Raw genomic sequence first — 287,467 nt, 5'->3', positions numbered from 1 at the left:
TGGAACATAGCCATCATTATGGGGAGGGTGACAAAGCATTCAGTACAGTAGTTAGGAGCTACATGTGGCTATGTACATTACTATTTAAAACATTTTCAGCCACCCTAGCCCCAATTCAAGTGCTCAGTTAGCTACATGCGGTTAATGGTTACCACATTGGACGATGCAGATTTAGGACATTTAATCATCATAGAAATTTTCATTGAAAAGTCTTGCACTGGTAAGTTAAATGCTCAAGCTCAGAAATGACAGAACCTTTCAAATGACAGTTTAGAAATCTGTATTTAAAATAAGAAAAACCTTTAAAAATGTTTATGTTCTTATTGCCAGAGTCATTCCCACCTGGGCCATGCCTGTAGGCTCTTCTCTTGTCATGAATTCCATGAAGTGCCTCTTAGATATAAAGTATAGTATGAGGGAAAGCCTTTAAGGAGCTTAGTCATGGATATTATGACTTTTAAACTTTAGAGGCCCAAACAGAACTAAGTACAAAGGCTCCAAAGAGACATCACTCATCTTTCCTTTTTGTCTGCGGGTACTGGGTACCCTCCTAGTTTGGTATTTTTGTTCTCACTTAACAGAGCCTGTTCATTTATCAGGCATACCTCCCAGAATGTTAATGGAACAAATTAGTGTTTAACTGGAATCTTCAATTTCTTGGCTTCTAGATTCTCACTTTTCCTTTTTAAGTCTAAATGGAATCTTCTCTTGGGTCATCACTTTTCCTTTTTTTAGTCCTCCTTTTTGTTTTATAAATGTTAGTTTCTTCTTCCTTGCCTTGTAAATTTATTGAGTTTCTCAAGACAGAACTTACCTTCAGTTCTGGAGAAGTCTGTTTCAGAAAACTGCCCCACTGTGTCTTCTGTTGTTTCAAAATGATTTATCTTATTTGTGAGAAAATGGAGATTATAGTAATCAAATACTGAAAAAATTCATTTTTTAGTATAATACACTCTAACACTGCCTAATGAATATTCTGAGTTTCTCCTAGTTACAGCAGAAATAAAGGTCTGTACAACACTATGGGAGAAATCATAGAGTATATAGGTTGGCCACAATGGAATTAGCTTAGAAACCACAAAACAGGATATCCAAGGAAACCCCAAGTGTTTGGAAATTCAGTAACACAAATTTAAATAACCTATGGGTCAAAGAAAATGACAAGGGAATAATAAGGAAAATACAACATATCAAAATGTGCGAGCGATAGCAGGGCTTAGAGGGAAATCTATAAATTATATTTGAAAAATTCTAGATGAAATAAAAATAAATTTAAATAAATAGTATTTACTATAAAATATTAAAGCCAAAAGCTGGTTATCTGAAAAGATAATGAAGTGTATAAAACTGTATCTAGACTGATCAAGAAAAAACAGAAGTCACCAATATCAGGAATGAAAAAAGGGTCATCATTGTAAATTCTGACATTTAAAGAATTAGGCTATTACTGACACCTTTATGGCTATAAATTTGACAACTTAGATGAAAAGGACAATTTACCAAAATTAATGCAAGAGTAGGAAATCCAAATAGCTGTATGTCTATTACGAAACATCCCCACAAAGAAAACTCAAACCCAGATGTTTTACTGTTGATTTTCACCAAATATCCAAGGAAGAAATGGCACCGATTTTACACAGATTTGCTCAGATAATAGAGGAATAGGGACCACTGCCCAGTTTGTTCTGAGGTAAGCATAACTCTAATATGAAAACCCAACGTATTACGGTACATCCCATCAATCCTGATATGATTATTATGCACTGCATGCCTTTATCAAAATTTCTGATCAACACATAAACATGTATACCTGCTATGTAACCAGAATAAAAAAAAAATGATAGTTCAATATCGTTCACAACCACAGATATCAAAATCCTTAACAAAATATTAGCAAATTCAGTCCAGCAGTACATAAGGACACTAAGTCCAGGAAAGAAAAGTTTAACATTCCAGATTCAGTGTCCTCACTGTGCTGTACTTTAGGTCACCAGAACTTACTCATCTTGCATAATGGAAACTTTGTGCCCTTTGTTAACAATACTGTACACTTGAGATTTGCTGAGAGCAGATCTTGAGTATTCTCACACAATAAGAAAATGGTAACTATATGAAGTGATATATAAATTAGCTTGACTGTGGCCGTCAGGTCACAGTGTTTATGTATATCAAACATCAAGTTGTATACCTTAAACTCATATAATTGTCAGTTATACCTGAAAGCTGGGGACAGTCTATCACCATATTAACAAATTTGAAAACTATGTATCATCTCAATCTCACGTGCAGAAAACACGTTTGACAAAATCCAACATCCATTTTTGATTTAAAAAAAAAAAAGGTAATCTCTCAGCTAACTAGAAATAGAAGGGATCTTAGCTTGAGAAAGGCTGTCTACAGAAGAACCTGCAGGTAGCATACCGTAGTAGGGAACAAGCCAGGATGCCTTCTCTTACCACTATTTAACAGTACTACAGCCCTAGCCACTGAAATAAGGCAAGGAAGTATTTGCAGTTGATATGTTGTTTAGATAGAAAATCCCAGGGAATCTATTAGATTAAGCGAAGCCAGTGATATTTCTATGTATTAGCCGTAAATAGTTGAAAATGGAATTATTTAAAATCCATTTACAAGTACCCAAACTCAAAATATTTCAGAACGTAATGATCAAAAAAGTCTAAGTCCTCTGTAATGAATACTATAAAGCATCACTGAGAAAATGTAACTAAGTGGAATGTAACTAAGTGGAAAAATATATGACCGTGGTTTGGAAGACTCAATACTAATAATGTTAATTCTTACCAAATTGACCTAGAGATTCAGTCCAATCCTAATCAGAATTCTAGCTGACTTTTTCATTGAAATTGATAAGTTGACTAAAATTTCAATGGAAATGTGAGTGCACTCATTTCTTTCTTGGGCTTTTAAAAAGAGCCAATGTGTGACTAGTCCCTTTCGCTTTTCTCTAACGTAGCAATCATGGAAGTACATAAATGGTACTTCTCTCAGCTTAAAATTGTTCACAAAATGAAGAAATTCCAGTCTAGAAGTGATCTGCTCAAAGTCACACAGTTTGCACATGTCCTTGAACCCAAGCAAGGCAGTCTGGCTCCAGAGTCTGTAATTCTCAACATCCATATTCTCTATTGCTACTAAGAGAATTGCTGTTTTTCTACATACTTGCCAACTAACCAACTTCTTGAATATTTACCAACCGAAAGGTAGAAAGTCATCCTTACTAAGTGTGTTTTCACATTTACTGGTTATACTGATTAACCTGTGAACTACTTGTTCAAATCATGGTTGCTTGCCTTTTTTGTAATTTCTAGCGCCTGCCTTCATAACCACTTTGCTTGTTTCAGTGACTGACCCTGAGGCTTGCTACATTGGCACAGAGCCATGGAAACCCAAAGAAGCTTTGGAGGAGAATGGTGTTATTACTGACAAGGCAGACATATTTGCCTTTGGCCTTACTCTGTGGGAGATGATGACTTTATCCATTCCACACGTTAATCTTTCAAATCATGATGATGATGATGATGATGATGATGATGATGATGAAGGTATGAATACAATTTCTAACGTAAATCCAAATCTCTTCATTTCATACTAAAGATTAGTTTATATATTTTATCTTTTAAAATTTGAAAGAGCAAGTTGTATGATTTAGTGGCATAATTTCTAAGATATATATTAATTAGTACTGATGACTGATTTGGTACCACCAAGGTTTAATCTCACACAAATGAGATGTAGATTGAGAATAGGGAGAAAAATTGAGGCTGTCCAGAGAAGCAAAAAATTACCTTAAAACTATCCTTACCTGAGAAAAAGATTGGAAAGCTGTCATAGGAAGGGTGGGAATAGGGGTCTATAACCTATAAATCCAAACTAAAGCCAATCTACTTGAAGGCAAGACAATTAAACTGTCTGTGGCTGACTGGAAACCATACTGGACCATAAATTCTTATTTCAGGAGGAGGTTGAGCTCTTAGGCTTTTCCACGATGTAAAGTGATTTTCCTTATTGTTTTAATCTCCTTCAAGATAAAACTTTTGATGAAAGTGATTTTGATGATGAAGCATACTATGCAGCTTTGGGAACTAGGCCACCTATTAATATGGAAGAATTAGATGAATCATACCAGAAAGTAATTGAACTCTTCTCTGTATGTACTAATGAAGACCCTAAAGATCGTCCTGCTGCTGCACACATTGTTGAAGCTCTGGAAACTGATGTCTAGTTATCACTTCAGCTGAAGTATGGCTTTTATATGTAACTTTTTCCCAAAACATTTATATAGTTACTATTAGTAGTTATTAGGCTCTCTAAAATTGGCATATTTGAGAACCACAGTTTCTTGTTAATATGTAGATAACTATTTCTAATATAAGCGTATTTCATACTTGTTATAAGCACTTGAATTGTACTGGGTTTTCTGTAAAGTTTTAGAAACTAGCTATTTAAGTACTTTGATGTTGCTCATGCAGAATTAAAACACTAGCAATAAAATACTGTAAACTGTATAACATTAATTTTAGTGATCATTGCTTTTATTAATGATCTTTTTAAAATATTGTTTTAATGGATCTACAGAAATGAGCATTTTGTACAATACAAAATAAAATCTGTATTTGTTCATATTTTAAAACTTTGAACCTTTTGCTGATGTGTTTATCAAATAACTGGAAACTGAGGAGAATAGGACTCAGAAAGAATACCTCCTGGGATACTTGAGACTCGGGTTATAGCTTGTCTTGATCTCTTGGATCTTCTCAGATCTTAGTTTTTTGCTTTAGTTTATTAAACGTATTTTCTATACTAAGATTTTTTTTAAATTTATTAATTTGTACCTTAAGTATTTCCCAATTCTGTAAAAACAATAAAACTCAAATACGATGATAGAGAATAAAGGACACTGAGTACCAGAAACTGTCTAAGCATTATTTTATCCTTAATTGATTTGAGTACTTGTTGACTGCAGGTCAGTAGGTTTCCTTCCCTCTCTTGGCCTTATTTTGCTAATCGTAATAGGTTTTGGATCAGTAGTTTCTGTGAGCCATAGTCCCCTGGGAATTTTCCAAATTACTGAATGTATGTGGTATACCTAGATTTGGGTGTACACTGAATTTTAAAAATTACAGACATAGGGTTCTTAGAAACATTTGGAACAACTGCACTCTGAACTTTAAAAATGCCTAGAAATGCTGGAGGCATCACTACCGGACTTCAAACTAGTAAAGGCTACAGTAATCAAAACGGCATGTACCAAACTGAGATATAGACCAATGGAACAGAATAGAGGCCTCGGAGGCAACACCACACATATACAACCATCCGATCTTTGACAAACCTGACAAAAGCAATGGGAAAGGATTCCCTGTTTAATAAATGATATTGGTGAAACTGTCTAGCCACGTGCAGAAAGCAGAAACTGGACCCCTTCCTGACACCTTACACTAAAATTAACTCCAGATGGATTAAAGACTTAAACATTAGACCTAACACCATAAAAACGCTAGAAAATCTATGCAAAACCATTCAGGACACAGGCATAGGCAAGGACTTCATGACCAAAATACCAAGCCAAAATAGACAAATGGGACCTAATCAAACTCCACAGCTTCCACACAGCAAAAGAAACAGTCATTAGACTGAATCGGCAACCAACAGAATGGGAAAAAAATGTTTGCAATCTACCCAGCTGACAAAGGGCTAATATCCAGAATCCACAAATAACTAAAACAGATTTATAAGAAAAAAACGAACAAGCGCATTCAAAAGTGGGTGAAGAATATGAACAAACCCTTTACAAAAGACATATATGAGGCCAACAAACATGAAACAATGCTCATCATCACTGGTCATTAGAGAAATGCAAATCAAAAGTACATTGACATACCATCTCACACCAGTTAGAATGGTGATTAAAAAATCTGGAGACAACAGATGCTGGAGAGGATGTGGAGAAATAACACTTTTACACTGCTGGTGGAATGTAAATTAGTTCAACCATTGTGGAAGACAGTGGCGATTCCTCAAGGACCTAAAAATAGAAATTCCATTAGACCCAGCAATCCCATTACTGGGTATATATACAAATGATTATCAAACGTTCTACTATAAAGACACATGCACACGAATGTTCACTGCAGCACTTCGTTTATAATAGCGAAGACTTGGAACCAACCCAAATGCCCACTGATGATAGACTGGACAGGGAAACTGTAGCACAAATACACCATGGAATACTATGCAGCCATAAAAAATGGTGAGCTTGTGTCCTTTGTAGGGACATAGATGAACCTGGAAACCATCATTCTCAGCAAACTGACACAAGAACAGAAAATCAAATACCGCATGATCTCACTCTTAGGCGGGTGTTGAACAATGAGAACACATGGACACAGGGAAGGGAGCATCACACACTGGGGTCTGTGGGGCGGAAATAGGGGAGGGACAGAGGTGGGTGGGGAGTTGGAGAGAGAGAGCTTGGGGAGGAATGCCAGATATAGGTGATGGGGAGGAAGGCAGCAAACCACACTGCCATGTGTGTACCTATGCAACAATCTTGCATGTTCTTCACATGTACCCCAAAACCTAAAATGCAGTAATAAAAAAAAAGACAAAACTGAATTTAAGAGACACATACCAAAATTCAGGGTGATGGTTAGCTGGGGGAGGAGCTGTGTGGAATGGAGGGACTGGGCTTAAATGGTTATCTTCATGGTTTATTTTATAACAACATTTGATCAAGAAAAATAGGATACAATGCTAATTTGTTATAGCTGAATGGTAGGCACAGGGGTCTCATGTTACTCTCTGTATTATAGTATATTTTAGAAATAAAATTAAAAATAAGAAAAAAAACGCCTAGAAATCACTGAACGCCTGTTTAAGATTGTACTAAGAAACAGTACACATTAATTCGCGTATTTTCCCATCAAAATATTAAGGCGACAAATTGGAAGTTGTCTTAATCTGGAGAAAAACTTATGTGTAATTTTGCATCCTGATAGGGTCTCTTATCCTTACTCCGACATGTATATTGAGTCATTCTTTTTTGCCAAGCCAACAGAGTAGTATCTCCAGGCCATTCTTTTCTTAGCAGGAATAGCAGTTGCTGCTTTTAAGACATAAAAAGCAGGAATTGGATCTTTCTTGAATTGGATCTTTTAACACATAAGCCATTGCTTTTCACTGAGAAATCTGTTTCCAGTTCCGATAGTTGGGGTATCTAATAGGAATAAACTAATCAAGGCCAGCAATTCATAGCCCTTGTCTACGGCAGACATTATAAAATAAACCCAGCATGCACTGCCCCTTGAGTCTGGTTAAGGTCCCAGAAATCCCTAACACAAGATTGCAGACAATCTGCTACAACTGGAAGTTTTTTTGTTTAATTCTTGTTCTAGAACTTGCTCTTTAAGTCTCAGATGTTATCATTTAGGACATATCCCTCATTCTCAAAAAACAAAACAAAACAAAACAGTGACTTGGCTGAGGCCTGTTTATTTATTTATTTATTTATTTTTTTATAACATAGGGTGTTGCTTTGTCACCCGGGCTGGAATACAGTGGGGCAATCATGGCTCACTGCAGCCTCGACCTTCCAGGCTCATGTGATCTTCACACCTCTGCCCCCACCTCAAGTAGCTGGGACTAGACGTGTGTGCCACCACAACTAATCTTATTTTGTATTCTTTATAGAGAAGGTTTCACCAAGTTGCTCAGGCTGGTTTGTAACTCCTGAGCAACCCTCTGTCTAGGTCTCCTAAACTGCTGGGATTACAGGCCTCACATGAGCCGCCATGCCCAGGACTACCTTTTCACTGAATTAATTAGTAAATCAAAATAGCCTTCTCTCAAGTGGCTTTCTCACCTCCCAGAAAATCTTTCCCTTTAGAATCTGTAGAAGGCTTCCAGGAGCTTGTTATGCCACCATAAAAGGAGATAATCAGCGGCTGCTTGAGAAATGTTGAAGATCATTCTTTCATGTCTCCTGGAACCTATTTAATCTTCTACAATCTGTTGATTAGAATACAAATTAGAAAGGATTTTAAACTACACAAATGCTATATAAAAAAATCTATATATAACAAATACTATATATATCAGGTAAGAATTTAGGAAAAACAAAGCCAGACTCCCGTCTTAGTCTACTATAACAAAAATACCATAAACTAGGTGCCACGTAAACCACAGAAACTTATTTTTCATAGTTCTGGAGACTGGAAAGTCCAAGATCAAGGTAGTATCTAGTGAGGGCATCCTCACAGGACGCACCTTCTGGCTGTGTCCTCACATGGTGGAAAGAGCAAGGGAGCTCCCCCACCCTCTTATAAGGGTGCTAATTCTTTTTCCCTTTACATCTCTTTGAATTAAAGGGCACTAATCCTTAAGGGTTCCTTCCACCATCATGACCCATTCACCTTCCTAAGGCACAACTTATTAAAGCATTACATCATCTTGGGGGTTAGGGTTTCAGCCTATGAATTTTGGTGGCATACATTCAGACCGCAATACCTCCCTTCAGGGAGGGGAGGAGAGAAAGAAATTAAAAAAACAAAACTTACAGAAAATACAAACCTGTGATAGAATTAACAATGCCAATCTTTAAAAATACTAACAAAATTGATAAATCCCTTTGCAAAACTTATCTATGGAGAAAAAAGACATGTCATGAATGAAAATAAAAACAAAAGCAAAACTAAACATCCTATAGATACCCAATATTATTCATGAACACATGAAAAATCCTAAAAAAATTTTTTTTAGTTAACTGAAGTCAGTAACATAAAAAAGAAAAACATCAAGACCAACTTAGGTTTGGTTTATTTAGTTCAGGAAGGCTAGACTGCTTTAACATTCAAAGAACAATGTAATTGCCATATTAACAATGAAGAAAAAAATCACCTCCAAATAACAAAGAAAGACTTTGTATAAAATCTGAGTATCTGTTCAAGTTATTTGAGAGCCTTCTAGAAACCTAGGAATAGAGGAACTTCCTTAATATTAGAAAGTTATCTACAAAAAAGCTATAATAAATTTCGTATTTAATAGTAAAACGTTGAAAACTTTATCTACATTAGCAATGAAACAAAAATATCCCTACCATTGCTTTTATTCAACACTGTACTAGACTGGCAAACTTAGAGATGCAATACTGTAAGAACAAAAAAGCTGTAAGATTCTAAAAGAAATAAAACTCATTCACAGATATTACATATGTAAAAATAGATAAATAGAATTAAGTTTAGAAAGGTTGCTGAATGCAAAGTCAAAACCTAAAAGTTGTATTTATGTATCAGCAAACAAGATGTAACTTTTCCCAAAGGCTTAAAAAAAAGTATGGGCCCGGCATGGTAGCTCACACTTATAATCTCAGCACTTTGGGAGGCTGAGACGGGTGGATTACTGGAGGTCAGGAGTTCAAGACCAGCCTGGCCAACATGGCGAAACCGGTCTCTAGCAAAATTCCAAATTAGCTGGGCGTGGTGGCATGCACCTGTAATCCCAGCTACTCGGGAGGCTGAGGCAGAAGAATCGCTTGAACCTGGGAGGCAGAGGTTGCAGTGAGCCGAGAATGAGCCATTGCACTCCAGCCTAGGCAGAAAGAGCCAAACTCCGTCTCAAAAAAAAAAAAGTATCAAATACCTGATCGACTCTAAAAATCAGTTCTCCCAAATTGATCTATAGATCTGATGGAATTCCAATAAAATCCCAACAGCCTTTTTTGTTGTTGGTGGCTTTTTGTGGAATAAATTGATTCTAAAATGTATATGGAAATGCAAAGTCCAAGAATAGACAAAATATTCCTGAAGAAAAAAAAGGGTGGGACTATGTACTAATACTATAGGAAACAATATTACAATAACAGAGTCTGGTATTGGCATAAATAAAACCTTTAAGACTAGTAAGAATAAACAGCAGAAATAGACATACATATATATGGGCACAAATTATGACAAAGACCCCGAGGAGGATGCCTGAAACCAGACAGTACTGAACTTGATTGCCCTCAATCGGAATGTTTCTGTGCATGTCTTCTGCCCACAAATTTAATGCCTTTTCCATCTTAACTGAGCACTTATCACCCACTGTTACTACTCTGAATGATGAGAATTTAGAACTTATGAATTCCTTACTTCCAGAAATTTCCATGTAATATTTTTGGTAACAAACTGTGGGAAACAAAATTGCAGATGGCGGGGGGGCTGCTGTACAAGATGATTTAGGCTCATCTTGTACGTTCATTGCTCTATCCCTATAATGAGCCAGTTCTCCAAAGAGCCCCAGGTCCTTTTGTGGAGGAAAGAATTAGTAAACAAAATCTGGCTGGGTGTGGTGGCTCATACCTATAATCCCAGCACCACGGGAGGACTGCTTGAGCTTAGGAGCTTAAGGACCAGTTGGTGAAACTGTGTCTCTACCAAAAATACACAAATTAACTGGGCGTGGTGGCACACACCTGTAGTCCTAGCTACTCAGGGGACTGAGGTGGAAGGATCACTTGAACCTGGGAGGTTAAGTCTGCAGTAAGCCATGTTTGTACCACTGCACTTCAGCCTAGGGTGGGAAAAAAAAGAAAGCAACCAACCAAGATCTGGGTGGTAGGTGTGCTCACTGCCACTGGGGTATTGTTGCTTTGAGACCTTCTCAGTGCACTTGCTTCTTGTATGTGTTAAACGAAAACAAAAAATCCACCCAATCAAGCCAACAGTATCAACAGCAAATCATGCTATTACATTTAAAATAGAAAAAGTTCCTGAAATACAACATATCTAAGACATACTGAAGGGAAGCAAGATGCAAAATAACTGCATATGTATTTAGTTAATCTGAAGTAATACACACTGCATCCAAAGCAGGATAATGGGAAGCCTCTTCTCTTGGCAATCTCTTTTTCTGTATATGAATTTTTTTTAACATATATTATTATGATAAAAATACAAAAAATCAGATTTAGTTGTATAACATAAACTATTAAGTAATTTTAATTGACCACAAAACCATTAAGCAAGCAAAATGCTAATTAACATTTTTAAATAAAATAAAAAAAAATAAACAAGTGCACAAAACAGCATTAAAATGTTTGCGTAATTACACACATTTTAACACTTCCACATTCTTCTGGGAACCCAAGCTTTTAAATTTTGGAACCATGTTAACTTAAAGGCAAATAAAATGAAAGCAGATGAATAGTTCTATATATAATTACAATCTATAAAACAACTTGCCTAGAGTCTTATTGCTAGCAGTTGAGTGATTTCTTAGAATCAGAACAATTTGAACAATGTTTTGCTTTTTAAAGTATCCACGGATTATACAAGTAAAATGTGCAAACATTTCACTGTATTTACACAGTGTCATGGTCTCTAATCCACCAGCATATGCATATTTACTAACCTTGGTTCTATAACCACATATTTTGTAAAGACTTGCCATATTACTTAACAAGTAAGGTGCATTTTTAAATAAGCAAAAAATTAGAAAATGAAGCCAAACGTATCATCTACTCCAACTAGGCATTTTGTTAATGACATCAATTGCCAGTAATAAGTTCCTAAAGCAGTACTACCAATATTTCCAAACAAAAAAATTAATGAAATAGTGCAATTATTAAGTATAATTTTAAATCTGACAGATGAAGATTTATTTACAAAAAGATTAAACATTAAGCTATAGAATTCTGCTCTACAGAAATGCAAAGAGGATTAATCCTTACCATTTTTTCTTGTCACAAAAAAGACATACTAAACATTTTCTAAAGATACTCAAACTGAGTTGGTACAGATGAGTGCCTACCAAATAAAGATTTCATACAGAAAAGTCAGGAATGATGCTGGGCACGGTGGCCCATGACTGTAATCCCAGCACTTTTCGGAGGATCGCTTGAGCCCAAAAGTTCCAGCTTGGAAAACATAATGAGACCCCTGCCTCTATTTAAAAAAAAAATTCAGAAATTCCCTTTACAAATTGAGCATAGAAATTACTTTCCCAAGTGTAAATTTGCCTCTTTGCTTCTGATGGGGCATTAGATAATCCTGGTCTAAGAGTGCGTTTTTTAGAAGACCAGGTCACATTTCTAGACAAAAATCACTTTCCTTTGTCAATGCTCTTACGTAACAGTCAAGTAATTTTCCAGTTATAGCTACAAAATTTCAGAGTGTAATTGTAATTAACAATTCACACTGCTAATCAGTCAATCACCCCAAGATTTTTCCTTCCTTTGAATCTCTGATAATCTTCAACAAATTTAATTCCTGACTTTTCAACTCAGAAGGAACAAAACTGATATGTGTGTATGTGTGTGTGTGCGCGCATAAGTGAGAATCCTGGTATTTTTTTTATTAAAAGTTTGTATTTTATAATAATGATTTCTCTGAACTTATCCAGATAGTAACTGCTTTATAACTGAAATCAGCTTTAACTATTAAAATTATATACAAGAAAATTAGGAGTGTTGCAGTACTTGGTTGCAAATAACTTGCCATCTGGTGTCGGATCAGAAAATGCTATTTCATCAGTGCTGAGAAAACAGCCAAACATGAAGCAATTCCTAAAAGAGGAAAAGATAATTTAATAATGGAAGCAACTTAACATTCTAATTTACATAAGCACAGTTTAAGTAAATACTCTTGACTTAAAGCAACCTTATTTTTAGTAAGTGAAAAAATGTCTTATATTTTAGAGAAAGAAGTCTAATGATACCATTTCAAAGATGAGAAAACTAAGGTCCAGAAAAAATTCTGCTGAGAGGCAAAGGGAACCATCCACCTAACTCTAGGATATCCACAGTAAAGAGCAACTAATGTAAGATCATATTGCTAATTAAAAGTACAGATAATTAGAACAAAAAAATCACCAATTTTAACCAGTAACTATATTTTTTTCAAAGAAAACATGCACTCAGAGCTTTAAGAAGGCAAAAATCATCTGCATTTTGACTAAACTCTCCTTGATCTTGCCCACCTCAGGATTAAAAGTAACAAGGAAATGGTTAATTTAACATCTCCCACAACTTGTTTGTGAAAGAAAAAAAAAAAAGAGAGAGAATCAAAATTGAGGGACAGTGTATAAAAGAACTGGCCTGCACTCTTCAAATACTTCAATGTCAAAAGGCTAAGAAACTTTTCCAGATTAGGGAAAACAAAGACTAAAGAGATGTGACAACTAAATGCAGTCTGAGTCACTGGGCAGAAAAAAAAAGGCCATGAAGGACATTTGAGACAACAGACAAAAGTGAAATATGGACTGTCAGATAAAAGCATTATATCAGTATTACATTTCCCAAATGTGGTAACTGTATCAAATATAATATATTCTTGTTCTCAAGAAAAACACACTGATGCATGAAGGGGTAAAGGGGTGTAATATATGTAACCTATTTTGAAATAATTCGGGAAGCTTATCAAAACACAGAAAGCAAATGAGGTAAATGTTGAACTTAATGGATCTTGACAAAGTCTTCTTACTATTCTTGCTACTCTTTTGTAAGTTTGAAATTATTTCAGAATAAAAAATTAAAGAATTTGATTCAATTAGAAGACATAAGCTTCTAATATATTAACTATAATTAAATACATAATATGGTACAACTAGGTTATATACTGGTACTCCTCATACCAAATTTATGTATCTATTTAATATAAAACATAGAAAAGAAGTATTTTAGCCAGGCACAGTGGCTCATGCCTGTCATCCCTATACTTTGGGAGGCTAAGGTGGGCAGATCACCTGAGGTAAGGAGTTTAAGACCAGCCTGACTCATATGGAGAAACCTCATCTCCACTAAAAATACAAAATTAGCTGGGCATGGTGGCGTATGTCTGTAATCCCAGCTACTCAGAAGGCTGAGGCAGGAGAACTGCATGAACCCCGGAGGCAGAGGTTGCGGTGAGCCAAGATCATACCATTGCACTCCGGTCTAGGCAACAACAGTGAAACTCCGTCTCAGGAAAAAAAAAAAAAAAAAAAAAAAAAAAAGTGTTTCATAACTAATTGTCAAATAAAAATCTTTTAAAGATACCATTTTTTCCTACTGATCCCCTCTTGGTAAGTAATGTCTGGTTGACTATGGCCCAGATTGGGTTCCCAGAGTGATCCTGGTATTCATTCTTTAAAAGTGGCACAGAATCCAAGAGGCTTGAATAACACTATTCCAAGTGTGGTTTTTTGTTTGGTCAAAGTGTGGTTATCGGTTTGTACACTATCTGTCCACAATGAAATATATGTTAAAGTTGAGAGAATAAGTCTTATAAAACTCATCCATATAACCTGTATTATGTAAATTAGCAAACAAGCTCATTTGTGACATTGGAAACTTTAAACAGCAATGGTGTTAGTTCAGTTGTGCACATGGGAGTTAAAAATGAAGACTACTGTTTTTGGCTGAGATACACTCATACACAATAAGCCTCACCCTTTAAAAGCGTATAACTGAGTAGTCTTGTGTATGTTAACAAATATTGTCCAATCACCACCACTATCTAATTCTAGAACATTTTTATTATCCCAAACCCTGTACTCACTATTAGTTGCTCTCCATTCATCTTTCTTCAGTCCCTGAAAACTACACATCTACTTTCTGCCTCTGGATCTGCCTGCCTCTTCTGGACATTTTATATAAATGTAATCACACAATGTGTGATCTTTTGCAACTGACTTATTTCAATTAACATAATGTTTTTAAGGTTCCTCCACGTTGTAGTGTGAGCCAGAATTTCCTTTATGGCTTGATAATATCCCATTGTTATTACTCTATCGATATACCACATTTATTCATTAATCACATATTGGATTATTTATCCTTTAGCTTTTATAAATAATGCTTCTATGAACCTTCATGTACAAGGTTTTGTGGGGATGTGTTTTCTTGAGTATGTACCCAGGAGTGGAACTGCTAGGTCACATTAACAGTTTAACTCTGAAAAACTGTCAGATTGTATTCCACACCAACTGTACCAGTTTACATTCCTACCAGCAATGTACAAGGGTTTCAGTTTCCTCTACATCTTCACCAACACTTGTCCGTTTTTTGATTACAGTCATCCTACTGCGTATAAAGTGGCATCACACTGTGGTTTTGTTATTTCCCTGATACCTAAAGATGCTTGAGCATCTTTTTATGTTGAATTAACCATTTGCAATTCATCTTTAGAGAAATGTCTACTGAAATTCTTTGTCCATTTTTAAATTAAGTTCTTTTTATTATTGTGTTCTAAGAATTATTTTATGGGTATCAGACCCTCCTCTGACAAATGATTTGTAACTATTTTCTCTTGTTCTATGGGTTGTCTCACAAATCCACTTTTTATTTAATTGTGCTTTTCAGTTATAGCAAGTCTTAATTACCTAGTCACTGTCAATGAACATGTACAGCTTCTGTAATTATGCAAACCTTTACTTTGTACAGGTTATATTTATTGAAGCATAATTTCAATCTGCTAAATCTAATAAAAATTCAAGCTTGTAATTTTTTTGTTTTTCCTTTTTTTTCACTTCAAACTATGCTATGTTTTTCCTTTTTATTTTCTAGCAATCCATTTTTATTTTATTAGTGTTGATCTGTGACAAATTAAACTAGTCCTTTAGCACAGGTAGTTTGAAAAGCAGTGGGCCAGTATGTTTCAGACTTGGAATGTTGTGCCCAAGGCTGAGTACATCTAGCATTATTTTTCTAGTGCTAATATCTTCCTTAGCCTGACTTTGATAGTATTCATACAGAAGTATCTTACCAATATCTTTCCTTTTACAGCTAGGAGCCGAGGGATTCTGCAAAAGCTATGAACCTAAGGTTATGGATCTAGATCCATTTTATTTCTTACCTGAGAGTATCAACCAGTCGTCTTGCAATGCGCTTTCTTCTCTTCAGTCTGAAAACCCAGATTCTACTTATCCCACAGACTGCAGGTTCTGGTACATCTGAACATTGCCAAGCCCTAGGACATTCTTTAGAGTTTGGGGATTGCATACCAGTTGGTTCAGAGAGGACACGAAAGGCCTGCAATGATATACAGAAGCATCTACAGCGAACAACACAGAATGAGCTAACAACGCTTTAAAAAAAAAAAATTCCTTAAACAAGTATCAAAAAATTTAACTTTTATCTCCACCAAAAATGTTAATATATTTCTTAAATTCTTATCCATTTAGTCACACAATGCTTTGTAAAAAAAATAGTTGAGACATTCATTCTAGTGCATCCCATACCATTATGAAACTTTCCTCTTTAATTTAAACAATTGTAAGCATTAGACTCTTCCTTTTAATAAAGTATATAAACCTTTCTCTCCATCCTAAAATGTATATATGACAACCTAAAAAAACCAGTAACACTAAAGAAAATTTATATCTATTAACTATGAAATTTGGTTGGCATTTCAAGTTTCTTCAATACTTTCATTTTGAAATCGATTCCTAAGAAGTTAAAAAAACACTACAGACGACCATATATCCTTCCCTGAATTATCTCCAATTATTACATCTTCCATAACCGGTATAATACCAAAACCATGAAATTAACATTGGTATGTGTATCATTCCATGACATTTAATCATACCTATATATTCATTCAACTATTATCACGATTAAAATACAGAACTACTGAGTCACCACAAATATCTTCTTGTTCATTATAGTCACATCCACACGATCCCCTCCTCTCCCATCCCCAATCCCTGACAACTGCCAATTTATTTTCCAATGAAATCATACACCATATGATCTCTTGAGATTGGCTTTTTTTCCACTCAGCACAATGCCTTTGAGACTCATATCAATTCTTTGTTCGTTTTTGCCACTAAGTAATATTCCATCATATGGATATATCATAGCTTGTTTATCATTCACCTAAAGCATTTAAGGACACTATGGTTGCTACCAGGTTTTGGTTATTACTAATAAAGTTGCTATTAACATTCTTGCATTCTTTTTTTTTGAAACGGAGTTTCGCTCTTGTTACCCAGGCTGGAGTACAATGGCGCGATCTCGGCTCACCGCAACCTCCGCCTCCTGGGTTCAGGCAATTCTCCTGCCTCAGCCTCCCGTGTAGCTGGGATTACAGGCATGTGCCACCATGTCCAGCTAATTTTTTGTATTTTTAGTAGAGACGGGGTTTCACCATGGTGACCAGGATGGTCTCGATCTCTTGACCTCGTGATCCACCCGCCTCGGCCTCCCAAAGTGCTGGGATTACAGGCGTGAGCCACCGCGCCCGGCCTCTTGCATTCTTATATAGGTTTTTGTGTGTACATCAGTTTTCATCTGCTTTTGTTAAATGCCCAGGAGAAAAACGGCTGGATCATATGGTAAATATACTTTTTTTTTTTTTTTTTTTTTGAGACGGAGTTTCTCTCTTGTTGCCCAGGCTGGAGTGCAACGGCGCGATCTCGGCTCACAGCAACCTCCACCTCCTGGGTTCAGGCAACTCTCCTGCCTCAGCCTCCTGAGTAGCTGGAATTACAGGCACGCGCCACCATGCCCAGCTACTTTTTTTTAGTATTTTTAGTAGAGACAGGGTTTCACCATGTTGACCAGGATGGTCTCAATCTCTTGATCTCGTGATCCACCCGCCTCTGCCTCCCAAAGTACTGGGATTACAGGTTTGAGCCACCGTGTCCGGCCATATACTTTTTTTTTTAAGAGACAAAGTCTCACTCTGTTGTCCAGGCTGAAGTGCAGTGGTAGGATCTCAGCTCATTACAACCACCACCTCGTGGGTTCAAGCAATTCTCCTGCCTCAGCCACCCGAGTAGCTGAGATTAAGGCATGCACCACCATATCCAGCTAATTTCTTTGTTTTTAGTAGAGACTGGGTTTCACCATGTTGGTCAGGTTGGTCTTGAACCCGACCTCAAGTGATCTGCCTGCCTCAGCCTCCCAAAGGGCTAGGATTATAGGCGTGAACCATTGTGCCCAGTCTATGTTTTAGTTTTTTAAGCAACTTCAAAACTTTTTCTAGAGTGGCTGTAACATTTTACATTTCTAATGACAATTTGTGTGAGAGCTCTAGTTTCCCCATATCCCTACCACCATTTGGTATTTTCTCAATTTTTTATGTACTATACCTGTTCTGACAGGTGTGTATTTAGTTTTTAATTAACAAGAAAACATTGTTTGTGATCTGAGATTAGAAGAGAAGAGTTAGTTGGCTATATCTTGCCTATTAACAGGCACAACAGTATACTTCTTTGAGATCAAAGAAGGAAAAAGCCTTTTAAATAAATACACAAAGATGTAAACTGTAAAATTTGTAATATTGAAGGGAGAAAAAAGTACAGAGCTTTTCTAGGTGATAGAAATTGTTATCAGCTTTAAATAAACTGGTATATTCTAAGGTATTTTGTGTAAGCCTCATGAGAACCATAAAGCAAAAACCTACAGTAGATATATAAAGATAAATCAAAGCATACCGCTACAGAAAAGCATCAAATCACAAAGGAAGACCACAAGAGAGTAACAAAGGAATATATATAAAACAACCAGAAAACAAACAAAATGGCAATAGTAAATCTCTATTTATCAATACTTTCTTTAAATGAAAATGGATTACATTTGCCAATCAAAAGACAGTGGCTAAATGGATTAAAAAAACACAAGACTGAACTATATACTGCCTACAGAAGATTGACTTCACCTTTAAAGACACACACCGACTGGAAGCGAAGGGTCAGAAAAATATACTCCATGCAAATGGAAACCAAAAGAACAGGAAGTAGGTACACTTACATCATACAAAATAGATTTTAAGTCTATCACAAGAGACCAAGAAAGTAATTAAATAATAAAAGGGTCATTTCATTAAGAAGATAAAACAGTTATAAATATATATCCACCTAACACGGGAGTACCTAAATATATAAAGAAAATATTTGGGAATCTGAAAGAATAGGTAATATAAAATAGTAAGGGACTTCAAGATCCCACTTTCAACAATGGATACATCATCCAGATAGAAAATCAGTAAGAAAATGCTGAACTTTCTTACTTTCTTAAGAGACAGGGTCTCATCTGCCCTGACCAGAATGCAGTGGTGCGATCATAGCATGCTGCAGCCTCGAAGTCCTGTGCTCAAGTGATCTTCCTGCCTCAGCCTCCCAAGTACCTGTGACTATAGGCATGTCCTGTGTGGCTAATTTTTGTAAAGACAGGGTTTCACTATGTTGCACAGGCTGTTTGTGAACTCATAGCCTCAAGCGATCCTCCTGTCTCAACCTCCCAAGTGTTGGGATTATAGATGTGAGCCATGAAGTCCAGCCAGGAAACAATGAGCAACCACACTTAAGACCTAATGGACCTAACAGACATGCATACAGTATTTCATCCAATAGCAGCAGAATGCACATTCTTTTCAAATGCACACAGAACATTCACAACAGTATAAAATTAGAGATCAATGACAGGAGAAAAAGTGGAAAACTGACAAATATGTGAAAATTCAACCACATGCTCCTGAACAACCAATAGAGCAAAGAAAAGGGAAACTGACAAATTTCTTGAGACAAATGAAAATGCAAACACAACAAACCAAAACCAACGGGATGCAGCAAAAGCAGTTCTACATAAAAAAAGATCTCAAATAACCTAACATTACAACTCAAAGAATTAGAAAAAGAATAAAGCCCAAAGTCAGGAGAAGGAAAAAAATCAAGATCAGTTGGAGATAAACTGGGACTTGAAAAATAGAAAAGATCAACAAAATTTATCTTTTGAAAGGTAATAAATTTGACAAACCTTTAGCTGGACTAAGAAAAAAGATTCAAAAGAATCACAAATGAAAGAGGAGACATTACAACTGATATCACAGAAGTACAAAGGATCGTAAGAGACCATGAATACTTATAAACCAACAAATTAGGTAATGTACAAGAAATACATAAGTTCTAAGAAATAGATGAATAAAAACCTACCTATCAAATCATGAAAAAAGAGAAAATCTCAACAAACCAATAAAAAAGAGATCAATCAAAAAAAATAACTTGCATCATACGAAAGCCCCATCTGTGATGATGTCACTGCTAAATTCTACCAGGTATTTAAAGAATACTAATCCTGAATGCTGGGAAGATGGCCGCCTAGGAACAGCTCAGGACTTTAGCTCCCAGTGAAAGTGCAGAGGGTGAGTGGATGCCGCATTTCCAGACGAATTTTTATTGCCCACAAACAAGGAGATACCCAGGCAGAGGGGTCGCCAGCGCAGCAGTCCCGGCCGGTGCAGCTGTTTTGGCCCCCGCGGGGCTGATTCCGCCGGTGCAGCTGCTGTGACCACGCCCTGTTGCAGCGGTTCTTCGTAAAAAAGCCACTGATCTGGGAGCCCTCTTAGCTGGCGATCGGAGCCCTGAGACGGCAGAGTTGCCCATTCATCTGAAATAGCGAGCCAGGCCAGGAGATTCCTAGGCAAAAAATAACTGCCAGGAGCCGGCTCCACTGTTTGAGCCAACTCAGTGAGTCGCAGAACGGGAGATCCCGGCGCCTTTTCAACAAGCAACTGGAAAGCCGGGTCGTTCAACTTAAAAGACTTTGAGTCAGGGAGCCAGGTGATCAGGCTCGGTTGGTCCCACCCCTCTACCCCCAACAACGACGAAAACAAAAACAGTAATTGGAAACCCTCTGGGTTGAGCCCTTCAAACTAAGCACAGCTGAACCCGGGACAGTCCGGCTCCGTGGGGGAGGGGCTTCAGACATTACTGAGACTCTCCACCGCTAGGGAGGCAGGCCGCCTTCGCCAAGGCAACCCGCCACAACAGAGAGACTCCCCCATAACAGAGGCGGGGCCACCGTTGCCCAGACAGTTCTAACTACGCCCATATAAACAGGACTGCAGGGAAGAGCACAGGGCAGCTGGGCGGAGCCCACAGCAGCTCAGCAAAGCCTCTGCGGGCAGGCAGTGGCTAGGCGTGCTGCCAGCTGGGCGGGTGAGACCTGAAAGAAAAATCAAAAAAGGCGGTAGTGCAGCGGAAACTCATAAAGCTCCAACTCCCTGGGACAGAGCACCTGGGAACACAAAGTGCTTTGAGTTCAGCTGCAGCAGACCTAAACGTACCTGCCCGGCAGCTCTGAACGAACAACAGAGCTCACAACTCAGGACTTAAGCCCCAATAAAAGATAGACTGTCTCCTCAAGTAGCTCCCTGACTCCCATAGATCCAAAGACTCACCTCATAAAGGAGAGAACGGACTGACAGTTGGCGAGCATCCTTCTGGGACAAAGATAGCGGAAGAGGAAACTGGTAGCAACCCTTACTGTTCTGCAGCTGCTGCAGGTGATCCCCAGGCAAGCAGGGCCTGGAGAGGACCTCAGCAGTCCTACAGCAGAGGGGCCAGACTGTTAGAAGGAAAGCTTAAAAAAAAAAAAAAAAAAGAAGAAGTAACTTCAGCATCCATGAAGTAGAAGCTCACTCAGAGACCCAATCTGAAAGACAGTAACTACAAAGACAACAGGTGGATAAACCCACAAAAATGGGAAGAAACCAGCGCAAAGAGGATGAAAACTCCTGAAACCAGAATACCTCTCCTCCTAAAAGGGATCACAACTCCTCACCAGCAAGGAAACCAGACCGGATGGAGAAGGAGGGTGATGAAATGACAGAATCAGACTTCAGAAGGTGGGTAGTTAAGAAACTACAGTGAGGTAAAAGAACATGTTCTAACCCAACGCAAAGAAACTAGGAATCTTGAAAAAAGATTGGATGAAATGCTAATGAGAATGGACAGCATAGAGAGGAATATAAGTGAATTGATGGAGCTGAAAAACACAATACGAGAACTTTGTGAAGCATGCACAAGCTTCAACAGCCGAATTGACCAAGCAGAAGAAAGGATATCAGAGGTCGAAGATCAACTCAATGAAATAAAAAGAGAAGGCAAGAACAGAGAAAAAAAGTGCAAAAAGAAATGAAAAAATCTTCAAGAAATGTGGGACTATGTGAAAAGACCTAATCTACGTCTGATAGGTGTACCTGAATGTGATGAAGAGAATGAATCCAAGCTGGAAAATACTCTTCAGGATATTATCCAGGAAAACGTCCCCAATCTAGCAAGGCAGACCAATATTCAAATACAGGAAATACAGAGACCACCACAAAGATATTCCTCAAGAAGAGCAACCCCAAGGCACATAATCGTCAGATTCACCAGGGTTGAAATGAAAGAGAAAATGCTAATGGCAGCCAGAGAGAAAGGTCGGGTTACCCACAAAGGGAAGCCCATTAGACTCACAGCAGATCTCTCAGCAGAAACCCTACAAGCCAGAAGAGATTGGGGGCCAATATTCAACATCCTTAAAGAAAAGAACTTCCAACCCAGAATCTCCTATTCAGCCAAACTAAGCTTCATAAGTGAAGGAAAAATAAAATCCTTTGTGAACAAGCAAGCACTCAGAGATTTCATCACCACCAAACCTGCTCTACAAGAACTCCTGAAAGAGGCTCTACACATATAATGGAACAACCAGTACCAGCCACTCCAAAAACACACCAAATGGTAAAAGAGCATCAACACAATCAAGAATCTGCATCAACTAACCAACAAAACAGCCAGGTAGCATCAAAATGACAGTATCAAATTCACACATAACAATACTATCCCTAAATGTCAATGGACTAAATGCCCCAATCAAAAGACACAGACTGGCAAATTGGATAAAAAGCCAAAACCCATCAGTGTGCTGTATCCAGGAAACCCATCTTACATGCAAGGATACACAAAGGCTCAAAATAAAGGGATGGAGGAAGATCTACCAAGTAAATGGAGAGCAAAAAAAAGCAGGAGTTGCAATTCTCATCTCTGATAAAATAGACTTTAAAGCAACAAAGATCAAAAGAGACAAAGAAGGACATTACATAATGGTAAAAGGATCACTGCAACAAGAAGAGCTAACGATCCTAAATATATATGCACTCAATACAGGAGCACCCAGATACATAAGGCAAGTTCTTAATGACTTACAAAGAGACTTAGACTCCCACACAATAATAGTGGGAGACTTTAACACCCCATTGTAAATATTAGACAGATCAACCAGACAAAAAATCAACGAGGATATCCAGGACCTGAACTCAGACCTGGAACAAGCAAACCTAATAGACATTTACAGAACTCTCCACCCCAAATCCACAGAATATACATTCTTCTCAGCACCACATCACATCTACTCTAAAATCGACCACATAATTGGCAATAAATCACTCCTCAGCAAATGCAAAAGAACGGAAATCATAACAAACAGTCTCTCAGACCACAGTGCAATCAAGTTAGAACTCAGAACCGCACAGCTTCATGGAAACTGAACAACTTGCTCTTGAATGTTGACCGGATAAACAATGAAATGAAGGCAGAAATAAAGATGTTCTTCAAAACCAATGAGAATGAAGACACAACATACCAGAATCTCTGGGACACATTTAAAGCAGTCTCTAGAGGAAAATATACAGCAATGAGTGCCCACATGAGAAGAAAGCAGAGATCTAAAATTGACACCCTATCATCAAAATTGAAAGAGCTAGAGGAGCAAGATAAAAAGCACTCAAAACCTAGCAGAAGACAGGAAATAACTAAGATCAGAGCAGAACTGAAGGAAATAGAGACACAAAAAACTCTTCAAAAAATCAATAAATCCAGGAGCTGGTTTTTCAAAAAGATCAACAAAATAGACCACTAGCCAGATTAATAAAAAAGAAAAGAGAGAATAACCAAATAGATGCAATAAAAAACGATAAAGGGGATATCACCACAGATTCCACAGAAATCCAAACCATCATCAGAGATTATTACAAACAACTCTATGCACATAAACTAGTAAACCTGGAAGAAATGGATAAATTCGTGGACACCTGCATCCTCCCAAGCCTAAACCCGGAAGAAGCCAAAACCCTGAATAGACCAATAACAAGGTCTGAAGTCGAGGCAGCAATAAAGAGCCTACCACCCAAAAAAAGCCCAGGTCCAGATGGGTTCACAGCCGAATTCTACCAGACATACAAAGAGGAGCTGATACCATTCCTTCTGAAACTATTCCAGACAATCCAAAAAGAGGAAATCCTTCCCAAATCATTTTATGAGACAAATATCATCCTGATACCAAAACCCGGCAGAGACTCAACAAGAAAAGAAAATTTCAGGCCAATATCCATGATGAACATAGATGCAAAAATCTTCAATAAAATACTGGCAAACCGATTGCAGCAGCATATCAAAAAGCTCATCCACCATGATCAAGTAGGATTCATCCCGGGGATGCAAGGCTGGTTCAACATATGCAAGTCCATAAACGTAATTCACCACATAAACAGAACCAAAGACAAAAACCACATGATTAACTCAATTGATGCAGAGAAGGCTTTTGACAAAATGCAACAGCCCTTTATGCTAAAAACCCTCAATAAACCAGGTATTGACTGAACGTTATCTCAAAACAGTAAAAGCTATTTACAACAAACCAACAGCCAATATCATATGGAATGGGCAAAAACTGGAAGCATTCCCTTTGAAATCTGGTACTAGACAAGGACGCCCTCTCTCACCACTCCTATTCAATATAGTACTGGAAGTTCTAGCCAGAGCAATCAGGCAAGAAAAAGAAATAAAGGGTATCCAAATTGGAAAGGAGGAAATCAAATTGTCTCTATTTGCAGATGACATGATTGTATATCTAGAAGACCCCATCATCTCAGCCCAAAATCTCCTGAAACTGATAAACAACTTCAGCAAAGTCTCAGGATACAAAATCAGTGTGCAAAAATCACAAGCATTCCTATACACCAGTAACAGACTTAAAGAGAGCCAAATCAAGAACGAACTGCCATTCATAATTGCTACAAAGAGAATAAAATACCTAGGAATACAACTAACAAGGAACGTAAAGGACCTCTTCAAGGAGAACTACAAGCCATTGCTCAACGAAATAAGAGAGGACACAAACAGATGAAGAAACATTCCATGTTCATGGTTAGGAAGAATCAACGTCGTGAAAATGGCCATACTGCCCAAAGTAATTTACAGATTCAACGCTATTCCCCTCAAGCTACCAATGACCTTCTTCACAGAAATGGAAAAAAACACCTTAAATTTCATATGGAACCAGAAGAGAGCCCGCATAGCCAAGTCAATTCTAAGCAAAAAGAACAAAGCAGGAGGCATCACACTACCGGACTTCAAACTATACTACAAGGCTACAGTAATCAAAACAGCATGGTACTGGTACCAAAACAGAGATACAGACCAATGGAACAGAACAGAGGCCTCAGAGGAAATACAACATACCCACAACCATCTGATCTTCGACAAACCTGAAAAAAACAAGCAATGGGGAAAGGACTCCCTGTTTAATAAATGGTGTTGGGAAAACTGGCTAGCCATGCGCAGAAAGCAGAAACAGGACCCCTTCCTGACACCTTACACCAAAATTAACTCCAGATGGATTAAAGACTTAAACATCAGACCTAACACCATAAAAACCCTAGAAGAAAATCTAGGCAAAAACATTCAGGACATAGGCGTAGGCAAGGACTTCATGACCAAAATACCAAAAGCATTGGCAACAAAAGCCAAAATAGACAAATGGGACCTAATCAAACTCCACAGCTTCTGCACGGCAAAAGAAACAGTCAGTAGAGTGAATCGGCAACCAACAGAATGGGAAAAAATTTTTGCAGTCTACCCATCTGACAAGGGGCTGATATCCAGAATTTACAAAGAACTAAAACAGATCTACAAGAAAAAAAACAAGCCCATTCAAAAATGGGCGAAGGATATGAAGAGATACTTTACAAAAGAAGACATACAGGAGGCCAACAAACATATGAAAAAATGCTCATCATCACTGGTCATTAGAGAAATGCAAATCAAAACCACATTGTGATACCATCTCACACCAGTTAGAATGGCAATCATTAAAAAATCTGGAGACAACAGATGCTGGAGAGGATGTGGGGAAATAGGAACACTTTTACACTGTTGGTGGGAATGTAAATTAATTCAACCATTGTGGAAGACAGTGTGGAGATTCCTCAAGGACCTAAAAATAGAAATCCCATTTGACCCAGCAATCCCATTACTGGGTATATATCCAAAGGATTATAAATCATTCTACTATAAGGACACGTGCACACGCATGTTCACTGCAGCACTGTTTACAATAGCAAAGACCTGGAACCAACCCAAATGCCCAACGATGATAGACTGGATAGGGAAAATGTGGTACATATACACCATGGAATATTATGCAGCCATCAAAAACGATGAGTTCAGGTCCTTTTTAGGGACATGGATGAACCTGGAAACCATCATTCTCAGCAAACTGACACAAGAGCAGAAAATCAAACACCGTATATTCTCACTCATAGGCGGGTGTTGAACAATGAGAACACATGGACACAGGGAGGGGAGCACTACACACTGGGGTCCGTTGGGGGTAAACTGGGGAGGGACGGGGGGTGGGGAGGTGGGAAGAGATAACATGGGGAGAAATGACAGATACAGGTGAGGAGACGGAAGGCAGCAAACCACACTGCCATGTGTGTACCTATGCAACAATCTTGGATGTTCTTCACATGTACCCCAAAACCTAAAATGCAATTAAAAAAAAAAAAAAAAAAAAAAAGAATACTAATCCTTCTCAAACTCTTCCAAAAAACTGAAGAATACCCTCGAAGTCATTTTACAAGGCCAGAATTAATCTAACAGCCAGAAAAGGACATTACAAGAAAAGTTACCTCCCAATATCCCTGATAAACAGATGCAAACTAGCACATTAAAAGAACAGTACACCATGATCCAGTGGACTTTATCCCTGGATGCAAGGATGGCTCAACACATTCATATCAGTGTACTACATCGTATTAACAGAATGAAGGACAAAACATCTCAATACAGAAAAGGCATTCGACATCCTTTCAGGATAAAAACTCTCAATAAATTAGCTATAGATGGAATGTACCTCAATATACTAAAGGTCATATATCACAAGCTCACAGCTAACATCACATAAGCAATGAAAAGTTGAAAGCTTTTCCTCTTAGATCAGGAACAAGACAAGGGTGCTAACTCTCATCATTTCTACTCTACATAGTTCTGGAATTCCTCACCAGAGCAATTAGGAAGAAAAAAAGAAATAAAGGCATTCAAATTGAAAGGAAAAAGTTAGACTGTCTGCAAATGACATGAACTAAACCCTAAAAACTCCACCAAAATAACTATCAGAAAAAACAAAATTAGAAAAGGTGCAGAATACAAAATCAACATAAAAAGTCAGTAGAATTTCTATACAGGAACAACAAACTACAAACTAAAAACAGAAATCAAGACGAGAAGCCATTTACAATAGCATTAAAAAAAAAAAAAAAAAAAAAAAAAAAACTTATGAATAAATTTAACCAAGGAGGTGAAAGATCCATACACTGAAAACTAGAAAACACTGATGAAAGCAGCTGAACAATGTCCACATAAATGGAAGGATACCCAGTGTTCGTGGCTTGGAAGATTTTATATTGTTAAAAAGTCCATACTACCCAAAGCAATCTACAAATGCAACGTAATCCCTTTCAAAATTCCAAAGGCATTTTTCACAAAAGTATACAAAAAGAGTCCTAATATCCTATGGAACCATAAAAGATTACAAATAGCCAAAGCAATCTAGACAAAAAGAGTAAAGCTGAAGGTCATAACACTCCTACTGGCATTAAAACAGACATAGCAACCAATGGAACAAAACATATAAAATAAAACCAGGCATTTAGAGTCAACTGGTCTCTGACAAACATGCCAAGAACAAACAATGGGGCAAGGGCAGTGTCTTCGATAAATGATGTTGGGAAAAATGAATATCCACAAACAGAAGAATAAAATTGGAGCCTTATCTCACACCACATGGAAAAATCAACTCAAAATGAATTAAAAACTTAAAATAAGGGACCTCAAACTGTAAAACTGTAACGAAAAAAATGAGAAAAAAGCTTGACATTGGTCTGGGCCAATAATGTTGTGGCTATGATCCCAATAGCAATGGCAATAAAATAATTTTAAAAAGTGACGTCAAACTGAAAAGTTTCTGCATAGCACAAAGTAGGGAAAGAAAACCAAGCAACCTACTGATTGAAAAAAAATATCTGCATATACAACAAGGAATACATATCCAAAATACATAAATAACTCAATAGCAAGAAAACAAATACTCGAATAGATATTTCTGAAAAGACGTAAAAATGAAGAACAGACATATGAAAAAATGCTCACTCATCATGACTATCCATCAGGGAAATGCACCTCACATCTGTCAGAATGATTACTATAAAAATACAACTACCATTTGCAGCCATCTCACTTCTGAGTGTATATCCAAAGGAACTGAAATCCGTATGTCAAAGAGAAATCTGTACTCCCATATTCATGGCAGCATTATTCATAGCCAAGATACAGAATCAACCTAAGTATCCATCAGTGGATGAATAAAGAAAATGTGGTATATATACACATGGAATACCATTCAGCCTTTTAAAAAAGGAAATCCTGACATTTGCAACATGAATGAACCTGGAGGACATTATGCTAAGAGAAATTAGCTAGGCAAGAAAGAAAAATAGTGCAAGATCTCACTTACATATATAATCTACAAAAGCTGACTTCAGAGCAGAGAGTAGAATGGTGGTTGCCAGAGGCTGAGAGATGGGAGAAATGGGAAATGTTGGTAAAGGGTCAAAGTTTCAAGATGAGTAAGTTCTGCAGACCTATTGGACGGCATGACGACTATAGCTAATGTATACTTAAAAACTGCTAGGAGAGATCTAAATGCTCTCATCACAGTAAGCTGATAAGTATGTGAGGTGACAGATATGCTAGCTTGATTTAGTCATTTTGCAATGTCTACCTATATCAAAATATCACATTGTACACTGTAAATAACTGCAATTGTTATTTGTCAGTTATACCTTAATAAAGCTAACAGGAAAGGAAAAGGCCAAATTGATCACTTATACTGGCAAAAATACAAACAAGTTGCTTCTCTCTCCCAACTTCTAGTAACACAAGGAGAAACCATATGTCTTCTAGAAAATTGCTAATTAGTACCTAAATTAGAATCCAATTAAGGGATAAGTAATGCCTACTTTGCCAAAAATATTAACCTTCACTAAGCCACATTTTTAAAAACTTAAGTCTATAGATCTGCTTACTTAAAATCACTATACTTTATAGTTCAGCTGTGGAAATGACTACACGAATGTAAGACTGGCTTACCTATTCTGTTTATATAAAGCAAAATTCCAAATATTAAAAATAACTTCAATTATCCACATGGTCAAGTATATTTCAGTAGGCAGAATGTCATTAATGATAGCAATCTTAAATGCTGACAGACTTCTAACTTTTCTCTTTATTTTGCCTTCAAATCATGCCAATAATTTAAATGAAATATACCGTACCTGTTTGATGGGTTCTGCAATTAAACACCCAACTACTCTCTTTTCATCAGATATAAAAAGAAAAGTTTTTATTTTGTTTGGACATTTAGGAACAACTTGCTGGAAGCCCAATTCATTATCAACAAGTTCTTGGACATCTTCTACCTAATGATTTTAAAAACCAAGATAGGTCAATGTTTTAAAAAGTACAATAGAAACTATACATATTTATATACACAAAATATATTACTGTTACTTTATCCTTAAATTTTTATTTCTTAAATTTATACACCTCCAAAATTATTTCACTAATGATGCATGTAGCTGCTACTGTGGAAACAAGGTTTTAAGAACCTATTTTTTTTTTTTAATTATTATTTTTTTGAGACGGGGTTTCGCTCTCGTTACCCAGGCTGGAGTGCAATGGCGCAATCTCGGCTCACCGCAACCTCTGCCTCCTGGGTTCAGGCAATTCTCCTGCCTCAGCCTCCTGAGTAACTGGGATTACAGGCACACGCCACCATGCCCAGCTACTTTTTTGTATTTTTAGTAGAGACGGGGTTTCACCATGTTGACCAGGATGGTCTCGATCTCTTGACCTCGTGATCCACCCGCCTCGGCCTCCCAAAGTGCTGGGATTACAGGCTTGAGCCACCGTGCCCGGCCAAGAACCTATTTTAAAGATCACTTTTAGCATAAATTCAAACACCTAGGAGGATAAAGAATAGGAAGCGTTAAAACAGATTTGTTTTAGCTTTACTCACTGTTCATAGTGGCTCAACATCCAACCTCAGAAACATAGGCCACAATACTATAAGAAATAGACCCTGGGGGCCATTAATTTCTCAACACTGAAAAGCTTAGTTTACCTTTCACAAGGGAAAGATGAACATATGAACATAAAAGATATGCTGTGGAGCCCTATCTGCCTTCTTTAATCCTTTTCCTACAATTCTAAGTTTAGTTTTGTATAAATTTCTATGCAAGTAATCATTAAGCAGGAGCCCAAGCAAATTATCTGTCAGCAAAGGCAGTTCGCACTTCAACACAGGTTAATTTCTTGGGGGTGGGGAAATACAAGAATTAAAAAGACAATGTTCCATACCTTTTTGATAGCAAAGCTTGGATCACGTGGCAGAACCAACACGATTTTCCCATCCCAAAACTCTGCTACTACACGTTCTTTCTTCCAACCCTGCCAAAAGAAAACAAAAAGGTCATAGTTTAATTTGTGAAGAGAAAAAAAAACCAACCTTAAATAATTTGGTGTGGAGAAGACTAAAGCCTAAACAGTAACAGATATAAAAGAAGGTAAGATGAAATCCACTAAAAGTAATGTGGAAAGAGAAATAAAAGATGCCTAAGGCAAGGTACTCGCCCTCAATAAGCTGATACTCTATCTGGAGACATGTACATGCTCTATTATAAAATGAGGTAAAGGGGCTGGGTTCACGCCAGTAATCCCAGCACTTTGGGAGGCCAAAGTGGGCAGATCCACTTGAGGTTGGGAGATCGAGACCAGCAGGCAGGTAGGGAAGGTTTAGAATAAGAAGCCAAATTCCAAGAAAAAGCTAAATAAAAGTCCTTATATGCCTGTCCCTTATGCTTGACAAGACCACAGATGGGTTCAGTGTTACAACTACTTTAATTCCAATCCCAAGCAAGGTGCCTGGGCATGTGGCCCTAGTGTTTGAATGATACTGAAATATTATGGGACTTGAAAAGGGTTTAAAAACCTTGGTAAAATGTCAATGAGTATAATAGGAAGGTGATTACCTGCCTTCAGGCTAAGGCAACTAACTGAATAAGCACAAGTGCAGACAGTGGCAAAAAATCTGACTTAAAGATTAGAGGAAATGAGATTGGAGTATTAGAAATAAATTTAACAAGATCCATGACAAAACTATAAAATATTACTGAAGGATATAAAAGATATGACTCAGATGGAATATTAGAAATAAATTTAACAAGATCCATGACAGTTTGACTACAGTTTCAATAAAAATTCTAATAAGTTTTTTATTTGGGGGGAACTTGATAAGCTCATTTTTTTTTTTTTATTTGAAAGAGTAAATGTGCATAAGAAGTCAAGACATTTTTTACAGGAAAGGATGAAAGAGAACTTACCTAACTAGACATCGAAATACAGTATGAAGCTACATTTGTAAAAGTGTGGCACTGGCACAGGAACAGATGGATGATTGGAAGTGTTCAATAACAAACCCATTTATATGAGAGAACTTGGTATACACTAAAGGTTGCATTGCTAATCAGTGTGGAACATGAACTAGTCAAACAGTACTGTTGGCACACTTTGCAGTCCCTTAGGAAAAATAGAAAGATCCATCTCTAACACTATGTCTTGAAAACTTTCCAATGGATTAAAGATCTAAATATAAAATTTATAGCTATAAAACTGTTTTTTTAAATATAGGAAAAACTTTTTACTAATTTTGGAAATGAGATGATGTTCCTGACTTAAACCCAGAGGTCACAAGTTACCTAAATATTTGGTTTTCTTTGTAGCAATATACACCATAAAAAGGTTAAAAAAAAATCCAAGTAATACTATTTGCTTGTATAGGCAGAAAATATCTCTGAAAGATATATAGATGAACTCATTAATGACAGATACCTGCAGAGAGGGGCTAATGGGGTTTCTGGAAGGGATATGGAGAAACACTTTACTGGATACACTTTTATATCCTGTGAATTTTGAAACACGTGAAAGTATTACTATATCAAAAACATAAATTTAAAACTTACAAAAGGGACAGGGAGAATATATTTGTAACACAGGAATAACATACAAAATATATAAACGATAACATGTTCAGTATGTTTTCACAAAAAAAGAAAGAAATCCGGCTAGGCGCAATGGCTCACACCTGTGATCTCAACACTTTGGGAGGCTGAGGTCGGCGGATCATTAGGTCAGGAGTTAGAGAACAGCTTGGCCAACATGGTGAAACCTGTCTCTACTAAAGATACAAAAATTAGCCGAATGTGGTGGCTCATGACTGTAATCCCAGCTACTAGGGAGGCTGAGGCATGAGAATTGCTTGAACCTGGGAGGCAGAGGTTGCAGGGAGGCAGAGGCTGCAGTGAGCCGAGATAGCGCCACTGCACTCCAGCTTGGGCGATAAAGCAAGACTGAGTCTCAAAAAAAAAAAAAAAAAAAAAAAAAAAATCCAATATAGTATAAACAATACTCTGGCTTCATCAGAGAATGTGGCTTACTCCAGCAGCAGGAACTTAGCACTGGAGAAGGAATGTGTCATATGACAAGGTGAGTAGGAGCCAGATATGAAGAGATCTGCTGGCCACAGTAAAGAGTCGGGTTTTATTCCTAGTACAAAAAAAAGCTGTCCAAATTGAAGCACACAATGTCAGAACTTATGTTTTAGAAAGAATTTTCTGGCTGATAATAGCAATCAGATCAGAGAGGGCAAGAATTTAAATATACACATATACAATTTCTCTAGTATATATTTTATGTGCACATAAATAGGACAGGTTGAGGCCAGATTAAACAGTATCAAATCGCTGGCAGGAACTTTTTCTTTTCAAAAGTAGAATCATACTAGATTTATGTTTTAAAACATTATTTCTGGTAGCATTATGAGAACCCAAAAAGCGAGCTGTATCAATAAACAGGCTAAACATATTATGAAGGTATTAGCTATCGCAATAAAAATAGGGAAAAAGAATTTATCTGAGTAGCAGGTACAATCATAAAGATAGGGCCAATGATAGGATGTGTTTGGACTTGAAAGGTGTTTAATACATGAGTGGGAACTCTCCTCTCAGAAAAAACCTGGAGAAGTCATGGAAAGGTTATTTTTTCTGAAGCTATCTATAAAGAAGACACTATACCAGAAAATGAGATCTCTTTAGGTCTTTAAAGTTTGCATCTCTTGACTGCTCAGCTCTTCTCAGAATGCAGTGCTTACAAAATATGTATCTTACATCGAGATAGTAAGCTTGAGACATCATCCTTAAAAGTTAACTCTTCTGGTCGGGTGGAAAAGAAATGTCTCCTTTAAAGTAGTTTTACTTCTAGAACAAACTGAAAGACTATTTTTCGGCTCACCACATATTTGATTCCTTCCAGAAATCTGTGGTGATGCTGTACATGTTGCATTTCATCTTCAGGGTTGGAGGCAGTATATATCATGCCACAAGACTTACACACAGTAGCCCCAAAATGTTTCTGACCAGCATCCTATAAATGGGGGGTAAAAAAAAAAAAAAAAGCCCATTTAAATATAGAACAGGTAGCTCTAAATTAAGTTCCTATAACCATTCATTCAAATTTCACCTTATTTATTTTTTTCTGCTGACAAGTAAAAAACTAAATGAAAGTCTGGTCACTATATCCTCCTTCCCTCCCCCAGGACAAAATAAAATGAGAAGAGTTCAGGCCAGGAGTGGTGGCTCATGCCTGTAATCCCAGCACTCTGGGAGGCTGAGATGAGTGAATCACTTGAGCCAAGGAGTTCAAGACCAGCCTGGGCAACAAGGTGGGACTCTGTTTGGGGAAGGAAAAAAAGAGAAGATACCTAAAAATGCAACAAATTGATGAGGGAGGCAATTGTTTATTGGAATGGACAGTGTAAAAAACCAGATTCTTTTATTTTTACAAGATTCTTTACTAGACCCATGGTTCTATGAAGGAATAAGATTAAATCATGGAAATTATAGCTAAAATTAAAACTGGAGGTTTTTAATGAAACAAAGACCTCAAAAAGCCTTATTTCAAACATGAAGGGCAAAAACTTTAGGACTTTTATATTAATTATACAATATTTTTCCTTAAGCATCTAGGAATATTAAATTCTTTAATTCTTTTTTTTTTTTTTTTTTGAGATGGAATTTCGCTCTTGTTACCCAGGCTGGAGTGCAATGGCGCGATCTCGGCTCACCGCAACCTCTGCCTCCTGGGTTCAGGCAATTCTCCTGCCTCAGCCTCCTGAGTAGCTGGGATTATAGGCACGCGCCACCATGCCCAGCTAATTTTTTGTATTTTTAGTAGAGACGGGGTTTCACCATGTTGACCAGGTTGGTCTCGATCTCTCGACCTCGTGATCCACCCGCCTCAGCCTCCCAAAGTGCTGGGATTACAGGCTTGAGCCACTGCGCCCGGCCTAAATTCTTTAATTCTTAAAGAATGTTAAAGTTATTTGACCCAAGAGTTAACAAAAAATAAAGTTGGGAAAATCACAGTTTAATTCAAGAATATTCAGTATCACCACCTACAATTCCCATTCTGTCACATAAAACATTCCTTAATGCCACTGAAAATACTAAGTTCTGGGCTGGGTGTGGTGGCTCACACTTGTAATCCCAGCACTTCCGGAGGCCAAGGAGGGTGGATCACAAGGTCAGGAGTTCAAGACCAGCCTGGCCAATATGGCGACACGCCATCTCTACCAAAATTAGCTCAGTGTAGTGGCACATGCCTGTAGTTCCAGCTACTCAGGACGCTGAGGCAGAAGAAACACCTGAACCTGGGAGGCAGAGGTTACAGTGAGCCAAGATTAGGTCACTGAACTCTGGCCTGGGCAACAGAGTGAGACTTCATCTCAAAAACGAAAAGCAAAAAACAAAAAAGAAAACACCGAGTTCTGAATTGTCTAATACAGTAGTTGGCAAGCTTTTTCTGTAAAGGGGTAGGTAGGAGAAGCTTTGTTTTGATTTTACTCACAATGACGAGTTGGTCTTTTGCTTTTTTACTTGTATCTCTGATAATAGCATTTTTCTGAATATTGGTCTGTTTCAAGAAGTTGACAGATCCCACAGAAGAGTGTTCTTCACCAAAAGATCTTGACACAGAAAATTGATAAATATCATATAAATTTACAATGTTTGCGGAATTACAATGGAAATAAAGACGACATTTAAGAGACCATCTTGCAATTTTTAGTGCTAACTGACATTAACTTGATGAGATAATAGGGACAAGAACAAGAAGAAACCTGAGACCCACTCAGAGAGGGTCAGTAATTTACTTAAGGTAAAGTTAACCAGTAAATGGCAGTGTTAACACTCAAATCCTGGTCTTCTGACTCCAAGTCCTAGGGACTTTCTTCTATAGTGTCAGATGCACATTTCGGAAATTGACTTTACATTTAAAAAAAAGTTTTTTTTTTTGTTTTGTTTTTTTATCAAATCTTAGTACCGTATTTACCTATACAGCTATAAAGAAATTCCTGAGCTACTAGAGGAAATAATATTGAACTTCACAGATCCACAGGCAATCAGAGTCATCATATTATAACCTAGCCAACATTTTACTAGAGCAAAGCAGCTACTAAATTTCCCTTTCCTCACACCAAAAGCAGCAACTCACGACTTTGAAATTCTTAAAGGGAAAAAAGAAACATGTTTAGGCTGAGTAGATGTAGTTGAGATAACCTTTAACTATTAGGAAAGAATGTTGAGATCCACTTACAGAGGTTGCAAACTGGAGCCCCTCAGGCCAAATCTAGCTAGCAGGTATGTTTTGGTTGGCCCATATGGTTATTTAACAGTTTGGGTTAGCTACCAATACTTTATAATCTAGAGATTTCACTTAAAAATGTGTATTTCCAATATTAAGAGAGACACTGAGGGGTGGGCACAATGGCTCACACCTGTCATCCCAGCACTTTGGGAGGCCAAGGTGGGCGCATTACCAGGTCAAGAGATCAAGACCATCTTGGCCAACATGGTAAAACCCAAACTCTACTAAAAATACAAAAATTAGTCAGGCATGGTGGCACGCACCTGTAGTCCCAGCTACTTGGGAAGCTGAGGCAGGAAAATCTCTTGAACCTGGGAGGCGGAGGTCGCAGTGAGCCCTGATAGTGCCACTGCACTCCTGCCTGATGACAGCAAGACTCGGTCTCAAAAAAAATAATAAAAATAAAATAAACAGATACTGTTAAGATCACTAAACCTCTATTCCATCAATGAATCTACTAGTCAGAACTTGGAATAGCACATGCCCTTTTAAGTGGGCAATTCTTCAGCTGGCCCTAGTTTTCACCCAGCCTGCTGGTTCTGTAGGTACTAAGTTTGTAACCCTTGCCTTGTAATGAAAAGACCTCGGTTTTCCAGGGACCGAAGGCATAGAAATCCCTAGAAAGTAGAAGCAAATAGGCAAGGGGAAAAAACGAAAAAACGAAAAAACCTAGGTCCCAAAGTAAGAAGTTCAAACAGGAAAAAAAACCTGACAAAATAAAGTTGGGGGGCGGGGGAGAGTGGAAAAAATAAATAAAGCAAACGCTTTATTGCATTAAGCTAAGTCAAGCTGCCTTATTACCATTTGTCTGAAAAGCAGTTTCCAAATTGACTTGACAAATCTTGCTAAGAAATACATTTTACATCATAACTAGTACAGACATAAAACCAAAGTTTCACTAAATATACTTGCTATGTGAGAGATAACACTATTCCATTAAAAATAAATGCTAGATATGACATCCTAAACTGATCTAACAAACTACTAAAGGGCTGCTACCTGCAGTATGAAAAACACCTGTCCAAGTCACTGACCCTTTTCACCTTATGCAGCCTTTGCTAAGTAACTCAGCTCCCCCTGACCCTGCATGTGTGACAGCCATCTCTTTGCTTCCATTTTAGCAATTGTAATACTAAACTATACTTGTTTAAATGTCTACCCTCCTCTAACCATAACCTCCTTGATAGCAAGACCCCATTGATTATCTTCACATCTCTAGGGCTCAGTATAGTTTAAAAGCACATGATAAATATTCTCTAAATGTTCATTGAATGAACCTTAAAAACCAAAAAACAAACGTGAACTAAGCACTTTGAGAATCTGTTATCTACCTGAATAAATTTCAAGAAATTGCTGTTATGTGATGTTAAGGAGTCTACAAAAAGAGCAATTTCATATTATTTAACAAATAACATCCGACTGTCTTTTTTTTTTTTTTTTTTTTGAGATGGAGTCTTGCTCAGTCACCCAGACTGGAGTACAGTGGCACGATCCTGGCTCACTGCAACCTCCGTCTCATGAGTTCAAGCTATTCTCCCATCTCAGCCTCCCGAGTACCTGGGATTACAGGTGAGTCCCATCATGCCCAGCTAATTTTTGTATTTTTAGTAAAGATGAGGTTTCACCAAGTTGGCCAGGCTAGTCTCGAACTTCTGACCTCAGGTGATCCACCAGCCTCGGCCTCCCAAAGTGCTGGGATTATAGGTGTGAGCCACCCTGCCCGGCCTGTCTCTTTATGCTAGACTAAATTAGCATACACTTTTATCAGTTAATTGTGGAAGGTTTCTGCTGTGGTTTGAACAAGTCCCCCAAAGTTCATGTGTGAAAACTTAATCTCCAGTGCAACAAGTTTTGGGAGGTGTTTAGCTCATGATGGCTCCACCTTCATAAAAGGACTAATGTTGATTATTGAAGGATGTGAGACTGCAAACCAAGCTCTCTTGTTCTGTCATGAACACTCTCTTGTTATTCTGCTTTCCGCCATGGGATCATGCAGCAAGAAGGCACCCACCAGATGTGGCTGCTTCATGTTGGACTTCTCAGCCCCTAGAACTGAGAGTCAAATTTCTGTTCATTATAAATTACCTAGTCCATGGTATTCTATGCAGCTCCCATCTTCAATAAAAGGTCATGAAAGATGACAACACAGGCAAGAAATGGGAAGGTGAGAAAACTAGAAACCAACCTTCGAAGAGAAAAGCTGCCCACCCAACCTAATCACTAAGGCAATTTAAGGTGATGTTCTCTGAGAGTAACATAATGTAGCCAGGAAGTTCCATGCTTAATATATGAAGTTATTTATAACCAAATGGGGAGAGAAAGATCAAAGCTAATTAGGAAGAGGATGTTTAGACTCTAAGAAACTACTTTTTCAAAGCTCTGATGGCTCTCATGCTCTCGACCCATCCATGCCTCCCCCATCACAGTCTTTAGCTTTGAATAGGATACTGGTAGCTTCAGCTACACCTTATGGTAATGTTAAGCTGCTGCAAGTTACTTACTCCTGTAGCCAGATCCCTCATCTACAAAATGGGGTAATGGTGCCTACATCATCAAGTTGTAAATGCTTCTTAACTTTTAGCTATGATGAGTATACTTTCACCCAAGGAAGGCAATGTAACATAATGGACATTTGGTTCAGATACAGATTCTAGTCCTGGTCCTAGCACCTAACAGCTGTGTAACTGTGGCTCAATTACAAACAGTTTCTTAGGCTCAAAACAGAATAACAGTATCTACCCTCTAAGTTGTTGTGATAATTGAGATAATAGATATAAAAATACTTATTTTGGGTCAGGTATTATACAATGTTAGCAATGATCATTACTTAAGCCTATGAGGAAGTTTTCCATCTCAAGTTTTTATGATGTCTCTATGAGGGACTGATTTCATTGCTCTGTTCTCAAAATTAGTCTCCTATTCCCTATGGAAGAAAAAAAAACTCCCCAAATTAAGTAGCATGAGACTAAAAGAGAGACCCAAAGGACCTATAATTTATAAGGCTTAGACTTTAAAACAATAACAATTCTCACCTTTTTGAATTGACTGAAGATGCATTGAAGATTGGATAGACAGTGGACTTAGGAGAAACTGGTAAGGAAAAAATTGTGATGTGTATTACTAAATAAAATCAAAGCTTTAATTCATAAGATTTCAAAAGTTAGTAAGACAAAATACTACTCAAAATCAAGACTTAAGAGGCAAAGGTAACTCCATGGAGAAAAAACAGTCAACAAATGGTGCTAGACCATTTAAATGGACCAATTAAACGTCCATATGCAAAAAAGAAAAAAAAAATTACACCTATTCAAATCTTAGGTAAAAGTAACTCAAAATGGATCACAGATGTAAATGTAAAACTATGACCAGGCCTGGTGGCTCATGCCTGTAATCCCAACACTTTAGGTCTAGGAATTCAAGACCACCCTGGGCAACTTACTAAGACCGTGTCTCTACAAAAAAATTAATTGTAATAAAGTAAAAACATAAAACTATAAAACGTCTAAAAAATTAGGAAAAAAACTTCATGAACTTTAAATGTGGTGATAAGTTTTTACATACAACACCAAAACGACAATACATTTTTTTAAAAATTAGGACTTTATCAAAGTAAGATATTTTTCTCTACAAAAAAAAAAAAAAAGAATTAAGAGAATGAAAAGACAAGCCACAGATTGTGGAGAGAAAATATCTGCAATCATATATCTGACCAAGAACTTATACCGAGAATATATAAAGAAATTTTATGGTATATTGATAGTTCAGTGATAAATGAGAATTACTACTGATACACCCAACGACGTAGATGAACCTTAAATGTATTACTAAGCAAAATAAGCCAGACCCCAAAGGATAAATATATGTAAAGTTTTTCTGGAAAAGGTAAAACTATAGAAATAGAAAGCAGATTAATGGTTGCCAGCAGGCTTGGGGAAAGAGTAATTAACAACAAAGTGTAGGCTTAGGGAAATTTTAGGGTGAAGGAACCGTTCTGTATGGTACTGTAATGGCTAATACGTAACTCTATACATTTCATAAATCCCACAGAACTGTAAAAATCACAAAGAATGAACTTCATTTCTTGATTTTTTGCTGGAAAAAAATGAACTTCAATGTCTACCAAATGAGAAAAAAATATGTATAAATATCAACCAGGCTATTGAGGCATCCTAAGATGGAATGCAGACAGTAAGAAATAAATCTAACAATGTTAAAACTGTATAGCATAATAACACTGAAAAAGGTAGTGGGATAAAGAGAAGCTGTCCTAAATAACTTTAGCAAACGATGTTTTGACCAGAAGTAAGGATAAAGACAAAGACTGCACTTAAAATTGCACTCTAGGCCAGGCATGATCGCTCAAGCCTGTAATCCAAGAACTTTGGGAGGCAGAGGCAGGTGGCTCACCTGAGGTCAGGAGTTCGAGACCAGCCTGGCCAACACGGCGAAACCCCTTCTCTACTAAAAATACAAAAAAAATTAGCCAGACATGGTGGCAGGTACCTGTAATCCCAGCTCCAGCTACTTGGAAGGCTGAGGTGGGAGAATCGCTAGAACCCCGGGGGCAGAGGCAGCAGTGAGCCAAGGTCCCGCCACTGCATTCCAGCTTGGGTGGCAAAGCAAGACTCTATCTCCCAGAGGGGGAAAAAAAAAAAAAAAAAAAAAGCACTCTAATTGGTTTATTTCTTACATGGGTATGAATGAACAATTATGAAACTGCTTTACATGTTTACTGGGACAGAACAAACCAGTAAGTAGGTGGATAGTGAACGGTTGGAACTAAGTTTCTCATTGTCTGAGAGGGAAGTTACAGATGAAAAAAAGGATAGGACAGGCTGGGTGCGGTGGCTCACACCTGTAATCCTAGCACTTTGGGAGGCCAAGGCGGGTGGATCATGGGGCCAGGAGATCAAGACCATCCTGGCCAAAAGGGTAAAACCCCATCTCTACCAAAAAACACAAAAATTAGCTGGATGTGGTGGTACGCGCTTGTAGTACCAGCTACTTGGGAGGCTGAGGCAGGGGAATTGCTTGAATCCGGGCGGTGGAGGTTGCAGTGAATCAAGATCGCGCCACTGCGCTCAAAAAAAAAAAAAAAAAAAAAAAAAGAGAGAGAGAGAGAAGAAAAAAAAGGCTAGAATAAACCCTGGAGTGCAGGATTAGAGTTTGAGATATGCAAACAAAGAAACAAGGAAAAGACAGAAAATGTCACAGACCAGAGAAAGCTAAAGACACATAACAATTACATATAATATAGTACCATGGATTGGATACTGGAACAGAAAGAAAACGTTAACAGAGTTAACAGCAATATACCACTATCAATATTTGGTGAACTCCAAATAAAGTCTAGTGTTATGGCCGGGGACAGTGGCTCACACCTAGCACTCTGGGAGGCTGAGACAGGTCGGTCACTTTAGGTCAGGAGTTTGAGACCAGCCTGGCCAACATAGTGAAATTCTACTTCGGCAAAAATACAAAAATTAGCTGGGTATGGTGGCAGACACCTGTAATCCCAGCTACTTGGGAGGCTGAGGCAGGAGACATGCTTGAACCAGGGAGGCAGAGGCTGCAGTGTGTTGTGATCATGCCATTGCACTCCAGCCTGGGCAACACAACCAAAGTCCATCTATACCAATACCAGTTTCTCATTTTGACAAAAGTATTACGGTAACATAAGATGTTAAGAATGGAGAAAACAGGGAAAGAGATACACTGCTATTCTCTGTACTTTAACTTTTCTGTAAATCTAGAATTATGGCAAAATAAACAGCCTATTAAAAGAAAAGACCAAATTTAAAACAGCAATTAATTTGAGGAAAATAGTAAGTTGAGAGTCGGCTAAAAAAACAAACTTCGCACTGGAAAATAATTAGAACTCATCTCCTAGAAACAAGACTAAGGCAGGTGAGGGTCTGATGTGCTGTGGGTAAGTTGTTCAATGCAAGTCCATTTCCTCATCTATAAATAGGCATATCAGAACCTACAGTAGTTGGGATAATTAAATGATGAAGTGTAGTTATTAATAAAATTTTGTTTGTTTTTATGTTACTTTCATTTCTGCCATATCCTTATATCATTTATTTTTACTCACAAATTTTCTTTAAATTAACTTCGACAATGTATTAAAATTTATTTTAAAAGAAAAATTGGTAACTAGTATTAAGTAGATGCCATAGTTTTTCTGACATAGGTTCTATTTTATCAGTTGAGTACAACCTATGAAAACCTAACGCATACTACTTAGCAGCGCCTGATATATACATTCAGCACTCAGTAAATACTAGTTATTAACATCACATCTCAGAATCATAAAAAAAAGAACTAGTCTTATCAGAACAGGAATCTCCGAGGACAAAAAAAAGGGAATCATGGTGAATATGTATCATTAGATCCTCTAAGTATTACTGTTTCAGATCATCTTTTAACTTTTTCTTTTCTTTTTTTTTTTTTTGAGACAGAGTTTCGCTCTTGTTGCCCAGGCTGGAGTGCAATGGCGCGATCTCGGCTCAACGCAACCTCCGCCTCCTGGGTTCAAGCAATTCTCCTGCCTCAGCCTCCTGAGTAGCTGGGGTTACAGGCAAGCGCCACCATGCCTAGCTACTTTTTTGTATTTTTAGTAGAGACGGGGTTTCACCATGTTGACCGGGATGGTCTCGATCTCTCGACCTCGTGATCCACCCACCTCGGCCTCCCAAAGTGCTGGGATTACAGGCTTGAGCCACCGCACCCGGCCCTTAACTTTTTATTTTCTATTAGCTACAGCTTCTCACTTGAGTCAGCAGGTCTAATCCAAGAATTTTAATTTATTTCCACATATGTAGACATAACCAATGAGGTGCCATTATTAAGAATCTGGTTGGTAAAGTGCTAGTGAACCACTTTATGTATCATATTTAGTAAGCTGTTTAATTGAACACTGACAGCATAAATTAGGAATGGGATTTCAGAACTGACAGGAATTTAAAAATTACCTTTTAACTCCTTAGAGATCTCTTCCTTGATCATACAGCTAATTAGCAGTAAGCCTAGACAAAAATCTCCTGGTTTCTGATGCTTAATTTCTATGTCATTTATATGACTTAGGAAGTTCTGCTAACAATTGGGCTTTGATCAAAAATGTACATAATAGTTTTAACTCCTTATTATTTTGGGTGATAGTGTAGGTATGATTTTATAATGAGAATACTCAACTCTAGAGAGCTTCAGTAACTTGGCCACAACCATAGACCAATTAAGCCTAATATTTTGTCTAAAATTTTAATCTAGGATCTCCTTGTTTCCTGCTTTTCAAAACGCAATGCACTGCTTTACTACAGAAAACAGTGTCATAGAGAAACACAAAGATACTAACCACAGGCACAGTACTGAAGAAAGAAAAAGACCTAGAAAATATTTTAAAGGAATTCTATTATTGTATAACATATGTAATAAAGCATTATTTTAAGTAGCTACATTCAAGCAAGTTTTCCCTTACTTGTCTTCTCACCAAGAGAATCCTCTGAAGGAAAAGGCTTATTTTTATCAACTTCATATTCCTTTGAAGAAACTCTGTCACCTGATGAGTTCTGAAAATAAACAGGAAAAAAAAAGTAAACAAATCTGTAATTTTAACTGTTTTCTAGTGAATGAATCCCAGTAGATCTGTTTCTAAAACAAAATATTTGGTTTATTATGAATTACATTTCACGTGATTTTAAATCAATTTTCAAATGATTTTTACAAAAATTTCCCCTGTATTCACTAAGTGTACATCATCTTTTAAAAGCCAGAGTACAAATACTGTAATCTGTCATCCTCTCAAAAATGTATACTTCCTGATAAAGATGGTAGAATGATTATAGACCATCACTTTCATAATGAAATGAACAATAAACATTAGTAAAAATGGCAAAAACTTCCCCAGCAGCCACCAAACTGCTGGGGAAAGGGACCACTTTTTGACACAAACTCTAAAACGAGCAAGGAAAGAATAACTTTCTGGAAGTCACTGGAGAGCAGCAGGAATGTGGGAAAAGCAAAGTAAAAAAATCATGACGGATTTCCCTCATATCAATTTGGGAATTACTAGGGAATATACAGTTTGGGGAAAAAGCAAAAAACTCTTAGTTAAAGCAGAACTTCTACTCAAGACCATACTATCCCAGCAGAGGTAGGATAACCCATCCGTTTTCACACTTCTCAGGGCTCCATGAGCTGAGGAAAGGGTATCCTCATAAAAATCAGATTCACCTTTAGCCAGCAAAGATGAATCCTAGACATGGTTACTTCGCAAAATCCTGAAAGCATAGCCCAGTTCTACAAACTTAAGATGCACAAAAGCCCAGCTTCCCATATTACTGAAAAGTATCTCAATACCAATCCCATAAAGTGAAAATAAGAGAATGAAAAGAAGACAGAAAAGGATGTTACAGAGAATTCATCAAGTCAGCATACCAAGGCTATACTAAACAGTAAGAATAATCATCAGGAGATGCATGGGGCAACTACAGACCCCTCCTTTGTTTTGCCGGATTGAGACAATGTTAGCTTGAGTTATGCCCCAAACTTTCAAAAAAACTTAATTTTCATACAGTCAAATGTACAGGTATAAAGCAGTTTAATAAATTTTGATAAACCTTACCTTTGTAATCAAAATCCCCATCAAGACACAGAAGTGTTTCGTTGATATGAACAAAAAATTAGTAAAATTAGACTGTCATGGCTTAGGCAGCAAGAACATATCTCATTTAATATACTTGGCTGTACTTGATAAACAAGAAAAAAATTAACAAAAAACACAGTGAGAACTAAAAACTGAAATGCCTTACAAGGGCAGCAGGTAAGCAAAATTATCAAAACTAAAGTGATCTAAATACATATATATACACTGACTTAGTGAGAGAAATGAAGAGCCGTATTTGTCAAACAGCATGATACTCAGCCTGATATTCAGCTGACTGTTGCCAGGTAGAAATGAAGACTCAGCTTTCAATATTTCAGGAGATACCAAAAATGTTTTTGTTGTATTTTTTAAAATTTTTGGCCCTAATTTTTAAAATATGTAGGCCTAAAAAAACATTTATGGGTGAGATTTGGTTTCCTAGTCACCAATTTATCTTTGCCACTGAGGTTTGAAATTTAGGTGATTACCAGAGGTATGAACTGGGGTTGAATATCAGAGAAGCTGGTGAGGAGGATAATGATGAAAGTGGGTTAGGAAAGAAATGACTATAAGCCTGTCACTTCTCCAGCTACAAGGGTCATGATGAATGTAAACAAGCCACTATAGACATGCAAGCCTTGACTTGGGAGACCTTTCTTTTTTTTTTTTTTTTTTTTTTTTTTTTTTGAGACAGAGTTTCGCTCTTGTTACCCAGGCTGGAGTGCAATGGCGCCATCTCGGCTCACCGCAACCTCCGCCTCCTGGGTTCAGGCAATTCTCCTGCCTCAGCCTCCTGAGTAGCTGGGATTACAGGCACGCGCCACCACGCCCAGCTAATTTTTTGTATTTTTAGTAGAGACGGGGTTTCACCATGTTGACCAGGATGGTCTCGATCTCTTGACCTCGTGATCCACCCGCCTCGGCCTCCCAAAGTGCTGGGATTACAGGCTTGAGCCACCGCGCCCGGCGGGAGACCTTTCTTAAGGTAGCTTCAGTGGCTTTCTGCCCCTAGCTGCCCCACAAAACCCAACTTTTTTTTTTTTTTTTTTTTTTGATGAAGATTATAGACAGGAGGTCAGCAACAGAAGTTCTAGACCAGCATGGTCTAATACAGTAGCCACCAGCTGCATGTATCTACTGAGAACTTAAAATGCAGCTGGGATAGGTGCTGTGGCTCATACCATAATCCCAGCAATTTGGGAGAGTGAGGCAGGTGAATTACTACATCCCAGTAGTTTGAGATCAGCCTGGCCAGTATGGCGAAACCCCAGTCTCTACAAAAAATATAAGAATTAGCCGGGTGAGGTAGTGTGTACCTATAGTACCAGCTACTTGGGAGGCGGAGGCAGAAGGATCCCTTGAGCTCAGAAGGTTAAAGCTGTAGTGAGCTGGGTCACGAAGACCGACCCTGTCTCAATAAAAAAGAAAATAAATAAATGAATAAACTACCTATAATAAGTAAACACTATGCTATCTGGCTTTATAAAAGCAGTTCAGAAAATAAAATTGTACTCAATTATTACATTTATACTGGTTTTGTTATATAACCATTTTTAAAACAACATATTTAGCTTTCTTTACCTTTATTAATTTCTCTTGATTTTTACTGCTTACATTCAGTAGCTCAATGTTCAATTTCTCTTCTAGGAACAAGCACTTTGGCACTTGCCTTGTCTCAAGCGCTTTTTTTTCACTGACAGTCTCTACATCAGAATCTTCAATCAATTCTGATTTATTCTTTCCGGTGAGTCCCATTGATGGCTCATTTTCCGAGGACCACTTTCTAAGAGAGGATTTTTTTCTACTAACAAAAAATGCTGCTCCACCCTGAAGTGTAACTTGTGGTTTTATTTTTTGGCTTAGAACCCGAGGAGCATTGGGATTATTTTCAGCCGAGTAACAATTATTCTCTTTCTCCCCAACTGGCTTACAGACTACTCTATTTTGCTTGGAATTTTTAGGATTCCTTGATACAGGCTTGATGTGCCTATACCTTGGTTGATACTTAGCAGTTAAACTCTTCTGTGGCTTTTTGTTGTTCTTCTTGGGGCAGACTGGTTTTCCCTGCATTTTTTCTGTCACGATGGGAAAAGATTTATCTTCAACATGATTTTTTAGGTAAGTAGATCTACTCTCTTTTATCAGCTTCCTCTCCAGCGGGTTGAGGTACCACTTATTTTGGTTGTAAAAAGATACAGTGGACACAGCAGATTTAAATGGTGAGCCTTGATTTGCTGATGGCCGTCTATTTATTTCAGATGTTTTGAATGCACTTAAAACAAAAGGCCCTTGTTGAGAAGAAAGCAGGTTCTCTTCATTTGTATCACTGTTTTAATAAAAAACAATGCTTTTTATTAGGTGATGGAAACAGATTTTCAGTGAAGAGCAAAAGGCTATTAAAAGTCCATTGATAAGATTATTTTGCATCAGAATTTACGTAAGTTTACTACCAAGTAATAATCTCTACTTATAGGTCATATTAAAGACAACACATGCCCGCCCAACATACATACAATTTTCTATTAGTTTAACAGAATTCTCAAATTCTATCAAGTAAAACATTCAAATATCTTCCCAAAAAGCCCAATGTTCATGAAAACAAATACCACATTCAAGGAAGCTCTGACAGACATATATATGCAAATGTGTTTTAATTTTTTTAAGATGGAAGTCTCACTCCATCATTCAGGCTGGAGTACAACAGTGTGGTCTCGGCTCACTGCAACCTCTGCCTCCCCAGGTTCAAGCTATTCTCTCGCCCTCAGCCTCCCGAGGAGCTGGGACCACAGGCACATGACACCACACCCGGCTAATTTTTGTATTTTTAGTACAGACAGGATTTCACTATGTAGGCCAGGCTGGTCTCAAATTCCCAACCTCGTGATCCAACCACCTTCACCTCCCAAAGTGCTGGGATTACAGGCGTGAGGCACCCCGTCCAGCTGCGTGTTTCAAAATCTATTTCTCTGTGTCATATATAAATTATGGCTCATTTATTTTGCTCTATTGGCCACACAGCTGTAATAATTGTCTGTAATAAACTGACCCCTTGAAGCTTTTCCTGGGTAGAATAATATCCGAGTGCACAGACTTTCTAGAATTGTTTACAGACAAGCATCTACTGTGTCCAAAACACTGTACACTATTATAGGGGAATAAAAAGGAACAAGGCAATAACCGATCTAGTATACTTCCTAGCCACAGAAAATAGCTTTCTTCAATGTGCTGCTTTTGTCAAAAGAAAAAACTTTGATTCCCTTGAAAAGGACTAATTCATTATGAAAACTTAATGTATTTCCAAACTAGAATTCGAATATAGGTTATCACTGTAGCCACAAGAAGTAGGCTAGTGGAAGAAAAAAAATTTTATAAAATAAAAGAGAAACAAAGACAGTGGATTTTTCTTTAAGAATTTCTATTCATAGGCCGAGATTCATTCACCTGTCACAGTTCAAAAAATCCTGCTTCCTCTTCCTTGAAGTCAGAGCTGCCATCTTCTTTATTGAATTCCTAAAAGAAGTGACAATTTTTACAACCAAATTCACCAAAGCACATCGCTTTATCAAAATTACACTTTCAAAGTCTGAAAAGTTTCCAGATGGGCGATGGTCTATACAGATCCAGGAAAAGGCTTTTTTTAAAAAAGCAACTTTCTCTAATAAAAATTTAAACCGTGTTTTAAGAAGGGAGAGAGGAAACACTGGGCAAATAAGAACAGAAAATAAAAGTAGGGATCCCATCTATGTTTCAGGCTGGAAAATCACCCCAGCATGGGGGAAATAGTTTGTGGCCTCTTTCAGGGCAGGCTTTCCCCTTGAACGAGTCTAATTCACCCCAGGTGAACCGACACCGCCCTCCTCCCACCCCTCCCGGGTTGCACGCGCTCGTCCTCGGCCGGCATGGCACCCGTGTTTCCCTACTAGTCCACTGAAGTCATTTTCTTCTTGTTTCTCCATCTCCACAGCCTGAGCGTTCGCTGAAGGCAGAGACCGTTTGTAACTTTTCCTCAGAGCCCACCAAGAAAAGCTCCGCCATTGTCCCAGCTGAGGAGCCCGGAGCACGCCGTCTGCTTCCCTTTTTTATGAAAAACCTCTTAAAAGCCGGGCGCGGTGGCTCATGCCTGTAATCCCAGCGCTTTGGGAGGCCGAGGCGGGTGGATCACGAGGTCAAGAGATCGAGACCATCCTGGTCAACATGGTGAAACCCCATCTCTACTAAAAATACAAAAAAAAATAGCTGGGCATGGTGGCGCGTGCCTGTAAACCCAGCCACTCAGGAGGCTGAGGCAGGAGAATTGCCTGAACCCAGGAGGCGGAGGTGGCGGTGAGCCGAGATCGCGCCATTGCACACCAGCCTGGGTAACGAGAGCGAAACTCCGTCTCAAAAAAAAAAAAAAAAAAGACTAAACAAAAAACCAAACCTCTTAAAAGTCACGGGGCTGCTGAAAACAAACGCAAGGCTACCCGAGCAGGCGGCTGTGGGGCTCGTCAGAGCTCATTTCCTTCCCCTTCCCTGGGACCAGGGAAACCCCCCCGACAGCGGCACACACGCCTTATTTCAAAGCTATGACGAAAAGAACACACGGAAATTCAGGTCGAGCTGCAACTTAAGCAAGGACCCTTCTGGGGCGAAGCGAGGAAAGGCAGGAGAGGAAAGCGTCCCGACCCTAAACCCTGTCAGCGAAAAAACCACACACCGGAAACAAGGAAACGCCGCGCCTCTGAGCGCGGAGAACGCGTCAGTGGCTTCTTCGCTCTTGGGCCCGCGGACCTGCAGAGCGCGGAGCAAAAGCTCTTTTCCCTTGAGATTCGCCCCCACGTTCCACAGGGTCTCCCGCCCGCCTCAGCCTTCCACAGCCTCGCCTCGGCCTACTGAGGTTATATTACCTGCGCCGCAGATATGTGCAAGCGCTCCTCAGCCGAGCCAGCCGCTCTATGAGCGTCTTCAAATTACCGCGCGCCAGGGTAGGCGGAAGTCGCTGCGTTCCGATTGGCCACGGCTCAGCGCTTCCAGGGGCTGGTTCGATGATTGGTGGAGCACCAGCTCTTACCCCGCCCACCTGGGCTGTTTCCAAGATTCTCGCGCCTTGGGGCGGTGAAAAGTTCTGAGGGAAACCACGCCTCCCACAATCCCCGGCAACAGCGCCGGGATCCGTTCCCGGGGCCTTGTTTAGGTGCATTCTGGGAATCGTAGTTCTCGGCACCGTTGAAGTCGCGATACATTCTGGGGTCACTTGGGGTAAGAAGTTTTTGTAAAAATGGCCTCTCCAAGATTCTTGATGCACTTACTTTTCACATTTGAAGCTTGATTGTTAGTTTCACTTTTTTTTATTAGTAACTTCAGGTTTCTATTCACTATTTTATTTTTCAAATTAAAATATAAATCAACACCTGCTGTGTGCCAGGCATTCTTGGATGTTTTACCTGTTTTGTTTCATTTACTCCTGACCACAATCTGTAAGGTAAGGTATTAATATCTATTCACATTACCATTTTTACAAATAATACAACTGAGAGCCTCAAAACAATTACTGTTTATAGAATAGAGCTAAATTCTTACTTTGGAAAACCAGAAAGTTCCCAAAACAGTTATTGTTAGCTGTTGTTATTTGTGTCACCAGTTCCTGGTACAGTGTCTCTGGCACATGTTTAGTTTCAAATAAATTTAGGGTTTTTTTTTTTTTTTTTTCAAATTTAATTTTCACAAATTTGCATGTCATTCTTGAGCAGAGACCATGTCAATGTTCTCTGTATCATTCCAATTTTAGTATATGTGTTGTCAAAGCGAGTACCTAAATAAATTTCGTTAAGTGACACAATTTCATAGAATTCAATTTCATAGAATGAAGTCAGTGACAGTGATGTGTCAGTTTAAAAGGAAAAGGCTGAGGCAAAAATGTAGAGTTTGCTTGAGTTAAAGTGGGGACAACTGCCCAGAAGATTTCCACCCCTCCCCACCTCAGATAAGAGCTCTGTCCAGGCTGGGCGCGGTGGCTTACGCCTGTAATCCCAGCACTTCGGGAGGCGGAGGTGGGCGGATCACCTGAGGTTTGGAGTTCGAGACCAGCCTGGCCAACATGGAGAAACCACATCTCAAAAAAAAAAAAAAAAAAAAGAGCTATGTCCGGCCTTTGCTACAAGCAGGTCTTTAAAGACGAAAAGGGGACAGGAAGTGAAGCTGATACAAAACTGTCAAGTATTCTCATTGATTATAGGAGCTACATAGATCAATGATTGGCAAGACATTGTTACGCTATAGGGTGCGGATCATAGTGTCTTGTGTGGCACTGTCTAGTAGATAGCTACTTATGGCAAAAGCAAGTAGTTTCAGGAGATGAATACATAGCTCAAAGGGTAAGTGGAACGTGATGGGGTCTCATTTTAATGCCTCTCAAGACCCGGTAATTTAAAGGGACTCACATTCCTCCGATGAAAGTGCTTTCTCAAGAGAAATAATCAGGGCAAAGCCAAGTGCTGTAGGAGCTTTACATGAGTACGATTATTCCCACTTCACAGCAGGAGAACCTCTGAGGTTCAGATGTTTGGGATGGCAGGCCTTCGATTTAAGCCAGAACAAAGTCCAGTCTCCAAGAGGCATACTGTCCTGGTGAGTATCAGGAACGAGCTTGAGTGCTATGTTCTAAACTCTTGGTCCCCATTAACTTACTGAACCCTAAACAATATCCTGTGAGTTAGCTGCTCTAGTATCATCTTCACTTCACGGCTGAGGACAGTGAAGCGCGGATAGGTTAACCCATGTGCCCAAGATGCCCAGCCTCTTGCCTCAATCCACAAATCACGGAACCAGACTCCTTGCCGGTACCCTTCGCCCCGCCGGGATGAACGGTGGCGCCCACGACCGGGGTTGTGACGCCACCCGACGTCCTCCGGAAGTGCACGGAGGAGTTCCGGGGACCAGGCGACCGCCGCGCCACTGGTGTCCTGAGCTTCCTGAGTTGCGCGCTGCTGCTCCGCGGTGGGGTCGCCGCACGGCCGCCGAGATCATGGTGTTCTACTTCACCAGCAGCAGCGGTGAGTGGGCGCCGCGTCCTCCCCGGACCCTGCTGGACGGCGGGCTCCGATGCCGGGATCCCCAGTCCGCCGCTGCGCCCGAACCTCGCCCTAAAACGCCTCCTCGATGCCAGTGCCTCTTCCCGCGGCCGCTCGGCCCCTCAGCGCGTCTGGCCCTCTCACGTCCCCTCGTCACGGCGTGGGGGGCGCGGAGGGGCGATGCCACTGCCATGTTTGTATCCGGGAGTTCTCGTCCCCCAGCCGGAAGGACGTCCTGTCACTCCCTGGAATTGGGCAGAGCCTGTGGGCTTCTCCACACACCTTATCCCCGGTCTTCTTCCCACCTTCCATCTGCGGCCTGACAATTATCCCCCGTGAGAAAGGAGACACCCGCTAGCAACTGTTTCTTAAGGGAAGTGCGCCTCACCCTTTCGGGAAAGGGTTGTGGGGTCTGGGACTCAAAAGAAAGCACTAAAAAAGACCCTGGAATGTCACACAGCCACTTCCTGGGCAGTTGATGTCCCAGATCTCGAAAGTGACCTGTGATAATGCTTCTGACTTAATCTTCCGCAAATAAGGAAAGGGTGCCTTTCGTTCCCAGGAACTGCGGTGTCCCGACTTGGCTTTATTCTGTTCCTGTTACTCCCCTTTCCTAAAATGAACCCCCAGCTGATTCCCTTAAGACAGTTTTGGCCCATCTTTTCCAAGATGCCTTTCCTGATCCTAGGTCCCAACCTAAGAGTGCTTAGCTTATTCCTTTTCTGGGACCCACTTAACGTTCCAAGTATACCTTTGGCATTGCACTTATCACGTGGTATTAAATGGTGTCTGCTTGAGCTAGAGTGTAAGCCCCTTGAGGGCGTGGACAGGATCTCTTTACAGTACTCCCTACTTGTCCTGGGTTTCACTTTCTGTGGTCATATCATAACAAGAAGAAAAAGGATGCGTACAGTACAATAAGATATTTTGAGAGAGCAACCAAGAGAGAGCAGATTCACGTAGCTTTTATAACATTACGTTGTTGTAATTCTTCTATTTTATTATTAGTTGTTGCCAATAATCTCTTACTCCACCGAACTGATACATTATCATAGGTATATAGGAAAAACTAGTAGTCATGCATCCCTCAATGACAAGAGTACGTTCTGAGAAATGCTTCATTAGGCGGTTTCATCGTTGTAGCAACATCGTATACTTAAACCTGTGGTCCAGCCTACTGCAAATGTAGGCTGTGCGCTATACCGTGTTGCTCCTAGGCTACACATCTGTCCAGCACGTTGCTGTATTGAATGCTGTAGGCAATTGTAATGCAATAGTATTTGCGTATTTAAATGGGTCTCAACACAGAACAAGTAATGAGTTGCACCACAGTGTTATGATGGCTACCAGGCCATCAGGAGAAAGTGATCGAAAATTTTCAGCTCCGTTATAATGTAATGGGACCACCTGAGTATGCGTGGTTTGTTGTTGGCCAAAACATCATTATGTGGCAAGTACCTTTACATGTGGAAATCAGTACTGTCCTTGGTATCAAGCATCTACTGGAGATCTTGGAAGGCCTCCCCCAAGATAAGGCGGCGGCGGCGGCTACTGTATTTGCTTCCCTAACTTAATGACTGGCTAATAGTTCTCAATAAATGCTTGTTGAATAAATGAATGGCATTTTTAAAATTACTCATAGTGCTTTCTATTCTATTGCTACTCTGTATGCTTGCTTGCTAAAGGTGAGGTTTGCTGGAGTGCAATGGTGCAATCTCGGCTCACCGCAACCTCCACCTCCCAGGTTCAAGCGATTCTCCTGCCTTAGCCTCCCAAGTAGCTGGAATTACAGGTATGCGCTACCATGCCCAGCTAATTTTGTATTTTTTTTTTTTTTTTAATAGAAACAGGGTTTCTCCATGTTGGTCAGGCTGGTCTCAAACTCCTGACCTCAGGTGATCTGCCTGCCTTGGCATTCCATAGTGCTGGGATCACAGGTGTAACCCATTGTGCCCAGCCTAAAGGTGAGATTTAGTTTAGTTTATTTATTTATTTTTGAGACAAAGTCTTCCTTTGTTGCCCAGGCTAGAGTGCAGTGGTACGATCTTGGCTCACTGCAACCTCCGCCTCCTGGGGTCAAGTGATTGTTGTGCTTCAGCTGGGATTACAGGTGCCAGCCAACATGCCTGGCTGATTTTTTATTTTTAGTAAAGACAAAGTTTTATTATGTTGCCCAGGCTGGTCTTGAATTCCTAAGCTTAAGTGATCTGCCCACCTTGACCTCCCAAAGTGCTGGAATTACAACAGGTGAGGTGTGTGTGTGTGTGTGTGTGTGTGTGTGTTTTGAGATGAAGTCTCTCTGTCATCCCAGGCTAGAGTACAGTGATGTGATCTCAGCTCACTGCATTTTCTACCTCCTGGGTTCAAGCAATTCTCCTGCCTCAGTCTCCCAAGTAGCTGGGATTACAGGCACATGCCACCATGCCCAGCTAATTTTTATATTTTGTTAGTAGAGACTGAGTTTCACCATGTTGGGCAGACTGTTCTCGAACCCCTGACCTCAAGTGATCTGCCTGCCTTGGCCTCCCAAAGTGCTGGGATTAAAGACGTGAATCACCACGCCCAGCCAAAAGGAGAGATTTAAGTGAAACTAGTTCCACATTGTCTGTGTGGGTTTGAATAAGATGATATTTTCTCTTTAGAAAGAAAAAGATTGAGGCCCAGGGATTATAACTCACAGACCACAGTCTTACTCCTTCGTCACACTGATAATCACCTTATTTTTCTCAGTAGCGCAGGCTTCCACAGTGTGTGCCATAGCTGTTTCTCTGCCTCTGTACCTGTGGTTTGTTTTACTCATATTATTAAAATAATTAGAAAGAAAATTCAGGCCGGGCGCGGTGGCTCAAGCCTGTAATCCCAGCACTTTGGGAGGCCGAGGCGGGCAGATCACGAGGTCGACAGATCGAGACCATCCTGGTCAATATGGTGAAACCCCGTCTCTACTAAAAATACAAAAAAGTAGCTGGGCATGGTGGCACATGCCTGTAATCTGAGCTACTCAGGAGGCTGAGGCAGGAGAATTGCCTGAACCCAGGAGGCGGAGGTTGCGGTGAGCCGAGATCACGCCATTGCACTCCAGCCTGGGTAACAAGAGCGAAACTCCGTCTCAAAAAAAAAAAGAAAGAAAATTCAAAACCCAACTTTGAAATCAGTGACTCTAACCCCTGAATGTGGTAGAGAGCCCATTAGAATTTGCAACACACCTGGAATATGTATAATATTGGCTGAATAAAATTATGAAAAATAAAACTTTGGTAAACAAGGGAACTTTGTTGTGGGGTTCTGTTTTGTTTTGTTTTCTTTTTTTTTTTTTTTTTAACTCTTAAAGAAGGCAAAAGTATAGAACTGGACTGAGGATCCCATTAAGCTGTAACCCTGAGAAAGCAGGAAAATAGTCAAGTAGTCATTGGTAGCGAAGGTAGACTTTTCCTTTTGGGACCAGATAGTAAATATTTTTTGTGAGTCACCTACAACTTGTGTAGCATATTATTTGTTTTGCTTTTTTTTTCAACCCTTTGAGAACATAAAAACCATTCTTAGCTCAAGGGCTGTCCGAAAACATGTGGTAGGCTGGATTTGGATCATGGGCCATGGGGTGCCAACACCTAATCTAAGCATTATCTCTTGTTTTTCACATGAAACAATTTTGTAGGTGATGAAGTTACTAATTGTTTTTTATTTTCATTTTATCTTAGTGAATTCATCTGTCTACACTATTTACATGGGAAAGGACAAATATGAAAGTAAGTTGTCAAAAGCATTTGATTTTGAAATTTTCAGCAGGTAAGTATTGTCTCTCACGCACCACCTTCCGTGTCTCTATCCAGTTTGTTGGTTCTGAGTTTTTACCTACTTTGATAATCTAGCTTTTGAGAAACAAAACAAGCTCACCCAGTATAAGGAACTCCAAAGGATTAACTTTCCTAGAATGTCATTATATCAAATAGTATTTGAACTAATTGGTTCATATGTTGCTGATTAGGAACTTTATAACAAGTATTTTTTTGTTATTTGATTTACGGTAATATAAATCAGAGATTAACCTTTGCTAATTTACTTCAAATAAAAAAAATCCTCTATGGCTGGAACTTTGAAGAGATCATTTTCTGTCCATCTATTTTTTTTTTTTTTTCTTTTTTGAGAGGGAGTCTCGCTCTGTTGCCCAGGCTGGAGTGCGGTGGTGCCATCTCTGCTCACTGCAGCCTCCACCTTCTGGGTTCAAGTTATTCTCTCACCTCAGCCTCCCGAGTAGCTGGGACTACAGGCACATGCCACCACACCTGACTAATTTTTGTATTTTTACTATAGATGGAGTTTTGCCATGTTGGCCAGGCTGGTCTTAGTCTCCTGACCTCAGGTGATCCACACACCTCAGCCTCCCAAAGTGCTGGGATTACAGGCGTGAGCCACCGCGCCCCTGCATCTATGTTTTACAACCATTTTTAAATGGTTAAATTAGTGAAATTAGTGAAAACATATCTACTGGGGTTTTTGAGGCTGAAGATGCTCTTTGTGAGTTAAGAAATACTAGTTTTTTTCAAGCTTTGTTGACCACTCTTCTTAGTATGAAGTACATTATATTTTGATGTACACGTTCATATTGCTAAAACAAAAACCTACAGAAATTACTCATACTTCTTGCTAGTCCCTCTTTTTACTGCTTCTGTTTTATTTCAGTTTTGAAAGCTAGTCTCAATCTGCTAAATACATTTTTTTGGCCCACTAATAAATTTGAAGTAAAGTTTAAAAAAAGAAGAGCACTTTTTCATGATAATAAAATGATGACATTAACTTAAGGTGTTACTTAATGGTGAAGCAGCCTGCAGCATAGTAATACTTGAGTTTTACATTTTTCCAAACCCATAAATCATGCTAAGTAAGATCGATTGTTAAAGCATTTTTCTTATGTAGCTGAGGAGGTGCAGCTCTCTCCCTATGTTATGTTGAGCAGTAAGGTGGAGTAGCAGGAGTCATGGTTATCTATGGTCAATACAAATACAAACCTTTTTCTTTGTACCATATCAAGAGTGGGACCCCGAGACTTCGATCTCTGAGAAGCACTAGCAGAGCTGCCACATACGCCTGTGCAGGCTTGGACTGTGCAGCTCGGGGAGGGCGTGTGAAGAGCTGCCTCGATTCTGGTTCACATGGATGGGTTAGCAGTGGTGCCAACCTCAGGCAGCTGTGCCAGTGGCATTCCCACTGCGTCTCTTGTCCTTCTCTGTTCATTTACTGTTTGCTGGGGGCTTCTCTGTGTGGGACCATGTTCCAGCCTGTGTGAGGTATCCCAGGAGGAAGATTGAGTTTGAGCTTTCACAGCCTTCACGTGGACTCACACCCAAAAATAAGTATGGCTCAATTTTGTTGTGAACCTACTCTAAAAAGTAAAGTCTATTTTTAAAAATTACAGACAAAATGAAGTAAAATGAATATGAAGTAATGAGTAATGTGAATAGTAAATGCTGTCGAAGTAGACAGATCAGAGATAGTACGTGTGATTGAAAGCTGAGAAGGCTTTGTGGAGGAGTGGCTTAGGATGCACTAGATTGTGGAATCCTTTAAATGTCTGTCGTAGGAATACATAGATACAAATCTAGATATAGAATCTATGTCACAGATGTAAATTTAGATGATATTTTTAGAGCCCTCTAGAGTGGCATTTTGCTGTCACTAAAACTTATGTAGAAAGAAATGTAAGAGGCCAGGCATGGTGGCCTGTAATCCCAGCACTTGACAGGCTGAGGTGGGAAGATCACTTGAGCCCAGGAGTTCAAGACTGGCCTGAGCAACACAGGGAGACCCTGTCTCTGCAAGAAACAATAATAAAAGAAAATATTAGCTGGGCATAGTGGCACATACCTGTTGTCCTAGCTACTCAAGAGGGTGAGGCAGGAAGATCGCTTGAGCCTGGGAGGTAGGCTGCAGTGAGCCGTGATCATGCCACTGCATTCCAGCTTGAGTGACAGAGAGAGAGCCTGCTGTCTGAAATAAATGGATGAATGTCTGTTACATATGTATGGAACACTTTTTCCCTAGGAACCCTCAGAGTCATTTGGACATATCAACTTTTCCTAGGCTGTCTTGTAAGAATGGATGTTTCTTTTCTAAATAACCCCATTGTCTGGCATTCCTAGCACATTGCACTTATTTCTAATAGTCTTGATGACTTCTGACCAAGAACTCGATGGAACCATCAATTTCAATGGAATGATTACTTTCACTAAAAAGCTTTCAGGTCTGTTCTTTTTGTCAGCCAACAGGTGTCATCAGGGAGCCAAACTTTGCCTGACTGAGGGAAAGAGATTTTTAAATCTCCCTTTCCTTTCTCTGGTTACCTTTTGGCTATTTGCTCAGTCCTGCTTAAACCATTAGAAAGCCTTTCAGAAAACTGATCGTGGCTATAGTTGCTAAGAATGCCCTCACCCAAGATGTGTCTTCCTGTTGCTTTTCCTTGGGTACATTTTAAATCATCACATATGAATTGTTTACCTTTTTTTTTTTTTTTTTTTTTTGAGAGAGAGTCTCACTCTGTCACCACCCAGACTGGAATGCAATGGTGCAATTTCAGCTCACTGCAACCTCCACCTCCTGGCTTCAAGGAATTCTCCCACCTCAGCCTCCTGAGTAGCTAGGGCTACTGGTGCATGCTCCCATGCCTGGCTAATTTTGTAATTTTAGTGGAGATGGATGGGGTTTCGCCATGTTGGCCAGGCTGGTCTCAAACTCCTGACCTCAGGTGATCCACTCACCTCAGCCTCCCAAAGTGCTGGGATTACAGGTGTGAGCCACTGGGCCCAGCCTCATTTACAATTTTAAAATTGGTGTTTTATAAATACTTATGTATTACATAGAATTATTACTAATTATTAATATGGCTATAAGAAATACTTATTGATAAAACCTTTCTGTAGTAATATATATTAGCCTTAAAAAATGTGCATTCACTTTGAGCTAACACTAGCTTTTAGAAATATACCTTAAGGAAATAATCAGAAATATGGACAACTTACTTAATAAAATTTATTGAAGCATTTATAATTAGAAACACCCAAGGGCCAACAATAGAAAAGTTATTCATATGATACAATTAGGTAGTCATTGTTTCCAAAGAACTTTCTTAATTTTTATTTTCATCTAACAAATACATAGTTTACAAAGTCAAGTAGTAATAGAATGCTTAAAATTAAAATCCAGATTCTTCTTAATATCCATGTTCCACCCCACCTCTACCTCCCCAGACAATTACTTTCCACCCCGTTAGCTGTTTCTTCTGGTATTTTATTTCTATATGTGATGGAATTTTAGATGATTTAAATTTCTTTTTATACTTCCGATGTTCATTTTGCTTGAAATTTTCTATAATTTTATAACCAAGTTATTTTTTCTTAAAGAAGTAAAATATATATTGTTTTAAAGTTTCAGCAAGATCATTTTAATATTTAAGTATTAAACGAATTGATCGTCTAAAACAGGCGTCCCCAAACTTTTTACACAGGGGGCCAGTTCACTGTCCCTCAGACCGTTGGAGGGCCGCCACATACTGTGCTCCTCTCACTGACCACCAATGAAAGAGGTGCCCCTTCCTGAAGTGCGGCGGGGGGCCGGATAAATAGCCTCAGGGGGCCGCATGCGGCCCGCGGGCCCGTAGTTTGGGGACGCCTGTCTAAAACATCTAATGTCTTGGCTGCTTTGTTTTGTCAGTGTTAGTTTTATTATCTTCACATAGAAATAACATCTTTGAGCTTTAGATTAGAAGCATTATATAAATATAAAAATTATAAAGTTTATATGGTTCTATTGTGAAAATTATTTTTATTTTTCTGTATTTTCAAGCATCAAGGCCTCTGAATTACTCTTCTTCATTGAGGGGAGAGAAATTTGTGGGAGGAGCTGACATTTCTCCCATTCTTAATTTATAAACCCTGGGGTATCTTCATTTGATAATTTTTCTTTCTTTGTTTTCTCGTATCTCATTGCAGATGAAGATCTGATCAAGCATGGCTGGCCTGAAGATATCTGGTAAGTAACAGTTTTGGTTCTGCCCTCTGTGGATCATCATTTCCTTTCTTAGACTTGGCCGAGCACCCAACTCCTGTGATTAAACTGGAATCGTGCTTTGTACTGTGGTTTATGGGTCTTCAGGAGTAAACAGCTGACTGCCAGTTCCCTTCATTTCTAGTTACTCTGCAAGTTGGAAATGATGTTTTTTGGTTTGATCTCAGGCTTGAGAGCAAAGGCCTCTAGGACACAAGCCTTATTTTTCCTCCTTTCGTCTCAACGCCGTAGTAAGTTACTGAGATGACACCTCACTTAAATATTCAGGCCACTGCTGTTGTGGAAAAATGAAGACTTCACAAGAAGCAACGAAGAACTTAGATACAAGCATCCATGCAGATGGAATAGATGGAGGTTCCGACCGGTCCAGCTTTAAAGAAAACACACTTGTTCCTCTTTGTCTTCTCAACTCCCAGATGAGTTTAGCTCTGACTTGATCAGACCCCAGTGCCTTCTTTCTAAAACAATTTCTGGGAACTGTTTTAAATAATAACACATACTTTCTTAGTCTCCCTTTGAGATAATTTCTTTTGCTCACAAAACCAAGTCCAAAACAACAACAGGAACAACAACAACAAAACAAACAAAAATACTTCATTTAGGCTGAATTCTTTTCTTTGTCTTAGAACATCATATAGACTTCGCCATTCAGACCTGGGGCCTTTTAGGAATACGTGGACTTCGGTCTTATAACACTCCCACACCCAGTGCACTTTCTTTTCGTTATCTTTGGTTTCCACCACTGACTCTGACCCTAGTAATGTCTCTCCTGGAGCACAGTCCTGCCTATGGAGTAGGATATCATGTTCCTGACTCCTCATACCTCCTACCAAATGCTGTCCCTGAAGAGAAAGGCACCTGGATTCTGTTTGCATTATTATGATAGTGATAGTGAACACCTATCAAGCGCTTAACTATATACCAAATACTACTAAGTATTTACGTCCATTAATACATTCAGTTTCACAACAACCCTGCGAAATAAGTGTTGATATTATGCCCATCTTTTCAGCAAATTAAGGTGAAGAGAAACTGAACGGGTCTGCTCTGTCTGCTACCAGCTCCAGCTCTGGTTCTAAGTCACTGCTTCTCTCTTCCTCCAGGCTGCTACTCTTTTGGCTCCAACTTCTTTCTTCTCCCAGGCTGTTGCTGCTGCTCTCTCTGGACTTTTCTCCAAATGTGGACATAGACCCTTCACTTAATTCCATCCAGCAACAGAGTTGAGGCTACTGCTTTTTATAAGAGTTAATTGAGTTTTCAATAAAATATACAACATTGAGCATTCAGCGGAGGAAATACTGCAGAGAGCAACTCAAGCTACCCTTAAATGTGGCTATACTCAGAATCCCCAGGCATATCTGCAGGAGCTCTCTAAAGGGCCGCCTGTGTTGCTGCATTATGAAGGGGCTAGTTCATAATCCCAGTGGAAATAATCTTCTGCCTATCTAACCTCTTTGAAGTCCACACCCAGGAATCAAGAAGAGCTAGGAACAAAGGAATTTCTTTTCTTTTTTTTTTTTTTTTAATTGAGATGGAGTTTTGCTCTTGTTGCCCAGGCTGGAGTGCAATGGCATAATCTCAGCTCATTGCAACCTCCACCTGCAGGGTTCAAGTGATTCTCCTGCCTCAGCCTCCTGAGTAGCTGGGAATACATACAGGTGCCTGCCACCACACCTGGCTAATTTTTTGTATTTTTTTTTTTTTTTTTTTTTTTTTTTTGAGACAGAATCTCACTCTGTTGCCCAGGGTGGAGTGCAGTGTCGCAATCTTGGCTCACTGCCACCTCCACCTCCTGGGTTCAAGCTATTCTCCTGCTGCAGCCTCCCAAGTAGCTGGGATTACAGGCATGCAACACCATGCCCTGCTATTTTTTTTTTTTTTTGAGACAGAATCTCACCCTGTAGCCCAAGCTAGAGTACAGTGGCATGATCTCAGCTCACTGCAACCTCTGCTTCCCTGGTTCAAGTGATTCTCCTGCCGCAGCCTCCTGAGTAGCCAGGACTACAGGCGCATGACACCATGCCCCGCTAATTTTTTTGTATTTTTAGTAGAGATGGGGTTTCATCATGTTGGCCACGCTGGTCTCAAACTCCTGGACCTCAAGTGATCCGCCCACCTCGGTCTCCTAAAGTGCTGGGATTACAGGTGTGAGCCACTGTGCCCAGCCTGAAATTTATCTTTAAATGAAGGAAAATAGAAATAGTGTGCATTTGCTGTGTCCAGACCTCCTAATGATTAGATTTCCACAGACTCCACTTTAAGTAGGTGGACAGCCCAGCTCCAGGGCCCTGAATCTGTATCCTCAGACAGTTGATGCTCATTTAGTGAAGTTTCTGGTCTCTGTGTTCAGAAAAGGGTAACAGGGATTTAGCAGGGTGAGGAAGGTAACAAGGACAAGAGGAAACTATGGCTATAATTTAAACTTCTAGCAAATATTTAGAAAGGTTTGGGAAGTTGTTTCTTTCTTAAGGAAACTTGCTCAAGATAGTTTGTTTCTACAGCCGGATTTTTATTTTTTCTCTTATGCTTTCATCCATTCCCCCCTGCCTTTTGTAGAGGTGTATCTGTCATGTACAAACCTGAAATTGGTGTATATTGGTAAAGTTGGTGTATTTTGGCAGTGATATTCCTGTGCGTGTTTTGGTTCTTTCTCTACTTTTGTATGAATATCATTGAATATATATTGAATTATTTGGGTATTTCTTTTGACAAAATTCTCCATCAGAGACCTTCAAGAAAAATCAGAATACAATCTACTGTAGGTACATAGGGAAGGAGATGTTGTAAACAGAGAACTGGCTTAAAGCAAATAAAAGTTGGAGTGTGAGAAGTAACTTCTCAGTTAACTTGGGTACTAGTGCGATATTTTCCTACGATTCTGAAAGAGGATAATGAGATATGTAATTTTTAGATCTGCAAAAAGCACAGGTTTTTCTGGCTAGAAAACACCCAGCTGAAGGTGATAGTAGGAATCTCTCACATGGGAAGGCAAATGAGTAAGGGAACCATTTGGAGAAATATAAATCAAATAAGATGTTACGTTCATTTCTGGCTACCAGTAATGATTAAGAGTAAAACCTAAAGTCATCATAGACCGTGTGCCAAAAAAGCCTCAACTTTTTTGTATGCACAGTGAATAGCAAGATGACTAACCCCTTTAAAGAGGGCATTTTATTTAGAATCATACAGTCTACACTTGTACTAGGTGTGACTGTGACCATTTTTACCTCTATAACGTTCATTAGCGCTTAAGAAAATGGCTAGAGAAACATATAAGGGGATGTAATAGTGCCTCTTGAGGATTTTCTGAACACTCTTCTGTCTGGAAAGGTAAGGACCAAGGGACCAAGGAAGCAGTATGACTATTGTGTTAGTCTGTTCTTGCATGGTTGTAAAGAAATACCTGAGACTGGTTAATTTGTAAAGAGGTTTAACTGGCTCATGGTTTGGAAGGCTGTACAGGAAGCATGGTGGTGTCTGTTTCTGGGAGGCCTCAGGGAACTTTCAATCATGGTGGAAGGCAAAGTGGGAGCGAGGCGTCGCACATGGCAGCAGCAGGGTGTGGGGCTACACACTTTTGAACAACCAGCTCTCGTGAGCACTCTATCACAGGAACGGCACCAAGGGGATGGTGCTAAACCATTCATGAAGGATCCACCCCCATGATTCAGTCACCTCCCACCAGGCCCCACTTCTAACACTGGGAATTACAATTCAGCCTGAGATTTGGTGGGGATGCAAATCCAAACCATATCAACTAAAGTTAACAGAATCATGAAGTGACAATCGTGTTACCTTGTTTGTTGTGTGATGCTGGGATTCTGAGGGGTCATCTCCAGGTATTTGAAAGAGAAAGTCAAGTCCATTGGCGAAATGAAAACATGAAAATCTCATATCCTGAATGTTGCATAGATTTTAAAAGGTCTAATTAAATTGATAGATGATAGAGCCATAATAAAAGGTAAATTTAAGGGATGGGGACATTCTGAATGTTTTTAGGACAATGTCAATAAAGGGCAATGCTCACCCAGGAGACATGTATTAGTGTCAGTGTCGGAACACAGGGCTGATGAACTGTTGGGCTGGTGACTTATCGGGTTACATTACTGAATTGTAACCCATTTAATAATGTGTTCTGCTTAGCATCTTTAGGCCTCACCTAACTCTTTCAGCTCTCTCTCTGACATTCTCTTCGGATTGTTTTGCTGTCACTGGAAATTTGGGATGTCGCAAATAAAACTGTCATCTTTTTCCGCCAAACTGCGGTTCTGCTAATGTCCCAGGCTTGCAGCATTGGAGACTTACTGACTTCTTCCACTGCCACTCTTTCCACCTGAAATTCCTTTCCTTGGTTTTGCTCTAAGTCCTCTGCTTCAGGGAACTTTTAATCATGGCAGGGGCCAGCCACATCTCACTGCTTCCTTTTTTATCATGAAGCCTTTCGTCACTGATAGTTCTTTTTATATCTTGAAAAAATCACCCTTCTCAGCACAGCAAATATTTAGTATCTCTACTTATCTTGGCATTTACTCACTTATAGCTGCGTTACTCAGTAGTTCTCGTACCTCTTCATGGTGATGGGGAACCCTTTGGAGGTGATGACTCTGTTTTATACCCCTCATGATGCTTCATACATGGCAGGCACGGAGTGAGGACCTTTTAGAATAGAATGCTTTAAATGGCTTGTGCCCTGAGGAGATGATTGTCTTGTGCTTCTTGCTAAAAGTGGTTTTCATTCTTTGTAGGTTTCATGTGGACAAACTCTCTTCGGCTCATGTATACCTTCGATTACATAAGGTAACTGAATTTAAACATGGATTCTTGACTTTCCTCCTGATGATGCATCATATCTTGTTCTTTATCTTTTGCAATTAAATTGTTTAAAGTAATAAGTCTGTATGCAAATCTAAAAGTTAACAAATGAAGACATGCCTTCCCTCTGACCCAGAAAATCACTATGGAACATTCTAGGTGATTCTTGAGATTAGTGTACATATTTCCCACCTAGACGCACTGCTTCGTCCTACACTTCAGGTGTGTCGTCTGTCACCTCTGCTTTCCTTCCCTTTCGATTCGGTTGATACTCCCAGACTTTCTGTCTCCTCCAGTGGATGTTATGTGTGGCTCATGTGATTCTCCTGCCTCAGTGAAGGCCACGTGTTTCCAGTTATGGACTTCTTTAGGAAGTTTAAAAGAACATACTAGTAATAAAAGAAACAAGGTGTAATGGCCCCTAGTAATACAGTACCACTATTTTTTCAATCTGTCTCCATTTGTTTGTGTTATATAGTTGAATCATAGGCTATATATGCTTGTGAGTGTACTGCTTTCTTTTTGATAAACTTTTAACTTTGGAAAAATGTTAGATTTACAGAAAAGCGGCAGAAGTCATACACAGTTCTCAACCACGCTTCACCTTGTTTCTCCCATCATTCACACGTTACATTACTGTGGTAGATTTGTCAAGATGAAGAAACTAACCTTGGCACCTTGCTGTCGCCTGAACTCTGGACTTCATTTGGATCCACCAGTTTTCTATTAATGCCCTCTTTTTCTTCTAGTAGTCAGTCTAGAGTACCATATTACATTGAGCTCTGTCTGCCTAGTCTCCTCTAGTCTGTGACAATTTCTCATGCTTTCTCTGTTTTTTATGACCTTGACAGTTGGAGAAGTACTGATCAGGTGTTTTGTAGAATATTGCTCAGTTTGCATTTATCTGACTTTTTTCTCATGACTAGACAGGTTATGGGTTTAAGGGGAAGAACATCATGGAGGCGAAGTGCCTCTCTCATCACAGCATAGCGGGCACATGCATTACCATGACTTATCATTGATGATGTCAGCCTCAATTGCCTGGCCCGGGTAGTGTTTGGGGGTTTCTCCACTGTAAGGTTGCTTTTCTCCCCCTTTCCATCATCTTGTTTGGAAGCAAGTCACCAAATCCAGCCCATACTCAAGTGGGTGGAGGATGGAATTAAGCACTGCTTCCTGGAGAGGGGAGTGTCTATATACATTATTTGGAATTCTGGAAGGAATATTTGTCTCTTTCCCCCTATTTATTTATTCAGTCATTTATTTGCATCAGCCTAGACTCCTGTGTTTGTTTTATCCTTTGAGGATGTTCTGGAACCGGGTTATTTTACTGATATTGTTGTGGCTTCAGCTGGCTGCCCTGTCTTCTGACATGCTCCCATCCTTTCGTTCTTGGAGCAGCACATCCTTACTTTCTGGCACTACAGAGAGCTCCAGGCTCGTCTTGTATTTTTCCTGTCCCAGCTCTAGAATCGGCATTTCACCAAGGAACCCTGGTTCCTGTCACTGGTAATGGTGTTTCAAAATCAAGATCTAGACAGATCCTTTTATAGTTTATGAGTGTGATGATTGGCTGTTCATGTGCATGTGTGAGATGTGCCACCCTTGAACCTTGTCACGTGTGACGTGAAAAAATGTAAAAAAGATCTGCGCTCTCGGTATGCCTGTTACCACTGGAGTGTCATTGCTTTTCTGCCCTCTCAGCTTACAGAGAAGGAGAGAGATGTATGTATACTAACACATGTATATGCACACAGCTGTAATTGTTTCTGTGTCTCTCCATCTGTATTTATATTAAGCTAAATATGAGCTCATGGGGATGGCTCTGTCATCCATTGATACAGGTTTGTCTTTTTGCCTTAAACCATTTCTGCTCAAAACATTGTTTTCCATGCTAACACTTTGGAAGGCTCAGGCAGGAGGAATGCTTGAGCCTAGGAGTTCAAGACCAGCCTGGGCAACATAGGGAGACCCTGTCTCTATAAAAAAAAAAAAAAAGTGGCTGGTTGTGGGATGCCCACCTGTGGTCCCAGCTACTCGGGAGGCTGAGGTAGGAGGCTTGCTTGAGCCCAGGAGACTGAGGCTTTAGTGAGCCATGATTACACCACTGCACTACAGCCTGGGCAACAGAGCAAGACCCTGTCTCAAGAACAACAAAACAACAACAGAAACACATCATTTTTCAAAGTTAGCTGTAAGCTACTTTTCCCCCCACTCCTTTCAGTGATGAGGCGTCCTGTGTTTGTAATACAGTTCAATTCTTTTGTCCACATTCCATCTTGACATCCCCTGGTTGATTGGATTACTTTTTTTTTTTTTTTGAGACAGAGTCTTGCTCTGTCTCCAGGCACCAGGCTAGGGTGCAGTGGCTCAATCTCGGCTCACTGCAACCTCCGCCTCCCAGGTTCAAGCAGTTATCCTGCCTCAGCCTCCCAAGTAGCTGGGAATACAGGCAAGTGCCACCACGCCCAGCTAATTTTTGAGTTTTTTAGTAGAGAGGGAGTTTCACCATGTTGGCCAGGATATTTCGTTGATTGGATCACTTTTTAATGTGACGTTTTATGAACTTTTTTATATTGCTATATAATTTTCATATTTGTTATTTTGACTGGCTACATTGAGTTAATATGTTGCAATTAATATGAAACTCCCTTGTCAGAAAATAGGTTGTTTACAATTTTTCAGCATTATCAATCACCAAGAAATATCTTTTTGTGAGCCACCTTCTGGTTTTGTATTTCGTTTTTAATTATTCTCTTAGAATAATTCTTAAGAATGGAATTCCTGGGTCAAAAGATGTACATATTTTGGTAACTGCTTTTTTGCCAGATTGCCCTCTTAAAATACTGTGCTTATTTAAAATGCTATCTACTATTTATAGGTTTTCCAAAGCCTTTTTCGGTTTTATAACTTTAAAAATAAAAATAAAAATCCTTTGACCATTTTGATAAATTAAAGATGCTACTTCATTATAGCAATAACATTCACTTTTTAGTTTAGTAGCAAGGTTAGACATTGTGCCCCATCTCATACTATTGGTTTTTGAGGACTGTATGTTGAAGGAAAAGAGGATTATGAACTCTATGCAGGAGCAAACTTCTGCATTCTTTTAGGCAATTTCTTGCCATTTTGGAACTATTAGATTTAGAGAAAATCAGGTATGGTGTTACCAAGTTCCATTTTGGGTCAGATTAATGTTTTCTTTGGGGGGGTCCGCTGTGTCAGAAGATAGAAAATACCGGTGGTAGTCCCAAGTTCACATTACCACCAGTTATTAATTGTTTGAATAGAAGTTCAATTTCCCTTTCTTTGGAAGCACAAAATGAGCTCAATTTGATAACTTTTGGTAGATATGGGGTCACACTGTGTTGCCCAGGCTGGTCTCGAACACCTGGGCTCAAGCTGCCCTCCCACCGTGGTTTCCCAAAGTGATTATAGGCCTGAGCCCCTAAACCCAGCCTGATGTGCCCAATTTGAAAGTGTATGCTCCTTGAGGAACTTTTAACTGGTTCATTTCCTGCAGTAAATGGCACAGCCGTTGTGCTCAGTGGGTACCAAGGAAGTGTTGGAGATGCAGTAAGACTAAGGGGTTCATTCAGACGCTGGGGCCAGACTGCTGGCTTTGGATTCTGGTTCTGCTGCTTACTTGCCACGTGACTCTGAGCAAGTTACTTAACTGGCCTGTTTCCCCGCCTGTAAAAGGAGTATCACCTCACTTACTCATCTTTGATTTTGATAGAAATCTCTATAGAGACAAAGGATCAGTGTCATTTCTGTAACTTCTTCCTTACAGTGAATGGTTGAGATCTAATACAACAAAAACTTTTTTCATGATTAAAGCTGAAGATAGGTGACCTACCAGATGTATGAGACCTAAAACTACACATTTTGTTTTGAGAGGAAGATCATAGGGACCTCGGCTAGGAAGACATGCAGTTGTCAAAAATAGGCACCATTTTCTCACACAACTTCTAGAAGTTAGAATGAGAAGAAAGAGAATAAAAATTACTCAGACAAAATTATAATTAATTCTGGTCTTTTAAAAATTTCCTGGTGGTTTTTTTTTTACTTATTGTCAGTATTTTTTCATATTACAGCCTTCTCTTATTTTAAACAAACATTCCCATAATGCACACGGTAAATTTACTTCTTTTTTTCAGTGCTCTGTAACATAGCTGAAGAGCCTCTGTTTTTAATTAAATCATGCCTAGTAGATAAGGCGGCAGATACCCTTTGGATGCTCCAGTGTCAATGAATAATGAGGTAGTGGACCAATGGGTTTATTTTTGTGTTTCAGGGAGAAAATATAGAAGACATCCCAAAGGAAGTGCTGATGGACTGTGCTCACCTTGTGAAGGCCAATAGCATTCAAGGTCAGTTTTCCTAGCGGTGGTTTTATAACACTGTCTTTTTAGTGGTGGTTTTAGAATTAGCACTGACTTTCTCTGTGTCTGAAATGGATTACATTTTAGTGAACATGCTGTTGACTTTGGCCTACATCAAAGGAATAACATGTTCTCTGCCTTTGCCATGTTTTGTTCTTTAAGGTGGATGGCAATTTTGCTACCTGTCAAAGAACTAAAAACTGATCTCCCAACCCCTGTTGTTGTTATGGTCCTATCTGAGCCTCAGCTCTTTTTACTGTTTCCTTACTTTGAATATAAGGTTGTCTAGATTTGCCTATACTTAGTATTATTATAAAAAGACTGGGAAAAAAAAAAAAAGACTGGGAAATTTGGTGGTCTTGATAGCTAAGCAAGAATAATGTGTTTTGTGGCTTTATTTTTTAATGCTGTTTGTATCTTTATTTCCATTATTTGTCACTAACTTCTGGAATTAAAGTCCCCAAATCATGCTTTTCTACTTTTTCTTTCTCCCCTCCTCTTACATACTTTTTCCCTCTTAAATTGTGAAATTGTTAAGTCAATTAATCATGTTACTTCCCCTCCCTACCGAAGAGAATCTTATTTAGTTGGTCTGGGGTGATCCTCGAATATCACAGCTTTTAAAAGCTCCCTGGATTATTCTCCTGTGCAACTCGGGTTGAGAACAATTGGCCTAAGTGGTTTAGGTGGGGCCTGGCATACTGTCCTTGGTGTTTACCTGGTATTTATTTCTACTATGCAAGATTTAATCTAATCATCATGAAGGGTCAAGAAGGATGATTATTAGGGTAGGGGTGAGGTCTAAGAAGGGAAACCAGGAGGTGGTGGTCTGCTAAGAATGGGCCAGTAGATCAGATTTTAGGGTATAGAACACAGGGCTAGATGGGGTAGTGGTTACTGTGGCTTGAGATGAAGTGGAGGGATGCTCCAGAGGGTTGGAAAGCAATCATGGTTTGGGTAGAAGATCCGCATGGGGCAGACCCACAGCTGATAACAGGGACCAGGGGTTGGCGATTACAGGACAAGAGCAGCGCAGCATTCCCCTCTCCCCGTCACTCAGACCGCTTCTCACACCCTCGCTTAGGCGCCTGAATGACGAGTCAGCATCTAGCCAAAGAAGGTTGAACTCTTACTTTACAGAGCCACTGATTTTCAACTCTGTAAGTCCACAAATTGTAATACATTTTGGGACATTCTATTTTGTGTATAGAACAGAATTTTCTGAGATTTTCAGCTAAGATCATCAGTTACTAAAATAAGAATTGGAATTCTTTTCTTCTATGTTCCAAATTCCTTCACATGTCCTTATCCCTTCCCATGCCCCTGGCTAGCAGACATGCCTTTGTTAAAAGAGCACTGGAGGTCTTATACTTGGCCAGCCCCTTTCTTCCTAATCTCTTCATAATGTACTAGTTCTGGAGAAAACAAAGAGAAGTAAAGAGTCATGACACTGATTACTCTTTCTCTCCTCTTCAACCTTCTGCAATGATAGCTCAGCTAGCAAATAAGGAGCTAAGCCCAAGGGTCTTGCTCTTGTGAGTAAGCAGAAGATGATGTACCAAGGAGTGGTGAAAACGGGCTTTGCTATGAGAGTTCCAGAGGACACTCCACTTGTGGCAATTTGTAGGGACAAAGTTTTTCCCCCAGTTGACCACCTGCAGTGCTCAGAACCAAGGGTATTGGGTGTAAACTTGTTTGTCGCAATACAATCACCCTGTTCTGGGTCATAGGCCTAGAATCTTAGGTCAGCCTGTTCTGAGTTCACCCAGTGAATCTTTCCAGATTAAACTTTTAAAAGTTTAGAAACTTTCTTGACTCCCCTCAGCCTAAACTGTTCAGTCTCGACTTCTGAGGCTGGCATTTAAGCATCTCTGGTTTGACTGCAGACTTCTCTCCCTTTATGTGTTTCACGCTATATAGCCAAAGCCATTATTTGCTGTTTTCCAACCTTGCACCTGGCTTATATTGCTCCCTCTGCCCTCAGGCTTGTCCTTGCCATCATCAGATTCCAGATACAAGCTAAGGTTCAAAGTCCACATAGTAGGTGTAGTAGTGGTAGTAATTGCTAACATTGATGGAGTGTTAATTACATGCCTGGCCCTGTGCTAAGTACTTCACAAATTATCCACCCTGTTGAGTTATACATTATTTTCTTATTATAGAGGAGGAATCTTAAAAAGAATTAAGGAACTTGTTCAAAGTCTTAGAAGTCTCAAGTGCAGTAGAAACTGGATTTGAAGTCACCCCATTTGGCTCACATCTTCCGCCATAACTCCTGAGCTCTGTTAGCCTCTTCGATGAACGCTTTTCCTTCTTCAGCTTTGAGGGGCCCCACTTTCTCTGTGCTGTCTTAGCACTCTCCGGTACCTTTCCATTAGTGTTTGATGAGTTCTCCTTTTAATCGAAGTTATTTATGTGCTTACCTTACTCCATTAGAGTGGTGGAGAGCAGGATTCATTGCCTGTTCATGTTTGTATCCCCCACAGTGCCTTGCACATGGAGATTTTCTAAAGAAACTTTATTTTGAAAAAACTTTCAGACATATAGAAAACTTGCAAGGAGAATGCAGCTACCATATACCATTCACTTAGATCCATCAGTTTTTAAATTTTTCCATATTTGCTTTCCCTGTAGGATACTCATTAACTTTTTTAGCTGAACCATCTGAAGGGAAATTGTAGATATCGTGACCCTTCAACATGTTCCTCCGAAGAACAAGGACATGGTCTTAAATAACTACATTACAGTGATAGGATTCAGGAAGTTTAACACGGATAGAATACTGTGTTCTGATATATAGTCCATACTGAAGTTTTGCCACTCGTCCCACTGCTGTTTCTTTGTAGCATTTTTTTTTTTTTTTTTTTTTTTTTTTTGCTCCAGGGCCATGTGCTGTATCTACTTGCCACGTCTCTTTAGTCTCCTTTAATCCAGAGATTCTACTTTGTCTTTCAAAGAGTGCAGATCAGTTGTAGTAATGGAATTACTAACCCACAGTTGGGTTTGTCTGATGCTTCCTCTGGATTAGAATCCCATTACACACTTTGGGGCAGGATATTACATAAACTGAAGTTTTGCACATGACAGTCAGGCAGCACATGGTGTCATTTTACGCCATTTTTTGGTGGCATTAACCTTGACCACTTGGATAAAGTGGTCTTCTAGCTTTTTCCAGTGTACATGGGGATATAATAAGCTTCGAAATTGGTCACCGTCTAATTTGGAAGGACCAGAGAGAGCATGAGACCAGTGATTAAACTGCAATTTCCAGAGCGGCCAGGGAGGGTATTGCAGGTATAGGGCATGCATGGTGGAGGAGGCAGTGCAAAGGGCAGGAGGAGTGAAGGGGGTACCTGGCACCCCTTCCACCCAGAGTGCCTCTGCTTTGGTGGCGTCTGTTTTATTTGGTAAAAGGGTTCCACTGCTGAAAGGAACAATAAGCAAAACTCTATTAACTAGTCCAACTTACTGGTATTTCTTATCAGATTTCGAGAGCCATGTGGACTTTCTTACGGAGGCTCAGCTAGCTCATGGTAGTGCCCAAATAGAGTCCGGGGTCATGAGTCCCAGGCCATGGCTTTCCATTACTGCTTAACCTTTAGAGTCAAGGACTCCTTTCAGAATCTGAGGAAATAACCACAATGATAATTTTGCATCCAATTTAAGAGAGTCCTGAGAAGTCCCCGAAGCTAATCTATGGACCGCTGCTTGCCATAGTAATACTTCTGTTTGAATTTTGTCAGCTTTACCATTTGCCTTTTGTGGGTGGTTTTTGAAAAGGTGTTGGTGGTTTAAAACAACGGGTGGCCTGTTCATGTTAAGCCGTTTCCCTTGTCGGCTGATGGCGGTTTGCCAGTGGGTAAGGGAACACATTGCTCAGTCTCATCCTGCCTGCATGTTGAAGACAGTCTCTCTTGGCAGGCTGCAAGATGAACAACGTTAATGTGGTATATACGCCGTGGTCTAACCTGAAGAAAACAGCTGACATGGATGTGGGGCAGATAGGCTTTCACAGGCAGAAGGATGTAAGTGTTTTGTACCACTGAAGGAGGTGGAGCCCTGATACTGAATGGAGTAACCTGTCTTTTCCGTCTGACACCATTGTTGTTGAGGGCTGAGCATGACGTATGTTTTCTAAAGGGAATTAAACTGGGTTGCTAAACTCCTGGAAAGCCTTACCCCTCTGGGAGAAAAAACCAAAAAGATGCAATATTTTTTTCTCCTATCTCCTTTAAAGGTAAAAATTGTAACAGTGGAAAAGAAAGTCAATGAGATCCTGAACCGATTAGAAAAGACCAAAGTGGAGCGGTTCCCAGACCTAGCAGCAGAGAAAGAATGCAGAGATCGTGAAGAGAGGAACGAGAAAAAAGCCCAGATTCAGGAAATGAAAAGGAGAGAAAAAGAAGAAATGAAGAAAAAGAGGGAAATGGATGAACTTAGGTATGTCGGAGCTGTGGTATTGAGCTTGACTTCAAAGATGATTCCCTGATGATTTTAATCATGTATCAGCCATTAAGAATGATGTAGTGGTGGAAGGAGGGACATATAACTAGCTCAGAATCTTAAACTGGTTTAAAAAAAAAGGCATTTATATTAATGTGTTGGTTAAAAGAATTGCTCGTTTATGGGGGCAGGATATGAAAGTGGATGAAATAAAATAACTAATTTTATTTGTAAACCTTCGTTAAGTTATCTTTAGCTTGGTTTGCTTTGTAATTTTCTCCTCGAAAGGAAAAGATGCCATGGGAGGTGTTTACAATTGACTAGCTGTACTATTTAAATAAAGTTGTGTTGGCTCTAAAAACTAATGCTAGTAACTCTCAAAGCTGTTTTTGTTTGTTTGTTTTGTTTTTGTTATTGTTTTTTTGAGACAGAGTCTCGCTCTGCCACCCAGGCTGTAGTGTAATGGCATGATCTTGGCTCACTGCAACCTCCGCCTCCCAGTTCAAACAATTCTCCTGCCTCAGCCTCCCAAGTAGCTGAGATTACAAGTGTTTGCCACCATGCCAGGCTAATTTTTTATATTCTTAGTAGAGACAGGGTTTCATTATGTTGGCCAGCCTGGTCTCAAACTCCTGATCTCAGGTGATCCACCTGCCCTGGCCTCCTAAAGTGCTGGGATTACAGATGTGAGCCACTGCGCCTGGCCTCAAAGCTATTTTTAACACTTTCTACATTTTGAAAGTCTAAAGTAATATAGCGAGGCCTGCTTTAAAGCACTACATTTTTAAACAGCTAAATAGTTCAAATACAATTCGGCTCCTGAAATTCTAGTGAAGAAGGACATGAGAATAATGATTATGTTGGTTTTCTATTTCCATTGAAACAAATTGCCACAAATTTAGTAGCATAAAACAACACAGATTTGTTGTCTTCTGCTTCTGAAGATTGTCCAGCAAGGTTCTCACTAGGCTAAAATCAAAGTGTCTGGATGTACGAGGGGAGAATCTTTCCTTTCAGCTTTGAGAAGCACCCACATTTCTTGGCTCCTCCTCCAAAGCTCTCCATAGTCACAGCTCCCTCTCTGATCACTGCCTTCTCTGCTTCTAAGGAACAGTGTGATTAGATTTGGCTCATCCAGGTAATTCATGATAATTTTTCCATCTTAAGGTCCTCAACTAATGACATCTGCAAAGTCTACTTTGCCATGTAACATATTTATAGGTTCTAGAGACTGAATGCAGACGTTCTCCCATATCGCGTTGTACCCGAAGAGCCCCTAGTTGTTCTAATTAAAGCAAATCAATCCTGCAAATTTTCATCACAGAACTCCTACATTTTTCCATGATTTTTCATTTGCAGTACATATACCGAAAAGAAAAAAGGGTTACTGATAACATAGATTGCCTTTGGAAATGGTGTAGAATCAGAAACAAGTTGCTTAGACATGTCCTACCCAGTTTTCTGGGAATGCCCTGGATTCTTAGAAAGACTACTGGGTCAAAATGCAGGTGTAATGATCATGTACTGTTATTCATTATTCACATGTATGTGTTTCTGGTTGGGGTTCTGCTAAAACAGGCTTAGTAGCCTCATTTAAAATACAGTGTTCAAATGGAGAACTTCAGAAATGTTACGCCGAGTTGTAATCTGCTAACATGAGGCCAACTAACATATATGTTTAAATATCTGATACGGCCTACAAGTGTGAGTCTGATTTGTGTTTCAAGTGAAAGAAACAGTATTAACTCCATCAGTGTGGTAAAGTTTATGGCATTCTGGGTGATGCAAGATTTAGAGCAGTTAATTCTTTTTGAGTTTGGAGTGGGGGGAAATTGAAAACATGCCTTTTAGTAGCCTTTACAGATCCAACATAATTTTGTTTAAGAACATGATGGAACATCATAATAGGAATGTAAGATCACCGAATTTACTTATAACATTTAATAAGGAAGAATCGCCTACCCTTCTGAACATTTTCCAGCTGCCAAACACTGCACTGCAAAGTGCTTTACTTCCTTCTCTCATTTAATTCCAGCAATAGCCAAGGCAGGTTTTTATCTGCGTCCTATAGAAGAGGAAACTGAGCCTGAGAAGCAGTCAGAAATTTGCCACAAGCCCACGTAACTACTTAGTCTCAGTCTGATTCTCAAACCTACACACATTACTTACTCTATTCTTCTGCCCTTTATTCACTTTATTCAATTTTAAAGTAAATTTTATTCAATATAAATCAGTCAAGTAATTTATAGATGTCATAATTCCAATTAAACTGCACGCTACTAAAATTTAGGACATTACTATGATTTTATGAATTTCAAACATTGCAAGCCTTTAAACAAAATGTGTCAACCAAAACACACTTTTTGTATCTTCTGGGCATTTTTCTATAGTGTCACCAACATATAAAATACTCCTATTAACTGAAGGGAAAACTCAATCTTATTGAATAAGATTTTTGCTTCAAAAGTTTATCTCATCAGTCCTACTTTCTAAGTTGTCACTAGTCATATGTATTTTTTAATAATCTCCACGGATCTCAGAAAACCAAAAACAATTGCTGTGCTTATTTCCATTAACCATGTGCCACACAGACAACTTTCTGTCACATGCTGTGGAGGATAGAAGATCGTGGCACAGGGCTGCAGTGCTGGGAACCGGACTTGGTGACGTTGCAAAGATTTGCGTGGCACATCCAGAGCTACTGTTTGCCTGCTGTGTTCTGCAGCTTTTGTGAAACTTCAGCAATAGGCTCTAAGCTTCTGACTTGTTTTGTAATCAGTTTTTATACATTTTGCAGTGCTAGCATCACTTCCATTTCTGTCTTTGAATCTTCCACCCAAGATGTAGAAATCTATGCCTATTACCTGACTTATTTTAATTTTGCATTTTTTATTTGGCTCTTTGTATTACCATACCAAATATTTATTACATCAAAATTAAGTCAACCCATGTAGATGTCGAAACCAGAAGAAATAAGCAGTAGTCAGGGAAACATCATTAATAGTGAATGGGTGAGTAACAGATGAGAGGTTGAGGCAGTCAAAACAAAGAGTAAGGACTATGGCTGCCTGAGAGGGCTGTTTAAAAGTTGAGATGGGGCTGGGCAAAGTGGTTCATGCCTATAATTCCAGCACTTTGGGAGGCTGAGGCAGGAGGATTATGTGAGCCCAGGAGTTTGAGATCAGCCTGGGCAACAAAATTAGACTCTGTTTCTATAAAAAATAAGTAATTAGCCAGGCATGGTGGTGCAAGCCTATAGCCCCAGCTACTCTAGAGGCTGAGGTGGGAGGATTGCTTGAGCCTGGTTGGCCCGGGCTGCAGTGAGCTCACTGCATGCCAACCTGAGTGACAGAGCTAGATCCTGTCTCATAAAATAAAAAGTTATGACAGAGACTGGGAGATCAGAATTAGAACTCAAAGCTCAGGTAACTGAAATGAGAGACGTACAAGACACAGGTGAAATGGTAAGTCACGGCTAAATGCATCTTCAGTTTGAATATTGACATGAACTTGATTTTCAGGCAAAGATTACTTCAGTGTGGAGGATAATGTGGATAGATTTTAGCTCATAACTGACAAAGCAGGAATCCAAACTGAAGTCTAATTCTGAAGCCGAGAGTCTACAACGTGCTTCCTTTGAAGCAAGGAATGAACAGACTGGCAAGGCCGGGGTTGAGGGCACACATATGCAAGTGAAAGAATGAAAAATTAGGAATACTGTAGAGTGACTTAAAAGGTTTCCTTCTGTCCAGGATTCATGTCGTAAGTGATAAAGAGCCTTTATATATTTTGTGGAAAATTGGGAAAAAGTAGACTTACAGGTTGAATGAAGTCACTTTGCTGATCTGATTGTTAAAGGAACCAGAGTGGGTGTGTCTGGGTCAGTTAGGAGGAAATAGTGAGACCATTAACTAATCAAATGGATGACAGTCTCATGAAGAACTGACTTCTTTGTACCTTTTTTTGTTTATCTTATACACACTGCCACTGCCTTCTACTATAATTAACGCTGTGTGTGCTGTGCCTCCTTGTCTTACCTCTGAGCTCCTGTCTGGGAAGCACTCATGGATCTTTGCCTCCCCTTAGAGGGGACAGAGTCCTTTGTCTATGCGGTGAATGACTAGTCATACATCATGAAGCTAGTGAGATTAGCTTCCCTGGTATTAGCTTTCCTTTTTTGTTTCAATTTTAAAGTAATTTATATTCAATATAAATCAAGTAACTTATAGATGTCATAATTCATATGAAACTGTATGCTACTAAAATGTAGGGCATTAGTGTGACTTTATGGGTTTCAGAAATTGCAAGTATCCAAACAAAACTTAAAAACCAAATCATAGTTTTTATATCTTCTGGGCTTTCTTCCATAGTGTCCTCAACATACAAAATATTCATATTAACTGAGGGGAAATAATTCTCAATCTCACTGAATAAAATTTTTGCTTCAAAAGTTTAATTAGTCCCCCTTTCTAAGCTGTCACTAATCACTTGCATTTTTTAAATAATCTCCATGGATTCAGAAAACCAAAAACAACTGCTATGTCTGTTTCTGTTAAACACATGCCAAACATATCCCAGGCTGGAGTGCTGGGGTGCCATCATAGCTCACTGCAGCCTCCGACTCCTGGGCTCAAGCGATCCTCCCACCTCAGCCTCCCGAGTAGCTGGGACTACAGGCTCACACTACCATGCCCAGCTAATATCTTTATTTTTTTGTAGAGATGGGGTCTTGCTATGTTGCTCAGGCTGGTCTCAAACTCCTGAGCTCAAGTGATCCTCCTGCCTCAGCCTCCCCAAGTGCTGGGATAAAGTCATGAGCTACAACACTTGGCCCCTGATATGGTAGTCTTGAAGCCAAGATCAAAACTCTGATAGCTAAAGAGTTGGAAGCAGTGCTCTAAGCAGAGGGAACTATGTATGCAGAGACCTTGTATGGGTCCAGCAAGGCAAAATGCAGGACTAAGGTTGCAAGTGTCTGGAGCAGCAGGGGTGAGAGGGCACTTGGATCAAGGGGCCAGTCTATGTGGACCCTTGCTGGCCATGTTTGCCCTCATCCTAAGAGTACAGTGAAGCCATCAGAAGGTCTTAATCAAGGGTTAATACAATGAAGCTTGTGTTTTGGGAAGGTCACTTTGCTGACCTCATAAGGGAACCAGACTGCATGTGGCTAGGTCAGTTAAGAGCATTCCACATCACAGATGATGGTAGCTTAGACTATGGTGGTGACTTGGGATGGAGAGAAGAGGATCCATGAGAGAATTTTATGTAAAATGTTAGGATCGGGTGATAGTTTGGATTGAGGTGAAGGGCAGGGGAAAGGGGGCTAAGAATGACTTCAAGGTTTCCAGTGGAAATGGAATGGACAGTGATGCCATTCTTTGAGCTGGGGAATACTGGAAAAGAACCAAACTGGTTTAGTAGGGAAGACCATGAGCTGGAGATGACCCTAAGAGCCTGAAAATACCCTTGAGATCTCAAAAACATGTCAGGGAGTTAGTCGGACTAATGGAAATGTAGCGCACAGGAAACTAAAGAAAGGTAAATTTGTGGTTTTTTTGTTTCTTTGGTTTTTTTTTTTTTTTTTTTGCTTTGTGACTGTCTCGCTTTGTCACCCAGGCTGGAGTGCAGTGGCATGATTTCAGTGCACTGCAACCTCCACCTCCCGGGTTCAAGCGATTCTCTTGCCTTAGCCTCCCAGGTAGCTGAAAGTACAGGCATGCACCACCAAGCCTGGCTAATTTTTGCATGTTTAGTAGAGACAGGGTTTCACCATGTTGGCCTGGCTGGCCTCAAACTCCTGACCTCAAGCGTTCCACCTGCCTTGGCCTCCCAAAATGCTGGGATTACAGGTGTGAGCCACTGCGCCTGGCACAAGAAAGGTAAATTTGTGCATCACTGTCACACGGATGGGAATTCTGACCCAGTGGCTCTTCAGTCTGGGAAGACAGATCCCTACAACTGGGCCTATGGATCCATTAAATTCTTCACAGGTGATTTTCAGATGCCGTGAGAATTGGCATTCTGTGCTCTAACCACTTGTGTTTCACAACATGTCTTTCTCCCTGCTCATGCAACCTGTTCATCTTGTCTGTTTTTTATTTTTTGTGTTTTTAATTCCTTGTAGATACCGCTTACTCTTAAAAGCTTCAGCTGGTCTCTTCCTTTGGGTGTTTCCCAACTCATTATCTTTGACTGTGGCATTTCTCCTGCCCACTGGTCTTCAGGTTTCAGTTTCTACAGTTCATATTTACTTGGGTGTCTCACGATGACTTCAGATGCAGAATGTCTCAAACCAGGCGCATCTTCTTTGCAACATTTTTTCATTTCTCCTATTTTTTTTCAAATCACTGAAGCTACAAACGTTGATGTCATTGTTGTTTCTCCTCTGTTTTATTCCTTCTTACCATTACAGCTGTTAACTCCAGAGATTCATGCTCTCAGATTGGGGTACTGCAGTAAGCTGTGGCCTGATAAGAGTGTGAGCTTAGGAGTCAGACCTCCTTCAAAACCTGGCATCTCTTCTTATCTCTAAGACCTTGGACAATTTACTTAACCACCCTGACTCTGCTTTCTATTTTCTACAATGGTCTTAAAATGCTCCTTGACCTATTAGGTGATTGTAGGGATTAGCAGTAATTTATGTAGAAAGCACTTTCTACAGTTCTTAGCAAATAAAGGACACCTAGTAAATGGTAAATACTGTTATTGTGAATGGACCTTCTTGCCTTGACTGCCTCGCTCTCTCTCTACTCTGTTTGCTACACGTTACTCTTTTCAAAACACTGGTATTATGCAGCCTCACTTTTCTTTGTCTCTTTGTATATTTTTTAATAGTATTTTTCCCTGTAGTTATTGATGAATACATCTTATTTCCCCTTCTGGTAAGTTCTGTGGGTCCAGGCTTTGTGTTAGTCATCATTTTCTGTTTTCTTCTCATCTGATCCTTCACCCAGGCTTAGCACAGGGTCTTAGGCATCATGGATATTTAATAAATACCCATTGAACCTTATTATGGCTTTACTCATTGTGTATTCTGGCTTCTTGTTGAACACACTGTGTTCGGTTGTGCAATTAGGACAACATAATTGGGCCCCACATCCAGCCTGATTCCCCACTACTTCACTTTGAGAACCTACCTGAGTTAGCTAGATCTTCAGCAAGTCATTATAGATACCATCTCTGTCTCTTTGCTCATCCCACTCTCTGAATCTGAAATGCCCCCTCATTCATCCTGCCCACTTGACTGGCTTGGTCTGGTTCTGCCTTGTCTGTGAAGGGTGCCCTGACAGTTCCTGCCTACACTGATGTGTTTGCTCCTTTGAATTCCTGTAGCATTTACAGTCTGAGCTGTATACCTCATCTGTGAATCATATCATATCTTGGTTGTAGGTTAATTTCCCCATCTGAAAAGTAGTAATAATGCCACCTGCCTTGCCAAGTTATTGTGGAGGTGATCACGTGAAAGAAGCAGGAGAAAGCACTTTGTAAACTGTAAAGTGCTGTGCATATCTTTCTGATTGTTTATAAATATTTATCCTTTGAATGTTACAATCTCCTTGAGTGCAGAGATTATATCTAGTAGCTCTTGTGTTTCTTCTAAAGCCCATGAGCAGTGCTGGATACACAGGAAATGTTCATCAAATACTTGTTGGCTGGATCACCATAATTTAAATGTCTGTGTGTTTTTTTTCCCTTCTAGGAGCTATTCATCACTAATGAAAGTAGAAAATATGTCTTCAAATCAGGTATGTTCAAGGGGTGTGCATAAAAGTTTGCCTTGAAATAATTCATTAAGGGTTTTTTATAATTGTGTTACTGGCCATTATTGCTTTACATGTTGCAAATAGGTGACCGTGATTTGGTAACCAGGACACCACTCAGGCTGGTTTCTGTTAGGCATTGTGCCTCCTTCCCTGTGGATGTTCTCATGTGTGTTTAAGTAGGCCATCTCAGGGAAAGAGATAGTCAGAGCCTGTGTACTGTGGAGTACAGTCCATTGATTTTATATTTATAGGACTTTATTCTTTATTTCTCCTCTTTTCTGATTGCAGGCATGCAAAAGTGCCTTTATTTATTAGTTTTCTATATCAGTGTGGCTGTAGAGTCCATAGTATAATTGAGAACAAAATTATCACCTTCACTTAAAGTAAAAGTACTTACCCTAAGATCTTACGTGACTAAGTGAAGCCTAAGTGACAAAACTGGTTGTTTTCATGTTCCTTAGGACCTGAGATATAAACAGATGGTGACCTGTAACACAGTACTGAAAGGATCTTCTTAACATCACAGCTAACTATTTGATTGGAATTATGTCAGAGAATCACCGTCCTTGAGGACTGTTCTTCCTAAAATTTGAGTTGTCTAGAGATAGCACAATTTAGCTGCTATTGAATAGTCTGCAGAAAATGGAAACTGGGCAGATATATTTGGGATTTTGCATGTTTCATAGTATAGTTTAAAAATATAGTCACCCCTCAGAAGCTGTGGGGGACTGGTTCCAGGACTCACTAAAGCTACCAAATCCTAGTATGCTTGAGTCCCTTGTGTAAAATGGACTAATGCACATCCCTCCATATACTTCAAGTTCTCTATAGATTACTTATAATACCTACTTAGTGTAAATACTATGTAAATAGTAGTCATACTTTTGTTTTTTTTATTTATATTATTTTTATTGTATTTTTTAAATTGTTTTTTTTCCTCTAAGTATATTTTAGCTGAGGTTGGTTGAATTCACAGATAAGGAAACCAAGGACCAACTGTAACGGAATTTAAGATCCCTTATAAATCATCTAGTCAAGCCCCAGATTTAGTGCATGAATTAGAATTAACGGGATTTTATGTCTTGTTTATATCTATATCACTTTCTAAAAAGCTATAAGAACAACATTCTTATTCCCATCTCTAAACTAAATTTATGAGGCTCCTTTATGAATCAGAGATGTTTCTTTATAATTTTTTCCTGAAAATTTCCAGAATAACATTATTAAATGAAATACAGCTTTGAATTTGAAGTTTAGAGACTTAACTGTTATTTGCTAATCGGAGAAGATTAAAAATCCCTTGGGCAAGGGAGCTTTGTCATAGCAGTTGGGTTAGATCCTAAAAAAAAGTCATTTAACCTCTCTGAGGGAGTAAAATGGAGACATATTACTTCACAGGGCTGCTTCAGGATTTAAGCAGAGACACATCTATGTGAAAGTCTTCCTTGACCTACTCTGTAAATAGTCATATTTTTATACCTTATCCATATAGTCTTTGTTGCTGTTTTTCCAGAGTATCAGTATGAAAAGATGAGATGTGTTTAATCCTTTCTGAAACCTAGTTTTAGATTTCTTGAAACTACTGGAACAATTTAACAGCTAAACAGAAGTCTCTAACATACCACAACTCAGATGTCATTGTTGTGATTATTTTGCTTATTGAAGTTTTCCATATTTTAAAGGCTACTTTGCACCGGAAAGCTAGCCCGCATATTATTTCATGATCTTAGTTGTTTCATTCTCATCATTATTGATTTTTAAAGTTGTATATATTTATAGTTGAGAAATAAATACACACACATATATACATAAATACATACGCAAACACCATCTGACCAGTGACAGATGTTAAAAGTCCCAAGACTAAGAAATTGAATTTGTAGCCCAAAAGATTGTTAACCTTTCTACCCTTCCTCTCCCTCTGTTGCTTGCAACCTCTGTTCCTGAGTTCCAAGTGTGAATAAGGTTCAAGATTCCAAGGAAGTTTTGCACTGGGTGTTTTTATTCTCTCTTTCAGTGAAAATGTTTTTATAGTTTTTCTCCATAGTTTAAAAGAACAGACTAATTATCCTTAGAAACATCTTTTGTTAAGGGATACAGATGTTTGTATTTTGTTTTTGTTTTCCATAAGTTATTGGGGTACAGGTGATATACGTCTACATGAGTAAGTTCTTTAGTGGTGATTTGTGAGATTTTGGTACATCCATCACTAAGCAGTATACACTGAACCATATTTGTAGTCTTTTATCCCTCACCCCTGCCTACTCTTGCCCCTGAGTCCCCAAAGTTCATTGTATCATTATGCCTTTGCATCCTCATAGCTTAACTCCCACATATCAGTGAGAACATACAGTGTTTAGTTTTCCATTCCTGAGTTAATTCACTTAGAATAATAGACTCCAATCTCATCCAGGTCACTGCAAATGCTGTTAATTCATTCCTTTTTATGGTTGCATATTCCATCATATATATATATATATATATATATATATATATATATATATATATATGTATGTATATATACACACACACACACACACACACACACACCACAGTTTCTTTATCCACTCGTTGATTGATGGGCATTTGGGTTGATTTCACGATTTTGCTATTGTGAATCGTGCCATTATAAACATGCATGTGCAAGTATCTTTTCTGAATTATGACTTCTCCTCTGGGTAGAAACCCAGTAGTGGGATTGCTGGATCAAACAGTAGTTCTACTGTTAGTTTTTTAAGCAATCTCCACACTGTTTCCCATAGTGGCTGTACTAGTTTACGTTCCCACCAGCAGTGTAGAAGTATAAGGGATACAGATGTTTCGTGATCCAATTTAGAATGTGACCAGTTGTTTTTTCAGTTAAAGGCAAGTGTTTATATAATACAGGACTTAAGTTTTAATTTAGCTTATATAGGTTCATCAAGAAGAATAATTACTGTAATTCCAAAACATAGCCCCAGACAAGGGGGAACTCTGCAAATCTAACCCACAGCCTTTATAGGGAATGACATACTTTCGTTGATAACAACCCAAACTATCTTACTGAGTTGTTCATCTTCAGTGTTTGGGATCTGAAACTGACATTTAAAGATATTAATGACCCTTTCAAACATCGCTACTGCTTTTATTTCAGATTAAGACTCTAGGGTGATCATCGTCTTGGCACCTGGATGATCGCCCTACAGTCTGCTCTTTGTGTAGTTGTTGAAGGCATTTTTACTGTGGCTTCAGTTCATTGTGCTAATGGAAGAGACGCACAGAGAAAACCACTAAGTGAAGCTGGAGCTAAAACCAGACTTCACAGGAACCAATGCTTTCTACCAGTATCGTATTTCTCTACCATCTTTAGTAAGGGCTATTTAGATAGGCCTTAGTCTGATACCTTTGTCTAACAACGCTCGTGTCAAGCAATGGGAAAGAGAAAGAAGATAAAACAAATGCAGTATTCAGGTTGTGACACTGGCATGCGAATCAGAATGCACACTCTTAGTGAATGTTGGCCAGAAAGGAGTCAGGGCTCTACCTTCCTGCATGGCCTTTAGGACTTGCTCATAAGGCACACGATAAAATCAGTCCTTTTGTGCTGTATACCATCACGCACGTTTTTTAAATTAAAAAATGTGGCAAACCAGCTAACTTGGCAAACTTGCCTATGTTTGACTTCTAATGGCCTTTCCTATTAAAAAAGAAAAAGAGATCAGAGCCATGTTGTGAAGTCACACATCTGTGACAATGTTGATGATTAAATTACTGGCACCTGGACCAGAAATATTTTGCATATTGGCAGAATTGTTGGCATGAGGCTATTGAGGCAGCGTTTGCTTAGTACATTTGTTGAAGGATCTGTCATGTTTTCTTATAGTCACATTTGCTTTGCACTATACTTGGTCAGGTGGGATCTACTTTATTATTTAGAAATCAGTAGTCATTTGTTGCTGTATAATCAGGCCACGTAATGACACCTCACAGATATAGCTGCTAATTCCACTCTCTCAGGAAACTGACCATTTAAGATGGAGAAGTGATGAGTCAATGTAGTTATTTCACTTTCTGAACTCAGCGACTGAGATGAGAAGGCAGCTCGCTAATTAAGATAATTGTAAGTGTTAATGTCGAGTTATTTTCAGGGCTTTGATGGTCTTGTTTTTTTGTTTCCTACAGGATGGCAATGATTCAGATGAATTCATGTAAAAGGAGAAAAGGACCTTTGAAGAAGTGAATGTAGAGACAGTGGCAGACCTTTTGGTTTCATCTGTGTCCTGAAGCATAAAATACTACCAAAATTCCACCTTCATCCTACCCAGAAATTATTGATTGTGGACTTTTAAAAAAATTGTACCTTTTTAGCTGACAGAAAAGGATCAGATATGTATAAATAGTTGAACTCGACAGCATATAACTTAAAGCGAAAATGTTTTTGCCAGGACATGTCTTGGTACCTTGTGAAAGCTAACTGCTCTTATTCTTGAGATAGACTTTCAAATGAACCAACTCTGAGAAGTACTTCTGTTGCTGTGGTCCATCCCTGAAAACAGATGTCTTGAAACACTTTTCATATTCTTAAAATAATCTTCACTTCTGTTAAGAAGAACATGTTGGTGGGTAATTATGCGAACGTCTCCGTGTCCCTGACTTCTTGATTAGAAAAAAGGGCATCTGGGTTTTGAAAAGGAGATTTTCAGAAGATTGTTGGCTTCAGTATTCACATTGCATCGTGTCAGCTGGGACTGTTAGCTTAGTGACCCTCAGCTCAGTCTGTCCTGGCTTTTACGTCCTTGCTTCCTCTGAGCAGGGGCCTCCCTCTTAGTCTCATCATATTTAAAGAAACTGATGCTGTTCATCCAGGTGGGGCCTGTGGCAGTTATTGCCTGAGCACCAAGTAAGCCAAGCCACCTATGCGACAGCTTCTGGACGCAGGAGTAATTTCTCTGCACTGGGGTAAAACAGGAAGGAGTGCTCTGTTGATCCTTTGGGAGATGTAGGTTACCTGATGTGTGCCTTGGGATGCAGCATGAAGCAGAAATCCGTATTGCAATTGTGATTTTAGAAGGAACTAAGCATTTCACTAGCCAACCAAGTAATTATTTTGTTTACCCGGAAATCATATTTGAGTTGTAACCCCAGAGTTCAATTTCTCATTGTAGATTCAGCAACTTACTATGTAGCATTACTTCTCACTTGAACCACTCACTATCTGTTGTGATTCTAAGCAGAAGACATCTTTTGATTACAGTACGTAAGGCAACCCCTGTAGAATGAGACAAAACCGGGAGAAAGAGAACAAAGCCTTTAGGACCAGAGGCATACACGTGGACGTTTTACTCACCCCACAGCAGCAAGAATGACCAGCAGGTATTCCACCTGTAGTAGCACTTTGGAACTGTGGGCAAAACCGAAAGGCTAGTGTCCCCATTTGTTCCACACTGGTGTATGGGGTTGAACTGGAAAATTCCCTGAGGCGTAATTCATTGGCCAAATTTTGAGAGGGTATAGAAGATGAGTGGTTTTGGGTATGTGTTTAATGATATTCAGCTTGACGTTCTGCAATTTTAAAAGTTATAATAAACTATCTTTTTTTTTTTTTAATCTGGAAGGACAGTGATAAATGAATTCTTAGAATTTGCTATAAAAAGAGTAGCCCCCATCTACAAGCTGGTTTTGAAGGAGATCTTGCTGTAAACCTCATTCATCATAGGCACAGTCTGACGGGTTCTGTTGGGGGCTATCATCTTTCTCCTCCTCTGCTAAATGCCTCATTTCTTCCAGATGCTGACTGGGTCAAAGGGATGCCCTTTCTCAGACATATTCTTGATTGACTGTGAATTTGTAGCTGTGCTCCTTCCGTGCTTCCAAGGAGTCCGGCTGCTACAGAACTCCTCGGTACCCCACATTGCAACACATGTAGATAGCACTTTTGAAGAGTACATAAATTTTTACTGCAGTATGAGAGGTCCCAGGGCTCACATTTTAAACATTTCCTAACTCCCAGCTTACGCTGGTTTAAAATGTTCAGGTCTGTCTGCTGAATTCTCTAGATGAATTCATAGCTCTCCAACCTCCTCTGTGCTGATTCCCACGCCCCCAACCCCCAGCCTCTGTGTTTTATTTTTTCCCCATCTCTGTTGGTCCCAGGGAAAGCAAGGATGTTTTCTTTGGAGGACATAATAGGTTCACTGCCCACAGGTCAAATTGTTGGCATTGAACTCCTCTCATTTCTTGCTATTGGATTGTTTCCTAAACGTTGGATAGGAGAATTAGATATTGTTGCTATTTTTATGAGCTGTGTCCTTGATCAAATCTCTGCTGTGGGTCTGAGTCACTATGCTAACACCGTCTTCAGTTTCAACACTGATCGGCATGCAGGCGAGGGTCACGTTTAATTTACTTCACTAACTGCTGTATTATATTCTAATAGCTTTAGACTTCACATTTCTTATCCTCCTTTGTCTAGACTTGGGATCTTTGGGCAAGAGAGCTTTGTCATAGTGGTTGGGCTGGAACAAATGTTGAGAAGTTGATCAGAAAGCATTGAGATTAGCAGAATAGGTGATGGACATTAAGAACCCAGTGTCCATGTGTTTTGTTGTACTGTCTTTAACTCGTTCTTGAAGCATAGATTTCAGTGAGCCTTTCAGCTGTTCAGTGCCAGCAGTTTTCCCCTACTCAGGAAAGATGGTGTGAGCCGTATACCCAGCAGGATGGGACAGGGAGAGTTTTAGCTGCAGCTTCTAGTTTAAGAGCAAAGCCCTTCCTCTCAGCGTTGCATGTGTCTGAGAGGGGAAGCTCTTGTTTTCCAAGCTGGAACCGTTTATGGGGAAAACTGAGCAGGGTGGCAAAATGGAAAAGGAACAATTTTCTAGTTTTTCCTGACCCATGATATTGAGGCCTGCTTTGTCTTTCATTTGCAGTACAGCATGTGAATAACAATTTCTGTATTCAAAATGATCGTATTAGAGTGACTGCGTGACCTTTGATTTTAAAGCAGACTAAAACCGGACCAGACAACAATGAAAATATAAAATTAGAAACTTAAATTCCAAGCTGAATTTCAGCTGTGACTCACCTAACTCCAGTGAATAGGTGGCAGCTCAGAAACAAGGATGGTACTGCTGCTGCGGGAGCGAGCTCACATCCAGCTGGCACTTCGTGAGAGCTCTTTCCTGCCAACCACGTGTGAGTTCTGCGTGGGCAAGACTTGTATGTGTGCTCTGTCATTTTGAAAGGGAAATGATGCCAATCCCAGACGCAGCATGTCCTGAATGATCTGTAAAATATAATAAAAGCTTATAGTTTGAGTAGAACTCTATGTGTGTGAGAGAGAGATTTCACTTTTTACTTTTCTCCTGCAAATCTCAGTCTACTGATGGGATGTGCCTGCTTATTTTAGGCAAGTTGGGCACAGCTTACATCCCCATGTGATGATGCCGTTCACGCAGTCATAGCAGGAGCAAATCATAGTAAAGGGAAGGTCGCTCAAGAATTCCAGGAAGGGGCTGGAAAAAGCCAGAGCTGAAAGTCCATGATAGTTGAACACTAGCATTGGGAGTTTATAACTTGACCCTCTGCTCTCCCAGAATTCCTGGGAGTCTGCCTGAAATTTTGGCCAAGGCGAGCCTGCAAATGTGAAGACTTCCTGATGGTTTCATGGATGAATGTACGACTATGGATTTTGTTGTGTTTTGATAGATTCTCTTTTTTAGGACAGAACTTCCACTAATGTGGGAATGCTGGCAGGGAGGTCTTAGGGTTAAGGGAGCCACACAAACATGTAAGTTTTTCTCCCAGCTATAAAAGCATATTTGAATTCTTAAATGTTTATTAGAGCACAATTGGGTTACATTTTTAGTCAGGGCAATACCTGCATCCTTTGATTTTAACTCCTTTAGCTACTAGAGTTCTGGGGTTTAAATATTTAAGTAAATTAGTCTATATGGGGAATGTAGTTTGAAACCGTAATTTTTATACAGAAAATTTTAGAGATGTGTGTATATACTAGATGGCTTAGCAGTGCAATGAAGATACAAATACCTCCCTAATGCTGTCTTTTAACCTGGGTTTATCGTTAGATTACACATACCTCTTTTTCTGTCTTACATTGATTGCTTAGTTTTGTCTGATTTCATTATTGTGTCAATTATTGGAGGGACTGTAAGCTTTCTACCTTAGTGGTGTGACTATAGGTCTACTCTGTAGCCAGATGAAAAAAAGAAATGGGTCTCTGCCCTTGGCATATGCTGTGTGGCACCAACCTGGCATTTTCTGCGTTTCTTAATAGCCAAGGAATGGTGGCCAGAGGAAATGGATTGGTCACTCTAGAAATCCGTGCAGCTTCTCTAGTTCTCAAGCCTGGTGAGTGGGTGTCAATATTTAAAGCTGAAAAAGAATTCTCCAAAGTCAGTGTTGTGTTTTGTTCCATCAATCCCATCCTGTAACCACTGCATTGAAAATATAAGACTAACAGCCTGACATTTCACATCCTGCCTGGATGAGGCCTTAGCTGCTTGGGCTCCTGCTGGTGTTTTGGTTTCTGCACTAGCAGTTTCCTTTCCATAGAGAAGGCTAATATTTGCTTATGATTTCAGAAGGGAACTTGGATCTTTCAGGTGGTAAAGGCTGATCTGTCAGACTTGAAGCGTTTTGACCCTTGATGAAGACACAGTGCAGGGTCAACAGATGAAAACCACAGTCTGAAAAAGAGAAAATATTCGGGGCATCGTGCAGTGCCGGGAACCAGCCCAGCCTTGCCAGAATCGCCTTCTACTGTGAAGCCCTGATCTTCATGTAACATCCCTTCCAAACTCTGAAGTTTGTATTTTATTTTATGTACTCTGCATCAGTGAGGCTTACATAACATTTCAAAACTAGAATTGCTTTTAGAAGAGTCTTTGGAAAAGGCTGAAAGGTCTGAAATAGACAAAGGTTACCAAAAAACCTTTTTTTTTTTTCTTTTTTTGAGATGGAGTCTTGCTGTGTCGCCCAGGCTGGAATGCAATGGTGAGATCTTGGCTCACTGCAACCTCTGCCTTCCAGGCCATTCTCCTGCCTCAGCTTCCCAAGTAGCTGGGACTACAGGCCCATGCCAACATGACTGGCTAATTTTTGTGTTTTTAGTAGAGACAGGGTTTCACCATGTTGGCCAGGCTGGTCTCGAACTCATAACCTCAGGTGATCCACCTACCTGCCTCAGCCTCCCAAAGTGCTGGGATTACAGGTGTGAGCCACTGCACCCAGCCCCAAAAAAGCCTTTACTGGTGCCTATGATTAGAAAATGTTTTGTGTTTTCAACAAGAAGGGGGCAGGGGGCTCAGGGCCCTTTTCTGCCAAGGTAGACTGTTACCTGCCATGTTTAAAACCAGCCATTGGACTGAAGCTCTCACTCTAGTGGGTTACACAGCCAGTGCCACAGTCTGAGATGAACTCTGAATGATCTAGCCCAGTGGAGGAAGGGCACAACCCACCACTAGAGGGGTAAGACTGGGCTACATGTTTTAACAAAAAGCATAGGAAGTCTACGTAGCAATGGGACAGCATTCTTGACAACCCAGTAGTGCCTACAGATCACCAGAAGAGGGGGGCCTAATCTCCCAGTATAAACAAAAAAGACACAGAAAGCTTCCCTAGTAACCTGAAGGAGTTCCTAGAAACCCAGTAGCACCTCCACAGGCAGACAAGTGACCTCATCAAGCAGCTCCCTGACACCGCAGCCAGGTAAATCCACAAAAATGGGGAAAAAAACAGTGCCAAAAAGATGAAACCATCAAAGACCAGAACACCTCTTCTCCTTCAAGGGATCGCAACTCCTCAACAACACAGGATCACAACTTGACCAAGGAGTGTGACGAATTGACAGAAACAGACTTCAGAAGGTGGATAATAACAAACTTTCAGAGCTAAAGAAACACGTTCTAACTCAATGCAAAGAAACCAAAAACCTTGAAAAAAGGTTAGACAAAATGCTAACTAGAATAACGAGCTTAGAGAAGAACATAAACCACTTGATGAAGTTGAAAAACAAAGCACAAGAACACGTGAGGCAAACACAAGTTTTAATAGCCGAATCGATCAACCAGAAAAAAGGATATCAGAGATTGAAGATCAACTCGATGAAATTAAAAGAGAAGGCAAGACAAGAGAAAAAAGAGTGAAAAGAAATGAACAAAGCCTCCAAGAAATATGGGATTATGTGAAAAGACCTAATCTACGCTTGATCGGTGTACCTGAATATGATGGGGAGAATGAATCCAAGCTGGAAAACACGCTCCAGGATATTATCCAGGAGAACGTCCCAAGCCTAGCAAGGCAGTCCGAATTTCAAATTCAGGAAATACAGAGAACTCCACAAAGTTATTCCTCAAGAAGAGCAACCCCAAGGCACATAATTGTGAGATTCACCAGGGTTGAAATGAAGGAAAAAATGCTAAGGGCAGCTGGAGAGAAAAGGCCAGGTTACCCACAAAAGGAAGCCTATCAGACTCACAGCAGATCTCTCAGCAGAGACCCTACAAGCCAGAATAGAGTGGGGGGCCAATATTCAACATCCTTAAAGAAAAGATCTTTCAACTCAGAATCTCATATCCAGCCAAACTAAGATTTGTAAGTGAAGGAGAAATAAAATCCTTCACAGACAAGCAACTATTGAGAGCTTTAGTCTCCACAAGACCTGCCTTACAAGAGCTCCTGAAATAAACACTTAGCACAGAAAGCAAACCAGTTGGCAAAGACCAAAAATGCAATGAAGAAAATGAATCAACTGACAGGAAAGAAAACCAGCCAGTAACAAAATGGCAAGATCAACTTCACACATAACAATATTAACATTGAATGTAAATGATCTAAACACCCCAATCAAAAGACACAGACTGGCAAACTGGATAAAAAGTCAGAACGCATCAGTGTGCTGAATTCAGGAAACCCATCTCACATACAAAGACACATATAGCCTCAAAATAAAGGGACGGAAAAAGATTTACCAAGCAAATGGAGAACAAACAAACAAAAAAAGCAGGGTTGCAATCCTAGTCTCTGATAAAATGGACTTCAACAAAAATCAAAAGAGAAAAAGAAGGACACTACATAATGGTAAAGGGATCAATCCAACAGGAAGAGCTAACGATCCTAAATATATACGCCCCCAACACAGGAGCACCCAGATACATAAAGCAAGTTCTTAATGACCTAAAACAATATTTAGACTCCCACACAATAATAGTGGGAGACTTCAACACTCCACTGTCATTGATATTAGATCAATGAGATAGAAAATTAACAAGAATATCCAGGAATTGAACTCAGACCTGGGCCAAGCAAACCTAATGGACATTTACAGAACTCTCCACCCCAAATCCACAGAATATACATTCTTTTCAGCACCACATCACACCCACTCTACAACTGACCACATAATTGGAAGTAAATCACTCCTCAGCAAATGCAAAAGAACAGAAATCACAACAAACAGTCTCTCAGACTACAGCGCAAACAAGTTAGAACTCAGAATTCAGAAACTAACTCAGAACCGCACAGCTTCATGGAAACTGAACAACTGGCTCTTGAATGTTGACTGGATAAACAATGAAATGAAGGCAGAAATAAAGATGTTCTCCGAAACCAATGAGAATGAAGACACAACATACCAGAATCTCTGGGACACATTTAAAGCAGTGTCTAGAGAAAAACATATAGCAATAAATGCCCACATGAGAAGCAAGGAAACATTGAAAATTGACACCCTATCATCAAAATTGAAAGAGCTAGAGGAGCAAGATCAAAAAAACTCAAAACCTAGCAGAAGACAAGAAATAACTAAGATCAGAGCAGAACTGAAGGAGATAGAGACACACAAAAAAAACCCTTCAAAAAAATTAATAAATCCAGGAGCTGGTTTTTCAAAAAGATCAACAAAATAGGCAGACCACTAGCCAGATTAATAAAAAAGAAAAGAGAGAAGAATCAAACGGATGCAATAAAAAAACAGTAAAGGGGATATCATCACAGATTCCACAGAAATACAAACCATCATTAGAAATTATTACAAACAACTCTATGCACATAACTTAGTAAACCTGGAAGAAACGGATAAATTCCTGGACACTTGCATCCTCCCAAACCTAAACCAGGAAGAAGTTGAAACCCTGAATAGACCAATAACAAGGGCTGAAGTTGAGGCAGCAATCAACAGCCTACCAACCAAAAAAAGCCCAGGTCCAGATGGGTTCACAGCCAAATTCTCCCAGACATACAATGAGGAGCTGGTACTATTCCTTCTGAAATGATTCCAAACAAACCAAAAAGAGAGATTCCTTCCCAAATCATTTTATGAGACCGACATCATCCTGATACCAAAACCTGGCAGACTCAACGAGAAAAGAAAACTTCAAGCCAATATCCGTGATGAACATAGACGCAAAAATCTTCAATAAAATACTGGCAAGCCAACTGCAACAGCATATCAAAAAGCTTATCCACCATGATCAAGTAGGTTTCATCCCGGGGATGCAAGGCTGGTTCAACATACGCAAGTCTATAAATGTAATCCACCAAATAAACAGAACCAAAGACAAAAACCACATGATTGTCTCCATAGATGCAGAGAAGGCCTTTGACAAAATTCAACAGCCCTTTATGCTAAAAACCCTCAATAAACTAGGTATCGATGGAATGGATCTCAAAATAATAAAAGCTATTTACGACAAACCCACAGCCAATATCATACTGAATGGGCAAAAACTGGAAGCATTCCCTTTGAAATCTGGCACTAGACAAGGATGCCCTCTCTCACTCCTATTCAATATAGTACTGGAAGTTCTAGCCACAAAAATCAGGCAAGAAAAAGAAATGAAGGGTATTTGATTAGGAAAGAAAGAAGTCAAATTGTCTCTATTTGCAGATGACATGATTGTATATTTAGAAGACCCCATCGTCTCAGCCCAAAATCTCCTGAAACTGATAAGCAACTTCAGCAAAGTTTCAGGATACAAAATCAATGTGCAAAAATCACAAGCATTTCTATACACCAACAACAGACTTAAATAGAGCCAAATCAAGAACGAACTGCCATTCACAATTGCTACAAAGAGAATAAAATACCTAGGAATACAACTAACAAAGAACATAAAGGACCTCTTCAAGGAGGACTACAAACCTCTGCTCGACAAAATAAGAGAGGACACAAACAGATGGAGAAACATTCCATGCTCATGGTTAGAAATAATCAATATCGTGAAAATGGCCAAACTGCCCAAAGTAATTTACTGATTCAATGCTATCCCCATCAAGCTACCAATGACCTTCTTCACAGAACTGGAAAAAACCACCTTAAACTTCATATGGAACCAAAAGAGCCCGCATAGCCAATTCAATTGTAAGCAAAAAGAACAAAGCTGGAGGCATCACACTACCTGACTTCAAACAATTCTCTAAGGCTGCAGTAATCAAAACAGCATGGTACTGGTACCAAAATAGAGCTATACACCAATGGAACAGAGCAGAGGCCTTGGAGGCAACACAACACATCTATAACCATCTGATCTTGACAAACCTGACAAGAACAAGCAGTGGGGAAAGGCTTCCCTGTTTAATAAATGGTGTTGGGAAAACTGGCTAGCCATGTGCAGAAAGCAGAAACTGGACCCCTTCCTGACACCTTACACTAAAATTAACTCCAGATGGATTAAAGACTTAAACATAAGACCTAACACCATAAAAATCTTAGAATAAAACCTAGGCAAAACCATTCAGGACATGGACTTTATGTAGGCAAGGACTTCATGACCAAAATACCAAAATACCAAAAGCATTGGCAACAAAAGCCAAAATAGACAAACGGGACCTAATCAAACTCCACAGCTTCTGCACAGCAAATAAACAGTCATTAGAGTGAACTGGCAACCAACAGAATGGGAAAAAATTTTTGCAATCTACCCATCTGACAAAGGGCTAATATCCAGAATCTACCAAGAACTAAAACAGATTTACAGGGAAAAAACAAACAAGCCCATTCAAAAGTGGGCAAAGGATATGAACAGACACTTTACAAAAGAAGACATACATGAGGCCAACAAACATATGAAAAAATGCTCATCATCACTGGTCATCAGAGAAATGCAAATCAAAACTACACTGAGATACCATCTCACACCAGTTAGAATGGCGATCATTAAAAAATCTGGAGACAACAGATGCTGGAGAGGATGTGGAGAAATAGGAACACTTTTACACTGTTGGTGGGAGTGTAAATTAGTTCAACCATTGTGGAAGACAGTGTGGCAACTCCTCAAGGACCTAGAAATAGAAATTCCATTTGACCCAGCAATCTCATTACTGAGTATATATCCAAAGGATTATAAATCATTCTACTATAAGGACACATGGACACAAATGTTCATTGCAGCACTGTTTACAATAGCAAAGACTTGGAACCAACCCACATGCCCAGTGATGATAGATTGGACAGGGAATATGTGGCACATATACACCATGGAATACTATGCAGCCATAAAAAAACAATGAGTTCATGTCCTTTGTAGGGACATGGAGGAAACTGGAAGCCATCATTCTCAGCAAACTGACACAAGAAGAGAAAATCAAACACCACATGTTCTCACTCATAGGTAGGTGTTGAACAATGAGAACACATGGACACAGGGAGGGGAGCATCACACACGGGGTCGGCTAGAGGAAAATAGGGAGGGACAGTGGGGGGTAGGGAGTTGGGGAGGGATAATATGGGGAGAAATGCCAGATATAGGTGATGGGGAGGAAGGCAGCAAACCACACTTCCATGTGTGTACCTATGCAACGATCTTACACGTTCTTCACATGTACCCCAAAATCTAAGATGCAATTAAAAAAAAGCACACTGAAATATCATCTCACGCCAGTTAGAATGGCTATCATTAAAAACTCTGGAGACAGCAGATGCTGGAGAGGATGTGGAGAAACAGGAACACTCTTACACAGTTGGTGGGAGTGTAAATTAGTTCAACCATTGTAGAAGACAGTGTGGCAACTTCTCAAGGATCTAGAAACAGAAATTCCATTTGACCCAGCAATCCCATTACTGGGTATATACCCAAAGAACTATAAATCATTCTACCATAAAGACACATGCACACGTATGTTCATTGCAGTCCTGCGTACAATAGCAAAGACCTGGAACCAACCCAAATGCCCATCAATGATAGACTGGACAAAGAAAACGTGGTACATATACACCATGGAATACTACGCAGCCATAAAAAACAGTGAGTTCGTGTCCTTTGTAGGGACTTGGATGAATCTGAAAACCATCATTCTCAGCAAACTGAACAGAAAGCCAAACACCGCATGTTCTCACTAGTAGGTGGGTGTTGAACGATGAGAACACATGGACTCAGGGAGGGGAGCATCACACACTGGTGGCAGTTGGAAGGTGGGGGAGGGGAGGGCGGGGACGGCTAAGAGGGGGAGAAATGCCAGATATAGTACACACCTAAAGTAAAATAAATAAATTTTTTAAAAAAACCCAGCCACTGGGGCTTTGCAACACAGTAAAACCTCAGTTAATAAAACACTTACTGCTGAAATGGGGTATAGTTTTAAAAAAACCAGAATAATAACATCAATTACCTGGACTTTTTGTGTCCCTTACTTTTATAGAAATGATACTGCTGTAATCCCAACACTGTGAGGCCAAGGCAGGAGAGTTACTTGAACGCAGGAGTTCAAGAACAGCTTAGGCAAGATATCGAGACCCTCTCTCTACAAGATAATTATAGTAATAATAATAATTTAAAAATTAGCTAGGCATTCCTATAGTGCTAGCTACTCAGGAGGCAAAGGTGGGAGGATTGATTGAGCCCAGGAGTTTGATTCTGCAGTGAGCTGTGACAGCATCACTGCACTCCAGTCTGGGCGACAGCGAGACCCTGTCTCTATTTAAAAATATATAAAAATAAAATAAAAAAGGGTAAACAAAACATACGAATCTCCCTTCATTTTAGTTGCTGCCTGCTCCCTGCAGGCCTCTGTTAGCAGCCCCCAAAGCCCAGGCGGTCTTGGAGGAGTGGCCCTCTAGGACCTCCTGTGTTGTGGAGTCAGGAAGAATTTTTCTTTTCAGAAAAAGAATTAACTTTTTAAAATTTACAGGCATAGGTACTCATGGCGCAGAATCAAAAGGTACAAAGGGTATAGGGTGAAAGTGTTTTCAGTTGCCCTGCTTAGAGCCAATCAGTGTTATCTTCTTCAAAGTCAAAGGCAGCTGGGTGCAGTGGCTCACACTTGTCATCGCAGAACTTTGGGAGGTCAAGAGGGGTGGATCGCTTGAGTCCAAGAATTCAAGACCAGCCTGGGCAACGAGGCAAAACCCCATCTCTACAAAAAAAAAAAAAAAAAAAAAAAAACAATGAAAAAAGCCCAGTATATCGGGCTTTTAAAAATTTACAGGCATAGGTACTCATGGCTCAGAATCAAAAGTCCCACCTACTCGGGAGGCGGGACGACTGCTTGAGCAGGGAGATCAAGGCTGCAGCGAGCCGTGATCTCACCGCTGCACTCCAGCCTGAGCGGCAGAGTGAGACTTGGTTTCCAAACACAAAAAATAAAAGAAACCAAAGGCAGAAGCTCTTGTTCTGGACTCAGCTGTGCTTGGGGATTCTGCCCGCTTTCAGGCCTGGAGGAAGCAGTGGCTGAGCTGGAGAGAAGGGGAGGGGCTTCTCTCTGCCTTAGCATCCTGGGGTTTGTAATCCAAGACAGTATCGCATTCCCGGCACCATGGGGCTGAGGGGAAGATATGAGTTCAGGAATGGAGAGGAACGAGGATTAGGAGCCCCTTGGTGTCCCTACCCTTGGGCAGGCCTCTGCGGGGACACAGGGTTACAGGATGAATCGTCTCTTGACAGGCTCCCCTGTTCCAATGAAAGCTGAGCTCTGTGTAGAATGAGCCAAAGAAGAAAACCCTTTGCTTTCATCCCTGTGCTTGAGGGTGGGGCAGAAGTGGGAGGGTCTGCAGGTGTGAGGGGTGGGCCTTGGATCCTCTCCCCATGCCCAGCCTGCTGCCTGAGCTTCCCAGGGCCCTAGCGCCTCTTCTTATGCCATCAGAAAGGATGGGGGAAGTGGTCTCGTGTGGGTGAGGATATGTAATGAACTGTCTGCTCAAAGAAAGGGGGCACACACCATTTCCATTCCTAGACTTTACCTTCTGAGGTGTGGATTTAGGATATAGCTCTGCTCCTTTATTTATATTTTTAATTTTTTTTTTTTTTTTTTTTTTTTTTGAGATGGAGTCTTGCTCTGTTGCCCGGGCTGGAGAGCAGTGGCGTGATCTCAGCTCACTGCAACTTCCACCTCCTGAGTTCAAGCGATCCTCCTGCCTCAGGCTCCTGAGTAGCTGGGACTACAGGTGCCTGCCACCATGCCCGGCTAATTTTTGTATTTTTAGTACAGACAGGGTTTCACCATGTTGGCCAGGCTGGTCTCGAACTCCTGAGCCCAGGCGATCTGCCCATCTCGGCCTCCCAAAGTGCTGGGATTACAGGCGTGTCACCATGCCCAGCCTCTGCTCCTTTTCTATGTGACTTTCGACGTATGACTTGTCCTCCCTGCGCCTCCATTTGCCCACTGGAAGATGAGGAATAGAGCCAGAGCAGGGACTGTACATTTCAGTGCTGCAGGGGCAGGTAACACCTGTGGGAAGGCGAGGCAAGTGGCTCACATCCTGTGAGCTGTGAGGGCTGCGATGAGCCAGAGGGCACCCTCCTTTAGGGCAGCTGCTTCAGTTGTGGGGAAATGGGGTTCTATAAGGGAAGTCAATGAGTAAAGTGCACTGAAAGAGCTGAACTCGGTAGGACTGAACAAAGGAAGTCACTTGTGTCTCCCACTTTCTTCAACAATGCTCTGAATTCTCTCTTCTCCGCCCTTAGATGCCATCTTGGAGGAACAGATCAGATTCCATAATTTCCTGATCACTTTCCAATACAGGAATTATTATATATATCTTTGAGGCAGGGTCTTGCTCTGTTGCCTTGGCTGGAGTGCAATGGTGCAATCACAGCTCACTGCAGCCTCAACCTTCTAGACTCAAAATCCTCATGCTTCAAGCTCTCACATACCAGGGACTAAAGGCATCTGCTACCACACCCAGGGGTAGCTCACGCCTGTAATCCCAGCACTTTGGGAGGCTGAGGTGGGCGGATCATGAGGTCAGGAGATCAAGACCATCCTGGCTAACATGGTGAAAACCCATCTCTACTAAAACACACACACACACACACACACACACGAAATTAGCCAGGTGGCATGGTGGCATGCACCAGTAGTCCCAGCTCCTTGGGAGGCTGAGGCAGGAGAATCACTTGAACCCAGGAGGTGGAGGTTGCAGTGAGCCGAGATCGTGCCATTGCACTCCAGCCTGGGTGACAGAGTAAGACTCTGACTCAAAAAAAAAAAAAGAATTCTCCAGGTGAGAAGCAGGATCTGTCCACCCCCAACCCCCACCCTGCCCATCTACAAGTTCCGGAAGGCTCCTCATTGGGCTTGGGGTATTGGGGTAGTAGGATTGGAAGAGTCGGAGCTCTCACTTCCTGGGCCCCCTAACCCTTCAGTGCAGTCCTTTGAATTGTCATTTCTTGTGCAGCTGTTGGGGTGATTGGTTTTGCCCTCCTTCCGTATATCATGCATTGTGCGTCTTGCAACCAGAATCCCTTCTTTTTTTTTTTTTTTTTTGAGAGACATGGTCTCGCTATGTTGCCCAGGATGGAGTGCAGTAGCTATTCATAGTGGCTATTCACAGGCGCGATCCCACTACTGATCAGCACGGGAGTTTTGACCTGCCCCATTTCTGACCTGGGCCGTTTCACCCCTCCTTAGGCAATCTGGTGGTCCCCCGCTCCTGGGGGCGGGGGTCACCATACTGATGCCAAACTTAGTGTGGATACCCGATCAGCATAGCGCACTACAACCCAGAACTCCTGGACTCAAGAGATCCTCCAGCCTCAGCCTCCCGAGTAGCCAGGACTACAGGCACATGCCACCGCGCCCAGCTGGAATCCCTTCTTGTTCTCTGCTTTGAAACTTCATGAATACCCAGTAACATCACATTACAAATCTAGATTTTTTTTAGGTAAACTTTCCAAATGTTTATATATTGGCTCAAAATTATTCAACATTGCATGAGCCAAACAAGGTTTGCCTGAGGGCTGTCCATTGCCCAGGAGCTATCAGTTTTTAAGGGCTCTGGAGAGCTCTGGCTCTGAGCCAAGTTTAGAAAGAGGCCTGTATCTCCTCCAGTACTCATCATCTGTGAATTTCTGATTTTCCTGGATTTAGTATGAGCCACTGGAAGGAACTCTGGGTGACAGAGTATTATCCTGTGTGGATACCATCAGGGTCCTAGAGAAGGAAGAGAGGCAGTGAAGGACCAGCAGGTGGCAGGAGAGAGTAAACCCTGGCCTTAGAGCCCATCCCGTGGAGGCTCAGTCAGTGGTCCTTGAAGAGGCTGGACACAGGATGTGCTGCACTTCACAAAAAGCTGTGCTTCCAGCTACGTCTGAAAGCTCTTTGCCTTTGGAATCTTAGAAATGTGGGTGGAAGGTGCCTGAATCATCTAAACCAATAGTATGTGTTGATCTAAGGCAAACTGAGCCAGGTGCCGTGGCTCGCACCTGTAATTGCAGCTACTTGGGAGGCTGAGGTAGGAGAATCATTTGAGCCCAGGAGTTTGAGACCAGCTTGGGCAACAGAGAGAGAGCCCATCTCATTTTAAAATAAATGCTGTCAGCTGGGTATGGTGGCTCAGGCCTATAATCTCAGCACTTTGGGAGGCCAAGGGGGGCGGATCACTGGAGGTCAGGAGCTGCTCCATCTCTACTAATAATACAAAAATTAGCCGGGTGTGGTGGCACACACCTGTAATCCCACATACTCGGGAGGCTGAAGCAGGAGAATTGTTTGAGCCTGGGAGGCAGAGGTTGAAGTGAGCTGAGATTGAGCCATTGCACTCCAGCCTAGGCAACAGAGCAAGACTCCATCTCAAAAAAAAAAAAAAAAAAAAAAATAGTCACTGGTTGCCAGGCATTAGGATGGAGGGAGGGCTAAAGAGCTGGAACACAGGACTTTTAGGAACAGGAAACTACTCTGTATAATACTATAACGGTGGATACCCATCATTATACATTGGTGCAAACTCAAGACTACACAACACCAAGGGTGAACCCAAATGTGAACTACGGACTTTGGGTGATAATGATGTGTCAATATTGGCTTAACAATTATAGCAAACACACCACTGTGGTGGGGGAGGTTAATGACAGGGGAAGCTGTGCATAGGTGGGGGTAGGGAGTATATGACAGCTTTCTGTACTTTTCTCTACATTTGCTTTGAATCTAATACTGCTCTAAAAAATAGTCTACTTTAAATATATATGACAATTTAAATTATATGTTTTATTATTTTAAATAAATTAATAAAACATAAAAATGTATATTTCCCAGCTCTGTCCATCAAAGAGGCTTAGAAACAATGATCAACAAGTAGCAGTGAGTACTTCCTATACCTAGATTGCAAATTCTAATACCATTCTCCACCAAAAAGAATCTTTAAAGAATTTTGGATTCCAGGTGTAAGACAGAAGATATACAAGATAAGCCAAGAAGATTGTATTATTCCTGAAAGCCAGGGAACTATGGAAGACTACTGAGGCGCATTCAGAGGAATTCAGGAACTTGAGGAAGCCAAAGATGGGACTACTTGAGCACAATAAGAAAAACAGGTGCAATGGATTGAAATGCTTCTCCCTTAAAGAGTTCCAGCTAGAACGTGAAGATACAATACCAGAGTCACCATTTTGCAAACCCCTCACGAGCTAATGGATCACTAGACAATGATCATCAATGTCTACTAACGTTATAAAAAGAGAGCTCAGTAGACAGTATGTTCCTCCCAATGGTACAACATCACCTATGAGGGATTCTTGCTCAAAATTATATCTCACATCTGTAGATCTAACTCTCAGTTTACAGGAAAGATCTGGAACAACAGAAGGTGTTTTAAACATACCATTCGCACAACCCAGAATGTGAGAAACTCTACAGGAAAAAAGGGTCTGGTTTCTTCAACAAATAATGTTTACAAGGAAAAAGAAAAAAAGTAAAGAGACGTGAGAGACATCAAGTAAAGGTGATATGTAGATTTGGGAAATGTGAACACTCACTGGATATTTGATGATACTACGCATTTGCTTCAAAACAATCCATTTGTTTTAGAAATGAAGTGAGCAGTCAGTAGAAAGAAGTGCAGCCATGCGTTGATGGTTTTCTTTTATCCAGGTACTTAATGGTTCATTGGTCTTTACTCTTGTTATGCTCTAAATTTTTTCGATAATAAACTTAAGGAGTGGTTGTGAGGGTCACATTATCTGAGGTAACGTACACAAGAGTCTGTATGTATAAAATAATATGAGAATGTAAGGCAATATTGTTTTTATTTTCAATTCCTCCTCTGGAAGAGGATTTTTCTTGGCCCCAAGCTATAAAGATATTGGGGAAAGGAGCATGGGGATTTATTCAAGCATCAGCAAAGTCTCTCTTTGATTTTCTGTCACCAAGTACCACTGAATCTGCTGACCTCGGAATCCTGACACTTGAGTTCTAAGGCAGAACTGCCTGAGCCAGGCCTTCCACCACCTGCAGGGAGGGTGATCTGGAGGGAGGGAAAGGAAGTGCGGATAGTGGGTGGCAGCTGGCCAAGGGGTGAAGTAGGTGAATCACAGTTGGCTGGAAGCAGGCATCGGCGCTGGGTGGGGCCTGGCAAATGACACAACTGGATTTCCCGGCTCCAGCCCCAACCAGCAGTCCCGCGTCCTATGTTTCTGGGTATCTTGGGAAGCCAGCAGCTGCCTGCAGGACCAAGGAACACCACTGGCCCTTCAGGTCTAGGGGAATTTGAGGGTGGGCCGTTGAATCTGAGTGGGCTTTCTTTGGGACTTGCACACAGACAGCTCCCAAACCCTTCCCCCTGCCTCAGTGTTGAGTCTCAATACCACTATCCAAAGAGGTGCATGGTTGGAGCATCCAGAACCCAATGGTATCTTTTAAAGAGAAAACCAAGGTGGTATAGAAGCCCAGGTGAGTGTGTGGAGGCTTCAGTGCTGTGGGCAGGAGGCCAGAGCCTTTGTTTGGGTCTTGCCTCTTCCTGGCCCAGTCATGGACTCCTCCTCCCTGGCCCGTTACCCCAGAACTTGGGTAAGGCCCTGAAATCTTTTCTTGTCAAAATCCCTGCGGTGATTTTGATGATCACACAGGTTAGAAACCTGCACCCAACCAGACGGTCACTAAGTCTTCTTTTAACTTGGGCTTGTAGAGAACGTTCCTGCCCAATTCCTTGCCTTTCTCTGAAGACTGTATTCATTTAATTAGACAAATCAATATGAGAAGTGCTCCTTCAAGTGGAGAGAAAAGGAAAGTCAGTATTTCTTGAGGACATATTCTGTGCTGGGTACTTGACCAACTTTGTCTCTGTGCTTCCTACCCAGCAGACAGTGACAGACTAGTCTCTAGATGTGTTTCAGCAACTTGCCTTTCTCCCTTTTTCTGACTTTGAAACAAAAAAGCTATTCTGCTTGAGATTTCCACACACTCTAAGGGAGGGAAAGTGGGAATAGGAACCCACATTTCTTTTTTGCTATTTTATTTACATTTAATTTTTTTAACATAAAACGTTCAACTATAATGAACAAATTATTACCCCCCAAACCTCAGCATCACACAATATACCCATGTAACAAACCTCCATATGTACCCCTGAATGTAAAATGAAAATTGAAATTATTTTTAAAGTTATTATCTGTCTTATATCTCTCCACATTCCAAAACTGTCCCCCAACCCACCATCAAGATAATTATTTACACTCTCTCTTTTGGTAATTATCTCTATAATATTAAAATATTATGGTTTGTGTATACCTATGTAACAATCCTTCAAGAACTGCACATGTACCCCAGAACTTAAAGTAAAATAAAAAATTATGCTTATCCTTTTTTGATATATCATTTTAGACATTTATAGACATATTTAGAGAAATTTCTTGTTATGATTGAGTTATGAGATGGTGTAACTCTTATTATCTCCCCCACCCCATCCTCTCAATATAGTTGAATCACTTTTAAGTTAACAATCAGGGTTTACATCATCAAGACTTTAAAAAAATTGTTTGTGGCAGTCAAGTAGTATGCTATGACTACATTCTCTTTCCTTTGTGGCTTTTTGTTTTTCCTTGAGTTATTAATTGCCCATATTTTTACCTGCATAATGTTCTATACTTTTCAAAGGATCCATTGTATAATTAATCATATCATTTACGGTATCAGCCTATGTTTTTCCTAAAGATCTCCCTTGGGTGGCAAAGCGAGACTCTGTCTCAAAAACAAAAACAAAAACAAACAAACAAACTCAAGCCTGGCAAACAAGGCCTCCACAGTCAGGCCTCCACTTCCCTCTTCAGCCTCACCCTCCCTGAGCTCCTTTTCACTGGACATGTTCCAGGTCCAGCTATGATGAACAACTCCTGTTCTTCCATGAAGCCATGCTCTCTCTCACCATCAGCTCTGCACACATTGCTTTTTCTCTCTTTTCTCAAGAACTCCTAATTATCTTGCAAGTCTCAACTTAGATTTTCCGTCTTACGAAAAGATTTTCTTGGTCCCAAGACTAGTTTATGCTCCTATCCTGCTCAGTGTGTATCACTAGGGTAGCAATTCTCATTCTGTTTTAGAATGACCTTTTCACTTGTCTTCCCTAAGCTGCAACTTCCTTTTGAGCAGGGACAATGGGAACAATGGTTTGATTACTGTTATGTGCATGGTGGGTGGCACAGGGTAGGCACGAAGTAAATACTTGTTGAACAAATTAATACATGAAGAAATGGCTGGAGCCCCATGTCAGGTGCAGAAGGTGAGGTTTGGAAGGGCCAAGTAAATTAGTCAAGGTCACTCATGCAGGATCTGAACTGAGGTCCCGTTGGCTTCACAGCCAAGGAGCCCCTGTCCAGCGATAAGGCACCTCATCTTTGGAGCTGCATTTGCTTTGCTAGTCCCTGGCCTCTGGCTCAGAGCTGTTGTTATTTGCTCCACTGGCTCAGTGGGCATTAAATTTCTAGGACCCTCAGGGGCAGGTTTTATCTCCAGCTGACCCCATCTGGGTCTGCTAAGGTCCCAAAGCTAGTTTCCATCAGCCCGACGCCTGTCATAAAATACCCCAGCCATGAAGGGAGTCAGGTGGGGTCAGCCCCTTTCTCCACCAGGCTCCTTTAACCTGCCCATCTTTCTCTTCTCCTTTTCCCAATATCCCACTGGAACTTGCATTTTCTCTACCTCTGGCTCCTGCAGAGACAAAGGCTGAGGGTTTTGATGGGGGGTGCAGGGTGGAAAGTGTGAGGGAGGCAGTGTTTTGGGGCCCTCACTGATCACTCCCTTAATGAGCTGGGGTGTGAGTTCCGTTTTGGCCAAATTCACAGGATGCTGCCCTCCTGGGAAGAAGTTGGGGCTGAAAGTTGAGATTATTTTTCAGCTTCTGAAGCAACATCCACTCAGAAAACATGATGTCACCAAGGATGGTTCGATTACCCCACAGGGCGCTGGCAGCAAAGACTCCCTCCAGAGAGGACATGTAGAACACTCATTTCCAAACAGCAGCCATGACACTTCTGAAATGAGGTGCCGTCCTGTGTGTGTGTGTGTGTGTGTGTGTGTGATGGCATCCTAGAAACCAGTCATATAAAACGACCCCCATTGCAGACACTCTGTGAATGCTGTTAGTAAAAATCTTTCTTAACAGCTGGAACCACAGCTAGTTCAGGAGCCTTCCCTCTAGTCCAGCCCAACCCAGGGTCTTTCACAAGGACTGAAGGAAGGTGAGGGGAGTGCTCACTTGCTGACTGATATTTATTTTGTCTTTGTGAGGCAGCACTGAGACCCAGGAATCCGTGAAAATATTCACTTCTTAAAAAAATTAAATTTATTCTTTAAAATTATTATTATACATTTTGAGGTGGGGTATTGCTCTGTCACCCAGGCTGCAGTGTAGTGGCATGATCATAGCTCATTGCAGCCTCGACCTCCTGGGCTCAAGCCATGCTTCCTCCTAAGCCTCCTGAGTAGCTGAGACTACAGATGCCTGCCACTAAGCCTGCTTAATTTTTTCTCTTTTTTGTAGAGACACAGTCTCACTAAGCTTCCCAAGCTGGTCTCAAACTCCTGGGCTCAAGTGATCCTCCTGCCTCTGCCTCCCAAAGCACTGGGATTGCAGGCATGAGCTCCTACTGCTCCTGGCCAAGAATACTCATTCTTCTTGTAGATATTCTTTCCCTCGTTCACTCATTTCCTTTAGCTTTGACTTCTTCCTCACTTTGGATGTTCCTTTTCCCCTTTCTCCCTTCCTTCTGTTCCTCTTCCTTGCCCTCTCTCCCCTTAAGCTAATTCCTTTTAACCTGTATTTATTCATTATTAAATGCCAGCCCCTCATCCTGCTAAACACCTTTAGTGTATCATTTCATCGAAACTCATATTTTCCTTTACATTATATTTTTTTCACTGGAATTTTTTTCTTACTGAAAAAAAAAAAAGTAGAAAGCACAGGTAAACACACATACACACACACACACACACACACACACACACACACACAACCACACACAACCACAAACTTTAAGTTACCCACGATCACGTTATTGCTATTTTGCTATAAAGGTTCTCCCTGATTTCTATCCAAGAATGAACCCTTCAGAGCCCACTAGGAGATTCTTTCCAGGTCACGAGTCCTGGGTTTGTAGTTAGTTCAAGTCCCATCTTCAGTGTGCTGTGTGACCTTGAACAGATGACCCCCAACCCTGGTCTCAGGGTTTCCCCAGGATGCGGGTGCTTCAGGAACAGACCTGGCTGTGCATTCCATAACCACACCCATCACAGGTTGGGAGACCAGGATTTTTCTCTCAAGGAAGCCCCACCCTGTTGCTTTTTGCCACCATTTTGCAAATCAGACCTCGATTCTGGGCCCACCCAGCCACCCACTCCTGTCCCCTCCGGCCTCACCCTGACTTCTCAGCTTTCACTTTTTCTGCTGATGGGTTAGAAATAGCTGCTCTCCTGTTTCTCTCCACCTGCACTAACAAACCCCAAGTGCTGCCCCCAGCACGACTCCCTGGTCCCCGGGTCCTCTGCCAGGCGCAGGTGCTGCGGCATCACGTTTAAAGGATTCGGGGCATGGTGCTTCCCCCTTGATGTGCCCAGTGAGGCTGCGGGGGTGTGGGGCTCCTCTCCTGTGCAGCTCAGGCTTTTTTTTCCCCCAGTCTCGTGGCCAACTTTCCGTGGCCCCGTGCTCTGGACCCTGGGCCAGGGCTGCGGTGTGGGCAGCCTTGAGGTTCTGGGTTCTACGCCGGTTCTCGACAGGAAGGCCTTTCATGTGGGTGCCAGCTGGCCTCTGGGCCCAGCTTCGGGCCTGGCAGGGCCTGAGGAGGGAGAGCTGTGAGTGTGAAAAACACTCTCTGTTTGGGAGCTGGTTGGTGGAAAGGAAAGACAAGAGGGAGGGGGACAGCCAGGTCAAAGTGCTTACCCAGGCTGAGAGCAGCGAGGCCACGCTGCCCCTGCAGAAATGAGGCGCTTTGGCCTTTCCTACCCCAAAGGAGGTCTTGGCACGGACACAAGGAAGCAAAGTTTGTTGGGTGGGGTGGAAAGCACTTTCCCAAGCCGGCCTTCACTCCCTGCCTAATCAGGTCAAGCACGCAGCTCCCTGCCAGACACTGCCACATTGTTTAAAGCCACCGCCTCCCCCAGAGCCTCTCCCCGCAAAACTGAGTTCTGACAAAGGAGGCCCTGAGGGACAGCCTGAGAGGACAGAGACCCAAGGTCCAGGGAGGCAGGGCCACTCCCCTGTGGCTCGCCCTCTTTCCCACTGGTTATTATTTTTCTACCCTGGACCCCAGGGAGAAAACGAGCCAGGCACTGGCAAACCTGAAGGCTGGTTGTGTTGACATAAAGGCACTTTCTGAGCAAACAGCCCCTGAAAGGTCAACAGTAACCCCGGGCAGCGCCAGGACTGGGCAGCAGGTTTGGGAGGTGTGGAGAGAAAGGAAACTGTGGGCCACTTGGGGTCAAATGACTTCACCAGAAGAAGAGCGTGCCAGGCAGCGGGAGGGGGCTTCCTGGAGATGGAGCCCTGGAAGGCCTTGGCTGCCTCATAAAACTTAAATAGGACTTGAAGTCAGCTGTTTATCTGCCTTCCAGAACACCCAGTGGCATGGGAGAGAGGCTGGCGCCCTGGGCAGGACCCAGGTGAGTCTAGTGTCTGGGGCAGCATCTGCCACGACCCTTGGCTTTCTCCCTCTAGGCCTCAGTTTGCACGGGGAAACCAAAGGAGAATTTCAAGTTTCCTACTCACACGTATTCCACGCTTTCAGGAAACATGTACTGAGCATACATCACCCACCGGATAGAGGGCTGAGCCTGGGAACGGTTTCAGAGATGAGGAGCACAAGGTCTCAGATAAGGTGACCCATTGTCCCCATTTGCCTGGGCCTCCTGGTGTTAGCACTGAACATCCCTTAGCTCAAGAGGCCCAGGAAACCCCCTGGTTTGGGGCATACTTGGTTGGTTGGTCACCCTAGCACTAGTCATCAAGCAGCTCATGATCTGCAAACAGTGGCAGACATAGGAGTGGGCTAATAGGGGTGCACAGGGAGGGGAGCTCTCGTGAGCTCAGCTCTCCGCCTCACGTGAGCTCCCAGGCCTGTGCACCCTCTATTGGCTATGATTGCAACACCGCCTCCCAGCCTGGGTTACAGAGCAAGACCTTGCCACCAGAAAGAAAGAAAAGAAAGAAAGAGAGAGAGAGAGAGAAAGAGAAAGAGAGAGAAAGAGAAAGAGAGAAAGAGAGAGAAAGGAAAGAAAGAGAGAGAAAGAGAAAGAAAGAGATAGAGAAAGAGAAAGAGAGAGGAAGAGAGATAAAGGAAAGAAAGAAAGAGAAAGAAAGAGAGAGAAAGAGAAAGAGAGATAAAGAAAAGAAAGAGAAAGAGAAAAAAAGAAAATGCATTTTTTTTTTAATGAAAGAAACTGGTGTCTCCAAAAAGATTTAATTTATATATATATATATATATATATATATATATATATATATATATATATTCAAAGATTTCATTCCACTGTTCCTGTGCTCTACTGCTTCTGATGAGACTCACAGGTTTTTTCTGAGACAGAGTTTCACTCTTGTTGCCCAGGCTGGAGGGCACAATCTCAGCTCACTGCAACCTCAGACTCCTGGGTTCAAGTGATTCTCCTGCCTCAGCCTCCTGAGTAGCTGGGAGTACAGGCATGAACCACCATGCCCAGCTAATTTTCTGTATTTTTAGTAGAGATGGGGTTTCACCATGTTGACCAGGATGGTCTCAATCTCTTGACCTCGTGATCCACCCGCCTCGACCTCCCAAAGTGCTGGGATTACAGGCTTGAGCCACCGCGCCCGGCCGCAACTCCATGTTGGTCAGGCTCGTCTCAAACCCCTGACCTCAGGTGATCTGCCCATCTCTGCCTCCCAAAGTGCTGGGACAGGCATAAGCCACTGTGCCCGGCCAAGAGTCAGCAGTTTTTAATAACACCGTTCCTCTGTATGTGCTTTTATTCTCTGGCTGCTTTAAATATTTTCTCTTGGCCAGGCATGATGGCTCATGCTTATAATCCTAGCATTTTGGGAGGCCCAGGTGGGAGAATTGCTTGAGGCTAGGAGTTTGACACCAGCCTGAGCCACATAGCAAAACCTTGTCTCTACAAAAAAAGTAAATATTAGCCAAGCATGGTGGCATGTCCCTTTAGTCCCAGCTACTTGGGGGGCTGAGGCAGGAGGATTTCTTTTTTTTTTTTTTTTTTTTTGAGACGGAGTTTCGCTCTTGTCACCCAGGCTGGAGTGCAATGGCGCGATCTCGGCTCACCGCAACCTCCGCCTCCTGGGTTCAGGCAATTCTCCTGCCTCAGCCTCCTGAGTAGCTGGGATTACAGGCATGCGCCACCATGCCCAGCTAGTTTTTTTTGTATTTTTAGTAGAGACGGGGTTTCACCATGTTGACCAGGATGGTCTCGATCTGTTGACCTTTTGATCCACCCGCCTCGGCCTCCCAAAGTGCTGGGATTACAGGCTTGAGCCACCGCGCCCAGCCAAGGATTTCTTGAACCTAGAAAGTCAAGTCTGCAGTGAGCTATGAGCATGCCACTGCACTCTGGCCTGGGCAACAGAGCAAAACCCTGTCTAAAAAAAAAAATTAAAATTAAAAAATGTCTCTTTATTCCTGATTTTCAGCAGTTTGAGTAGGAGGTACATATGTGCGATTTTTGTTTGTATTTATCCTCAAAGTTTTTTTTTGAGTGTCCACTTTCATGTGTGTTAGAACATTTGATATTTTCCAATATGCCCACATGAAGTTCCATTTATTTTTCTAATGTATTTTTTTCTTTATTCTTTAGTTTGGATAGACTCTTTCGATTTGTCTTCAAGTTTACTGACTTATTTTTTCATTTCCAATGTGCCATTAAATTTATTCAGTAAGTATTTTATTTCATCTATTGTAGTTTTCAATTTTAGAATTTCCATTTGTTCTTTTATTGTAACTCCCAATTCACCACTGAGATTCCCTCTTTTGTCACTCATTATGACCCTATTTTTTTTAGTTCTTTGAACATATTTTATATCATATTTTAGTATTTGTCTGCAAATATATAGGTCACCTCTGGATTAATTTCTATTGCCTAATTTTTTTCTTGACAATGGGTCACCTTGTTTTTTTTTTTTTTTACCTATAGTTAATTTTTGATTTTCGATTATGTGTCAAAATAAGTGTGTCAATGACATGCGTTAGACTATGGAATCTGTTATTCACCCCTGAAGAACATTAATTTTTGGTCAAACATACAGTTCAGTCAGTCACCAGCTGATCCTCTGGAACTTGTCTTGACCATATTTTACGATTTGTTACGGCAAATCTGTGAAAAGCTCAGGCCCTCTAACTTCGTGGCACTCAACCTTCAAACTCAGATTTATTTCAGGGCTTGGCTTTAGTTATTTTGTTTGTTTTTTAGGGCGGATCTATATTAGGACATACTCTAGGGTGTAGTCCTTACTCCTAAAGCACAGCTTCTGTCATGTCTCAGTCTGATGCCTGAGATATTAACAAAGTGTTAATGACATCCCCATTCTGGCTGGTCTGGATCTCCAATATCCCCAGGGCTTCTTTATTTCCTATTCTGTTCAATTCCTAACCCCTTATCAACCTCTCTGGTAATCCTACACAGTCTTACTGTGCACATGCAGCCAAAGCCTTATCCAAGACCCCATGGGTGATCCAAGCCTACAACTGTAGGGCCCCTTCCCTGCACATCTGTCTCTTCTTCACAATGCCTTGCCCTTCAGATTCCAGTTGCTTCCGCTACCCCCAACTCTGAACTCTGATTTCCCAGCTCAGCAAAGGGTCATCTCCTAGTAGGCCATCTCTAGGCACAAGTCTCTCTCTTTCTGTGGCCAACTTCCATTTCTCCTCCATATCCTCTGTTATCCTGGATGGGTCAAGTTCACAAATTAGATCATGAACCACCTGTACATACCAAACTATCATGGACGTTAGCTCCTTGCTGATCAGAGTTCTGCATACTTCTTACTCCCATACACTCCACTAATTCTGCTTCTCAACTGTCTATTCCTCAGCTCCCTGCTCATTCTTTTCTTCTTCAACACACGCTTTTCGTCACCTTACTTTCTTTCCTAGGATATTAAAATAGAATAAAGTACAGTCATTACTATATTTTAAAAATTAAAATTTTTTAAAAAAATTTCTTGTTTCTTGGGCCATATGAGTATGCATGGGTGTTCCTGCATGTGCTGATAAGAGTGTATGTGGCATATTTTCTGTAGAATGAAGTTGGAAGAATAAGGCTGGAAGATAGTGGGAGAGAACTACCTTTGCTAAGCATTGACTCTGAGTCCAGGCATAAAATATGCTCTTTACATAGAAATCGGATTCAATCTTCACTGTTCCCCTTTGAAGCAAGGATTCTTACTTTCATTTTTCAGAAAGAAAACTGAGGCTCAATGAGGCAAAGGTAACATGTTCAAGGCCACACAGCTGATAAGCAACAGAGCAAGGATTTGTGAATCCAAAATATCTGAGAGGCCTCTGCCTCTCAAAGTGTTGGGAGTACTAGCATGAGCCACCATGCCTGGCCTAGATTAAGGTTTTCTGATTGACAGACTTAAGTTATTATCTGAAGACCTGGAGTCAATACAAAGGAGTGTCTGGGTTAAGATAAGCGATTGTGCAGGCCAAGGTTGTTAGTATGTAGATCAAACTTCCAGGCAATAGGCTTCAGAGAGAATAGACCAGGCGTCCCCAAACTTTTTACACAGGGGGCCAGTTCACGGTCCCTCAGACCGTCGGGGGGCCGCCACATGCTGTGCTCCTCTCACTGACGACCAATGAAAGAGGTGCCCCTTCCTGAGGTGCAACGGGGGGCCGGATAAATGGCCTCAGGGGGCCACATGCAGCCTGCGTGCTGTAGTTTGGGGACGCCTGGAATAGACTGTAAACGTTTCTTACCAGACTAAAAAAGATATTAGACTTTTAGTTAATTCTCTCCGGGATCAGGGAAATATCTGGAAAGGGAAGAGGATTCTCTACAGAATGTAAATTTTTCCCCACAAGAGACAGCTTTAGCAGGATCATTTCAAAATGCGTAGCAGAAGTATATTTGAGGGTAAAATACGTTGATTTATTTCAGGACCTGCTATCACATGATGTATCTTATTGCTATGACTAGTCTGTCCTATAATGTTTAAGATCTCTGTTTTAATGTTGATGCTGGTGGTTGTGCTTGAATTCCAAAGGGAGGAGGGCATAGTGAGGTATGTCCAACTCCCCATCATGGCTAACCTGGTTTTTCAGGTGAATTTTGGAATGCCGTCGGCTGAGAGGAGGGGTCCATCCCTTTGTTTGGAATTTTATTTTAGGTTTACAGAATGAAGGACAGGAGATACAGAGGGAAGGAGACTCATGGTCTGGCATTGTCTTATGGGAATTGCTGGATCTTAGAGGTCCATTACAACCTCCTACCTGAAACCTGAGTGATCTGGGAGGCTTTGTGATCAGGCACTGGTGAATGATAAAGGTGGGAGAACGTAGTTGAGAGGATTGGAGGTTTGAGTTATTAAAAGGTGCAGAAAGGGAATCATAGGACCCACAAGGAAATGGGCCCAAGGTCTGGGAGAAAAAGGGATTGAGGATGAAGTCAGGAGGAAGAACAGAACTCCCAGGTGACAAAAGGGCTATTTGTGCGCTGAAATTTACAGGAATTGCCAGGGGTTGGATTAAGGCAGAGGAGGGAGGAACTTCCCAGAAGAGACAGCAATTTAGTGAGTGCAACCGGCCTGCCCTGGCTCTTCAGGGGCTGCCATCGTGACTTATAATCAGGATGAAACAAGTGGTCAGGCTGGAAACATTGGTTTGTTAGGAAAGTATATTGAAATGAACATGATGTCATGACAAGCACAAAAAGAAGGGAATCAGTTTGAAAAACAGAAGAAAGTAAAAGGAAGTAAGAATCTCTCTAAGATTCTGCCACTCTGGCCAAGGAAGTAAGATGAGGGTTGGAGTGGGAACCAGATGTGTGGGCCCTAGAAAGTCATGCTTCCTAATGAGGACTGTTGAGTTCTTAGGCTTTCCCCAAACTGGATGACATGTAAATACTACCTTGTTTTGGAAAGGAAGCCTGCCTTGTTTACTTTGTAATATTTTATTTTATTTTTTATTTATTTATTTTTTTGAGACAGAGTTTTGCTCTTGTTACCCAGGCTGGAGTGCAATGGCACGATCTCGGCTCACCACAACCTCCGCCTCCTGGGTTCAAGCAATTCTCCTGCCTCAGCCTCCCAAGCAGGTGGGACTACAGGCGTGTGCCACCATGCCTAGCTAATTTTGTTTTTGTATTTTTAGGAGAGACGGGGTTTCACCATGTTGACCAGAATGGTCTCGATCTCTTGACCTCGTGATCCACCGCCTCGGCCTCCCAAAGTACTGGGATTACAGGCGTGAGCCACCGTGCCCGGCTTACCTTTTTATATTTTAAAATATAAATGATTGCTTAACACTTTCACAAAATTCCAAAGGGGCAGAAGAGTAGACAGGGAAAAGTTAATCTCCTTTCTACCTCTGATCTTCAGTTCCTTTTTCCAAAAGCAGCTATTATCAGGCTTTTATGGATCTTTCCAAAGGTCATCTCAGCATTTAAAAACATCTATGCATATGGCCTGGCATGGTAGCTTATGCCTATAATCCCAACACATTGGAAATCTTAAGGTGGGAGGATCACTTGACGCTGGGAGGTCGAGACTAGCCTAGGTAATATACAGAGACCTCGTCTCCACAGAAAATTAAAACATTAGCCAGAGCCGGGCGCAGTGGTTCAAGCCTGTAATCCCAGCACTTTGGGAGGCCGAGGCGGGTGGATCACGAGGTCGAGAGATAGAGACCATCCTGGTCAACATGGTGAAACCCCGTCTCTACTAAAATGCAAAAAACTAGCTGGGCATGGTGGCGCGTGCCTGTAATCCCAGCTACTTAGGAGGCTGTGGCAGGAGAACTGCCTGAGCCCAGGAGGCGGAGGTTGCAGTGAGCCGAGATCGCACCATTGCACTCCAGCCTGGGTAACAAGAGCGAAACTCCGTCTCAAAACAAACAAACAAACAAACAAACAAACAAAAACATTAGCCAGGCACGGTGGTATAATGCCTACAGCCAGGCTGAAGTGGGAGGATCCCTTGAGCCCAGGAGTTTGAGGTCACAGTGAGTTATGATTTTGCCATTGCACTACAGCCTGGGTGACAGAACAAGACCCTCTCTTGTAAAAAAAAATTTTTTTTAACTGTATATATTTATACTTTTTACACAAATGATGGCTCTTCTGCACACTAGTCTTTAAAATCTTCTGATTTTTCAATGCATTTTTGAAATTATCCTTCTCAGTACAGAGAGAGCTGCCTTAACTACTTTTTAATAGCCACATAATTTTCCATGTTACAGATGCATCACAATTTAGGTAGCCTCATTTTAATGGAAATTCAGGTTACTTTACAATCTTTTGCTATTACAGGCTGCTTCAATAAACATCCTTGAACATACATCTTGTCATGTGTGTGAGAGAAAGAGGGAGACAGAGAGGCAGAGAGAGACAGAACCAGGGAATGAGAGAGAGAAGACGTGAAGATGCAGTCAAAGGCACGAGCGTTTTGAGACATGGAGAATCTTTGCCCCCCTTCTTAAAATGCATAGAGGCTGCTCATGTGCTGACGAGGTGGGGCTGGCCTGTGAACTCCCTGACTGATGGGAAGAAACCATCAGAGATCCCAAGAAATACGCTTGTTTGTTTCAGTTCTTGAGACAATATGGTGAAGCATGGGGGTGAGTAATTCCTATATTTTATCCCAGAGAGTCAAGATCAGAAGGGGCTAGAAATTCCAAAGTAACACAGTGACTTCTGATCAGTCTTTCAAGTACTGGAAAAGGTAGCCTCTCTGGATAACAGATACAGATCTTTGGTCTCTAGAAGTTGCTTTTTTTAAAAAAAATCTTCATTGTATTTATTTATTTTGTTAGAGATGGGGTCTTGCTATGTTGTCCAAGCTAGTCTTGAACTCCTGGCCTCAAGCAATCCTCCTGGTTCAGCTTTTTAAAGTGCTGAGATTATTGGCTTGAGCCACTGTGCCCAGCCTAGAAGGCAGTTGTGCTCACGATAAATACATAACCACCTTTCCGGTCCACACTGATCTTTGGGATGGACCCAGGATCCTCTGCTGGGTCCGGCCCAGCCAAAGCACAGCTGAGAGAACCCCCAGACCTCCCATTCCACCAAGTTCTGTGAGGACCTGGGGCCCTTCGAGCGCCCAGCTGGGCCATCCCCAAACACACGGTTCCCAGATTCTAGAGCAATTAGGTGTTTTCTCGGCGCCTGCACACCCAACATCCAAACAGAAGAGCACTGTGTTTTCAAAGACAGGGCGTTGGTAATCCTGTCCTCCCACCTGGATCTGCCCTCTGTGCTGTGGGAAGATCAATCATGAGATATGAGTGGGTCACAGCTCAGTGCATTCCCAGCATGCGCTGGGTCACTGGCTTAGCTTGGAACTGGCTCAGGATAGTCACACTTTTCATCAGCTGCTCCTGTTTCCCTTCCTCGTGCCTCTTCCTTGGGAGCTAACTTTTTGATTTTTTGTACAAACAGAATCTCACTATGTCGCCCAAGCTGGTCTTGAACTTCTAGGCTCAAGAGATCCTTCTACCCTAAGCCTCCCAAAGTGCTGGGATTACAAGTGTGAATCACTGCACCTGGCAGCTTTTTAATCAAGGACTCGCAAGTTTTTTTCCTTTATATTTACGTGTTGCTTTCTACCCACCTTTCCCCTGATTCCCCATCATAAGTCACCGCTGACCACCTATCCTGAATACAACAAATCATTCCCTCCTGAAGATGGAAATAATTGTATAGTGCAAACCGTATACAGGCCACTAATTACAGGGACAAAGACTGGTTACAGAATCCAGTTCTGTTTATCATTTTTCATGAGAATACTCAAAATACAGGAGACATTTAATAAATATTTTTGAATAGTTGAAAGTTTCTTGGAACAGCTCCTACTATTCCTGTCCAAAATGTTCTTCCTCTTGGCTAAAGAAGCCATCAGGTTCCTAGTTCTTTCTTGCTTTTCTTTCTTCTTTTTTTTTTTGAGATGGAGTTTCACTCTTGTTGCCCAGGCTGGAGTGCAGTGGCTCGATCCGGGCTCACTACAACCTCTGCCTCCCAGGTTCAACCAATTCTTTCACCTCAACCTCCTGAGTAGCTGAGATTACAAGCACCTGCCACCACACCCAGCTAATTTTTGTATTTTTAGTAGAGATGGGGTTTCACCAGGTTGGCCAGGCTGGACTTGAACTCCTGTCCTCAGGTGGTCCAACTGCCACGGCCTCCCAAAGTGCTGGGATTACAGGCACTGGCCACCATGCCCAGCCTGCTTTTCTTTTTCTAAGATAAGCATCCTCTGGCCCTCTTGGGCCAGACACCAGAGAGTCAGTCCCTCTGTACCTTTTACCATTTATTTTTCTTTACCGAAATTTGTAAGACCTCCAGTTCAATGCTGACTAAGTGGTGAAAGCAGGCAGACTTCTGTCTTGTTCCTGATTCTAAAGACAATGCATTCTCTCCCTGCCTTCCTTCCTCCCTCTTTCTCTCTGCCTTTCCCATTTTCATTTTCTCTCTCTCCTCTCTCTCTCTTTCTTATTCTCTCTTCTCAACTCTCCCTCCACCCAGGGTCTTTTATTAACTAATATCCTGCAGGATTGAGGAAGCAGTCTGGTTAGAGGCGGGGAAGTATGGCCGTATTCAGGGACTCTAATGTTGGCATGGGGCGCTGTGCCTCTACTTTCTCATGGTGCTCCTGTCTGAGGTAGGGTCTTCTCTCCTATGCAGACAAATGGCCACAAGAGCTCCAGGCTTTCATTCTTCTAACTTAGCAACCCAGAGAAGAGAAAGGGCCTCTTTTCTAATACTGCCAGCAAAAGTCTGGGCGTGGACACTCTTTGGCTAATTAGTTCAGCCTGGGTAAAAAGGCTGTTCCTGCAATCAAGGTGGTATTATCGTTGGTCAGACCTGAGTCACCTGCCTATCCCCGGGGGAAAGTGGTTGGTGAGGTCAGCCTCATTTGAACCATATGAAGTTATTAAAGGTATTTATTCCAAAGAAAATAGGTGTGTTGTTCACACTGAGGCCTGTCGAGAGATGGGCAAGGAGAGGGCAGGCCTCAGGAAGAACAGTTAATGGATACTGGGCTTAATCTCTAGTGATGGGTTGATCTGTGCACCAAACCGCCATGGCACATGTTTACCTGTGTATCAAACCTGCACATCCTGCCCGTGTACCCCGAACTTAAAAGTTAAAGAAAAACAGAAAAATAGGGCTGTTGTTACCTGAAGAAGAGGGTATGGATACTCGCAAACTAACACAACAGCAACTGGCTATAGCAGCATCTGAGCTGGGTTTGCAGGATAGACAGGATTTAAACCTGGAGCGCCGAAGAACAAGGAAGAAATAAACAGTACCTGCAGAAGCCGGGGAGCGGCGGTGTAGACGGTTGAACCAGCAGCCTGGACCCCCCCCAGGAGGCCCCACGATGGTGAATAGAGAAGCCTGTGTCCTCCCTGTTTCTTACTAAAACGTTTGTTTGTAGTACTATAATTTTGTCTTTAAAGTTTACATACATACACACATGGATGTGTGTATGTATTTTTTTTAAAGAGACAGAGTCTCACTCTGTCGCCCAGGCCCGAGTGCAGTGGCACAATCATAGCTCACTGCAGCCTCAGCCTCCCAGGCTCTAGCAGTCCGCCCACCTCACTTTCCTAAGTAGCTAGGACTACTACAGGTGTGCGCCACTACACCTGGCTATTTTTTTTTTCCTTTTTTGTTGAGAAGGGGCTCTCCCTGTGTTGCCCAGGCTAGTCTCAAACTCCTGGGGTCAAGGAATCCTCCCACTTCAGCCTCTCAAAGTGCTGGAATTACAGGCATGAGCCACTGCACCCAGCAACAGTAATTTCTTTTTTTTTTTTTTTTTTTAATTTTAAAAATATTTTACTTACTTTTTTTTTTTTTTTTGCATTAACGGAACAAATAAACACAAGTTCTGCCGCCGCACAAGGATTTAACAGCTCTTCAATGAGCTACGCAGCGGGCTCAGAACTAAACCCACTAACGAGCAAAACCAGACTCCAGTTCTTCATCGAAAGGTGCTGGTGGAGGCTGTCAGATGCCTTCCATTATAGATCCCCAGGCCGATGGCCGGCAGCTGAGAGAGCAGCAGAGACGGGAAGAAAAACCTTCAGAAATTCTGAGAGAATATGCCCCCTTTCTTCATGATGCTCGTGTTCCTCATGCTGAAACAATCATTTCTTAACAAGATCTAATAATAAAATCTACATTCACATTCTAGCATTTTCTAAAAAAAAAAAAAAGCTTTCATTTATAAGTTGGTTTGTTTAAGATTCAAACACTGTCCTCACTTTGCCTTTGGTTGATGTATCTCAAGTCCTCTTTTGGCAATAAACTTTTATTTCAGGATTAACTTTAAGTCTCTTTTAATCTTTAATATTCTCTGCACTTGTTTTCCCCTCACTCCATGTGTTTATTTGTTGGAGAAGCTGGGTTTGACTGGCCATCACCTCCCCCGGTCATCAAAAAGTGTGCTATTTAACATGTTTCTTTGGAGCTCTTGCCTGTAAACTGAAGGCAGCTCTAGACTCTAGACTCTTGATCACACTCAGGGTCAATTTTCTTTTGTTTTCTTTCTTTTTTTGGCAAGTCAACTTCGCAGGTGGTGGTGTATCGTTTCCATTGCATCATAACAGGGGACACGTCGTGTCTGGTTCTCTTAAATGGAATACTTTCACGTCTTCAGCTTTCTGAAAGGTGTGGGCATTTTGGGTACATACTATTTATTAGATCTCAAAGTTCCTAGTTTCATAAGACTTTTCACAAATTGTAAGTGGAGGCTTAATATACTAAATGCCCTTTCTGCTTCCATTTAGGTATTTTCTGTATTTTCTTTTCTGCTTTGGATAACAGGACTTTCTGTCCTCATAAATTAAGTTAGGAGATGAGCCCTGTTCTTTTCAGTTCTTAGGAAGAGTGTGTGTTGGATTGGAATTTTGACTTTTTTGAGTGTTTTGGTAGAATTTGCCTGTAGGTCTCTTTCTATGTGGGCCTTGTGTTTTCCTTGTGGGAATATTTGAAACCACTGATTCAGTTTCTTTAATGATTTCAGACTATTCAGGTTTTCTACTTCTTAAGTCAGTTTTGGTGACTTATGTTTTCCTATGAATTTGTTTGTTCCATCTAAGTTTTCAAAATTATTGGGATCAAATTTTCAAAATATTTCCTTTTAATGTCCTTGCTAATATTCTGTATTTATGCCTTCTGTCATTTTCTTGATCGATATTGCTTAGTGTTTGTTGCTGTTACCTGAAGAAGAGGGTGAGGAACTTTGGGCTTTAATGGCTCTCCCCATTCTAAACTTCCCTTTTTCCATTTCGCCGATTTCTACCCTTTATTATTTCCTTTCTACTTTCTTTTTTTTTTTTTTTTTTTTTTGAGACGGAGTTTCGCTCTTGTTACCCAGGCTGGAGTGCAATGGCGCGATCTCGGCTCACCGCAACCTCCGCCTCCTGGGCTCAGGCAATTCTCCTGCCTCAGCCTCCTGAGTAGCTGGGATTACAGGCACGTGCCACCATGCCCAGCTAACTTTTTTTTTGTATCTTTAGTAGAGACGGGGTTTCACCATGTTGACCAGGATGGTCTCGATCTCTCAATCTTGTGATCCACCCGCCTCGGCCTCACAAAGTGCTGGGATTACAGGCTTGAGCCACCGCGCCCGGCTTCCTTTCTACTTTCTTTGTGTGTGTTCTGGTACACTTCTTTAAACTTTTTTTTAAACATTAATTGAAAATTTTTTTTTAAGGTAAAGGATCTCGCTATGTTGCCCAGGCTGGAGCATAGTGACTATTCACAGATGCCATCGGAGTTCACTGCAGCCTCAAATTCCTGGGCTCAAGTAGATACTCCTGCTTCAGCTTCTTGAGTAGCTGGGGCTATAGGTGACATTGCATCTGACCAAACTTCTTAAGTTGAACACTTAGTTCGTTTATTTTAGTTTTTCTTCTTTTTCTTTTCTTTTTTTCTTTTTTTTTTTTTTTTTTTTTTTTTTGACATAGCCTTGCTTTCTTGCCCAGGCTGGAGTGCAGTGGCGCAATCATAGTTCACTGTAACTTTGAACTCCTGAGCTCAAGAGATCCTCCTCCCTCAGCCTCCCAAGTAGCTGGGACTATAGGTATGTACTGCCATGCCTAGCTAATTATTAGTATTAATTTTTTTTTTTGTAGAGACAGGATCTCCCTATGTTACCCAGGCTGGTCTAGAACTCTGGCTTCAAGTGATCCTCTTGCCTGAGCCTTCCAGAGTGCTGGGATTACAGGCATGGGCGATGGCGCCTAGACTTCTTTTTCTAATATAGATGTTCAAGGCTATCAATTTTCTCTCCAATTGCTGCCTCAGCTACATTCCTCAACTTATTTTCATTATAAAACAGTTTGAAAATGTTCTCTATATTTATTTAAACTAATTTTTATTGCTTCTTTTTTTGGCTCAGAAGCATTTGAAACTGAATTTCTTTTTTTTTTATGACGTTTCAAAAACTGAATTTTACTTTATATTCAGTGAAATGCACAGGTCATGTGTATTGTTTGATAAGTTTTGCCAAATGCAGATACCTGTTTAAATCACACATCTGTTAATATAGAGACCATTTTCATATCAGCAAAAACATATTTTTTTCTATCAGTTCTTGCCCTTCCCTGCACGACCTGAGGCAGGGTCTCTTGATTTTTAGCATCACAGAGTAGCTTTGTCTTTCATAAAATTTAATATAAATGGAATCATGCTGTATGATTCTTTCTGTGTATAGCTTCTTTTCTTCATTACATTGTTTCTGAGGTTTTTTTTCATGCCTTTTACTGTTGTTCTCCTCCGTCCTCTATTTCTTCTTCTTCTTCTAGTCCTCCTCCTCCTCTTTCTTCATAGTGTCACATTTCATGAAAATACCACAATGTACTTACCCGTTCTCCTGTTGATGGATACATGGGCTGTTTCCAGTTTGAGGCAAACATGGGTAAAGTTGGTATGAGTGTTTTTGTACGAGTGTTTCTGTAGACTGTGTTTTTCTTTCTCTTGGGCAAATACCTGGGAGTGGAAATGCTGAGTCATCTGGTAAATGGGTGTTTGCCTTCATAAGAAGCCAAACAGTCTTCCAAAGAGATTCTACCATTTTATACTCCTAGCAGGAAAATCCTAATATTTGACATTTTATGCCTTTTTAAATTATTCTAGTTAGTAAAATATTGAAGTTGTTTTTAAATCAGTTTTATCATTTTGATAATGTACAATTTACATAGAAAAAAGGCACACATATTATTGCGCAAAATTTGGCAAGTCTCGACAAATGCACACACCTGTGTGTATAGCCACCATCCCAATCAAGATATAGAACATTTCTCTTGCCTCAGAAGATTTCCTTATGCATCTTTACAGTCAATTACACCCACTTCTGCCTTAGGTAACAATCTCATTTCTACCACTCTAGATTGGCTTTGCCTGTTCCAGAATTTTCCATAAATGGAATTACAGATGATGTACCCTTTTTTTGTATGGCTTCTCTCAGCACAGCTTTTCAGAGATTCATCCATATTTTTGTGTCTAACATAATTTATTCCTTTTGACTGTGGGTATGCCAGAAATTATTTATTCAATTCTCCTGATGATTGACTTTTTTTTTTTTTTTTTTTTAGTTTCTGGCTAATTATAAGCAAATCTATGAATACTCTTGTACAATAATTTCTTGGAGCTATGTTTTTATTTCTCTTGGGTAAATTTCTAGGAGTAGAACAGCTAGACTATATGACAGGCATTTGTTTAGCTTTTTAAGAAACTACCAAATTGTTTTTCAAAGTAGTTATCTATCAATACCTGTGAAAAGAAGGGACGAGGAAAACCAAAGAAAAAAAATAAAACAAAATGGTTACATAATTTTCTATTCCCAACAACAGCATATGAGAGTTTCAGTTGCTTTACATCCTTGCCAACACTTGGTATGGTTTTCTTAATTTTAATGATTCTATTCTGAGTGTAATGGTTTAATTTGTGTTTCCTTGATCACTTGGTAATTGTTAATGTTGACCATCTTTTCACATGCTACATATTCTTCTATGACGTATCTGTTTAAACATTTCACCAGTTTTTGTGGACCATCTTCTTATTAATGAGAAGTAAGAGATATTTACATATCCTTTTTATAAATTTTGTCAAATATTTTCTCCTAATGTATAACAGATCATGTTATTTACTTAAACAGACCTATTATTAATAAGCAGATTTTACTTCTAATAAAATCCAGCTTATCAATTTTTTATGGTTAATGTTTTTCTTGTTTTAGCTAAGAAATCTTTGCCATTCCAAGTTCATGACGGTATTTTCCTTTATCTAGAGGCTCTGTAGTTTTAACTTTTATATTTAGGTCTTGATCCATCTCAGATTAATTTTTGTGTATATTATGAGGTGAGCATCAAGATACATTTTTTTCCCATACAGATATATCCAATTGTCCCAGCTCCATTTTTTTTTTTTTTAGAATTTTTTCCCATTCATTTCTTCTAGTGCCTTTGTGAAAATGCAATTGGCTATTTATTGTTAAATTCATTTCTGACTCTACTGTTTTATTTGACTCTCTGGCTATCTTTACATTAATACCACACTGTCTTGATTATATTATCTTTATAGTAACCAGCAATGTAAGTCCTCCAAATGGGTTCTTTTTTTCAAGATATTTTTGATTTATTTTTCTATTATTATTTTATGTCCTTTGCATTTTCATGTACATTTTATCATCAGCTTCTCAATATCTACCAAAAAAACAAAAATCAAAACAACATATGCTGGAATGTTGTTTGAGATTACATTGACTATAGATCAATTTGGGTATAGAGACAGATCATCCATGACCACGGTATGTTGCTCCATTTAGTTTGGCTTTCAAAAATTTCTTTCAGCAGTGCTTTCAAACTTTATAGGTAGAGATTTGTTTATTTTATCTTCTGAGGCAGGATCTCAGCCTATTGCCCAGGCTGGAGTGAAGTGACATGATCTTGGCTTACTGAAGCCTTGACCTCCTGAGCTCAAGCAATCGTCTTGTCCAGAGTAGCTGGGGCTACAGGTGCGTGCCACCACACCTGGCTGTTTTTTTTAAGAGATAAAGTCTCACTATGTTGCCCTGGCAGGTCTTAAACTCCGGGCCTCAAGTGATCCTCCTGCCTCAGCTTTCCAAAATGTTGGGATTATGGGAGTCAGCCACTGTACCCAGCCTGTATGTAGAGATTTTAAACAAATTTTGTCAAATGTCTTACCAAGTATTTTATGTTCTTTCCTGATCGTGTAAATGAGAGTTCTTGAATTTCATTTTTAAGTTTTTTATAGCTAGTATATAGAGGTACAATTTACTTTTATATAATGACCTTGTAGACTTTGATCAAAGTTTATATTTGATGAAAAGTGAGGTTTTTTTGGTAAGTTCCTTAGGAATATCTTGATTTGTAAGAAGAGACAATTTTACTTCTTCTTTTCCAGTTTTTATAAATTATCTTTACCTGCCGTATTTCACAGGATCAGACTTCTAATACAATGTTGGTTGCAAAGTGGTGAGAGTCCATACTCTTGCCTTGATTTTGGAGAGAAGCATTTGGTCTTTCACCTTTAAGTGTGATGTTAATTAAAGGTTTTTCTTAAGACGATTTTGTCAAAGTTTAAAGTTTCCTTTCATTCCTAGTCTGCTGAGGGTTTTAACTATAAAATGCTAAATTTTAACAATTATTTTTTCTGCAGTTATTGAGATGATCAAATTATTTTTCTCCTTAACTCTGTACATATGGTAAACTATATTGATTGATTTTCAAAATGTGTAACTAACCTAGCATTCTTGTGGTACGTCCCACTTAGCCATGATATATTATCTTCCTTATGATGGCTAGATTTGATTTGCTGGCTGCTAATTAAATTTGTTAAGAATTTTTGCATTTCTGTTCATGAGAATTATTTGTCTATGATCTTATTTTCTTTTTTTTTTTTTTTTTTTTTTTTTTTTTTTTTTTTGAGACAGAGTTTCACTCTTGTTACCCAGGCTGGAGTGCAATGGCGCGATCTCGGCTCATCGCAACCTCCGCCTCCTGGGTTCAGGCAATTCTCCTGCCTCAGCCTCCTGAGTAGCTGGGATTACAGGCACGCGCCACCATGCCCAGCTAATTTTTTGTATTTTTTTAGTAGAGACGGGGTTTCACCAAGTTGACCAGGATGGTCTCGATCTCTTGACCTCGTGATCCACCCGCCTCGGCCTCCCAAAGTGCTGGGATTACAGGCTTGAGCCACCGCGCCCGGCCGATCTTATTTTCTTGTACCTTACTGGTTCCCTACTCTTTTGAAAGAGTTTGTTTAATATTGGCGTTATTTCTTAAATGTTTGAAATAAATCAGTAATAAAACCATCTGGACTCAGAGTTTTCCTTAGGAAAAAGTTTTAAACTCTGAATTCAATTTTTAAAACATTAATGAAGCTTTTCTTTTTGTATTAGTTTCTGTAATTTTTATCTTTCAAAGAATTTGTCCATCTCATCTAGGTTATTGAGTTTGGTGATATAACCTTGTTCAAAATGTTTCTTTTTTAGCCTTCACTGTCTGTTGAATCTATAGTAATGCTCCTTTTTTTCATTACTGTTATTTCTTCCCTTTTTTGTATTGATCAGTTTATCTAGGGGTTTCTTAATTTTATTTACCTTTTTGAAGAACTGACTTTTCGTAATGTTGGTTTTCCTTATTTTCTGTTTTCTATTTTATTGATTCTGCCTTTAATCTTGTTTTCTACCTTCAATTTATTTGAAGTTTAAATTTCTTTTCTTTTTCTATCTCATTAAAGTGGGAATATATATGTTAATTTTTAAATCTTTCTTTTCTTACATATTCATTTAAAGCTCTAAATTTCCTAAGCATTTCTTTATCTGCATCCAACATATTTTGATATGTTATGTTTGCAATACTATTCAGTTCAAAATATTTTTTCATTTTCTCTGTGATTTTTTTTTCTTTCTGATCTATGGTTATTTAGAGGTTTTTATTTTTAATTTCTAAGAACTGTGGATTAAGAAAATGGAAGATTTCATGAATTTGCATGTCATCCTTGTACAAGGGTCAGGCTAAACTTCTCTGCATTATTTCAATATTAGTCTATGTGCTGCCGTAGAAAGTACTTGTGGATTTTACATGTATCTCTCATTTACTGATTTCTAATTTACTTCCATGTAGATAGAATATTGTCTGTGAAATTTAAGTCTTTTTAAAATGTTTTGAGACTTACCTTATGGCTCAGCACATGGTCTATTTTGGTTAATATCTGATGTGCCTTTGAAAATAACATATGCTCTGGAGTTGCTGGTTATTGCGTTCTGCAAACATCAATAAAGTTAAGTTAGTTGACCTAATTCATATCTTTGCAAATCTAATAGGTTTTTTTTGGTCTACTTGCCCTGTCACTTCCTGAGAGAGTAAGTTTTTGTTGTTGTTGTTGTTGAGACAGGGTCTCACTCTCTTGTTCAGGCTAGAGTATAGTGGTACAAACATGGCTCACCTCACTCTTGAACTCTTGGGCTCAAGTGATCCTCTCACCTCAGCCACCTGGGTAGTTGAGACTACAGGTGCATGCCAGCATGCCCAGCTAATTTTAAAATTCTTTGTAGCGATGAGGTCTTGCCATGATGCCCAGGTTGGTCTTGAACTCCTTGGCTCAAGTGATCCTCCTGCCTAGGCCTCCCAGAGTGACGGGATTACAGGTGTGAGCCACTGCATCTGGCCAAGAGAGTAATATTAAATCTCCAGCTGAATATCTGTCTCCTTCTCCCTTTAGTTTTGTCAGTTCTTACTTCAGGTATTTTGAAACTTTCTTACCTATTTATACATTTAAGACTTTTATATCATCTTAATAAATTGACTCTTTTAAACACGATAGTCTGCCTTATCTTGGAGTCTGCTTTCTCTTCTATTTAAATGCCCATTCCAGCTTTCTTATGATTAACATTTGTATGGTGTATTGATTCTATTTTTTAAAATTTCCCTAATTTTGGTTTTTATTTAAAACATGTTCTCTTTCAAATAACATATCATTAGGTCTTGCTTTTAAAACCCATGAGAGCTGGAAGAAGGAAGCCTATGGAGCTGAAATGGTGACAATGGTGGATGATGAGGAACAACCAAGTCCCAAGCTCTAAACCTGGGGAACGGTTTCGTCTAGGAGTTCAGAAAGAGAAGGGACCATCGTGTCACAAATCTGGGTAAAATCGTGTGCAGATTCCCTTTCTCCCTTTCCCTATGGGGAGCTGTGTTATCAGAAGGCAGAGTGTTGGGAGCAATAAAGTTGGGTTTGAGCAGTGGGGTCCAGATATTTTCATCACATCTCCCATTACTAAAATAAAAATTTAAATCATCTTCCTAATATATGTAAATTTATTTATTTATAAATTATTTTCATATACCATAATTGGCTAGTGTCTCAAGGAATAATATGCACTTAGGGTGATGCTTACTTACCATTAAGGACAGTAAACAAATTCATTTTCAAATTATATTCTTGGTCATCCTGAGCTTTATGGCTGGCTTCATAGCACATCCGACTATGTGAAAACAAAGTGTGACCTAGAATAGATGAAACACATTGAGATGTTCTAATACTTAATAGTTTGTTCCTCACGCCAGGAGATTTTGTTTGACACCTATGTTGAAGATCTTGGGCTTAGGGAAAAGGGAAGTCAGGGGGCCTGGCTGAGGTCGGCACCTGGCTTCCTTTAGAAGCTGCCAACTCTCCCAGCCAGAAGCACACTCCTGCTGCCACCTCCCGCGCTGCCTCAGCGGCGGTGTTAGTAACCAGGCAGCTGGAACAGGGAAACCCAGCAGCCCTCCGTGTGAAGCCTTGTCACAGCTTTGTCACTAGCTGGCTCTGGGACCTTGAGCAAGTCGATTCTGTGGATCTCAGCTATCTCAGATGCAAACACAGGTCTGATCTAATTTCCAATCCCACCTTTCTGTAAGAAGTAGCTCAGTGCAGTGGCTTCTAAAAACCCTGGGTTCAAAACCACTTCACATCTACGTGGTCTTGAGTGAATGAATTAGCTTTTCTGAGCCTTGTTTTCTGACCTATAAAATGCAAACACACTTTGCTTGTGAACATTACTTGAGATTATGTACATAAATAAAAAAACAATATTTTTGTTTGTCTCCTATCTCCTATACCTCTGGCTCTGTGGCTCTCAAGTTTTACATGGGGGATCAGAATCTCTGAGAAACTGGATAAAGTACATGTTCTGCCCCCCCGCCCCCCCACCACGCCCAGCCCTGCCCCATTCCTCCCATCCCACCGCATCCCTGATTCTGAATCAGAGCTTCTGGGGTAGAGGCCCACAATCTGCATGTATGCATGTATGTATGTATGTATGTATGTATGTATTAGTGATGGAGTCTCACTGTGTCGCCCAGGATGGAATGCGTGGTACAATCTCGGCTCACTGCAATTTCTGCTTCCCAGGCTCAAGCTATTCTCCTGCCTCAGCCTCCCGAGTAGCTGAGATTACAGGTGCGCGCTACCCTGCCCAGCTAATTCTTGTATTTTTGGTGGAGACAGGGTTTTACCATGTTGGCCAGGCTGGTCTTGAACTCCTCACCTTAGGTGATCCACCCACCTTGGCCTTCCAAAGTCCTAGGATTACATGCATGAGCCATGGCACCCGGCCCCACAATCTGCATTGAGGGACTCCTGCCTGGTTGCACTGCACCAGCCTGTGTACACAGCCTGCCACCCCAAGCACAGAGTCTTGCCCTTGGGAGGGTTCAAAAGAAAACAAAGGGCTAGACAGGAGAAGACAAGCAAAGCAAAGGGCCTGCACTCCTGTGGGCCAAGCAATCCCCAGGCAGGCTGCTCAGCGCACCACCCACGGGTCAAGGCTTGCCAGCCCTGCCCAGCCCTGCTGGAAAGTTCGCTGTGGTCAGACCATGTTTTCCAGCTCCCTGCTCTCCTTTCCTGTGGCTCTGTTTTGACAGGTGTATCCAGGGCTGGCGCAGCAGAAGTTGCCAGCTCAGCCCTGGCTAGGGACTAGTTGGAGGGAGGGCAGGAGGCTTGCCCAGCTCCCTATGCCGCCCAGAGTTGGAGAGGTGGTGAGGTCACAGGGGGAAAATGAGTGGCCCAGCCTGGGGATTTTAGAAGCACTCAAAGGACATGGCCCAGGTCTGTGGCTTCTAGCAAGCCCTGCTCTCCTTCGAAGGAGGCCCAGGAGTGACTTCAGGGCTTTGCAAGTCTGGCAGGGACTAAAATCCCCCTCATGCTGAAGGCTGAAATGCCACCGGCTGTTTGTTACCACTCAATGTGGGTTCAGACTTCGTCACCTTGGCCCTGGCACGTTCCAGAAAAGCAATCGAGCAGGGCAGGAGAAGGAGCACTTGGTTAGAAGGGCAGGACAGAGGAACACATGCCAGGCTCAATGGTGGCAAGGCCAGTCCACTCCCTCTGCTTTCTGATGAAGAAACTGAAGGTCAGAGAGGGCCAGTGCTAGGCCTAAGGTCCCCCAATGATGAAGGGCCAGCAGGGCAGAAGCACAAGCTGCCCAGTTCCCAGAAGGTTCCTCCATTGTGGGTCCCACCCACTCACCCAGTCTGAGGTGGGTTTCATCCATTCGCAAAATGTATGAATACAGTGATTCCCGGCATTTGCTTCAGGCTTTACAGTTCTGTCTATTCCCTTAAACCCCCGGGGCTTAAGCAGTACCTAGGGCTGTCCAGATACTCCGAAGGGCCACGTTTAATACTAAGAGCAGTTTGATATAGGGCAAGGAATGGGATTAGGGCAGGAACACCTCCCAAGGAATATGTGGTAGGAGGCTTCCTGAGGACCCTCACCAATAGGGAGAGTAGCCTTAGAACTGGATCTCCTGCTAGCCAGAGACACCAGGCTGCAGTCCCAGTTCCCGATGTGCAGCAAACCCCTCAACTGCTCAATCCTTGGTTTGCTCTTTGGGAAATAAAGGAGTTGAGCCTCAGATCCGCCAGGTCCCTCCCAGCTCTCACAGGTCAGGGAGTGTGAAATGAGACACACAGGGATCTGGCCACTCACCTGCAGAGGAGCGCGGAGCACACCCACTGTGGCCCAGGAAGCTCTTCACCCATGTCATGAGGACCGCTGCAACAATGGCTGATATTTATGGTGTGTTGAACATTCTCAGGTGCTGTGGACATCTCAGGTGTCAGTGGGGAGGCGGGACCTCATGCCACACACCACAGAGGAAGCGATGAGATCCAGGTGTGGCAGCCATGCTTGGCCCCATCCTCACTCCCCTGCCCTTTTGCTCATTTCAAATGAGCACCAACCCACTAAAAAACACCCAAAAACAAAAAACAGGGCTTGGCGTGGTGGTTCACGTCTGTAATCCCAGCACTTTGAGAGGCCAAGGTGGACAGAGCATCTGAGGTTGGGAGTTCAAGACCAGCCTCACCAATACGGAGAAACCCCGTCTCTACTAAAAATACAAAATTAGCCGGGTGTGGTGGCAGGCACCTGTAATCCCAGCTACTCGGGAGGCTGAGGCAGGAGAATCGCTTGAACCCAGGAGGCAGAGGTGGCGGTGAGCTAAGATCGCGCCACTGCACTTCAGCCTGGGCAACAAGAGGGAAACTCCGTCTCAAAACCAAAAGCCAATAAACAAACAACAGGGCCCCAATCTTGCTCTAGGTTACATTTTGCCAGCCAGTGAGGCTGCTGTGGCGAGTCACAGGGGACCTGGCTGTCCTCTTCCGTAATCTGCACTGGAACCTGCCCAGGCCCCTCGGGGCAGGTCTGGCCTGGTCTTTACCTCCTTTCCTGTTCTATCTCCTTGTCTTGGAGACAAAAGCCAGAATCAGGAGGTGTCACTCACATGTCCGGGCCTGCCCTGTTTTCCAATCTTGTTTTAGCCAAAGAGCTCCAGGTCCAGGCTGCAAGACGCACTGGGCTTCCCATTTCCCGCTCTCTCTGAGAAATTCCCTCAGACGCTTCTGGTTCTGGGCCGAGCTCAGTGTTTCTAAAACGGGGCTAGGCTCTGAATTTCTAGGGGACCCTCGTCACTGGTTCCCCTTCAGAGGCCGACCTGGAGAGCAGCCCTGAAGGTGTCATGCCCCCAAGTCAGGCAGGAAGGACTCAAAGCCACCTCACTCCTGGAAACAGCTCTTTACTGATTCAGTAATACTAGGCAGCATGGTATTATCATACATGCACAGAAGCGTTAAATGGCCATGGGGTGTGCGGTGCAAACCAGTTGCACGTCCGGGACACTCGGGAAGGTGCGGAAAGGCTTTGTGGGGGAGGGTCTGGTCTCTGGGTCCGTGCTGGGGATGAGATAACTCTGTGCCCTCAACCCGGGGGGTCTAAATCTGTTTGAACATAAAAGCAAAGCAGCTTGAGAGCGAGTGTAACCAACAGGAGACCGCCACCCTGCAGTGTGACTTCCCAGCGCCCCTCTCTGCCAGTGTGTACAGGAAGTCGGTGGGGGCCAAGGAGTGACGACAGAGGGGCTTCTGTGCGTGCCCAGGCCCTTCCCGCTTCTAGTCCAGCTGGCTGCCCATGCAGAGAGGGCTCGGGCCGTGGTGGGTCCTGGTGGGACCAGGTCAGCATGCAGCTGTGATCAGGAGAGCCGGGTGCAGGAGGCCATAGCTGCCCGGTTTCAAGGGGTCGGCCCTCCTGCAGCCTGTTCCCCCCACCCCGGCCACCCCAGAGGGAATGGGAAATGGGACAGGCCAACCTCAGGGACAGCAAGGGAGGCAGCTGTGCAGAGGGAACCTTCTGGCCTGCCTGTCTCCCATCTCCACTCAGGCCCAGTGCCCCAGGGCCTGCAGAGTGCCCCAGTGCAGATGAAGCTCCTGCTTGGATTCCTTCTGCGCTGCTCCTGGGGGGCAGAGGCAAGGATGAAGCGAGGAGTTTTCTGGACATGTGAAGAAATGACTGTTGAACTTCTCCGGGGCCGCTGTGTGCAAGGCCAGGGAAGGTGGGTCTCATAGCTCCACTGTGCTGTGACAGGCTGGGACAGCTCCGGATACCCTGTTCCCCTGATGATAGGGAGGGTCTTGTAGTTGCCAGATCCGCTTTGCCTCTGGAGTTCTGGCTGTCATGCCCCACCTGCAAAGGTTTCCTCGGGGCTCTTCAGCCCTGGGAAATTGCTGGCCGGCATGGGTGCCCAGAGACAGATGTGAGACCTTCCTCCCGAGGTAGCCGCCTCCCTGGCAGGCTCAGTCACAGGAGAGGGGGCTCTTCCTCTTCCCTCTCCTCCCGCCCAGTCAGGGAAACCCAGTTGGCCCCCCTGGCCAGCAGAAAAATCTGTGTGTGCACATGTCTCTCTATATTTGTATGCATATATGTGTGCATGTGCATGCGTGTGTCTGTGTACACGTGTATGTGCACGTGTGCCTGCATGTGTCTGCGAGCGTGTGTGCTGGCATGTATGTGTGCATGTGTGTGCCTGTGTGTAGGTGTGCCTGCATGTGTATGTGTGCCTGTGTGTGCTTGCATGTATGCATGTGCATGCATGTGTGCCTGCGTGTGTATGTATGTGTGCATGTGCATGTGCATGCGTGTGTGTGTGTGCCTTCATGTGTATGTGTCTACGTGTGCGCATGAGTGTACCTGCATGTGTGCACCTGTGTGCCTGCACGCGTATGTGTGCACAAGTGTGTATGTGCAGGTGTGTGTGAGCAGGGACTGCTTTCCTATGATACAGTCACTCTGGGGGAGGCCAAAGCTACGGGGCCAGCCCTGGGGAACCCCCCTCACTGGAATCAGAGGACCACAGCTGTCTGCAGGTGAGGCTTTCCGGGGCCTAAATCTGCTCTCTGCCCCTCCAGCATTCTTTGGGACATTGTCTGCTCCAGAGCCCTCCTCAGTAGAAGCTCTGGCTTCCTGGCGGACCTGGAGGCCCAGGGAGGCCCGGGGGACCCTGGATCCCCGGTTCACCCTTAGGCCCCATGGCTCCCCGCTGGCCTGGTGACCCTGTCTTCCCTGCAATCCCCGGGTTTCCCTGAGGCCCTGAGGGCCCTGGAGACCCCGGGGGCCCTTCCGGACCTGGGGGCCCCAAGTCCCCTTTCAGGCCTGGCTGTCCTCTCGGTCCTCCAGTTCCAAAGCTACCCTTTGAGCCTTTGAGGCCTGGGAACCCTCGAGGGCCAACGGGGCCCCTTTTTCCCACAGGTCCGGTCTCTCCGGGTTGCCCCTGAGGACCCTGGGGTCCTGGGGGTCCCAAGCCACCGGGATCTCCCTTCGGGCCTCTGCCACCAACAGGCCCTTTCACGCCCATGTCTCCTTTGAGTCCTCTTGGTCCTGGAGGGCCAGGGGCACCTGGGGTTGGAGAGAAGACGGAAGAGGTCAGTCTGTGAGAGGCTCCCCACCTGAGGCTCGCCCACAGTGACAGCCCAACATTGGACAAGCCCAGCGGACACTCGTTTCTCCCTGCACACATTCAGGTTAGGGACCGAGGGGCTGGCCAGCTTCGAGAAGGGGCCAAGGTGGTCCAGGATGGCCTGTCCTGCTCTGAGGCCAGTCTGACCTCCTGTACCTTCTTATGCGTGGTCTTTGACTGCTGTATGCACCCCCACCCCACCCTCATGACTTCTCAGACATTTGGGAACAGCGTTGGAGTCAGGTGACACAGAGAAGAAAGCCAAGAGAGTGGGGCATGAGAAATAGGTGTGCCCCAGTGTGAGTAAGCGGGCACAGTGACAGCCCAGAGAAAGGTCAGTTCCTCCGGAAGCCCACCCTCATCACGCCAGCCTCTTTTGCTGAGCTCTTAAGGCTACTATGTTGTGAGTCTTTCTCTGATGCATAGAAAGAGAAGTCAGAGCACAGTGAAAGCAAACACGGAGTACCTGTCTGGTGGGCCTGCTAGACTGTGCAGCCCAGGAAGACGGCAGGAGCCGTGGCTCACAGCCCAGCCCTGGACACAGAGCCTGGCATGTGGTCAGGAAAACTCAGCATGTGCTTGAAGAGGGTGATTCATCAAGCAGCTGTGGACTCTCCTACGAGCCAGGCTCTGCATAAGGGCCTGTAGGATAGGCCAGGATAAAGATAGGGCCCTTCCTTAAGAAGCTCAGTCTAGCACCCAGGACAGAGGTCTGATGAGCTCACGTCCTTCTGGCTGTGTGGGTCTGACAGTTTCCACCTCTCACAGTTGTGCCAACCCTGAGGACACAAGGCAGAAAGTGGGCCTCTGTGGGGAAGGGATCCTGCGTGCTGGGAGCTGGAAACCCTCCACTGCCATATCCAGTTCTGTGGCACAGGCCCCTTCATCCTGGCTGACGTGACCTGAGCCCTCTGCTGTCCCCCTCTGTTTTCTTCCCAGAATGTTTCTAAGTGGAGCCGCATCAGTAAATACATCCTCTATTATGACCTAAACTGGAAACCAGAGCCCAGACAGAGCCAGCCCCACCAGAGCCAATAAAAACCTTCCAGTCCATTCCCTGCCACTGCCTGCCCTTGCCCACCCCTGCCATGGGGATGTGGCCCTGCATGGCTCACGTGGCCCGCCAGCAGCGAGGCTGAGATTCCACTGTCAAGTGAGCCAGGCATGAGGGGTGGCCAGCAGCAGTGGCAGCAGCCTGGTCTCAGAGAAGCCGGTAGGCAGGAGGTGCCCTAGGTCTGCAGGAGCCCCTGGCAGCTCGGCAGCTAGCGTGCCACAGGCCCAGGCTGATGCCTGCACAGGAGCCGCCTCCCCGGCCTGGCAGGACCGGCAGCAGCGTGTCTTCACCCTACCTCCGCTCCTGGCGCCTGGGCCAGCTGAGGTTGGGCAAAGCAGAGAGCCAGGCAGAGGCAGAGGCCCCCGAGGCTGTACTGGCAACATCGCCCCGTTCCACAACTCAGATTTCATCCCCAAGACTGCAAGCTCACTCAGCTTCCAAGGGCCCTGCAGCTCCGTGACTCCTTTTCCTGGAAGAGGAGGAGGACACCCCAGAGCCCTTTTCTAAAGAGTGCTTCGGGGTCCCCACTGAGCGAGAAGGGGACTCAGAAGGCTGCCTTCCTCAGGTGAGCGGGGCCCGCCTGCACTCTGGGCCGCCGTGAGTCATGCAGGCAAAGGACTGTAGCAGGCGTGACCTGGTCTGGCTAGGCAGGAAGTCAACAGCCATAGTTTAGTGGTTAGTGTGGGGGCAAGGAATGCGGGCAGAGGCTGACCAAGGCGCCTCCAGGCCGGGGTGCCACTGACCCTGCCAGTACAAGGCAGGGGTGAGGGGCAGAGGAGAGGAGGGCTACTGGCTGCTCTGAGCTGAAGCAAGGCACCTCAGCCACGAGGGAGGCACGGGCAGCAGTGGCTGAGGTGTGGGGCTGGGAGCGGAGTCCTGGAGTCCCGCGGAGGTGGAGGGCGGCCATGATTACTCAGGAAGCCACAGGCTATAATCAGGCTCTCCAGGCCCATTAGGGTCCAGCCACAGCTGACCTCACGTCTGGGACCCTGGGGTGGCCGACTCTGTGCTCTGCGATTGGGATAGGGAGGAGGGTGGGGTGAGCAGAGTACCCAGTGTCTCGGTCATCAGCCCTGCCCACCCATGGGAGGGGCGGTGCCTGTCCCAGGAAGAGCCCACTGTACATCTCATGGTCAGAGGCAACTGGCCGGCTTACAAGGACAGAAGAAAACCAAACAAAGGGGTGCCTCTTGGGGGACAGGCCTGGGACCCTGGGAGGCACACTGACGTGGACATCGGGCGCCCAGCGTTTGAGTGCCAGCTCTCATATTAGCAAAGCGGGTGGCTGGGGCTCAGGCTCCCCTCCGCTCCACGAGAATACTGGCCTGGCTCAGGGACTCTCAAACCTGCTCACTGCCAACTGAGGGCTGTTAAAAACATGCCCATGAGACACAGGGAGGGGAGCACTACACACTGGGGTCTGTTGGGGGGAAACAGAGGAGGGACAGCGGCGGGTGGGGAGTTGGGGAGAGCGAGCATGGGGAGAAATGCCAGATATAGGTGAAGGGGAGGAAGGACGCAAATCACACTGCCATGTGTGTACCTATGCAACAATCCTGCATGCTCTTCACATGTACCCCAAAACCTAAAATGCAGTAAATAAAATTCTAAAAAAATAAAACAAAACGAAACAAAATGTGCCCATGGGCTTCTACTTCTGCTCAGGGTGGATGAGTCTATGACTGACTCCTCCTCCCACGGAGAACAGACAGAGCTGCTAGAGAAAGACCAAAACATCTTTCTGGAGGCGTTGGAGGGATACCAAGACCAAGATCCTGGAGAAGAGAGGCCTCGTTGAAGTCAGCCTGACATCTTTTCCTCTCCAGGCATTTGTGGATTCCTAATTGGTTTGGGCAGAGAGGCTTAGAAACCAACGCATGGCTGCAGCTCTTAGGCTGAGAAGCTGAGTGGAGTTTTCAGCAGCTCTCAGGGCTGAGAGAACAAAAACCAGGCCAGGGCCACCGAACCCTCTCCACTGCCACCTCCCCAGGTAGCTCCTTGGCTGTGAACAACAGAACGATAGGACAGTCTCTGCTTTTTCTCCCTCACATGTAAACTCCTGAACAGGTCAGCGTGGAAGCAGGATGTGGGGTGGTGCTTACAGAATACATTTGCAGACTGGATCTCTTTGTCTTTTGCCCATCTTGGGCTTCTACCTTTTGTTCATACATTCAGTTATTCATTCACCGAGCAAACATTTCTTGTACTTTCCAAGAGCCAAGCACTCACCGAGTCCTCAACAAGTAACACCAGGAGCCTAGGTCGCCAAGCGGTTTAGCATCATGATGATCCCTTATGCGGGGCACCCATTTATATTTTACAAGAACTTGTTCACACCCATTGTGAACACTGGGCCTCACAATTACCCCATGGGATATAGGCAGGAAAGGCATTAATATTTCTATTTGCAGATGAAGAAACTGAGTTCAAAATATGGCTGGGTGCGGTGGTGCATGCCTGTAATCCCAACACTTTGGGAGGACCAAAGTGGGAAGACTGCTTGAGCCCAAGAGTTTGAGACCAATCTGGGCAACCAAGTGAGACCCTGTCTCTACAAGAAAGAAAGAAAGAAAGTAGCCAAGAGTCCTGCTCCAGGCCATTTAGCTAGTAAGTTATGATGGTTTTAGTCTACAATTCCCAAATGATAGCCCTAGCATGGACACTGTCTAGCACAGACACCAAAATTACCCTACAGAGTAGGAAGAGAGAAATGTTTTACGAGAGGCACAAACACTATGAAAGTACCGGAGGCTTTCTGTTGCGTAAATAGGGGCTTAGAATTAATTAAGGCTGGAATAGGTCTCAGAGATCAGCCAGTCTTACCCCTTCATTTACAGATGAATGAAGCCGAGCCCTGGAGGGATGAAGTGATTCTGCCTAAAGATCCAGAGCATATCAGAAGCCAGACTTCTTGCCTGTGCAGTCTCAGAGTTCCAACCCATCCATCAGGACTGGGCACCTTCCACACACGTTGGGCCACTGCAATCCTTTATTCCAGATAGCCGCTCAGCTCTGGCCGGGTGGAGACCTCACTGCCAGCTCCTGTGTCAGAGCCTATCAGTGCCTGTCTCTGGATGAATAAATAAGTGACCAGATCCCCAGGGGAAGGGATGTACATTGTGTCCCTGAAATTTGCTTTCCAATGTGAGAGATGTTACATGTGGTGAATTTAACAATCAGGAGAGAGGCTGGCCAGTAGACACAATTTAAACAAAGGTGCAGACGTTGAACCAAGACTCAGATGTAGCTCAAACAGATGCCCCGCCTTGCTCTCTGCATGACTAGGACAGCAGCATATGTAAATTTCCAAGAGTACTATTGGGTTATACTTAAACCAGTTCTCCTGTCGACACTTTTGGTGCCATCTCCCTCTTCCCCACTCCGTGCCTCACACCGTGTACCTTAGAAGGACCTGAGCAGAAATGTCTTGTTGGTCTCTACAAACTCGTGCTCTCGGCATCTCCTTTCTTGGGTGGGCACTGGATGTGTACATGTTGTTAGAGCATGGGGGAGGGGTCAGGATTTCAAATCAGAGTGACCCTGTGTTTGCTCCTTTAAACTCCCTCCCCCATCCTCAGATTACTTTTCTATAAATACAGTCACCAACATTTGCCTTGTTTACCACGCAAGGGCTGTCGTGAGGCTGAAATTAAGCAAAGTATATAAATGGGCATTATGATCAGGAAAGCTTTAAATTGCCTTTGTTCTTAGGTGGAACTCAATAAAACCACACATTTGCCAGGGGTTGAACCATAAGAACTATTTACTCATGCCCTTCCCTGGAACACTGTGCCCTAGAGGTCACGCACATACATATTTTAGGTGAAATATTGTGGGAAGATTTCCGTTACCATGTCAGGGGATGGGAAATAAATTTGATGAAAATTCAAGAGCCTTCCACCTCAGTGAAATTTCCAGAGGTCGGGTGGTATGGGTATGTGGAGACAGATATCCCTTCTAAGATGAAAAATCAGTTGTTGTATCAGGCCCTTCCTAAAATCAAAAAGAAAGCACAATGCCTAGTGGGCCAATTTGGACTTTGGAGGCAACATATTCCTCATTAGAGTGTGTATTCCTACTTATTTGCCAAGTGACCTGAAAAGCTTCTTGTTTTGAGTGGGACCCAGAACAGGGGAAGGCTCTGCCTGTGGCAGAGACCGCCACTGAGTCCCTGACATGGCACCATTCCCCAGGGTAATCTGCCAGCTACCTGGTGGCAGGTTGATTACACTGGACCATTTCCATCATGGAAAGGGCAGTATTTTTTACTAGAATAGACACCTGCCCTGAATATAGATTTGCCTTCCCTACACACAATGCTTCTGTCAAAACTACCCTCTGTGGTCTCAGAATGCCTTATCCACAGTCATAGTGTTTACACAGCATTGCTCCTGATTGGGGAATTCATGTCACAGCAGACAAAGTGTGGCAATGGGGCAGTGTTCATGGAATTCACTGGTTCATGAATCATGCCATCATCCTGAGGCAGCTGGCTTGATAAAACAGTGGAACGACCTTTTAAAGACTCAGTTATAGCACCAGCGAGGCGGCACTACCTCTCGAGGCTTGGAAACGTTCTCCAGGGGGTGGTATATGCTCTGAATCAGCATCCAGTACATACTGGTGTTCTCCCAAAGTCAGATTCACAGGTCCGGAAATCAAGGGGAGATAATGACAGTGGCACTCTTATTCTTACACTGGTGACCCACTGGAATATGTTTGCTTCCAGTTCCTATGACCCTGTGCTCTGCTGGGATAGAGGTCCAGTTCCAAAGGGAGGGATGCTTTCACCAGGAGACACAACCACGATTGCACTGAACCGGAAGTGAAGACTGCCACCTGACCACTTTGCACTCCTCACGCCTCTGAATCAACAAGCAAAGAAAAGACTTCCTGTGCTGGTGTGGGTGACTGATCCTCACTGCCAAGGGGAAACTGGACTGCTACTCCACGAGGGAAGGAAGGAAGAGGATGTCTGGAATATAGGAGATCCCACGGGGTGTCCCATAGTATTACCATGCCCTGTGATTAAGGTCGATGGAAAGTTCAACAACGCCGCCCAGGCAGAAATACTGATCACCCAGACCCTTCGGTGGGAAGGCTTGGATCACCCCAGCAGGTAAAGAACCAGGACCCGACGAGGGGCATGCTGAAGACAAAGGGAATACAGAATGGGGAATGGAAGAAGGTGGTGACGAATACCAGCTATGACCATGTGACTCACGACTGCAACAAGGACTGTCATTGTTATGGTATGTCCTCCTTATTTTTATTTTATTTCTACATACAGACATTCTGAATGTCATCAGTCCTCCTTACTTTTTAGTGAATATCTGTGCATGTGTGCGTGTGCGTGTGCGTGTGTGTGTGTGTGTAGCCAACAATTTTGTTTTCTTTCTTCTCTTATTTCCTTATTGTGTAACACAACATGTATCTACTTTGTAGCATAAGTTAAATATTGTTAACTTTACTAGTATTTAAGTTACAGGGTATAAGCAAAAAAATAAAATTCACTCAAGGACTTCAACTCCTCTTCAGGGGTAAGTGTTCATATGTTTTTGATTGTACAAAGGAGAGTGGTATCACATTAGGTGGAATTATGACCTTGCTTGTTGTCTTTATTTGGAGATTAAGTGTGGTTTAAGGAGATGTGAATGGGGGCCAAGTTGACAAAGTGTGGGCCTGTGATGGTTAATTTTATGTGTCACCTTGACTAGGTCAGATATTTGGTCAAATACAATTCTGGGGCCTTCTGTGAGGATATTTTAGGGTAAGATTAACATTTAAGCCGGGCGCGTTGGCTCACGCCTGTAATCCCAGCACTTTGGGAGGCCGAGGCGGGTGGATCACGAGGTCAAGAGATCGAGACCATCCTGGTCAACATGGTGAAAGCCCGTCTCTACTAAAATACAAAAATTAGCTGGGCATGGTGGCGCATGCCTGTAATCCCAGCTACTCGGGAGGCTGAGGCAGGAGAATTGCCTGAACCCAGGAGGCGGAGGTTGCGGTGAGCCGAGATCGCGCCATTGCACTCCAGCCTGGGTAACAAGAGCGAAACTCCGTCTCAAAAAAAAAAGAAAAAACAAAACAAAACAAAACAAAAACCATTTAAATAGGTAGCCTGGGTCAAGCAGGTTGCCCTCCCTAGCATGAGTGGACTCATCTAATCAGTTGATGGCCTGAGTAGAACAAAAACATGAGCCTCTTCCAAGAAGGAATTCTTCCCGCCTGATGGTCTTCAAACCGGAACATAAGCTCTATGGATTTTGGACTTGCCAGTCTTTCTAATTACATGAGCCAATTCATTATAATATTCATCTATCCATCGATCTATCTCTATCCCATCTATCTCTCATCTCTGTCTCTCATCTTTATCATATCTATCTATACCATCTCTATCTCTCTATCTATCATCTATGTATCTCTATACACTATTGATTCTATTTCTCTGGATCTATCTATCTATCTATCTATTTGTCAAGCATCTATCTATCTATCTATCTATCTATCAAGCATCTATCTATCTATCTATCTGTCATCTATCTATCTCATACATTATTGATTTTGTTTCTTTGTAGAACCCTGATAAATATGGAGGACATGAAGGAGATGGGAGAAGAATGTGTCAAAGTGACAGCCTCCAGGGGCAGAGGGTTGGGTGGTTGGGAGCATTAATGAAGGTATGGGAAGGGAGAAAAGAAGAGGAAACAGTTTTCAAAAGACATGGTTAAACCAATCTAAGTATAAAAGTTCAGATCTGTATAACAGGCAAAGTTAGAAGCCACAATACCTTTGCAAAAGAGGTTTGCAAAGATGTTTTCTCTTTTCTCGCTCTCTCTCTCTCTTTCTTTTTTTTCTCTAAAAGGACTCACTCTGTCTCCCAGGCTGCACTGCAGTGGTGCAATCATAGTTCACTGCAGCCTCGACCTCCTGGGCTCCCATGATCCTTCTGCCCAAGCAGCTGGGAGTATAGGTACACACCACCATGCCTGGATAATGCAAGAACATTTCTTAAAGCTGCCTATTGCTCTAGGCATTTGCTATAGGATTGTGTTGTGTTAGCCCACTAGTACTTTGCCGAAAACCAGGTACTTCTGTGTCCAGCAAGATCACCAAGGCTCAGTGGAAGCTTTGTGGCAGCCCTGCCTGGACACAGCTCTTACCTCGTAGGATGGTGACATTGCGAAGGATTTCTCCATGCTGTGTGTCCACCGCCTTCATTTCCTCCACGATCATGGAGAGGTTCCGGACGTTGAGGTCCAGCCGGGCGCTGAGCAGGCTGAAGCGTTCTCGGAGCAGGTCTGTGGTGCCCAGCATGAGGGAGACGGACTTGTTCAGGTAGTAGAGCTCCTCGGCATGGGTGTGGAAGCCCAGCGTGCAGGAGAGCCGCACGTCGTCCAGGTACTTGAGCATGCTGTGCACGTGGTTGTCGGTGGCATTGATATTGGTGAAGATGGTACCAATTTCAATCTCGTGAGAAGCCATGCGCCCTTCCAGAGACTCAAACCTCTCCACAGTGCGGTTCTGGGCATAGAGGGTGTGGTATTGGAGATCATGCATGTTCTCCTCATGGTCGTCCAGGAGGGACGAGATGTTGTCCAGCTGCAGCTGCAAGCCCATGACCTGCAGGACCAAGTCATGCATGCTCTCGGAGTTCTGGCTGATGCGCTGTGAGGAGGCCCCCAGGGTGGCCTGGATGTTCTTGACTGCCTCTCCAGTCTTGGTGGAGGTGGTACGCAGGCCACTGAAGAGCCGGGTATAGTTCTGCCAGTCGGTGACAATCTTCCGGAGGGTCAGAGTCTCCTCGTCCGTCTTCCGCTGGATCCCGTGGATCCACTCGGACGTCTGCCCCACGGTGAAATTGATCTGGTGCACTGCAGCCTTGACATCGTAGCATTCCTGGGTGAGGTCCTTCAAAGAGAGGTCCAGGCCAGCCGTGGTGGCCTGCCAGCCTCTCACCTGGGCCAGGAAGAGCCCCAGAGACTGGTTAACCTGGTGGATGGAGAAGGAGCAACTGCCCATCTCCTGCGAGATCTGCCTGCTGGTGGTGGAGAGCACCTCCTGGGCCTGCAAGGTCTGGTCCAGCTGCACCTCCTGGGCCAGAAGCAGCTTCTGAATTCCCTCCAGCTCCTCCTGCAGTTTTTGGATCTCGGGCCCCAGCTGCCCAGCTTCATGGCAGAAAGAGCAGTTGTTCAGGGCTTTTGGATCTTTAGGAGAAAGAGACAAAGTTTGAGTTGCTGAAGGGCCATGAAACAACACTTCCTCTTTAAACTAAATATTTCAGAGCATAAGGAATTGGTAAGTACCTTCCCAAACCTGCTTTCTTCCCTAAGTCCTGGTATAAAATCTTTCTTGGAAAAGCCTTGCCACATCTATGGAATCTCATTTTTACCCAACTGTCTTAACTCTGATCTGAAATGTAGCATTTAGGATGTTTTCTTCTTCTCACCACCAAATTCTCAAGAATATATCTTCATAATTTGTCTTAAGTGGCCAGGAACTTCCCATTTAAACTTCATTTAAAATTTATTCTGATGTTTAATATCTGTCATCTTATTCAATTCTCTTACAACAGTAAATTTGCAGAGAAGATGGCATAGAGATTTTTGACTTCTGACTCATGAGGAATGAGGCACAGAGAAGTGGCTTGGCAGCCACATATATTGGTGGCAGACCAGTATCTTTTATTTGCATCAGAGAAGACCCCGCTAAACCTTCTGTCATTGCTCCTTCTGTCTCATTCTCTCTCAGATTGTTCCAGGTTAAAGCAGGAGATAAGGAACATCAAGAATTGTGGCATGACCCAAGCAAATTAATGGAAAGACAGAAAACCAAAGACCACACGCTCTCACCTATAAGTGGGAGCAAGGTTGAATCCATGTAGACATAGAGATGGGAACAACAGACATCAGGGACCACTATGAGGGAGGGGGAAGGGGGTTATGGGCTGAAAACCACCTGTTGAGTACCTAGGCTCACTACCTGGGTGATGGGATCATTCCTACCCTAAACCTCAGTGTTACCCATGTAACAAACCTGCACATGAATCCCTTAATTTACAACAAAAGTTGAAATTATAGAAATCAATAAATAGGTGAGATGGTATATATTTTAAAAAAGAGAAGAAAGAAAAGAATTGTGGCATGGTTTAAGGCAATAATGAGGAGAGGGTTGACCTGGCAGGAGGTTTTGCAAGGTCTTGCAACTCTCATCATTTCAGATGCACGAGGCTATTTTGGGAATGGACCATCTTTGGCTTCCTTTTCTGCCTGCAGACTCTGGCTAGAGCTATGCTCCACCTAGAATCCCCTGCTCCAGTCCTAGGAGTATCCCAGGGTAGCGGCCCTCCTCCAGTAGATGGAGATCCGGCTGGGGAGGGAGCAGGGAGCTGGGGATGTCCTCTGTGCCTACAAGGCTGGTGAAGGTTACCTGGCACTGGGGCACTGTGGCGTGAGGAGGGCAACCTTGCCCCATCCTGACAATCACTGGCCTTATATCACAGTTATCATCAGCACTCCACTTACCCAGGCCCTGGAGATTCTTCTGCATTAGCACAAGCTTCTTGTCATAAATGGACTGGGTCAAGGAGATGTCTTCGGAGAGAGAGTCCACTTTTCTGAAAACTGTAGTGAAAACAGTTGAGAAGCTGGGGCAGGGTCTAAGCTCAGAGAAACAGTAGCCGTTCCTTGAGACGGCATCTTTATCCGCTCCTCTGCAACCAAAACCTCTCCCCGTCCTCCTCTCAGGCTTCTTCATGGTGGTTAGAGAACAAGCTTCTTATGGCCAGAGTTTGCCACAAGGCCCTTTGAAAACATCGTAACTCACCCCCCACCCCACATTTTAGAACTAGGACCTGATCATAGAATGAAATAGGGAAAATTCAGGAAAAAAAAAATTTTTTTTGAAATATTCTTATTCCTATCACCCAAAGGTTGCTGCCATCAGTGTTTTCAAGTATGTGTTCTGGTCTTGTTTACATCGATAACCATTCTTCAGCCACACAGATATATGCAGTTTCCCCCTTATATGCAGGGGATACATTCCGAGACCCCCAGTGGATGCCTGAAACCTCAGAGTACGGACCCCTATATAGACTACGTGTTTTCCTATACAAACATACTTAAGATAAAGTCTCATTTATAAATTAGGCCTAGTAGGAGTGTAACAACAGCAGCGAATAATAACATAGAACTACTATAACGATATGCTATAATAAAAGTTATGTCAGTATGGTCTCTGTCTCCATGAGAATACCTTATCGTACTGTACTCACCCTTCTTTTTGTGCTGATATGAGATGACGCCATGCCTACGTGATGGGATGCAGTGAGGTGAGTGACGCAGGCATCGTGACTGACTGTTGGGCTACTACTGACCTTGGCCTTATGTCAGAAGGGGGTTCATCAAGCCATGATGTTGCCGACTGACCTCGGGGAACTGAAACTGTGGCTAGGTGGGGATGACTGTACTTTCTTAGAAAAGCAAAGCAAACCTGGGATGCTCCGAACATCTCATCTGTTTTCTTTTATGTTGCTTTTCTGGTATCATATCATGGACACTTTCCCATCCAGGCTTAAATCACTTTAAAATAATGACTTTTGGTATCAGCATGGCATTCTATATAAATAATACAATAATTATATAAGAATCCCCTATTGCTGGGGACACTTAAAGTACCTCCTCTTCTGAGCTCATAAATAAAACTTGATCTATAAATGTAAGTAATGTATTCCAGCACTTTGGGAGGCCGAGGCAGATGATGGATCACGAGGTCAAGAGATCAAGACTATCCTGGTCAACATGGTGAAACCCCGTCTCCACTAAAAATACAAAAATTAGCTGGGCAAGGTGGCATGTGCCTGTAGTCTCAGCTACTCGGGAGGCTGAGGCAGGAGAATTGCTTGAACCCGGGAGGCAGAGGTTGCTGTGAGCTGAGATTGTGCCATTGCACTCCAGCCTGGGTAACAAGAGTGAAACTCCATCTCAAAAAAAAAAAAAAAATATATATATATATATATATATATATATATATATATGTGTGTGTGTGTGTGTGTGTGTGTGTGTGTGTGTGTGTGTAATGCTTAATTCTAGAAATAATCCTTATATATGATGGTGGTGTGTCTATGATAATTCTCTTGGGATAAATTGCTTAAAGTAGACTTATGGGTGCCAAGGGTATTAACATTTTTGAACTCCTTGATAAAAGCTGCCAAACTGTGGCCAGAAAAGGTTACACTAGTTTCTATCCCATGGGCAGCCTCGCAGTCTACTAAGGGGGTCGTGTTGGTCAGTGGTTGGAACATGTCTTGGCAGCAGCAGGATGCCCAGCTTTCTCCGGCAGGTACCCAGATGGGCCTGGGAGTGAGGGAGGGCATGGGTTGTTCTGAGGTTCAGCAAGATGTTTCCCACAGATCCTCTTAAGGTCAAGTAAAAAGGCAAGAATTAGCACCACCAAGAGCACTGAGTAACACAGCTCTGGTCCTGCTTTACTTCACATCTGCTGGGTGACTTTGGGCAAGTCAGTTCCCTTTCCTGAGCTCAGTGCAATCACATATAAAACGAAAACGTGGAGCTCGATCACTCGAATGCTCTCATCAACTCCAAAACTCTATGCTTTTGAATTATTTGGAATCTCCAGGCTCCAGTTAATACTGTACACCTCAGAGCCATCAGGAGATTTGCTTAGTGACAGTGACATGTTGAGAGAGTTTGGAAATAATCACATGCTGTTACATGAGACAAGCACTTTACAGTTTACAATAGTTATTATTCCATTTGAGCCTCCCTATAATTAAGATCCCATGCATAGATGAAAAGAGATACAGAGAGACTGAGTGACTTTGGTTCCTATTCCTATGCTTCATTAAGTCTACTTCCAAGTCAACAGCCAAGGCTCACTCCATTCCATATAATTCATTCACCTGTTCATTTTCTTTCTTTTTCTTTTGTTTTTTTGAGACAGAGTCTCCCTCTGTTACCCAGGCAGATTTCGCAGCTTCTGGGCCCCCAAGCTGGGCCCGCGACTCGAAGGTGACGGGGATGGTGATCTCGTTGGACTGCGTGGCTGGCTTGGGCATGGGGACCTCCACGGTCAGCGTACCCTCGGGGGACAGGGAGGAGGAGACCTGGCTGGGGTCCACGCCAGGGGGCAGCGTGTATTTCCTGGTGAAGCAGCGGGAGATGAATCCATGCTCATCCTGCCGCTCCTCGTGCTTGCCGGTGATCTCCACCACGCCATCCTTGGTCTTGACCGTCAGCTCCTCGGGGGCGAAGTGGTTGACGTTCAGGGACACGCGCCAGCGGTCCGCCGTGTGCCGGATCTCCGAGACCCCGCTGCTGAGCTGCCGGCTGAGCGCGCGGCTGTAGGCGGGCGCGGCCACCTCGGGGCCCTCCACGGCGGCGGGGGGCAGGGGGCGCACGTAGCCCGGCCAGCTGCTGGTGCCGAACCACTGCGACCACTCCTCCGGCAGCCGGGGCATCCCGAAGGCCTGGTCGAAGAGACGGCTGTGCGGGTACCAGTCGCGGAAGGGGTCCCAGCTGGGGCGCCGCAGGAGCAAGAAGGGGAGTACAGTGCTGTGATCATGGCTCACTGCAGCCTCAATCTCCTGGGCTCAAGTGATCATCCCACCTCAGCCTCCTAGGTAGCTGGGGCTACCGGCACGTGTTACCATCCTCAGTTAATTTTCAATGTTTTAAAAATTGAAATGAGATGGGGTCTCACTATGTTGTCCAGGCTGGCCTCAAACTCCTGGGCTCAAGTGATCCTCCCACCTTGGTCTCCCAAGGTGCTGGGGTTATAGACAGGAGCCACTGCACCTGGCCTTGCTTATTTCTTCATTGAGTATTTCAGGATTAATCATTACATATTTGCTTTTTAAGCCATTTTCCTAATGTTTTAGATGTTTTTTCATCCCTTTAAAATTATGTTTTATCATGTAGACAATATGGCAAATAATACATATACATCACTTATAAATAAATAGGTATATTTTGGAGGTTGTGAGCCTATCAACTTTTTCTTTTCCAACATTTAATTATAAAATTTTTCAAACAAAAGAATAGAAGGACTTGTACAGTGAAGACCTATATGCCTATCACTTAGAATCTATAAGTAGCATTTTTTCTGTATTTATTTTCTATTCATCCATCTCTTTCACCCATTCATCAATCTGTGTCAAGTTTTGAATTTTTTTTTCTTTTTCTTTTTTTAATGGAATCTCACTCTGTTGCCAGGCTGGAGTGCGGTGGCACAATCTCAGCTCACTGCAACCTCTGGCTCCCTGGTTCAAGCAATTCTCCTGCCTCAGCCTCCCTAGTAGCTGGGATTACAGGTATGCACCACCATACCTGGCTAATTTTTGTATTTTTAGTAGAGACAGGGTTTCACCATGTTGGCCAGGATGATCTCGATCTCCTGACCTAGTGAGCTGCCCACCTCGGCCGCCCCAAGTGCTGGGATTACAGGCGTGAGTCACCGTGCCTGGTCTTTGGATGTATTTTAAATGAATTTTTTACTGATGTTGTGCACAGTCAAAAATGTTTAGAGATCACTGCTCTAGACCGGGGGGTGGCAAATGATGGCCGGCAGGTGAAATCCAGCCCAATGTCTGTTTTATGGAGCTGCCACCCCTAATCATTTACAGACTGCCTGTGGCTGTTTTTGCTCTGCGATGAGAGTTTGGTTATGACAAAGATCATATGTAACCTGAAGAGCCTAAAATATTTACTACATAGCCCTTTACAGAAAAAACTGGCCAAGCTCTGCTCTAGATTATAAGCTCCATGAAGGCAGGGTCTGTGTTTTCCCAAGCAGTATGCTGCCCAGTATAGAATATAGTTCTTGGCCCCCAGTATGCACTTGACTACAAAAAAAATACTTGATTCAATGAACAGAGTTGGTTTGTAATGTCTGCTGACTGATTTTCCCAACCCTCCAGACTGTGGTCACAGTCCTAGTGTAAAGCACTGAGCAGGTCTATTCACACACTCACACATACACACACGCACACATACGCTTTACAAATCTATAGACATTCTTTCTAGAGATATTATTGGGCGCCTGCCATTTAGGCCAGGATAGTGCCAACACTGTTCTAGGGACCTGGGATACCCAAGCTGGAGGCAAAAACAAAAAAAGGAAACCCAAAGGTCTCCCACAGTTCACAGACACGCACGCCTCACCCCAGTTCTTCTGATCCTCTGTCCATTCACGCTGGATCTCAGGGCAAATGACGTCTCCTCCCCAGGACTGTTCCCTCCCGTGAGGAGTGGGGCCAGCCTCCCGCTCCAGCCTGCCAGGCTGACTCATGAACGTTACGTATGTGACAGCGTCTCGCATCCTGTCGTCCTCTCTGAAACTCTTTGGTGCCTATGCTGTTCTCTGGGCCTGGGCCTGTGGCTCTTGGAGCTTTGATAATAGCCCCGGGTCCCTTGGGTGCTCTGAGCTGAAGCCCTAAAAGGAGTAACCAGAACTCTTGACAAGTTCTCCGACAGCCAGTTTGCGGCCTCTGATAGGAAGACTGTGGCTGCTTCCCTCCTTTGGCCCAGGATTTTGGCCACTTTCTGAAAGGCCAGACCCTGTAAACTGATTTAGCAGAGACAGGTGGTGAGGGGCTTGGGAAGGCCTGAAACCCTAGGTCAGGCGTCCCCAAACTTTTTACACAGGGGGCCAGTTCACTGTCCCTCATACCCGTTGGAGGGCCGCCACATACTGAGCTCCTCTCACTGACCACCAATGAAAGAGGTGCCCCTTCCTGAAGTGCGGCGGGGGGCCGGATAAATGGCCTCAGGGGGCCGCATGCGGCCCGCTGCCGCTGCCATAGTTTGGGGACGCCTGCCCTAGGTCCTTAAATCTAGCTGCACACTGGAATCCCCTGAGGCGATTTATAAATGACTAAGGCCCGGGTCCCACCCAGAGATTCTGATTTAATTCATCTGGAGTGAGTGGAGGGGGGTTACTCTGGCATGTATTTTTAAATGCTTTCCAAGGGATTCCAATATCCCCGGACGAGGGGGAAGAACCACGCCCCTTGATGGTGAAATGTAATTGACGCAACCCAGCATTCCCAGAGCCTGGCACAGAGCAGGCGCTCGGCTTGTGTTGGATTAATTAATGCCTTTGGATTACTGGAAGACAACTCATGTCTATTCAGATCATTAGTATGCTGGCCTCTTGCCTTCAAGCTAAGAAGGCTGGTTGCCGAATATCTCCAGCTAGGACCAGGATGAGGCGCCTCCCCTTAGGGACGTGCGGGCTCAGGGTCCATATGAGAGCTGGGAAGCGCCCCTCAGAGCCTCGACTCCCTCTCCCTACTCCAGGCCTTATTTCTAAAATCAAGTAGATTGGAACAAACAACCCTACCAGAGCCTGGATTTTCAAAGTTTGAAGCTAAGATTGGAATGGGATTACAGTGAGATGCCACCAAATTTGCTGTAACCAGTTTACCACAATCTGTCAGCATCTGGAAGGTGGAAGTGACCTGTCTCTGGCTACGTGCAGTGACCCGGCTCAGCTATTACAAACTCCAATGTGTATGAGAAGAACCAAATCTCAGATCCCTGGATCTCACCTGCAGGACCCCCCAGATTCCTTGGTCTCAGCAGGTCTGGCTGGGTGAGACCAAGGAATGCGCATTTTAACAAACACTGAAGGTGAAATTGCTGCAGGTAGGTGTCCAGCCTCACTATGAGAAACACTCGCATAGCCCATGAAAGGGGATTTAGAAGTCACTCAATCCAGTGATCTCAAGCCTGTGTCAGGAGAGCTGAAAGATACCGAATTAAATTCATGATCGGGGTGGGGCCCAGACATCAACATTCTTTAAAGCTCCAAGGTGGCTCCAACATGGAGCTGAACCTGAGAAACACTGACCTAGTCTTATCATCTCATTACACCAATGGGAAAGCGCGGTCCCCAGGGGCGGGTGCCTTCCTCAAGGCCAAAGACCTCGTCAGTTGCCAGTCTCTGCAGTTTGGAGTAGGCATGGAGATTCCCTGGCCAGGAAGATGCTGGCTCTGGGCCCTGGGATACAGATGTCAAGTGTTTGTCTTTACAAGGAAGCTTTCGGTGCCAGATCCCTGACCAGACACCCTTCTGCAGCCCGGGATGGGCGCGCCCTGGACTTACCCAGAGAGGCCAACACAGCCACGGCCACCAGGAGCAGGGCCAGGAAGAGGTAAAGAATCCGCACCGATGTGTGCAAAGACAGGTTCTTCTGGCAGCGGCTGCAGCGGAGCCCTGGCTGGCCTGTGGAGGACATAGGAACACAACAGCTTAGGCCAGTGGACCAGGCTGGAGTTGAAGGGCCAGTTCCATGTTCCTGCTCTGGCCTGTCACATTCTAACCAGGCTCAGAAGGGGAGCTCTTCTTGACCCTCATTCCCTATCTGTCCTACAGCCTTTCTCTAGGTGCTGGTGCTTTCTAGAATGCAGGAGACTGAGTTGAGTCGAGACTTCAAAGAACAGCCCCCCATCATCATACTCTCTCCATAGTGTCTTCATTCAGTCCATGGGAGGGGAAACACCTCTTCCTTCTCCACTGATCCTACTGATGACCCACAGCATAGGCAGCCAGCCCGAGGCCCCACTGAAGGAACAACTTGCCCGGGCTTGCCCAAGACCTTCTGGGTTTTAGCAATGAAAGTCTCCTGTCATAGGAACGCCTCAGCATGGCACAGATCATCCTGGTTTGCTGAGATTGTCTAGGTTTTAAAACTGAAGGTCCATTGGGTGCAGTGGCTCATGCCTGTAATCCCAGCACTTTAGGAGGCTGAGGCAGGTGTATCACTTGAGTCCAGGAGTTTGAGGCCAGCCTGGGCAGCATAGCAAGATCCCATCTCTATTTAAAAAAATAAAAAAGAAAATGGGAAGTCCCACACCCTGGGGATCCCCTTAGTCCCTGGAAAACCAGAATGTCGGTGTCCAGTCCCCAAACTTTTCAGGGAACCAGACATTCTCCTGGAAACCAAACAAGTAGTCGCGGTCCACCAGTTGAGTTGCTGGTAAAAAGCAAGGAGAGAGCCAAATGTTCCTGAATACGCGGGCAGGTGACCAACAGGCAACGGAATGCAGCAATGGCCCAGCTGCGAATTCCTACGGTGAACTCAACTTTAGCTGCACTTTCTGCGTACCGGGACTTTTAAAAATCCTGATGCCCAGTTCATACGCCAGGCCAAATAAATCGGAATTTCCAAGGGTTGGTCTCATGCATCCATGGGTGATTGCAATGAAGAGCCAGGGTTGAGAACAACTGCTCTAATCCACACCAAAGCCACCGAGAGACCACATTCCAAACAGCACTGTGGGTGGCCTGGGATACAATGAAGCGGATGGTCCCAGCCAGCTAGAAGACAGGCCCAGGGATAGGGTATGTGACTCTGGGATATGGCAGTGATGGGTCTTGGTAGGTGCCCAGGAGACAGGTAGCATTTGTGTCAAGCTTTGATTTCAGGCCAAGCACAGTGGCTCACATCTGCAACGCCAACAATTTTAGAGGCGGAGGCAGGCAGATCACTTGAGGCCAGGAGTTTGAGACCAGCCTGGGCAACGTAGCAAGACCCTCATATCTACAAAAAAATTTTAAAAATGTATCCAGGCGTGGTGGTGGGTGCCTATGGTCACAGCTGCTTAGGAGGCTGAGGTGGGAGGATCACTTAAGCCCAGGAATTTGAGGTTGCAGTGATCCATGGTTGCACCACTCATATCAGCCTGGGCAACACAGCAAAACCATGTCATCTAAAAAAAATTTTAAAACTCCTTTGACTTCATTGGTACTGCACGCCCAGAGCCATGAACCCTGCCCTTTCACATCCAGGAAGCAGTGGTGAAAGGACAGCCAGGCTTTTGAAAGCACCTGAAGAGACAAGTCTCTCACTGGCCTGGGGATGGAGACAGGGATCTCTCAGCCCGGAGTAGAGATGAGGGGCAGCCCCAGAGTCCTTACCCTCCTGGGTGCATGGGAAGGTCGGCATGTCCTCGTCTTCGCCCACCACGTCCTCTTCTGTAACGCACAGGGCATCTCCGTCACCGCCGGCCGACCTCACTAAAACAGAGCCAGCGCCGTCAGACCCAAAGCCATCCCAGTCATCTCCTTTGTTTACCAGTCCCCACATCCTGTGCCTACCTCTACCCCAGAGCCAGTTCACTGCACTCCAGGTGGCCTGAAGTAAGCTGCAAAAAGGGAGTGGACACAGGCATTAGGTGGCTGAGGAGCTGGGATGTCTCAACCCTCTGGATAAGGAGAGATCCCCATTTCCCACACGCTGGGAAAGACACACGGTTCAGCTCAGTGCCTGCTCTAGCCCTGCTCTGTCTGCAGCTCACTCAAACCCCTGGAAGTGAAGTAAGGAGAAATAAGAGCTGGCTGCTTGCTCTGGCTTAGCATCCTTCTATTCCCCAACACTTGGTCACCCAAGCAGAATTCCTCTTCTCCGGGGACAAGGCTGAATCTGGCCCCAGCACAGTCCCCACCAAGACTCTGCCTCCAGCATAGCTGGGAGGCTGTGTAGAGGAGGAGGCCAGAGAGGGGAGGAGACAGGATGGGTGCAGATCCCTGCCTCACACCATCTCACCCAGGATCCCTGGCATGTCAAGGGACCTTAGGAGAAGAAGGTGTCCTGCCAGAGGCTGATTCAGGGCTTATTCCCTGGGACTATATGGTCTGTAACTAAGACTTAAATGATGTATCCCTCACTCAGAAGATTGCTCACGTTCCTTAGACACCCTTCAACTCCCACACCTTGTAAGTAACACTTGGCTTTTCCCTCCCTCCCTTCCTTCCTTCTTTCTTCTTTTCTTTCCTTCTCTCCCTCCCTCCTTTCTCTCTCTTCCTCTTTCTCTCTCCTCTCTCTCTCTCCCTTCCTCCTCTCTCCTCCCTCTCCCTTTCTTTCTCTTTCTATCCCTCCCTCCTTTCTTTCTTTCTCTCTCTCTCTCTCTCTCCCCCTCCCTCTCCCTCTCTTTCTCTTTCTCTCTTTCTTTGCTAGTTTTTTGGGTCCTTAAGGATTCCCTGCTTTCTTTCACCTTTGGCTATGCACTTAGCTGTATGTCTGTAGTTTATTTAATGCCTACGTTTTATAACCAGAGAATATTTTAAGTTGGTAATCCTAGAATAAGCAGCTTCAAATTTTGCTCTTTTCCTTTTTTTGTTTTTAATGCAATAAAGTGCTGGGTTTTGCCTCAAGGCAATCTTCACAACACCTTATAAACTCTACAGTCCAAAGTATCACATTTATGGACAGAAAGACTGAGGTTCAGGGAACTGAAGCATGTTGCTTAGCAGCACACAGAATAGGACTGGTGAAGCCAAGATGTGAACTCGGAAATCTTTTCTACCATACTTACAACCAACTTGAGGTAATGAGCAAAGGTTCCACCAAGTGCTAAGAAATCTTGCTTCTGCAATGACAAGGTCAGTGGGAAGACAAGAAGACAGTGGTGCCTGAATGAGCTGCGGAGCCTCAGGGGCTCCTGACCATGACTGACGGGCATCTTGAGTCGCATCCTAGACCCATGAGCACCTGAGGCCCGAATACCGTACCACAGCCATTGTGACCAACACGGGAGCTGAGATGCAGTCAGCAAGCACTGCAGGTAAGCAGAAGCAGCTCTGAGTGGACTCAGTAGGGAGGGGACCAAGGGTGACCCCAAATTAAAGATGCCACCATCATGTCCATGAATGCCCTCTGCTTGGCCTTCATGCATGGCTTAAACTTCACTTCCCCAGCAGTCTTTCTTGAGCTCCCAGACTAGCGTAAGGCCCTGATGCCCACACCTCACATGCCCTGGGCTCTCCCGTGGAAGAATGCCACGGGCCTCTCCCGTCCATGCAACAGTTCTCTTCCCCAGCACTTCAGCTCTGAGGGTGGGGACTGCATCTGTCTTGTTCTCTGCTTTATCCAATGCCCCTAGCGTGGTGGCTGGCACAGAGAAAGGCTCAACAAACACAATTTCAAATGAACCAATGAAGGATCTGGTATTATGCTTTCCAGTAGCAGTTTCACGCCTACCTGTGAAGCTCTTTGGGGCACTTTCAAGGGAACAACAACAGTCAGAGCTCCACCCCAGAGACTGAATAAATCTGGGAGACAAAGGAGACCTGGGGTTTAGGACTTTGAAAGCACGCTCACATCTGTTATCCCATTTGATCCCTACAGTTAGCCTGAGAGACGGAGTGAGAACATTTTCTCCTGATTTGACAGATGAGGAAACTGAATGCTATATGTGTGTGCACGTGTGCATGACGGTGTATACTATGTATGTATGAGTATGCATGCATGCCTAGGCTGTGTGCTTGTGCATGTATGCATGTGTATGTGTGCATGCCTGTGTGTGCCTGTGCATTTACACGTGAGTATTCCTGCATGCCTGTGTGTGCCTGTGCTCGCACATGTGTGCACATGCATGTTTGCCCATCAGTGTGCATGTGTGTGTGCCTGTCTGTGTGTGGTGTGAGGTTTTTAGCCTGGCTAAAGTCACAAAGTCAGGCTGTGGCAAAGCTTCCTAAATTCAGATCTTCCTCTCTGCAGCAGGAGATTCCAGGTAGGTTCTGCTTTCTGGGGCGCTAGTGTGTATGTGCTGGGGATGTGTGGGCAGGCACTTTGGAAGGTAACGCGGGAGAAGGAAGGAAGCATGAAAAGTTCCTTTGCATGAGTATCCTAAGAAGCATCACTGTCAGCTCTCCTTGGGCAGCTGTCCCATCATCAGTCTGCCAACAGTTTACAAGGAAGCCTGGCCTGGGCAGTCACCAGGATTACAATCTCTTTCCCATAAACGAATGCCTGGGGCAAGGCAGAAGAATCCTTGGTGCGTTCTGTTCCTGTCTGACCAAAACCTCACCCTCCTAGCCATGGCCTCTCACCTCCAGAGGATCCCAGCCAGAACCGCGCTGTGAGCTGTATTCACCACCGCCCTGGGCCCCCGTGGGGAGGTACTCCTTCCATCCTTTAGAGCGGAGCTGCCTCCTCGGGTCTGATCCTCCTTTCTCTCCATCCGTGATGAGTTCCTCTGCCCTCCCCTGTGACTGGGCCTCCTCCCTGTTCTGGCTCCGGGGCCAATTTCATCACTTCACTGTTTATAGCCTTTGCAGGGAATCTGGGATGACTTAAATCAAGCAAGGCTGACACCAGCCTTCAGCAAACACCCTCTCAAAAACACAGAGCTTTGTTATAACCAGCTCTCCCAGTGGACAACCCCCCAAATTAGCAATTGTTAGCCAGTGGAAATACTTTCCGGTGGTGGCCCATGGGAAGGGAAGTAGCAGCTGCCAGCGAGGATCTCGGATGGCTCTAGACCAGGGACCATGGGTGTTTGGCCACCTTCCCTCCACTGACATCTCAGCTCCATAACTCACAGCCCTCCCCAATCCCCAAAACAATCTTTTCCCTCTAATCCCTTGGATTTCCTGTCTTCCAACACTAAGGCCTGGACCATGGGGACCCCTGACCCACTTATGTCTGGAATTCTATAGCAACTTACTACTTTAGCCTTGTTCACTTACTGAGAACATAATCCAAAGCATTTGTGAGGCTCTCAGAAGCCGAGCCCTTGGCAAGCAGAAGCTCATGATATTATACCAAGATTGTTCTGGTCAGAGTATGTATGAATGAAGAAGTGGTGTGCTTAGAAAAAGACTTAAATAGCCTGTGAAGGTCAAGGCCATGGTTATAAGCCCAGACATATAAAATAGTGGCTACCAGTAGAGATTTGAAAAGGCCTCTCTTCCTGTCATCCACTAGGTCATAATATCCATCTCAAACCCAGAAAGAAGGATAAACGCAAGAGGAGAAACTCTTGTTTTTGTTTTTTTAAGCCTCTGCTCCCACAGAGCCATGCAGTAAGTTTAATGGAAGGTGCACGCGTTGGTGCATTGCTAAGCACGGCCACTGACTCCACTGGGGTTGAGCTTGGTTCAGCTTTCCCTTTGAGGGTAGAAAAAAAAAAAATAGCCTGGACCTGTCAACCAACTGCTAACTCAACTGTGGTCGCCGATGCCGGCTTTCTTTTGGTTGACCAAAAATGTGTCCTCGGTTCGCTCTTTCGCCTTTCTGGGACTGCATTCTTCCATCTGAGTCAGCCAGGGGGAGAGATTCGAGGAATTAAATAAAAGGTCTTTCTTTGGGCACTTCCAGGAACATATTTTGATGATTATCTTCTGCAGGGTTCACAGAGTGGGTTTTCAAAACAGCCAATTGGATCAGTAAAAATAAAGACTTCTGAGTCTACTCCAGAGCCAATGCTATATTTAAATGCAGAATAGCTATAGTTTAAGGTTGGCGAATGCTATAACTAAGGTTGCAAAATTGTTTTCATTACAGCCCTCCCGCCACCACCCCCTCTCCACAGGCTTCCTTTGTGGGGTTGTCTGTAACCGGGTGGAATCTGCCTGCCGGCTCAGGTCTCGAGACGCGGGTCCTTTTCCTTCAGATCCTCCTGCCTAATGAGCTGTCCTTTTCTGCGTCCATCGTTCTGCCAGTTTCTCTCCTCATTTTCTGGTCCCCATCCTCAAGCTCCTGCATCCCTAAAGCCACATCTGCTGCTCTGGGACAGGCTCCTCTCCCGGTTCCTGCCACCTCCACCTGAATCCCTTCAGTTGCCTCTCACTCTGTTACCCACAGTGGTTGTGGGTAAATCCCTGCTTTATTCTAAACCCTCTTTATCCCAAACAACTTTCCTCCCCTTTCTTGCCCTCGACTTTTCTTTTTTCTTTTTTTTTTTGGAGACGGAGTTTCGCTCTTGTTACCCAGGTTGGAATGCAATGGCGCGATCTCGGCTCACCACAACCTCCGCCTCCTGGGTTCAAGCAATTCTCCTGCCTCAGCCTCCTGAGTAGCTGGGATTACAGGCACACACCACCATGCCCAGCTAATTTTTTGTATTTTTAGTAGAGACGGGTTTTCACCTTGTTGACCAGGATGGTCTCGATCTCTCGACCTCGTGATCCACCCGCCTCGGCCTCCCAAAGTGCTGGGATTACAGGCTTGAGCCACCGCGCCCGGCCCTGCCCTCGACTTTTCTAACCGAGACCCTATTCCAGGTGGCACGATTCTTCATTAGACAGGCGTGACCCGCTCTGCACAGACATTCAGCATCCTGGCCTTGTCTGCTAAAGCCCAGTGGCAATCCCTGGTCATTGTGACAACCCCTAATGCCCACCCATTTCTAAATATCTGCTGGCAGGCTGGTGCTGCCTCTAGTTGAGACAAGAGAGGCAGGCTACCCACGCAATGCAACAGACGCGCTTCCCCCATTACTTACACACTGGCTCCTCTGTGGACACAGCACATCCCCACTCCCCTGAACCTCATGAATTCGGAGGGATGGGAGGGGTGGGAATCACCACCATTCTTTTCTTTTCTTTTCTAGACTGGGTCTTGCTCTGTCGGCCAGGCTAGAGTGCAGTGGTGCGATCGTAACTCAGTACCGCCTAGACCTCCCAGGTTCTAGTGATCCTCCCACCTCAGCCTCCCAAGTAGTTGGGGCTACAGGTGTGCACCATCACACCCAGCTAATCTTCTTTATTTTTTTGTAGACACAAGGTCTCACTATGTTGCCCAGCCTGGTCTCAAATTCCTGACCTCAAGTGATCCTCCTCTCTGGGTCTCCCAAAGTGTTGGGATTATAGGTGTAAGCCACCACACCTGGCCAGGAATCACCGGTTCTCTTGATCCCTGCTGTCACCTCTGATCCTACAAACCCTACCCTCTCTCACATGGGCATCCCACGTCCCTCCTCTCAGCTTCATGTTCCTAATTCATAAATGGTGGTGAGATCATCTGCTCCACCTAGCTCCTGTGAAAATTCAACAAGATGTGTATGGAAAGTACCTGACATACAGGAAATGCTTGATAAATAGTAATAGCAGTCATTTTATTCGCATTATTTTTCTATCCTATTCCAATTAATGCTGCCATTTATGGTCACCTCCCAACCCCCATCACTCCCAGGAACAATTTCCAACTTTCAAGAAACCAATTTTTCAAAACATATCCTATGGGACACTAGTCCCAAATTATTCTTTGTGAAAAAGGGTTATTTGATCAAGTAAATGTGGAAAATACGGCATACTCTATCACCGTCTTAGAGATTCACATTCACATAGTAAACATTGTGAGAAGTCCTGCAAAAAAAAAAAAAAAAAAGTAAGCCCATTTAAATCTGTGTTGAATTCCATGGTTCTCAGACTCATTTGACCATGGAACTTCCTGCAGATCTTGAAAAATAAATGTATCTATGAATTCTGGGACCTCTGTTCAGAGGCAGAGGGACTCTTATTTTAGGGCACACTGTTCTGGATAATGACATCACCTGGATTGGATTATTTCTTCATTCTGTCTCCTGCCGTCAACTTGAACGGAGGCAGCTTTTTTGTTGAAACTCAGGGCTCCTGGACATGGGATTTACCATCTCATCGCTACGCATCCTGCCTGCCCTCTGGAGCTTAAGGCTTATGGCTGTCCCAACTGCTTGATCTCAAGCTCCTTCCCTTCTTCATCTCCAGTCTGCTAAGCCTTTCCTCCCTCTCCTTCCTCCAGGTTCTTATTCACCCTGAGCTCCAAGACCAGCCCAGTCCCGAGAGTTGCCTTCTGCCCTCTGGAGCCTGTAGCTCTCTCCGCTGCCACAGTCCCTGTGGTCCTCAGCCTGATTTCTTCACACTGCATGGGGGAAGCCCGGTACTGCAGGCTTGGCTCCATTCAAGTCCTGCCATCTGAATTCGCACCTTCCATTCCTGGGTTCCTCCTCGGGTCAGCCCATCTCATCCTCCAAAGATGAGCTCACTTTCTCCTTTTCTGAAAGGGTCAAGACCATGAGGTGCCAACTTCTTTCTTTATCATTCAGTAACTCTATCCAGACGCCTAGACCTCAAACCCAGCCTGGGGAAGGGATGGGGAGAGAGGACCTCTCATGCATTCCGAGTAGCCTGGCACCCTCTGTCAATACTGCAGGGGAGAGTGCCCTTTGACTGAGTAATCCTTTTTCTAGGATCTTCATGTTAAGAGAATAATTATACAACTAGGCCAAGATGTACATGTAACGGTAATCACTGCAGGCTATGATCAGCCTGGGGGAACATGCAAATAGCTACAATGCCCATCTCTAGGGGATTGGTTACATTGATTCTCATAGTGTCTTAGTATGGGATGTTATGAAACCCATTTTTTTTTTTTTTTTTTTTTTGTGAGACGGAGTTTCGCTCTTGTTACCCAGGCTGGAGTGCAATGGCGCGATCTCAGCTCACCGCAACCTCCACCCCCTGGGTTCAGGCAATTCTCCTGCCTCAGCCTCCTGAGTAGCTGGGATTACAGGCACGCACCACCATGCCCAGCTAATTTTTTGTATTTTTAGTAGAGAAGGGGTTTCACCATGTTGACCAGGATGGTCTCGATCTCTTGATCTTGTGATCCGCCCGCCTCGGCCTCCCAAAGTGCTGGGATTACAGGCTTGAGCCACTGCGCCCGGCCGAAACGATTTTTTAAAAATCCTGCAAGCCAGGTATAGTGGCTCATGCCTGTAATCCCAACATTTTTGGAGGCTGAGGCAGGAGGATCACTTGAGCCCAAGAGTTTGAGATCAGCCTGGGCAACAGGGTGAAACCTCATCTCTACAAAAAATACAAAAATCAGCTGGGCATGGTGGCATGCACCTGTAGTCCCAGGTACATGGGAGGTTTAGGAGAGGTGATTGCTTGAGCCCAAGAGGTAGAGGCTTCAATGAGCCATGATAATGTCACCACCCTCCATCCTGGGCAACAGTGCAAGACCCTGTCTCAAGCAAGCAGGCATGCAAACAAAAAGCCAAAAGCAACTACAAAAACACCCCGAGCCAGAGCAATCAGGCAAGAAAAAGAAATAAAAGGTATTCAAATAGGAAAGGAGGAAATCAAATTGTCTCTATTTGCAGATGACATGATTGTATATCTAGAAGACCCCATCATCTCTGCCCAAAATCTCCTGAAACTGATAAGCAACTTCAGCAAAGTCTCAGGATACAAAATCAACGTGCAAAAATCACAAGCATTTCTATACACCAATAACAGACTTAAAGAGAGCCAAATCAAGAACAAACTGCCATTCGCAATTGCTACAAAGAGAATAAAATACCTAGGAATACAACTAACAAGGAACGTAAAGGACCTCTTCAAGGAGAACTACAAGCCACTGCTCAACGAAATAAGAGAGGATACAAACAGATGGAGAAACATTCCATGCTCGTGGTTAGGAAGAATCAGTATCGTGAAAATGGCCATACTGCCCAAAGTAATTTACAGATTCAACGCTATCCACATCAAGCTACCAATGACCTTCTTCACAGAACTGGAAAAAAGCACCTTAAACTTCATATGGAACCAAAAGAGAGCCCGCATAGCCAAGTCAATTCTAAGCAAAAAGAACAAAGTGGGAGGTATCACACTACCGGACTTCAAACTATACTACAAGGCTACAGTAATCAAAACAGCATGGTACTGGTACCAAAACAGAGATATAGACCAATGGAACAGAACAGAGGCCTCAGAGGCAATGCCACACATCTACAACCATCTGATCTTTGACAAACCTGACAAGAACAAGCAATGGGGAAAGGATTCCCTGTTTAATAAATGGTGTTGGGAAAACTGGCTAGCCACGTGCAGAAAGCAGAAACTGGACCCCTTCCTGACACCTTACACTAAAATTAACTCCAGATGGATTAAAGACTTAAACGTAAGACCTAACACCATAAAAACCCTAGAAGAAAATCTAGGCAAAACCATTCAGGACATAGGCGTAGGCAAGGACTTCATGACCAAAATACCAAAAGCATTGGCAACAAAAGCCAAAATAGATAAATGGGACCTAATCAAACTCCACAGCTTCTGCACAGCAAAAGAAACAGTCATTAGAGTGAATCGGCAACCAACAGAACGGGAAAAAATTTTTGCAGTCTACCCATCTGACAAAGGGCTGATATCCAGAATTTACAAAGAACTAAAACAGATTTACAAGAAAAACACAAACAAGTCCATTCAAAAGTGGGTGAAGGATATGAACAGACACTTTACAAAAGAAGACATATATGAAGCCAACAAACATATGAAAAAATGCTCATCATCACTGATCATTAGAGAAATGCAAATCAAAACTACATTGAGATACCATCTCATGCCAGTTAGAATGGCGATCATTAAAAAATCTGGAGACAACAGATGCTAGAGAGGCTGTGGAGAAATAGGAGCACTGTTACACTGTTAGTGGGAGTATAAACTAATAAAACCATTGTGGAAGACAGTGTGGCGATTCCCCAAGGACCTAGAAATAGAAATTCCATTTGACCCAGCAATCCCATTACTTGGTATATATCCAAAGGATTATAAATTGTTCTACTACAAGGACACATGCACACGAATGTTCATTGCAGCACTGTTTACAATAGCAAAGACCTGGAACCAACCCAAATGCCCATCGATGATAGACTGGACAGGGAAAATGTGGCACATATACACCATGGAATATTATGCAGCCATCAAAAATGATGAGTTTGTGTCCTTCGTAGGGACATGGGTGAACCTGGAAACCATCATTCTCAGCAAACTGACACAAGAGCAGAAAATCAAACACCACATGTTCTCACTTATAGGTGGGTGTTGAACAATGAGAACACATGGAAACAGGGAGGGGAGCATCACACACTGGGGTCTGTTGGGGGGAAATGGGGGAGGGACAGTGGGGGGTGGGGAGTTGGGGAGAGATAGCATGGGGAGAAATGCCAGATATAGGTGATGGGAAGGAAGGCAGCAAATCACACTGCCATGTGTGTACCTATGCAACAGTCTTGCATGTTCTTCACATGTACCCCAAAACCTAAAACACAATAAAAAATAATAATAATTTTAAAAAAAACCACCACCACCAACAAACATGCTAAGTAATTAGGAGGCTGAGGAGGGAGAACTGCTTGAGGTCAGGAGCTTGAGACCAGCCTGGACAACACAGGGAGACGTCATCTCCACAAAAATTAGCTGGGCATGGTGGCACCTGACTGTAGTCCCAGCTACTTGGGAGGCTGAGGTGGGAGGATCCTTGAGCCCAGGAGATCAAGGCTGCAGTGAGCTATGATGGTACCACTGCACTCCAGGCTGGGCGCAGAGTAAGACTGTCTCAAAATAAAATAAAATAAAAATAACATGGATAGTATAATCTTATCTACATGAAAAAAAATCTGTGAAAACATACACAGAATGATTTCTGAAGAATATTCATCTACAGCTTGCCATTTATTATCTCTAAAGGGTAGAGGTTCACGTGAGTGAATGTTTTTCTTTTTCTGAATTTTTTGATTTTTTAATAATAAATAAATGTCTTAAAGTTTAAATGCAGCTGATAGTAATGTGGAGTCTACATCTGTATCCATCTTTTCTCCTTCCCTTGCCTCCCGATAAAAGAGATTCTTTCTTCTCAAAGCGAGTCTCCCCCAATGCCACCACCCCAGGTCCCCCCAAGCCTCCTCTTCTGTCCCTCCACCTTCCGATGAGCACGGGCCATTCCTGCCTTGAAAACCCTTGGAGCCAGGCCCTGCTATGTCCACTCTAGGGACACAGCTCCTCCTGAGCTATCTACCCGGCCCCTCTGGCCCTTGCAACCAGGCTTTCTCTGATCCACAAATCCTCAGCGAACTCTGCTGATCAGCAGTCAACGTGGGCGGTCATTTCCTCCCCCTTGGAACTTTCTCCTCTCAATTTCCATGACATTACCACCATCATGGTTCTCTGCCTGTGTCCTTGATCACTCCTCATGGATCCTTTACAAACTCATTTGCTTCCTCTCACTAAGGGTAGAGGTTTCCCAACACGGGCTAAGACCACGAGACATCTCCAGCGGAAAGTGGCAAACAGGCCTTCTCCTGACAAACCCTCCCGGGGATCCCTAACATCAACCACACACAAATGCAAGTCCTTCATGGAGCACTGGAGTCCTTCCTCCCTCAACTGCAGACCGTCTCTCCCCACCACCCCAAACACTCTTCCCCCAGGACCTGATGCCCAGCTTTCCCCAGCGTGCCTTCCCGCCTTCCTGACCCTGTCCAATCTTCCCCACCCTTCAGCTTCTCCCTGAAGCCTTTCTGAACTGTCCAACTTGAAATGCTCCCTTTCTCTCCTGGGATTCCCTCGCATCTCTGTATATGCTGTGCATTTGTTCTTTTGTGTCATCTGCCTGGACGATGTGGTTCCTGCCTCAGCTGTGCACGTCTTGTTTGGGCTGGGAGGGCAGGAAGCACCCTAGCTTGCCTTCTAGCTAGTATGCTTCCTCCCTGAAAGCAGGAACTCCATACCTGTTGCCTGACTGAAAATTGTGGGCTGGGGCAACATCCCAGAATAACCCATTTTTTAGCCTGGGTTCAGGTGGAGGGGAAGGCATCTCATCTGAACCCTGAAGAAGGCGCCTGCAGGTTTCCACCCGGAGACGGTGAGGACCCCGATGGAGATACGGCGAGGAACCCGATGGAGATACGGCCGTGAAGCTCAGAGAGGCGAATCTGGTGCCGTCAGATCTGCCAACTCCCAAGTGTCACATCTTCCAGGCTGCACGAAACTGTTCAGGGAATGGGTGCCGGCAAGAACCAGGAGCCCGTCTCTGGCTGAAACCCAGGACGTATCTCGAAGAACAGCAGCAGAGAAGGAATGTCAGGAAAGGAGCCCCCCACCCCCGAAAACTCCCTCGTTGGGATCTCCCTTAATGCACTTATTACTGTGAGTCCTTTTTTGAGTGACTTGGGCACAAATCCTACGTGTCCTAGTAAAGAGTCAGCTCCTTGAGAGAAGGGGCAGCGTCTGAGATCTTCGTAGTTTCCCTGGTCGTCAGACCTACACAGACGTACAGACTCAGGCACTGGCAGTCCCCCTATCGGTGTCTATTGAATTCGGGCGTCTTTCTGCATCTTTATGGAATGCTTGCGTGAGGTGCTGAAGATACTATGGTACAGTTGAGATATGCACACTGAACAGATGTAGTGGACACCTTTTAAGTGTCAGGCACAGACAGAGACCCCACTGTTGTGAACCTCACAATCTGATGCCATCCTGTGGGATCATCTGGTCTACCTGGATGAGGGAACAGAGCCCAGGAGTACCAGGGACTTCATCCCAGTGATAAAGTTGGCCTGTAACAGGGCTGGGCCTGACCTTGAGACTCAGTGCTACACACACACACACACGCATAGCACTAAATGAAACATAATCAAACAGGGGCAGTGCATGAATTAGAAGCACACCAGCTATGCTGTCCTGTGCCCCAATTCCAACACCCAGAGCAGCTGCCTGTCCCTCACGGAAACCGCCGAGCTCTCCACCAGCCTAGCCTACGTAGACAAAGGCTTTTTCCTGACTCCCAAATGAGCCTCGGGACGCGAATCTTCAGTTAGTAAGTTCACCCCCAGCTAGAGGGTAAGGTGACTGTTTTGGCCAGGCTGGGAGGTGGGGGGATGTCTGAGGGTTTGGGGTCGAACGTGAGCTGCTGGGCTCCCTGTACCCCTCAATCAGGCCGTCTGGTGGCTCTTTTCACCTTTGCCACTCAGCTCCTTTTCTTCTAGCCCCGGCTCCTTCCGGTGCCCCTGGGGAAGGAGATCAGGCTTGCTGGGGCTCCCGGCCTGGCCGCTTCTGCATGGGAAGCCTCTCCTCTCTTCGGATTCCTCCTGGGATTGCATCGCTGTATTTTCTCAGCCCCTCCTCTCCCTACTTCCACCCTTTGCCCGCATGAAGTGGGCACTGCTTTCTGATTCTGCAGGGAGGGGCTGTTCCTCCCACGCCTGAGGAACAGAGGGCTGCCCACTGCCCTGGCCACCACAACCAAGCACAAGTCTCTCGGGGCGAAGAAGAGGCCACGCGGTGGTCCCACTTCCAGCCATCTCACCACTGAGTCACTTCCGCTTCCCACGTGGTACTCAGGCCCAGAGCTCTTGGGCCTCAGGGACCACCCAGGAGGGCAACCGGGCTGGAGAGGGCAGGCGACGTACCAGGACTAGAGCCATGTCTTCTGCTCTCCAATCAGGCTACGCAGTGTGCCAGACTGTGTCGTGGGTGTCTTGGGGGTGGGTCCCTCTCACTGGAGGTGTGGAAACAACCCCACAGGTGGCTGGGAATGGCTTGGACAAGCCAGTGGGAAGCTCCAAGGTGGGCCTGTCATCAAGGGACTGGTGGCACCTGAGTGTCCCCTTAGGGCATGTGAGAGGGGGCCAGGTGCCAGCTTGCATCAAAAGAGGCGGTGGCCTGGGAGGCCCAGTCAGCTGGCCACAGGGCAGAAGGGGCGTCAGGTGGAAACGGCTTGACTGGCAGAGTGGGCCCTGGCACTCGGCCACGGGTGGGCTGGGCAGCCCAACTAGTATGTTTTCTTAATCACCGTCCCCACCATCCCCCATCTCCCATACAACATCACATCACATCACATCACGTCACATCACATCACCGTGTTTGTTTTGAGCAGGGCACAATCCTTTGCCGACAGCTGTAATTCGAAGCTTGGTGTGGCCTTTGGAGGAGCCGGGGAAGGGATCACTGGAAGGGGCCGCCTGCCCTGCTCTGCCGCGCACTTTACTTTTTCCATCTGGGTGAAAGAAATCCAGGTTCTTTACACCCCACAGATCCCAAAAGCCAAATATTTGTTGTCTGCCCTGCCGTTTCCATCTCAGGTAGAGGCGGCGGCTCTTCCCGGCTGCCAGGGAGGGAAGTGCTGGAAGTCAGCCCCCAGCCCAGCAGCCCCTGCCATGTTATGGGAGATCCCTGAGGGGTTTCCGGAGGCTGGAGGAGAAACACACCAGCGCTGCCCGCGGGACCTCTGCCGCGCACACGAAGAGGCCGTGGGATGTGAGGGAAAGGAAGAGAGACGCAGGGCTTGGTTCCCGCATAGGAGCCCCCCGGCACAAGGAGAGCCTGGAACCCTGCAACATGAACGGGTCCTCCTCAGGGATCTCATTCTAAATATTAACTCACACCAGCTCTTTTCCTCTCTATCTCACAGGATTTGGCCCTGTGTTTTCTTTCTTTATTGTTTTTATTGAGACGGAGTCTTGCACTATGGCTCAGGCTGGAGTGCTGTGGTGCCATCTTGGCTCACTGCAACCTCCACCTCCCGGGTTTAAGCGATTCTCCTGCCTCAGCCTCCCAAGTAGCTGGGATTACAGGCACCCACCACCACGCCCTGCTAACTTTTTTGTATTTTTAGTAGAGAGGAGGTTTTACCATGTTGGCCAGGCTGGTCTTGAACTCCTGACCTCGTGATTCACCTGCCCTGGCCTCCTAAAGTGCTGGGATTACGGGCGTGAGCCACCGCACCTGGCCTCTTTTTTAAAATAAGTTTTACTTTTTTAGAGACAGGGTCACACTCTGTTGCCCAGGCTGGAATGCAATAGTGCAGTCATGGCTCCTTACACTTCAAAATCCCAGGCTCCAGAGATCCTCCCTCCTCAGGCTCTGGAGTAGCTGAAATTACAGATATCTGCCACCACACCTGGCTGCTTCTCTTACCATGCTTGTCTAGAATTGGGGTGGAGCCACTCTGAGAATGTGCAACATCTTACCACCATCAGCAAGGTCCAGGGTGGCATGGCCCCGTGTAAGATGCGGTCCAAGACCTTCCAGAAGCTTTTGGTAATGGCCTGCCCTGGGCCTGCTGACTGCGGAGGATTCAGCTACGAAGCTGCTGTGGTGAGGCGCGGGACTCGGGGTGAGGCTCCCCTCACTGCCTGCCAGGGGCTCCCTAGGGCTGATTATAACTTGCTTGGCTCATCCTGGACAGTCCAGGACTTGGGGAGGCGACTAGCTGCGATTCGTAACAACTCACTTCCCCTGTCCAAGGGACCAGCTACATAATTTGTGGGGCCCAGTGTAAAATCAAAGTGTATGTGTTTGTGTGTTGGTGGGAGGGGGTGACTTGTTAAAAAATAAGAACTTCAGGCCGTATGGCAGCTCACAGCTGCAATCCCAGCACTTTAGGAGGCTGAGGTGGGAGGATCGTTTGAGGCCAGCAGTTCTAGGCCAACCTGGGCAACATCGTAAGATCCCATCTCTACCAAAAAAAAAAGAAAAGAAAAGAAAAAAAAAAATCCAAGAGTGGTGGTGCACACCTGTAGTCCCAGCTACATGAGAGGCTAAGGTGGGAATGTCGCTTGAGCCCAGAAGTTCGAGGCTGCAGTGAGCTATGCTCATACCAGTACACTCCAGCCTGGGCAACCAAGTGAGTCCTTGCCTCTAAAATAAAATAAAATACATTTTAAAAAAGTTCAAGATAGCACCAGCACAGCATTAAACCAAGTGTGGGACCTTGTAGGAGGGTACTGGTTGCAGACCCATGAATCCAGCCGTACCTGCTTGGGCCTCAGTTTCCCTAAGTATGCAATGTGGAGGCAGCATCTGGTCAGGAGTTTGTTGGTGGAGCCCTTTCTTCCAATAAACCCTCAGATCATTCTATATGTAAGAGACAAACAGAGCTGCTCTGGTTGAAGCAGACTGAGAGCTCTAGCCCCACCTCTTCCACCTCTATACCTGCCAGTGGCACCTGAGAGTGTGAGTGAGAGCCCTGTAGATGATCCCAAAGGCCCTTTTCAGTTTCTGCTTTCTGCAGTGGATGAGGTGGTGAGGCCCTCACTGCTAGAACACAAGCATCTGCTGCGGGTGTTATGCCATCCCAAGAACCGGCTGCAAGGGCTACCCTGGTGCTGGCTAACTCCTGGGGTGAGCTCAGGCCTGGCCCACGGGGCTTCCCCAGCGGCTTCCTCCCAAGGAGGTCAGAGGGTGGGTCAGGCAGGGTTCAGCGGTTGGGAAGGGCAGAGCCTGGGCTGAGAGGCTCTGACACCGCAGGTCTCTTTTGGGGAAGGGCTGGAGGTCCTGGGGGAGAATCCTAGGCCCGGCCCGGGTTAGAAGGCTCGGTGGGGGCTGCAGGGGCCTCTCTGATGGGTCCGCAGGGTCGAAATTTGCTGAAAAGTTGTCTGGTGACACCTTTCTGCGTCTACTGGTTAAAGGGATCAGAAACTTCTCTGGACTTTTATCTGTGAAGTTAGAGCAACTGCCGATGAGAACAGGACTGCATGGGGCGTGTGTGAATATCCCTTCTCCCTCTCCTCCTCTTTGCTTGCCCCCGGTCTTCAGGGCTCCGTCCCGTCTCACAGGTTGCCCCAGAAGGCAGGGGCAAACCCAGAGGCGTCCTGCCCTCCTCCCAGTCCCGCCTGCCGGAAGGGCGCCCCCCAGGCCCTGGGTGGAGCGGAGGTGCGGGCGGGCCCCCTGGGAGCTACCCCCCACCGGCCGCGCTTACCTTTCATGGCTCCTTCCTCCGGGGCCTCGGGAGCGCCCCGCTGCAGGCGGCTGGAGCTGCGGTGGAGCCGGGCGGCCGGCGGGTCCTCCAGGGCGCGTATCGCCGTCCTACGCGCCGCCCGCGGCCGTGAGGCTCCTGCCCGGACTCATGCTCCGGCGCGCGGACTGCGAAGGCGGCGGTCGGAGGGGAGGGTCCCGCGGGGTCGCAGCCTGGGGACGCCCCGCCGGGCGCCTAGCGCCGCGCCCCACCGCCCAGAGCGCGCATCCCGCCGCCGCCCGCGCGTCCCGCCGGGGTCCCGCGAGGTCTGCCGCCGCCCCTCGCCCCGCGCGCCCTCCCTCCGTCCCTCCCACCAGCTCCTCTCCCTCTCCCTCCTTCTCTCCCTCGCTCGCAAGCCTCCCTCCCTCCTCGTCACTTCTTGGGCCCCGGCCCAGATCAACTTCCTTGGTATTTTCAAAACTGCCGCGGCCGGCCTCTTTGTGCCGCCGCCGGGTCCCCGCGCCCCGCCCGCCACGCCCGCCACGCCCGCGCGTTCCCGCAGCCCCAGAGCCGGGCCTCGAACCCGGAACCCGCCGCGTCCTCCAAGTCCGCGCTGCGGCTACAATCAGGGACGCACCTGGAGAGCTCTTTGATCTTAGTCGATTTCACTATCGGGAGCGCCACGTGGCTGGGGCAGGGGCGGGGAGCCCAGATTTCAGCCCTGCACGTTTTTCTCACCCATCTATGGGGTCGCGGGCCTGGGAGAAGGACGCCCGGGACCCCACATTTTAGTGCTGAAAGTCCCGTGTCCCGGGTACATGTGAAAGGTTGGCCACCCCTGTGAGCACCCTGGCGCTGCCCCTGCCGAGCTGAGCGACTTGGGGGATACAGTTCACATCTACAAGCTTCTGCTTTCTACATGGGAGAACTGGGTCTGGAGTGCACCACATTCTGTGACTGATTGATTGAATGATTGATTGATTTGGGACAGAGTCTCACTCTGTCGCCAGGCTGGAGTGCACGGTCTCGGCTCACTGCAACCTCTGCCTCCTCGGTTCAAGCGATCCGCCGATTTATTTATTTTTATTTTTTGGAGGCTCTAGCCACCCAGGCTGGAGTGCAGTGGCGTGATCTTGGCTCACTGCAACCTCCGCCTCCCAGGTTCAAGCAATTCTCCTGCCTCAGTCTCCCGAGTAGCTGGGATTACAGGAACGCGCCACTGCACCCAGCTAGTATTTTTTGTGTTTTTAGTAGAGACTGAAAACTTTGGCCAGGTTGGTCTGGAACTCCTGACCTCAGGTGGTCCACCCAACTCAGCCTACAAAAGTGCTGGGATTACAGGGCTGAGCCACTGCACCCAGCCATCATATTCTGTGATTTTCTTGGTGGAGGGGCCTCTGGGGTAAACAGTGACTCCCAAGGGAAGTGACTGCAGGTAGGGAGTTGAGACTCTGGTCAGAGCACCCCTCCAGATCCTCACCTGTCATTTTTTATTGATTATTTTATTTCATTGAGCAAACACTGACTGGGCTCCTAGGTCTGCTCTGCCCACCCCCAACCCACACCTGCAGGAAATCAATCAGGTGAAACTGATTTTAGAAAAGAGAAAAGACTTATTGGCAAGGGCACTGAGGAGGAGGTGGGAGAACAGCTCTTAAATCCACCTCCCAGAAGACAAGGCTTGAGGATATTTATGGGTTAGGCAAGTGGAGTGGTCTAAGCCCTGGGGAGAGGCGATTGGCAGTGGGGACAAACGAAGAAACAGGTTCATTCCGCGCCAGTGTAGTCTGAGCTCATGGTATTTCATAGGACATATATACAGGAAACGGCAGTGTTAGTATGATCCAAGGGTCAAGTTTTTTGGTTCTCCAACGTCAAAAGGCCACCTCCTGGGGCACTTGCCCAGTTGAAGGGTCAGTGGTCTGACTGGTTTGAGATGGACAGGGGCTGGTCCAAATTCCTAAACAACAATTGAAGAAACCTATAATGGTGACCTATGAATGCTACCTATAAAGTAGCCAGTGCAGGTGAAGTTTCAGTGTTCAGTAGTGTGACCTTCAGCTTCAGGGAAAAGGGAAACACGACAAAAACCACCAAAAAACAAAAAGCAAGCGGCCAAAAGCAAACAGCGTAGCCGGACCACACCAAATCGGTCTCACTATGAGGAACCAGGCCCTGCCCCAAGCTCCGAGAGTGTTAGGAGCATGTTGCACGGCCAGTCTGGTGAGGAAAGCCAGCAATTAACCAAGCAGCAGTGCAGAGGTGGGATGAATGTTATGAGAAGAAAGTGCAGGAAGAAACGGGACCACAAAGTGACACAGGCCAGCCTGGTTTTCTGAGGCCACAGTCGGCACCATCTCCCCATTTCCAAACCTACATGCCCACCCCATTTAATGCTGGAGTGACGTAGGTGAGACCCAAGGGGAAGAGGAAATTTCTCCCAAACTTGGAGCAAAGAAGGGGACAAGGACAGCCAACCCTGTCTGCAGATCCCAGCGAATCAGCATGTGTGATGCTGTGTTCTCTCTAATCTCCACTTTGCCATGGCAAGTTTACAGTTTGCAAAGTCTCTTCTCACCACGATCTCAGCAGAACCTCACAACCACCTTGAGGGCGGGAACCAAGGGACTGTGCTGCCCATTTTACAGATGAGGAGAGTGAGGCTTAGAGAGGGCATTGCCTGCCTGGTGACAGTTATGTGCTCCTGTCACCTGTATCTGGATTCCGAGTTTCCTGTATGAGCTGAGTCTCCCAGGACTAGGGCGGGGATCAGGAGAGCTGTTTTATAAACACAAGGGAGATAATCACCTTGGAGGTTACCTGCACGCTAACTGGTTTACCTCGGAGGTTACCTGCACGCTAACTGGTTTACCTCGGAGGTTACCTGCACGCTAACTGGTTTACCTCGGAGGTTACCTGCACGCTAACTGGTTTACCTCGGAGGTTACCTGCACGCTAACTGGTTTACCTCGGAGGTTACCTGCACGCTAACTGGTTTACCTCGGAGGTTACCTGCACGCTAACTGGTTTACCTCGGAGGTTACCTGCACGCTAACTGGTTTACCTCGGAGGTTACCTGCACGCTAACTGGTTTACCTCGGAGGTTACCTGCACGCTAACTGGTTTACCTCGGAGGTTACCTGCACGCTAACTGGTTTACCTCGGAGGTTACCTGCACGCTAACTGGTTTACCTCGGAGGTTACCTGCACGCTAACTGGTTTACCTCGGAGGTTACCTGCACGCTAACTCATTTACCTCGGAGGTTACCTGCACGCTAACTTATTTAATCCTCGTGTCTGCTCTACGGGGTAAGCAGCATTATTGTCCTCATCTTTCAGATGAGGAAACTGAGGTATGGAGAGGGTAAATAATGAGCTTAGCACCACCGAGCTAGCAAGTGGGGGTCTTGGGCTATGAACCTAGGCCAATGCCTGTGCGCTAAGACACGGTCCACCACACTGCTTCTCGTAAAGGGTGCTCAAATATTTGTTGACAGAAAGTACAAAAAGTGCGGGAATGTAAAGTAGTACAGCCATAATGGAAAACAGTATGGAGGTTCCTCAAAAAACTGAAACTAGAACTACCGGATGATCCAGCAACCGCTGCTGGGTATATATCCAAATGGTAGAAAGGACATCAGTACATCTGAGAGATGCCTGCACTGCCATGTTTACTGTGGCACTATTCAGAACGGCCAAGATATCGAATCCACCCAAGATCAGCAGATAAATGAATAAAGAAAATACGGCACAATGGAACACTATTCAGCCATAAAATAAAGAAGGAAACCCTGTCATCTGCAACAATATGGATGGAACTGGAGGTCATTATGTGAAGTGAAATTAGCCAGGTACAGAAAGACAAATACTGCATGATTTCATTCACACGAGGAAGCTACGAAGATGGACCTGATGGCGGTAGAGCGTGGAATGATTACCAGGGGCTGGGAAGGAAGGCAATGGGGAGAGGAAGAAAAGTTGGTTAATGGATACAGAAATACAGCTAAATAGAAGGAGCAAGTATTCGATACTACAGTAGGGAAATTAGAGTTAACAACAATTAATTGTGTATTTCAAACATAGCCGAAAGAGAAAAATTGGAGTCTTCCCAAAATAAAGAAAAGGTAAATGTTTGGGGTGATGGATGTCCCAGTTACCCTGGTTTGGCCATTACACATTGCATACACGCATCCAACTATCACATGTATCCCCAAAATATGTACAAGTATGACACATCCAAAAGAAAAAAAGAAATAAGATTAGAGCTTACATCATTAAGGAAAAGAAGTAGCAAAAAATGACCCTCGTTTTTACCCAGCTTTCTTTAGTTGGCAGGAAAAAATGGCCTAGCCCCTGCCCTTGTGCTGTTAAAGGATGCGGGCATCCTGGGCTGTTGCTATGATAACACAAATGCATCAGCAAAAAGATGGTTGCAGATGGGCCCCGAGTGAGCAGAGGTGGTACCCAGCCCTGAAGAGGTACTGCGGATGAATCCCCGTTCCAAAAGGACTCTGAGGAAAGAAGCCCCACCTTATGAGTGGTAGGACGGAGCAGAAGAGTTGGTGAGGAGCAGAGGTCATAGTTCAGAGCCAAGAAAGCAGAAAGAGAAAGGTAAAGAAGAAGTCAGTCCTCGTCTCAGATAAGAAAAGAAGAGGTAGCATTTCCTAGAGGTGACCCTAGGCTTAGGGAGAAGATTTCAGCTGCAATTCAGGCAATTTCCATCAACAACCAGAGGGCTGGACCAGGGTCATCTGGAGTGACTCCCCCTGAGAGACTGGATTACGGCCATTGGGATGTGGTGTAAGCTGGGCCAGGTGGCACCAGCTGGGGTGGGTTGGGGAAGGGGGAAACTGCTGAATCTTGTTTTTAACTTGAGATGAGCGGGGGTGGCTGATGGCTGCACAGAAGCCCTATCACTGTTGAAAGTGAAAGGAAATAGCTAAAGAGGAGAGGCCATTAGAGAAGGAAGAATGGAGTGACTGATGGCACAACATTTCCTGCATTCATGACGGTGGAAAGTCCATGTCAGCGTTCGCGAGCAGTGTCTCATTTGCTCGGAATAACTGGCTCACCCCAGCCCTGCCTGAAAGCTGCAGTGGGTTTCCCTTTCTTTTTTCCAATTTAGTCAAAAGCCACCCCTCTTTCTCCTAAAGCTCACTTCCTCCACCTGTGCCTCTGATGCTTGACTCCTCTCCAGTAAATGAGTTAAGCAGGATTTCCACTTTTCTTTCTACCTCTTTCCTTGCTCTAATTAACTCTCCTTAGAATGCTCAGGGAAATTGATCTCTTCCTCGTAGTTGGTAAATATAATAGCCTTTTCAAAAATCTGCAACTTCTTCAACCATTTTGCAGCATTTAACACCATTAGTCCGGGTTCTCCAAAGTAACAGAACCAATAGGACATATGTGTATAGATATGTATGCATCTCTCTATATATCTATATCCATCCACATAGGTGCATAGAGAAAAATTATGTAGATAAGGATAGAAATAAATATTTTCAGAAATTGGCTCATGCAATTATGGAGGCTGCCAAGTCCAAAATTTGCAAGGCAGGCTGGAGACCCAGGAACAGGTGATGTTGCCATTCAAGTTTAATGGCAGTCTGGAAGCAGGATTCTCTCTTTCTCAGGGGACCACATCTTTTTTCTCTTAAGGCCCTCAACTGATTGGATGAGACACCACATTATGGAAGGTAATTCGCTTTACTCAAAGTTTGCTAATGTAAATGTTAATCTCATCTAAAAAATTTCCTTCATCTTAGAAACATCTAGAAGAGTGTTTGACCAAATATCTGAGGACTGTGGCCTAAGTTGACACATAAAATTACCCATCACAAACTCCATGGACAGCCTCTTCTTGACTGCCTTCTCTGGCTTATCTGATCCTACATACTTCTGGTCCTCCTTCTAAACTTTGACTTCTGTTTTGCTGTTAGCTTCTATTGGTATATTTTCTAAATACACACATTCCCTATCCTTATGTTAGTCAGTGTAAGTAACAATCTCTGCTATAGCAACCATCCCCATACCCCATTATCTTAATACAATGAAAGCTTATTCCTCACTCATATTGCAATCCAATATGGGTTGGGCAGTTCTCTTCCAAATAGTGACTCTGGGACCCAGGGTTCTTCCATCTTGTAATACCATTATCTATAACGTATGGCTCCTAAGTGTGGGGGATCAGTCAGAGTGGTAGAAAGACCATAGGGAAAGAGGCAAACCTCCTGAGAGGTGGGAAGGTTCTGCAGAGCCCCACGGGAGAATAGCTGAAGGCAGCTGTTCTATAACCCTCAGGCAGGGGGCAAGGAGTAGGTACAAGGGAGTGTGGGGGAATTTATCTAACAGGCTCGTTTACTTATGTTGACCAGGAACTGACCATTGATCATCTGTGTGCCTGACGTTCCCTGAGAGGGGAATGATAAATGTTAAATGTTAATTACCTGCAGGTTGTGTTGGCTCCAGTTGTCAGTATTGTGCCTGCACTGAATAAAAGAAAGCAGCTCCAGCTCCTCGGGGCTGCTCTCTGGCCATTAGAGCCAGGCAGTCACCCAGCTGCTCTTACACTGCATACCTGTGTCTGAATACTCGTTTCATCCAACAGCCAGGGTCTCCTTTCTTTTGTTGCTTCCTCCCAGAACTTCCCCTATGATACCTCTCATGTCTATGGATTCTTGCCTCACTGTACATTTACCGATACTGGAACTTTTGAGTATGATAACAACCAAGAGGTGTATGGCAATACCACTCTTAAACCATTGGCTGATGCTATATAACATGGCCTCTTCTAGCCTGACGAATCTTCAAAGGGGGCTTAATAGGATCAAATTAATACTTAGAAACCTTAGGTATTAATCCAGTTCATTAATTAGGTTTGTGAACCTTATTTCATAAACTCTGTAAAGATATAGTTCTGAGAAAAGTAGTTTAATTACAAAGGATGTTTCAGAGCTCAGACAAATCTTCCAGCTTAATATAATAACATCTTAGCAAACAAAGTTTCTTCATCTCAATCAATTATAAATTCAGCAAGAAAGCAGCTGACTTCATTTGGGGCTAGACATAGATGAAAAAAGAAGGAGGCCTGAGGGTCTGTGGGAAGGGGAAGCTTCTTTTAGTTGAATGATCCACTGGACAATGAAAAGGGATTCCCTGCGGAAGTCCTATAATCTTAGGTTACTGCAAATAGGACTGGAAATATCCCTGTCATCAGGTGTTGAGGAATTAGACATATAAAAATAGAAGGATCAGAGCCGGAGGGATGGGACTGTTTTGGGGAAAGTATTCTCCCAGGCATTTGGTATACAGAAATTTCCTTATGGGAGGCCTGCAACAGGTTGGGCTTTTAACATGATAAGAAGGGTACTCATGGACATTTCTACCCATGTCCTGGAGGGTTTGTTTCTCACTCAAAACTGGAAGAAAATTCAGAACAATCTTGACAGAGGGCTATAGTACGCTGATAAGATAAAATTCAAGAAAGATAAATTAAAACCCCACATTTAGTGTCACATCATTTTCACTAGTAAAAGATGAAGCTTAGTCATTCCGAGAAAAAAGATCTAGCTGATATTTGGCCATGCATGGCTTTTGTCCATTTATTAAATGAATATATTTTGATTGTATAGCCAGGTGCTATGGACCAGGGATATGTTTCCTATCCTCATGGATATTATAGCTTTGATATGAATCAAAAATAAACAGGATCTTAGATTGCACTAATGGAAAAGTTAATTCAGGTAACTTAATAAGCATTTATTAAGCATCGACTGCATGCCAAACTGTGTCTTAAAGAATGGGGGCTGCTACAGTTTGAATATGTGTCCCCTCAACTCACATTGAAACTTAATCCTCAATGTGGTAGTACTGAGAGGTGGGACTTTTGCCAGGTGACTGGGTCACGAGGTCTCTGCCCTCATAAGCAGCTTAATCCATTCATGGATTAGTAGGGTAATGGATGAATGAGCTATCATGGGAGTGGGACTGATGGCTTTATAAGAAGAGTAAGAGAGAACTGAGCTGGCCGTCTCAGCTCCTTCACCAAGGGATTACCTGCACTGCCTTGGGACTCTGCAGAGAGTCCCCACCAGCAAGAAAGTCCTCACCAGATGCAGCCCCTCAACCTTGGACTTCTTAACCTCCATAATTTTAAGAAATAAATTCTTGTTCTTTATATATTACCCAGTTTTTGATATTCTGTTATAAGCAACAAAAAACAAACTAAGACAGGAGCTGAATGCTGAATGACAGAAAAAGATGTGAACAATCATCTGATAAATTTGAGTATAATATGCTTAGTCAGGATTTCTGTAATTTTTCCATTGCCATAATGATAGAAAAGAAGTAGCAAAAATATCTTTGATGACTTTCATTTTATTTTAAAAACCTATATAAAAGTTGCATGCCATGCCATAATGAAAAAAAATCTATATTTTAATATTTAATAATAATGGTTTTACTAAATGAAGGGTAGCTGATATTTTAAAATTATATTAAGATGCATTTACAAATAAAAATAATAGTTTAAATTAACTCTAGACATATGTTATCATCCTATGCAGGAAGAAAGAATAGAAACATGAATTCCTCCAAAACTAATATGTAAATTTAATGCAATTATAATTACAATGCCATGGGGTTTTTTTTTTTCTTTTAATTATTTTTTTTTGTTTTAGAGACAGAGTCACCCTCTGTTGCCTAGGCTGGAGTGCTGGAGTGCAGTGGTGCGGTCATAGCTTACTGCAGGCTCAAATTCTTGGGCTCAAGCAATCCTCCTGCCTCAGCTTCTTAAGTAGTGAGGACCACAGGCATACACCACCATGCCTGCCTAATTGTTTAATTTATTTTTGTAGAGATGAGGTTATAGCTACATTGCCCAAGCTGGTCTTAAACTGCTGGCCTCAAGTGATCCTCCTGACTCAGCCTCCCAAAGTGCTGCGATTACAGGCATGAGCCAATGCACCAAGCCTAATGTCATGTGTTTTCGATGAGGCAAAATTAATTAAGTTTATATAGAAGAATTAATGTTCAAGAAAAATCAAGAAAATTGGAAAAGGGAGAGTGAAGATTACCTTCTAAATATTAAATATTGTTTTTAAGCTATGTAATTACAGCTGGGAGTGGTGGCTCACACCTGTAATCCCAGCACTTTGGGAGACTGAGGAGGGAGGATCAGTTGAGCCAGGAGTTCAAGACCAGCCTGGTATATGCTGACACCCTGTCTCTAAAAAAGTTTTTTAAAAAATTAATGTGGCATGATGGCATGCACCTATAGACTTGGCTACTTGGAAGGCTGAGATATGAGGATTGCTCGAGCTAGGGAGGTTGAGGCTGCAGTGAGCCATGATTACGCCACTGCACTCCAACCTGGGTGACAGAGTGAGACCCTGTCTCAAAAACAAATAAATAAAATAATATTTTTAAAAGCTATGTCATTAAAACAAAAAAAAGAAATTATAAGGAGGCAGACTGTAGGTCAGTGTAAACAAAACCCTGCTAAGATTCCTTTGCACCCCTTCCATTTTCTATAAAAGGAGAACAGTAACATAATGCTCTAATAATGACAGAGGTGCAGTGAGGAGCAGATGGGGTAAGCCCAGAAGTGGTCCTCGATTTTAGGTCCTCATTAAAATGACCTGGAGAGTTTTAAAATCCTGATGCTCTGGCTGCACCCCCAATTAATTCAGTCATAACCTCTGGAGTTGAGACTCAGGCACTGATCATTTTTGAAGCTCCCAGGTGATTCCATTGTATAGCCATTGTGTAGTTCCACTGAGAACCATTGATCTAAAATAATTATTAGTTGCTGTCTGGGTGGTTGTGGAAAAATTAGGTTTGACTTGAGGCAGATCTGGCACTATTTTTTTTTTTTTTTTTTGAGACGGAGTTTTGCTCTTGTTACCCAGACTGGAATGCAATGGCACAGTCTCGGCTCACCGCAACCTCCGCCTCCTGGGTGCAGGCAATTCTCCTGCCTCAGCCTCCTGAGTAGCTGGGATTACAGGCACATGCCACCATGCCCAGCTAATTTTCTGTATTTTTAGTAGAGACGGGGTTTCACCATGTTGACCAGGATGGTCTCGATCTCTTGACCTCGTGATTCACCCGCCTTGGCCTCCCAAAGTGCTGGGATTACAGGCGTGAGCCACTGCACCCGGCTCTGGCACCCTTTTTAAAGGGCTCATTCACCTAATAATTAGAGGTAAAGGTCGCAGTGAAGCAACTCTGGAGTGAAACACAGACCACATAGCCAGTCAGTAACATGAAGGACAGTGAAGATGGCTAAGCAACATTTGTCTACTTGTAGGCATGTGCTAAGCAGTTCAGGGTTGGCTAGCCGCAGGCCTTTCCCCAAGAAGACCCTGAAGGCGAAGATGAGTGACACCCACTGATGCCCGGAGTGAATGTTTCTGAACTTTATGGATGTCCAGAAAAAATCACTCAGAATACCCCTGTATCATCTGTGGGCTGACTTTATTATGATTTTATTAGCCATCATTTTATCATGGGCCTGTAATTGACTAAATAAATGTATATACCCATTAAATAATAACTGCATGAAAGTGATTCTTTTTTACTAAGTTTTTTAAAAAATTAAAATCGACACATGATAACGGTACGTATTTGTGGGGTACGATGTGATGTTTTGATACATGTACACATTGTGTCATAATCAAATTAGGGTAATTAGCAAATCCACGTCAAACATTTCTCATTTCTTTGTGATGAGAACATTTTAAGTTCTTTCTTCTACCTATGTTGAAATACACAATACATTCAAAACATAACAGGTGCCGGTGAGGTTGTGGATAAAAGCGAATGCTTATACACTGTGGGTGGGAGTGTAAATTAGTTCAACCATTTTGGAAAGCAGTGTGGTAATTCCTCAAAGAGCTAAAAACAGAATTACCATTTGAACCAGCAACCTCATTACTGGGTATAGATAGGAACATAAATCATTCTGCCATAAAGACGGATGCACGCTTCTGTTCATTGCAGTGCTCTTCTCAAGAGCAAAGACATGGAATCAGCCTAAATGCCCATCAATGGTAGACTGGATAAGGAAAATGTGGTACATATACACCAGGGAATACCATAAAACCATAAAAAGGAACGAGATAATGTCTTTGGCAAGAACATGGATGGAGCTGGAGGCTATTATTCTAAGTGAAGTAACATGGGAACAGAAAACAAAATTCCGTATGCTCTCACTTTAAGTGGGGGCTGAATGATGAGAACACAAGGACACATGCAGGGGAACAATAGATACTTGGTTCTAGATAAGGGTGGAGAGTGGGAGGAGGAAGGGAATCAGAAGAAATATCTATTGGGTACCAGGCTTAGTAGCTGGGTGAGGAAATAATCTATACAACACACCCTCGTAACACAAGTTTACCTCTATAACAAACCTGCACGTGCACTCCTGAGCCTAAAATAAAAGTTAAATAAAAAGAAATACACAATACATTATTGTTAGCTATAGCCAACTCTACTGTGCAATACAACACCAGAACGTATCCCTCCTTTCTGACTTTAGCTGTGTGCCACTTGACCAATATCTCACCACCACCCTCCCTCTCCGCTCTCTTTGGAGAGTGATTCTCTTATTTTTTATTTTTATTTTTGAGAGACAGGATCTCTTTGCTGCCCAGGCTGGAGTGCAGTGGTGTGATCATAGCTCACTGCAGCTTTGACCTCCTGGGCTCAAGCAATCCTCCATCTCAGCTTCCTGAGTAGCTGAGATTGCAGGCATGCACCACCATGCTTGAGTAGTTTTTAATTTTTTTGTAGAAACAGGGTCTCACTATGTTGCCCTGGCTGGTCTTGAATTCCTGGGCTCAAGCGATTCTCCCACACAGCCTCCCAAAGTGCTGGGATTACAGGCGTGATCCACCATGCCCATCCGAGAGTGATTCTTTTTTTTTGAGACGGAGTTTTGCTCTTGTTACCCAGGCTGGAGTGCAATGGCGCGATCTCGGCTCACGCGATCTCAGCTCACTGCAACCTCGGCTCACCGCAACCTCCGCCTCCTGGGTTCAGGCAATTCTCCTGCCTCAGTCTCCTGAGTAGCTGGGACTACAGGCATGCACCACCATGCCCAGCCAATTTTTTGTATTTTTAGTAGAGACAGGGTTTCACCCTGTTGACCAGGATGGTCTCGATCTCTTGACCTTGTGATCCACCCGCCTCGGCCTCCCAAAGTGCTGGGATTACAGGCGTGAGCCACCGCGCCCGGCCCCGAGAGTGATTCTTAATCACAGGCCACAGGATATCGCTCTTGCCCATTCCTAGTTTGTTCCAGCTGTATCAAACTGGTGGCTGAGCTGTTCTGCTGGTGGTGCTGAGCCAGACAAACGTTGGTTGGGGATCTGTAATAAGGACACTGCAAAGCAAAGCAGCCCCAAAGACATCTGGGCAGCCAGAGATAGTGCATCAAGCAGAAAGAGATAAACAGATACATGCAAGGGTCTTTACTCACCTCCTCCCTACCCCTCCCCATGGCCCCAACTCTCCAAGAAAAGAAATCAAGTTAAAGCCCCAGACCCAGCTTTGTAAGTCCTGATGGGCGACAGAGGATCATAGCGCAGCACCTGCCAAGAAGATGATGCATTCTGTATGAATCAGCCCAGTGACTCAGCATCTGATAAAGCTTGTTTAGAGTTTAGGGCAAGGGAAGAGGTGGTCCTGCTCTGCTTTGTGTGCTTAGGCCCCCCTGGCATTGACTGGCCCAGGACTCCCCACTGGCATTTGCTGGCCCAGGGCTGGGCCACGAGTTTCAAGAGAGATTAAGTCCAGAATGCGAAAGGCCTGGGAAAAAGTCTGCAAACCATGGCAAGGCAAGTGGCTACAAGCCTGCAGGTCACTGGGAAAAGCAGATTAAGTTGCCTTCAAATATCAGAAGGGGCACTATGGGAGAGATAGGCTGGGTTTTCCTCGTGTGGCTCCAGAGAGCAGAACTGGGCTCAGGATTGGCCCATACAGGATCCAGACTGTAAATCAACCAAATAGACCCCTAACTTTATCAACGGCTTTACCGGATCACATGGAAGGTAGTGAGCTCCCTGTTACTGGTGGCATTCAAACACGGGCAGGATGACCACCTGGTACAGACATTGGGGGTGGGGTAGGAATCAAGCAGTGTGCAAGGCCTGAACCAATCGACCTCTATGATCTACTTAGAATATTAAACATCTGGTGATGCATTTATGACACTTTCAAAATTTACACTTTTTTTTCTCGAAGTTGGATCTTCTGAACCTTGTTTGCTTAGTAGTGTGGATAATCAAGTCATTATTCCCAGGGCATCACAGTGATGGCTGTGAATCACACTCCTTTCTCCCAAATCGGTTCTTCCTCTCCGCCCTTCCCCTAATTCAGCTGACTGAGGCAGATCTCCCTGACCTCCAAAGTCTAATTGTTAAAAATATAACTAGATGTATGCCTCCTGTTCCGGATGCTGGGGGAGCTACAGAACACAAACGTTACAAGGAGCGAGCCTGTAAATAATTCTAACCTCAGGTATTGATAAGGAGGAGGCACTGTCCACAGAAACTGTAGCTATTACTGATAATTAGACCTTTTTTTTTTTAAAGGGAAAATAAAGTGAAGCCTCTTCTGGGGCATTTTTTTTCCTTCTGGTCTGATGACCTTCTTATCCTTGGCGTGGTACTGGGTGAGGTTGCAGGGAGTCATGGAGATGATCCATTCTCCATTCCTCATTGTCCAGACAGAAGAAACTCAGGCCCCAGGGCGAAGTGATTGGTCCAAGGTCACCCAGTGCCCTGGGGCACACCTGGGACTGTCATCAGATTTTCATGCACCTGGCCCAGGTTCTCCCACTGCTTCATGGGCTTAGAAGACTCTCCCAGGATGCCTCCTGGAAAGGGCTGGGGTCCTGTGGCCTTGGGACGTTGGGCAAGCAAGGGACTGGGTCTCCACGCTGTGCCTCCGTAGTCCTGATCCTGAACGGGAAAACGCAGCCCCTGACCTTGCAGCTCTCCTTTAAGCCCCTTTGTTTCACGTGGTTTTCACATGCCTACACCCGCCCCGCCCACCCATCGCCCCAGCTGTCAGCCCTGGACTTCTCTCCTGCGGCTCAAACATCCCTGGCTCCTAACTGGGCAGCTCAGGGTCATCCCCAAGAAGTAGCTGCACCTCCAGGGTTCCCGGATTTCCCCCTCCCTGCCAGGGGGTAGGGTGGCTGTGATGGGAGGCGCTCCCTGCCCTCAGCAGAAGGAACTCCAGCAACTGGAGAACAGAGAACCCCTCTGGACACAGATCTGATTCCCTAATTGGCAAGGCTCAGTGCAGGATAAAAATGCAGGGTCTCTGGTTCAAAAACTATGAAGAATTTCAAGACTGTCACAGTAGCCCATTAAACCAAACGTGGATCTGCAGGGGTCCCACACCCATGAAGCCCGCCCTGCTTGGCTGGGTTCCAAGAGGATGGGGACAGTAATTGCTTAAGCTCCGTGAATCTAGGGCTACGAGAGGCCTTCTGGCTCCCCGCATATCTGCTCTGATCACTCCTAAACAAAATTCTGTTTCCTCCAGGCTCGGCGGGTCAGTCCAGGGACCCCAGGGCAGAGTGATGCTTCCAGGAGTCGGTGTTTCAATAATTCCTGTGCTCTCTTCTCCAGCACCAGGACCCTCTCCAACCTATCCTCATTATGTCTGACTCTTTACTATTTAAATTGGCCAATGTGGCCAGGGAACTGTGAGGTCGTGATATTGCGTTTTGGACTAGGACAGAGGGCCGGGCTAACCGCGTGAGAGGGGCGCCCAGCGGGACACGTGAGTTCAGGCTCTTCCCTTCTTTGGGGGCGGGGGCCGTCTCCAGGTTGGGGGGCGCTGAACGGCCTCATCTCAGGGTCCCCCTGGAGCCCGCACAGCCATTCGCGGTGACGATGCGCCCCCCGGCGCCTCTAGCCGGGTGCTGCACCAGCCCCCACCACCCGGCTTCCAGAAAGCTCCCCATGCATTCCGCGGCATTCTTTGGGCGTGAGTCATACAGGTCTGCAGCCAGCCCCCAAAGGGGTGTGTGCGCGCGAGCCCAGCGATATAAATACGGCGCCTCCCGGTGCTCACTACGCGGCGTCGCCAGAAGGAGCGCTCGGGCGCCGGGTGCCGCTGACCGGTGAGATGTCCCCCGTCTTCCCTACTCTTGCGCAGACCACACCAGGACGGATGGGCGGGCAGGGGGTGGCAGCCAGGCAGGGAGAGATGACACAGCTCGCAGTCACAACGCTTTCGATGGTGCCCAGGAAGCAAGGGAGGGGAGGTGGCCGGAGCCCCGTCACCAGGCAGCTGAGCCAGGGGCCCAGCGCAGTCGCCGCCTGAGCGCAGGAGCTCCAACCACAATTCTGGGGCGCGGGGGAGGGGGCGGTAAATAGAGCAGATATAATGATCACCCTTTTGCAAATATGGGGAAACTGAGGCCTGGAGACCTGCCTCGTTGCGGGAGGCCCAGGCTAGCAGGTGACGGAGCTGGCCTGCACGGAGCTCCTTCCTGCAGCATGTCCCCTGCAAAGATGCAAGATGCGGATCTCTCAGTTGTGGCTGTCAGCTTGCGTGCATGAGTCATCCAGTTTTCTTCTAAATTCTCTAGCTCTCTGGACCCTGTGCCTGTAAGTATGAGGCTGTGGATTTAAGTATATGCTGCAACCACGGAAATCCTAAGTCACACAAGCTCCCCCAGGCCTCCCATCTCCTCCACCATTTCATTTTACAGATGATAATGAGGTTTAGGACTGGTGCCAACACTAAACAGCAGATAAGTACCAGAATCGGGATTAGAGCCAAAGCCTCTTGACCTTCCAGAATTTCTGGACCTAGATTAAAAAAAAAAAAAAAAAAAAAAAGAAGCTGATTCTTTTTTTTTTTTTTTTTAAGGGAGAGGTTAGGAATTTAAGGTAAGTACAGATAGTATAAAAAAAAGATGCCCATGAGAATGTAAGTTATAATGGTAGTGGGGCATTAGACACAACTGAAATGCCCAATCTTTGTGAGAATAGTAACATTAACTTGGGTCCATGAGAAAGTGGAGCATTACATAGCCACGAAAGTGTGCTTTTAAATAATATTTGAAGATAGTGAATGTGAAGGATCTGGTTGTATAAACTGCATAGAAGGCAGAAGGAAATAGACCACAGTGCTAACACTTGCCTCGGGGTGGTATGAATTACAGGCGACTATTTTTCTTATTTTCTTTTTGGTTTCGTTTTCTCCATTTGAAAAGGCAGATAGGAGCGGTGCGGGGCTTTGGGCTTGAAACCCTCACCAGCTGGGCCCTCTTCGCTTGTCTTCGTGTCCTCCCCACAGCTCGCTGTGCATGGTCATTGATTTTCTTTCTTTTTTTCCCCGAGACTCAGTCTCGCTCTGTCACCCAGGCTGGAGTGCAGTAGCATGATCTCTGCTCACTGAAACCTCCGCCAGCCATCTCGGTTCAAGTGGTTCTCGTGCCTCAGTCTCCCGAGTAGCTGGGACTACAGGCGCACACCGCCACCCCTGGCTAATTTTTGTATTTTTAGTAGAGACGGGGTTTCACCACCTTGCCCAGGCTGGTCTCAAACTCCTGACTTCAAGTAATCCATCTGCCTTGGCCTCCCAAAGTGCTAGGATTACAGGCGTGATGGCGTGTGGCCACGTCATTGATTTTCTTAAGCCTCCATACCTGCCCTGCTTGGAAACCTTTTGGGAAGCTGCTCAGTTCAAAGCTCCCAGGAGGGTGTGCTTGGAATAGAGTTGCTCTGAAAGTCAGCGTGGTCCCAACCCTACCTCCTCCTCCTTTTCCCCGACACAGCCCCTCTGTCCACAGGATCAGCCTTTTCTGGTAGAAGGAGCCAGGTCAGGTGGTTTCAGCCTTCTTAGGGGAATGAGGCTGCATGCTAGTGCATTGGCCTTGGCCTGGCTCCTCTGCCTAGGGCAGCTGGCAGCCAGGCTGCCAGGAGGCAGAGGAGATGGGGGGGAGGTGAGTCTGAGCAAAAGAAGGGAGGTCAGCCATGCAGCCATGGTTCTAGAACATTCCTCAGATCAGCAGCATCCATATCACCTGCAGACTGGCTGGAAAAGCAGATTCAGACTCAGAACTAACATTATAACCAGCCTGCAGTGATTCATAAGCACTTTAAAAAGTGGTCAATCATTTCACCAAAGCAGAGCCACACAGTCCGGGGGACCACAGGTAGCCTCTATGTGCCTGCCTTGGTTTCCCTGCCCCTCTCTAGACATGTTGATTAGACACTGCCAATGCCAAGCCTCAGCCCTCAGTCTAATTTTGAAGCAGTCAGGATTTACTATGATTACATAAGATCCTCGTGTTTACAGAATGCGTTCTCCTCTCTGAGGTCTGGATTAGATCCATTTTACAGACGAAGACACTGAGGCTCAGATATTCAAGTGACTTGGAAACAAAGAACACTGGGCTGGGGGTTGGGAGGACTGGGCTCTTATCCTGGGGTTACCACGAGCATGCTGTGGGCCCTGGGGAGCCCTGTGCCTTCTCTGGGCTTCAGCTTCCCCACTAAGGTAGAGGGGTTGGGTGAGAGAGCGACTCCCTTCCCAGCTCTGAGCTGGGTGGCTCACCAGGGACTCCAGGCTGTCTGGAGCAGACTGTGCCTGCTGCTGAGCCTGGAACTCCTTTCCTGAATCTTGCCTTTGGCAGCCCTGTTCTTCAGGGCCCAACACCCTGTCTTCTGGTCAGAACCTAGGTCTGAATGGGTTTTTCCAGAAGCTGTTGCTTTCAGGGGCGCCTTGCAGAGGGGTGTTTCTGGCTGCCTTTGTCTCTCTGGCATGACAAAGGCTCTGTTCCCGCTGGAGGCATTTCAGGGCTCAGTGGGTGGCTGGGGCAGAGCCCGTGAGACCATAGCCTTCCTGGTGAGCCTGGTCTCTGCCACCCACCCCGTCTCTGGGGAAGGCGCTGACCCGTATCTTCTCCCGCACTGGCCCCTGGCTCTGTGCGCCTGATTACTTCTCATGAGAGGCACTCCTTATTAATATCCCACCGAGTGTCCAGATGGGCCTGCTGGGCTGTGCTGGCTTTGCATGTGAACCATTTCAGGAAGGGGAACCCCACCTTCCTGTTGGTTCTGTTATGGGAAATGAGTGAGCTCAGATAAGCAGCTCCCAGGAGGGGGGATGATGGAGAGGGTGCAGGGGGAGGGGCTTCTGTTTTATGCAACAGCCTCAGCTTCTGGGAAAGGGTTCATTGTGTAAGACCAGGGTTGTGGCCTGTGCCCCCTGGCTCAGGGCAGCCCGCCCAGTGGTGGCAGGAACACTGGCAGGGCAGCCTGCTGTGGGCTTAGAGGGATGGGCTGTGTGGAGGGCCTGGCAGAGCAAAGGGACTCATCCTTCCAAAGGGACTTTCTCTGGGAAGCCTACTCCTCGGGCCACTGGGAACCCTCTCTACCCTTAGATGGGAATTGTCCTTCCTGGCTTCCACTACTTCTCACTACTTCTACCCCTGAATGCACAGGCAGCCCAGCCCAAGGCTCCCACTAGGGATGCAGACGGATTCGGTGTGAGGGCAGCTGCTGCTGCCTCCGGCTCTTGAAAATCAAGTTTGGGTGGCCGGGTGCGGTGGCTCATGCCTGTAATCCCAGCACTTTCAGAGTCCGAGGTGGGTGGATCACGAGGTCAGGAGATGGAGACCATCCTGGCCAACACAGTGAAACTGGGCTCTTCAAAAAAAAAAAAAAAAAAAAAGAGAGAGAGAGAGAGAGAGAGAGAAACAAAGAAAATCAAGTTCAGGTGGGGCTGATGGGGGTGTTTGCTGGGGGGAAGATGTGGAGGCACATCACAGAGGACGGGGCTGGTCTCTGGGATGCAGTCCCTCTGTGGAGGTGGCACGGGGAGGGACGGATGAGTGACCCAAGGGAGATATTTTCAGTGTGTGACATGATCGACGCCACTCTGGACAAGGAGGCCGGGATGCAGAAAGCCTGTGCGCCTGGCTGATTGCGGGGGAGGGTGTGGCTTGGACAGCAGCCCAGCTCCTCTGATGCCAGGGCTCTTGTTTCTTCCACTGGGTGCTGCCGTCCTGCGGTCCCTCCCTCCCTGCACTTCCTGCCTTCGCTTTCTTTTGAGGTGTCCATGGCAAGTCTGGTCCTTTCCCCCCCATTTCCTCAGGGATAAAAGTGCAGCAATGCTAGCTCAGGGGACAGCGAGGGCGGTGAAGCCCTGGGGAGCTGCTGCAGGCGGCAGGTGGGCGGGACACCAGCAGGCTGTCTAGCTGTTCCCATGACGGTCTCCTGTTCCCTGCAAACAGAGGCGTGCGAGGACTCAGAATTAGAGGCATGATGAAGACTCTGCTGCTGTTTGTGGGGCTGCTGCTGACCTGGGAGAGTGGGCAGGTCCTGGGGGACCAGTCAGTGTCCGAAAATGAGCTCCAGGGTGAGTAAACCAAGTCTGACGTTCCACATGGTGGTGAGGTCAGAGGGCAGGGCTGCCGACACCACTCAGGGCCTCTCTATCAGGCCCCGAGTGTTACAGACCATTTGATCTTGTGCCCTGGATCTGGGTGCCTGTGCCTGGACCCCCTCCGAGCCTCAGCTCCCAGGCCTCTGCAGGCATCAGGCTGTCGGCATTTGCAGGCCAATTCCCAAGCCCGTTCTGGCTGCTGCATTTCATTCAGCTGCTCCCTTCCCAGGCCCCTTGGCCCAGCTCCCAAGCCTCCTCCATGAAGCTTTGTCTGGACCATCGGAGCTCTTATCCCTATCCTGTTTGGAGTTTGTCCCTCCTGGTAGCTGACCGCTTCTGCAGGATCATTGTTAAAAACCCAGATCAGGCCAGGCGCGGTGGCTCAAGCTTGTAATCCCAGCACTTTGGGAGGCCAAGTTGGGAGAATCACGAGGTCAAAAGATCGAGACCATGCTGGCCAACATGGTGAAACCCTGTCTCTACTAGAACTACAAAAATTAGCTGGGCATGGTGGCAGACACCTGTAGTCTCAGCTACTCTGGAGGCTGAAGGAGAATTGCTTAAACCCAGGAGGCAGAGGTTGCAGTGAGCCGAGATCGCGCCACTGCACTCCAGCCTGGGTGACAGAGCGAGTCTCTTCTCAAAAACAAAACAAAACAAAAAACCCCAGGTCAGACCTGGGTGTGAGTCTGTTCCACTTCTTCTCAGTTGGGTGACTCTGAGCCACTATCTTGATCTCATGACACTTTCCCCAACCCCTGTTTTATTGAGATAATGAACAAATAAAAATTGTGTATATTTAAGGTATATGACGTGATGTCTTGAAATGTACATACACTGAAATGATGACCACTTTTATGGTGGGGTGGTAGGAACGCTTAAAATCTACTCTCAGCGAACTTCCAGGTACAGTGTGGTGTTATTAACTACAAGCACCATCTGCATGTTAGACCTCCAGAACCCACTCCTCCTGCCTGACTGACACCTGGAACCTCTATCGTACCACACTTCTGATGTCCCCCTCTGCAAAGTGGGCATGGTAGTGGGGCTGGAGCATTCTGTAAACTGCACATGAAGTGTTTGGCACAGTGATCGGCGTGGGATAAGCACCAGTGAAGCGGCGCTAAGGGGACACAGTGTTTTCGCTGCATCTGTCACCAGTGCTATGCCTTAGTCATTTCCTCATCTTATTTCTGTCACCTGGCACTGTGCATTGGAAGAAAGAAATACACATGTCTGGTTAAACTGAACCCTAGAAAGATTTGTGTCCAAAATAACAGTATTTTATATTTTGATGCTTCAAAGCTGACCACTTCTGGGTTTTTAAAAAATATTTTTCCTTGACAAGTTTCTTCTGCACCCGACTCATTCTCCAGGGGCACACGGCAGCGGCTGGGCACAGCTCTGCCGTTTCTCCCCTGGGTGTGCCGGCTCCCAAGGTCTGCATGTCTGAGCAGTGAGAGCAAGGAGCCTGTGATGGGAGCCTGTGCAGGGCAAGGATGGGACTGCGCTGCTGACTGTGGGCAGGGGTGGGGATCCCAGCCTTGACAGCCTCTTAACTGAGCAGGCCTCTGTGGCCATTCCTGCTCACCCCAGGGTTATATCCCTAGGCCATCCCTTCCTCTTGCCTCATGCTACCTCTTGTGCTTCTCCTGCAGAAATGTCTGACCAGGGAAGTAAGTATGTCAATAAGGAAATTCAAAATGCTGTCAACGGGGTAAAAGAGATCAAGACTCTCATAGAAAAAACGAACGAAGAGCGCAAGACACTGCTTAGCAACCTAGAGGAAGCCAAGAAGAAGAAAGAGGTCAGGAGGAGCCGAGACGGCTGTCCAGCCTTGACCATCCCACCGGAGGGAGGCGGGGAGGGAGGGGGTCACAGCGTGGTGCCTTGCTGGGTTGGGTTGCCATGGTGACCCGCAGTCCTCCCAGGCTGTGTCAGCTGATGCCGCAGTTAAGAAGCAGGGAAGGTTTATTCGCGTTTGAAAGCATCAGGGGGTGAGATCTTGGATCTGGATTTGTTATGAGCCTGGCCCAGGGCCTAATGCCCAGATTCATTTCAATAGATGTTTCTAAACCCTGACCACGTGCTAGCTCCAAGCAGGCTCTGGATGGGGTGGCAGCAGGGGCCCTGAGCGGGGTGGCGTCCAACCTTCACAAAGCTTATCTAGTAGGGGCGATACGGTTAGGGTTAAGCAGGCACACATTCTGCACCCTACATCTTCCTAGAGTTTTGGACTACTTCATAAAGAAACATCTTAAGGCCAGTAGGTCTAGCCTGTGCTTAGTGTTTCGACAAAGCTAAAACACTGTAATTCAATGAACAACTTGTTTAAGAAATCAAGTTCCCTAAGATTATCCCAAAACCCCACTCTCGTGGTTGCACTACTTCAGATGCTAAGATGTAGCTACCTGCCAGCTTCATGATCCATCATGCACGTTAAAAGCAATTCAAAGGCTCTGAGAAGTTCTGCAGTAAAGAAACCCATATAACTCCAGGAAACCCAGAGTTTTCCAAATTGTCCAGGGAATTCCTTTTTTTTTTTTTTTTTCCTGGCAGCTTTGAGCACAGCTCCATGGGAGCCACTTCAGGGAATGTTGGCCTGGATGCGGCTCTAACTTTTCTTCAAGCTTCATGGCCCTTCTTGGCATCAGTATCAGTTCTCACCATTCTATGAGAATCGTCACATAGCTCCTGGGGAAGGGCACATTCTGTTCTCACTTTTTTTGCAGTTATCATTGGAGTCTGACATTCAACAATTCTGGTTTTATAACGCACATCAAATTTGGAGCAAAGAGCCTGCTCCGTCTTAGTTGAGAAGCAGGTGAACCAGAAGGAAAGGGAGTAGGCACCATGGGTGGCACCTGTATACTGGCTCAGCGGGGGGTGGGTTGTCCATCCCCAGCAGGGGACAGGGAGTGATGGAGCAGGACACAGGCCTCAAATAACGCTGGGGTGTGGATAGTCTAATTTTTTTTTTGGAAGACTAACACTCATTCATAGAGACTTTAATATAGAAAAGAAGAGGAAACATTTCTCCATAATCCTTTTGCCCAAGGACGAATCACTGTTAACATTTGATCTATTCCTTCCTACTCTTTTCCTCTGCTTTTTGGACAGTGGCTATATTCAAAATTATGAATTTTTAACATAAATGGTACATATAATATTCAAAATGGATTATAAACATCCTTTATAATGATGTACCATCAATCCTTGGTATGAACCACACTTTGTTTAACCTGTCTCTCACTTTTAAACATCTGGGTTGATTCTGAATTATTTTTTTTTGCCATAAATTCATACTGTAACAAATATTTTTAGGCATCTTTTCCTTTGTCAGGGGTTTCCTTTGAGATAGAGTCTTTTTTGTTATTTATTTATTTATTTTTTCTGAGACAAGAGTCTTGCTCTGTCACCCAGGCTGGAGTGCTGTGGTTCGATCTCGGCTCACTGCAACCTTCTGCCTCCGGGTTCAAGTGATTGTCCTGCTTCAGCCTCCCAAGTAGTTGGGAATATAGACATGCACCACCACACCCAGCTAATTTTTGTACTTTTGGTAGAGACAGGGTTTCACCATGTTGGCCAGGCTGGTCTCGAGCTCCTGACCTCAAGTAATCTGCCTGCCTTAGCCTTCCAGTGTTGGGATTACAGGTGTGAGCCACTGCGCCCGGCCTGGGATAGATTTTTAGAGAATCACTGGGTCAAGTGGCATGGGCCCATTAGAGAGTTTTGATAGCTGGCGTGGCTTTGGTGTTGAAAGCTTGCCGATCCCTTTCCGTGCCAGGGGTCACGGTTGCAATAGAAAGGCAAGATTCAGGGATCCTGCAGCCTGCTTTGGAAGATGACATTTAAACACCAGAAGCAGAGAACAGAAAATTAGGCTTCAGTGAGAGGTTAGTCACTGAGTAGATGATCAGGTCAGAGAGAGGTGGTATCCACACGGGTTCCAGGAGTTGGGAAACTTCCAGGAGTTAGGGAACAGTTGGATCTTGAAGGGTGGGTGGATTCTTAAAGCCAGGTGGGAAGGGGATTCCAGGTGCGTGAATGAGGGGAAGCCTGAGCCACAGCAGGGGTGGGCACTTGCTTGCCGGGTGGCCAGCCTGAGAGAGGGCCTGCCCTGGGGCAGAGGGCCTGGCAGCCAGGCCCTTCGGTGTGGGAGCCTGTGGTCTCTGTGTGGCTCAGCCAGCCTTGTGTCTTCCTGTAGGATGCCCTAAATGAGACCAGGGAATCAGAAACAAAGCTGAAGGAGTTCCCAGGAGTGTGCAATGAGACCATGATGGCCCTCTGGGAAGAGTGTAAGCCCTGCCTGAAACAGACCTGCATGAAGTTCTACGCACGCGTCTGCAGAAGTGGCTCAGGCCTGGTTGGCCGCCAGGTGAAAAGGGGACACATGAGTGGCCAAAGTCCTGAGTAGAGAAGTCAGGGAACCTAGTGACATATGCTTCATTCCACATGCCAGACGCAGCTGACTAGTACTGGCTGGCTTCATGGGGCCCAGAGTGCCGTGCTCCATTAGTAATGTCTAGCATGAGTGCAGACAGTGGAGTCATCGAAAGGAAGTCAGTCAGGTATCTGCCTTCTCTTAGAAGCCTCTTATGCAGCAGCGCTTAGGGGGACAACATAACAAACCACTTACTTCATGGGATGGCAGAGCCCTGTGTCCACTTATGTGGAAGGATTTAAGAATTTTTTTTTGAGACAAGGTTTCACTCTGTCACTCAGGCTGGAGTGCAGTGGTGTGATCATGGTTCACTGCAGCTTCGACCTCCTGGGTTCAGGCGATCCTCCCACCTCAGCCTCCCAAGTATCTGGGACTATAGGCACGTGCCACCATGCCCAGCTAATTTTTGTATTTTTCTGTAACATGGGGTTTTGCCATGTTGTCGAAGCCGGTCTCAAACTCCTAAGCTCCAGTGATCCTCCTACCTTAGCCTCCTGAATTGTTGGAATTACAGGTGTGTACCAGTGTGCTCAGCCAATGTAAGAATTTGGTTTATTTTTGTTTTCGAGATGGAGTTTTGCTCTTGTTGCTCAGGCTGGGGTGCAATGGCGCGATCTTGGCTCACCGCAACCTTGTCTCCTGGGTTCAAGTGATTCTCCTGCCCCAGCCTCCTGAGTAGCTGGGAATATAGGTACACAGCACCACACCTGGCTAATTTTTGCATTTTTAGTAGAGATGGGGTTTTGCCGTGTTGGCCAGGCTGGTCTTGAACTTCTGACCTCAGGAGATCCGCCTGCCTCGGCCTCCCAAAGTGCTGGGATTACAGGCATGAGCCACCACGCCTGGCCAACGTAAGATTTTTTAGTACCTTAGTATACCTCCTGTGCTCCACTGTGGGGCTTTTTTGATTGGGACTCAGTGAGTTCTTCCGATGCTTGAAGTCCTACCAGCTGGCCCTTAGCTGAGCAGGGTTGAGTATCATTGGTGGCCAAAGATGACAGTGGATGAATCTGAAATGCTGGGCCTTGTGACTCTCATGGCCTCCCAGGTGTCTCGAAACGGTCCCCCATGGAGGGAGGTAGAAGGAAGGGCGTGGACCTGACAGTTGGGGTGCTGGGGGCCAGTGCCAGCTGGGCTGTTGGTCACGTGCTGTGTGACTGTTACCACGAAGGGCAGGGCCTGGCCTGGCTCACCGAGGGTTGGGAGGCCGGGAGGCTGTGGCCTTGGCGAGCTTCTCCTAACTGTGCCGGTGCTGGCTGTCGCAGCTCGAGGAGTTCCTGAACCAGAGTTCGCCCTTCTACTTCTGGATGAACGGTGACCGCATCGACTCGCTGCTGGAGAACGACCGGCAGCAGACACACATGCTGGACATCATGCAGGACCGCTTCAGCCGCGCCTCCAGCATCATGGACGAGCTCTTCCAGGACCGGTTCTTCGCCCGGGAGCCCCAGGACACCTACCACTACCTGCCCTTCAGCCTGCACCACCGGAGGCCTCACTTCTTCTTTCCCAAGTCCCGCATTGTCCGCAGCTTGATGCCCTTCTCTCCGTTCGAGCCCCTCAACTTCCACGCCATGTTCCAGCCCTTCCTTGAGATGATACACGAGGCTCAGCAGGCCATGGACGTCCCCTTCCACAGCCCAGCCTTCCAGCACCCGTTCCCGGAATCCATAGGAGGTGAGAAGGGGAGAAAGCTCACAGCCTTCTGAGTAACCCCTAAGATGCCGAGAACCAGGCTGAGGGCCCAGTGAGGGTCATCTCGATTTTTCCCCAGCAATATCACAAGGGTGGTGTTATCCTTATTTAAAGAGGAAAAAACAGAGCTGGGCATGGTGGCTTCATGCCCATGATGCCAGCACTTTGGGAGGCCAAGGCAGGAGGACCACTTGAGGCCAGGAGTTGGAGACCAACCAGGCCAACACAGTGAGACCCTGTCTCTACAACAATAAAAACTAAAAAATGAGCTGGGTGTGGTGGTGCACACCTGTGGTCCCAGCTACTGAGGAGGCTGAGACAGGAGAGTCACGTGAGCCTAGAAGCTGGAGGCTGCAGTAAGCTATGATCGCACCACTGCATTCCAGCCTGGGCAACAGAGTGAGACCCTATCTCTAAAATAAATAAATAAATGAATAAACATAACAGTAGGAATCAGTGGGGTCCATCTCTGCATGGCTGGATGCCTGACTCTTTTTCCCTCGTGTGTCCCCAGAAGGTGACGATGACCGGGCCGTGTGCAGGGAGATCCGCCACAACTCCACAGGCTGCCTGCGGATGAAGGACCAGTGTGACAAGTGCCGGGAGATCTTGTCTGTGGGTGAGTCTCGGTCCAGACCCAAAGCCCTCCCCTCCGATCACTTGTGTCCTGGGGTCACCGGTGCCTCACTGGTGCTACCTTTATGGGGTCAGACAGATGAGCATTCGGATTCCAGCTCTGTGGCCTTTGAGCTGTGGCCCAGGGCAGGGCCTGAGCCTCATGCAGCTTGGGTTCCTCATCTTAGAATGGGATGAAGATGCAAGGCTATCCCTGAAGTCAGTGTGACATCATTAGGGATATTTAAGTGGCCTCTACCTCGTCGGACCCATGATGGAAAAAGTCATCCCCCTGGGATTCCCAGTGATTCTGTTCCCAAGTGCCAAGCATAGTAGGCATCTTCATTTTCCGCTGCAGATTATGAAATTGCAGACAGTATGTATTTTGTTTAACAAAACTTACCAGCGGCCAAGCACTGTTCTAAACACTCGACATCTATTTCCTCAGTTTCTCAGAATGACCCTCTGAGGCAACCAAGCCATAGAAAGGTTAAGAACTTATCCAAGATGGATCGGATGCGGGCGAGCTGGGCTTCACTCCTAGGTGTTTGGGAAGTGTTCTTAACCAGGGTGCGGTGTTCTCTCCTGGGACCCCTCGCAGCCTCTGGCCATTGAGGTCACAGGTATCTGGGCAGTAGTCCCTTTCGTTGGCTGGTTGCTCCCCTAGGTAAAGGGAATATTTCCCTTCAACTGTCCCTGTCTGTTTCATCAGCTCTGGTTATGGGTTAACTTCTTTCTGCTTTGAGATAACAGCTGTGATTATATTTGGAGTAGTTCCTGGTACACACTGTGCATGCTCAGAAAGAGTTAACTGTTTCCCCTTGTAAACAGCTTATCGATCTGGTGGCTTTGCTCTTAGTTAATGCCTAGTTTTGAGTTTGCCATGGCAGGCTGCCAGGGTCTAGTTAAACAGTCCTAGCCTCACTCCTGTAATTTTAGAAGCCGCTGCAAAATAAACAGAAGTGCTTTAAAGGCTGAAGTCGCAGGGTGTAGATGAAGGCACAACCAAGCCTTGGGGCTTTTTCTATAAAAATATCAGAGTGGCATCAATTACATGGTACCTCGCCACAAGAAAGTTAGTCACATTAGGGCCTGAAGAAAAGACAGCTAGATGCCCCGGCCCAGACTGGACGTCTGGCACTCATTTTCTCTGTCGCCCAGGCTGGGGTGCAGTGGCGCCATCATGGCTCGATGCAGCCTCGACCTCCTGGACTCAGGCCTGGTGCCAATCTTAACAGTCATTGATTACAGCTGAGCTAAATAGTCTACACTGAGGAGGCCTGCCTACTGTTATTTAAGATGCTTGCAACCACATGAGCATGTACTGCCTGGGAGCTCTAAACCAGGATTTCTCAGTTTCAGCACTGTTAACTTTTTTTTTTTTTTTTTTTTGCTTTTTGAGACACGGTCTCTCTCTGTCACCCAGCCTGGAGTGCAGTGGCACCATCACGCTCACTGCAGCCTAGACCTCCCAGACTCAAGAGATCCTCCTGCCTCAGCCTCCTGAGTCACAGACCACAGGCATGCACCACCATGCCTGGCTAATTTTTTAATTGTTAGTAGAGAGGGAGTCTTGCTATGCTGCCCAGGCTGGTCTCCAGCTCCTGGGCTCAAGTGACCCTCCTACCTCGGCCTCCCAGATTGCTGGGATTACAGGTGTGAGCAGTGCTGACATTTTCGACCATGTGATCGCTTGTGGGGGGCTGCCCTGTGCATGGCAGGGTATTTAGCAGCATTCCTGGCCTCCACCCACTAGATGACAGTAGCTCCCTCCTCTTTGTTCTGACAACCAACTTCAGAACTGGCCAATCTCCCTGGGTGACAGCATCACCCCAGTTGAGAACCTCTATTCTAGACTAAGTCTCTACACCCAAGGATTTTTCTTTTCTTTTTTCTTTCTTTCTTTTTTTTTTTTTTTTTTTTAAGACAGGGTCTTGCTTTATTGCAGTCTGGAGTACAGTGGTGTGGTCTCAGGTCACTAAACCTCTGCTTCCCTGGTTCAAGCCATTCTCCTGGCTCAGCCTCCTGAGGAGGTGGAATTACAGATGTGCACCACTACGCCTGGCTAATTTTTATATTTTTAGTAGAGACGGGGTTTCACCATGTTAGCCAGGCTGGTCTCAAACTCCTGACCTCAAGTGATCCTCCTGCCTCAGCCTCCCATAGTGCGGGGATTACAGGTGCGAGCCAATACACTGAGCTGATTTTTCTTATTTTTAAATTACTTTTTGGTAAACTAGTGAAGATCTAGTGAAGATTATTTATTACGTGTATATTTTCAACCTGCATCTTGTCATTCTGTTTCTTTCCCCACCTAACATTTTATTTTACTATAAATGATTGCAGTCATCATCCTAAAGCAGGCGTCCCCAGACTTTTTACACAGGGGGCCAGTTCACTGTCCCTCAGACCGTTGGAGGGCTGCCACATACTGTGCTCCTCTCACTGACCACCAATGAAAGAGGTGCCCCTTCTTGAAGTGCGGCGGGGGGCCGGATAAATGGCCTCAGGGGGCCGCATGTGGCCCTCGGGCCGTAGTTTGGGGACGCCTATCCTAAAGCATATGGAAAATGTCCCTTCCCCTGACCACTTGTGTCTGATGTACCCACCTCTGGATATTTTTGAAATAATTTAAGGGGAGAAAAACCGTATTTTTAAGAGCTAGAGGGCAATTTCCAGCTCTTAATGAATCTAACAACCTGCAGTCCAGGGCCAAGACGAGTGAATTCTCTTTTCCCTGCTCTCCTGATGAACTCAGTGACCAGCCACGGGCAGGCAGGTGGGTGGGCAAAGACCCCTGGCTACCAGGTGCCAGCATGTCAGCTGCATGAACTCTTGGCACCAGAACTGCCACCTCTGCAGACATGCTCAAAAGACAAGCTTGGCCCGGGTACATTGGCTCATGCCTGTAATCCCAGCACTGAGAGGCTGAGGTGGGCAGATCACCTGAGGTCAGGAGTTCAAGACCAGCCTGGCCAACATGGCGAACTCCCATCTCTACTAAAAATACATAAAATTAGCCAGGTGTGGTGGCAGGTGCCTGTAATCCCAGCTACTCTGGAGACTGAGGCAGGAGAATTGCTTGAACCTGGGAGGCAGAGGTTGCAGTCAGTTGAAGTTGTGCCACTGCACTCCAGTCTGGGCAACAAGAGCAAAACTGTCTTAAAAAAAAAGACAAGCTTGGAGGATGATCCCGAACCACAGACCCAGGGTAGGAAGAGCCCAAGCTTAGGCGCTGAAGATCTTGGTTCAATCCTGGGCCCAGACATCTTTTCTTCTATGGCTTTAAGTAAACTATTTATTAAACCTTCTGTGGGCCTCAGTTTTATTATTGGTGAAATAGAGTGCTAATCCTTCAGTCAGAACAGATCCAATTCCTAGAGAAAAGGGATATCCAGAGAGCACCTTCTGCGGTGTCTGGGACGCAGGAGATGTCACATAAATGGCAGCTATGAGTGATATTCCCCCTCTCTGGAAATGACTTCTGGGAGAGACCAGGGCAGTGAGAGCCACTCCAGATCTGAGAACATGGAGAAGTGGAGATCAGTGCTTCCACAAGTGTGGTCAACACTGTCACCAGTTACCACTGTTTAGGTCAGTGGACATATTTTCCAGAGCAAGGCTTTTCAGGCTGAGCGTGATGGCTCACACCTGTAATCCCAGCACAAACAGATCGGTTGAGCCCAGGAGTTTGAGACCAGCCTGGGCAACATGGAGAAAACCCGTCTCTAAAAAAACACAAAAATCAGCTGGGTATGGTGGCACGTGCCTACAGTCCTAGCTACTCAGGGGGCTGGGGATGGAGGATAGCCCGAGCCTGGGAAGTTAAGCTCCAGTGAGCCAAGATCTGGCCACTGCACTCCAGCCTGGGCGACAGAGCAAAACTCTGTCTCAGACAAATAGAAACAATGACAAAACCCCCAAAGACTTTCTGGATGACGGAAGCAGCGTCTAGATTCCCATTCTGAAGCAAAACCTTTATCTGGTTGTGGACGATTCCAAACAGTTTGTGGCTGTTCCCTCAGGGGAGCAGTGCTTTTGCTCCCGGCTGCGTGTGCGACCTCCATTCATTCATGGCTCTATCCCTCTGTACCCTTCCCTTCACACTTCTGCCTTTCATTTCTTCCATCTCTGGGCAGACTGTTCTGCCGACAACCCCTCCCAGGCTCAGCTGCGGCGGGAGCTCAACGACTCCCTCCAGATGGCCGAGATGCTGACCAGGAAGTACAACGAGCTGCTGCAGTCCTACCAGTGGAAGATGCTCAACACCTCCTCCCTGCTGGAGCGGCTCAACGAGCAGTTTAACTGGGTGTCCCGCCTGGCAAACCTCACCCAAGGCGAAGACCAGTACTACCTGCGGGTCACCACGGTGAGTGGTGTCCCAGCCACACGCTGTGGCTGGGGAGCCCGAGCTGTGCCCAGGAGCAGGGGCACATGTACCTTTGACCGAGCATTTATCAGGTGGCAGGAAATAGAAAACTTTAGGTGCCCTTATGGCCTTGAAGCCTCATCACTGAGGGAAAATATAACCGAGGAGCAAAGTGAAAGAGGTCCGTGGTTTGCCCAAGGTGTGAGAACTGACCGCTGACTCGGATGGGCATTTGACCCAGAATGCCGGGCGGCTGTTGTTCCTCTCTTGGTGCACAAACCTATGAATAAACCCGAAGCCTCTGTTCTGTTCTCAAAGCTACCTGGCTGCTTCTGGTGTAGAATGGCTTATGAATTGGTACATCATTCTCTGCCAGTGATAAAAACGTTCTCTCTAGACCAGACACGGTGGCTTATGCCTATAATCTTAGCACTTTGGGAGGCAGAGGCAAGAGGATTGCTTGAGGGCAATTTAGAGCAGCCTGGACAACACAGCAAGACTCCCTCTCTACAAAAAAATACAAACATCAGCCAGGTGTGGTGGCACACACTTGTAGTCCCAGCTATTCAGGGGGCTGAAGTGGGAGGATTCCCTGAGCCCTTCCGAGGTCGAGGCTGCAGTGAGCTGTAATCAGGCCACTGCACTCTAGCCTGGGAAACAGAGGGAGACTCTGTCTCTAAAAAAATATAATACGGTAATAAAACAAAATATAAAAAATAAAATAAAACTTATTTCTAGTACTGGGAACCCTTCTTTTTCTTTTCCTTCTTCCCTCCAAGTCCCTTGGATTCCTTTTTTGCTCTAGTCTGACCAATGGCTCCCCAAAGTGAATGTTTGGAAACCACTTGTATCCTCTGGGGTGCTCCCTGGGCTGGTCATTTGCAGGTGGCATTTGCCTCAACACTTGAGTGTCTGTGAACCAGGACGCTTCTGTCCACTGAGCTGTACTGATGTCTAGATGCGTGAGAAGAGCTGGGGTCAGCTCTCTGGGTTTTCTTGGAGGAGCAGGAGGACTTCCCTATCCAAAGCCTGGCTTCTGCTGCAGAGTGCATGCACAGCGTGTCAGCTCTTCTCTTTTGTTTCATCTAGGTGGCTTCCCACACCTCTGACTCGGACGTTCCTTCTGGTGTCACCGAGGTGGTCGTGAAGCTCTTTGACTCTGACCCCATCACTGTGACGGTCCCTGTAGAAGTCTCCATGAAGAACCCTAAATTCATGGAGACTGTGGCAGAGAAAGCGCTGCAGGAATACCGCAAGAAGCAGCGGTAAGCAGGGGGCCTTTCCTGTGGGCCTGCAGGGCCCTGCGGGTCTCTGGTTGCCAAAAACAAAAAACAAAAACTGCAGGCTCCATAGCTTGGTAGGAATGACTCTGTCTGGAGCCAGAGCCCAAGACAAAGCCAGGAAATTACCAGGATTTTTATGTTTCCTTTGGAGGATGTTTTACTTTGGTGGGTAACTCTTTTCTTTCAGGGAGGAGTGAGAGTTGAATGTTGCTTTTACACCCATGGGGGCATCTGAGTCCAGCTCCCCCTGAGATGAGCTGCAGCCCCCCAGAGAGAGCTCTGCATGTCACCAAGTGACCAGGCCCCAGCCTCCTGGCCCCAACCACGCCCAGCCTCTCCCTGCTCTGGATCCTGCACTCTAACACTCGAATCCGCTGCTCATGGGAAGAACAGACTTGATCCCGCATGCAACTAATTCAATAAAACTGTCTTGTGAGCTGAGCGCTCGGAGGCTCCTCTTTTTATGTTGAGTTTTTGTTTCCTGGCATTCCTTCATTTTGCTATGGGGGAGGGAGGTGGAAAATAAACAGAAACAAAAAAGCAGTGGCTAAGATGGTATAGGGACTGTCATATGGTGGAGAATAAAAGGGATCTGATGAGCAGCTTGATCCACTTCAAAAACTGCTTGCTTTCAGGAAAAGAGGTGTTTCAACAAGCCAACTAAAATATATTCCAGAAAAATGAAGACTTTCTGTTCTATTATGGAACTGTCAATGCATTATGCTATTATGAAACTTGATGATGCCAAGGTGTGGCAATCTCCTAAAGGAATCCACTGAAAGTTAGCATGAGAAGTAACAGTAAGGTATACTTGGTATTTAACACACAATGGATGTTCTTATGAAAACATTTGGTGCCCAGGAGTCAAAATGAGGCAGTTTTATTTGTTAAGAGCCGTTGCTTTTGCATCAGTTCCGCGTTGTAAGCGCTCAGCGTCCCAGGGGCACCTTGACCGTGACATTGCCAGTCCCCTGCCAGTTTATATGATCTTTGTATCATTTTCCCTGGACCACAGGAGTTTCTCTGCTTTCAGTCTGAACCGTAGCTGGACTGCAGTACCCTAGGCTGCCAGCAGGTGGCCATGACTACACATGGTACCAATCTCAAACTTTTTTTTTTTTTTTTTTAGTAAGTTAGACTCACTTTATTTACCCATGGAGGAAATAAAAACCTCTGTACCCCATTATTTGAAACCTTTAGAAAACATAATAAATGCAACATTTGGAACTATAATATAGGAACAAGAGATAATCATACAATGCTTCCAAATGAAGTCTCACATTGGATTTGCTGATTTTTAAGATTCCCCTCTTCTGGATAGCTTTGATGGCCGAGACAGAAGTTCATTTGCTATGTTTCCACTGACTATTCTCTTTGATGGATATAGGATTTATGGGGTCTAAAGAGAACATATAATTCTAAAGTGTTCATGTTTGAGAGAGAACTCTGCAGTGATCAGGACTGAGCCAGTTTTAGCATAAACTTAGGACTACATTAATAATGAGGGTTGACTCCACACAGTTTCGAGCTAGAGAGTGACTCTATCCACAATCACTGACATGGTGGAAAGCCAAATGAAACTGCAACAGAAAAACTGTCTTAAGAGTCTAAAAGACGTCTGCTCTGCTGATATCCGTCCTGTCACCTGCAGTCATGGGCATAAACTCCTGAAGAGCACCACTGGGTCTTAGTCCGCGGCATAAAGATTATTCTCAACATAGATACTGTCTTCTGTTGGGACTTCCTTTTTAACTGCATTTTGCAAAGCTTTAATTTGAAGCCTGCTAAATGTCAAATCTTATTTCTGAAGAAATACTTTCTGGCAATGATGACACCCAAAAGAGCAAGAGGCATCAAGACAGGCATACAGACTCCAGCACAGATTCCCTTAGTGGGGGTGGCCATCTGCGGACTATGTGCTGGGGACAGCTGAGTTTGACTGTTATTCCAAAGGCCATCTGAAGACTCTGTCATGGTGTCATTCCCATCGGTTGTGCAGGAGTGCAGTGACGAGCCGGCACGTGGTGTCCTTGTTGCTTCCTGCAGCATTGCGGGGTGGGTTTCTGTTGGCTGAGGCGAAGAAGGTGGAGTAGCTGGTCCGTGGTTCTGCGTGGGTGATGGCGTTGGGGAGCAAAGGTGGAAACTGTCACTGTCGTTGGAACAGTGGTGCTTATTTGAACAGCTGTGAAGGCTGGAACAGTCTTGATGGTTGGAACAGTTGTGACAATTGGAGTAGCTGTGACCCTGGGTGGTACCATCTCCAATGCTACAGTGATTTTCATGTCACTGAACTACACCCTGTGCTCCACATGACAACAGTATAAGCCACTGTCAGACACAGATGTATTTTCTTTTCTTTTTTTGAGGGGTGGATGGAGTCTCACTCTGTTGCCAGGTTGGAGTGCAGTGGCGTGATCTCGGCTGACTGCAAGCTCTGCCTCTTGGGTTCCAGCCATTCTCCTGCCTCAGCCTCCTGAGTAGCTGGACTACAGGCACATGCCATCACGCCTGGCTAACTTTTCGTATTTTTAGGAGAGGCAGGGTTTCACCATGTTGGCCATGCTGGTCTTGATCTCTTGACCTCGTGATCCTCCCACCTCAGCCTCCCAAATTGCTCCCAAAGTCAAAGAGACATCCCTTTTGGAAAGATCCCCCACTAGCTTATAGCATGTGTCCTTCTGATAGGTGACATGGGTTCCATTGGTCCAGATAATGCTATTTGGGCATCTAAGTAAAGAACGTCTGCCTCTGTTCTAACACATGGATGTGACATCTCCCCTGTAGCTGCAGGGTAGCATGGTAGATGGACCTGCCACTCCACCAATCTTTAGAGAAACGAAGGCATCTGCGGGAAGTAGGATGAGGCTTAAGATGACCACTTGAGGTGGCATTATGGGGTCGGCCAGTTAGTGAGGAGACAGTTTTCTCCCAGTCTCGATCTTAAAGCTCAGGCTTTTCATCCATTAATATTCTCTGATTATAGAGTTCTGGTCATCAGATATACTGCAATGGAACAAAACTCATCGGGCCACATCCCAGGTGTGTAGCAAAGTCCACATGTAAATTCATAGCTTAAAATATTCTTATGTCACTGCCAAGGGGCAACTCTCTTTGAAGTTATAAGAAACAAACTTAAATTTAGCTTAATTCATGTTCAAGGTAAGTATTTTAGTATTGCTATCAAGGAAATTCAGAGTAAAGTCAGTGTGATTCACTTAATGATATACATTAGTTAAGATTACGGGGTCGGAGGTCTTTGTTTAAGTGATCATAATTGTAAAGTATACGTCACACTGTTTCAAAAGTTACTTTCTCTTTTCCATTGTTAAGTTGCTAGACTCTGGCAGTCACTCTATCCACTATATCCAGTTGGTTTTCTTTTCTTTCTTGAGACAGAGTCTCACTCTATTGCCCAGGCTGGAGTGCAGTGGTGTGCTCTTAGCTCACCGCAACCTCTGCCTCCTGGGTTCAGGCAGTTCTCCCTGCCTCAGCCTCTTGAGTAGCTGGGACTACAGGCACGGACCACCACGCTGGGCTGATTGTTGTATTTTTAGTAGAGATGGGTTTCACCATGTTGGTCAGGCTGGTCTTGAACTCACGACTTCAAGTGATTCACCTGCCTTGGCCTCCCAATGTGCTAAGATTACAGGCATAAGCCACCACGCCCAGCCTTTATATCCAGTGTTTTGGATTTTTTTTTTTAATACTCTCATATACTAGCACCCTGAAAGGCAGATCCTGAAGCTGGCTCTGAGGCTTCCTGGGACCCCTTCTCTGCACAGTGACCTGGGCTTGGGGGTCCTGAGATGTCTGTCCATCCCCAACAGAGGTTCCAACCCGAGGCATTGGAAAGACTGAGGCAGGACATGACATCACCAAGGTGTGGGGATGAGATGAGGCTAATTCTGGCTGGGAGACTGTGGACCCTGAGCCCTTAGCTTCTGACTTCTAGGACTCTTGTGGCAAAGAAGGAGCAGGGCTTGACCTGCTGAGAAGAGAGGGCTTTGACATCTGTCTGGAAAAGGAGGCGGCACCAACCCTGCTGAGCTCCTATGTTGATATTTGAGTGTCATCTGCCAGAAAATTGTAGTAAGTTACAATCTTGTGTGAATACAAGATGAAACAGCACTGGAGTTGTGCAGTGCACAGCTTGCACAACTGTACACAGTGGCCTGGGCCAATGGCTTCACATAATCTCACTAGGTTCCCATATTTATCTCCAAGGCAGGGGTTACTTCCCCACTTACAAAGGCTTCCCAGAACTGCCTGCATCAGATAACTGTCTTGTGATTAGGAAGGCCAGAATGTGGGAGCACCCACCCCAAATCTTTGCGGCCCACAGAGGCTGCTGAAGGGACTTCTGGGTAGCTCGTCCATCACTGTGACGTGGCCTGGAGTAGGAAAGGGATGGGAGCTGGGAAGCCACCTGGGTGTGCAGGCAGAGTCCTGGTACAGAATTGGTGGCAGCAGAGAAAGAGGCAAAGCACTCTGATGTGGAAATGCCTGACATTCTCAAGCAAAACACGTGTTCTGTTCATTGTGGAGTTATCTGGAAGTAATAGATTCTGCTTGAGATGTTAGCAGGTGATGGAACACCACTTAGAATGAATAAAAGTTTCACGTTTGTGCCTTCCAACAAGCTGAGCCTCCACAATAAACTGGTTCAGGAGCTGTCATCCACAGGGACGCTTGAGGCTAAGGCTGACGAATCCTGCATCCCAGGGGGAGGTCACTGTGAGAGAGGCTGGGCGGTGGGAAGAACAGGGAACACTTTTTTGCAGTTGTGTTGTGCTGAAGCTAGGAATGAACCCAGGTTTGACTCTGGGGGTCGCAGGGCCCCACTAGAAAATAGGATAGTGGTGAACCCCAGAAGTATCCAGTAGTTCTAAGAGACAATGCAAAGAGGATCTGGGTCTCCGCAGCTTATTACAGAACCAGTGATTACTAAGTCAGCCGAAGGGACAGCAGCGCAGGCCAGGCCTGGGAGACACACTGACAAGGTTAACAACGAACTCTCTGTTTGCTCTTCTCTTATGCTGATCTGGTTAATCTGTAATCCCCGCCCCTCGGTCGTAATCCTCCTACACGACAGCATCGCATCGCTCAGTGTTGGCTGGGCCGCATCGGAGGGTGGACAGCTCCCCCTGCCCCGCCCCCACCACGTCACGCCAAGGGCTCACTCACTGGGCCTCCAACAGCTGCCACTACCTAGCTTCGGTCTAGCCCAAGGCAGGGTGGGGACTTCCTCGGGGTAGGAAAGGGGACAGGGAGAGGCACAGCACTACCTGCCCGTCCTCATTTGTTGCCACTAGCACCCAGAGAAACAAAGACCATGGCCTTCAGCTGGTACCAGACATTCTTCCAGGACCCCACCTTCACCCCCGGTCCCGCTCAGGTGCCCAATCCTATAAAGACTTGCCCCCATCCTTAAGCACCATCACGCGGAGGGGGTGACGGGGACAATTACTCCAGCCTCACATTTCATAAGAAGACTCTGATATATTTACAAGTGACTTCATGAGTACAAAACCACAGAGACGCACTGACACCGTCAAAGGAAGGTGTTTGTTTTCCACATTGAAACCTGTGCCCATCGCCACCCCACATGCTTAGAGAATACGAGGTATGTTTGTTGGCTTGTTTGTTTTTAAACAGAGATGAGGTCTTGCCCTGTTGTCCAGGCTGGAGTGCTGTGGTGCAATCACAGCTCACTGCAGCCTCTAATTCCTAGGGTCAAGTGATCCTCCTGTCTCAGCCTCCCTAGTTGCTGGGACTCCAGGTGTGTATCACTACACCTGGTGGTACTGGTTTTTAAAACTGTAATTGCAGTGACCTCAAGCACAGCATAATATCATCTCACTCTGTGTGTGTCAAAAATTTTAAACAAACCAAAATTTCAATGAGTCTGTTTTAGAATTTTCTGGAAATGTCTGGACTTCTGTTGATCTCTGAAAAGCCCTGCTACATGGGGAAGAAAACCAGGGTGGAAACTAAGGTAGGCCAGGCTCCAGTGTTTAGTGCATTTTTGCTGAGATACTGCCTTGAAGTTTTTCCTTTCTACTGACTCAAGGCCCCACGTGGCCCTGGGGATTAGGGTACACATAGATAGCTATTATTCTGTCTTCTATTTTTCCATTTTGAGAATAACTCCCAATTTTGGTCTCATTCTAGTAACTGCAGACTTGGCCAGGAACAGTAGTTCACCCTTGTAACCCCCACACTTTGGGAGGTGGAGGCTGGTGGATCGCTTTAGGTCAGGAGTTCGAGACCAGCCTGACCAATGTGCTGAAACTCTGTCTCTACTAAAAATACAAAAATTAGCTGAGTGTGGCGGTGGGTGTCTGTAATCCAGGCTGCTTCGGAAGCTGAGGCAGGAGAATCACTTGAATCCAGGAGGTGGAGGTTTCAGTGAGCCAGTGTCATGCCATTGAACTCCAGCCTGGGTGACAGAGCAAGACTTCATCTCAAAAAATAAATAAATAAAATAGTAACCGCAGACCTGAGGATAAGATCTTCCTGGCAGGGGACTCGGAGACATCCCTTCCAGTTTGAAACCAGCTGTCTGTCCTGCAGTGAACTCGTCCTTTTCAGCAACTGCCCTGGTGCTTCCCGGGGGGTTGGCTCTCATCTCTGTGCCATTCCCCGTCACTTTAACATGCGACTAGCAGGTTTGAGGTTGGAGGCCGGGGCTTGGTGTCCTCCTGTATGCCTCGCCTGGGTTCAGACAGCTGCCACCAGGGGCCACCCTGAATCCCCCCATGGAGTTATTTTGAGTATATACCCAGAAGTAGAATTTCAGGATCATACGGGAATTCTATGTTTAATTTTTTGAGGAACCACCGTGCCATTTTATATAATGACTGCCCCATTTTACATTTCTGCTTCATTTCCATTACATTTGTGCTTTGAGGGAAACCCCAAAGCACAAGAGTTCCAGTTTCTCCATATCTTCATGAGACACTTGTTATTTTCTGTTGTTGTTGTTGTTTAATACTGATTCAAGGCCGGGCGCGGTGGCTCAAGCCTGTAATCCCAGCACTTTGGGAGGCCGAGGCGGGTGGATCACGAGGTCAAGAGATCGAGACCATCCTGGTCAACATGGTGAAACCCCGTCTCTAATAAAAATACAAAAAAGTAGCTGGGCATGGTGGTGCGTGCCTGTAATCCCAGCTACTCAGGAGGCTGAGGCAGGAGAATTGCCTGAACCCAGGAGGTGGAGGTTTCGGTGAGCCGAGATCATGCCACTGCACTCCAGCCTGGGTAACAAGAGCAAAACTCTGTTTCAAAAAAAAAAAATATTGATTCAAAGAGGTGTGAAATGGTCTCTCATTGGTTTTATTTGTATTTCCGTAAACACTAGTGATGTGGAGCATCTTTCCATCTGCTTTTAAAAATATCATTTGTGTATCTTCTTTAGAGAAATGTCTATTTCAAATCTTTTGCCCACTTTTGGATTTGGTCATTTGTATTTTCATTGAACTGTAGGAATTCTCAATGTATTAATATTAATTAATTCTCAATGAATTAATATTAATCCCTCATGAGATAAATGATTGGAATCTATATTTCTTGAGAGCAGGAACCTGCCTTAAGGCTCTTTTTATTCCCTTCAAGCACTTGATGCATGGCAGATGATGGTCAAGGAATGCGCTCCATGAAGTCTGCAAGGCATGGTAGGTTGGAGGCAAATTGAAACTACATTTGAAAAAAGGGATATGAAAAACATTTTCTAGGCAAGTCCGAGACTGGTTATCCTAGGAGGGAAGCCTTCTGGGGTAATCAGTGAGCCTCTTGCTCCCAAAAAATGACCCTGAAGGTGCAGAGGAGGGGATGGGGCGTAATAAATTCTTGGTCTTTATTAAGAAGGTGAGAAGAAAAAAACCAAAAAAAAAAAAAAAAAAAAAAGAAGGTGAGAAGAGTCCCCATTCCCCAAACACTCCTGAAATAGACATGCTGCTGGCCAGGCTATGGGAGGGCTGAAGTCCAGGCAGACCTCGCTGGGAGAGGGCAGCCCCGGGCAGGTGGGCTCTCATCTGAGCTCCTGGAGACCCTCAAGGGTAAGGGAAATCAGAGCAGGGTGCACACCACTCCTGTGCCCCAACATTTGCCAAAGGGCCCCCTTCCAAAAAGGGCTGGAGAGGGAACCCCCAAGGCTATTGACCCTGAGAATTTTATTTCCACACCCAGGTGGAATCTATAAGTGACTGAACCCCTGACCTCTTCGACAAACATAACATATCAGGGCTCCTCTTTCTCCTGGGAGAACAGGATGTGGTGATTGCAGGATGGGATGCGTGTTGAAGATGTAAACAGGGGTGTGGGTGCCAGGCCACCTCCAGCTGGGGGGATTGGGAAGATAAAGGGGGTCCTTATCCAGGACCCAGCTTATCACTGTGGGGTTTGGAGGGGACATCTGCTCCCCCATCATTGGGCCAATGGGACGCTGGGGCTCCACCCTCATATAGGGGGCCTGGGGAGATGGGTGGGGTGGCTTGTTTTCTGCTCTGACTTCAGAACACCTCCAGATACAAAGAACATCCCAGTGGGTTCCAGCTTTTTGCAGATGGCACAGAACTTGAGGAAGGCAGGATGCATTTTCTCAAAGTCCTTTGGGGTACAGTGTGGTGCCTGTAGAAACAACCAGGGGCAACGGGCCTGGTCCCAGGACTGGCATGTCAGCAGGGCTGCAAGCCAGGCACCGCTGTGTCCAGGAGCCTGCATGTGTGACACGCGCACCCTGAGACAAACCTGTGCGCCCCACACTCACACACAGTGTAGAGACCCCGATAGAATAGGGCAGCGCCTTGGACAGTAAAGACGGGGGGATGTTAACATGCAGCATTGGCCTCCCTGTTTCCACTGCAGCCGGCAGTGCGAGGCGTGGTGTTGCAGGACAATCTGTGAACAAAACCCCTCAGACACTAGAGTGGGGAAAGAAGAGACCTTTAATCTGCAGTGGGGTCTCTGTGGCCTTACGTCGCAAGTACTGAGCTTACCTCGCAAGTACCGAGCTTACGTTGCAAGTACCGAGCTTACGTTGCAAGTACCGAGCTTACGTCGCAAGTACTGAGCTTACGTCGCAAGCACCGAACTCCTCGAAAAGCTTATGTCGCAAGTACCAAGCTTACGTTTCAAGTACTGAGCTTACATTGCAAGTACCGAACTCCACGAAAAGCTTACGTCGCAAGTACCGAGCTTACGTTGCAAGCACCGAACTCCTCGAAAAGCTTACATCGCAATTACCAAGCTTACGTTTCAACTACCGAGCTTACGTTGCAAGTACTGAACTCCTCGAAAAGCTTACGTCGCAAGTACCGAGCTTACGTCGCAAGTACCGAACTTACGTCGCAAGTACTGAGCTTACGTTGCAAGTACCGAACTCCTTGAAAAGCTTACGTCGCAAGTACCGAACTCCTTGAAAAGCTTACGTCGCAAGTACCGAGCTTATGTGGCAAGTACTGAACTCCTCGAAAAGCTTACGTTGCAAGTACCAAACCTACGTCACAAGTACTGAACTCCCCCTGCTTTTTTAGGCTTACAACTCTAAAGGAGAAACTGAGGTGAAACTATGTCATTGTCCATTGGCTGGACAATTGCCCTCGCAGTCTTTGGCTTTAGTGATTTGCTAGTTCATATGTGTGGGAATGGGCAGGGGACAAAGGCAATAAATCATCAGTTGGCAGAGGTATTTCCAGGAGGGGGTCTGGATCGTGTAAACCTGGAGGACGTGACCCAGTACCAGGCTCTGGTGGGTAGGGGCAACATTCTTTCTAACACTTTCAAGGTTTATAGTTAGCATAAGTGCTGGGACCTGAAAAGGGAGTATCTTCCCAGTCCTTGGGCCTCATTATGGCCTGGCCAGTGGTGTCAGCAAGTCACCTGACCACTGATTCCAGTTCTTTGGGATTTTATCTCCCTTTACTCTCCTCCTCATCGGACGGTAGAGGTGCAGGTCTGCGAGGCAGGAGACGCAGGGCCTCCTCCCTCGATAGCAGAGGAGGCTCTGGCCTCAGCTCCACTGCTAATTAATACATAAGCCCTGTCCCCTCTGAGAGACCTTCAGTTTCCTATCCATTCTATAGGCTCAGGATGCCTTATCTTGCTTGTTGGGTTTCTATGAGAATCAAATGACCGAAAAGGGAGAACTTTATCTGAAAACTCTGAGTGCATTGCAGTCACTGCGCTGCCGGAACAAGAACGCCGAGAGGGGAGGTGGGTAGCTGGGGCTCGGCCCCTCATGTCCTGGGTCAGGGCCAGGAGCAGCACAGGGAAGAGCTGTGCACTCTGTGGACGTGGCGGTTCGTGGGGCACCGCAGCTCCCCCCGCTGCCCTGCCAGGCTCTCACCCGCAGACTTGCCTGGGCACAGTGGGGCTGGCCGCCCACTCTGCCTTCTTCATGATTAACTTTTTTTTTTTTTGGAAAAGGGGTCTTCCTTTTTCTCCCAGGCTGGAGTGCAGTGGCACAATCATGGCTCACTGGAGCCTCGACCTCCTGGGCTCAAGTGATCCTCCCACCTCAGCCTCCTGAACAGCTGGGAATACAGGTGCACGCCACCGTGCCCAGCTGGAGACAGGGTCTGGGTCTCACTATGTTGCCCAGGCTGGCCTCGAACTCCTGGGCTCAAGCAATCCTTCTGCCTTACTCTCCCAAGGTGCTGGGATTATAGGTGTGAGCCACGGTGCCCAGCCAAGATTAACTTCTTAAATGACCTGGGTATATAAGCCTCATCCGGGAGACCGCCGTCTAACCAACTGGGAGAAGATAACACAGTCAAGGGCATGGGCATAGACGCCCTTGGATGTGGCTGTGTCAGGGGCTCCCAGCTCTTCCAAGGCCCCTTCCTCATAGCAGTGGAGCCCGTGGAGGCATCTCCCTGAAGATCTGCCTGTGGCTGGGCCGGGCCCCGTGGCCCCACGGAATCCGGGGTCCCTTCAGCTCTCTGGCCACAGTTGTCTCACATTCCTAGGCATCCTCCTTTTCAGAAGAGTGTCCCTCTGGTTCGAATCCTCCTTCTTCCTAATATTTCCACCTGAAGATCCAGAAGGCCTCGCCTTTGAACACAGTGACAGAGGCACCCTCTGAGTTCCAGGCACCACCCTCTCCTCCTCGGGAGAAAGAGACAAAGAGAGGAGAATTTAGAGAGAAAGCCACAGGGAACTGGGCTCCGGGCCTACCCTTTGGTCTTTGCTCGGGGGGTCCCTCCCAACAGAGTACCTGGCCCCCTGCATGCTGGGTGGGCTCTTCTTGGTGAAAAAAAGGACAGGCTCTGTGTCTTTCTCATGATGCAAGAGGACCCAGAGCTTGTGGTCACCCATGAAGAGTGGGGAGGACTCGGAGCCTGGTTTGCAAATGAGACCTGGAGCTCTGCCTGCTAGGGCCACACTGAGGCCCACCTGAGCAGGCCATGTCAAGTGGGTCCACAGGGAGGGAAGGTGAGGGCAGCAGGTTCTGACCCCCTGCAGCCCGGCTGTGGGGCAGAGCCCCCCTGGGGATGGCCCAGTGCCGGACATGCTGCTTGAAGTGGCACACATGGGTGAAGATCTTGGGGCTGAGGTTGCCATTTTCCTTGCAGCCAAATAGGCGTCAGAAAAAAAAAGGCATTGATCCAGCCCATGAGGCACGGATCCGGCCCATGAGGCACTGCAAGAAGACGCTGCAGCGGACAGGGTGGAGGAAGGCGTGGGGCCAGGGAGGGCGGGGGTAGGGGACACGGTCACCACGATACCTGACATGGATTGAGTGCAGGCTCTGAACGCACCTCTTTACAAACCGAGGCCTCATTCTCAGCGCACTGCGCCCCTCAGCTCGCCTTTGCAGCTTCCCTGTAGCTCAGGAGTCCCTCCAGGCCATGCCGACATTGCTGGAAGTCATTCTTTCAGTGGCCGCATGGAAGTCCAGGCTGGGGAAGGCCCACTGGCTATTCCCGTTTTCCTCTCAGTGTCTATCTGGGCTGTTTACAGTGTCGCGCCACCACACACTGTGCTACAGCAAATGCCTTACTCCCAAAGCCTTTCCAGACCATCGGGGAAGAGGGAAAGTAGAGTTTTAACTTCAGCAGGTTCTTGGGGATTAATTTCCATAGAGACTGTGCTATTTCTCCTCCTTGCATACCTTGGGAAGCCTTGATTATTGAAAACTTGGGTAGTCAATGGGACCAGTGTCCTGGGATGGGGTCTCTGGTCACAGATTCTTGCCCCTAGAAGTGATGCTGGAACTGCCCCAGTAATTGCAAAGGGAGGGCTCCGTGCTTCTGAGGTCAGGAAGGAACTCACTCATCAAGGCATGGCTGCCCCAATCTATACCCACATACACTGAAGCTCCTCCCCCCCACCCCGTTTATAAAAGAATTAAATGTTCATAATAGATATTCTGAAAAGCCAAGATCACAAAGTCCGCATTCTCAACGCCAGCGCAATGTCAGACCTAGCATTTGTATCTGCATGTGATGGATGGCGTCACCAGGGCATCGACCCCAGCCAGCTCTGCCTGACATCTGGAAGCCCAAGCTTCCAGAAGCTTCCACTATTGTACATGTACTCGGGGCTCAGGGACATGGGAAATGTGGCAGGGATCACCCAGGGAAGTGAACAATTCAAGGTTGTGTCCTTGAATATGTGACATTTTCTGCACATTAAGGGCAGAGAGCTGAGGCTGTGAACGGAGAGGTTAAAAGGCAGCCTCAGAGAATGCCAGCCTCAGATCTGTAGTCAGGAACTCTAGGGGCAGGGGACAGAGCGGACCAAGTCCAGTGGCTCGTTGCGGGGATGGTTGGGTGGAGAGACAGCTGGGAGGAGGCCCATCCAGCCATCCCATTCAGGACCTAAGCTCCTGTCGGCTCTGGGCTCCAGGGGAGTCCAGAGAGACAAAGGCCAGCTCAGGCCTGCTGAGCGGAGCTGGTGCTCCCATTGCAGCTCCCACCTCTCCTGGCGCCACTGACGACCTTGTGCAATAGGGCTGGGTCTGGAGCTGGTGGTCTCTGTGGCTGGTTAAAGTACAAATGAGCTGCTGTGTCATCTGGGCCTGCATCGCCAGTGCCCAGCCCCTCCTCTGGATTTACTGGTGAGGCCGTTCGCCCCCTCCCACCCCACAAACCTGTCCCACTGTCCCGTCCCTGCCATCTCACTGTCTGCCATAAACCAGATGCCCAGGATACCTCCTGTGGGGTTTCAGATGACACCAGAGGTGGGGGCCTTGTGTGGGGAATGAGGAGTCTTTGTTTGCCATTCTGAGAAGGGAGGGCACATCTGGTGAGCACCCTTGATACGGACTAGACACTAAATCCTCTCAACCCCAATTGCTACTAGCAGCTCTCCTTTATATATAAGCAAATCACAGCTCAGAGAGGCAGAGCGATTTACCCAGAGTTACACAGCAGGCAAGAGAGGGGTAAGGAACAGAGGCTAGTTCCACTTGAATTCACAGACTGGGCATCTTCCACTGTCCCAAGGGGCTGGAGTTTCTGGGCATCAGGTCTGGTATATGCAGAGTACATGCAGGGAAGGGGCACTTGTTTCTCTCTAGGCAGACGCTCTCTGGTGTCTTGGGGACCAACCTGGCCATGACAGAGCTTCCACAGGCTCCAGGGCACAGGGTTATTCTAACCACAGGATCTGAGCGTGTCTCTGGCCCTGGCTCACTCTCCCAGGGATGGTTCCCCGAAGCTGCTAAGTCGGAGCCACGTGTGCTGAGCTCAGAGGCCCTGGAGATCTCTGGGAGCTTCTGGCTGTTGGCCGGAAGGAGGCAACTGTGATTTAGAGCTTAATTTATTGGACCGCTCCCTGGCTGAGCTCCCACTCAGCAGACACAGGCACATAAAGCTGTCAGCTGCTGTGATGGAGCCGTGGCCGCAGAAAGAAAGCCTGAGGGGCACTTTCTGTTCTCATCCTAAATCTGTAACCCAGACAAAGCAGGAACCTTTGGACTGGGCTCCCTTGCTGCTCTTTGGCCCCTCCCTGCCCAGATCTGGTACACGGCTTCTTGTGTTTCACTTCCCAGCACCTTTTGGGCAGCTAGTCCCTCTCATGCTGTGTTTAGTGGGGTCCCTCTGGTGCCACCTGTAGTCCCCTCCAGTGGGGAGGGCCTGATCCTTTGAAGGAAAGCAGCCAGCTTGCCCCTTGATTCCTGGTTCAGACCTAAAGCGGAACAATCTCAGCCACAGCCAGAAATGCCATGATCTCCAGCTGGTCCCCCAGGCTCTGTTGCTGGTGTGGACTCTGTTGAGCTACCTGGCTTGGGAGAAAACACGACAGCCCAGCCCAGGGCTCAGCTGGAGCCAGCGAGGCCTGGGATCCCATCCTGGCTGCTCATCAAGGACCCTCTAAAGATACCTCTCTGAGCCTCAGTTTTCTCATCTGTAAAGGAAGGTCAATGTGTCACTTTCAAGGGATGCTGCAAAAATGAAAAGGAGTGACACGTATCAAGCACTCAGCACAGGCCTGGCATACAAAGAGCACTCGGCACATTTCGACCCTTAGCTGCTGGCTGGGTGCAGTAGCTCATGCCAGGAATCCCTGTACTCTGGGAGGCCAGGGTGGGAGGATCACTTGAAGCCAGGAGTTCAAGATCAGCCTGGGCAACACAGACCTTGTTTCTACTAAGATAGATAGATAGATATAGAGAGAGATAAATAAATAAATAAACAAATAAATAAATAAATAAATAAAAATTAGCCAGGCATGGTGGCACACGCCTGTGGTCCCAGCTACTGGGGGAAGGCCAACATGGAAGGATCCCTTGAGCTCAGGAGTTCAAAGCTGCAATGAACTATGACTGCACCACTACACTTCAGCCTGGGTGACAGAGTGAGACCCTGTCTTTAAAAATAAAAATCTAAAAAGAAAAATAAATCTTTTACTGCTGCTGATGGCTGTGCCCACTGGCAGAGTGTGGGGGCTGGGGCTGGGATAAGAACGGGGGTCAGTGGATGTTTGCAGCCTGAGTTGATCTTGTGAAAAGGAAACTAAAACATGTGTTCTTCTCTGCCAGGCTTGGAGCCTCAGGGCTGGACTAGGCTTCTGCTTCAGGGGAGCACTGGTTGGCAGTGTCCAGGTCTCAGGAGATGAGAAAGGTAAAGGGGCTCTACTCGGGCTCTACTCTGGCTGGAGAATTCCCCTAGGTCAGAGCCCAGATCTTGGCTTTTGTCCTACCCGCTTTGATTCCACATTTCTTTGTGGCTGTAGCAACATGAAGATGTGCAGTACCATGTGGTAAACCGGGACCCTGGAGGAGGGTGTGCTAGCTCTGTTTCACCGTAAGGGTGCATGTCCGTTGTCATCTACAGGAGCTTCTTAGTTGGATTTATGTGTAAAAATATTGGAGGACCTTTGGGTTAAATTCAAGTTGGCCAAGTAGCATCTGGGACTGGACCTGAAGGCAGAGGCCTCCCAAAGCAGGGCTGTGGTGTCTCTGAAGAGGACGCAGCTGTATACAGTTGCCTCCCACCCCCAACATAACCTTCTCTTGCTTTGTCACACCCTGGCTTTCTAAATTCCCATAGTGGCACTTGTGACAATGCCGCCAAGAAGTGGTCTGTATATTTTTCTAATCATCATTCCAAATTCCAACTCAATCTGTTGAGCTGACACTGACTATTCAGTGAAACTTGGAAGCTCCTCCTAGGCTGAGCCCCTTTGGAGTCTTCCCGTCGCACACCCATCTCCTCCTTGGGTCCCAGACATTTCACACATTTATGCTTCAATTTTTCTGAGTGGCCCTTTGGTGCCAAGCCTGGTACTGGGTGCTGGAAATATCAAGATGAAGGAGGTTGCTTTGTTGACCTTGAGGAGCTGGATGGAAAAGCCTAGAACTTTGGTGCCATGGGCGGCTTTGTGGTTTGCTACAAAGGTACGAAACACAGAAGGGAGATAACCATACGACTAGAGAGGCTCCAAGGAAGTTGGGAAGTTTGAGCTGGGCTAGGGGTAACTGATAATTCACCAGGTCAAGAAGGGAAGGCCTTCTAGGCAGAGGGAAACACAGTGTTGATTTTGTCCCAAGGCTCGCAGGGCAGGAGGGGAAGTGGATAGGGTGGGGGCTCAGATTGACTCGCACTCCCTGATATAAAAACTTACTGCAAAGCTACAGGAATCAAGATGGTGAGGTAGCGTGCTAAGGACTGACATACAGGTCAACGGAATGAAATTAGGAGTCCAGAAATACACCCTTACACTTGTGACCATTGGTTTTTGACAAGGGTAGCAAAACAAATAAATGGAGAAAAAACAATCTTTTCAACAAAGGTGCTGGGACAACTGGATATCCACATGCAAAAGAATGAAGTTGGACCCCTACCTCACACCATGTACAATAAGAGTAATGTAAGTGCTAAAACGATTAATCTCTTAGAAGAAAACACAAGTGCAAATCTTCACGATCTTGGGTTGGGCAATGGTTTCTGAGAACTGATAACTTAAAGCACAAGAGGCAAAAGAAAAAGAGAATAAGACTTCATCACAATTAAATTTTGTTGTACTTCAAAGGACACCAACAAGAAAGTGAAAAGTCAACTCACATAATGTGAGAAAGTATTTGCAACTCCTATCTCTGATAAGGGACTAGTATCCAGAATGTATAAAGAACTCTTACAACTCAGGAATAAAAAGACAAATAACCCAATATTTTAAGTGTGCAAAAAATCTGAATGGACATTTTTTTCCCCAAAAGACACTGACAAATGGTCTATAAGCTCATGAAGAAATGCTCAACATCATTAGTCATTAGGGGAATTCTAATCAAAACCACAATGAGATAACACTTCACACTCATTAGGATAGCTTAAATAAAACAAAAGACAGCAGTAAGTGTTGTGAGGTTGTGGAGAAATTGAAACTCATACATTGTTAGTGGGGTTGTAAAGTGGTACAGCTCCTTTGGAAAACTGGCAGTTTCTTAAAATGTTAAGCATAGTTACCATTTGACCTAGCAGTTCCACTTCTAGGTATTTATTCAAAAAGTTGAAAACAAATGCCCACATACAAACTTCTATGTGAATATTCACAGTAGCATTATTCAGTATTGCCAAAAAGTAGAAGCAACCCAAATGCCCATCAACTGCTGAATGAATAAACAAATGTGATCTATTCATATAATAGAAGACTATTCAGCCATTTAAAGGCATGAAGTACTCACACAAGCTACACAACATGATGAATCCTAAAGACGCTATGCAAAGCAAAAGAAACTAGTCACAAAAGGCGACATATTGCCTAATTCTATTTATATGAAATGTACAGAACAGGCAAATCCATAGAGACAGAAACCAGATTAGCAGTTGCCAGGGGATAGGGTAGGGGGATAGGGGATGACTGCTAATGGCTAGGACTTTTTTTGGAGTGATGTAAATGCTCTAAAATTAGATTGCAGAAATGGTTGTACAACATTGTAAATAATAGGAAGAACTATTGAATTGTACATTTACAAGGGGATACATAAGGTATGTAAATTATACCTTAATAAAGCATCTGTTTGCCTTTAGTCAGGAGATGACGTGAGCTCATCTGTCTTTTGGAATGATTACTTTGGCTGCTTGATGGAGAGTGCCAGAGTGGAGGTGGGAGGTGGGGAATGAGCTGCTGTGGGGGGCCAGAAAGAACAGAGCCAGTGTGAAGCAGAGATGAGAAATGCATGCATTTCAGATCTACAGGGCAGGTGGGCTGGATCCAACTTGAGAACCATTCAATTTTTTTTAAATAACAAGACGAGGGTTTCACCATGTTGGTCAGGCTGGTCTTGAACTCCCGACCTCAGGTGATCTGCCCGCCTTGGCCTCCAAAGTGCTTGGATTACAGGCGTGAGCTACCACGCCCGACCAAGAACCATTCAATTATAGGTGTGCCCCTACATAGCTGATCTGGCTCTGCAGGGTCTTACTAGAGCTTTTCTCTACCAGAGGAGACAAGGGGGAGGCAAGAGCTGGGAGCAATGGGAGAAATGCAAACGGCCACACTTGTAGCAAAGCATAGATGATACCCACTATGCACCAGGTGCTGTGCTAAGAGCTCCATGTGATCTCACTGAGTCCTTGCAACCCTATGAGGCTGATACTATTACAATTTGTTTCACAGAGGGAACTTAGGCACAGAGAGTTTATACAGCTTGGCCTAGTCCTCCCAGGTAGCGGTGCAGGAACCTGAAGCCAGGGAGTGGGACTGGCTGGAAAGGTGCTGGGAACGAGAGGTCAGAGTGGGGTTAGGACTTGCTCTCTATGGTGGAAGGTTCTGAGATGCCCGGGGTGGGAGAATGCAGTCTCAGCCCTCAGGGGTGGATCTTCTCTTACAACACAAGGACTCACACAGCAGTTCCCAGAGCTGCAGCAAACACCTGCCAGACTGGACTGGACCATGGTGGTCGGAGAATTTGAGGAAAACTGAGGGGTGAGGGCCAGACAGAGATGTAAACTCAAGGTAAAGTTCCAGCAATGGGTTAAGAGTAACCAAGATGCTTTCAAAAGTCAACAGAGTGGGGGACTTGCTCTAGCAGATTTTAAGCCTTCTTATACATTTGCAATCTGCCTTCTATATCTGTGAGTTCTGAATCCATTGGGTTCAATCAACCACAGTTAGAAAATATTCAGAAAAAAATTACACAAACGTCCAAAAAGCAGAACTTCAATACACTGTCCAAAAAGCAGAACTTGAATTCACCGTGCTGTAAGTACTGTATTGAAGCCACACATGTGAAGTGATGTGTAGGCATTGTATTAGGCACCTCGAGTCATCTAGAGATGACTTAAATTTTATGGGGGGGCTGGGTGCGGTGGATCAACCCTGTAATCCAAGCACTTTGGGAGGCTGAGATGGCCAGATCATAAGGTCAGGAGTTCGAGACCAGCCTGACCAACATGGTGAAACCCCATCTCTACTAAAAATACAAAAATTAGCCAGGTGTGCTGGCATGTGCCTGTAATCCCATCTACTCAGGAGGCTGAGGCAGGAGAATCACTTGAACCTGGGAGGTGGAGATTTTAGACCGAGGGCTAGAAATCACTTACTGAGTGCCATGGGGGGCATGTTTTAATACTAAACTAGATGCTTTACATCAGGTGTCCCCAAACTACGGCCCGCGGGCCACATGCGGCCCCCTGAGGCCATTTATCCGGCCCCCCGCCGCACTTCAGGAAGGGGCACCTCTTTCATTGGTGGTCAGTGAGAGGAGCACAGTATGTGGCGGCCCTCCAACGTTCTGAGGGACAGTGAACTGGCCCGTTGTGTAAAAAGTTTGGGGATGCCTGCTTTACATTTATTATCTGAGTTAATCCTCAGATTCAATAGTTTAAGGTAGACATTATTAACACTCTCTGCAGATGAGGAAACTAAGGCTCAACAGGATTAAATGACTGGCTCACGGTCACAGCTTAGAAGTTGCAGAGCCAGCATTCAAGATTGGGTTCATTTGATTTCAAAGCCCATGATCTTCATCATGTTGAGTCGGTACTGCTCACATTATTGCCAACTACATCTGCACAGAGGATCTGCTCATACTGAATGATAAGGTGATTAGAGAAGAGTTCAAGCTTCAAGGGACTTGAAACCATAGATTTGAGTCCTGTAGCTTAGTGAATATGAAGAATGGGTCTAGGATTCCCGGCACTTCAGGTATGCTGCATAGCACCCACCTATCCATCCATCTCTTCATCTATCTATCCATCCATCCATCATCCATCTACTCATCTCTTTATCCATCCATCCTTTGATCCATCCAACCATCTATCTCTTCATCCATCCAACTATCCATTCATCAATCCATCCATCCCTTCCTTTATCCGACCCTTCATCTATCCCTCCGTCCATCTACCTTCATCTATCCATCCATGTAACTATCCATCCATTTGTCCATCCAACACTGTTTTTCATTCATTCAAAAAACACTGCTATAAATTACAGGCCTCCCATTATCCAGATCCAAATACCTTGCATGTAACCTTAAGCACCCAAATCAGCCTGAAAGTGACTCCACCCACCTTACTGTGAAGAAACCACCATAAAGGGCATCACAGGAATATCCTCTGGGGTTCAGTACAGCTGAGGGTTAATGCCTTCCCAGGAGCGGCAGCTCATACTGGCCCCATGTCTCCTGTGCCAAGTGTCTACTCAACCCCTTTTCCTGCCCATACCTCTGCCACCCCCTGCTGTTCCTCCAGGTTCACTGACCTGCTCAGAAGGGTCCTGGTTACAGTGTCCCCTGGGGCCAAGTAAGGGGTGGTGAGGTCACCCCCCCAGCCCCAGTTCAGGAGGCCTGAAGAGCCAGGGTCTACTGTCACACCTGAGGGTTCTCACTGTCATGGGAAAGAGGAGTAGAGATGGGAAAAGAGAGCTATGTTTAAGGCATCAGTCCCCTGCAGGGGGGGAGGCCAACACTGCATGAGGGGACCTGGCTGGTCCTCCCAGAATCGCTGCCAATGTACCCTGTGGGCCTCATGGGCAGGGTGCAGCAAGGCTTCCTTTGCTCAGGGCGGCTCTAGCAGGAGACTAGGCTTCAAGGAGCCACGAGTTCCTGGAAGAAGGGCCTTGGGAAGACAAAATGAGCATGTGTGTGCATCTGGGGCCAGTCCAGCCCAGGAGCCAGGGTCCCAGGCACTTCTCTGCCTATTACTCTTCCTGGGCAATGGGTTGGCCATGCTGTCCCTCTCCTCATCTAGGGACCCACCCACCTGTGGAACTAGATTCTCCCACTCAGCCATACCCAGCCAGATCCTTTGTGTTTCTGCAAAGACCCAGGTGCCCTGTAGAAATCTGATGACTGACTTCCACACCCTCCCCTGCCATCTCCAGAGGAAATCTCTCTTGGTGCTGTTTAAGCACCTCACACTCCACTACCTGCTAATTTGGATGGAAATTGCTTTTGACGTGTGCAGTTGGTGGCCAGGAGCTCGGGGTGAGAGAACAGATAAAGCTGAACTAATTCTCATTAACATTAAGCAAAGACCAGAGAAGGGAAATTGGCAGAAATGGGGCACGGTGGCCACCTGGGGAGCGGAGTGAGGGCATCAGAATGAGTTTCACAGAAACTAGCTTTTGTCTAAGATCCAGAGAAGTGAATGAGAGCTGGCCTGCAAAACACTTCCTCAGGATCCAGCAACCAGTCCATGGAGGGCACTGTCTTTAAGGGCACTGTCTTTGCCGGCTGCAGGACCTCGGGCGTGTGACTCAGCTTCTCTGTTTCCTTGTTTGCAAAATGGAGATAATAGTTACAACTATTGAGGTGAGGATCAAATGAGGGAATATCAGGATAAGGTATGAAAGAAAACAACGGCTCCCTCTACTGGCTTCCAGGCCTGCTCAGCTGGGCTTCCTAAGAAAAGCCAGAAACTCTTGCGTGCATTAATCTGTGGCCACTTGATGACTTTTGCTTGCTTGTTTGTTTGTTTTTGAGACAGAGTTTCGCTCTTGTTGCCCAGGCTGGAGTGCTGTGGTGAAATTTTGGCTCACTGCAACCACCATCTCCGGGGTTCAAACGATTCTCCTGCCTCAACCTCCTGAGTAGCTGGGATTACAGGCACCTGCCACCACTCCTAGCTAATTTTTTGTATTTTTAGTAGAGTCGGGGTTTTATCATGTTGGCCAGGCTGGCCTCAAACTTCTGGATCCACGCAGGAGGTTTCCTTTCTTCACCCAGCCTTACTGCCCTTGAATGCAATGCTTCTACCCCCACCCTAAGCCAAGCATGTCAATTTTATAAACTGCCTTTATTAAAAAAATAAAATTACATGAGAATATGAAATTCAGCAAAAATAGCACGAATCAGTTTGTTCGATCTGTGTGGCCACCGTCCCATGATTGTGGTCAAGGGGTTATTTATTTCTTCTTGTCTAAAGGACTCAGACTGTTCCAGACTTGCTGAGTCATAACTTTCACAGACATTTCTTCACAAGGAAAATGAATGTTCTGCCTTCGTGGTCACCAAGGGGCTTGCTTTCAGATCTTTTCCCCTCCCAGACCTATCAATCACTGAGAATACGCTCCCTAATATACCATTTCTACCTGGAAACCTAACACGTGTCTGTGAAACACCAGGGTTCTTGCTGTGGATGTTGTAAAGAGTGTTTAACCCTTTCTGGTCTGCAGGTCTCCCTTCCTTGCCTCACTCTGCCAGCCGGTTCTCTTTAAAATACAGCAGAGGGCATAACATTCCTCATAACGTAAGACAAAGTAGACAAGACTGCCTAAACTACTTCAGACTTCTTTTTCCATCTGAATCCAACATAATTGATAAAGACAATGAATACATATTCATCCCTTAATACGTTCAAATGAAAATGAATACCACTGTTTGGGGCTTTCTCAGGAATTCTCTTACTTTGAGTTGTATAAAGAAAAAAATTATTTCTGTCAGGCCAGGTGTGGTGGCTCATGCCTATAATCCCAGCACTTTGGGAGGCCGAGGCAGGCAGATCACCTGAGGTCAGGAGTTTGAGACCAGCCTGGCCAATATGGTGAAATCCCAGTAGCTACTAAAAATACAAAAAATTGGCCAGGAGCGGTGGCTAATGCCTGTAATTTCAGCACTTTGGGAGGCTGAGGCAGGCGGATCACCTGAGGCCAGGAGTTCCAGACCAGCCTGGCTGGCCAACATGGTGAAACTCCATCTCTACTAAAAGTACAAAAATCAGCAGGGCCTGGTGGTAGGCACCTGTAATCCCAGCTACTCGGGAGGTTGAGGAACGAGAACTGCTTGAACCTGAGAGGTGGAGGCTGCAATGAGCTGAGATCACACCACTGCACTCCAACCTGGGTGACAGAGTGAGATTCCGTCTCAAAAAAAAAAAATTGTTTTTGTCTTTGAAATTTTGACGTAAGCCCAAATAGTCACATTGGAAGGACCTCAGAGCGTGGGCTATCAGACCTCTCCTGACCTTCTGTCTCTGGTCCACTTTCTTCCCTGAAAGGGAGTCGAAGAAACTAGAATTCCTCTTCCCCCAAGGCACTCATAGATTCTAAATCTCCTCTCCCCCAAAGCAAGCCATAAAACGTAGAAAGGTCACTTTCTCCCTTCTCCTTTCTCCCTTGAAGACCTTCATTCCAGAGTGGTCCTGCCCTATACCTGGGAGGAAGGAATGCTATACAGAAAGGCCAAGAGGAATCCGAACACACAGGCCACTGTAAGAGATGGGGCTTCCCACTGAGTCTGTTACAATGTGGTCACAGCCTTTTGTCCAATCACTTTCCCACAGGACTGTCCATTCTCCACAGAATGTAAGCATGAAAATAGACAGTTTACCTGGGTCTTCATTTCTCAAGTCTCCCTTTTCATGTAAAATTGTGATTACATAAATGTGCTCTGCCTTTCTCTTGCATGACTGCCTTTTGCTATAGAAGAGCCAGCCATGACCCTTACAATGGGTGAGAAAAAGTATTCATAACTTCCACCCCTATACAACCTAATCCACAGAATGGGAGAATACATTTGTAAATCATATATCTTATAAGGGACAAATATCCAGAATATACAAGATTTAACATTCAACAACAACACAAAACAACCCAATAAAAAATGGTCAAAGGACTTGAATGGACATTTGTCCAAAGAAGACATATAGATGATCAATAAACACATGAAACAGATTCAACATCACTCATCATTAGGGAAATCCAGACAAAACCACCATAGGATATCACACGGTCCTTCTACAGATTAAAAAATCCAGAAAATGGAAACTAGCTATGGAAAGCCTTCTCCAAAATACTAAACATAGAAATCACAATATGATCTAGCAATTCCATTTTTGGATATATATCCAAAAGGACTGAATTCAGAGCCCTGAAAGGACACGTGTACACTGATGCTCAGAGCATTATTCACAACTGTCAAAATATGGAAGCCACCAAGTGCCCATTGCTGAATGACGAGATAAACAAAACGTGGTCTCTACATATGATGGAATATTGTTTGGCCTTGAAAAGGAAGAAAATTCCATTACACGCAGCAACATGAATGAACCTTGAGGACATTATGCTTAAGTGAAATAAGCCGGTCACAAAAGGACAAATGCTGTATGATCACCGAGACAGAAAGTAGAACGGTGGTTGCCAGGGGCTGGGTATAGAGGGATTGGGGGAGTTAGAGTTAAACGGGTATAGAATGTCAGTCTGGGATAATGAAAGAGTTCTGGAGACAGATGTTGGTGACTGTTACAAAACAATGTGAATGTGCTTAAAGTCACTGAATTGCACACTTAAAAATAGTTAAATGGTTATTTATTTATTTATTGAGGTGGAATTTCCCTCTTGTGGCCTAGGCTGGAGTGCAACGGTGTGATGTTGGTTCACTGCAACTTCGCCTTTGGGTTCAAGCAATTCTCTTGCCTCAGCCTCCTGAGTAGCTGTGATTACAGGCACCCGCCACCACACCCAGCTAATTTTCTTATTTTTAGTATAGACAGGGTTTTGCCGTGTTGGCTGAGCTGGTCTCAAACCTTTGACCTCAGGTGATCGGCCCGCCTCAGCCTCCTAAAGTGCTGGAGTTACAGACGTGAGCCACTGCACCCGGCCAAATTTTAATTTTAACCTGAAACTAATGCATTTCTCCATTCATCCATGTATGCATTTAGTCTCCAATGTATTCGGCAAACATCTAATGAGCATTTTCAATATGCCAGGCCAGTGCTGGGTTGGGTTCAAGGATGAATTACTTAGGCAGGCAGCCTCCAACCTCGGGGTCCTCAGAGTCTAACAGGGAGACAGCCAATTACACATTTGGGTGCAGGAGTTACACTACAACTGCTCAGGCAATAAAGTATTTTATCATTTGTGGCCAGATGGATGCCTTTGAACAGTGAGGCATAGTATTTATTGCTCAATTCCTGTTGGAAAAAACCCTTTGAGCCTCTGACCTGGATATTTTAACCATTGTTTGCTTTTAATTTGTGTTGATGGTAATGTGGCTGTGAACAGGGTGGAAACGGGCAGACGGTCATGCCAAGGTCTAAACCATGGGTTCCCTGTGCCCCGAGAGAGACAGAAATAGCTTTTTGTCCTGTCTAGACTGATAGACTCACTCACTTTGTAGAAGATGGGTCTCCTGGAAACCCTGGATGCTGCTAATTGACAGCCACTGAGTGGTCCTTCCTTGACAGAATAAGTGAGTGACCTCAGCTCCCTCTGGAGAGCAGTGCAACCCACTGCTGGTGGGTGTGAGAGAGAATATGAAGACTGCCAGGTCTCTTTTTAAAATACCGATTTCTTTTAGCAGAGGTGAATACAGTTGTAATGCATTTCCTTTGTAATCATGACATAAAAATAACATTCTTTTTTTTTACTATTCAGCCACACACACAAAAAGAATGAAATCTTGTCTCTCACAGCAATATGGATGGAAATGGAGAGCATTCTGTGAAGTGAAATAAGCCAGGAACAGACAGTGAAACACCACGTGTTCTGAGTCATATGCAGAAGCTATAAAGAATTCATTTCCTAGAAGTAAAAAGTGGATCAGAAAATAGGACTTTGGGAAGGGTCGGAGGAAGGTTGGGGATAGAAAGAGATTTGTTAAGGAATGCCAAATACCAGGTAGCTGGGAGGAGTAAGTCCCAGCGTTGCATAGCACTGATCAGTGGCTAGAGTGAACAGTAATACGTAGTTTCAGATAGCCAGAAGGAGATTATTAAACGTCCTCAACACACACACAAATGATAAATGTTTAAGATGACAGGTGTAATTACCCTGATCTGATTACTACACATTATATGTATCAAAACATCACGTCATGAATATATATAACTAGTATGTCAATTAAAAAATTAAATTCAATCCCCAAATATACTATTTTATACTTAAATCATTTTGAGCACACTTCTTGCCATTTGTACTTAAAATTGCAACTGAAAATCTTCCCTGCTTGCTTCAGTGACTCCTCTGATACCACCACTGCAGATGACATGTGGCCAGAAGGTCCACAAAGCAGACCAGGAAACATAGCCCTGCACATTCCAGTACCTTCTTGAAAAACCTAAAGACCTCTTCCAGTGCACTGTCCTTTATGGCACTTGATATGGTTTGGATTTGTGTCTCCACCCAAATCTCACATGGAATTGTAATCCATGATGTTGGAGGACGGGCCTGGTGGGCGGTGACTAGATCGTGGGGGTGAATTTCCCCCTTGATGTTCTCATGATGGTGAGTTCTCATGAGATCTGGTTGTTTATAAAGGGCCAGCGCAGTGGCTCACGCCTGTGATCCGAGCACTTTGGGAGGCCAACACACACAGATCACCCAAGGCCAAGAGTTTGAGACCAGCCTAACACCAAGAAACCCCATCTCTACTAAAAATACAAAATTAGCCAGGCGTGGTGGCACATACCTGTAGTCCCAGCTACTTGGGAGGCTGAGGCAGGAGAATCACTTGAATCCAAGAGGTGGAGGTTGTGGTGAGCCAGGATTGCGCCATTGCACTCCAGCCTGGGCAACAAGAGCAAAACACAGTCTCAAAAAAGAAAAAACAAGTGTGTAGCACCTCCTCCTTCTCTCTCTTCCTCCTGCTCTAGACACGTAGAACATGCCTGCTTCCCCTTCGCCTTCTGCCATGATTGTAAGTTTCCTGGAGCCTCCCCAGCTATGCTTTCTGTAAAGCCTGCAGAACTGTGAGCCAATGAAACCTCTTTGCTTTATAAATACCCAGTCTCCGGTAGTTCTTTATGGCAGTGGGAGAACAGACGAATACAGCCCTTGATCTTGTAGAACTGGTCCTATGTGTGTTGCAATGCTACGGACTTAAGTTATTCAACTCTTATTTGCCAAAGGAGTAGAATTTCTGAGGCCTTTTTGATGGCTGATGGAAACGGCTGGGCAGGAGATCAAAAGCGAGGCTCTCGGGCAGGCGGGTGCGCTGCTGGTGCTCCTCCCAGTAAAGGAGGCCCTCAGGTTTTGATTCTTTCCTTTCCCCTAACTGCTCCCTTACACATGAGCTTGAATACACCCAGTTAGGAAAATAATGTCATCTGGCGTAAGCCATTCCTCCAGCTCCCATGACTGCCTTTAAAGGAGCCCTTTCATTCTCAGATGTGAGAAGGCTGGGGTGGACAGTGCTTGGCTGTCCTAGAACCGCGTATATTAACATACTTCATACTCACAACCACCCATGAGTTAGGTCCTATTAACACCCCCTTTTGTTATAGATGGGGGAACTGGAGCATAGATATCCTTTTTCAGGGTCACACGATGAGTAAGCAGCAGGCTGGAGGCCTAACCTAGGTGGCCTTTTTCTACATTTTTTGTAGAAAAGCTCAGCCTTAGGAAGCAGAGAGCCTGCTTCTGAACCCAGGCTCTGCCCCCATCTAGCTGAGCAGTCAGTTTCTCTCTCTGTGAAATGGGAAGGACCCTCTGGAGCAATCAGTGGTGGTACATGGAAGACTCCAGGTGCACTGGGACGGTGAAGAAATGCCAGCAGCTCCCATTCAAACCTCCCCTGGCTTTCTCCCCGCACCCAGAGACTCAGGGCCTTGTGGCCTGGTCAACGCCCGCCCGTCATCATGCTGAACTCAGCTTGCAGAGACACGTCCTTTGCGAGCTTCCCCTTGCATGTGCGGCAAGGCTGCTGTTGTGTCTGTGAGGCTGACAGCCACACAGCAGGGTAGGCAGAAAGGGCTCGGGAAGCAGCCTACGGGCTTGGAGGAGCTGGCAGGAGGAACATTCTAGGCAAAGGATGGGTAAGCTGGGAGGAGGGTCATGGAGGATCAGCACCCGAGACTGTGCTGCTGGAGGGCAGTGAGGAATTGGAGGGTGATGGGGCCGGGCTGGGGGTGGGCAGGGGCAGAGGGGAGGCCCTGCAAGGTTCAGGATCCAACCATGTGGGCAGCAAGACCTGTGAGGAAGCTGCTACCCCCAGACTCTGGGGCTGGAAGCAGGGCAGGGGAGAGGTCACTGCAGGAGACAAATCAGTGAGATGGCTGTCTAACAGCATGTGATGGGAGGGAGGATGGGGGGAGGGGAAGAGAGAGAGGAGTGGGCAGAGGGCAAGAAGGGGAGAGGGGACAGAGGGGAAGACGGGCTGGATCTGCCTGGGCCTCATGGCAGTTGCTGCTATTTAACTTTGAATTGATTAAAATTCAGTGAAATTGAAAATTCACTTCCTGAGCATGACTAACACATTTCAAATGCTCAGGGTGCGCATTTGTGCCTGAGCAAACTCTGCTAGGGCCGGGAGACAGGCAGGTGGCTACCTGTGGCCAGTGGCTGCTCTAGGGGAAAGAGCACAAAAAACCACTGCCATCCCTGTAGAACTGTCCCCTGGCCAGCATGGCCTAGATCACACAGCACCTCAGAGCGCAGAGCAGGGCTCAAAAGCAGACGGAAAGGGTTCACCCCAACCCCGTGCATTCTCCCTTCACCGCCACGCCACCTCTCCAAGAACAAAGCCAGCCGGCAGCACAGTCATCTTCACTTTATTGAATACGGCATCCCACTCTCTACCAAGATTCTTCCAAATGAACAGCTGATTTTCCTGCAAAACTATGGATTGGTCAAAGAGAAATCACCACCTGGCCACCCCACTCTGTCCCCCACAGGACACTAAGGATTCCTAGAGATAGAGGGACGATGCATTCATGCCTAGAGAATTCATCACACCTGAATTCTCCAGGATCTAAAATTATGTCAAATGTAATTCACTTTATTTAAAGAAAATCATTTTTTTTTTTTTGCAAGCCCCTTCAGAACAATGCTGCCGTCTGGACATGTGTAAGGCCACCTTTGTATGTTAAGAATGGTGCCCCAGCAGGCAGAAGTTCAGCGCACCTGCTGGGTGTGGGCACATGCCGCGTGCTACATCTTCGAGGCCACCAGTGGGTTCCGGGCATCAGACTCCAGCCATTCAATGAGGATCTGATTCACCTCGGTGGGCCTGCAGGAAAGGAGGAAATGAAAGCAAAACAAAAGCCACTGACACTTGTCTGGGCCCGCCCACCGAACGCCAAGGCAGAGGTGCACTCACGTGATTGGCTAAGCCAGGCCGAAGCCAGCACAGTGAAATCAGCAAAGTTTTTATGGAAGGTGAACCGGGGGCCCGGTGCTCCCCCACCCAGGGGCCCCCAACCTCCTTACTTGTCCATCTGTGTCCAGTGCCCACAGTCCTCAATGTGACCTCTTTTCAGGTGGGGGATCTGAAAGGAATCCCCACGCAGGAAGGTCAGTGGGACAAAGCCGATGAGTGTGTCTCAGCTTCGTGCAACGGGCAGTGGACACCTTCTCTCTGCTCCCCGTGGGACACCCTCCCTGAACACTGCATGATTTAAGGCCATAACGAGTAAATGAGACCCATGCCGGGTGCAGGGGAAAGAAGGGAGATGGTGATGTTACTGACGAAGCCCTGTCGGGGAAGTGCTTCAAATGCAGTCCCGTCTGCATGACGAGGAGTATCCTCCACTGCCAGCTTCCCTCTGAGCACCTGTGCCTCTCCCAGGGAGCACTGATGACCCCTGCGCAGGACTGTTCCCTCACCGAGTCCTCCATGTGCTTGGATATCTGAGGAGGGAGCACGAAGTCTTTCCCCGCTGTGACCATCAGGGCCGGAATCAGGATCTGGGGAGAGAACAGGAAACGGGAGTGGCTGGCATGCCACAAGGGAAGCCCTCCCTCTTCCTCTGCTGTGACTCCCCTGAAAAGACCCCTGCCTGCGGCCCTGCTGTGATCCTGATGTGGTATCTGCCAAACTTTGCACAACAGACTCGTGGTGATGACTGGAGATCTTTAAAATGACAGCTTCAGCAGTGCAGGGGCCAGCATAGCTCTTGTGTGTGCACACGTGTGTGAGAATGTGTGCTGACCTGTGTGTAACTAGGAGAACTGAATCGACCCCACCAAGAGGGCAGAAGACACCCTTGAATGAATAAAGATCAAGATTCCTCTTCTCTGAATTAAGTAGATGCTTAAAAGGGGCAGCCAAGATTCCAGAGAGAATGGGGCAGCCACAATAATTATCAGTGTGACACAAACGGCAGCAAAATGACTTCCCTTTTAACTGCTGGCAAATGAGGTTTGCACAGGGAGGCACACACCGGAAGGCCAAGAAAGCCTCTGTTTCTTTCTTTGTTCTTGCTCCACCATCACCCTAACTTCCAAGCAGCTTTGACCCATCCCTGGTTGAAACTTGCACTATTTTCATTTATGCACAGAATGATGGGCGTCTCTACACACCCCTATCCCCTCCCACAACCAGGAGCCAGGAGAAGGTCAAAAATGATTTTGTGGTTAAACCGAACCCTGAGGCTTCTATGAGGTGTGTAAACTCTATAATGCTCCAAGCTAAAATGTGAACTTTTTGGGTGGGGAAAAGCAGGATGGGAGGAGGTGGGAGAGGAGAGAGGAAGATCCAGCTGGAAACTGCAGAACAGAGGCCAGGCGCAGCGGCTTTCACCTGTCATCCCAGCACTTGGCGAGGCCAAGGTGGGTGGAATGCTTCAGGTCAGGAGTTTGAGACCACCCTGCACAACATGGTGAAATCCCGTCTCTACTAAAATACAAAAAAATTAGCCAGGCATGGTGGCACACACCTGTAATTCCAGCTGCTTGGGAGGCTGAGGCAGGAGAATCGCTTGAACCCAAGAGGCAGAAATCGCAGTGAGCTGAGATGGTGCCACTATACTTCAGCCTGGGCAACAGAGCAAGACTCCATCTCAAAAAAAAAAAAAAAAATTAGCTGGGCACAGTGGCGAGCACCTGCAGGAGAATTCCTTGAATCCAGAAACTGGAGGTTGCAGTGAGTCGAAATCGTGCCACTGAATTCCAGCCTGGATGACCAAGCAAGACTGTCTCCAAAGGAAAAAAAAAAAATAAGAAAAAGAAACTGCAGAAGAGGAGGGCTTCCGACCTTAGCACCATTGGGGTTTACCCTCCCAGTGCCTTTGTCAGTATTTTCCCCCAAACTTTGAGAGATTTTTTATGTCCAACTGCAGTTTGGTCGTTTTCGTCAGTCATATGATAATGACAAGGAACACTGACAGAGACACCTGGTGCCCAGTACTGCCTGTAACAGGCCATGTGCCTTTGCCTATTTCATCCTTACCCAGCTCTCTGCAGGAGGAACTGCTCTTGCCACTTCATATTGCAGAAGAAGCAACAGTGGGTCAGAGGGGTAAGTGCCATCCCCAGAGTCACACAGGGGTTAGACTCAGCCATGTGGCTCCTGGCCTGCTCTTAACCACGATGTTATACACTCTACTGCCTCAAGACCCAACTTCGGGAGGTCAACACCTGGTCTGTTTACACACCATGGTATCCCAGGGGCTGGGAAGAAGCCTGGCATATAGCAATGTGTTCACTCACAGAGTGAACCAGCAAGGTAACCAGGGCTACTGAGTTAGCTGATGATGGCCTGGCTACTTGTTCAATCACAGTGGGAAGTAATTTCCCTTAGATTTTTAAACATTTTGAATGTAAACTGAGGACCTCCATTATTCCCTCTACAGACACGGAGATTGGAAACTCATCTTCTGCTTGGCAACTGGGGAAACTGAGACTCAGAGGCTGACTTGTGCAAGGTGACACCACCAGAGGCTAAAGTCACATCTCTGAGAGCACCTGACGCTCTCCGGGGCTGGGGGCTCCAGTATCTATGTTGCCTCTGGGAGGTGCCATCTGCAGCCCTGGCTTGGGGTACCACCAGGGGACTTGGGGATTCCGGATGGATGCTGCAGTGACCTGGACACACCCCAGCTCCATCCCCAGCATCACCCTCTACCATCCAACGGAAGCACCAGCAAGAACGATCCTAAGGGGAAACCCCTGAATGGAGTCGCTTCCCAAACCCGATGGCTCCTGGGGCGCAGAGGGGACCACGCTGAACCTGGCCCTCACCTTCCGTCCCAAGACTTTGCAGGCCCACTTCCAGTTCCTTTCCATGTTTCGGTACCAGTTTAGAGGACCTCTGGGGAGAGATCAGAAAGTAAAAAGATGGAGGAGGTGAGTAGATGGCTCTGCTACAGACACCAACAGAAACCCACTCTGCACAGCCAGTCATCCTGGGAAGAGCGAAGCCTTCTGCAGAGGCCAGAGAACAGAGCCCAGGACCCTCGCCTTGCTGTCGGGCGTGGTTGCCAAGCTCTACCAGCAAGGCCTGCTGTGAGGACACAGGACTGCACTGAGTGAGCTGGTGGCCTCTGGGTGGGCTTCTGGGACACACGCAACCCGCTCCTACAGGACTCTCCAGAGAATGTCACCATATCACCTTGGAGGCTGGGGAGGTTGCTGATGGTGGGGAACATGGGTTAGCAGCCTCACCATCCAAAGGCCACTCGCCTGTCCAGGGAGCCTGCCTGAGGGGGACATTGGGAGGTGGTGCCAAGATGCCCCCTCCTAATACGACACTGAGAAGTAGAGCAAATACACCAACCTGTATGCACTTTTTGAGTTTACGTAGATTTTTATGTTTTTCTGAAGAAGGAGCCCAGCATTGCCACTGAGTCTCTGAGGATCCATGACAGAAAAGTAGTTAAAGACCTCTGCCCTATGGGGGACCCACAAGCATAAGGAAGAATAAGCTGAGCTGTCCCAAATTAGAGCAGGCTGAGCACACACAGTCGTGAGCCTCCCGACCCTGGAAGCATTCAAGAAGAGGCTGGCCTGGCCCCCATAAGGGCTGTGGTGGAAGAGAACTGGGCCTCACGCTCCACCTGGGGGCTGAAGATCCCTCTCTGCCAGTCGTCTCTCATCTGTGTCCGCGGCCCTGTGCTCTCTTTACCTGAACCCAGACTTCTTGAACTGCTGCACATAGAACTGGATGTCCTCCTCGGTGACCATCCTGCTGAGGCTGGGCTCTTCCAGGCTCCTTACAAAAAGTCCTCCTGTAAAAAAAGCCACTGTTGACTTCCCCATCCACGGGCCAGATGTCTCCAGATGTCTGCATTCTAAGGCCTCTAATGAAAGCCATGCACATCACCGCCTCCCACAGACCATCTGAACTTGCCTAAGGCCCTGTGAGCACCTCCATCTTTTGTTCCCTTATCCTTTGCCAGAGTGAGCCCATCTCCTCGAGAGCTCCAAGCTGTGATCTCCCTGTCACACTGGAACCTAACCATCCCTTCCACCCAGGCCACGACCTCACTGGCTATTGTCACAGCTCTTGGACCAACCAGAGTCGCTGGCTTTTTCAGGCACATAGCAGCTGTATCCCAGGCCCTGCCAGCCCCCAGCTCCTGCCACCCCCTCATTTAAACCTTGCCCAGCCAGCTTAACTGTGGCCCCTTGGAGATATCGCCAGAGATTCTTGGAATTTTCACAAGGGCTTGCTCCGTTTTTCCTCATAGGCAGGAAGAGAACCCAGACCAGGAGGCTGCACGCTGTTACCTCCTGTGCGCCCCACAGACCCTCTGCAGTATCCCACTGTGGACCCCTGTCTTGTCTTCAGGGCGCTGGAGAGTCCCCCAGAGGATGGCCTGTGATGACCCCTGGCAGCCCAGGGACCACTGCACTTTCACAGGGCACAGTCTCAGTGCGGCTGCCTGTACAGGGCCAGTCAGCATTTCCAGATTTCCGAGACCCAGAGGCAAAGAAGCTGGGCATTCCAGGCTTCTGTGAGACACATCAAAGGGGTATGGGACCAGGATATCACCCTGTGATGAGGCCACCCTGAGCCTCCCTGCCAGGCGGATGCTCCAGGCCCACTGTCCAGGGCCCCGATGTAAGCATCCCAGCTGCTCCGCCTCCCATAGGGCGTGGGCTCCCCAGGGGCGGCCACCCTGCTTGGTGTGTCTGCGTATCTGAGCGTGCAGCCCCAGCCTCACACCCAGCATGTGCTCAGAGCATGTGAGAAATGAATGAACGTGTGAATGAACCAGTGACAGACGGTGAGAAGGAATAAGGGAATTTGGGTGTTGGGGAGGGAGGGAAGATGTTCTTGGGGCAGTGACAAGAGCATGGCCTTCAGGGTGAGAGGAGTTTAACCCCAGCTCAGCCACTCTGGACAAGTTACTCAATCCTCTGAGACACGTTTTCCTCTTTGGAAGTTAAAAATAGTAGCATTTTTTTGGAATGCTCCAAGGCTCATAAATAATTTTTGTAAAGGGGGTCAGTCCAGAGTTTTATACACATGGTCAGCACGTGCCCAAACAAGTGACGGTGGCCATCGTTACTCATAAAAATACAAGTGAATGATGTCAAGGCCACAGTGCTGCGGCAAAAATAAGGTCTTGTGGGAAGAGTGCTGGATCTCTTAGCTCTGGGGAAGAGCTCCAATCTAACCTCAACTCTGACCCGTCACTCATACCCAACCCAGGAGGAAGACAAGGCTGAGCTCCATGTGGGGGCACTGGAGACATGGCACATGGATGCAGAGGGGCCAGTGGACTGCAATGGAGGAGACCCGGGTGGGGCCCTGCCACACCCTGCCTGCATACACTGGGTGACTCCCGCAGAGGTAAGCTCTCAGTCCTGGGGTCCTTTTCCGTAGAGGGTGGATATTGCCCTGGACAAGCTCTAAGACTCCTCCAAGCTCTTAACTGTTTGAGATCTTGAAGTCACAGCTCCCTAGAGGACAGGAACTGCAGGCTGTGTGGTCGGGCCTGGGGCCTCAGCCCCATGCATGCCGATAGGACCTTGGTTGGGCACCTTGTTCAGGGCTAGAGGGCTCAGGGCTTTTGCCCACAGCGTTCAGACACAGAAACATCGATTTCACATTCGGCTGGTTCCGGATGTGGCCCTCCCAGCTCCCTTCTCTCCCAAGCATGTTTCTTACCCCTTTCACGGACATTTTGCACCGATAAAACAGTCTGTAGGAAGAAAAGAGTTGGAAATGATGTCATGGGTGAAGCAAAGGAAATAGGCTCGTCTGAAAACCCTGTCATGACGGAAGACCTCTGAGTACCATTCAGACCGTAACAAACATGTGGAACTCCCAAGAGAGCCAGGGACCCCCTCACAGGAGTCAAGTAAAGAGGGAGCTCACGACCAAAGCTCTGGGCTGAGGCTGCCCCAGGGCCCTTGAAGACCTTGGTAATGTGAAGACCTGGGTTTACCACCACTGGGAACAAGAAAACAGACCCTAGGCCTACGATGAGACATTGGAGATGTGCTATCCCACGCCCCTCCATGGTAAATCCAGTAAATCTGCGGTCTGTGATGTGCTATGCCCTCAACGGAAAAACTGATTAGAAAAAAACGCCCTCATCATGATAAAGATGTTAAAGGAGTTCCCCTGTTTCAGCTTGGTACTAAGAGGAAACCAAAAGACACCCCCTTGGGAATTCATAGCTCTACTCCTTCCTTCCCAAATGCTTGGATTTGGGTTTGCATTCTCTGCATGATCTGGAAACCCCCAAAGTGCGAAGTAAACAAGAACAACAACAATAACAACAAAGTGAGCCTCGGCTGGTAATGCCACCAGGATGCCTGGCAGAAGAAATCCTTAACCACCCATGGGGTCATCTCCTTAAGCCCAATTGAAGCAGACTGGTACAGATTACGTACTGCTGAAGATGGGCTTATAAACCAAAATTACAACACACACACACACACACACACACACACACACCCCAAAGCTCCACCTCAAGAGGCAGCAAATGCAGCAAAGAGCAAAATAAGATTCTCCAAAAATGTCAAATAATAGAGCTTCAAAGAGGGAGAGGGAGAGAAAAAAAGAGAATTAGAAATAAATATGCTTAAAATGATTGAAGACATAAAAGGAACTGAAAATTAAGAATACAAGACTCTATCAAAGGGGATCAGAATGATTTGAAAAAGAACCACATAAAACTGTCACAAATTTAAAAAAACTGATTATTGAAATTAAAACTTCAAAGATGGGTTAAACTGCAGATCAGACACTGCAGTGTCCAGGACAATTAACTGCCTAAAGACAATTAAGATACAGAAAGTCAGACCTGAGCCTGGCTCACAAGCAATGACAGAAGTTTCTAAAATCAAATAACCTAGAATTCTGTACTTAGATAGATGATTCTTCAAGATTAAGAGTAAAATTGGCCGGGCGCGGTGGCTCAAGCCTGTAATCCCAGCACTTTGGGAGGCCGAGGCGGGTGGATCATGAGGTCAAGAGATCGAGACCATCCTGGTCAACATGGTGAAACCCCGTCTCTACTGAAAATACAAAAAATTAGCTGGGCATGGTGGCACGTGCCTGTAATCCCAGCTACTCAGGAGGCTGAGGCAGGAGAATTGCCTGAGCCCAGGAGGCGGAGGTTGTGGTGAGCCGAGATCGCGCCATTGCACTCCAGCCTGGGAAACAAGAGCAAAACTCCGTCTCAAAAAAGAAAAAAAAAAAAAAGAGTAAAATTAAGATGTCTTCAGGCACCAAATATGAATTTACCACCAAAAGACTCTTATTGAGAGAACTACTAAAGGAGGTGCTTCAGGAAGAAAGAAACTGAGCTCAATGCAAATGAGTGAGATGTAAGAAGTGATCAGTAAAAAAAGTGGAAAATATGGAACAGTCTGATCAGGCACTGACTGTATATAAAACAACAATAGTGATGATGAGTCCTAACACATAAGACAGGAGGGTGTGCAGGTTACAGAGGTAAAGATTCTAAACTCCTCTGCTTCTTCAAGAAGAGGGTTGGGGACATCCATTAGTTTTAGACTTGTGTAAGCTAATTATACATGTTAAAATGGTAAGGTAGTAGCATAATTTCCAGGCCATCATTATTATAATCATTTTCTGACCTTGTGTGTCAGTGAGATATAAATTTTCCCATTAAGGACAGACCAGTAAGGGGACATCAACCATTCTGACTACACGAATAAAAGAAAAGATGGTCAGATTGCTACTCCTGGTCCCTGCCACACACCGGGCACCCCACTTTGTTTACAGCTGCCCCCTCCGCTCTTACACCCCCGTTCCCCACCCCTCACCTCATCGCTTGCTCTGAAGAAGATTTTGAAAGTCCGACTCAGGTTCTGTTCCAGTTCAGCCTCAGCCACTCCCTGAAACAATCAAGAAAGCAAAATGAAGGGCCCCCGAGAAATGGTGGAAACTGTACCCCTCCTTCATCTGACTGAAAGCAAGAAGCCCCCTACCTCTGCCCCATCCAGCCCAAGTCTCATCAGAGTTGCATTCATTTGAATTTTCATCATAGAACACATTTTTTAAAAAGGTTAACAAAATACAAGATGCTAACTGTAGTTCCCCACGGGAGGCAGGTTTATAGATGCCGCTTTCTTTGCATTTTTCAATGTTCCCATAATGAGAAGGTACTACTTATAATAATCTCTTGAAAGGAATTGGGAGGGGGCTGGTAGAGGAACACGTTGAAGGCTGACTGGTAGTAAGAAGAGAGGAGGTCCAAGGATTGAAAAACCAAGTGGAAAAGCTAAAACCTCTAAGCCCGATGCTCTTCCATTCAGTCATCTAAAGCTGGCTATATTGAGGCCAGGAGTTTAAGACCAGCTTGGGCAACATAGTGAGACCCCATCTTTACAAAGAAACTTAAAGAATTTAGAAACTTCAAAACCAGCTCCTTTGGGTCTTGTTACAGACCATCAGATTGCCAAGGGCTTATATTCCGCGGACAGAGCAGCACGGCTTTCACTGGTAAACAGCTGGGACGTAGAGTCTTCCTGGGATAAACGACCAGGTCCTTCCAGTTCTTGGGAGCGGTATGGCATTGAATTGGCCAGTCTACACAAAGGTCTCTGGCTGTGCCCAGGTCTCTGGTTCATACATGGTGGGAATTCTCTGACTTGAACTTGCTTCATCAGCTCCACAAACACTGAGCTCCTTCTCTGGCAATCTGGACCAAGAGATGCCAATGTACAAAATAGGCTCCAGAACCTTCCAATGGACCCAAGGAAGGAGGAGGGGTTTGGACGAGGTCTAAGGTGAAGTGTCCAGGTCACTGAATGCCATGTGCTAGGGCTGGGAGATTCCTATGGAAGGCTCAGGGTGTGAAGTCTTCCTCTGTCGCTTCCCCTCTCCTTCCTACCCCAACCCCCTCGAGAAGCTCTTCAGCTAAGCAGACACCAAGAACAGGAGCTGGCTGGAAGGTGGAGACAGATCCATCCGTGGATCCCACTCTCCTGGAGCGGGTAGCCTGGTTCACGGCTTTCTGGAGCATACCAGGACAATTTTAATTCAATTTTAATTTAATTCTACTTCTGTCTTTTCCAGAAGTTGAAAGGCCCTGGATCTGAAAGCTGTTCCAGATATAGCTTAGGAGAAAACAGCTGTCCCTGAGGCACATTTCCGCTAGGGGCAACCATTTAGAATAAAATTCTTGGTTGGGCGCGGTGGCTCATGCTGTAATCCCAGCACTTTGGGAGGCTGATGTGGGTGGATCACCTAAGGTCAGGAGTTTGAGACTGGCCTGGCCAACACAGTGAAACCCTGTCTCTGCCAATGAAACAAAATTAGTTGGGTGCGGTGGTACACATCTGTAATCTCAGCTACTTGGAGGCTGAGGCAGAAGAATCACTTGAATCTGGGAGGCAAAGGTTGCAGTGAGCTGAGATCTTGCCATTGCACTCCAGTCTGGGCAAAAAGAGCAAAACTCCACCTCAAAAAAAAAAAAACAAAAAAAAAAAAACAACTTTCTGCAGTACAGCTGCTGCAGAGAGACTGGTGCTACGGGAGGGAACTGAGTTAAAAGTGGCTATGCCAACTGACTCTCCTCTCCTTCCTTCTAACCACCCACCTGCACACAGCTCAACTAGTCTACAGGGTGAGCAGGCTACCTACTTCCTGGCCTCCCTGGTTTAACACATTATGACTTTCACCAAGAGTGTCGACTTCTATCAGTTCGGCCTTCAACACTGGACCCAAACACTGCCTTCTCCATGAAGTTCCACCTTTCCCACCATGAAGGGGCAATTCTTCTTTTCTTGGGTCCCACAGAGCCTTGCCTTTGCTCTCCTGGGACCTTCGTATTGACAGGGACTCATCGTGTTCCAGGAGCATCTGTGGCTGCCCTTAAGATACTGTCAGAGGAGAGGAAGATCCTAAAGCCATATTCTTAAAGCATTGGTTCCAGTGACTTGCAGTCCTCAGTGCTCGCACATTTTGAGAGGTTATTTATTTTTTTGAGATGCAGTCTTGGTCTGTTGTCCGGACTGGAGAGCAGTGGTACCATCTTGGCTCACTGTAACCTCTGCCTCCTGGGTTCAAGTGATTCTCCTGCCTCAGCCTCCCGAGTAGCTGGGATTACAGGTGCCCACCACCATGCCCAGCTAATTTTTATATTTTTAGTAGAGACCGGGTTTCATCTTGTTGGTCAGGCTGGTCTCGAACTTCTGACCTCAAGTGATCCGCCTGCCTCGGCCTCCCAAAGTGCTGGCATTATAAGCATGAGCCAGGATGCCCAGCAAGATGTTACTCTTTTTTGTTCTGCTCATCACTCGTCATGAAAGCTCTGGATCTGCGCTGTGGTAGCACAGAAGGAGCGGAGACACTGCTCATCTGGCAGTGCTGGATATGGGGGTGGAGAGTTTCTGATGAAAGCCATGTCTGCCTGTTACTGACAGTTCCCTCTGTTTTGTAAGATTCAATTATAACGGTGTCAATGGCGGCCTTCTGCAACAAGATGATGAATGCCACGGCAAGAAATAGCCATGGGAGGAAGCACATTTAAGTGATGGATGGAAGCCCTGGTCAGCTCTGAGTGTGTGGCTGCCGGTCATCATTCTTATTTACTGAGAGCAGTCCTCATCCCAGAAATAGCTGCTGCTCATGAACTCAGGGGCGCATTTCAGTGTTTGGAGGAACCTGCAGAAACCTGGACAAGGCTTTGCCTCAAACGACCCTAAAAAGAGCAAACCATGTCAAAAAGGTCTGTAAAGAAAATCAAAGAGAGGCCAGGTGTGGTGGCACAAGCCTGTAATCCCAGCACTTTGGGAGGTCCAGGCAGGAGGACGGCTTGAGGCCAGGAGTTCAAGACCAGCCTGAGCAACATACAGACCCTGTCTCTAAAAAAAAAATTTTTTTTTAATTAGCTGGGCATGGTGGTGTGTGCCTGTAGTCCCAGCTACTAGGGATAGTGAGGCAGGAGGACTGCTTGAGCCCAGGAGGTCAAGAATGCAGTGAGCTCTAATTGTGTCATTGCACTCCAACCTGGGCAACAGAGTGAGAACCTCTTTTAAAAAAATCAGAAAGAGAAAAAGTAAACAAATCTGCTCACTCACATAAAAGTGCAGTGGAACAACAGAAGGAACAGAATGAAGCTGGGGGCCAGAAAGGAGAGAAGATCACAGAAGATAGCATTTGTCCTCTGCTTATGTGCTTAGCTGAGACATTCTGACTCTCTTTAATATACAAAAGGTAACACTCTAAATCCTACAGACAATGACAAATTTCCTGTCTGCCCTGGACAGGGGCTCCTCCTTTTCTGTTCCTGTGCGCAGAATTTAAAGGATGGATTTAGAGTCCAATAACAGTTTCAAACAAGCCGAAGTACTAGGATTTACTATCTGGGGAACTTCCCTGGAGCCTCAGTTTCCTCATCTGTAAAATGGGGATTTTGAAAATGAGATAATGCCCATGTCTTACAATGCCTGACATGTAGGAGGCATGCCAATAAATATTAATTATTATCATTATCTCCATCGTTTTTTTTTTTTAGAGACAGGGTCTTGCTATGTTGCCCAGGCTGGAGTGCAGTAGTGCAGTCATGGCTTACTGCAACCTCAAACTCCTGGACTCAAGTGATCCTCTTGCTTCAGTCTTCTGAGGAGCTGGGATTACATGTGTCCACCACCATGTCTGGCTAACTTTTAAAAAATTTTTGTAGACATGGGGTCTTGCTATCTTGCTCAGGCTGGTCTCAAACTCCTGGCCAACTGGTCCTCCCACCTTGGCCTCCCAAAGTGCTGGGATTACAGCCATTGCACCTGGCTGATTTTTAACAATTTTAAATTAATATACAATTAGGGCTCTTTAAATGATATCATCTGGCTTTAGAGTGGGCCCTAGATCTAATGTCCTGTGTCCTTATGCAAGCAAGAGGGAACCTGAGACATACAGTGACACAGAGGGGAGGATGCCACATGAAGACGGAGGCAGAGACGGGGCTGATGCATCCACAAGCCGAGGGATTGCTAGCAAGTGCCAGAGGCTGGGAGACGGCACGGGACGGATTCTCTCTTGGACCCCCCAGAAGGGACCAACCCTGCTGAGACCCTGATTTTGGACATCTAGCCTCAAGAACTGTAGAGAATTCACTTCTGTGGTTCCAAGTCACCCAGCAGCCTGGGAGCGGGAACACAAAAGGAGGGGCCCCAACCCAGGGCAGCAGGAAATGTGTCATTGGTCTGCAGGATTTAAAGATACAGTGTTACCTTTCGCAGATGAAAGAGGGTCAGAAGGTCTCAGCTAAGTGCAAAAGCAGAGGACAAATGTGATCTTCTCCTATTTCTGGCTCCCAGCTTACACTAAAGCCTATCTCCAGGCAGTATCTTGATGTGGGGCTGACGGAGGAGGGTGAGGAGGCAAAGGCACAGGGTCTTACTCACCCTGGGCTCAGCGGGGCCAGGCACCCTCCCCAGGAGCAGCAGGCAGCAGGTGTGCCAACTGCAGGTGGGTCTGGAGGGTCCCAGGATCCAAGGTGCCCTGGACTTCCCTCACCCCCCAGTTGTCTTCCCACGTGCGTATTCCACTCACTGTCAGAGGGGCCCTGGAAAGGCCTGGCGCCACGAAGAAGATGGAGTTTTGTCTAGACTTGCCACTCAGCGCCGGTAGGGGCAGTGCGCCAGTCACCTCATTTGCCAGGGAGGTGCCCCCATGTTGGTGGGGGGGGGCACAGCTCTGCCTCCCATGCTCAGCCCTCCTCACACAGAGAGTGCCCTCCACCATCCCAGGAATTTCTCCTCCTTCATCTTCTCTTGGGTCCTTTCCAAGGTAGAGAACAAGTCGCTGAGAGGCTGCACTTAACTGTGGCTATTGTTTCGTGGCTGAGAGTGGAGACAGCTGTTGAAGCCAAATTGCAGCATCCACGAAGCCCCCACTGAGCCCTCCCGCCCTTTACAATTAATGCCAGAGGACGCCTCTGCTGATCAGCAGGCTGGGCCAGCAACTCTGTTTCATGCTCGGTCTACCTTGGCAAGAATGACTCCAATTCCCCTGGAATTCTCTCAGACAGGCCAGGAGAAACGGTGGGGTGGTTGTCCCTGAGGTCAAAAATGCCAGTGGCTAGAAGCATCTGAAATCTGGGCAGAGAGCAAACTGCTGACCTTTGACCAGCGGTGTGGCTGGTCAGATGAGAGAGGTGGAGAGGAAAGACTTGGAAAACTCTATAGGGACCTAGGGTGCAGGGGGCCACCTGCCATTTGCTGACAGTGCCAGTCTTTCTGTCCACAGCAGCACTGAGCTGGGCAGCCCTTGTTACAGAGCAGATGCTCAGGTAGCGGCCTGAAGTGCTTTGTGGAAGGTCAGGCAGGTTATAAATGAGAACACCGGACTCCAAACCCCTTCGTATTTGGTTTTTACCACAACATACCATAACACCACCAGTTTAAAACACTGAAAATAACCCTGCCAGGCTGGATGGGGTGGCTCACGCCTGTAATCCCAGCACTTTGGGAGGCCGAGGCGGGTGGATCACAAGGTCAGGAGTTTGAGACCAGCCTGGCCAACACAGTGAAACTCCGTCTCTACTGAAATTACAAAAATTAGCCAGGTGTGGCGGTGAGCGCCTGTGGTCCCAGCTACTCAGGAGGCTGAGGCAGGAGAATTCGGTTGAACCCACGAGGTAGAGGTTGCAGTGAGCTGAGATCGCGCCACTGCACTCCACCCTGGACAATGAGAGCGAAACTCCTTCTCAAAACAAACCAACCCCTCTTTTAAACTGTATTATTCAGCTGTGAAAAACAATCAAAATAATGTCTGTCAACAGAGGATTAAATAATTCCTGGTTCACCAGCTACAAAACCCCATGCAGCCATTAAAAAGAATGAGACAAATCTGTATGTGCTGACAAAAAATCAGTGCAATATGAATTAAATGACAAAGTGGCATGATTCCCTTTATATTAAAAATTGTGTATATGTGTGTGCTCAGGACCTTTTTTTAAATAGCAAGCATGATTTACTTCATAATTTTAAAAAAGCCTAAAACATAAACTCTAATCACCAGCTGTCCCCATGGCCTGAAGGAGCTACTATGTTGTAGAGATTAAGAAAGACCCGACATTTAGGCTGGCATGGTGGCTCACACCCGTAATCCCGGCAGTTTGGGAGGCTGAGGTGGGGGACTACTTGATGCTAGGACTTGGAGACCAGCCTGGGCAACACAAGGAAAAAATAAAGACAGAGAGAGACTCAATGTTTTGAGGGGAAAGAAAATCATCTGTGGATGATTTTCAGCCAGGTAAAGCTTTCCGTCTCTAATTTTTCTTTTCCCACATTTTCTCTCTTATCCCTAATTTCTCATCTGGTTAAATACCTAAACAAAAGGGATTTTATTCCCCACCCTCCCCCCCGACCCCGCCGCCCTATTTTTTTTTTTTTTTTTTTTTTTTTTTTTTTAACTCAGGCTGGAGTGCAGTGGTACAATCTCATCTCACTGCAACCTCCGCCTCTCAAGTTCAAGAGATTCTCTTGCCTCAGCCTCCTGAGCAGCTGGGATTACAGGCAGGTACCACGACGCCTAGCTAACTTTTATATTTTTAGTAGAGACAGGGTTTTACTATGTTGGCCATACTGGTCTCGAACTCCTGGTATCAGATGACCAGCCCGCCTGCTGAGATTACAGATGTGAGTCACCATGCCCAGCCCAAAAGGGCATTTTGATGCCTGAAATCTGCCTCTAGTTTGCTATATGGTTCCAGACACACACACACACACACACACACACACACACACACAGGTGCCTGGCACCCAATCTTCCTCAAAGAAATAAAAATACACACGTGCAGCTTAAGGCCAAGTAAAGAGGACCAGTGTCACGAGGTGGAGGGGAGGGTTCCTAGGATATCCTACGCACGTTCTGGTATGGGAAGGCTAAGGAGCTGTATCCCCCAGGCCAGGCGAGGACTTTGGGAATCCTCAGAATTAAAACGTGAAACAGCTCAGCTGAAATGACCCAACCGATTCCACTGGCCTTCATGCTTTCTCACTATACACGTGAAAAGCTGTGACCTCTTCTCTGAGAAGCAGAGAAAAACCAGCCTTGTTTGTTTCCAGCACACTTGGCAGATTCCCAGGCCAAGACTCAACATGTTGGCTAAGGGCTCAAAGAGCTATATGGGAGCTGACTCTAAACTTTTGGGCAGCTCTGCTCAGCAGAGATGAGCCCAAAGTGGGGGAGATGGGGCTGGGTGCGGTGGCTCATGCCTGTCATCGCAGCACTTTGGGAAGCCAAGGAGGGTGGATCATCTGAGGTCAGGAGCTCAAGACCAGACTGGCCAACATGGTGAAACCCCATCTCTATTAAAAATACAAAAATTAGCCAGGCATGGTCGTGGGTGCCTATAATCCCAGCTACTTGGGAGGCTGAGGCAAGAGAAGCACTTGAACCTAGGAGACAGAAGTTGCAATGGGCCAAAATCATGCCACTGCACTCCAGCCTGGGCAATACAGTGAGACTCCGTCTCAAAAAATAATTTAAAAAATAAGGTTGGGGAGACAGGTACACCCACAGCACAGAAGCAGTCTTCCTTTGGCTGCGTGGGTCTGGAACAGCCTCAGTGCTCCTATGGAGAAGCTGGAGATGCCAGAAATGCCTCGTCCCGGCCAGGGAGGGAACGGGTTAGGAGCCGGCAGGAAGGAGGAACCCCCAGCACCCGCTGTGTTTCAAAGAGCTGGTCTCCATGCTGATGGCTTTACTTACCCACCTGGAGTCAGCTTAAGTTTGAAGCTATTACCTGTTTGAAAACCACCCAAGACTAACCTTTTGCAGAGGAGGAAACTGAGGGCCAGAGATGGGAAGTGCCTTTGCCTACTTGTTCCTTAGAGAATAGGTACCTGGTAGGCTGGCAGGAACCCGTTTCTCCTCCAGTCCTAGCTCTGTGTCTACTGAGTGGTCCCAGTGGCTGGATACAGCCCAACCTGGTTGCTGGGTGTCTTTCCATGGCTGGATCACTCATTTGAATATGTAACATTTCCCTGCCAAGGCGCTTTGTTCTTAAGAACAAAACCGTCCTCAAAACTCTCGCTGCAGATTTTAAACCCAGCTGCCACGACAGAATAGAGGTACTGATTTTTCCAGAATAACTGTAACAACCTTTGAAACAAAAAACTGTGCCTTTACAAAGGCTGTAATTACTAAGCGTCTTTCTCCTAAGGTCACTTTTGCAATCAGGACTTTGAGTTTATCCCGATTTGTCCCTCCTCTCTCTGCTTGAATCACCATAGCTCACAGAACAAGGCACAAGCTCTCTTCCAGCCCAGCTTAGTGGGAAGCATGGGCTTTGAAGTCAAGCCTGGGTCAATATCCTGACCCAGTGATGTACCTGGTATTGGCCAGTTGGGGTTAAGCCCTCTGAGCCTCTGTTTGTTCGGCTGAGGAGATAGGAGAGGATTCTTAGTGTTGCTGTGACGATTAGAACTACCTGGCATCAGTGCTCAACAACAGTTGGAGCTGCAACCCATTGACAGATGACCGGATTAAGGGAATGTGGTCTATACACACCATGGAAAAGTATTCAGCCTTAAAAAGGAAGGCAGTTCTGACCCATGCTACTGCACTGGATGAACCTCGAAGGCACGATGCTCAGTGAAAGAAACTAGTCACGAAAGGACAAATACTGCATGCTTCCACTTACATGAGGCTCCTAGAGGAGTCAAAACCATGCAGACAGAAAGCAGAACGGTGGCTGCCAGGGGCTGGGAGAGGAGATGAGGAGTTAGTGTTTAATGGGTGGAGGGCTTCAGTTGGGAAGACAGACAAGTTCTGGAGGTGGATGTGGTGATGGCTACACAAGAGTGTACACGTGCTTAATGCCACAGAACTGCACACTCACAACTAGGGGACAGGGTCACTTTATGTTACATGTATGTAACCACAATTAGAAATATTTTTGGCCAGGTGTAGTAGCTCACCCCTGTTTCCCAGAGCTTTGGGAGGCCAAGGCATACAGATCACCTGAGCCCAGAAGTTTGAAACTGGCCTGGTTGACATGGTGAAACCCTGTGTCTATTAAAAAAAAAAATTAGCCAACTGTGGCAACATACACCCATAGTCTCAGTGCTCAGGAGGCTGGTGTGGGAGGATCATCTGGGCCTGGGGAGGTCGAGGCTGCAGTGAGCTATGATCACACCACTGCACTCCAGCCTGTGTGACAGAGTGAGACCCTGTCACAAAAAAAAATTTTTTTTTTTAATGAACTGAATACCATGAGGATACAAGGAGAAGAGGACTATCCACAAGCCAAGGAGAGAGGCCTCAAGAGAAACTAACTCTACAAATACCCTGATCTTGAACTTCCAGCCTCTAAAACTAAGAGAGTGAATTTGTTGTTGAAGCTGCCATCTGTTGGGCTGCCAGGCCTTTGTTAACGGCAGCCCCAGCAAAGTAATCTACCCTCTACACCACACACCATACCCACAGGCTTGCGACTGAGACTATCTCACACTAATGAAGGACACTGTGACTTCAATCAGGCCAATGGAAGCCCATGGGTTCCCACACACCAGGACATAGCACGGCGGGGCCCTGGCCTCCCCATAGGATGTGCGATGCGACAGGTTGAGATTGCCTGAAATGCCGCTGGAAGCTTTCGGTCAATGAGTCCAGTTATTGCCTGAATTGCAGATCCTCTCACATAGATGCTGTCTCATCAATGAAAATAATTGTTGGAGAAGACCTACTCTCATTGAATCGAAATGGGGATAGTTGTAGTCTTGCCGGAAATGGTACCTCCTAAGAGGAGCAGAGGTGGAGGCTGGGAGAGGGATGTGGAGACAGTCTCACATTCCCAATTACTTCCTTCCATTCCTCTCTCTGGAGTGTGCAGGAAACACCTTTTATTCTCTCTGGATAATTCCCGAAAGTGGATGGAGGCACCCGCAGGTGCCTCCCACAGAAGAGGGCAGCCACAGGGGGCACCACGTCAGGTGACATGGAATCCTGACGCTGCTCTCAGTGAACTCCAGTTAAGGGTGGCAGGGATTCCCCAATGCATGTATTAGCCATGTCCAGGGGGCATCTTTGAAAGGCAACTTCATGGCACGTGGGTTGATACCTAGAAACTTAGCACATTCTTCAGAGCACACATGGGGTCTGCTGCAGGACTCTTAGACCAGGCGTCCCCAAACTATGGCCCGTGGGCCGCATGCGGCCCCCTGAGGCCATTTATCCGGCCCCCCACTACACTTCAGGAAGGGGCACCTCTTTCAATGGTGGTCAGTGAGAGGAGCACAGTATGTGGTGGCCCTCCAACGGTCTGAGGGACAGTGAACCGGCCCCCTGTGTAAAAAGTTTGGGGATGCCTTAGACCCTGGTGCCTAATCACAAAGCTCAGCTGTCACCAATGAGTGAGGTGGGAATCCACCAGCTCAGCTGTCACCAATGAGAGAGGTGGCATCTACCAGCTCAGCTGTCACCAATGAGAGAGGCGGGGTCCACCAGCTCAGCTGTCACCAATGAGAGAGGTGGGCTTCACCAGCTCAGCTATCACCAATGAGTGAGGTGGGGTCCACCAGCTCAGCTGTCACCAATGAGTGAGGTGGGGTCCACCAGCTCAGCTGTCACCAATGAGAGAGGTGGGTTCCACCACCTCAGCTGCCACCAATGAGAGAGGTGGGGTCCACCAGCCTCTTGGCTAGAGAACCAGGAGGGGCGGCTCTTACCTGAGCACCAAGCCCCCAAACTCTGCAACTGCAGAGTCACCGAATAAGCCATCTCCCCAGGGTGCGACATCCCCCAGCCCTTCACCACCCAAACACACACGGAAATGTGCCATCGCCTGGGAAGGGCCAGCTGGGCATGGCAGCTGGTTTCACCTGAGCCCATTTGTAAAAATCGTTTCTGACTAAGGACACATAAAGTTAAAGGGGACAGAGATAAAGCAAACAAGAAGGAGACAGGAAGGAGAAAGGCAACACTAACGCTGCCATTGCTGCCCTTGGTGCCACACTTACTGGTTCTTGGAAGTAGAGCTGGTAATCCAACACCGGGTTGGCTTTGAGAATCTCCATCGGGTGCACGTTGGGATTTGCCGGTATGAAGGGAGTATTCAAACTGGCCACTGCCCTACAGAAATAAGAGGAGCAAGACTTAGCCCCTGTAAGGAGACCGTCTACAAGAGCCAGAACGGACTTTGTGGTTCAAAACTGAAGCTCAGAGTGGGAACATTCTACACACAAGGTCATACACCAGCAGTGAAGGGGAGAATGGGATCAGAACTCAGGATTTTCTATTCCTAGCCCAGTGGGTTTTTCCCCACTAAATTGCACTATTTCTCACCAACTTGCCTCAGACACATAGGCGTGCACACACACGCACACACACACACAACTACACATGCTATAGCAACCCTGAATAGCATATGGAGACACAAATCTCTCTAGTTTTAAAATACACATTCATTTTTTTGCCACTCTTTATTCACTCATTGTGTCTCCTCTGGATTGAGCATAATTCTATGGTATATACCAGGGAAGAGAAAATGTAAAATGAATAAAATATCATTTCTATCCTCAAGGAGCTCATCATAATTTAATAAGTTAGAATAGAAAAACACACAATGGTCTTATGAGACGACTATGACATGAGCCGTAGCACATGATAGCATGGGGGTTGGAAGGAGATAAGGAATTCTGAACTGGGCATCATGGGGGACCTTGTGGAAATCGAGCATTTGAACTTGGCTTTTCAGAGTGGTGAGAGTTGGGGAGGGGAACAGGGCCTTCGAGGGGAACATCAAGAGGCAGCCTGAGCAAATCCTAGAAGGGGGCAAAGCTTGCAGCTGTGTTCAGTGGAGCACGGAGTCTGCCTGGCTAGAGACCAAACGTGGAATGGGCTATGCTGGAAAATAACCCCACAAAGGCAGTGAGTGGGAGGCCAGGCACGAAGGGCCCTGAGTCTGAATTTGATGCTCTAAGAGCCAAGAAAACCATGAGGGCTTCTGAGAAGAGGGGAGGGTAGATATGTTGCAGTCAGGAAGATTAATCCAGCCCTGAGAGACCGCACAGACACAGATGCAGAGGCCAGAAGCCGGGAATCCAGCCAGTAGACCATTCCATTATCACCCAAAGAGGGAACAGGATGCTAGCAAAAGGAACAGAAAAGACAGCTGGCCATGGTGGCTCACGCCTGCAATCCCAGCACTTTGGGAGGCAGAGGCAGCTGGATCACTTGAGACCAGGAGGTCGAGACCAGCCTCGCCTGTGCTGTGAAGCCGCCACCTCTACTCAAAGTACAAAAATTAGCCAGGCACGCTGGTGCACACCTGTGGTCCCAGCTACTCGGGAGGCTGAGGCAGGAGAATCACTTGAACCCAGGAGGCAGAGGTTGCAGTAAGCCAAGGTCACACCACTGCACTTCAGCCTGGGCGACAGAGCGAGACTCTGTTTCAAAAAAAAGGGAAGGAATAGAAAAGGGGGTGAATTTGAGGGGCAAACACAGCTTGTTGCTATTGTCCCTTTAACCAGCATGTCATGCATGTTTTGGCGAACCCACTTCTTAAGAACCAAGTTTTTATTTCCATTTTGAATGAGAGAGGGGACACAAAGTTAGAGGGAGAAGCTAGAATATGCCTACTATGTACCCGCAAGAAATTTTTAAAAATTTACAAAGTTAAAGAGATGAGCAGAACAATAGCATGAAAACTTTAACAATATTTTAGGAAACATTTGATTCTTTAGTTTTTCATATAATCCTATCATATGAGCCAAGAGTGAAACAGAACAAAGTTTCCTCATAGTTCCAATCTCATAAACTTAGCCAAATACAAAATAACTGGATTAGTTAGAGAAATTCAGATGGCAACTGAGGATGATGCTTCTTTAACTTCCCAAGACCAGAGGCCGAAATTGGAAGTCAGATAGGTTTTAAATGCAGCTCACCAGCTCAAACCACCAGAGACTACAGAGTCTCTGGGCCCAAACCTGCCATCTGATAGCTCTCACTCAAGCCGTGAAATGCTGGGCTAAGAAGGAGTGACGTGAAGGAAATGGTGGGGACCAGGACATGCCGGGCTCGCTGTACATTTGCACAGCATTTTCTGGTGTGGAGTCAGGCAGGAGTTACCATTACTACTTTGTCGTTGAGAAAGCCAAGGCCTAAGAAGTGAAGTGGTGTGTCCCACAGCCGACCAGGGCAGAATGGAAGGCCACTTTCTGATTCTCGGTCCAGGACTGAAGACACACCTGTTGCCTCCCCTGCACCCCTCAAGCTCAGCCATGATCCTCGTGCATTACCACCGGCCACTCGGGCCCTGAATTATTTGTTCCATTGGCTATAATTATTAACAGGTGCTGCTTCCTAACGCATTAGCTCATTAGATCCCGTTTTGTTTCGTTTGTTTTTGAGATGGAATTTCACTTTTGTCTCCCAGGCTGGAGTGCAAAGGCGTGATCTCGCCTCACTGCAACCTCCACCTCCGGGGTTCAAGTGATTCTCCTGCCCCAGCCTCCCCAGTAGCTGGGATTACAAGTGCACATCACTATGCCCAGCTAATTTTTCTATTTTTAGTAGAGATGGCGTTTCGCCATCTTGGCCAGGCTGGTCTCAAGCACCTGACCTCGTGATCCACCCGCCTTGGCCTCCCGAAGTGCTGGGATTACAGGTGTGAGCCACCATGCCCAGTCAGGCTCTCTTATTAATGTGTCACCAGACACTCAAGAGCGAAGATATCACCTTCCCAGATCACCTACTTATTTTTGAGACGTTTTCCAGGCTTAAAGATCTGAGGAACAATTCTCACAGGAGTTCAAGCCCAGCCTCCCCAAAATCCTTATTGCCTGAGGCCCAATTACCTCACTCTCTCGGGGTGGAAGAGAGCCATGAACCACACCAGCATGCCTCCCCAGTCATGGCCAATGAACACTGCTTGAGAGAGGCCCTAGGAAGCAGAAAGAAGGAAGCCAAATGTGGGGAGGTTTCTGGAACCGGATGCTGGGAGGCTCGGCCCTCAGCCAGCCCCTTTACACCTGGGCCTCGTCTCCTGACCCACAGCAGCTTCCAAATGCCCGCCCTTCGAGCTTCTCCTCCCTGCACCAGCCGAAGACCCTTAACACAAATCGCCGGGCTTTTACATCTGCTTAGAAGGCCGGGGCCATAGGCCATGGGTCCCTTCTCCCTTCTCCCTTCTCTCAAATCAAACTTTGTTTCGTCCTTTTCTTGTTTTCCTCCCTTCTATCTTAAAAGACGCTTCACGTCCCATGTGCATCTTTTTTTCTAATGATTATGCTTCTACCTCCCATCCCACTTTTTTGGGAGCTTCCCCTCCCTTAAACAACCATGAAAGGTTCAAAAGCATCTTTCATCTCTCTCTTTCTGTTGCCGGCACTGACAATGACGTCAACTCCTCTTTACGGAGCAGCTATAGCCATGTGCCACTTAAGGAGGGGGACATGTTCTCAGAAATGCGTCAGGAGGTTTCGTCGTGCAAACATCACAGAGCGAAACCTACATGGCAAAGCCTACCCCACACCTCCCTCCACACTGACCCCGCTGGTGGCCACCGCAGAGTCACTCTAGAGACAGAGTGCTGTACAGAGTCAGGACTGGGTGGCCACTTTGGGCCATGCCCTGTTCCCTATCCGCATCACAACCAAAAGTTCCTAACCTAATCCAGTGAAACTGAGTATCTGCAGAGGGCAGGGACCCCAATATCCTCATGGTGTTTTCCCCGCCGTGTCAGGCACAGTGCCCTGCTGGCAAACCGGAGGTCAGCTGCCTAGATTCTCTCTGGCTCCCACATCCAATTAAGAGGCCCTAAGTCCCACTGCCCCACAGCCCTCCCCTGTCCTCCACTGCTGCTGTCCTGGCTGAGCTGACCCCTCGGTCCATTCTGCCCCCGTGACCTCTCTTGGGGACGGGGAGGCTGTTACACCATGGAGTCTTGGGAGTGGAAGTGTGCTCAGCCAAGGCACCTTCTCAGCTCAGCACTGCTGATGCCCTTTCATTTGTTATCCTTGAGCTTGGCATTCCCAACAATGCCAAATGCAAGCATTAGGTTTTAGGACTGTCAGAGGGACGAAAGTTTAAACAAGAGCTGGGAAATACTAGCCTATGGGATATTTTCCAAACTTCTCAAGGCTGTCTTCCCTGGTTCCATTCCCTGGAACCGGCTACATTAAAAGACAAAGAAACAAGCTCATCTCCATCCTGTTCTCAAGAAATCCTTGCTCTCTGCCATCTGTTTTTGTGATTTTCGCTGCCCATGCCCACCCCACCTTAACTGCCCCAAAAATGTGCCCTCCCTGCCCGTGTAGCTCTGCGCCAGGCTGATGCCTTTTCTTTAATTACCCAGGCCCCAAAGGAATTCTACAAAGACATCAGTTCAAAATAATGACTTACCAGCTTATCCAGGAAGGTTACCATCTCCTAAGAAAGAAGACACACAGACAAAATCAGCCACCACCCCTGCCCACCTCAGCCTTTATGATGGGCTGAACTGTGTCCACCCCGAAACTGCTATGCTGAAATCCTAACCCCCAAGGCCTCAGAATGGGACAGTTTTTGAAGATACAGCCTTTAAAGAGGTGATTAAGGTAAAATGAGGTCATATGGGTGGGCCCGAATCCAATGTGTCTGGAGGCCTATAAGAAGAGAAGATTAGGCTGGGTGCAGCGACTCACGCCTCCCAGGACTTTGGGAGGCCGAGGTGGGTGGATCACGAGGTCAGGAGTTTGAGACCAGCCTGGCCAAGATGGTGAAACCCCATCTTTACTAAAAATACAAAAATTAGCTGGGCTCAGTGGCAGGTGCCTATAATCCCAGCTATTCAGGAGGCTGAGGCAGGAGAATGGCTTGAACCCAGAAGGCGGAGGTTGCAGTGAGCTGAGATGGCGCCATTGCACTCCAGTCTGGTGACAGAGCGAGATTCTGTCTCCAAAAAAAAAAAAAAAGAGATTAAACTGCACACAGTGGCTTGCACCTGTAATTCTAGTACATTGGGAAGCCAAGGGAGGAGAATCCCTTGAACCCAGAAGTTGGAGACTAGCCTGGGCAACACAGGGAGACCCTGTCTCTTATTAAAACAAAACAAAACACAAAGAAGAGGAGGAGATTAGGACACAGACACGCACAGAGGGATGAGCACGTGAGGACACAGGAAGAAAGCGGCATCTACACGCCCAGGAGAGCTCTCTGGAGAACCAACTCTGCTGACACCTTGATCTTAGACTTCCAGCCTCCAGAACATGAGAAAATAAATGTCTGTTGTTGAAGCTGCCTGGCTCTGGTCCTTTATTATGGCAGCCAGGCTGAGCAGTGCAGCTGTCCGTCACTCAGCAGCCTTCAGGACACCACCCTTCCCATCCCAGCACCCTCTCAGGACCCAGGCCGACTCCAAACACGCACAGTGAGTTATTCAGTGTCCACCAACACTTATCCCTCGCTGTCTCATTGCCATTGTAAGACAGCAAGCCTGGACTCCTCCCTGGAGGGGGATGGAAGACAGCTGCCCTGTAGAGCTTGCCCACGTGCTGCTGCTGCAGGGGAGCAGTGAGAGGCTCGTTCCACCCCCAGGCCAATGCATTCCTGCCCCCACCACCCACTGTCCTGACACAGAAATGGCTTCTTTTGCTGAGCATCGTCTTTTGAGGGTTAATTCCCGCTGAAGCTTGCACCAGCCCATCATTCCTCTGTACGGCTGAACAGTGTCCCACCGTAGGGATGGGCCACACTTTCTTTATCCATTCGTCAGCTGATGGACATGTGGGCTGTCTCCACTTTTTGCCTATTAGGACTAATGCTGCTGTGAACACTTGTATCTGTTTTTTTTTTTTTTTTTTTGTGGACATACATCATCGATTTTCTTGGGTAAATATCTAGCTGTGGATGTACTCATGATTTTTCAAAGGTGGAACAGAAGGATACGAGCACCATCCTGTTTGTTTTTGCTTACCAAGGACTTTGTTCAAGAGAACAGTTCTCTTAAGTGACCCAAGGGGACTGTCTCAAGAATGGATTTTGATGGAAATAAGTAAGGTCCAGGTTAGAGGACAACAGCAGGATCGGGGCTCCCCGGGTCACTGATGAGACCTCGGTGGGACTTCAGGGAGACATGTGGTGGGATCGGGAGCAGCAGAGTGCAAGAGGCAAAGACTGGGAAACTGAGCAAGGAGGAGCAGCCCTGCCCGGAAACAGAAGTTTTACCCCTGATTGCTTCTGATATGCCAAAGCAGCGCGTGAAGCTTGGGGGCACACCCGAGGGGGAGAAGTCCCTCCGGGCTGTGACTCAGAGACGGAGGCTTTTGTAATCCTAGTGTGGCCAGCATCGTTACTAGTTTCCCAGCCAACCTGAAGGGTGCGTCCTCTCCCGGGCTCCTCCAGCCCTTGCTTTTGCTCCTGAGCTGAATAGAGGTTTGGGTCCCAGTCTCTCCTCACCTTGGCCTTGGCCTCCCCTGCCAGCACTTACAGGATGGTGCTTAAACCTGTCTTAGAGCAGGAACTCCATCCGTGCTGGTCCCCAGTCCGCAAAGGTCTGGCCTAGGTCCGGCCAATAACATCTTTAATAAAATAAAGTGACTTTCAGAGGCAACAGAGTGCAGTACTGCGGGCTTCCAGCCTGGCTCTACCAGCTGCTGACCTCGGGCAATTACCTTTAACTTCTCGTGACTCAGTTTTCTCTTCTGTCGCTTAGAGGAAGACCTGACACAGTCAATGCTTCATACACATTGGCTATGACTTGACAATATTGTTCGACTTTCAGTAGGAATTTATAACCAGAGGCTGTGAAATGATGCTTCCCTAAAATGTGAATGGGCATCCCAGCTTCGGGTTTCTATCAACAACAAACGCAGGGTGGGGAAGATGTTACAGAGGTTACCCAAGATCCTTCTTACCTTACATAACACTTCCATGCAATATTCTTCTATTTCTGCAATTAAAAACAAAATACATATATTTAACTCAGGTTATTTAAAAGATATCAACACATCAAAAGGGCCGTTTTGCAAAGAAAACCAAAAACAAAACAACAACAAAAGCCCACAGAAACGTATGAAACTCTTCGACTGAGGTAGACCCCGGTGTTTATATTTGCTTTTCTTGCCTGTGCTTTTGATGTCATATCCCTGGGATCATTGCCGAGACCATCGTCACGCTTTCCCCCTATGTCTTCTCCTAGTAGTTGTAAAGTTTCAGGGCATACATCTAAGTCTTCCATCCATTTTCAGCTGATTTTTGTGTGTGGTGTAAGATAAGGTTCCAATTTCATTCTTTTTCGTTTTTTCTCACCACTGTTCACCACTGTTTCTTTGAAGAGAGTGTCCTTTCTCCACTATTCTTCGTAACCTTGTCAAAGATCAGCTGACCACATACGTGTGGATTGACTCCTGGGCTCTCCATCCACTGAACTATGTCTGTCTTTATGTTTGTATCACACTGTTTCTGTCATACTATAGCTTTGTAATATAGTTTGAAATCAGAAAGTGTGCTTCAAATGCCTCTCGCTTCATTATTCTTTCTCAAGATTGCTTTGTCAAGATTGCTTTGTCTATTTGCAGTCTTTTGTGGGTCCATAAGAATTGCAGAATTGCTGTGTCTATTTTTGTGAAAAACGTCATTGGGATTTTGACAGAGATTGCATTGCATCTGTAGATTGCTTTGGGTCATATGAGTACCCAAATCAATGGGTAGTATGATTTCAACAATAATAGCAATTTTAACAATTACGGTATTTTAACAATAGCAATTCCAGAAAGCAAAAAGAAAAAGAACAATAAAAAAAGAGAAAATAGAAGAAAAGATTAGCAAAGAAATAATGCATGGAAAGTTCCAAGAACTGAAAGATAAATGTGCCCAGCAAAGTGGATGAGAAAAGACCCAGGTCAGAGCACAACATCATATAATTTCAGATAAAGAAAAGATACCCAAAGTGTTCAAAGTAAGGGAAAAACAACAGCCACACAGAAAGGCTCATGAATCAGAATGGCTGAGATTTCCCAACAGTAACAATGAAACCTAGAAAAGAGTGGGACAAACCTTCAACATTTTAAGGGAAAATGATTTGCAACCTAAAATCCACTGTCAAATCATAGGAAAGGTAGACATAAGCGATCTGAAATGTGTGTATTTTAAATAATTATGCTTGGTTTTAGAATTCATTTTACATATGATCTTTCAACAACAGTTAGCATCTATATTATGTTTTTCCTTAGACAAAGTTAGAGTTAGGGTAAGACCATAAGTTTCAGGTTTTCTCCAGGGCAGTTTCAGTTTGTATGTTTTATTTGTTTGCTTTTCTTTGTTTGTTTTTTGTTTGTTTGTTTGTTTGTTTTTGAGACAGAGTCTTGCTCTGTTGCTCAGGCTGGAATGCAGTGGCACGATCTTGGCTCACTGCACCTCTGCCTCCCAGGTTCAAGCGATTCTCTTGCCTCAGCCTCCTGAGTAGCTGAGATTACAGGTGCCCGCCACCACACCCAGCTAATTTTTGTATTTTTAGTAGAGAAGGGGTTTCACCATGGTGGTCAGGCTGGTCTCGAACTCCTGACCTCGTGATCCACCCACCTCGGCCTCGCAAAGTGCCTGGATTACAGGCGTGAGCCACTGCGCCCGGCCCAGTTTATATGGTTTTAATAGTGTCTCACTTTTGAGAGTGCTCTGGTTTGAATGTTAAATGATGTTACCAAGTTATGCCTAGGGGATTCAGAGAAGACTACGGTATATGTAAATGAAAATTAAACATTTTAATAATTGCATTTAAAAATCAGAAGCCCTTAGCTGGTTTTCCCAGCTGTCTGAACAAAAGGCTTTTCTTTGTGTAACATGCTTTTGTGTCATTCAGGAGGCAGCGGCAGAGGCTAATTCAACAGCACAATATTCAGGGATTGACCACGAGACGCCCCCTGTGTGACATGCTCAGTCCTCTGAGTGGACCCCTGAGTGACCGAGAGTCCCAGTCCATGTCGGCTGGCTTTAAACCCCACAGCCAATCGTGCTTGGTATGATTATGGGGGAGCAGCTCAGAAAAGGGGTGAGCAGCCCTGCTGGGCTCAACTCACTGCCAGCTGCATCACCGACACCTGGAGGACCAGGGCTGCTGCTTGCGCCTGGCTGCTTCCCACTCCTGCCTCCACACCCAAGGTTCTTAACAGTTCAGGACTGAGGACCCCTCTGAAACTGATAAAAAAAAAACACAAGAGGCTCTACCCACCAGGAAAATGCTCATAAATCTGTATGTTGTCTCAGAGGTTCCCAGGCCATCGGACGCCCATCCTGGATAGATTCCCACAGGGATCCACAGATACTGGGTTAAAAATCTGGCCTATGAATTACCACACAACCCAGCAATTCTGCTCCTGGGTATATACCCCAAAGAACTGAAAGCAAGGATAGAGACAGCTATTTGCACATCCATGTTGACAGCAGCCAAAAGGTGGAGACCATCGAAGCATCCATCAGTGGATAAACAGCGAAGCAGAATGTAGTCTATCCAGGCAATGGAATAGTATTCAGCCTTAAAGAGGAAGAAAATTGGCCAGGCCGCTCATGCCTCTAATCCCAGAACTTTGGGAGGCTGAGGCAGATGGATTACCTCAGACAGGAGTTCCAGACCAGTCTGTTCAACATAGTTAAACCCTGTCTTCACTAAAAATACAGAAATTAGCTGGGAATGTTGGTGAGCGCCTGTAATTCTAGCTACTCGGGAGGTTGAGGCAGGAGAACCATTAGAACCCAGGATGCAGCGGTTGCAGTGAGCTGAAATCATGCCACTGCACTCCAGCCTGAGCAACAGAGTGCCATTTAGTCTCAAAAAAAAAAAAAAAAGAAGGAAATTGTGGCACCATCTACATGGAAGAAACTTCAGGACATTAGGCTAAGTGAAAGAAGCCAAACACAAAAGGACAAATGTTACATGATTCCATTTATATGAGGTCTTTAGAGGAGTCAGATTCATAGAGACAGAAAGTAGAATGAGGGTTGCCAGGGGCAAGAGGAAGAACTGAGGACTGAATACCGCCTTTCAGTTTTGCAAGATGAAGACTGTTCTGGAGATGGATGGTACATTCTATGTCCGCCGTCCCCTATAACCAGAGGGAGATCCCTTGGAACTTGGGCCTTTGGGGCTGCTGTATTCATTCAGAGTGTGGGGGGCAGGCAGGGGCATCTGAAGCCCAAAGTACAGAGACACAGGGCACTGCAGGAGAGGAGAGAGGTGAAGTCAGACTCCCTTAAGGGGAAGGCTACTTTGATCTGGGACCACGGAAAGCACCGAGGTGTGGAGCGCTCAGGCAGGTAGAAGGCAGGACTAACACAGGACAGCTGCAAGACAGTGCACCCACCGTGAGGAGCAGACGACTCTCCATAGCCTTTCATGTCCAGAGCTAGGACCCGGTAACCCGCCTGGGCCAGAGCAGGGATCTAGAAAACAAACAGGCACACTCCAGCATGGCCTCCTCAGTCCCAGGCAGACACTCCTTCTTTACTTCCCTCCATCTCCTTCTTCCTGTAAATGGCTCAAACCAAAGAGCCACGTGACACTACCTGGTATCTTCACTGTGGGGCTGCAATCAGCCCATTTATATAGGGCTCTGTGGACAGTGGTGGGGCTTGTGCATGGCAGAAATGCCACATCTAAGAGAGCGTCTTCCCTGGTAAAGCTCTTGCAGATCTCCATACCCAGCACAGAGGCCTCCCAGCAGGGAGCGTGGAGCGTCTTAAAGAATCTGCCCTTTTCTAATCTGCAAAGGTACCTCATGCCCTAGCACAGCCCTGAGGTCTGGAGTCACCTTCTGCCCCAACTGGTCACATCTTTTTGTGTGTGTGATGGAGTCTCACTCTGTTGCCCAGGCTGGAGTGCAGTGGCGCGATCTCGGCTCACTGCAATCTCTGCCACCCAGGTTGAAGTGATTCTGCTCCCTCAGCCTCCCAAGTAGCTGGGATTACAGGTGCGTGCCACCACAGCTAATTTTTGTATTTTTAATGGAGATGAGTTTTCACCATGTTGGCCTCGATCTCCTGACCTCATGATCTGCCCACCTTGGCCTCCCAATGTGCTGGGATTACAGGCATGAGCCCCCGTGCCCGGCCCTTGGTCACACTTTGGAGACAATGCTCCACTGTCAGGTTTCAGCTTCCTCATGGGCGTCCATGTCAGGCCACACCATCTAGACTCCCCCAACCTCACCCTGACGGGGTGCACCCTCCCCAGCTTTCCTCACCTGGTACCTCCAAGAATACCAGCTCTCGGGAAATCCATGGCAGAGGCACACAGCAGGGCCAGAGCCCATCTCCACAAAATGCAGACGAACCCCGGGCTGTGGAAGGGAAAGAGGAGTGGGCAGTGACCAAGCACCAGGCCCCGTGGAACCAGGAACCGCAGCATCTGCAGAATGCCAGCGGTGTTTCAGTCGGTTGCTGGATCGCATAAGACCTGGATTCTCAGGGAAAGGCCCCAGTGTTAGATGAAAATGGCTGAGAAGGGGCTCTGGCCAACCTACTCAATAGCAACAGGTGGCTCTCACCATAACCTAAGAACTCTAAAGACATTACGTTGGAAAACAAAACGAAATAACACACTTCTCCTTCCTCTCTACAAGGGCCCCACAGTCTCAGAATTTCTGGTGCTGTTCTGATGTATTTTCAGTATATTAAAGAGGGGGCTGATACTGTGCACAGCATAATAGTCACGGTCACGTGCCGAATACTGTTGCAAGACTTTTCCTTAGCTCAGCTAAAGATGGGGTCCTTGTCCCACGGTCATGAAAATACAGGCTTACAGACAATTTGAAGTGTGAGTAAAGAACAGGGTGTTATTAGGTGAAAAGGTAAAGTGGGGAATAGGGACTCTCTGCAAGGCCAGAGCTCCCTACCAGAGCGCTCCCGGCTTGCTGTTGAAATCCCAGGTTCCACGCAGGAAGAGGAGGGGCCAGGTTTCTCCCTGCTGCAAAGGGCAAGAACTCTACTCCAGTGCACAGGCTGTTTGGAGTTTCTCTGGGGACCCCTCCCACCTGGCTGTCTCAAAACCATGAGTGTTTCATTAAGAGCCGTTTATTTCTTAAATATGAAATACGAAAATATGCAATATGAAATTTGTTCAAGCTTTGCCACGCCTGTAGTCTTTTTCAGGGCTATGGGTGTGGCAGAGACCGTGAGGACTTGACAAGGTCTGAGTTCCCATCCTCTTCCAGGCACATGTTAGCATCTCGCAGAGCACCTCCCCCGCCTACAGTCAGTGTGGCCGCGAAACTGAGCCCCGGCCAGTGTCTCCCAAGCAGAGGAAAGGCGCTGCATCCAGGGCTCACAGGACCCTCTGTGTGCGGCCTCCCTCCCTTTTCCTCTCTCTGCCTGAATGGCGTGGGCCTTGAGGAAGGTGGAGGCAGCGGAGAGGAGCCTGGTTGCCTGAATGGCTACGTGGACAGAGCCCACCACACACTGTGCTGTAGGTGAGGAACACATTCGGTGTGAAGCCACTGAAAGGGACAGGGTGTTTGTTACAGCAGCTGATCAGCCCTGACTGTTATGGTGGGGTCCAGCTAAATGAACCAAATAATCAGGTGCCCTGTTCTTACCCCAATTACATATCACCACTGTCCTGAGGGAAATGCAGGAGAACAATCAGAGTCACATTATAGATATTCACATGGAATAATTCCACTAAGCTGTAAGATGACTCCAAGCTGTGCCCCACACTGGAAGTTTCTTTTTTGGGCAGTGAGGGAGATGTGGTCTCGCTCTGTTGCTCAGGCTGGAGGGCAGGGGCATGATCATAGTCACTGCAGCCTCAAACTCCTGGGCTCTAGCAGTCCTCCCACCTCAGTCTCCCAAGTAGCTGAGACCACAGGTACATGCCATTACACCCAGCTAAGTTTTACATTTTTTGTAGAGATGGGGTCTCTCTATGTTGTCCAGGCTGGTCTCATACTCCTGGCATGAAGTGATTCTCCTGCCTTGGCCTCCCAAAGTGCTGGGATTACAGGTGTGAGCCACCACACCTTGCTCCACAGGAAGTTTCATTCATGATTCCTAACAAGCTATTCTGCTCAAGAAAACATTGGATGGGCATTTCGCAGACCCCCTCACAGAGTGTTTATCAGAGTTTGTTCCATGGTCTTTCCTTTAGCACTTGGCAAAAGTTCACTTTAAAATCGATTTACCTTACACTGAGAAATGTTTCACACTTACGTCTGATCAAACGATCCTAGCTCACCTGTGTTCTAGCAGGCGGGAGAGGTCCCCAGAGAAACACAAAACGGCTTACTCTTGAGCTTTATCATCTCATTATAAAGCTGTGGATACTGAGGCTGACAGCTTCATATTGACTCAGCTGACTAGCCCAGCAAACATACGTCCTTTCCCATCCTCATTGTTTTCTGTGTTAAAAAAAAATGTCCATAAAGCCAGAACACAAAAGGATCTATTATCAACCCGGTTTAGGATTCAGGGGCAATCAAGGCACCACCCCCCTGAGAGCCTGGGGCAGCTGGGACGCCCCAGAAGTTTGTTGCCAGCTCTTAAATATGGGGTAGGGGAAAGACAGGGTGGGGTAAAGCGATTCTAATCACACTCCTTCAAGGTCAAATAAAGAATCTCTTAAAACTGGATATGCAAACCCTAAGGGAATTACAAGAATAACCCTGTCCATGGTTACAACCCAGCCCCCAGCCCTGGATGAAAAGGCCCTCACTCCTCTTTACCACGAGAGACATGAGACCTGAAGGCCCTGATGAAACATTCACCCCTTCAGGAGAACCCAGAGTCATAGAAGGAATGTCTATCAGTGATGCTGGCCAGTAGCTTTCAGTCCCAAAAAAGCCTTTTCTTACAATGCAAACCCACTCGTGTTTGGATGCCCACTTTACAACGTTTATGGTGGCTGCTTCCACCCTGGCAGAACCCATTCTGAGCACAGATCCCATTCTGAGCACGGACTTCATCCTTGCTGTAACCAAACCACAGAGGCTACGAATATAAAATCCCTGGGGTCATGGAAGACCCTCCATTCATCTCCGAATATTATTGTACTGAGGTTTTCCTCCAGGACAGCAAGGGCTCCCAAGGTCTCCAAGGCCAGCACCGCCACGGCCTCCGGCCCTCCTGTTTGGCAGCCGCCGTCTATGGCACAGTGGCTGTCGGGCACTATGTCCCGTGGTCTGCATACAACGTTTCATTGAATTCTTACAGAAACTGCATGGAGAGATATCGTCATTTCATTATAAAGGTGTGGATAGAGGCTCACAGCCTAAGATGCTTGCCCAAGGCTGCAATCTCAGTTAAGTGGCCACACCAAGATTCCAGCTGGGTCTACCTGGCTGCACAGTAGCTGTCTGGCCATTTTTTGCAGACGAGTGGACCCACAGCTTTAGGTCCTTCTGTATTTAAATGAGGCCAGTGACAAATGAGCAAAGATCCCAAAGTGAATCCATGAGGATGTACTAAACCCCTACTGTGTGTCAGCAAGCCAAGTTACATCTCCCAGCCAGTCATCAGCCAGTGGCCTCTGCATGTGGCCTTGGCCTTATGATAACCCTTTGAAACAGAAAGAACATGAACGACCCTTTCCCTCTCCTTGCCCTCAATGTGGGCTCCTTGAGGACAGGTCTGTCTTAATCATCACTGCACCCCTTCGATCTGGCCTGCGCCTGACAGAGGAAGCGCTCTCCTACCCCCCCCACCAAAAAAAATTAAAAATACCTGTTGAAAGAAAATATCTTCTCTCCCAACACAGGCCAGCTGTGCACACGCTTTAGCCCCAGGCTGGCCAAGCCCCCTAGCCTGCTGTTCTGTGAGGGTTTGGCCACAGCAGTCACACTGCTTTACAGAATCTGAGACAGGGCTTGTGTCTTCCATCCATTACTAAGGAATGAGATTTGCGGGAAATTCCATTTCCTTATAAATAGACAATGTTCTTCTTTTTTATTATTATACTTTAAGTTCTGGGGTACATGTGCAGAACGTGCAGGTTTGTCACGTATGCATACACATGCCATGGTGGTTTGCTGCATCCATCACCCCATCATCTACATTAGGAATTTCTCCTAATGCTAACCCTCGCCAATCCCCCCAACCAAAAAAAAAAAATTAAAAATTAAAAAAAATAAAAAATAAATAGCAGATGTTCAACCACCCTCGATATTCAACAAATGTCTCTGCCGGCCACTTCTTTTTGAGACAGGGTCTCACTCCGTCACCCAGGCTGGGGTACAGTGGTGTGATCACAGCTCACTGCAGCCTCCGCCTCCCGGGCTCAGGTGATCCTCCCAGCTCAGCGTTCTGGTTGTCTCTGCTGGTCATTTTAGGTGACCTGGTTAGAGAGCACTCAGTGGATTGAGAGAAAGAGCTGACTCACCTTTATTGTCACGTACCCGTGGCTCATGTCACTTGGATTGCAAGAGGTCAGCAGAGGCGCCAGGGTTTTGAGAAGCTGTAAGCAGGAAAGGCACAGTGAGAGACAACCACAGCCTTCTTCCAAGGGAGGCTCTCCCAAGTACTTAGTGCCAGAAGAGGCCTCCGGGGCCACCTTTGCCACCCATCCTGAGCCTTCCTGGTGACTGACCAGCCCATCTCCCTCTCCTGCCAGCACAGCTAGACTCTACTCTCCCTCCGGCTTTCCAGCTGAGTGGAGCCCCAAGACTGAATTCTGGCCAATGGAAGAGCACAGCCTCGGGCCTGGCACACTAAACCCCGACACGATTCTCTACATTTCTCAACTCCCTGTCTTCCAGCTGGGTGTCCAGTGTGACCTCGAAACTACAGGTAGAAGACAGTGGGTCCTCCATCATCCTGAGTCCCCGAAGGACTGCATGAGGCAAAGTCCCTGGCCACTGCCCACTGAACGTCGTGTAAGCAAGAAGCAAAGATCCCTCGCTCTAAGCTACTGAGAATCTGGACTTCAGTGAATATTATTTGCTTCTGTGGCAGCTCCTCCAATGGTCGCCCAGGCTCATGTGGGACACCATGAGACGCTCACACAGCAGTCACTCTGTCACTGCTTCCCTCTGTTGAAAGGTCATTCCTTCAAGTTGGCCAAAATCAAACTCTCTGGGCCTTTGTATTAGTTTGCTCTGGCTGCCACAATATATCAGTTTATGTGGTTTCAGGAACAGATATTTATTTCCTCACAGTTCTGGAGGCTGGAAGTCCAAGGTCAAGGTGCTGGTGGGGCTGGTTTCTCCTGAGGCCTCTCTCCTTGGCTTGCAGACAGCCGTCTTCTCCTGTGTCTTCACATGATCTTTCCCTTGCATCCTCAAGCCCCTGGTACCTTGCTGTGTGTGTCATGATCTCTGCATCTTCTCCCTTTTTTGGGGGTCTCTGCCCTGTCATCCAAGCTGGCATGCACCGATGCAATCACAGCTCACTGCAGCCTTGACCTCCTTGGCTCAAGTGATGCTCCTACCTCAGCCTTCTAAGTAGCTGGGACTATAGGTGTGCACCACCATGCTCAGCTATTTTTTTGAAGAGACAGGATCTTACTATGTTGTCCAGGCTGGCCTCGAACTCCGGGCCTCAAGTCATCCTCTCACCCTGGCCTCCCAAAGTGCTGGGATTACAGGAGTGAGCCTGGCTCCTGTCCTTAATCTCTGCTTCTTCTAAAGAGACCGGTCAGATGAGATTAGGGACCAGTCTTGTGACCTCATTTTAACTTCATTATCTCCTTGAATGCCCTTTTGTCAGACCTAGTCACATGCAGTATTAGAGGTTAGGACTGCACTGTATTAATTTTGGGGGACACAGTCTAGCCGCTAACAGCCGTCCACCGGCAGGTCCCAGGCCTGTTCTCAGGAGTCCTTGAGGGCTTACACTAACCTGTCTCAGTAAACAGGAGATTCCTGAACAAGGAGTCCTTATGGTGGCTTCTGTCCCTTACTGGAATCAGATTCCCCGAGGAGGAAATGACAAGGAGCCTGCTACTGAGCACATGTGCGTGAATATTGCCTTATGCGTGAACCCTGCTACTGGACACGCCGTGAATCCTACTGCTGGACTGGTCACGTTCAGTCCTAAAGGTGTAGCCCAAGAAAAAATTCATTCTTCTCAATGACTCAGTTCTGTGACCTCTAAAATGGGGACGTAAGCTCAGAAATCTATCTCCTTTATAACCATGGGAGACTCTGCCTGGATGTCTGCAGAGAGGGACAAAGGAAATGAGTCCCCCAACCTCTGTGGCATCTGCAAAAGATCTGGGGACAGGGATGGACTCAGTGTGATGGTGGAGGGCAGCCTGGTATCCTCTGATGGCCATGAGTCCATGGTCAGGGGAGCCAAGGCCTGTGAGCAGAGCCAGTGCCCCTCAGGGCCCCTCCTCCTATGTGTCCTCAGTTTTCTAGGGGATGCCCCTGCTTTTGGGGTGGGGAAGGTGAGGGGTTCCTACTTCATGATCCTCTTCTATGTTTGTGCAATTTACAAGGCCTGTTCATGACAGACGCCTACTGCCTTCCTCTGAAAAAGAGACACAGGCTTTCCTGTTTAAAAGGGGTGATTTTTCTGTGGGGATATAAAAGGGTACAGCTGCCGTGCAAAACAGCACTGCATTTCCTCAAGGACCTAAAAATAGAATTTTAGCTAGGCATGGTGGTTCATGCTGTAATCCTGGCACTTTAGGAGGCCTAGGCGGGTGGATCACTTAAGGTCAGGAGTTCAAGACTAGCCTGGCCTACATGGGGAAACCCCGTCTCTACTGAAAATACAAAAATGAGCCAGAAATCTCTTGAACCTGGGAGGCGGAGGTTGCAATGAGACAAGATCATGCCACTGCACTCCAACCTGGGCAACAGAGCAAGACTCCATCTCAAAATAATAATAATAATAAATAATATAAAATAAAAATAGAATTTCCATATGATCCAGCAATTTCAATCCTAGGTACACACCCAGAAGCATTGAAAACCAAGTCTCAAAGAGATACATGCGCACCCACATTCATACCAGCACTATTCCCAATAGCCAAGAGGCGAAAGCAATCCAGGTGTCCTTGGATAGCTGAGTGGATAAACCCAGCATGGACTATGTATACAGTGGAATAATTAGTCTTCTACCCTAAAAAGGACGGAAATTTAGACTCCTGGGGCAATACGGGTGAACCTTGGAGACATTATGCTAAGTGAAATAGGCCAGTTACAAAAAGACAAATACTGTGATTCCACTTACATGAGGTCCCTAGAGGAGTTCAATTCATAGAGAAACAAGCAGGATGGGGTTTGCCTGGAGCCGGGGCAGGGGGAATGGACAGTTGGTGTTTAATGGGTGCGGAGTTTCACATGGGGAAGATGAAAAAGTTCTGGAAGGGAATGGTGGTACAATGGCGTGTACAACAATGCACGTGTTCTTGACATTACCGAATTGTACACGTGCACACGTGCGTGCACACACACACACACACACACACAGATGGTAATAATTTTTTGAGGTGGAGGTTCACTCTGTTACCCAGGCTGGAGTGCAATGGCACAATCTCGGCTCACTGCAACCTCCACCTCCTGGGTTCAAGCGATTCTCCTGTCTCAGCCTCCTGAGTAGCTGGGATTACAGGCATGCACCACCATATCCAGTTAATTATTATTATTATTTTTTTTTGTATTTTTAGTGGAGATGGGGTTTCTCCATGTTGATCAGGCTGGTCTTGAACTCCTGACCTCAGGTGATCCACTTGCCTCAGCCTCCCAAAGTGCTAGGATAAGAGGCAAGAGCCACTGCACCCGGCGAAGACGGTAAATTTTATGTTACATGTATTTTTCCATAATAAAAAAAAAACAGACTAAAAGGGGGACGCTGTTCATTTTTCCTTCTATCTTCATCTTCCTCCTACCCCTGAGACAAAGAGAAATGAGCCATGATTGACTTTCCTAGTTTCACAGGACAGGCATCTGTGGCTCAGATATGATGAAGGCACAGACCTAGCCAGTGTCACAGGCACATGGGTTCCCTGACCTCAAGCCTGATTCGCTTACTTCTCTGTGGCCTGGGATGTGCAGGTCTGTAGAAGGACAAATGAACAAAGTGTGGACAAGATGCTTTAAGGTTATAAAGTAATTGGGTGTATATTTTAATTTATTCATTAAAAACAAAAAATATAAATCAATCTTCTCATGGGCTGAACTGTATCACTCTCAAAATTTGCATGTTAAAGTCCTAGCTCCCAATACCATATATATATATATATATATATATATATATATATATATTTTTTTTTTTTTTTTTTTTTTTTTTTTTTTTTTCTGGAGACAGAGTCTTGCTCTTGTGGCCCAGGTTGGAGTGCAGTGGTGAGATCTTGGATCACTACAACCTCCACCTCCTGGGTTCAAGGTATTCTCTAGCCTCCCAAGTAGCTAGTATTATAGGCACCTATCACTACGCTTGGCTAATTTTTTTGTGTTTTTAGTGAGACAGGGTGTAGCCATGTTGGCCAGGTTGGTCTCGAACTCCTGATCTCAACTGATCTGCCCACCTTGGCCTCCAAAGTGCTGGGATTACAGGCATGAGCCACTGCACCAGGCCTTAGCCCCCAATACTTTAGAATGTGACTGTATTTGGAGATGAGGCCTTTACAGAAGTAACTAAGGTTAAAGGAGGTCATTAGGCTGGGCCCTAGCACCAGCTGACTGGTGTCCTCATAAAAAGAGGAGGTTAGGAAGCAGAAAGTCACAGGGAAAAGCCATGTGAGTACACAGGGAGAAGGCGGCTGCCTGCAAGCCAAGGAAAGAGGCCTCAGGAGAAGCCAACCCTGCTGGCACCTTGATCTTGCACTTCCAGCCTCCAGAACAGTGAGAGAATATATATCTGTTGCTGAACCCACACAGTCTGTCGTACTTTGTTACTGCAGCCTGAGCAAACTAACCCAGTTCTCTTTGAGGCAATGGCTGTGCATCCTTGGATGTGTGGCAGGCTCAGCTGAGTACCAGCTCTCTCCTGCCTCCTCTCCCCTGCGCTCACAGGGTGAGGGAGCTGCACTCCTGCAGAAGGCTGTGGACTTGGTGAGGTCAGTGATCTTAGGTCAACCCAAAAAAAGAAAGGTGCCTCAGACATGGAGGAGCAGGCTAATCCCCAGGCAGCCCCAGGGACATCATGACAGCTGTCCCATCCACCTCTGGAGGGAAAGGCTTTTCTTAAGAGGCTTCCCTCTGACTGCCAAGAGGGTGTGAGCTGGGTGGAACTAAAGGGCTGCACCTGAGTGCCAGCGGCATGCTCGGGCATGCCAGGTAGGGGCCTTGACCCCTAGGGTAAATGTTCTCCATTTACTCTCAAAAGTGAGGTCAAGATGGCCTTGAACATCCCACTCTTGCTGCCAGTTCCCCAGCCCTGACCCAAGACTAGTATAAATTCTTGTTACCCTGTTCAGTGACCACAGAGAAAGCAGCAATGCTCGTTAGGGACATCATGCTGACTGCACAGTGGGTGACAGACTCCCAACGCCAGAGTGGCACCCAGCAGTCATTCATGGAGCAATGAACTCCATGGACAGTGGCTTCTCCGCTCAAGTCCAGAAACCACAGATGAACACAGGAAGCTTGCTCGCTTCAAAGTCAAGTTACCTGGATTCTGGTCACTTTCTCCAGTTCCCTCAGGGCCGTGTCAGTGTCCTTGACCAGGATGGTGACCATTCCCAAGTCACGGGCTGGCTTCAGATTAGCCCCGATGTCATCCAAGAAAACGACCTGAGCCCAAAACAGCATGGCAGAATCACAGAAAGAAACTCACCAGAATGCAAATAGGGACTCCTCTATGATGAGATTAAAAACTCCTTTTCTTTTGTAACCATCTACTCTTAAAATGGAAAGCATTTAATTACATAACATGCACATGAAAACACAGATACATATGACCCCATACAGACCTACTTGGCTTCAGCTACTTCTGAAATTGCAAGAGGATTAGGAGGGGATACACACTTATCAAGGTGAAATTAAAATTCATCGGGGAAAATCAACAGGCATAAGTAGACCAAAAAAATGTGTCTGGAAAAAAAAACTGTAGTGAGGGCAGAGAGTCAAACAACTTAGGAAGCAACAAAAGGTAGAAATTTGGCACTAGAAAAGCAGACATATCTATGAAACAGATCCACATACAAATAAGAATTCGGTTTCTGAGAAAAGTTGCATGGCCAGTTGGTAAGGAACATTGTTTAATGGTCTTGCTATGACCGGTTAACGGCTGGGGGAATAAAATGGATCCTTACTTTACATCTTACCCTCAAATAGATTCTTTTTTTTTTTTTTTTTTTTTTTGAGACGCAGTCTTGCTCTGTCGCTAGGCTGGAGTGCAGTGATGCAATCTCAGCTCACTGCAACATCTGCCTCCTGGGTTCAAGTGATTCTCTTGCCTCAGTCTCCCAAGTATCTGGGACTACAGGCGCATATCACCACACCCAGCTAATTTTTATATTTTTATAGAGAAGGGGTTTCATCTTGTTGGCCAAGATGATCTCGATCTCTTAACCTTGTGACCCACCCACCTCGGCCTCCCAAAGTGCTGGGATTACAGGTGTGCACCACTGTGCTCAGCCAGATTCTTAATGAATCAAAAATGTATATGTAGTAAGAAAGAAAGTACTAGGCTTGGTGGCTCACACTTGTAATCCCAGCACTTTAGGAGACTGGAAGGATTGGTTGATACCAGGAGTTCAAGACTAGCCTGGACAATATAGTGAGACCCTTGTCACAACAAAAAATAAAAAATTAGCCATGCATGGTGGCATGAACCTGTGGTCCCAGCTACTTGGGAGGCTGAGGCAGGAGGATCACTTGAGCTCAGGAATTTGAGGCTGCAGTGAGCTATGATCGCACCACGGCACTCCAGCCTGGGTGACAAAGTGAGACTCTGTCTCTAAGAAAAAATAATTCGTTCAATAAATAAATAAATAGAGAGAAAAATCCTGGAATTCATAGTAGAAATCATGGGTGCATGCATTTACCATCTCGGACAATGGAAGTCTAGAATTCTAAGCAGCTCATCCAACGTGGAAGCCATCGATAGGAAGACTAATATATTCTGGTGCAGGCTTAGATTTGGAGCCCTGCTCTGAGGCTGGCTCCAGGCACTGAGATAAGCATAAGCAAAGTCCAGGAGGAGAACAGGGAGGTCCCGGGATGGAGCATGGCGAGGACTCCAAGGCTAGAGTCCAGGTTTGCTCTGGACAAAACGAAATCAGTTTGTGGGGAGGTGGGGGTTGGAAATGCGAGGGAAAGGGATTTAACGTCGGTCCAATCACCTTTTGCAGATGAGAGGAGGGATACACAAGGAGAAGGGAGCTTTAGGACGGGTGATCTCCAGGGACAGACTCAGGGCACAGCGTGTCTGGTGGGAAAGACCATGGCAATACTGGAGCCTGTCCTCACCCACCTTTTGTGGGGATGAACCTGACTAGCCTTGTGGCCTTGCAAGTCTCCCAGATCCCCATTTCTTTGTAGGTAAACTGAGGCAGCTGGGCTAAAACAGCTTTTGATGATGCCTGTTTTGACCAAAGTTCTCTAAGAGCTATACAATGGGGCCAAATGCCCACCTCTGGGAGAATTTTCTAGACCAAAGAATGGGTAAAAATCGTTTAGGAGAAGCCCTGGTCTGGGAGACGGGGACTCAGAGCTGTCCTGCCAGGCCCGAGATATACGCTGCCTGCTCACTCCTCAATTTTTCTCTGGTTGCAGTATCTCTGAACACCCTTCTCCACTATAGGGAAGTGTCTCCATACCTCACTGGGGCTGGCCTTGAGGGTGTCCAGTAGAAACCTGTAGATCTGAGGTTCAGGTTTGACCATTCCCACCTGACACGACTCTATCAGGAAGTCAAAGTGCGTCTTCAGCTCACACATCAGCCGGGCCAAGCCGTCTCTCTCAGCACGGTCGTCCAGCCAGGTGTTGGTGAGGATGGCGGTTGTGAATCCTGAGCAAAAAGCCACCAGTGGATGGACCAGCTACAGAACTTTGCCCTGAGATGCTCCAGATGCCCCCAGGGAACCCTGATGATGGGCCAGGCAGGCCATGCTCACTTATATCAACTCCTTATGCTCAGCTTTCAATCGACAAATTGGCGAAGAATCATCTCGACCCATAAACATCTCTGACACAGACATGAGCACGAGCTGGGTTCATTCAAGGCCTTCAGAGGCCCAGATGGGGACATCCCCTCCTTCCTCCTTGACAACAGGGGAGCAGTGTTTTTACATTTGTCAGCTCATTTGATCTCTACCACCTCTGGGGTAGGCAAGGTGATCCTATCCTCCCAGATTCACGGATCACCAAACAGAAGCTCAGAGAAGCTACAAGCCGCCCAGAGCCACATAGTGAAAATCCAGCATTCTTTCTAGTCCGTGCTATTGAAAATTCTGCTAGACTAAATTCCAGAATACTTGCTTTGGCTACCAGGGACTGGGTTCCCATTTCAAAACTAAAGAAGTAGACATAGAGATAGGATTATCCCCTGGCTTTATCTGCCTAACCAGCAAGGGTGAGAACCAGGCAGTTCTGGAAACAAGACACTGAATAGTTGATGGTGAGACTCTTCCCATGTAATAGAAGGCAGGAATTACACACACAGAATGGCTCAGCCACAGCTGGATAAATCTACTGATAAAAGAGGGTGGAATGGTTTCAAGGATGCTTATGACAAGAGTCAGGTGCTTACCCCAAGTCAATGCCTATGGATGAACCTGACCTCATGTCTTAGACTATATGACATCATCTGAGCCCACGTCAGCCAACTCATAGCTCAGACACTCTGATACGCAAAGGCTGAGAAAATCACAGCTGCTAAAAAGGCCTTGCTTTTTAATCACTGTGACAAAAGATTGTGTCATTCAGGTCATTACTAAAGTGCCACTGAAGGGAAGAATGATGCTCACAAGGCAATCATGGGCATCAATTTCTTTATTAAGTAAAATTCTGCCATTTTTCCAGCTATTCTATTTTAACCAGTGCTGCTTTTGCATTGGATAAAACTTGCTTTGGGGCCATGTTTTAAGAATGGCTTTCCGTCACGGCTCAAAAGATCTGTAATATCAAAACTTACTTCGCAGGATTCTGACCTAATGCTTCTGAGGGTTCTATGTGGTCAGGCCTGCGAATGGCCAGTATCAGGTCCTTACCTTTCTTCCTGAGCGTGACAGCTGCCTGGAGCATGGGGCGGTTGATCTTTCTGGCTGAAATTGCCTTGCCAAAGATTTGATTTACAGAGAAATTCTCGGGGAGGGAGATTCCAGAGGTTTCGGAGCACTTCCTGCAGTTTTCTTCCATGAGTGGTATCCACTGTCAAAGTGAAGTGAGGGGACAATTGGTACAGCCACTCAGCAAAGCTCTGCAAGGTCTTCTAAACCCAAACCTATGCATTCCCTGTGACCAAGCAATTCTATTCCCGGACACATATGCACCAGAAATGCCAACATATGTTCTCCAAAAGACATGTCCAAAAATGTTCATAGCTGTACTCTTCCTAGGAGTCCCAAACCAGAAATGACCCACTAACAGCAGAATGAGTAGAGTGTGTGATATTCACCCACAGTCACAGCAGTGCTATTCCTAAGAACCCTGTCTTAGCCCATCTCAGCTGCTATAACAAAAGATCAGAGGCTGGGTGGCTCATTAACGGCAGAAATTTATTTCTCACAGTACTGAAGGCTGGAAAAGTCCAAGATCAAGACTCCGGCAGATTTGGTGTCTGGTTAGGGCCTGCCTTCTATTTCACAGACAGCACCTTCCTGCTGTCCTCACACGTAGAAGGCACTCAATAGCTCTCTGGGATCTCTTTTTTAAGGGCACTAATCTCACTCCTGAGGGGTCCATCCTCATGACCTAATTACTTCCTGAAGGCTCCAGCTCCTAATAGCATCACCTCTGGGGTTAGGATTTCAACACAGGAATTTTTGGGGGGACACAAACACTTGGACCATAGCAAGCTCCAAACTGGAAACTACCCAAATGTGCAACTGTGTCCTCCCCAAACTTCCTATGTTGAAGCCCTAACCCTCAGACCCTCAGGACGTGACTATCTTTGGAAATCAGGCCTTTAAAGAGGTACTTAAGGGAAAATCAAGTCATTACAGTGTATCCTAATCCAATATGACTGGCGCCTACATAAGAAGAGATGAGGACACAGACACACACAGACGAACGACCACATGAAGACACAGGGAGAAGACAGCCAAGACTTGCTTTTTTCTCTCTCTCTCTGCTTTCTCCCATGTAAGGATACAGAAAGAAGGTGGCTATCTGCAAACCAAGAAGACAGCCCTTACCAAACACTGAACCTGCTAGTGCCTTCACCGTGGACTTCCCAGCCTCCGGAACTGTGAGCTATGAATGTGTGCAATTTAAGTCACACAGTCTATGGCACGTTTGTTGCAGGGAGCAGCCCAAGGTGCTATATAAGACACAGCCCTAGCAAACCAATACACTCACTAATAGCAGGATGGATTGTGGTAGCTACCCATCATCATGGCAGCACTGGTTGCAATAGTACCAAAATGAAAACTACCCAGACCCCCATCAATAGAAGAATGGATAGACTGGGGTATATGAACATGACGGAATGCCATGCAGCAATGAGAATAAAAGGATCTATGGCTGCATGCAACAGCTATGAGTCTCACCCATAAATGTTGAGCAAAAGATGCCAGACACAAAAGAGACGATCTGCACAATTCCATTTACGTGAAGTCCAAAACAAGTAAAAGAGATCTATTGGAATGGAAGTCAGAACGGGAATATTCTTGGAGGGATGATGTCCAGAGTGTGGATATGTGGGTGCCTACAGTGCTGGGAATGTTTCATTTCTTGACCTGCGTGCTGGTGACACTAGTATACTCAGTATGTGAAAAGTCATCAAGTTGCACGCTGCGTGTACTTTTCTGTCTGTATAGTATACATACATACAAAGCTAAAAGATGATATTCAATCCCAAGATAAGACATTTTTTAAAGACAAGTCAAGTGTGAATTGCCCTTTGCATGATACAAATTAGTCTTCCAGGGTTCTTCCCTCTGGCCAAGCCAGTTTCCTAGAAGTTACATATCTATCAGAAGCCACTCAAGGAGCCTGAATGAAATGCAGGATTTTCATAGCAATTACTAGAAATTTGCTCTAAAATCTGTATGTTCATTGAAAATACAGGCTGGGCATGGTGGCTCATGTCTGTATTCTTAGCACTTTGGAACACCAAGGTGCGTTCCAAGGAACACCAAGGATTGTTTCAGCCCAGGAGTTCAAGACCAATCTAGGTAACATGGTGAAACCACACTGCTGTCAATAATAATACAAAAAAACAGCTGGGCATGGCGATTTGTCCTTGTCCCAGCTACTTGGGAGGCTGAGATGGGAGGATCACCACAGCCCAGGAGGTCAAGGCTGCGGGAGCCATGATGGTGCTACCACACTCCAGCCTAGGCAATAGAGTAAGACTCTGTCTCAAAAGGCAGGGGGGAGGGAGGAGGAGGAGGAGGAAGATGACGAGGAGGAGGAGAAGGAAGAAAATATATAGCATTCCCTCTTTCTTACCTTCCAACAATATTACTGAGGTTTTTTAATGGATTAAATAAAAAGTCAATAATTCAGTAATGTTCTTCCCAATAGCCTCATCACAGTTTTCCTTCACCAGTTGCCACAACATATTAGCATGCATGTTTTAAAGTGACTGCAATGCTCCCATTAATACCACAGTCGCCTTCACAGAAAAGATGGCTGTTTGCTATTATGGCGGGCCCCAAGTTCTCCGACTGAGTGGCGACTGGCTGTAATTCATAGAAGTTTTAAAAAGTACAGAATGTTTTATCTGTGTGCTTATAAGTACATTCTCAATAGCCTTTCTTCTTAGAGAGACACTAATTGGGAATTCGAGTGGTGTTAGATCCTGATCATTTTGTTAAAATATATTTGAGATTATACTAACCATAATAACTACTGTTTATTGAGCAATTACTATGTGCCAGGCATGGTGCTAAGCACTTTCCACGCTTCAAAGCAGCTGATGAAATGGGTAGCATGATCACCTCTGTTGCAAAGTTGGCAAAACTGAGACTTGGAGAAGTTAAGTAACCTGCTGTGCTCATACAGCCTGTAAGTGGGTGCTGCGATTCAAACCCTGACTTCTGACTGCAAGTCTATCCATTATCTGGCTATTGAATGAACAGATCCAGCAGCCCTACTGAAAAATAGTCACTCTGTCTGCAGTAGCTCCCTGGAACACATCTTGGAGGAACTGGAAATTTCCTTCTGGTTGGCCAGAGAGATGACAAGCCAGTCTTAGAGGCCTTTTTGTATGTCTCCAGGCCTTTTAGGTCAGTCTTGGGGGTTAGGCATTGTAAGGGGTAGATGGGTGAAGAAGACATGGCCCTGCCTTCACAGAGCTTCCAGTGGGGGAGATAGGCATGCAGGCAGAAAATGTCCATCCCAAGGGCTCTGTGTGGTGATGTCCCCTCACCTGGGAAAACGTGATCTCTCCTTTCATGAGGCGTGTAGTGGCACCCTCCGGGCCGCCTTTCTGGAAAGCATCACTCAGAAGGCCTCTGGAAAACACAAAGCACATCAGGAAGGTTCTGTGAATTTCATCGTGGCAGCACATGGAGACAGACACTGTTCATATTCATTGAGAAGCAGCCACTACAAAGGCATGCTGCCAGGAACTGGAAAATGCAAACACAGTTCAAATTGGGATCATTGCCCGCAAGGAGCCATCCAGCTGAGGGCATGAGACCGTACAGTAATATGCTCCATGGAGAAGCTGCTCAGAGGAAACCTTACCTGATAGCAGCTTCAGTCGGAGGTGCTTCCTACTTTACCATTTAAGGGTCAGAACCAAGAGTGGGCACAGGGCCATCGCTGTCCTCGTGTGCACCAGCCATGGTCTCGAAGGGCTTTTTCATCAGTTCACCTTCTTCTGAAAGAATGGAATCTGTTTTTTTCTGGTTTCCATTCTGCCTATCTAGGTCCTATTTTATCTTAATCTCATCTTCTGACCTTTTAAAAGTTTCCTGTATTGGTCCCTGTTCACACTGCTACAAAGAAGTACCTCAGATCAGGTAATTTATAAAGAAAAGAGGTTTAATTGGGTCATGGTTCTGTGTGCTATACAGGAAGCATGGCTGGGGGGGCCTCAGGGAACTCACGGTCATGGTGGAAGGTGAAGGGGAAGCAAGGCACATCTTACATGGTTGGAGCAGGAGGAAGAGGGAGAAGGGGGAAGTGCTATCCACTTTTATAAACAACCAGATCTCACGAGGACTCACCATCACGAGAACAGCAAGGGGGACCTCCACCCCCATAATCCAATCACCTCCCACCAAACCCCTCTTCCAACATTAGGAATTACAGTTTGACATGAGATTTGGGTGGGGACACAAATACAAACCCTATCACTGTGTTAAGGCTGAATTGTGTGCCCCCATCCCGAATTCATACATTGAAGTTCTAACTGCCAGTACCTCAGGATGTGACTGTATTTGGAGAGTGGGTCTCTAAGAGGTAATTTAAGTTAAATAAGAGCATACAGGGAGACAAATATATTTATTTGTATAAATGTATTTGTTCTGTTACTCAGGTCTGGTAATTTTAACTGGCTTGCCAATTCAACTGGAATTACCAGTTCCCCATCCCGAGGGTTTTATTTCTGATAATAGTCAAGTATCCCTTTTATCAGACACCCTCTTGCAGGTAACAGTGATCAGTTCTGGAGCAACTATAAGGAGACATATACCTAATAACTGTGGCCTTGCTCGACTTTTCAATGTTGGCAATCGTTTCCCCATAGCTTTGCCAACAGTTGTTTTTTTTTTTTTTTAAGCCGCTTTCTTAAGGTATAATTACTGCTACGGCTTGAGCGTTTGTCTCCTCTGAAGCTCATGTTGAAATGTAATCCCCAATGTGGCAATATTGAAAGGTGGGCCTTTAAGAAGTGGTTGGGTCATGAGGGTTCCACCTTTATGCATGGAGTAATCCATCCATGGGCTAATAGGTTAATGAATTAATGGATTCTGACGGGATTGGGACTAGTGGCTTTATAAGAAGTGGAAGAGAGGCCTGAGACGGCACATTGAGCCCCCTTTCAGATATCCAGTTATAAGCAACAGAAAATGCACTAAGACAATTGCATAGCATCAGATTCACATGTTGTAACGATTCAATGATTTGCAGGAAATTTACAACCTTTCAAAATGAAATCGTTGAATGAAAAGACAAGAGTATTTCCCAGAACAGAGAGTAAAATGGTAAAGCGATTAAAATTATGAACCAGAAGATAGGACCTGCTTGTTGACCTAGTGGAAGGAGCTAAGGCAAAATTAACATACTTTACTGAGGACTTTGCAGCCCAGGATATACTTCTACCTCACGCGTGGGTATGCTCTCTGTGGCCTTTAAAATCTTTACAAGCAAGATTTTAAAAACGAAAGGAAACTAGGAATGGGCTGATGGAAAGTCGTCTGACAGGAATTCTCTCTGGTTTCCAGAAGTAATACTGGTTAGTGATTGGTAGGTGGCAGGCCATGTTTTCATTAGCAACCAGAGCAGGGTTTCCACTAACCCTTTACTATAATTTTCATGAATGCATAAGTTAAGCATTAAAGAACTGGAGAAACCAGTGTGTGAGTGCGAGGGCTGGAATGTGAAAACAAACCCATGAAGACCCCGCCAGGGCTTTTTCCGACCCTAAAGTCTGATTGAATAATAATCGTATCCTTACACATACACCTCACACCAGGGCCCACTAAGATTAAGAACTTTCCAAGACTCTAGGAAAAGCTTTTCAGACCCTAGACCCTAAAGATTAGATAGACTGAAAGACTCCTGTTTGTACGTACAATCCCACACGTAGCATGGAGCTTAAAACGTATGTGAGCACTAGAAAATAACTTGCAACTTTGAGTCCTGTGAGTGACTCCAACCTTCTCCCACAATGGGTTGCAGAAATAAACTCCCTCTTTCCCAGTCTGTCCGCATCTTATTATTGGACGATGGGAAGAAGCAAGCAGCTGGACCTCGTTCTGTCCAGGAACAGCTACACATCTATGGAAGTTGTTTATCTCACTTGATTCTATACCCAATTAAAACAGAGTGGAGAAGCGAAGGGAAAAACATCCAAGGTTCAAAATATTGCTCTGTTGTTAAGAACAAATAGTTTCTCTTCGAAGGGTTTCAGTCTTTATTTCTTTGTTCTCTTCTAAAAAGTAATCTTATCCATTTATCCATCAGCCCTCCCTATCTCCGCTGTGACCAAACACGCCCAAGCATTACCTGTCACCCCAGTAACTGTCCTTCCGGTCAAAAGCCCGCCCTTGCCCCCTTGATGATGTCAACAGTAGCCTATCAGAATCAGCCTAGATTGTGTGGTCCAACCCCAGCCCACGGGGGAGGACACAGGAAGAAGGTCTGCATTAGGGATAAAAATTGCTGCTCTCCTTTGTTCTGTGAGCTCTCCCATGCCTCCTCCTTGCATGCAGGAGACGCCCTTCTATAGAAGTACATTGTTTTGCTGAGAAAACTTTTGCCTGAGGGTTGGTTCCGCATTTTTAGCTCCAAGAATGTAATTCTGAGAGAGGAGAAAGGAAGAAACTAGTCAGGCAGACAGGGTGAGTCCTCCATTACATTCTTTCAAACAAAAGAACAGCCAGAGAAATCAAGTGACAGGTACAAATAAGGGAACTTGCCCAGGAGGCTTCCCTAAGACAGACAAGAAAGGCTACACAGGTGACTTGGCCAGATGTGCCTGCGATGGAAAATTCCATCCCCTAACACATGTACAGTAAGGGAAACAAAGCAACATAGAGTAACTCAAGCTAAGAGCCTGCATGCGTACCAGGAGAATGGGGTGGAACTACCAGAAATGCATGCCTTGGGCAAATGAGACACCCAGTCCCATATGGGTTTCTTACAGAAGCCTCTGCATCCAAACTGAATCAGCAACCCATTTTTCCAGGACTCCTCTCTGTGGCAGAGAGCTTTCTTCTTTTGCTTATTAAACTTTCGCTCCAACCTCACTCTTGGTGTCCATATTCCTTAACTTTCTTTGTCGTCAGACAGCGAACTTGGGTTAGGACTCAGGGTACTCCCTGAGGCAACATGAGACTGCTACACTGTGGTGCTCTGGTGAGCCTCGAACCATTATCTGCAAGCCCACCTGCTGAAACTGCTTGTTGTAACTGAAAACCAGTTTTATCTCTAGCTTCTCAGAGAATCTGCCCATGGCTGTTGCTCATCAGTCAGAGCTTGGCAGCTCCCCACTTAGAGTGTTGAGGAACTTTCTCAAAGAGCAATTCATGCCATTTCTCCTTTTCCATAAAACCTCTGACTTTTGCCTTTGTTCCCGGGACATATCAAAGACCACTGGGTCTGCGTGTGTGTGCTCCAAATTGCAACTCTTTCTTCCCAAATAAGACATTAAATTTAGAGATTCATCTCTACATCTTTGATTTTGACGCACTCTTGAATTATAGGGTGTGAGTTATGGTGTCCAGTGTGTGGCATTTTAAGGCCACTTGGCTTCAGTTTGTCTAGAGCCCACCTAGCAAGTGACTTCAGGAAGTAATCAGCTGAAGGCAGAGTGAGCTGTGTAAAGGCAAACTACCTATGGCCTGAGAAGGACTCTGTACTTCTACATTTGAGTCCTTGTGGACGAACTGCAACCTACCTTAACAGATAGACAAGACTGAAGCCCTAACTTAAGAGTATGTGCCTATAACAATAGCTGAGTCTTGGTCAATCCCAGGGCTGTCCTTCAACCATTCATACATCAATCGATGTTCAAGCAAGGCAAATACTGAGCTGTAACTAATTCAGCTGTTCTGTACCTCACTTCCAATTTCTGTACCTAATTTCCCTTTTTTGGTCTGTAAATCTTCTTCTACCACGTGACTGTGTGGAAGTCTCTGTGAATCTGCTGTGATTCTGGGGGCTGCCAGATTCACAAATCGATCATTCCTCAATTAAACTACTTTAAATTCAATTGAGCCGAAGTTTTTCTTGTATCAGCTGTGACTGCTGTCACATTTTAAATGTCTCTTTGGGCCTGATAATTTACTCCTCAGATACAGTCTTTTTCTTTCTTATTTGGAAGGCAAATTATTTCAGTAAACAATAAGAATCGCAGGACTGGTAAGAGAAACAACAGTCACAGGACTAATGAGAGAAAATTTCTCTGGACCGATGAAAGGGATTTGAGTCCTATAATCAAAAACATTCATTCACCAGGGAGCCAGGCATGGTGGATGGCACCTGTAATCCCAGATACTTGGGAGGCTGAGGTGGGAGGATCACTTGAGGCCAGGAGTTCAAGACCAGCCTGGGCAAAACAGAGAGACCCTGCCTTAAAAACAAACAAACAAAGCAACCAAATACTCACCGAGTACTGAAAAAAATTAAGAAAAAAAAAAAAAAAAAAAAAAACACAGGATGTTGGAGGAATGTTTCAATTCCTAGGATAAAAAAGTATAACAATCAAATAGAAAAACAGATTATACACAAAAGAAAAACAACTCAGACTGGTATTAGCCTTCTATTCTGCAACTATGAATTGTCAGAAAATTGTTGAGCAATGCTCACCACTCATTGAGATAAAAGGAAACAATGGCTCCCAAATCCTATCCCCAAACAACTTATTTTGCATACATGAAGGCAGGAGAAAGATTCTTAGACATATTAAGACCGATAGTTTACCATCACCCATCTTTCCTGAAAAAAAAAAAAAAAATCAAGAATGATTTCCAGTCTAACTAAAGACAGAAAGCAAGTTTTAAAAGGGATGGTTGTGAAGAGGGCATTTGGATTCTCAACTGCATGGATGTTCTAACAAGTAACTTGGAACATTTTTCATACAATTTGGCATTTTTCATACAATTTAAATTTAAAATACTGATTCTCATTGTTAATGAAATTGCAAATTCGACAATCACTTTTTTATTGTGGTAAAATATATATAACATAAAGTTGACCACTAGAACCACTATTGGGTGTATAGTTCAGTGCCAATGAATATTAATATGTCTGCTCCTATACAGCCATTGCCACCAACCATCTCCAGAATGTTTTCATCTTTCCATCTTCCCAACTAAAACTCTGTACCCATTAAACAATAACTCCCCATTCCCATGCCCAGCAATCAATTAAAATCAGATTATATTGCACACATTTTATAACCTCCTCAGTCTCCCAGAAAATACTGACTATATATGAAATGTAATTTTTTTTTTGAGGCAAACTCTCGCTCTGTTGCCCAGGCTGGAGTGCAGTGGCGTGATCTCAGCTGACTACAAACTCTGCCTCCTGGGCTCAAGCGATTCTCCTACCTCAGCCTCCTGAGTAGCTGGGACTAGAGGTGCCCACCACCATGCCCAGCAATTTTTGTAGTTTTAGTAGAAACGGGGTTTCACCATGTTGGTCAGGCTGGTCTCGAACTCGTGAACTTGTGATCCACCCACCTAGGCCTCCCAAAATGCTGGAATTACAGGCATGAGCCTGAAATGTAATTGTTATGGGATCCTTGGGTGTTGCTTTGCCAGCCAGAAGCCTCTGTGGCCAGTGGCGCCTTTGCCCAAGTTTTGCTCTGGCCTGCTGGGTTTGTTCCACCCCCTTGGCCTGGTAGGTTGCACTCAGCTCACATTCACTACTGGCCTGGATCCCATCCCTGCCAAGGACGCCCCAGATGTGATGTGGTGAGGGGTGTGTGGGTGAGCATGGGGTCTGGCCACTGTGCACAGCCAGGCACACCGGCTGCAGTGGGTAGGCAGCTCCAGGCACCCACAAGGGCACTGGCTCCCTGTGAGGCTGCAGCTAGACCGGGCATACCACAAGCAGCTTCCATGGGTGATACTGGGGAACGTGGTGTGGTGCCTACAAGTTTGAAGATGCCAGCAACCACAGAACCCTAATGCGTGTATCACAACCCTGGCCGGGGGAGCTCCTAGGTCTAGGCTCCCCGAAGGGCCACAGCTCTTCTCTCCTGTCTTCTCTCCTTCTTGTTGCCCACAATGTGGTGGGCAGGAGTGTGTTTCGGCCCTGTTTGTGTGACAGCCCTTTTAGCCCCACCCTTCAGCGGGTCCCAAATTCTTGTCCTGTGTCTGGGAAGAATGAGGTAGGCAGACAAGTGGAGGGTGAGCAAGATGAGGAGCTTTGTTGAGCAATAAAACAGCTCAGAGGAGACCATCAGTGGGCAGCTCCTCTCCATAGCCAGGGTGTCTCAGCAAGTGTTCAGCTCTCAACAGAGATGGTAGCTCCTCTCTGCAGCCGGGCATCTCGATGAATGTCCAGCTCTGAGCAGAGAAGGTAACTCCTCTCTTCTGGACAGGTTGTTTCAATGAGTGTCCGGCTCTCAGCAGAGCTTTCCTCTCTGCTGAGAGCCACACACTCATCAGGATGACCAGCTGCTGAGAGGGTAACTCCTCTCTGTTAGGCAGGTCGCCCTGACGAGTGTGTAGCTCTCAGCAGAAAGGGTAGTTCCTCTCTGCAACTGGTCATCCCTGTGGTCTCCTCAGCTGTGGGCAGAGAGGAGACCACGGGGTGGGCAGCTCCTCTCTGCAGCTGGTTGTCCTGGCATGTCCTAGAGTCTGGTTGGGTTTGAGGCTTTTACAGGCCTCAGAGGGGAGGAAGTGCATGTTGATTGGTCCATGGGTAGCCACAGGCAGGCCTGGAAAAGGCACAAGTTCTCACTCTGTTCCATGGGACCTGCAGCTTGGCCCCCAGGCTTCAGGCTCTTCCCAGCTTGAAGGTGGGGCTTCACTGGGGAACTGCCCCCTCCTGCCCAGGAGCCTGTCTGCCTTCTCTTGTGGTTCATAGTGCCCAGGCTGTTTGTGCCAAGGGATGCCTGCAGGTCAGGTTGACCTACCCTCGGCACCCCCTTGGCCTCCCTCCACGCTCATTTGTCCCCAGAGTCCTGAGGAGGTTGATGTGGCAGCGGGCTACCGTGTCAGCATGCCCCAAGCATGCATACACCCGTCCAGGTGTCAACAGTACCCAGGCTCAGCATCAACTCTGCTCCATGAATGGAGTGGGTACCGACAACAGGGAGTGGCCAGGGATCAGGAGGAGACAATTCCAAGCCTGCAGGGGCAAGGGGAGCCTTCCCAGGCCCCCTAAGAGTGCAGAGATGCCTGGGTCCGCAGCTGTAATTTGGACAGCTGCAGCCATGCCTGGGAGGGCGGGGCTCCTGTCTGCCCCCAGCTCCCGCTGGCTCCATGGAGCATCGCATCACATCCTGGGCTCGGCTCCACCTCTGGGCTCCTGTCTGCCTGCCCTTCTGTGCCCAACCATGCTGCTCCCCCACTGGCAGATGACTTGGCTCGGCCCCATCACGGCAACTCCCAGGGTGGCGGGCAAGGTGCAGGCAGCACAGTGGCCCCAGCCAACCCCACACAAACAAACCCAACGCTCCCAGGGCCCCTGGGATGTGGTGGGGAATGAGGCTGAGGCCTCAGCAGAGGCTCCGGGTCGGGGAGCAAGTTCTGCCCAGTCGTGTGAGGATCGGGGTGGTGTAGTTGGCAGCTTCTGGAACATGGGGCACAGGGGACCCACTGTCACCACTGCTGCTCCCACAGCCATTCCTGCCACCACCTCCTGCACCTCCCTGCTGCAGCAGCCAGCGTGATGGTATCTGCTCCAGACAGCCTGCCACTGCCATCATAATCTCATACTGTCAACTACTATAATCTCTGTTAGTGATTTTCACACAACTGAACTTTGCTTGAAACTTACCATTCCATCTAGAGTTTATCAACTGTTCCCTAAAGAAAAAGTCTTGAATAAGGACTCTACATTTTTCTTAAGAATAGTTTATAACAATAATTTATTTGTGCATTAGTTGCGTGATTAAAATCCATTTAAAAATTTTTTAAAAGAGGCGAGATGCTTCAGGGAATGTGTTAAAGTTCAGAGGTGTAAAAAGCAACCGGAAGTCTAGGAGCTGCCCAGCAATGCCTGGAGGCATTCAATAAATATTTACTGAAAGAGTACACAGGATATGGCACAAGACGTTCTACTCATTAAATGCTCTTTCAATTTCTGCATTAACTATATTTGTGGATCACTTATTTCTCTCCCTCAAAAAACATGTACTGAGCATTGCATAGGGTAGCCGCCTCAAGTTTTATAGTATATATTTTTTAAAGAAATTTGATGTTTTCATCTGTCTTGCTGCACCTGGCAGACCCTCCACAGACGCTGTGTGAGGTATGAGATGAAGCACACACAACTGCCTCAGGTCAGATTTAGTTCCCAGGGAACCATCCTGGCTCCTCCAGATCACAACAGCCTTGGTTGCCCCAGAGAACCAACCACCCTCTAGCCCCCTAACCCTCTAAGGACACTGGACCAGATAGACACAAACACGGTGGAGCCTCCCTTTTCCGCCCTCTGCTCTGACACTGGAATAACTCATGCTCATTCTGCAATCTCTCACTTTGGGAGTTCAAGGCAGCCCTGGGAACACCAGCACCTGTCCTCCAGCAGGCACCCGGAGATGCCAGGCCCCTCACCTGCACCTTGCACCTTGCCTACAGCTCCAGCACGGGCTCACTGGCTTCCTTTGTTCTCAGCTGGGCTCTGCAGCCTTGGTGTTCATCTTCCATGCCAACGCCCCTATAAGCTCTCTGCTTAAGAGTCTTGTTCTCTTCAGTTCCGACCTCCATACTGTCCCACCTTCAAGGCCCCAAACTTTCAGATCTTTTGGTGAGCCGCACCCTCTTGACTCTTACCAATTTCCTTAACATATCACCCCAACCATCGGCCACCTTGATTCAGGGCTCTGATTGTTATTATTATTATTATTATTATTATTATTATTTTGAGATGGAGTTTTATGCTGCTGCCCAGGCTAGAGTGCAATGGTGCAATCTTGGCTCACTGCAATCTCCACCACCTGGATTCAAGCAATTCTCCTGCCTCAGCCTCCTGAACAGCTGGGACTACAGGCATGTGCCACCACACTGGCTAGATTTTGTGTTTTTAGTAGAGATGGGGTTTCACTATGTTGGCCAGGTTGGTCTTGAACTCCTGACCTCAGGTGATTCACCTGCCTCTGCCTCCCAGAATGCTAGAATTACAGATGTGATCCACCGCACCTGGGCCAGGGCTCTTAATTATTTTACTCGCTCTCCACCCTATCTCAAAAACCCCCAAGTACTCCCCATTGGCCACCAAGACAGATACATGCTCACTAGCCCGACTTTCACACCACACTACGATAGAGGCCCAACCACCTTCTCTGCGTCCCTCTCTTGGGCTACATCTGGCAAGACTGGAATAGTCATTGTTCTTGTGCATGCTCCAGGCTTCCTACCTCCCCAGCCTTTGTACACATTCTTCCCTGTACACCTGGAAAGCTCTCCCTGCATCTCTCCCTAGCAACCTTCCAGCAATCTTCCTCCATTAGGCCTTCCCTGATTCTGCTGATCAGACAGACCCACCATTCCCTCCTTGAACCACCTTAGAACTTTGTACACCTATGGCACTGACTTCATCTTGAACTTTGGCTCTCTGTAGATGTCTGATGGGTTTGTTTTGTTTGTTTGTTTGTTTGTTTTTTGAGACTGGGTCGTGCTTTGTAGCCCAGGCTGAAACAACAGTGGCACAATCATGGCTCACTGCAGCCTCGAACACCTGGGATATTGCCCCTGCATTAGCTGCTTGAAGAGGCAGACCCAGGCCTGGGCCTTCCTGGAAAGGGCTGACAGCTCCCTGTGAACTTGCTGAACTTGGAATGCCTGGGAAAAAGGCCACAGACCATGTGTGTGTTGGCATATCCAGTGACTTTTCTAGATTCAGAACACAGGATCACAGATCTTTCACTATCCTGACCGCTCCTCAAGCAATCCTCCTCCCTTGGCTTCCCAGGCTGGTCTTGAACTCTCTGCCTTAAGTGATCCTCCCACCTTAGCCTCCCAAAGCACAGAGATTACAAGCCTTTCCCTCAACCTACTTGCTATCTCATCTTCCTTACTATATTAAAAGCAAGGGCTCTGGACATGGATTGCTGAGGTTGGATTTCTGGCTGTGCTCTTTAATAGCTATGCGATCTGGACAGCTGGTTTCTTTCTGGGCCTCAGTTTCCTCATATGTAAAAGGAGGATGTGAACAATGGCTTCCATGTCTGGCCTTCTTTTTTTCACTTTACAAATAAGTATACTTCTCTCCTGTTTGAATGTAGGAATTATACATGTTTGTAAATTTAAGAGTTGAAAACTGCAAAAAAAAAAAAAAAAAAAAAAAAAAGAAAGAAAGAAAATTAAATTATTCCTAATCTCATTTAGGGTACTTTGGTATATTTCTTCCAGGCGTTTTTCTGCATGTAGCTTTTTTTCATCGTTGAAACCATATTATACAAACAGTTTCACATTCTGGTGGGCTGGTTTTTCATGTAGTAGAACAGGTATTTCTCCAAGTCTCTGAACTCTCACTCTGCACACCTCATCTACTATTTCCCAGTGATATGGCTTTGGCCGGTTGCTGCAGTTTGCTATTACAACAAGTAAACCTGCAACCCACACCTTGGGAGAGAACTTTCTTCTCTTCGGAATCTCAGTGAGCATTTTAACCGCCACCCCTTAGACAGGACGCAGCCACAGCAGAAAGCGAGTAACTTCTCTCGGTTTTCGAAAAGTTCAACACAGAAAGCAACTTTGGGGTCCTTGGCAAGGTTTAATCGTGAGCATTCAGAAAGATAACGGATTTCCTCACACGCACGGGGATGTCAGGGCTGCAAGCCCAGCCCCGCCACCCTGCAGCTGGGGCCTGCCTCCCGCCGCCCCGACCGGCGGCGCCCGACCCCCTTACCTGGGCAGCGCCAGGGTCTCCTCCGTGCGGCCGAGGACGCCGACGACCGCTGGCAGCGTCAGCACCCCGTCAAGGTCGAACACGGCCGCGCGCAGCGCCATGGCGGCGGAGCTGCAGCCTGACACCGGGACCCGCAGCCAAGCCGGCAGACACACGAACGCCGCGGGGCAGGACCCCAGCCGCTTGGCCCGGCCCCGCCTCCCGCCGCCGCTAGGCCCTGCCCCGCTCCTGCCCTGGCCCCGCCTCCCCCCGCCGCTAGGCCCTGCCCCGCTCCTGCCCTGGCCCCGCCTCCCCCCGCCGCTAGGCCCTGCCCCGCTCCTGCCCTAGCCCCGCCTCCCGCCGCCGCTAGGCCCTGCCCCGCTCCTGCCCTGGCCCCGCCTCCCCACGCCGCTAGGCCCTGCCCGGCTCCTGCCCTGGCCCCGCCTCCCCCCGCCGCTAGGCCCTGCCCCGCTCCTGCCCTGGCCCCGCCTCCCCCCGCCGCTAGGCCCTGCCCCGCTCCTGCC

At 45.3% G+C, this 287,467-nt stretch overlaps 7 protein-coding genes, 1 long non-coding RNA gene, 2 other non-coding genes and 2 pseudogenes across 19 annotated transcripts in view; 4 read left to right on the top strand and 8 right to left on the bottom strand.

Annotated features, from left to right (window-relative positions):
• PBK (PDZ binding kinase) overlaps positions 1-4,932 on the top strand; it is a 26,350-nt gene extending 21,418 nt beyond the window's left edge. Inside the window, exons 7-8 of the mRNA XM_039461043.2 lie at positions 3,363-3,563; positions 4,047-4,932. Coding sequence (XP_039316977.2) covers positions 3,363-3,563; positions 4,047-4,243 — 398 coding nt within the window. The 3' untranslated portion in view covers positions 4,244-4,932. The remainder of the gene's footprint in view (positions 1-3,362; positions 3,564-4,046) is intronic.
• Positions 1,571-49,531, bottom strand: ESCO2 (establishment of sister chromatid cohesion N-acetyltransferase 2). 4 transcript variants are annotated; one of them, XR_012513281.1, is made up of 12 exons: positions 49,432-49,531; positions 47,987-48,055; positions 46,127-46,871; positions 43,379-43,469; positions 38,934-38,991; positions 35,104-35,221; positions 33,490-33,621; positions 30,502-30,591; positions 29,418-29,561; positions 15,831-16,006; positions 7,883-12,562; positions 1,571-6,046 (listed from the first exon to the last, which is right to left on the bottom strand). XR_012513281.1 is itself a non-coding variant. In XM_074384094.1 (11 exons), the coding sequence occupies exons 2-11, from the start codon at positions 48,037-48,039 to the stop codon at positions 12,430-12,432; spliced, it is 1,740 nt and encodes a 579-aa protein (XP_074240195.1). In that variant the 5' UTR covers positions 48,040-48,055; positions 49,432-49,531; the 3' UTR covers positions 1,571-12,429. The 4 variants fall into 4 exon arrangements, 3 of the variants coding, with proteins under 3 accessions (XP_074240195.1, XP_074240196.1, XP_074240197.1); XM_074384094.1 differs by having other exon boundaries at positions 1,571-12,562; XM_074384095.1 differs by having other exon boundaries at positions 1,571-12,562; positions 43,391-43,469.
• A 703-nt stretch (positions 49,532-50,234) lies between these two features.
• On the bottom strand, positions 50,235-50,336 carry LOC120360649 (U6 spliceosomal RNA). Its single transcript, XR_005577098.1, has one exon. It is a non-coding gene; the product is annotated as a U6 spliceosomal RNA (small nuclear RNA).
• A 1,103-nt stretch (positions 50,337-51,439) lies between these two features.
• CCDC25 (coiled-coil domain containing 25) lies at positions 51,440-85,558 on the top strand. 2 transcript variants are annotated; one of them, XM_003937208.4, is made up of 9 exons: positions 51,440-51,576; positions 55,293-55,340; positions 59,577-59,616; positions 64,398-64,449; positions 68,762-68,837; positions 72,771-72,874; positions 73,087-73,289; positions 80,992-81,037; positions 85,217-85,558. In XM_003937208.4, exons 1-9 carry the CDS (start codon positions 51,549-51,551, stop codon positions 85,244-85,246), a joined length of 627 nt encoding a protein of 208 aa, XP_003937257.1. In that variant the 5' UTR covers positions 51,440-51,548; the 3' UTR covers positions 85,247-85,558. The 2 variants fall into 2 exon arrangements, with proteins under 2 accessions (XP_003937257.1, XP_074240198.1); XM_074384097.1 differs by lacking the exons at positions 72,771-72,874; positions 80,992-81,037; positions 85,217-85,558 and having other exon boundaries at positions 51,441-51,576; positions 73,087-73,213.
• Positions 66,006-66,091, top strand: LOC120360663 (small nucleolar RNA U13; annotated as a pseudogene).
• A 23,851-nt stretch (positions 85,559-109,409) lies between the features above and the next one.
• Positions 109,410-128,086, bottom strand: LOC141580873 (uncharacterized). The gene is made up of 2 exons (XR_012513280.1): positions 127,327-128,086; positions 109,410-126,588 (listed from the first exon to the last, which is right to left on the bottom strand). It is a non-coding gene; the product is annotated as an uncharacterized LOC141580873 (long non-coding RNA).
• Positions 125,887-125,993, bottom strand: LOC120360645 (U6 spliceosomal RNA). Its single transcript, XR_005577096.1, has one exon. It is a non-coding gene; the product is annotated as a U6 spliceosomal RNA (small nuclear RNA).
• Positions 128,087-130,969: 2,883 nt separating the features above from the next.
• On the bottom strand, positions 130,970-168,872 carry SCARA3 (scavenger receptor class A member 3). The gene is made up of 6 exons (XM_039460999.2): positions 168,521-168,872; positions 152,194-152,292; positions 150,379-150,498; positions 143,778-143,876; positions 141,417-142,460; positions 130,970-133,138 (listed from the first exon to the last, which is right to left on the bottom strand). The coding sequence occupies exons 1-6, from the start codon at positions 168,525-168,527 to the stop codon at positions 132,687-132,689; spliced, it is 1,821 nt and encodes a 606-aa protein (XP_039316933.1). The 5' UTR covers positions 168,528-168,872; the 3' UTR covers positions 130,970-132,686.
• Positions 146,132-146,830, bottom strand: LOC141580872 (heat shock protein beta-1 pseudogene; annotated as a pseudogene). Its single transcript, XR_012513279.1, has one exon. The product of XR_012513279.1 is annotated as a heat shock protein beta-1 pseudogene (transcript).
• A 14,654-nt stretch (positions 168,873-183,526) lies between the features above and the next one.
• Positions 183,527-200,762, top strand: CLU (clusterin). The gene is made up of 9 exons (XM_003937207.4): positions 183,527-183,635; positions 187,764-187,888; positions 189,574-189,722; positions 192,123-192,293; positions 193,625-194,036; positions 194,569-194,673; positions 198,809-199,038; positions 200,128-200,303; positions 200,509-200,762. Exons 2-9 carry the CDS (start codon positions 187,792-187,794, stop codon positions 200,516-200,518), a joined length of 1,350 nt encoding a protein of 449 aa, XP_003937256.2. The 5' UTR covers positions 183,527-183,635; positions 187,764-187,791; the 3' UTR covers positions 200,519-200,762.
• On the bottom strand, positions 184,396-287,189 carry EPHX2 (epoxide hydrolase 2). Of its 5 annotated transcripts, none has more exons than XR_012513278.1 (21): positions 286,965-287,189; positions 275,635-275,719; positions 272,309-272,468; positions 270,917-271,107; positions 268,764-268,886; positions 263,585-263,659; positions 259,458-259,553; positions 258,579-258,657; positions 255,138-255,172; positions 252,646-252,672; positions 251,100-251,185; positions 248,262-248,373; positions 237,111-237,182; positions 234,979-235,012; positions 232,987-233,089; positions 232,104-232,173; positions 229,749-229,829; positions 229,353-229,411; positions 229,047-229,152; positions 226,615-226,712; positions 184,396-187,176 (listed from the first exon to the last, which is right to left on the bottom strand). XR_012513278.1 is itself a non-coding variant. In XM_074384091.1 (20 exons), exons 1-19 carry the CDS (start codon positions 287,063-287,065, stop codon positions 229,074-229,076), a joined length of 1,668 nt encoding a protein of 555 aa, XP_074240192.1. In that variant the 5' UTR covers positions 287,066-287,189; the 3' UTR covers positions 203,695-226,712; positions 229,047-229,073. The 5 variants fall into 5 exon arrangements, 3 of the variants coding, with proteins under 3 accessions (XP_074240192.1, XP_074240193.1, XP_039316981.1); XR_012513277.1 differs by lacking the exon at positions 184,396-187,176 and adding an exon at positions 203,695-225,728; XM_074384091.1 differs by lacking the exon at positions 184,396-187,176 and having other exon boundaries at positions 203,695-226,712.
• Positions 196,547-202,777, bottom strand: LOC101048367 (hepatitis A virus cellular receptor 1). The gene is given in 3 exon segments (XM_074384093.1): positions 196,547-202,115; positions 202,118-202,450; positions 202,453-202,777. Coding segments are annotated over 3 exon segments (765 nt in total). The 3' UTR covers positions 196,547-202,008.
• Positions 287,190-287,467: the final 278 nt, after the last annotated feature.

Source organism: Saimiri boliviensis, chromosome 13 (genome assembly GCF_048565385.1).
Source record: "Saimiri boliviensis isolate mSaiBol1 chromosome 13, mSaiBol1.pri, whole genome shotgun sequence".
NCBI classification, from domain to species: domain Eukaryota; kingdom Metazoa; phylum Chordata; class Mammalia; order Primates; family Cebidae; genus Saimiri; species Saimiri boliviensis.
Note: the sequence above shows the minus strand (reverse complement) of the source record. Positions and strands in the feature narration are given on the sequence as shown.

Excerpts from the sequence above, each read along its gene's own strand:
- EPHX2 (XM_074384091.1), bottom strand. The coding sequence starts at position 287,065 with ATGGCGCTGCGCGCGGCCGTGTTCGACCTTGACGGGGTGCTGACGCTG. Across the intron at positions 258,658-259,457 it reads GGTATTCTTGGAGGTACCAG|ATCCCTGCTCTGGCCCAGGC; the intron begins GTGAGGAAAGCT and ends TTTGTTTTCTAG. Across the intron at positions 233,090-234,978 it reads GCAAAATGTCCGTGAAAGGG|GAGGACTTTTTGTAAGGAGC; the intron begins GTAAGAAACATG and ends CTTTTTTTACAG.
- SCARA3 (XM_039460999.2), bottom strand. Across the intron at positions 143,877-150,378 it reads GGCTGTGTTGGCCTCTCTGG|TTTTCAGAAAAGTGGACTCT; the intron begins GTAAGTCCAGGG and ends TTTTCACTACAG. Across the intron at positions 133,139-141,416 it reads CAATGTCACCATCCTACGAG|GTGCCCCTGGCCCTCCAGGA; the intron begins GTAAGAGCTGTG and ends CTCCAACCCCAG.
- ESCO2 (XM_074384094.1), bottom strand. The coding sequence starts at position 48,039 with ATGGCAGCTCTGACTTCAAGGAAGAGGAAGCAGGATTTTTTGAACTGT. Across the intron at positions 38,992-43,378 it reads TTCTCTTGGTGAGAAGACAA|TTTCTCCTAAGTCCACTGTC; the intron begins GTAAGGGAAAAC and ends TTTCCTTACCAG. Across the intron at positions 30,592-33,489 it reads TGGAAGGAATCAAATATGTG|GGTTGGAAGAAAGAACGTGT; the intron begins GTGAGCCGAAAA and ends TTCTTTTGGCAG.
- CCDC25 (XM_003937208.4), top strand. The coding sequence starts at position 51,549 with ATGGTGTTCTACTTCACCAGCAGCAGCG. Across the intron at positions 59,617-64,397 it reads GGCTGGCCTGAAGATATCTG|GTTTCATGTGGACAAACTCT; the intron begins GTAAGTAACAGT and ends CATTCTTTGTAG. Across the intron at positions 73,290-80,991 it reads AGGGAAATGGATGAACTTAG|GAGCTATTCATCACTAATGA; the intron begins GTATGTCGGAGC and ends TTTCCCTTCTAG.
- CLU (XM_003937207.4), top strand. The coding sequence starts at position 187,792 with ATGATGAAGACTCTGCTGCTGTTTGTGGGGCTGCTGCTGACCTGGGAG. Across the intron at positions 192,294-193,624 it reads CAGGCCTGGTTGGCCGCCAG|CTCGAGGAGTTCCTGAACCA; the intron begins GTGAAAAGGGGA and ends TGGCTGTCGCAG. Across the intron at positions 194,037-194,568 it reads GTTCCCGGAATCCATAGGAG|AAGGTGACGATGACCGGGCC; the intron begins GTGAGAAGGGGA and ends GTGTGTCCCCAG.